Source organism: Heloderma suspectum, chromosome 2 (assembly GCF_057233095.1).
Source record: "Heloderma suspectum isolate Gila_16-S chromosome 2, 16-S_ref, whole genome shotgun sequence".
NCBI classification, from domain to species: Eukaryota; Metazoa; Chordata; class Lepidosauria; order Squamata; family Helodermatidae; genus Heloderma; species Heloderma suspectum.
In genome coordinates, this window is record NC_139459.1 from 244,714,041 (window position 1) to 245,002,398 (window position 288,358).

At 43.9% G+C, this 288,358-nt stretch overlaps 2 protein-coding genes and 1 long non-coding RNA gene across 5 annotated transcripts; 2 read left to right on the top strand and 1 right to left on the bottom strand.

Moving 5' to 3' along the window:
• The first annotated feature begins 64,309 nt into the window (after positions 1-64,309).
• On the top strand, positions 64,310-170,329 carry KCNIP1 (potassium voltage-gated channel interacting protein 1). 3 transcript variants are annotated; one of them, XM_084838654.1, is made up of 9 exons: positions 64,310-64,592; positions 65,943-66,145; positions 146,676-146,800; positions 158,297-158,366; positions 159,254-159,324; positions 160,821-160,928; positions 164,669-164,773; positions 164,979-165,041; positions 169,776-170,329. In XM_084838654.1, the coding sequence occupies exons 2-9, from the start codon at positions 66,052-66,054 to the stop codon at positions 169,821-169,823; spliced, it is 684 nt and encodes a 227-aa protein (XP_084694780.1). In that variant the 5' UTR covers positions 64,310-64,592; positions 65,943-66,051; the 3' UTR covers positions 169,824-170,329. The 3 variants fall into 3 exon arrangements, with proteins under 3 accessions (XP_084694780.1, XP_084694779.1, XP_084694778.1); XM_084838653.1 differs by lacking the exon at positions 65,943-66,145 and adding an exon at positions 127,879-127,911; XM_084838652.1 differs by lacking the exon at positions 65,943-66,145.
• Positions 148,688-190,255, bottom strand: LOC146354329 (uncharacterized). The gene is made up of 6 exons (XR_014788366.1): positions 190,145-190,255; positions 178,140-178,345; positions 177,908-178,038; positions 157,976-157,999; positions 154,108-154,215; positions 148,688-150,927 (listed from the first exon to the last, which is right to left on the bottom strand). It is a non-coding gene; the product is annotated as an uncharacterized LOC146354329 (long non-coding RNA).
• A 46,216-nt stretch (positions 190,256-236,471) lies between these two features.
• On the top strand, positions 236,472-247,240 carry IL12B (interleukin 12B). Its single transcript, XM_084829798.1, has 6 exons — positions 236,472-236,553; positions 239,203-239,493; positions 242,577-242,709; positions 244,784-244,977; positions 246,002-246,156; positions 247,058-247,240. Exons 1-6 carry the CDS (start codon positions 236,472-236,474, stop codon positions 247,238-247,240), a joined length of 1,038 nt encoding a protein of 345 aa, XP_084685924.1.
• Positions 247,241-288,358: the final 41,118 nt, after the last annotated feature.

Consider the following 288,358-nt stretch of genomic DNA (forward strand, 5'->3'; position numbering starts at 1 on the left):
TACCGCAGGGCTCAGTCCTGGGCCCAGTGCTCTTCAACATTTTTATTAATGACTTGGAGGAGGAGGTGCAGGGAATGCTGATCAAATTTGCAGATGACACAAAATTGGGAGGGATAGCTAATACTTTGGAAGACAGAAACAAAATTCAAAGTGATCTGGATAGACTGGAGCGCTGGGCAGAAAACAACAGAATGACATTTAATAGGGACAAATGCCAAGTTCTGCACCTAGGAAAAAGAAACCAAATGCACAGTTACAAGATGGGGGATACGTGGCTCAACCACACTACAAGCGAGAAGGATCTTGGAATTGTTGTCTATCACAAGCTGAATATGAGCCAACAATGTGATGTGGCTGCAAAAAAGGCAAATGCTATTTTGGGCTGCATTCATAGAAGCATTGCTTCCAAATCCCGGGAAGTACTAGTTCCCCTTTACTCAGCACTGGTTAGGCCTCATCTGGAGTACTGTGTCCAGTTCTGGGCACCACACTTTAAGAAGGATGCAGACAAACTGGAGAGGGTTCAGAGAAGGGCAACAAAGATGATCAAGGGCCTGGAAACAAAGCCCTATGAAGAGAGACTGAAAGAACTGGGCATGTTTAGCCTTGAGAAGAGAAGACTGAGGGGAGATATGATAGCACTCTTCAAGTACTTGAAAGGTTGTCACAGAGAAGAAGGCCAGGATCTCTTCTTGATCATCCCAGAGTGCAGGACACGGAATAATGGGCTCAAGTTACAGGAAGCCAGATTCCGGCTGAACATCAGGAAAAACTTCCTGAGTGTCAGAGCAATACGGCAATGGAGCCCATTACCTGGGGAGGTGGTGGGCTCTCCCACACTGGAGGCCTTCAAGACGAGGCTGGACAGCCATCTGTCAGGGATGCTCTGACTTGGATTCCTGCATTGGGCAGGGGGTTGGACTCGATGGCCTTGTAGGCCCCTTCCAACCCCACTATTCTATGATTCTATGAACACTTAGCTGTTAATAAGCAGAGATAAACAACAGAGAGAGAAAGGCATCCCCAGGTTCATGTTTTCCTGTGTGTGTGCCTAGTCTTCTCTATTTGCCTCTGAGGGATTTTCATTACCGCTCAGAGAGCCTGACTTACACATGACTATTTTTGGCATGAGGAATGTAATGCGTAGCCAGGCTCTTTGCTTCCCCACTCTGATAACATGTGTGAGTTAACTAGCATAAACTTGTCTTGCCTCCTCTGCATATCTGTTTGGTGGAGTGACACCTGAACCAAAGCTTGACCTTTTAAAGTTGAATTAATGCTAATGTAGAAGATAGCTTGATCTTTATCTCTGTCAAACTGTCTCTTTGCAGTTCCACCTGTTTTAAACCTACCGCTCATTCTGAATAAGCTAAAATTATGGTTGCATTGCTTAGCCATTAACTACAAATCTCTGTCTGGATAAGTCTGGCCTATGGAAGTTACTGAAACAGAAGCCTCAAGAAAAAATTGTCACCAAATATGGCTGTTTGCTACACATCCTCTTTTAAGGCCTGTTCTCACTGGCCTCCATGTAGTGGAATCTCAGGCTCCAACATACCTGTCTATACATAAAATGGTGAGATTGGTCTGCCACAAAAAGGGGTATATAGACTGTGTAAGTGAAGCTTACGTACGCGCGCGCGCGCATGTGTGTGTGCATAGAGTATATGTGCAGTGCAGAAGTGTATATGCCCAAGGCTCATTTCTGTGCCCATCGTGTGTGGAAACTACATACCACTGACTGTGTAAACTAGTGCCACAGAGGACCCTTTCTCCAATCTGGTGCCCTCTAGATGTTTTTGACTACAATTCCCAGTATTCCTCACCATTGGCCATGCTGCTTGGGGCTGATGGGAGTTGAACTTGAAGGGAGAGGGCCTTTTCTGTGGTGGCTCCCCATTTATGGAATAATCTCCCTGACAAGGCCCACCTGGCACCAACATTGTCATGTTTTCGGCGCCAGGTTAAAACTGCTCTCTTCTCTCAGGCATTTGGCAGCATGTAATGAGTCTCTTGATTGTCTCTGGCTGATGGTTTTAAATTGTTTCAGATATATGCTGTTGTGTATGTTATTTATGTCATTATGTGAGTGGTTTTTATATTTTATATAATGTATTTTAATGGTTTTTAATTTTTGTGAACCACCCAGAGAGCTTCAGCTATGGGGTGGTACAGCAATACAGTAAATGAAATGAAATGAAGTCCAAAACATCTGGAAGCCAATGTAAAAAAAAAAAAAACAGCTTTTGGCTGATGCATTGCAGCCAATATATCCACCTCTGATTAAATCATGTTTATCTATAAACTTCAAAACCACCATTTTGCAGGGGGGGTGTATCTTTCACCCCATGATTACTGTCTGAATGCCAAGCTGAGAGAATATTATGAAAACAAGTATGTGTGTGTGCATTCACTATATTTTTACTTTTAAAAAGAGGTAAGAAGGTCCAGCTTGAAAGTCAGGCAATTTGTAAAAGATGAGTATTTTGAAGAGAAACAAAAAGTACTCAATTCATAAGTTGCATATTTTAAAAAGAACTATACATTGTATATCAGTATACAGGCAACACAGAGAGAGCAGGCAGTAGAACTATATGCATTCCTGGATATAAATCTCCCCCTCCACCCAAATTGCTATTAGCTGCAGAGATAAAAAAAAAAAAATACAGAGGTGCTTATATTGTACCTGTATTCTTTCCCCTACATGAGTAATAGCAAATGTGGAGTGCGGGCAGGGGGAGAAGGGTGATTTGCATCAGAGAATTGGCATTAAGAGAAAGGGTTTTTAAAAACCCTCCCCTGCACCATGGCCCTGATCCAAATCCCCCCCCCCAACACACACACACACACACACACACACACACCAGGAGATCTGATTGTGGATCTCTCATGGAATGTGTAGTTTGGCCCTTATATAGATCAAAGCATTTTGCACACATTATTTTGGTTTCCTTATAAATTAGTGATGGATGAATCTGTCACTTTCAGTTTATCTTAGTTTGTCATTGTACCAATCCTAAGTTCATTCCATCCCATTTCTTTATCAGTTTGCAACTTTAAAAAGAAGTCTGCACAAAAAATTCATATGCATTGTCATGTGCATTTTTCTAATATATGTATTTTTACACATATTATTATTTGCTTAATAAACTTATTTATTACAAGCTGTTTTCCTTCATATTATGCTGTTTTGTTTTTCCCCCACCATCTTGCACATTTTTGTGCACACTTTCCCCTCGTGACTGCAGCTCAGCGCAACAGAGCACAGGCGTTGCATGCATAAGGTCCCAGGTTTGATCCGTGACTTCTCCAGGTAGGGCCAGGAAATCCTGCCTGGACAGCCGCTGCTAGTCAGTGCTGGAAATACTGGGCTAGATGGACCAACTGTCTGAATCTGCATAAGGCAGCTTCCTACGTTCTGGATGTATACATTTTTCTGTGCATTTTTTTGATCAGAGAACTGCCTCACGGCATTTTGAGAAGTGTGAATAATGGTGTTCTGATTCACATATTGATTTGGGAAGTGTACATTTGGTGAATTCTTCTGAAAATGTGAAGTGAATCACATTCCTTCCCCTCCCTATTTTCAGTAGCCTTCTACATTAGCCCAGTATTGTGATCTCCATATTGTAGACAGGGGACTGAAGCTGAGCAAATAGTGGCTAGCTGGTGGCTGTGTAGTTCATGGCTGAGTTCAGATTTGAACCAGGGATCTTCTGGTTTACAAGTACTATAACATTACAGGACTATAATGCCTGTGCTATAGCAAATCCCAGCAGGTTTTGGTGACCGACTTCCCCATTCCAGCACACACACACAGGCTAAGGAAGGAGCTGCTCTGTATGACAGAGAAGCAAGTCTGCAACAGAATATTAGCCCACTCAAAATGCCTTCCACAAGTACTTTTTTATCTGCATTGTTTTTCTAACCTTTTATTTATTGAGAACATTTGAAGGAAAAAGCTATAGCTTTCCACTGAGAAAAGAGTAATCTAGATAAAATGACGAGATAGAGGGGAGGGGCTTTAATTTGTGGGGCTTTACTTTGAAACCTGAAAAAGAGATCTTACTTTGTTCAAGGCAGACTGAAGTTATGTGCAGTTAAGGAACATCTTCAACCTGTTTTTTCAAGGCAAACCAGTGGAGGCTCGTGTCTCTGATTTTGGTGGGGCTGTGCATCCATTCCAGATTTCAGTCAGAACTGCCAGACCTCTCTAAAGCAGGTGTCCAAGATGCTGAAATTGTTTGGGGGATAGAGTTCAGCACCTTGGATACCTCCCTTAGAGTCCTGGCTGGTTCTGACTGAAACCTGGAATGGATTCACAGCCCCAGTGAAATCAGGGCCATCAGCCTCCACCGGGGCAAACCTTGGTGGGCCACTATTGAGGAAAGCCATTCATGTCACCGTTTGGACCAAAGAGCTCAGGTTTTGTGTAGGATCCAACTGTGCCCCCGCACTAGCTCTAATTATGTTCTGCTAGCATAAACCAACACTTGTGCAACAGAACCGGCACTTGTTGGAGCAACGGGGAGAAGTAGCAATTTGCAGCCGAAATTTGGTAGCAAAGTGCCACTTTTTCCCATTGATGTAGCAAGCATTCATTACACTGTGCAAGCACTGGTTTTCGCTAGTCAATGCTAGCACTGGGTTGGATACTAAATAAATACCCATCTTGGTAAACTCCTAGCAGGGAAACTGCTAGCTGTGAAAAACACCACTACACACAGTATGCAGACCATCTCACAGCTATTATGTGAGTCAGTGGAATTTTCTAGCTACACACTTAAGGAGATAGCTACTGATCCGAGTTGGCAAGAGATCAGATGTGCCATGCCTTATTACCTCATTTTCCCTGGGCCAAGTCATATAGTAGACTTTGATTCATACAATACAGTCCTTCTGTATAGTTTCCTGCTGACCCACACCTTCAGGATCAGATAGGATGGGGAGAAATTTAAACAGATGCAAGTCCTAAACGGAAATACAGGGACTTTCCAGATGGCACATTCTCTCAATAGTCACTCATTTGGCACTGAATTGTCTTTACAAGCACATGCATATTCTGCCAGTTGCCATGTATTTTCCCGCTATTAAACAGAAGTAACCAGAGAATCCTTCAGGAAAATTGACTACTTGCAAACACAGTTCAGCCACCCTTCACTGTTTTCAGAGCTATTCTTTCACCACATTCATTAGCAAAACAAAGTAAGTTCTCAGTCTTAAAGCTCAAGTAACACATTCACTTTCATCATAGCCTTATGCCATTGTCTGTCAGTAATCTGCAGTTTCAGGATTTTTTTTACATTGCTTTCGGTTAGCATTCCTTTGCACTATCTCAAGGACCTCAGAGGAAATCTGCTGACAGAAAATGAAGGCTGTATATGTCTGGGTCAATCCATAAGCTTTTATCAGCTCCTAGCTGCAGGTCCAAGAACAGTCCAGACCCAAGAAAAGATCTTTGCTCAGGAAAACTGTGAATGGGATTGGCGCTGATACAAGTCATGTTAATTTTTATACCACTAGAGTAAGAATCAGATTTCATTGTCAGTATAAATGTCCATCTATCTTAGCTGAATTAGCACTAACAGCTTAACACAATTACTCTGGATTTAACCCAGGGTAATTGAGATCAGAATTCGGTTCTATGTAGATAAGGGCTTTTAAAATCCGCTTTAGATAAAACTTTAATTTTTCAGCTGCTGTCTGGATAAGCAGCCAGTTTTACATGGTATTTAGCCCTTTCCAATGACATTTAAACACAGTTATCTAGAACAACAGTAACTTTGTCTTTTCCGGCTGACAGAAAAGGCTTCCTGTTTATAAAACTAATTATAGGGTTAGCACTCTCCTTCGGCTTTGCAAGGTGCTGTTGGAGGAGGAAGGAGACTGTGGGTACAGCTCCAGATTTTATGTACGTCCTGGAGACCATCAATGATTAGTGGATGGAGGACTCAGAAATCACACATGCTGAGACTGAAGAATCAGGTTAGAGCCATGATCATCCACTGTGTGAGACCTGGTGTTGATGGGTGCTTAGGCAGCCTGCCTGAGGATGGGTCTGCTAAAAACAATTCAGTCATTTGTGGTGCAAGATAGTCATGGGAATGCGTTCCCCTTGATGAGTGACCTTCATCATAGCCCTAGGTACTTGGTGGGAGAATGCGAGGGAGTTGGGTCTAAGGCAGGTTCTGCGTTTATTGGATGTGCCCTTGATACATCTCTCTAAGACTGCCTTAGGCCTAAGTGTCGCTACAAACAGGCCTAACATTTTAAGAGTGGGCACATTGGGTTCTTCACCAAGCATGTGAGCCCAGCGTCGCAGTTTGCATTGGAGACAGACTGACCAGCAAATGGAATGCTGGATCAGCCCTCTGAGATGCTCTGCTCCTCATGCACAAAGGTGGCTTCTTTGCTTTAAAAAGAACTAAGCGACACGTTATTAGGGATGCTGGAGAAATCCGAAACAGACTCAAATGATTCTGGATGTCTTGTAATCAGGTCCGTGAATTCTAGGGATGGACGAAAGTCCCTTACCTGGTCCCGCAGCTTGCTTCGCGGTGGGGGGGAGGCGCTCCGTTTCTCCCCGCCAAAATTCTGGCCGGGGGGGAGTGCCTCGTCTCCCCGGCCACAAATCTCGTCTCCTGCCGGGACGCAAACGGCTGACTTTGAAGAAAAAAAAAAGCGTGTACGCAAATGGCGGCGCCCTTATTTTCGCCATAGTCTACGTAAATATTTACGTAGACTACCCATGCCCAAATAAGGAATGCAAATGGCGGCGCCCATGGGTGCCGCCATTTGCGTACGCGCTTTTTTTTTCCCCCAAAGTCAGCCGTGATAGGCTACTAGGGGTGCACGAAACCCACTTACCTGGTCTCGCAGCTTTTCGCGGTGGGGGGGAGGCACTTCGCTGCTCTCCCCCCGAAGTTCAGGCCGGGGGGGAGGCCTCCCGCCTCGCCCGGCCGAAATTCAGGCCGGGGGGGGAGGCTTCCCGCCTCGCCCGGCCGAAATTCAGGCCGGAGAGGAGGCACCTCGCCTTGCCCGGCCGCGAAATTAAAAGTTAAAAAAAAAAACAACGCCCCCATGATAGGCTACATGAAGATTAATGTAGCCTATCACGGCTAGATCTGCAAAGTCAGCTGTGATAGGCTACGTAAATCGTCACGTAGACTATCACTGGTGACTTTAATAAAAAAAAAAGCGCGTAGGGATAATGGCGGCCCCCATAGGGAGCTGCCATTCCCGTTCCTTATTTGGTCGCTGTAGTCTACGTAAATCTTTACTTAGACTACTGCGAAAATAAGGGCAACGCAAATAGCGTTGCCCTTATTTTCGCCGTAGTCTACGTAATCTTTACATAGACTACAGCGACCAAATAAGGAACGGGAATGGCAGCTCCCTATGGGGGCCGCCATTATCCGTACGTGCTTTTTTTTTTTAAAAGTCACCCACGATAGGCTACGTGACAATTTACGTAGCCTATCACGGCTGACTTTGCAAAACTAGCCATGATAGGCTACGTTAATCGTCACGTAGCCTATCACGGGGGCGTGGGTTTTTTTTTAGTTTTATTGGAATGGCGGCGGCGGCAGCCGGTCGAAAGATCGGCTGCCGCCCCCGTCCCTGACGAAGACTCGACGAACCGCCGCCGGAACCCGCCACCAGGAGGGACATTCAGGAAAGGTAAGTCCCGTCCTGGGGGGGGTGCGGAGAATTTCTCCCCAAAACCTGTTCGGGGGGCCGAACACGTTGGCGCTCGGCCCCCCGAAGTTTCGGGGAGAAATTCTCCGCCAACCCTATAGGCTACGTAAACATTTACGTAGCCTATCACGGTGTTTTTTGAAAATCTAGCCATGATAGGCTACATAAATCTTTACGTAGGCTATCACGTTTGTTGTTGTTGTTGTTGTTTTACTTGGAAAGACCGGCCACCACTGCTGAACCACTGCCAAACTGCCGCCGGGAGCCGCCGCCGCGAGGGACATTCGCCAAAGGTAAGTCCCATCCCGGGGGGGGCGGGGGGCGGACCATTTCTCCACCAATTTCGGGGGGCTGAATGCGCTGGCATTCGGTCTTCCAGAGATTCATGGAGAAATTCTCTGACTGAATTCCTTGCTGGAGTGGCACCTGCACATCAGGTGGATTCCACAGACATGTGACTTTTTTCTTTAAATTTATGGAAGCAGCAACTTCCTTATAAATTTAGTGTTTGTGCTGTGGGGGAAATATTGTGCTTACCTGTAACACAGTGAGCAGTGTGGGTGGGTGTGTTTTCAGTTCACTTAAAATCCTAGTCTTCTGTTATGTCGCCTCTGTTAGTACACTTCTTGGAATTCCATAACAGGACTCCAGTTCCTTTCACGGGCATTCCTTCCAGAAAGGTTGCTTGCTGGGAGGTTGCCTGCATGAATGGAAAGCACCCATTGATAGCGCTCTTGCCTTCAATCTTATATACACTTACCTGAGAGTAACCCTCACTGAAATCAATAGGTCTTACTTTTGAGTAGACATGCACAGGCTTGAGCTGTAAATTCCACAAGGCTTCTCTGAGAGCCCACTGAAGATAGCAATGCGTACTTCTGAGTAAACACATTGGCTGTAAGCACATTGAGTAAACATATTGGCTCCCTGGGTGGATGGGGGAGCGCCGGGACCCTCATTTTTTAACCAAGCAGGAGAAAGCCCTGGAAGTTAGGATTTCACTGGGTATTTAAAGTGCCTTTTCCGTCCCTCTCCTGAATAAATTCATCATGCAGAGCTTGGCATGGTCCTCTTCAAGAGGTTTTTTTTTAAGGAGTTGCTTTAGGTAAGTCACTGCTGCTGCTTCGGTGGGTTTGGTCTCTGTCACCTACAAATCAGAAAGAAACCCTGAAGTAGGGATGTACGAAAGTGACTTCCCTGTTCGCGGATTATGTTTATGGGGGGGGGGGAGGCACTCCGTCCCTCCGCCCGGAATCCTCGAATGGCCGGCTGTGCTCCATGGCAGCTCTGCGGAGCAGCCGGCCAGGCCCAGCCAGGCCAGAGCCGTCTGCAGCCGGATTTCTGGCCGCGGAGGGCTCTGAGTAAAAAAAAAAATGCGTACGCAAATGGCGGTGGCTACGGCCGCCACCATTTGCGTTCCTTCTTTTTGGCCGTCTTAATCTACGTAAATATTTATGTAGACTATGATGGCAAAAATAAAGGGGAACGCAAATAGCGTAGCGGGCGCTATTTGCGTCCCTTTTTCATTCACTGTTTTAGCCTATGTAAATATTTACGTAGGTTAAAATGGCAAATCAAAAGGGGATGCAAATAGCGCCCGCTACGCTATTTGCATTCCCCTTTATTTTCGCCGTCATAGTCTACGTAAATATTTACGTAGATTAAGACGGTAAAAAGAAGGAACACAAATGGCGGCGGCCGTAGCCGCCACCATTTGCGTACGTGGTTTTTTTTTTTTTAAACCCACCCAACCATGATAGGCTACGTAAATCTTTACGTAGCCTATCACGTCTATTTTTTTTTTTAACATAAGCCTGGAAATGGTGGCAGCGGCGGCGGCAGCCGGTCGGAAGACCAGCCGCCGCCTCCGCCGGAGCCGGAGCCGCCGCCGCCCAGAAGATCTGCCACAGGTAAGTCTCGTCCCGGGGGGGATCCGTGGAGGGGCGGGGGGGTGGCAGGCCATTCCACCACGGAATTTGGGGGGCCGAATGCACTGGCATTCGGCTTCACCGAGATCCGTGGCGGAATTCTCTGACACCCCTACCCTGAAGGGAATTTGCTTTCAATGCAATTTCCCTCCCTCCTTGAAAAGATGCAGGCACAGGCAAACTTAGCTCCTGGGTTTGCAAACAGCAGATGCCGACCTGAAAATGCAGACCGGATTAAATACACTCCTCACATCCCTACAGATGACAGAACGAAAGATGCCTGACAAGCCACAAAACAGAGATGGAACAGACTTAACAAAATCTGTACATCCCTACACATTATACATTTATTTGAATATACATGCATTCTTTACTGTTCCAAAAATAAAATTTACAAACATTAAAGACAGTTGCAAAATTGCTCCATAGATTGGAGGCAGGAGGTTGGTATCATAGAAACTAGTCAATAGGCGCCCTCCACAGCCACCAATATTTCAACCCCACCTTTCCTGTGAAAAGTTCCACTTTTGTCCATCCCAGCCAATCCAGTCTCAAATGCACATGACTGGTTTTTCACCCCAAGAGAGAGAAAAAAAGAATGTTTACAAACAATGCCGGCACTATCAGTCTACATCTGGCATACTTAAAAAGCTACGTTTGTCTTCTTACTCAACCGTTGCCCCTATATTGTTTGTATGGTGAAACCACTTGCTAATGCACCCTGGAATGATAAAATGATTACTGTATCCTCCCTTTTAAGAACACATATGGCCTGAGAATAATTTTGCAAGGCACCTTGGCTGTAGCTGACCTACATTACACTATACATTAAGATTAAAGTTGATTTCTAAAGGATGCTTTAAATGTTGTGGAAATCAGAGAATACACACATATGCATCATACCCCTGAACTTATGAGGCCTATATTCATCCTTTAAAAAAACAAAACAAAACAAAAAAGGAATACAGTGCTTCACACTGGGATGTACAGACAGTCCAAAAAGAGATATTTATGCAGGACCTACATATGTATACCTGCCATTAGTGTAACCGCCCTAAAATCAAGCTTAAGGCACAATCCTATGCATGTTTAGACAGGAAAAAAAGTCCTACAACTCCCAGTATGGCTGGCTGAAAGTTGTAGGGCTTTTTCTGTCCAAACATACATAGGATTGCACCCTTAATCTTGCAAATCCACCATACTTTGGAAATCTCAAAGGCACATTATCCCCCCATCCCCAAATAAGTCCACTTGACATTTGCTCCATATACTTTTACTTTCAGCTCTGTGGGATTGCTAATTTTTTTTGTTTTGCTAAAGGAAGGGCTTGATATGAACTGTATTAACATCTTGATACAGTATCGTGAGGGAGTCCTGCCTATTAGCAGTCTTACACAAATTTGGAGTTGAATCTGATATCATGTTTGAAGAACAGGCTCATTAATTACAGCCTGGTAAGAGGTTAGAGATATCGTAAGCAACTTAAAATCTGCCTTGTACTTTGCATATCTCAGCGAATGGGGACAGAGGCCTCACTCTTTAGTATCTCTCCCTGGTCATAAATTGAGATATGCTTTTTAAATATTTGATTTTGCAGTCCATGGCTGTTATGGGAGACTAACTAATATTAGCTATGAAAATAGGCTATGTATTTGTGAGAAGATGTGGGAAATCCAGTGTTGCCAGCTTCCGTTCACATGACAGGAATTTCTCCTCCTCTCCTCCCCCTGCAGCCCCCTATAGCCCAACCCTCCTGAGTAGATTTTGAGGAGGGGGGGCTGCAAAGGGAAGGGAACTGATGGAAATACTTCTGGCAGTGGCAGTTCCTAATTGGATTCTACTCTTTAGACTGTTATTTACCATTTGGTAAATTGTATGACCCCTTCATGGATCACTGCCTTGTTGTGGCAAAGGGGCTTGCGTAACTCAGTGAAGCCATAAGCTATGCTGTGCAGGGCCACCCAAGCCGGACAGGTCATGGCAGAGAGTTCTGACAAAATGTGGTCCACTGGAGAAGGAAATGGCAACCCACTCCAGTATTCTTGCCAAGAAAACCCCATGGAATGTATCACAAGGCTAAAAGAGATGACGCCGGAAGATGAGCCCCTCAGGTCGGAAGGTGTCCAATACACTACTGGGAAAGAGCAGAGGGAATTTCCAAGTAGCGCCAGAAAGAGTGAAGCGGCTGGGCCAAAGCCGAAAGGACACTCAGCTGTGGATGTGTCTGGTGGTGAAAAGAAAATCCGATGCTGTGAAGAACAATATTGTTTCAGAACCTGGAATGTCAGATCAATGAATCAAGGTAAGCTGGAGGTGGTCAAACATGAGACAGCAAGATTGAACATCGACATCTTGGGAATCAGCGAACTAAAATGGACAGGCATGGGTGAATTTAATTCAGGTGACCATCATATCTACTACTGTGGGCAAGAATCCCTTAGAAGAAATGGAGTAGCACTCATAGTCAACAAAAGGGTGGGAAAAGCAGTACTGGGGTACAATCTCAAAAACGATAGAATTATCTCAGTGCGAATCCAAGGCAAACCATTCAACATCACAGTAATTCAAGTCTATGCCCCAACCACTGAGGCCAAAGAAGCTGAGGTTGATCGATTCTATGAAGACCTACAACACCTTCTAGAACTAACACCAAAAAAAGATGTCCTCTTCATCATAGGGGATTGGAATGCTAAAGTAGGAAGTCAAGAAATCACCGGGATAACAGGCAAGCATGGCCTTGGTGTACAAAATGAAGCAGGACAAAAGCTAATAGAGTTTTGTCAAGAGAACACGCTGATCATAGCGAACACTCTTTTCCAACAGCACAAGAGGAGACTCTACACATGGACATCACCAGATGGTCAATATCGAAACCAGATTGATTATGTCCTTTGCAGCCAAAGATGGAGAAGCTCTATACAGTCAGTCAAAACAAGACCTGGAGCTGACTGTGGCTCAGATCATGAGCTTCTTGTTGCAAAATTTCGGCTTAAATTGAAGAACATAGGGAAAACCACTAAACCATTCAGGTATGACCTAAATCATATCCCTTATGAATATACAGTGGAGGTAACGAATAGATTTAAGGGATTAGATCTGATAGACAGAGTGCCTGAGGAACTATGGACGGAGGTCTGTAACATTGTTCAGAAGGCAGCAACTCAATCCATCCCAAAGAAAAAGAACTGCAAGAAAGCCAAGTGGCTGTCTGATGAGGCTTTACAAGTAGCTGAGGAAAGAAGGGAAGCGAAAAGCAAGGGAGAAAGGGGAAGATATATCCAACTGAATGCAGAGTTCCAGAGAATAGCAAGGAGAGACAAGAAGGCCTTCTTAAATGAACAATGCAAAGAAATCGAGGAAAACTATAGAATGGGAAAGACTAGAGATCTCTTCAAGAAAATTGGAGATCTCAACGTTTTGTGCAAAGACGGGCATGATAAAGGACAAAGAAGGCAAGGACCTAACAGAAGCAGATGAGATTAAGAAGAGGTGGCAAGAATACACAGAAGAACTATACAGGAAAGATCTGAATGTCCCTGATAGCCATGATAGTGCGGTCACTGAACTTGAGCCGGACATCCTAGAGAGTGAAGTCAAGTGGGCCTTAGGAAGCATTACTAACAACAAAGCTAGCGGAGATGACAGTCTTCCAGCTGAGCTATTTAAAATCCTAAAAGATGATGCTGTTAAAGTGCTGCACTCAATATGCCAACAAATTTGGAACACTCAACAATGGCCGCAAGACTGGAAAAGGTCAGTTTACATTCCAATAGAAGGGTAACGCCAAAGAGTGTTCAAACTACCGCACAATTGCGCTCATTTCACATGCCAGCAAGGTGATGCTCAAAATCCTACAAGCTAGGCTTCAGCAGTATGCGAACCGAGAACTACCAGAAGTACAAGCTGGGTTTCGAAGAGGCAGAGGAACTAGAGATCAAATTGCCAACATTCGCTGGATCATGGAGAAAGCAAGAGAATTCCAGAAAAACGTCTATTTCTGCTTCACTGACTACACTAAAGCCTTTGATTGTGTGGATCACAACAAACTGTGGCAAATTCTTAAAGAGATGGGAGTACCAGACCACCTTACCTGTCTCCTGAGAAACCTGTACGAGGGTCAAGAAGCAACAGTAAGAACTGGACATGGAACAACCGATTGGTTCAAAATTGGGAAAAGAGTACGACAAGGCTGCATATTGTCACCCTGCTTATTTAACTTATATGCAGAGTACATCATGAGAAATGCCGGGTTGGATGAATCACAGGTCGGAATTAAGATTGCTGGGAGAATTATCAACAACCTCCGATATGCAGATGATACCACCCTAATGGCAGAAAGCGAAGAGGATCTAAAGAGCCTCTTGTTGAGGGTGAAAGAGCAGAGTGCAAAAGCTGGTTTGAAACTCAACATTAAAAGAACTAAGATCATGGCATCTGGCCCCATCACTTCCTGGCATATAGAAGGGGAAGAAATGGAAGCAGTGACAGATTTTACTTTCTTGGGCTCCAAGATCACCGCAGACGGTGACTGTAGCCATGAAATCAAAAGACACTTGCTCCTTGGGAGGAAAGCTATGGCAAACCTAGACAGCATAGTAAGAAGCAGAGACATCACCTTGCCGACAAAGGTCCATCTAATCAAAGCTATGGTTTTCCCAGTAGTAATGTATGACTGTGAGAGCTGGACTGTAAGGAAGGCTGAGCACCGAAGAATTGATGCTTTCGAACTGTGGTGCTGGAGAAGACTCTTACGAGTCCCCTGCACTGCAAGGAGGTCAAATCAGTCCATCCTAAAGAAAATCAACCCTGAGTGCTCATTGGAAGGACAGATACTGAAGCTGAAGCTCAAATATTTTGGCCACCTAATGCAAAGAGAAAACTCTCTGGAAAAGACCCTGATGCTGGGAAAGACTGAAGGCAAAAGGTGAAGGGGACGGCAGAGGATGAGATGGCTAGATAGCACCACCGATGCAATGAATATGAACTTGAGCACGCTCCGGGAGAGAGCGCAGGACAGGAAGGCCTGGCGTGCTATGGTCCATGGGGTCACGAAGAGTCGGACACGACTGAACGACTGAACAACAACAAAATTCTATGAAGTTCAGATGGAAGCTTTGTTCAAGAAACTTTGGCTGATGAGGGACAACCCTAGCCTAGGGATGTCCATCACAGGGAAATCCCGTTTTTTGTTTTGTTTTTGACTCGAGGGATTTTCATGGTGTGTACTATTCAATTTGCATTGGTGGTCCAAGCCACGGGCTTTTCCCTGAACTCCAGGAACATTTTTGCACATTTTTTCACAGGTTCTGCAATTTGTGCAAATCTCTGACCAATTTGCACAAATTATGGCCAAATTTGTACAAATTCAGCTGAATTTGTGCAAATTTGGCCATAATTTGTGCAAATTGCTCGGAAATTTGTGCAACTTACAGAACCTATGAAAAAATGTGCAAAATGCCCCCCAAAAATTGCAAGCTGGCCCAACTCTCTGCAGACCAAGTCAGGTGCCAAAGTGGGTACTGGAACAAAGTCCATGGGGGGCAAACCTAGGAAAACTCATCAAACCCCACCCCAGACAGATTTCCCCAACATCCCTGCCCTAGATTAGATGAACAAAAATATATTAAAAGGGCTTTTGCTAAATTTTATCTTCACAAAAGGGAAAGATCTATAAATCAAGATTTTGTCAGCTGTGCATACGATCACTTTGTTTTATTCCTTTTATTTTTGTTTGGTTTTAATTAATTGAAATTATGTAAGTGGTATACATGTTGTTCTCTGATTTCCCTGTATGCTCCTATAATGCTCCTCTTTATGTTTTCCATAGCACTGGCCTTGGTGGCTAGTCAATAAAAATAATTCATACATTCTGATACAGTTTTATCAGTTTATCTTTAACGGGACTCCAGTTTATCTTTAACTGCCACTTACATTCTTTGGGGGCAGAAACCAGCTGTGGGGATGCACAGTATACCTTTGAGACATTGTGTTCAGCAATTTCATTTTTGCATGTAATATTTTATTTATTTATTACATTTCTATACCGCCCAATAGCCAAAGCACTCTAGGCAGTTTAATATATTATACAGTTATATTTTTAATATAATATCAATTAATCTGCCATTTATTTCAAGACTTTTATTCATCTTTTTTTTACTAGTTCACTATTTGTGTATTTCCCCTTTTGATATTTTCTATCTTACTGTTTCCCCCCCCCCAAAAAAAATGCACTGTAGAAAGAAGGTGTGTGACTGATTTAACATAAGAAAAGCCAGCATTCTTTGTATTTTATTTTTCAATTCAATACAGCTGGGAGGATGAAGAGCTTTGTGTCGGCTTCAGTTCTTAAGAAATAATCTTTTGAGCTGAGAAAAATCATAATTATAGTATCTTTTTTGAATGCATCTACTGAATGTTTTCCTTGCTTAATAAACAGAGACTAATCTGGATATCACTAACATTGATTTACAAGCAGGCACACTAAAGCAAAAAACCCCAACAGCCCCGAGAGAAGAAGCTGAAGTAAAGAACTGGGGAGGGAGGAAACATACGTGCTTAAAGGCATGAGCATAAATAGGAAGTGCTGCTTACCAGATACCCCTGTAGACAGGGTGTTGCTAGGCCTGGGCACATGGGACCCTCCCCCCAAATCTATTTCCCAGTGTTCTGGACCTATTTCCTGTGTATCCATTGATGTCAAAGGAGGTTTTACTAAGCTCAATTGCCAGGAGTGTGGTGGGGGGAGGAGGGATTTTCAAGGGAGATAACAGCTGAACAAGGAAGGGTTAATCCTACCCTCCCCACATGCTGCAACAAACCCCAGAAGATCACCCCCACTCTATGTGGCAATGGAGCTTGGGAAAAGCACTTCCATTCATGCTATTGGAAGCTTTTTCCACCGAAATTTAATTTCCATGTGTGCTGGGGGTAGGGGTGTACGAAACCCCGCTTACCTGGCTCCGCCGGGTTCCGTAGGTAGGGGGAGGCGATCCGTTCCTCCCCCCCGGAACCCTGCCAGGCCGCGGAGCTGCTGGCTGGGCCAACCCACAATGGGGCCTCCAGCTGCTGCCGGGCTGGTGCGGACGCAAATGGCATCCTGTGTAGGGGATGCCATTTGCGTCCCTACGCCGGCCCGTGATAGGCTACGTAAATATTTACGTAGCCTATCATGGCTAAAGCAGGGACGCAAATGGCGTCCCCTATGCCATTTGCATTCCCGCTTTAGCCGTGATAGGCTACGTAAATATTTATGTAGCCTATCACGGCAAAAAAAAAGGGAACGCAAATGGTGGCAGCTACAATGGCCGCCATTTGCGTTCCCTTTTTTAGCTGTGTTAGGCTACGTAAATATTTATGTAGCCTATCATAGCCTCCGCAGGGACACAAATGGTGTTCCTGCTTTAGCTGTGATAGGCTACGTAAGTATTTATGTAGCCTATCATGGCCATTCGAAAGACGTGAATGGCGGCTGCAGACGCAGCCGCCATTCGAGGAGCACCGGAATGGCCGACCAAGGTAAGCTCCATTCTGGGCCCATTTTGCAGGGTGGGGGCTTCGTTCCGCCACGGATTTCGGGGGACCGAATGCGCTGGCATTCGGCCTCACCGAGATCCATGGCGGAATTTTCCGCCATGCCTAGCTGGTGGTGGGGTGGGCGTCATTGTTTGGGACAAAAGGGTTAAACTTCCCTTCCTAGTGCACTGTGACTGCCCACAGTCATTTCCCTACAACCTGGCAGTTCAACTTCGAGGGGGGGGAAAGCTTCCCTTGGTGCCAGATGAAGCTTTTATTTGGGATGATTTGGGGCAGGAAATTAATAGGCTGGCTTTGCCTTCTGGGAAATTTAAATACATCCTAGTAATTATTTCTTAATTTGCATACATGGATATAAATTAGTATATGTAAATTGTATGCACATGTGTGTCCTATGAGCCCAAAATGTTTTGAGTGCCTAGCAATGCCTCTGCCCCCAGGGCCCTCATCAAATTCCATTTGTTAATTTCAGGATACTGAACCACTGCAGCAGACATGTCTCTTTTATGGTAGCCTGGCAATCTGTGCTTTCTCAGTCCTCATGACTATATACTACCTCCACTATCAGAGGCAGTTTGCCTATGCACAGCAGTTGCTGGGGAATATGGGTGGGAGGGTGCTGTTGCACTCATGTCTCATGTCCTGCTTGTGGGTTTCCCATAGGCAGCTGGCTAGCCACTGTGAGAATAGAACACTGGACTAGATGGACCCTGGCTCTGATCCAGCAGGGCTCTTCTAAAGGCCTAATGAATGCCCTTCAATAGGGTTCAATGTCTTTTATTGACCCCTACTCCAATGCCTTATCAACATTCAGCGGAAACAAAATTCTCACCCATCCCTACATATAAATGGTGGTGTTGCAGTCCTAGCTTTCTCCACCATTTTCTGTATATTTTCAAGGTTCTCCATGATTTGTTCAAATGCAGGTCTCCTACATTTTTGTAAGCCACCTGTTTCAGGCCACAGACGTATGGCCCACCCAGAGGCTCACAAAGTGTTGCCTCGATGTCAGGCTAGTGTTGCGTTGCACCAGTTGCAGATTGATTTCCATAATTTACAGTTTCTAGAAGGGCATGTTTCTTAGCACAGAAACTGGAAAAGAGAGGTTACTGAATTAGCATATTTCACACATACTTAGCAATTTATATCAGGCAAAGGTTTAGTTTGCAAATATGCACTGGGGAAAAAAGCAGCAATGACTGCAAATGATTTATCTGCCGTTTACCATATCCTGAAGCTTAGGACCAATAATACATGGGGAATTAAATGATTATTCTTAATGCATACAGACAGCAGGCACAAAAGCGGGGCTCATCTAAATTTCAGATCAAGAACTAGACTTAAAGTGGCAAGGGCCTTCTTTCTCTCCAGCTGAAGCTTAGAAGATAGGAGGGCTGTTTGTAAGTAGTCTCTAGTCCACTCACACACAGTAACTGCTAGCAAATTATAGATTTAATTTTAGATTGTTCCAGAAGTTCTGCAGCGGGGATGCGTAGCATGTTGGATCTGGCCTGGAAGAATCAGCTTTGTGTGCAGGCAGTCCCTGGGGCCACCTCACAATGATCTCTCATCCAGGTGACTCTCCCAGAATGAGAGATCGTGCAGGCAGCCTCTCCAGAGAGTCCATTCGCCTACCCAGTCTCCTTCAGGGGACTCCCCAAGAGCAAAAGAACAGTGCCTGGTCTCTCCCCTTGTAAGAGGACTCAGAGCGAGAGATGTGGGGGAAGGTGCCCTGCTTGTCACTCTCCCACTGTGGAATTTGCCACAGCAAAAGGGTGGTGCTGGTGCAGTGGCAGCAGTGCCCACAGGGGCCACCCCCCCCCCCAATCTGCCACCTCAACAGGGGATTCACTGGCTCTGTTTTATATATTGCACGTATCCTTGTATAAATGTTTGAGACAAAAGCATTTTGTATGCAATTGGGGTCTAATATTTGTGGTTGGGTAAGTATTTAGAAAATCTGTAAATTGTTCAGTTTGTATCCACAGAAAAGACTTAGACTGATTTGTCCATTCCTAACTGTGACTAGATCACAGTGCAACACACCTGGTGAAACCTCTTTGTCCCTTCCAAACACCACTCAGTGTTGAAGTTGGTGAGTGAGAGATAGGGGTGTACGGATTCCGCACCGTCTGTTCCGGTGGGGAATCCGTGGGGGAGGCGATCTGTTCCCCCCACCTGGAATCCTCCAGAGTGGCTCCGCTCCATGAAGATTCCAGGGGCAGGGAACCAGGTTGGGGGCGCTTACCTTCCCTCCTGCCAGCCAGAGCTGTTCGCCTCCTCCCTGTCCCTGCCAATTGCCATGTCTTTTCTTAAAAAAAAAAAAGGCAATCAGCTGGATGTTCCCCTAGACTTAGACACAAATACAGTCATGAATCTTGTGTATAAATCTATGGGCACATCCTGCCAATCGCTTTTTCTTTCTTTTTTTTAAGAAAAGACATGGCAATCGGCAGGGACAGGGAGGAGGCGAACGGCTCTAGCTGTCAAGAAGGAGCTGAGTGCCATTCTGCCTCCAGTCCTCCTGGAGCAGAGGTAAGTGGTCCTGATCCACTGCGAATTCCTGATGCCAGATTCCAAAGAATCCAGCCTCGTTTGAATCCGCAGCGGATTTCTCTGACATCCCTAGTGAGAGAACAGTCTTGATATCTGTAGTGGATTTGATACTGGAAAAGCTGGTGAGGAGATTTAGTGAGCTCTCACAATTGTGTCCTGTATAGTGTGTTAAATAGAGACCTGTGTAGGCTAACATAATGAGCAGATGTTAGCTAACCAAAAGCTGGGATCCTGATGGGGCCTCTTATATAATTTTAATTGGTACCAAGCAAGTGCAGCTCCCTGTGTCAACAACTGTGCATATGCCTGGTTACTAGGGATGGCAGAGAATTCCGCCACAGATTCCAGTGAGATTCTAAAGAATCCGGCCCCCCGGAATCTGTGGTGGAACGGCCTCCTGCCCCCCCACAGAATCCCCCGAGACGGCACTTACCTGGGGCGGATGCCGCAGATTCGGCGGTGGCGGCGGCTGGTCTCCTGGCAGGCCACGGCCGGGCTGCTGCAGCTGCCATTGCCATCCTTCAAGCTGTGATAGGCTATGTAAGAATTTATGTAGCCTATCACGGCTAACCCCTAAAAAAAACAAAAACCAGCATATACAAATGGCGGCAGCTACAGCGGCCACCATTTGCGTTCTGTATTTTTCGCCGTTCTAGTCTACATAAATATTTACGTAGGCTTTTACGGTGAAAAAAAAGAAACGCAAATAGCGCCCACTATGCTATTTGCGGTTCCCTTTTTTTCGCCGTAATTGCCTACGTAAATATTTACATAAGCTAGAATGGCGAAAAATAGAGAACGTAAATGGCAGCCGCCGTAGCTGCCGCCATTTGCATACGCTGTTTTTTTTTGGGGGGGGGGTTAGCCATGATAGGCTACGTAAATTCTTATGTAGCCTATCACGGCTGTCTGGCTGGACGCAAATGGCGGCCGCTACGGCAGCCGCCATTTGCGTCCACAGCAGCCTGTCCGCGGCCGGAAATCTGGCTGCGGATGACCCTGGCTGGGTGCTCCGTGGCCTGGCCACGGAGCGGAGCTGGCCATCGAGGATCCCAGGGGGAGGACCGGATCGCCTCTCCCCCCATTGAGGATTCCGGGGGGAGGGACAGAGCGCCCCCCCACCGTGAACAGAATCCGCGAACAGGTAAGTCACTTTCGTACATCCCTACTGGTTACCTCACCCTTGAGAAATTATCTCACCCATGAGCTGAGGGAGGTTCTCTCCAGCTAAGGAGTGAGAACCTCCCAGCTCATGGGTGAGATAATGCAGTTGAGGCCTCTCTCTCTCTCTCTCTGGGATGCTTCAAGAACCTTCAAGAATATGAGAGAGGGCTATATAAGCCTGAGAACAATGCAACCAATTTGGTCTCTGTTGTATTGCAAAATCCCAAGACACCACACCAGAGACAGCTACTTAAATGCTTCTTTATTCTAGGCCTTCACTAGGCCTTTCTTAAAACTGAAACTCAAGCAAACAGTCTCACTCTCCAATCCTCCTGACTCCTCCCTTTCACTTCCTCTTCCTCCCCACTTCTTTCCATGCCTATACTACAACTCCCAACATGCCGACAATACCACATATCCCCCTTTTTTTAAAAAAAAAACCTTTTCCCCAACCAACCGATACATAAAAGACTAGCACTGCAAACAACGTAAGACCAGTTGTGCTTGAATCAACAAGCTTGTTATTTGCAGCTGATGTAAGAAAATTACAGAACATAGTCTTTAGCCCATGCAGGCTCTTGTCTGGTGAGTTGAGAATGCTGATCAGGCAAAGGTCCTGGTTGGCTATTCTGTGCAAGGGGTAATACACTGGAGTCATCAGTGCCAACTAGGTGACCAGTAGTGTCGGTAACAGGATCATACTAAGTAGGAGCCAGGTTGCTGGCATTCCATATCTGGCCATCGGACAGTTTATAGCTGTATTGTCCTACCCTGTCGAGTACCTTGAGGGGTAAAGTGAATCTCGGTTCACCTTTCCAAATGATTCCCAGTTTCTTCACCCATACAAATGAACCACATTGTATTCCTGGTTCCTTGGCTCCATAATGGTGATCTGTATACCTCTTATACTTCTGTTGTTTCTTTTGTACTGTTTACCTCACATCTGACTGTAAAGAAGTATCTGGCTTAAGCATTTGTAGTCCAGCAACACTAAGCTTTGTGTGCATCTCCTTCCCGTGTAATAATTCAGACGGTGACTTCTGTGTTGCGGCATGTCTCGTGGCTCTATAAACTTGTAAAAACTCTGTAATGAAAGGTTTCCATGCCTTGCCTTCCAAGTCAGCTGTTTGTAGACTTCCCTTCAAACTTCTATTAAAATGCTCTCTCTCTCCATTCGCCTGTGGATAATAAACTGATGAGCGTCTGTGTTTGATATTCCTTCCTGACAGGAAAGTTTCACACTCTCCCGAAGTAAATTGGGTGCCATTATCTGAGATCAATTCCTTGGGATTGCCTTCTCTACTGAAAACTGAACTTGATAACAGAAGCAGAAGTAGCATTTGGAGTAAAAGCCACTTCGGGCCATTTACTAAAATAGTCTATAAGGGTAATGGCATAATGACAATCAGCAGGGCCCCTGATCAAATGGCCCCACTGTGTCAATGGCCAGCTTCTCCCAGGCTGAATCAGGCAGTGGGACAGTCTGTAGTGGAATCACATGTGTGGTTGCTATCCTGTCATGAAGCTGGCAAGTCACACAAGATTTGATAGCAGCCTCAACTTGCATATCCATTCCAGGCCACCAGTATAAAACATGCAGTTGTTGTTTGGTTCGTACAATCCCTTGATGTGTGTCATGGGCCAATTGTATAAGTTTTGCTTGTAATTCTGGTGGAACAATGAGACGATGAGTACCCTGGATCACTAAACTATCATATAAAGACAATTCCTCATGAATCTTAAAGAAGGGCAACAGGGCCTGATTCACATTACGCACATTGTGTGGCCATCTCACCATGAGGTAGTCCCGTAGTTTGCATTGTACTGGTCAGGACAAGCAAGCAGCTTTAAACTGCTCTTTGGAAATAGCTGTCAGAGCAGATGTGATGGAAGAAATCACCTCTGTGTCCTCATCTTGTTCAGTTTCTGAGGATGGCAGGGATAAACCGTCTGCAGTATCATTCTCAGTGCCAGGTCGGTACTCCACCTTGTATGTAAAAACCAACAGTTTAGCAGACCATCTGGTAATCCTCACTCCTGCCATCCCCAGACCTTTAGTTGTAAGTAAAGTTGTCAATGGACTCTGATCAGTAAGCAATGTGAACAACGTGCAACCCCACAAGTAGGTCCGCCATTTCTCTGTAGCCCGTACACATGCCAGTGCCTTCTTTCAACTGTAGAGTAAGATCTTTCTGACCCTTGTAAAGTTCTGGATGCAAAAGCAACTGTCCTTTCACTCTTGTCTCCATGAACTTGGGTAAGTACAGCCCCAAGACCATAGTCAGAGGCATCTGTAGTCACAATGGTAGGTAGCGCTGGGTCACATAAGGACAATGCTGGGCTACGTACCATCAATGATTGCACTGTCTCAAAGCTGGTTTGTGCAGCTGATGTCCACATCCAGGGTGTAGATCCATGAAGCAGCAGACATAGGGGTTCTACAACAGATGCATAATCTGGCACAAATGTTGCAAACCAGGCCTAAGAAGAAGAGCAGTGTTTGGACATCTTTACATGGTGGAGCATCTGTAACTGCCTTGACATGGTCGGCATCAGGTTTCAATCCATTTTGTGATATAATATGCCCAAGGAAAGGTAACTCCTTCTGTCTGAACACACATTTGGAAAGGCTCAACTTTAGTCCTGCATCTGTTATGCATGGCAAGACAGTTTGCTGACGTTTGCCATGTTGTGCTGGGGTCTGACCAAATACGATAATGTCATCCAGATAGCACTAAACTCCTGGCTGATTGATAAGAATCAGAGACATCATCATGTTTTGAAAGGCACTGGGGGCTGATGCTAAACCATATGGGACACGTTTAAAACAAAACAAACCATCATGGGTGATGAATGCAGTGAGGTCTCTACTGTCCTCATGTAATAAGACTTGATGATATACACTTTGTAGGTTAAGGGTGGAAAATAATGTGACTCCCCGCAGTTCAGTAAAGATTTCTTGTGGCTCCCTCGTTGTTGTTCAGTCGTTCAGTCGTGTCCGACTCTTCGTGACCCCATGGACCATAGCACGCCAGGCCTTCCTGTCCTGCGCTCTCTCCCGGAGCGTGCTCAAGTTCATATTCATTGCATCCGTGATGCTATCTAGCCATCTCATCCTCTGCCGTCCCCTTCTCCTTTTGCCTTCAGTCTTTCCCAGCATCAGGGTCTTTTCCAGGGAGTTTTCTCTTCGCATTAGGTGTCCAAAATATTGGAGCTTCAGCTTCATTATCTGTCCTTCCAATGAGCACTCAGGGTTGATTTCCTTTAGGATGGACTGATTTGACCTCCTTGCAGTCCAGGGGACTCGTAAGAGTCTTCTCCAGCACCACAGTTCGAAAGCATCAATTCTTCAGCGCTCAGCCTTCCTTATAGTCCAGCTCTCACAGCCATACATTACTACTGGGAAAACCATAGCTTTGATTAGACGGACCTTTGTCGGCAAGGTGATGTCTCTGCTTCTTACTATGCTGTCTAGGTTGGCCATAGCTTTCCTCCCAAGGAGCAAGCGTCTTTTAATTTCATGGCTACAGTCACCGTCTGCGGTGATCTTGGAGCCCAAGAAAGTAAAATCTGTCACTGCTTCCATTTCTTCCCCTTCTATATGCCAGGAAGTGATAGGGCCAGATGACATGATCTTAGTTTTTTTAATGTTGAGTTTCAAACCAGCTTTTGCACTCTCCTCTTTCACCCTCAACAAGAGGCTCTTGAGATCCTCTTCGCTTTCTGCCATTAGGGTGGTATCGTCTGCATATCGGAGGTTGTTGATAATTCTCCCGGCAATCTTAATTCTGACCTGTGATTCATCCAACCCGGCATTTCTCATGATGTACTCTGTATATAAGTTAAATAAGCAGGGTGACAATATGCAGCCTTGTCGTACTCCTTTCCCAATTTTGAACCAATCGGTTGTTCCATGTCTGGTTCTTACTGTTGCTTCTTGACCCTCGTACAGGTTTCTCAGGAGACGGGTAAGGTGGTCTGGTATTCCCATCACTTTCAGAATTTGCCACAGTTTGTTGTGATCCACACAATCAAAGGCTTTAGCGTAGTCAATGAAGCAGAAATAGACGTTTTTCTGGAATTCTCTTGCTTTCTCCATGATGCAGCGAATGTTGGCGATTTGATCTCTAGTTCCTCTGCCTCTTCGAAACCCAGCTTGTACTTCCGGTAGTTCTCGGTTCGCATACTGCTGAAGCCTAGCTTGTAGGATTTTGAGCATCACCTTGCTGGCATGTGAAATGAGCGCAATTGTGCGGTAGTTTGAACACTCTTTGGCGTTGCCCTTCTTTGGAATTGGAATGTAAACTGACCTTTTCCAGTCTTGTGGCCACTGTTGAGTGTTCCAGATTTGTTGGCATATTGAATGCAGCACTTTAACAGCATCATCTTTTAGGATTTTAAATAGCTCAGCTGGAAGACTGTCATCTCCGCTAGCTTTGTTGTTACTAATGCTTCCTAAGGCCCACTTGACTTCACTCTCTAGGATGTCAGGCTCAAGTTCAGTGACCGCACTATCATGGCTATCAGGGACATTCAGATCTTTCCTGTATAGTTCTTCTGTGTATTCTTGCCACCTCTTCTTAATCTCATCTGCTTCTGTTAGGTCCCTGCCTTCTTTGTCCTTTATCATGCCCGTCTTTGCACAAAACGTTCCCTTGAGATCTCCAATTTTCTTGAAGAGATCTCTAGTCTTTCCCATTCTGTTGTTTTCCTCGATTTCTTTGCATTGTTCATTTAAGAAGGCCTTCTTGTCTCTCCTTGCTATTCTCTGGAACTCTGCATTCAGTTGGGTATATCTTCCCCTTTCTCCCTTGCTTTTCGCTTCCCTTCTTTTGTGAGCTACTTGTAAAGCCTCATCAGACAGCCACTTGGCTTTCTTGCATTTCTTTTTCTTTGGGACGGATTTCGTTGCTGCCTCCTGAACAATGTTACGGACCTCCGTCCATAGTTCCTCAGGCACTCTGTCTATCAGGTCTAATCCCTGAAATCTATTCCTCACCTCCACTGTATATTCAGAAGGGATATGACTGAGGTCATACCTGAACAATTTAGTGGTTTTCCCGACGTTCTTCAATTTAAGCCGAAATTTTGCAAGAAGCAGCTCATGATCTGAGCCACAGTCAGCTCCAGGTCTTGTTTTTACTGACTGTATGGAGCTTCTCCATCTTTGGCTGCAAAGGACATAATCAATCTGATTTCGATATTGACCATCTGGTGACGTCCATGTGTAGAGTCGCCTCTTGTGCTGTTGGAAAAGAGTGTTTGCTATGATCAGCATGTTCTCTTGGCAAAACTCTATTAGCTTTTGTCCTGCTTCATTTTGTACACCAAGGCCATGCCTGCCTGTTATCCCGGTGATTTCTTGACTTCCTACTTTAGCATTCCAATCCCCTATGATGAAGAGGACATCTTTTTTTGGTGTTAGTTCTAGAAGGTGTTGTAGGTCTTCATAGAACCGATCAACCTCAGCTTCTTCGGCCTCAGTGGTTGGGGCATAGACTTGAATTACTGTGATCTTGAATGGTTTGCCTTGGATTCGTACTGAGATCATTCTATCATTTTTCAGATTGTACCCCAGTACTGCTTTTTCCACCCTTTTGTTGACTATGAGTGCTACTCCATTTCTTCTAAGGGATTCTTGCCCACAATAGTAGATATGATGGTCACCTGAATTAAATTCGCCCATGCCTGTCCATTTTAGTTCACTGATTCCCAAGATGTCGATGTTCAATCTTGCCATCTCATGTTTGACCACCTCCAGCTTACCTTGATTCATTGATCTGACATTCCAGGTTCCTAAACAATATTGTTCTTTACAGCATCGGATTTTCTTTTCACCGCCAGACACATCCACAGCTGAGTGTCCTTTCGGCTTTGGCCCAGCCGCTTCACTCTTTCTGGCGCTACTTGGAAATACCCTCTGCTCTTCCCCAGTAGCATATTGGACACCTTCCGACCTGAGGGGCTCATCTTCCGGCGTCATATCTTTTAGCCTTGTGATACGTTCCATGGGGTTTTCTTGGCAAGAATACTGGAGTGGGTTGCCATTTCCTTCTCCAGTGGACCACATTTTGTCAGAACCCTCTGCCATGACCTGTCCGTCTTGGGTGGCCCTGCACGGCATAGCTTATGGCTTCACTGAGTTACGCAAGCCCCTTCGCCACAACAAGGCAGTGATCCATGAAGGGGATCATTTTTGAAATAAAAATGAAAATTGAGGGTGGCTCCCTCAAGTCCACACAAAGACGGATATTTCCTGTCTTCTTTGTAATCACAACAGTTGGGGAAACCCACTCAGAAGAATCAGTGGCCTCAATGATGTCATTCTGCACTAATTTTTTAAGTTCCTGTGATACAGCATCTCTCACAGCAAATGGTAACCGGCGTAGTTTCTGTTGTACTGGCCTCACATTGTGTCTAATTTTAACTTTGTGAACGAAGCCCTTTGCACAGCTTAATTCTCCTTCTGTGTTGTGAGCTATTATGGTTGCAAGCGAAGTATGACCTGCAGCATTGTTGTATGGTATAGACGTGATAGTCCCATTAAGTACTTGCAAGCGCAGTGCAAGTAAACGATCTCTGCCCAGGATGGGAGTTCCCTCTGGTACCACGCAGAACTCAGCTGCCACACAATTTGTCTCAAATGCTACTTTTGCTGATAGACAACCAAGAACTGAAATTGGATTCCTTGAGTAACTTATGAGATGCAATTTAGGTGCTGTAAGTGGTGAGCTACTGAAATATTGTATATAATCTGACTTGGGCAGTATGGAGACTGCAGAGACTGTATCTAACATCAGCTCAATGTCCTGGGACTTCCTCACCGTAGGCACACACACTGTAACAACGCATGTCATTCTGTCCACGGTAGTAGCTTCAGCAAGTTCTTCCAGACTTAAAACAGCAATTTCTGGCACAGCAGCTTCACGTATAGATTGCTGAGACTGGGCACTCCGGCATACCCTAGCTATGGATGTCAGAGAATTCCGCCACGGACTGAAATGGGATCGAATTCCCTTCAGTCCGTGCCACGGAATCCTCTGCGGAACGGCACCATGAGGTCCTGCAGAGCCAGCTGTCATGTGGCTTTTTTTTTTTGTCATCCGCAAAGAGTCGCGAAATTTTCATAAATAAAAATGCAAGATAGTATATTCCGATAATAAATACGTAAGTTTTTTTTTAAACATGAATTGTGCTCACCGCCTTAGTGTGGGTGTTCTTTTTCAATTGAAATCCTCGGTCTCCGTTTACTTTCAGCCAAAACACTTCCTCCTCCTCGGGGCTCCCCAAAACAACGCTGCCCTAGGTGTGCCTGAGCAATGCACTCTTTGTTTAAGCAACGCTGGTTTAAAGAAAGAAAAAACCTTTTGAAATGACCATGCCGGTCTGGAGCCCTGCATGAGTATTATTCCCCCTGCTAGGTTTTCTATTTCCACATCCAGCCTTGTTGGTGACGTTGTGAGGCTAAAATGGAGAGGAGAACCAACTCTGTGCATGTCTACTCAGAAGTAAGTCTTACTGAGTTCAATGCAACTTACTCCTACACATGTCAGCACCCCACTTGCCCCCAGCTCAGCTTTGTATTTCCACATCCAGCTCATTATCAAACCTCCTGTTAGTTATCTCAGAAGACCCTTGGGTGAATGGGGGGGGGGGGTTTCCAGGGAACAGCTGGATGGAGGGAGGTTCCCCACACACACACACACACACATAATGGAAGAATATAGTTCTTCATATTCCCTGGTATGTTTATTCCTCATTTTGTCCAGTCCCTGAGCATGTGCAGAGTGTGCTTTTTATTCAAACAAAGAGAAGGTTTCTGATCTTTCCCTTCATGCTGCATTTGTACAAGTGAAGTGTGACTGCTTCAGAAAGAACTTTCCATTATACTGTCTCTTTTTCTTCATGAGTTTCATAACAGAAGTATGATCTAGTGGTTAGAGTCCAGCCCAAAGTCACCCAGTGATATAACTAACAGGTTTGCTAATGAGCTGGATGTGGAAATACAAAGCTGAGCTGGGGGCAAGTGGGGTGCTGACATGTGTAGGAGTATGTTGCATTGAACTCTGTAAGACTTACTTCTGAGTAGACATGTACAGAGTTGGTTCTCCTCTCCACTTTAGCCTCACCATGTCACCAATAAGGCTGGATGTGGAAATAGAAAGCCTAGCAGGGGGAATAATACTCATGCAGGGCTCCAGACCGGCATGGTCATTTTAAAAGGCTTTCTTTCTTTAAACCAGCGTTGCTTTCTTTCTTTCTTTCTTTCTTTCTTTCTTTCTTTCAAACAGCGTTGCTTTAAACATAGAGTGCATCGCTCAGGCACACCTAGGGCAGCCTTGTTTTGGGGAGCCCCGAGGAGGAGGAAGTGTTTTGGCTGAAAGTAATTACTGCACGTCTCAGGGCAGGGGAAAAAATATGTAAATATCTATGAAAAATAGCTTTTCTTATGGAAGTTATGCAGAATTACGGCTGTCGGTATGGATTTATCTTCGTAATTTTCGGAGCGGAAAAAAGGAGAATTCCGGGGGCTTGCTAGGGATGGCGGAGAATTTCTCCCCAAAACTTCGGGGGGCCGAGCGCCAACGTGTTCGGCCCCCTGAACAAGTTTCGGGGAGAAATCCTCCGCCCCCCCTCCCGCCCCCCGCCCCGGGACGGGACTTACCTTCCCTGAATGTCCCTCCCGGCGGCGGGTCCGGCTGGCGGTTCGTCGGGTGTTCGAGCGGGGCGGGAGCGGCAGCCGGTCTTTCGACCGGCTGCCGCCACCGCCATTGCAATAAAAGGAAAAAAAAAAAAGTCCCCTGATAGGCTACGTGACGATTCACGTAGCCTATCATGGCTAGATTTGCAAAGTCAGCCATGATAGGCTATGTGAATCATCACGTAGCCTATCACGGGTGACTTTAAAAAAAAAAAAAAAAAAGTGTGTACGGATAATGGCGGCCCCCATAGGGAGCCGCCATTCCCGTTCCTTATTTGGTCGCTGTAGTCTACGTAAATGTTTACGTAGACTACGGCGAAAATAAGGGCAATGCTATTTGCGTTGCCCGTATTTTTGCCGTAGTCTACGTAAACTTTTATGTAGACTACAGCGACTAAATAAGGAACGCGAATGGCGGCTCCCTATGGGGGCCGCCATTCGCGTACGCGCTTTTTTTTTTTAAGTCACCCGTGATAGGCTACGTGATGATTCACGTAGCCTATCATGGCTGACTTTGCAGATCTAGCCGTGATAGGCTACGTGAATCGTCACGTAGCCTATCAGGGGGCGTTTTTTTTTTTGTTTTTTACTTTCGCGTTCGCGGCCGGGCGAGGCGAGGTGCCTCCTCCCCGGCCTGAATTTCGGCCGGGCGAGGCGGGAAGCCTCCCCCCCCCGGCCTGAACTTCGCGGGGAGAGCAGCGAAGCGCTCCCCCCCACCGCGAACAAGCTGCGAGAAAAGGTAAGTGACTTTCGTCCACCCCTAGGGCTTGCGAATGGAGCACTGGCCGCAAACTGCGGAAGTCAAGCGGCACAGAAGGTACACAATTCGTACATCCCTAACCCTAGCAAAATGTCCTTTCCTTTGGCACTGTCTGCACTGAGACTCCCTTGCAGTTGCAGGGCAGTTAGCATAATGTGCTGTATGTTGTGTTGATCCACAATGATAGCATACTCTCTGTGCACATTTTGAGGGCTCTGGGCACTTATTTGTACCATCTTTAAACTTGTCCATAGACCTCAGGATTTTTCTGAAAGGCTCCACAACCTGTACTGGTTCTATCTTGCCTTGGCTTTGCCTCTGCCAGTGCAGTTTCTATCTGGCTGGCAATTGTCATGGCTTTCTGCAAGGTAAGATTCTAGCAAGAGGTGTTCCCTGATGTGGGGCATCACTGTTTTCTCTACCAACTGATCCCAAATCATTTCCTCTGCCATATCTCCAAAATTACAAGTAACAACCATTTCCCTCAAAGCAGCAATATACTGATCTGTAGTTTCTCCTTGTTTCTGTCCCCGCTGGCGAAATTTATAGCGTTCCGCCACAACGTTAACTTTAGGCGCAAAAAAGTTTCTTAAAGCAGCCAAACTGTCTGATATTTATCATCTACAACAGGTAAATTATAGAAGATCCTCTGAGCTTCTGCTCCCAGGCAATGGACGAGTAATGCACGCTTCCTTGCACTGGAAGTGCCTTATCCTGAATCGCCAGCATGTAGGTCTCAGACATTCTAGTCCAAGAAGTAAGTGGAATCACTGGTCACCGGGCTTTGGAGGAAAGGTGGTGGTGGAGTCAAAGGTCGAAGAGCCTTCCCGCCTTCTTTGCCAAGTTGTTGCATTGCAAGAATCCCAGGATACCAGGGACAGCTACTTAAATGCTTCTTTATTCTAGGCCTTCACTAGGCCTTCCTTAAAACTGAAACTCAAGCAAACAGTCTCACTCTCCAATCCAATCCTCCTGACTCCTCCCTTCCACTTCCTCTTCCTCCCCACTTCTTTCCATGCCTGTACTACAACTCCCAGCATGCAGTTCACTTACCACAGTCTCGCTCCAAGGGGAAACAGCGGTGCCAGCCTGGAGAACTTCTGTTAGTCTTGGAGAGAGTCTCGTATATTTTGGGGACCAAAATAGTAGGGATGGTGGAGAATTCCACCACAGACTCCAATGTGGAGTCTTTAGAATCCGGCCCCCCAGAGTCCGTGGTGGAATGGACCACTCCAGTCCGCCACTCCGCAAAATTCTCCCCGGATGGACCCTACCTGCCACCAGCCGGTCCAGTCTGGTCCATCTGCTGCCATCTGCTGCCCCGGTCTGTGGCCGCAAATGGTGTCTGGCGTAGCGGACGCCATTTGCGTCCCTGCTTTAGCCGTGATAGGCTACGTAAATATTTACGTAGCCTATCACAGCAAAGAGAAGGGACGCAAATGGCATCCGCTACGCCATTTGCGTCACTATTTGTTCATGATAGGCTACGTAAATATTTAAGTAGCCTATCACAGCTAAAGCAGGGATGCAAATGGCGTCCGCTACGCTGGATGCCATTCGCGGCCGCAGGCCAGCAGCAGACGGAGGTCCGGCTGTGGATGGGCCTGGCCGGTGGCTCTGCAGACTCGCCACGGAGCAGAGCTGGCCAGGGAGGATTCCGGGGAGAGGGATGGATCGCCACCTCCCCACCGCAGATGCCCCGAACCGGAACGGTGAGTGGAGTTCATACACCCCTATGAAATAGACAACCAGCTTGTGATAAAGGTGCCAGCTTTGTCAGCTGGAGGACCGTGATCGTTCTTTGTAGCTTCTTTCTGCCTCTATATATTGTCTTTGTGTACTTAATAAACTGTTAAACTGATCCATTTGTGATTTGTCTCACTTCAGCACCCATGAATCTAGTTTGATTGGGACCCACGTTAATCAGGTTCCCATAAATCAAGCCAATATCCTCTTCAGTACTTAGCCCAGATAGGAGTATTGCTGCTAGCCCAACTTCACCCCAAACAGAGTGTGACTCCTCAGGTGGCAGTGGTGGATCCAGTAACAGACTGCCTGAAGGGATGGGAGGAAAGGAGAAGGATATCTTCCCATTTCTCCAGCCCTGAGCTCTTCAAGCACAGAACAGTAGCAGGGAGAGGTAAGCTGAGATGATTAGCTTTTAGCACACCACTGCAATTGTTGCCCATTTAGTTAGTAGCAGTTGCTGCTGCATGCTAAAAACCAACCCACACTGAGTTCAGCTGTGCACACCAGCCACATTTTTACAACTGCCTCAAAGTGTGCTGACTTTAGTGCCCTGCCAGATTGGAACTCAGTGTGGGCTGAGAATTTTTAGCAGCATCTTGAAATGCAGAGACCAAAGTGGACCCAAAAAAGTTGGGTCTTTTAAATTGGAAAATTACAGTTCGAGTTTCACTGTAGAATTAGTTTTGAACCAATCAACAGAGAAACAATAATGGCTGCCTCACTGGTTTTGAGCCTGATTTCATATAGTTTTAAAGAAGGAAAATCTCTGTTAAACACAACAGTTGATAACAGCTGACCGTGTGTGTGTTTGTGTGTGTGTGTGTGTGTGTGTGTGTGTTTTAAAAGCTATATGTATTCTAGTGCTAATATTTTCAGTCCTACTGGTAGAATCTGTGAGTATATGATTTACAAGTGATTATTACTTATTAGTTGTTTAGCTAGTTATCTGCAGTTATATAGTACCTTTCTAGCAGTATAATCAAAGCAGTTTACCATCATAAAATATTGGCATATAATTGAATAGACATAAAACAAAAGAAAAAAAAGATGGAGAGGGAATAGGAAAATAAGCAAATTCAGGCACCTATTATTATTATTATTATTATTATTATTATTATTAAATAGTTATAATGACTGAATGGAATGGCCACTGAAGGAGAGAATTTTGGGAGGGAAGAGCCACATGGCAGTCAGCCTCAGCAGAGCCAATGGAGGATGCCTTATCTCATCTCTTCCTCAGATGAAGCCTGATGGATGGCTGCTAAAAGAGACAGTTCTAGGAGGGTGGGGAAACCAAATGGCTGTTGGTTCCAGCCAAGCTGCTGGAGCAGGCATCTGTCCCTGGGATGTATCAAGGTGGAGGCTTTTCTCAAGGGGGTTTGCTCGGGCCATCTGCAAGAATGGTCCCTGTTTTTGTAGACTTGAGAAAAGCTAGGTCTTGTCTGTGATTTCATAACATTGAAAAACATTCTACTGTGGGGAAACACCTTCATGGCTTTGCAGATGTGCCTGCTGAGGCTAAATACAGCGTACCCTCTCCTGATGGCAGTGATCAACTGGGAGCCGCTACATTCCTGTTATCTTCTGGGTATATCTCAAAAGGCTTACTTTACCTATAAATCTCTGAAGCCAGGTGCTTCATACCCAACATACCCAAGAAACTGGCCCCTTCCGTCCATCTGTTGCATTAGCTCAACCAAGAGCCTGCTCTAGCCAGGGCCAGCAATGAATCAGGTTTGGACAGCAAGGACACGTAGCAAGGTAGCCTGTGTTATTCCCACAGAGCCATGGGACTTCCTCCCCTGAGAGATTCCAAACCCAAGCCTGGAAGCTTTTGGAAACGTCTCAGTTTTTGCATTGGGTTTTAGTGGACTGTGGTGAGCGGGGCCATAAGTCAGTGGAAGAACACATGCTTTCCAAACTGTAAGCCCCAAGTTTAGTTTCTAGCATCTCCAGTTAAATGATGTTGGAGAGTTCATTTGATTCAGAGTAGACAGTCTTGGGCTAGATGGAGTAGCAGAAGAAGGTAACTTGTGGCCCTCCAGATATTTTGGCCTACAACTCACATTAGCCCTGGCCAGCACAGGCAATTGTGAGGGATGATAGGAGTTCTAGGCCAAAATATATGCATGGCCACAAGTTGCCCACACCTGGACTAGCGTTGTTGACTCAGTATAAGGCAGCCTCATATTCGTGTATTTTTAGATATGGGTTTTCGTCTGTACTCTTATACACATGAACCTGGGAAAAGTGAAGTCCCATTGAACTTCATGGGGCTTATTTCCCAGTGTGTTGCCAGTTGTATTGCCAAGAGGCAACAGTTCTTTTTAGGATTCAGAAACAGACAGTGAACAGTGAACACACTAATGGGTGAAGGCTAAGATTTTATTAAGCAGGAACAAACCAACACAACAACAAAGCAAGATACCACAAGGTAATAATTGCAGCAAGAAACTACAAAGCAAGATTATAAGGCTTACATCCCAACAGTCACTGGGAACCCCCTTAGAATCAGTGATGAACGAACTCTAATAATGGCTTGGTACCATTATTACCTTCCGCCTGCATCAAGGTTCTAAATTGGAAGTGTCCCAGAGTCTCATACATACTATTATGGTCATATTAATCCCACCTATGTTCTGGCCATTGCAGGTGAAAGGGCGGTGGGGATAAAGAGAGAAGACACAAGTAGTTTGGATAAAATATGGCCACATTTATTAAAATTGATCAGATCTGAGAAGGGAAACCTAAGCGGGCAACTTCTCAAAGCCAGTGACTACCTGACATTATACTGGGTGAGACATTCAATGCCTGTAGTGTGGCGTCCTTGATCTCCACCCTACAGGCCTGCCCAATTCTTGGGATGGGAGGTCTTCCCCTGTCACCACCCCTCAAGCTGCAAAACTCCAAGTGGGTGAGGAGAGTTGGCCTCAAAGTAATCCTTATCTTCCAACAGCGGTGGCAAAACCCTGAGCTGGAAGCCTCAGGTATCCCCAGTCACCAGAAACAGTGCCTTCGAATGCCCACCAACCCCATTTCCCACCCAAGGTGCCCGGACAAACTTGACTATTTAGAAAATGTGACCAAATCACCTAAGCATTTAAATTAGATTAAAAACAACCTGAAGTCAATGCCTAACCCTACTTACAGTGTGAAGTAGGCAAAAAGACCTATAGCCAAGTCCAATCTGACTGAGCCAAAAATTCCTAGTTGGCCCCCAAAACGATGACCAGCATAGACCACACTGCATACAGGGTGGGAGGGGAGGAGCTGTGTTTCGAAGAGGGTGAGAAGGAGGGGCCACACAGCCTAAGTCAACTGGTAAGCCTCTCCCTCCCTGGTGGTGCCACCTTCAAATGCCAATGGTGATTGCCCATCTCCGCCCTCTCCTCCCACACCCACAAAAGCCTCCCTGCAGCCAAACAAGCTGGACGCAGGGGAAGAGACTGCTCCAATCACCTTGAGAATGTTGACACACTCTTGCTAGAGCTAATCCTTTCACTCCACAAGTGTCAGGCAGCCAGCATAGATAGCAGTATGACCATCCCAGACACTCCTATCTGTACTAACTGGTAGACCCTGAAGTCTAGCCAACAACTATCTAAAGGTAAATAATAGCCTTCGAGAAATGAGAAGAAAGCAAGAAGCAGAGCTGGCTACTTACTTAAAGCAACAGGCTGAACCAGAAGTCTAGGCACAGAAAGGCAACTGTTGTATACCACTAAACTCCTCAATATAACAATTGTCTTCCGCATTTCCGCTACGCTGACTAGACTGAGGATAAGATTGCACTGAGAATCATAGAATAGTAGTCATAGAATAGTAGGGTTGGAAGGGGCCTACAAGGCCATCGAGAGTCGATTGTATATGGGTTGTCTTTTTTCAAAACAAAATGGATTGTCTTTTAAACTTTACCAGCTGAAATTTTAATATGCCAAACTCTTACCTTCTTAGAAAATAAGACATACTAACACATTTACAAGAGTACAAACATACCCATCCATTTCACAGTCCTGTAAGCAAATACGAACTGAAACACACAAATTGTAATGCATTTTAAAGTGTCTGATACTGTACTTGTAAGAGACACAAACTTTATCAAACGTGCAAAATCAGACTATATCCTGTGTACAGACAGACCCTTCAAATTTCTATCTGAGTTTCTGAAATCACTTGATGCATATTTCCAGGATGGTAGACTGAATCAATTCTATTTCACTCATAAATAACACTCCAGTTGGTATTATATTTTACAATAGGTTTTATGTATAGTTCTTTGACGTAGTTTATACCCAGGTCTGAAACCCCTTAAATATTAATGGTGTTTGCCTGGGCTTGGATATGTGTCTGATCATATCATCTCTCCTGAAATATCACCCAATTTTTATTCATGGGGAAGTATTGAAAGAGGAACCATTTTTCTGTGTATTACTGCAAATGTCCGTTCTCCTTTGGCAAGTGAGCTAAAGTAGCTTCAGATATGTACTTAACACGCTGGAGCCACTGTGTTTATAATTATATATGTGTGTGGTGATGCACCTTTGTGGCATATCAGTGGTGCATCAAGTGTCATATTTGTAGGGATGGGTAAGAATACTAGTTCCGTTTTGATGATGACTACCAGAATTTGCAAAAGCCTCCATATCTGGGACAAAAAGAACTTGAGATTTTAAAAATCGAATGTGGGAGAAGCCAAAACTGACAGATTTGTCCATCCAGGCCCAAGACATTGAGTGCTTTGATCTTTAAAGTCTGGGTTTGAATCCCTGTGTAGTCAACCATGTTAGTGCTGAATTAGGGTTGCCTCCTCTTTTTAATGACAGGTCCCTCATCTAGCTATATGAGAGGCAGGTGCATCGTGCATGAAGGTCCTCTCCATGCTGGGAATAGCTGTACCTATTGAATTTGGCTGGTGCAGATGGATGAGAATTTCATTTTTGATGAGAATTTACTACAGTTCATATTCAGGAGACAAAGACCTTGAGATTTTAAAAATCCAAATGTGGGAGAAAGCAGAACTGCTAGATTTCCCCATCCCTACATGTTAGCAGAAGCATTCCTTTTGAACATGAGTTTTTATGAGTGGTGCAAACCATCATGCACACAGCAATATGCCACATCAAATCTGAGGCACGTACATCCAAGAGGCACACCTACATACTAGAACACATTAAGAACATAATAGATAGCTGCTGGGTTATACCAAGGGTCCACTTGTCCTCAGGGAAGTTGGCATAAAGTGCATACGGACAACAGCTTTCTTATATTCCTTGTTCACAACATCTGCTGTTCTGTGATAAATTGCCATTTAGCATGGCGGTCCCACTTAAGTTAGCAATCATGGTTAACCGCTTTCGGTAGGCCAGCCTTCCATGAATGTTGATCTTTTTAAAAAAAAGCTGCCTAAACTAGTGATCATCACCACATCTCGTGGTAGTGAATTTCATAATTATGAATTGTTTGAAGACACGTTTGATAATAATTCCCTGCCCCTTTAGATTAGTTACTTGGTGGAATCTGGGCCAGTTTCCCCACTGTTCCTTGTCATCTGAAATAGGTATTGGCAGCTGCGTGGGGCTGTAACCCACACTTCATAGCGTCTCTTCCCCCCCTGCCCCGCAACTATTTTCAATTTAAAGGGTTGGTTAAGATTCATAGCTGGTTTTGTACAGTGATTGAAAGCTGGATTTTTCCTCTAGAGTGACTCAGTGAATATAAAATGCTTCTCTGAAGATGATTCTTGCGACTAGGACAAATATTCAGTAAGATATTGTTGAACCCTCAGGAACCTTACTGAGACATACTGATTCCTTGATACACAATTCGAGAAATTTCTTCCCATTACTATGCTGTTGATCTTTCTAGTTTCAGAGTATGAAGCCTAAGTTAGAAACATGGTTTTGCCAGTACTGTTAAAGAGTAAAACAAGTGTCAGGGTGGACACTGAGCCCATAGAATCCCAGAGTAGTTCTGATTCGGAGGAAGAGCAGTCGCTCCTGGGAGAGGAGCGCGCCCCTTTTCCCCAGGGCCTGCAGCTGACAGAGATTCCTCCCACCCACATTCCTAGATTAGAAAGCAGTCCAGGGAGTGACCCAGCACCGATAGCAGACTGGTTGGATGCACGGCGCAGACGCAGAGAGCGGCGCCAAATGGAGAGCGCGGAAAGGAGGCGTAGCGCCCGGTTGGCGTTCAAAGAACGGTTGCGCCCAGAGGATCCAAGGGAAAAGGGGAGGGATTCTCCCTAGTCCTTATATTCAGGGGTCTGCCAGTAACTGCTTTTCAAACAGGGACCAACTGTTCCAACTTAGGGCATAGGGATGCTGCTGCTCAGATCTAGTTGCTACCTGTAGATTTGTAAGTTGTAAAAGAAGAATAAAGCTTTGAAAAGAATCCCTTTGTCTGCGTCTGGACTTGGCTACTGGATTAGACTGAGAGAGCCCTCCAAGGAGCCCTTGACAACAAGTCCCAGTTCTACAGCAGAAAGTCTACAGTCATGAAAGGAGGTGGGTTGCTTTTTTCCCTTTTTTTTTGCACAATATTTTTTATTCCAATAAAGCTACAGTCCTAAGCACGTTTATTTGTAAATCCCATTAAGCTCAATGTGACATGCTTCTGATTAAACTTACATAGGATCAGGCTTTATCTAGTTAACAGAAGGTGGAGTTAGGGACAAAGGTGGGCAGGCCGACATGATCACTTTCTGGCCTCAAGGAAGAGGGTAAGAGGGAGTCAGTTAAGGTGGACTGAGAAGGCACTGGCAGAACTTTAAAAATGCACACACCAAGAATACAATTAGTTGGCAGCCTGCTTTGCCTTAGGCTTTATTTTTGCGGGTGGGGGGGGGTCTTTTCAGGAGCATGTGGGCAGGGAACTAAGAAGACACATAAGAAGAGGCAGTGCACGCATCTGTCCTTATGTGGTTCTTGCCATCTGCAGTTTTTCTAAGCGTGTGTGTGTGTGCGTGCTGCCTGATCAATCAAGGAACCTTTTTAACCAATCAAAAGCTTTCAATTCTTAATTTCTCATTAATAAATTAAATGTCACAGCCTGAACAATGGGCAGTATCCAACAGGGCCATTCTGCCTCCACTGGTTCTGTTGTGCAAGCAGGGGTACTACTCAATAATTGTGATACTATACAATAATTACTTTCTGTATTATAATCTATTACTTAGGATGGAATGCTATACCCACTTACCCGGGAGTAATTCCAACTGAACATATTGGAGTTACTTCTGAGTAGACATGTGTAGGAGTGCATTCGTAGGCTGCAGTTCTATACCCACTTACCTGGGATAAAGCCCAATTGAACTCAAAAGGACTTTAGACATGTATAGGATTTTCTGATTTTTAAAGTTTTAACACGTGTCTGTGTGTTTATTGATGTGTCTGCTATTCAATTGTATATGGTAATCATATGTTTATTGTTTGCTTATTTGTTTTACTCTAGTTTTATAATTTTTATTAATGCTTTATTTCATTTCATTTATTATATTTCTATACCACCCCATAGCCAAAGCTCTCTGGGCAGTTCACAAAAATTAAAAACCATTAAACTACATTATATGAAGTATAAAAACCATTCACGTAAGGACATAAAACCGATAGCATACAGAACAACATGTATCTAAAACAATGTAAAACAATCAGCCAGAGACAATCCAGGACCTGATCAAAAAGACTCATTACATACTGCCAATTACCTGAGAGAAGAGGGCAATTCTAACTTGGTACCAAAAAGTTGATAATGTTGGTGCCAGGCGGGCCTTGTCAGGGAGATCATTCCATAAATGGGGGGCCACCACTGAGAAGGCCCTCTTCCTTGTTGTCACCCTCTGAGCCTCCCTTGGAGAAGGCAGCCGGAGGAGGACCTTGGATACAAAGCATAGTGTAAGGGTCAGTTCATGCCAGGAGAGGCGTTCCATCAGGTACTTTGGTCCTGAGCTACATAAGGCTTTATAGGTCAAAACCAGCACCCTGAGTTGGGCTTGGAAACACACAGGCAGCCCGTGCAAGCAAACCAGAATCAGTGTTATATGGTTAGACTGTCTTGTCCCTGTTATCAGTCTGGTCACCACATTTTGCAGAAGCTGCAGCTTCTGAACCATCTTCAAAGGCAGCACCACGTAGAGCACATTGCAGTAATCTAACTTGGCGGTTACCAGAGCATAGGCAACTGAAGCCAGGCAATCCCAGACAGGGGTGTAGCTGACAAGCAAGGCAGCTGACAAGCAACAGGTTGTAACAGGACAAGACAAACAAACTGTACACTCCCGCACTGGTGCTCAAATTTAAATCACTGGAAATGAGCAGTCTGCAAACAAATAAATATTGGCAGTAAGCATCAGATATAGGGGTGGAGAACTGTTTTTGTTTTGAGTTCCTGTGCTTACAAAGAGAATAAGCATGGGAAATTCTCTTTAGCATTAATAACTAAGAGTTGTGAAGACCTCTGCAGTTTTTGCTGGAACAGACTAACAAAGCTACCCCTCTGGAAATTTTAGCATTAATATGAACTCAGTTTTGTAGATCTGACTGCTGGGTAAAGCTTTATCAACTGTAGCAAGTAGTCTATCAGTGACTAAGAAAAGCATAATTAGTTCTTATATGAGATACTTAAAGGATAAAGGAAACCCTCCAGAATTTTAAGTAGGTCTATGGAGTATTTTATACTGGATAAATTAATATTTCCAATAACTCTCGATATAATTTGACAGAGACATCACTTAGATTCTTTTATTTTCTTCTTTGTCTTTGCCTTGTAAAGCTCGAAATTACACAAACATCAACTTTCTTATCTTTTCATTGGTCAAAACCCCCTACTCCCTCAGGCCAGATCTGTGATGTTTTTACAGCAGCAAAATTTTGTGTGAGTTCTCTAAACTGACAAGAATATTATGAAGGAAATTAATTGCCATCCTCTCCAGAAAGAATGTGCTATTTCAATTACTGGCTGCTATTTTGTCCGATGGGAGAAAAGCAAAACATTTCTTTATGTGGCTGTTTCTTTTAATAGATCACATTCTCCCACACCTCCTGGCAATTTTAAATATAGTTTTAATCATTGCTTGAATCACCTGATATTAGAAGAGATCTACTGAGTCATTTACAACAGAGAGAAAATAGACATTGTTGCACGTTAACCAGTGTTTGACTTAAATATGTCAAATGCTGAATTGCCAAAACGTGCATGACTTTTTATGCAAGCTGAGAAGTACACATGCTTTGATTTTTACACTCTAATAGTAAGCATATTACATAAAATATAATTCCCATAAATTTAAAGATGGATCACTCCATAATGTGTTTAACATGATTAGGATGCCTTTGTCTAAAGTAGTTCTCCGGCATTATTTTACCCTACTCGTGTCTGAAAGACGTAAGAGAAGGGGAAGAATTCCAAATCAACCTGTCTTTGGCTGCAATCCAAAATGCTCAGGCTCCTGAGTAAACGTGTAGGATTACACTCTTTGTAAAGTCTGGCCCAGTGGAGTTGTGACACACAGGACTTCAAGAGGAGAATAAGAAGAATTAACATCCAAAGTGGCCCATAGATATGCCTCATTGTGCTCTTTTGTTTTGTGACCTTCTAGGGCACAAGATGACAAGGAGATGTTGGTGTTATCGGAGATCTAGAAGCAAAACAACCCAAGTAGAATTGAAAAAGAATTGTCACTTTTGGAGGTGGATTTAATCTTTGGAATGTGAGTGCATGTATCAGGGCTTTTGCAAAATGACCCCCCCCCCCATTTTGCTACCTTATTAATGGCTTGCGAAAATGGGAACCATTTTAGAAATGGGGGACTTTTAAAAAGTGTTTTGAAGTGTGTATCTGTCTGAGCACATACGCTTGGTGGAGCAGCAACATTGGTGGCTTCATTTTCCTCTCTCTCTACACCACCCCCACCCCTGACCAGTTTTAGTGGGGGGGTTTTCTCTTCGCATGTGGGTTTTTCTTTCTTTTTATAGAGTAAAGATAGGTTAACGACTTTGAATACTGGAGTACTAGAGAAATCATATTCAAACTAGTGATGCCACCAAATTTTGTATTTAGTCAGTTCATTGGTCGAAACACATGTGTTTGTAATGCTCACCTTTCTAGCGAGCTTGGATCACTGTCTTATGAATTTGTTATTAATTCTGCAGTTGCTTTGGAGCATGCACAATCTGCATCTAACCTACAGCATTTCTGTGCATGCACTGAGCTGATGGGCTGAAACCCTTTCTTTCAGGAGGAAATGTGATGTTACTTTAACCCTTTAGGGAAAGGTTGACAGTTGAACTCTTTCCACAAACCAATAATGTTAGAAGAAACAGCTACATAGGCTATATACACCTCCATATACCAATCCATATATCTCTCCTCCATATACCAGTTGGTGACAGTGAGTAAAAATTACACAGAATGGCCATCTGGAAACAACCAATCAGGAATGTGTACATAATGTGGTGCTGCATGACATCATGACGTTTTATGCAATTCCAAACGACAGCTCCCAAGATGATGTCCAATATTGCATATGGACAAAAACTCATTTACACAGAATGAGATCTCCAATTAAAGGAGAATTCTCATTTAATATTACACAGATGAATTTGTTACTTTCCAAGGGAATTATGAACTCATTTGGGTAAGTTTGCACATCACTCATTCAAACTTATAATTGCAATGATCATAGAATATTGAAGAAATGTATTGTGTGCATGTCTGTGTGAGTGAGTGTGAGAGAGAGAGAGAGAGAGAGAATAGGGAATCTGAGGAGTAACTGATGGCACTGAAATCAGTATATTATTCAAATGCTTAATGCTTTCATTTTATTGCTACATCACAATGCTGTTTCTACACCAACATATTCCGCACGCTGTTTTATCTTTTTCCATTTTCTTTACCAACTGTTTTTGCTAAATATAGTCTTCAGGGTTATTATCAAATTCTACATAAAATGGAGGTTGTGACATAATCTCCTGCAATCCAATCCAACTGGCCAAATCCATTGTTTATTCCCTAAACAGTGTAGTTCTCATGCTCCCTTATTTCATTTGAACATGAATGAAATTCATTCACATTACATCATAAGTGTTATGTTAAGGTAGCATGCACATGCCAGTTTAGTAACACTACAAATTTAATGATACAGTGCAACTGTGAACAAAGTGAACATGTACAAAAACATCTAAGACCTTAGCATAGTAAATGTAGGAAGTAAATTACCTCAAGTTAGAATACCTAAAATCCAATGAGCAGATGAATGGTTTATAATTGTATTTTAATGTTGAACTGAAGCTACTTTCAGAGGGTATTTATTAATCTTTAAGTTGGTTTATAAATATGGTATTATTTAGCCCTGAGATAAAAGATTTCAAGCAGGAATTGCTCCAGGGGATTTCACACATCCCTATTCTGTCATTGTTTTTGCAATTTGTAATGTTGTTGGTGCTGTCTTTGCATACTGAGTTATGTAGGACATTCTGATCAAGGCTGAGAAATGAACGCTACTTCAAATTATTACTTTTTAACTGCACATAATGTGCTATCTTTTAATGACCGATGGGAAGATGTGCCCACTGAAATATTTACCACCCCAGTTAATGGAATTATGTAAACCAATTAGTTTTACCCTTTTCATCATATAGAATGACTTACTTCTATCAGCAAATTCAGCCAGCCACCTTTATAGTTTATTGTATTCCCTACTTTCTAGCTGCATAATGGCTCAAAAATATCACACTGCAGCATTCTCATTTGAGATTTACACTTCTGAAATATGCTTGTGTGTATATTTTCTCCTGGAATAAAAAGTATGTGTATTATTATGTAAATACCACATGGTGTAGTATGATACTGTTAATATGCATGTGAGAGATGTGGAATTACAGCTTCTTCAGTTATTATTAGGTCTCTTGTAAAGATTCTCTTCATCTTATATTTTGTTCCATTTGTCCCATCTCCCACAGCACTCTAACAAAAGGTAGGGGACATAATAGAGGTGTATACAATTATTATGCATGGTGTGGAAGAAGTGGATAGAGAGATGTTTTCTTCCTTGCTCATACTACTAGAATCTGTGAACATCCACTGTTCGCAACATCCAGTGAAGCTGAACGTTGCGAGATTCAGAACAGAAAGTAAGGAATTTGTAATCACAAGATGAGGTGGTGGCTACCAATTTGGATGGCTTTAAAAGGAAATTAGAAAGAGTCATGGATAAGACTATAAAGATGGCTATATACTACCTTCGGGATCAGAAGCACCATGCCTCTGACTACCTGTCATAGTAGGACAGTGCTATTGCCTTCATATAGGGATGGGTGAGAATTTTGTTTCAGTTCATTTTGATAACAATTTACCAAAATTTACAAGTTGATTAACTGCATAAGACAACATGCAGCATTCTTCAAGCAGATGCCTATAGAGCAGATGTTGCCAGATGATTTAAGCTATAAGCTTTGGGGAACACTAGGCAATTTGCCACTGAATCAAGCAAACTTTATCCACTAAATTTCCAATGGTGATTTATTAGTATTCATTCATCCAAATTCTGGTCTCTCATTGCACTATCACTGATGCCCCATAGACAATAGATGATCCAACATCTTTCTCATTTGCAAGAATTTATATGTCCGGGGGCAGAGAGATATGCATACGTGTGTGCGCACGCACACACACAATTGATTTTTGTGGTCATGTGGCATATCTAACTTTTGTTATGTGGGGCCCACAAGGTCTTCCTCAATTCAACCCATGCCTTGTGTTGAAAATAATTATAATATGTGCATATTTATTTTTATTTATTATATTTCTATCTCATCCAATAGCTGAATATATCTAACAAGTTCACAAAATAAAACTTAAAACCATACACTATAGAAACATAAGACTGTAAAAACCTAAAAGTTTAAAACAGAATAAAACCAAAGTAAAAACCAGCAGCAGTGCAAGATTTAAAAAAACGGAGTGACTGAAAAGCCTAAAAGACTGAACAGAATGCATAGTGAACTTTGGAATAATTATAGCATAAAAGAGTTTTCAATTTGACCAGAGCCCTAGTCTGTAGACTTCATAGCACACAAGGAAGCCATAGTTCAGTGGTAGAGAACATGCTTCACATGTTGAAGGTCCCAGGCTCAATCCCCAGCATCTCCAGATAAAGCTGGAAATCTCGTGGCTAAAACCCTGCAGAGCCACTTGCCAGTCAGTGTCAACAATACTGGGCTAGATGGACCGACGGTCTGACTCAGTACAAGGTAGTTCCTATGTTGACACAAATTTATTTGTGATATTCAAGGCTATATAGAATGGAGAAGCTCCAAAGGGAACTAACAGCATTTGAGAAATTGGCAGTGTGACAGCTAATGAAATTAACCTGCTGACACATATAAGATGAAGTACTTTGGAGTTTGGATGGAATGATTGAAATGATTCCTCTATGCTGATGTGTTGCAGATAAGCTCAAAGCTCTTGGTGTTGTCATAGAAAACTCAGTGAAAACCTGCACCGATTGCACATCCCAAATCTACAAGTATTAGGAAACAATAATATAAGAGGGAAATATAATTGTACAGAAATGATATTAGATAGTGTTAAATAATGAAGCAGCTAAAAAACTCAGTGGTGGACTGTAGGTGAACAAACTGAAGCTTAACCCAGACAAGACAGAAATCGGGACTTTCGTTAGGCATACAACATGGTTTGGGTGGGGATTGCATTCCCCCTTAAGAATCAGGATCACATGGTGGTGCTCCTGGATTTGGCACTCTTCCTGGGTACCCAGATGGTGTAAATAGCCAGGAGCAGTTTTCAACAGTTTCAGCCAGTGTGCCAGCTGACTCCTTTCCTGGAGAAAGCAAACCAGGCTACAGTCATTCATGTCTTAGTAACATCCTGATTGGGTTATTGCAATACACCCTGCAAGGGGCTGCTTTTGAAAAGGGTCCAGAAGCTACTTTGGGTTAAAAAAAAACAGTAACCCAATTGTTAACTCTTCACAAGGCACATAAAGTTCTAATATTGTTCCATTTCCATTGCTTGCTTATTTGTTTCTGGGCACAATTTAAAGTGCTCATGCAGACTTTTTAAAGCCTCAACACCCTGAGGTGGGATACCTCCTCAGGTTTCTTCCATATGAAACTGCCTGGGAAAGTGCTGGAAGATTACATGAGCTCCTTTACACAGCAGCCTTCTGTTCAAAGTCCAGATCAAATAACTTTGGTAGCATTCCGGAGTAGTTAGGCTACAACATGGGGAGAGAAAACCCTCTCCCTGGGGTTTTGGTCACAACCCTTACACGCTTCCCAACCAAATTAGAAGAAAAGCAAATATTTATTAATCAAAGAGTTTGTACAAAAACAGAAGGGAAACAGAGGACACATCAGTAAGAAAACAAATATAAGTTTTTACACTATATATCCTGCCTGAACGCCACACTTACCCCCTCACACCAGTCTCCAGGAATACCTTTCAGTTCTCCACCTCTGTAATCAGGAGAGGCTCCAGAATATCAGTCAATATCATATTATTTATTTATTTATTTATTGCATTTATATCCCACCTTTTTTCCTCTTGCAAGGAACCCAAGGCAGCTTACATTATCCTCCTCCTCTCCATTTTATCCTCACAACAACAACCCTGTGAGGTAAGTTGGGCTGAGAGTGTGTGACTGGCCCAAAGTCACCCAGTGAGCTTCCATGGCTGAGTGGGGACTAGAACCCAGATCTCCCAATCCAACACTCTTGCCACTACACCACACTGGCTACCAGCTACCAACAGACCCTCTAAGAGCAAAACCTCTACAGCCTTTTATCAGCCTAGCCCAAGGAGCAAGGCAAAACAGTGGCATGCCTGATCCTAATTAGGATGGACAAATAAAGGGGCCAGCTGTTAATTAAGAGGAGAAATACCAGGCCCTGTTCCAGCAAGCTGATGATCTTTAAAGGAGGCTTGTCAAAAGAAATCATGTGTAGGGAGATAGTCCTACACCACACTGCCCATGCACTCTGGTCAACATCAAAGGCCCTATTCTGTGTGTGTGTGTCCCCTGCCCCACCTTATGAGGTGTGGTAAGTTGGCACAAGACAGAGCCTTCTCAGTTGTAGCACCTACATTTTGCAATACGCTCCCAAGAGAGACTTTACATATATACTTTTACATCTGCTGTGTGGGTTTTGTTTTGTTTCTGTTTCTGTTGTATGGACATTTTTTCATACTATAGTTAGCTGCAGAGAGGGTAGGGATGGTGAAATCTTTCAAGTTCCATCTCATTCAAGTTCTCATTTTTCCACTGCTAGACTCATTCCATCCTGATTCTACATCAGTTTTTTCCCCACGCAGAAATTTGTAGGTATTTTTGTTCCTGTTTTTCAAAATGTGTGTATTTTCCTTATGCATTTTTCAAAAATACACATTTTTGTACACATGTATCTATTTTTGGAATGTTTGCATTTTTCCAAGTACATTTATCTTTTTTTTTCAAACACTTTTTTCAAACACTCTTTGCGAAACTCATTGCAAACTCTGAAATGTATGGATTCCCAGCCACAAATTGCATTTGGGTCCGTGTTTGGTTCCAGGAGGTGTGAATTTGGTTAACACATGACCAAATTAAATCACATCACTCACATTAAGATACGTACCAAACAGATTTCTTACCCATCCCTAACTGAGGGTCATTGGTTCAAAAGGTATGATAGAAGTGCTTCGTATGCAAAAGTTCCCAGATTCAACCCCTGGAATCTCCAGGTAGGGTGGGAAAAACTCATCTCTGAAACCCTGGAGAGCTTCAGCTAGTCCGTATAAATAATACTGTACTAGATGGACCAATGGTTTGACTTAGTATAAAGCAGATTCCTGTGTTTCTAGATATTTTAATTTTTAAAAAATAGCTCTAATACAGGAACATCAGCTGGTCATCCCATTTCCAAAAACAGCGCTACCACACAAAGTAGCTTTGATGATGCTTGATGGAGGGCATGCAAATCTGATGGGAATTGGGGTGATATTGGGAGTGCTACAAGGGTTAAATTTAGTTTGTTTGGCACTGTAGCAGCTAAGGAGTGACAAAGGGGTCACACGTTGAGCTTGGAAGCAAGCTAAATTTGACCCTTGTGGTGCCCCATAGGTGATATTTTTTGTTGTTAAAAATGGGGGGTCTCAGTTCAGAGCAGCAGAGCAGTGTGTGTGTGGAGGCAGGGTGAGGACCACATGCCACCTAAGTGCTGTGTGTTTCACATCCCTGTGCCAGGTGCATGACTCTGTCACCCCCAAGGCAGGCAGGTACCAGTTCAGTGGTGAGCCCTGCCAGGTTGCTGGAGTTCTGTCAGCTGCCCAGGGATGTCTTGTGCTGGGCCTGGACCTGATTTTCCGTTCTTCATTCTTCAGGAATAACTGTAGAACAATTCCAATGAAGATTTAATAACAGGGCATCAGTGGGATTTGGTGCTATACAACCCTATGCATATTAACTAAGATGTAAGTCCCCTTCAGTTCTGTGGGACTGTTTCTCAAGTATGCATAGTATTGTAACTTTAGTCGAACTTTCAATGGAATTTAAGAATTAATGTCTCTAGATTGGGGCCAAGATTCAAAATGTTCCATCCGAAAAAGCTTCACCCGTATATATATATATATATATATATATATATATATAGCGATTTTGTTGAATTTTTATATTACCCACAAAATGATGAAAGAGAAAAAGAAAATTAAGACTGCAGTCTTCTGCACGTTAGGTAGCAATCCAGTTAGAAAGAATGCTCGCTATTAGTATCTATCCAGTCCGCATAGTACTGATGGCATATCAAGGAAATCTTACTCTTATGCATTATACTTGTCCCGTTTTACATCTATGTGAGTGTATAGAAAAGTTACAAAGAAAAATAACACCTTCAGTGGCATTTGGGCTGCATTAAAAACTGGCTGTTTGCTGATGACAATGCAAATAGCAGTAGGTAAGCTCTTAAATTATTTCTGGAAAACCCAGGCACAGTTTACTGTTGGGTCCCCTTGGGATACTTGATAGAAACAGTATGGCTGGCTCTGGAGTAAATCATAACTACTCCTAAGGCAGACCAAGGTGGGAACAGTGCCCTTTTCAAAGATAGCATCTTCCATATCTAATTCAAGGGACCATGGGACAGGCAAAGAAGCTGTTACCGAGTTAACCCACTGTGGTAATATAAGCCACTGTTGTTGAAAAAAGTAGTTCTACTGTGCATATTAGGGTCTCTCACATAAAAGCCACCAATGAAGCGAGTAGTTGTGTTACAGTGGATGTCCACAATTTGGCAAATCTCAACATTTACGTGGGGGGCAGGGGACCATAGCGCAGTGGTAGAGAGCATTATTTGCATGCGGAAGATTCCGCATCTTTAACTGGCATCTCCAGTGAAGGACTGGGTTAGTTGCAAGTAATGTGAAAGACCCCTGTCTGAAACTTTGGAGAACTGCTGCTACTTACAGTGAATAATACTGGGCTAGAAGGACAAATAGGACAAACTTAAAAAAAAAAAAAAAAGCACATACGGATAATGGCGGCCGCCATAGGGAGCCGCCATTCCCGTTCCTTATTTGGTCGCTGTAGTCTACGTAAAGATTACGTAGACTACGGCGAAAATAAGGGCAACGCTATTTGCGTTGCCCTTATTTTCGCCGTAGTCTACGTAAAGATTTACGTAGACTACAGCGACCAAATAAGGAACGTGAATGGCGGCTCCCTATGGGGGCCGCCATTCGCGTACGCACTTTTTTTTTTTAAGTCACCCGTGATAGGCTACGTGACGATTTACGTAGCCTATCATGGCTGACTTTGCAGATCTAGCCGTGATAGGCTACGTTAATCGTCACGTAGCCTATCACGGGGGCGTTTTTGTTTTGTTTTTTACTTTTAATTTCGCGGCCGGGCGAGGCGAGGCGCCTCCTGCCCGGCCTGAATTTCGGCTGGGCGAGGCGGGAAGCCTCCCCCCCGGCCTGAATTTCAGCAGGGCAAGGCGGGAAGCCTCCCCCCCGGCCTGAACTTCGTGGGGGGAGCAGTGAAGCGCCTCCCCCCCACCGCGAAAAGCTGTGAGACCAGGTAAGTGACTTTCGTGCACCCCTAAATGAAGGGCAGCTGCAGTGAAGGCTACCTCACCACAAAGGGAGTGGGCCACATTCGCAGAATTTGTCTGGGATTACTAACATTAGGAACCTGGGAACCCGCCTCATACCGGCTCAGACTATGTTTACATCTGGACCAGTATTGTCTATAATATGATCTTTTCATTGGTATACATGCTGGACTAAATTATTACTGCCTCGGCCTCCTAAGAGTTATTGCACACTATGTGCTTGCTACCATCAAAAAAAATGAAGAGCTGGTATTTTAAACTTGTATTGTTTCTTCCCGCTGCTGCCGAAGTACATCAGCTCTATCGATTCATCTGGGAGCGTAAAACTTTTGTATATAATTGAAAATATCTGCATTGTAGCACCGCTCAGGAGATTTTTCTTTTCGGGGTGTTCAAGCCAATTTAAGAGAAGTTATTCATTTATTAGTCTGTTCATATAAATGGGAAACATTCCAAGAAAAGGTTGAACAGACGTCTTTGCTTGCACTTGAGTGTTCTTCAGGAGGCAGGGTTCAGCCATTAAGGCGCAGTGCTAGTAGATGCCATAATACACTTTGGAATTTTGTGTAATTGCAATTTAGTTCAGCAGGCAGAAGCAGGGGAGAGAAGACGAGATATCAATACAAACCTCAAAGCCATTGTGAGAATAATGTCTCTCTCACCTGAAGATGATCCATCTAGCCATTTCTGTTGAAAATGGTTCTTAAGTGTAATGCCCATCATTAAGACAGAGATACAGAATGTGTGAATGGAGGGGCTGTATTCTCCAAAGATCCCTCTGCATGTTTTGCACGGAGACACACATTGCAGCCACCCATTGCTGAGGACTGGGGCTCCCAGAGCCTGTGGCTGAGGGCAGGTTTTTCTCTTACCTCATCTCAACAGGGTAGCACTTACGTTTCCACAGGAAAGAAACGATTACGTAACCCTTCACTTACATGGAAGACGGTAAGGAGGTGCACTTCAGGATACTATGGGGCTCTTTGCCCTGTGACCCCATTGTTTGCCTCAAATGATGGGGTGGCAAGTGTACATCTCTGAGGCAGAAAAGGGTTTAATTTTCACACACTGAGGCTAATACTTTGCTGAGGTGGGAAAGCTGAACCAGCAGGAAAGGATATAAAAACGAAAGACCAAAAGTGCGATCCTATGTTTAGAGGGGAATGCTGAGTGTTGTAGGACTTTTTACCCCTCTAAACATGCATAGGATTGTGCGCCCTGCAGGAAGGGAAATGCAACAAGGGAAGGGAGGTGGCTTTTATTATTAGACCAACATCTACTGGTGATGCCTGTGAAGTTAAGAAGAACGCTTCCTCTGACAGTGGTGGCAGTAGTTATATAGTCTGCACAGCTGATTTTTAAAAATCAGACCCCACACCACCCTGACCCTCTCCCATGCCATGATCCTGATCTGACTATCCCCCACCCCACACTCATGTGTGGCTATTTATTTCATTACAACTCTAAGCCAAGGGCAGACTAAGTGACAAAAGCCACATCCAGTTTGGCCCTCATTTGCTGGAGCTTAAAGCAAAATTTGCAAGCGAAGTAGTAAAACATAACACTTTATATCATGATTTTATTGTGGCTCTGCCAGGCAAAGGGTTTTAGTTTTAGTTTTATATTAAACATCTTGGCGTTTATGTTCTCTCTCGTATTCCAGAAATTGGTAGCATTTTCTCTTCTCCAGAGAAAACTGTTGTAGGATTCCCCCAGATTCCCCACCACCACCACCCTTATCCCTCAGTTCCCTGAATCCATAAATATTGTGATTTCAAAGGTTGAGGAGAACAAAGAAGAAAGTTAACAAATACTGGTTCAAAGATCAGGAAGCTGAATAAAAACAATGTTATTCACAATGAATAATTTATAGAATGAATCTCAGCTTCTCCCTAAGAAGAGGCTGCCTGCTATTCAAAAATGTTCAAGAGACTGTATTTGTGAATAACTCTTGGTTGGTAGTCAGTGGGTTGTCTTTTCATTCTGAAAGGGTTGCTCGTTTTGAATAATTCATAGTGGAATGGAACTTCTGCTGCATTCTGTTGGTTTGGATCCAGAATCATCCTTCCACCAGTGGAAGGATACCACTGGCAGAATGGAACTTCTACATTCTCTCCTCTCTGCTGCAGCCTTCCAGGCGTGTGCCCTCCAAATCTGCTCTGATGGGTTGGGCAACCATCTGGAGGAGATCTGGAGGGCATACTGGGCGTGTGGTGGGGCTACGGGGGGAAAAGAGTCTGATTCTGTCAGTGGTATCCTTTTGAGGGCAGAATGATGATTCCTTAATCATTGTTAAATGTTATGTCTGAATGTATTATTATTATTATTATTATTATTATTATTATTATTATCTTTTCTATAGTGCCCCACAGTATCAAGCTCTCAGGACAGTTTACAATGGTTAAGACATTAAAAATACAATATGCAAAATTTAAATATATATATATATATATATATATATATACACACACACACACACACACACACACACACAAACAGACAGTATCCACAAAGACAACATATATCTAAAAAGTAAAAACCACTTTGAGCAATCAGCCAGACCATAAAACAAATCCAGGATAAATTAAAATTCATCACATTCTGCCAAATGCCTGGGAAAAGAGAAAAGTCTTGACCTGGCACCAAAAAGATAACAATGCTGGTGCCAGGCAGGCCTCATTGGGAAGAGCATTCCATAACTGGAGGGCCACCACCGAGAAGGCCATCTCCCTTGTTGCTGAAAAGGCCCTCTCCCTTGTTGTTGTGGCATGTATAATGATGAAGTAAACCAAACTGTGAAACAATGGCTCATAGAGATTTTGGAAGACATGGTTTGTGTTATTCATGGGAAGTCTCCTTGCCTCTACAGTCTCTTGACTTGCAAGGTGGCAAGCAAGTCTCACTGGTACTTCCCTATGATGTCAGAGTTCACCATGGTAAACTAAACCATAGCTTGACTGTACATTTGAGAGTTTAAGCGTGATATCTGCACTGGGCCATGGTCCTTTCAGGTCCCTGGGGGGGGACACCAGAGATCATGTCATTTATAGAGAAGAGCCCAAATAGGAGTATTTTCACTGAAAGCATTAGCCCCAGAAATAGGATGTCTGAACCTGGGATTATAGTTAAATGCACTCAAAAATGCCAGGATTCATAAATGAACCACAAACCCTGGCTTAGTTAATTTGGCATATGACTGGCTTGTTTGGGCACGCTCAACTATAACACAGGTTTAAACATCCTGCAAAACTATCATTTCTGGTTTGCTTGCTGTCATGAAGGGTGAAGTGAGGTTGAGGCGAATGTACTATATTCACCAGCATGCTGCTCATTTACATCATGGTTTCTTAAACGAGGATTACTGGATTAAAGAGAAATGCACTCATGGCTATTGACTGATGACAGGAAGCATTCCCCTGACATTTTATGGTATGGTTGGTTTATGATATCATTACATAGCTAAATATGATTGGCTACCTATTATCATCATGAATCTCAGGATACTTCCAAACCTTAGAACAAAATAAGACACCTGCACAAATATATGGGTTCCAGTGCAAAAACAATACAAAATCATAGAATCTAAAAAGACATAAAGGTACACACTCTAAAAATGCAACACCCAGTGTAATGAAATATTATTACTTTTTATTTAAAATGATTATTTATTTTTTATATTTAAAATAATTGTTTAATTTAAATCTATTTTAGGCCACCCTTAGGAGTGGGTCTGGGATCCTTATCACTACAGTATCTAACCATAATATACACAGTGCACATAGGTTAGGACGCAATCCTGTGTTGATAGTCAGCAGTCTCCAAAGTCGGAGGCTGCTGAGTATCCGAGTGTAGGGCGGATACTCTGTGCTCCAGCCACCCTGCATTTTTGCTAGATGGGCGATTTTGCCCACCTAGCCGCAGCACTTTGGAGCAAGAGGGAAGGATGCTGAGGCGAGCATAGGAAACTGCATAACGCAGCTTCACTTGTCTCCTCCTCTCCCCACCACCAGGAGCGCCCCCTTTTCCCCATTTCTGCACTCAGGTTTCCAAGTGCAGAGATGTAGCTGGCATGGTTCTCTCTAGGGCTGTGCATGGACCTCCCGATCTGACTTGGAAGCTGCTTTGGGGCTTCAGAGGCAGGCCCAATTCAGCTCAGGTTGATTCAGGGGGGCTCTGACCTGCCTCGGCCTATGAAGTCAAAGCGGTATTCGGGCATTCAAATCCAAATGGGGGGGCCCCAACACACCACCCAGCCACCAGCTCCTTACCTGGGTCTGTATTCTGGGGGTGGGGCAGGTGCTGCTGGCAGGGGAGTTACAGCTGCCACTGCTGATGGTGCCGCTGGGGAAGCCATTGCTGGCGCTGCCGGGGAAGGTGCTGCTGGGGATAATGCTGCCTGTCACAGCCCACCAACCACCGACAAGCACAAGGGCAGGAGTCACCCTCCAACTGCGCTCTCTCCCTTCCTTGGAAGGAGGGGAGGGCGCCCGGTTGGAGGCTGACTGCTGCTGATGAGGGCAGGCTGCAGCTGCTGCCGCCACCAACTCCTAGGCCCTCTGGACTCATGCCAGCAGCCGTCATATTCTCCCCGTCATGCGGGGAGCCATTTCCCCCTATTTTTGCACCATGGCTGTGCCTGTGAGTGGCAGATCCATGATTTTTCTGGTTCAGTCTGTGGAGAAGATGTGCTCTGTGATATATTGGTGGTTTGGAGGATTTTCTCTGCAAAAATAATATGAAATCAAGAGGATCCCTGCCAAGGATCCATGGTTTTGTGCCGTGGCTGCACCCACGAGTGGCAGATCCATGATTTTTCTGGTTCAGTCCATAGAGGCAGATGTGCTCTGTGATTGGATGGTGGTTTTGTAGGTCTCTCCTTTAAAAATCATATGAAATCATGAGGATCCCTCTTTGATTTTATGGATCCCCATTTTATCCGGTCCCCATAACATGTACTTTTTTCTTGGCTTCGTTCTGCCAGAGGAGAGTGGGAAAGGTTAAGGCTTCTTCTGCCATGCCTTTCAGAGCCTAGGAGAGTTGCTCCCAGTGGCTAGGACTGGAGCCAAGAGAGAAATGCCATGGAGCTTCCCTCTCAGCTCCCATCCCATCCTCTTCCTGCTGCTGTTGCTGCCACCATCATTGCACAGAGTGGCAGCTCATCAGGGCAGCAGGAGGCTGCTCAATTATCAGGTGTCTCATGCACCCCAGTGGATTGTCTTGCCCCCCCCCCCGGGTGCATGCACCCCACTTTGGAGACCACTGCTCTAGCGAAATAATGTTCAGACGGTCCTCTCCTCTCCAACACCACCTCTCTCACAATGAGCAAATGGAGGCCGACTCACAGCAGAGGTCCCTCCCTCCTCTTCCCCCTCCTCCCTCTCCTCTCACCTTCCCCCCTCCCTCCTCCTCCTCCTGCCCCGCCATGTGATCTTTCTGAAGTTGATGCATTTTGAAGACAGCCTGTCTAGGCTGCTCAGAAGGCATAAGAAGACCTCCGAATGAGGTGGACGAGGCGCTTTGTGCAGGGTTGCCTCAGTGCTGGTCTGATCTGGTTCAATGAGGCACCTCTGAATCAGCCCACTTTGCCTCATTATTTGGGCTTCATACTAAGGCGGTGCACAGCCCTAGTTCTCTCTGCACCGGCTATTGAGGGGGAGGGGGCAGGGAGCATGGTTTACTGGCTCCAAGGTCAGAACCCTGTCTCCGACCTCAGAGCCAGTAAACCAAACAATCGTATTCCCCTCCCCCCACCCCTTGACACTGTCTAGGTACCATAGGTTTGCTCTTTTCAGCACTCAATATTTGACTCAGCCTGTCCCAACCAGGTGCCCTCAAAATATATTGGACTAAAACTTCCATCAGCCCTAGCCAGTATGGCCAATACTCAGGGATAATGTATGGTATGGTCCAGATCATGTAGAGTACATGTAATGTATGGTCCAAAACATACATGTAAAACATACATGTATGATACAAAACATACATGTATGGTCCAAAACATACATCTAGAGTACATGTAATGTATGGTCCAAAACACCTAGAGGAGGGTACCATATTCGGGAAGGTTGATTTAAACAATATTTAACACCCATTACAGTGAATTGCATGCTAAAATATAAATAATAAAACCTGTAGCACTCAAATTATCACAATCAAATGAACAGTATTATTTATTTTAAAAATTACATATAAAAACACAGAGCCCTTTTTATGGCTTTTTAAATGTATATGTTTGTATCTATTTCAAATAAATAAACAGATGGCTGGATACAGGCTAGTTTACCCACAAAGGGTCTTACAAACCTGTCACAGTATGCTACTGAGATTTCTGTTACATCCATCTGGGCCAGATTTCAAAAGACCATACAGAAAAGCTCTGCTAGATGACACTGAGAGGATGCAATCATGGTGGAGGAGAACTGTTTCTGTGGTTCCATCACACAGTAGCCTAGATAATGAACTCTCACTCTTGTTAGGAGAACTCATCACGTATTTTTCTTCACCTGTGTTCTAGCCATCCTCCCACTTACTTCATTGCCCTTAGCTCAGGTGTGCCCAAAGTCGCCCACTGGACTCTCCTCAGTAGAAGAGGGTGCTTGGGAGCGATTATGCAGCGCCTGAGTTATCTCTTCTATCCATAGGGCAACTAGGGCTTTGTCAGGAGTGCCAATCATGCAAGCCAGTAAATCCCCCAGAGTCATCAGGAATCCATCAGTATCCATTAGCCTGTGGGGGCAGACCATTTCAATGGTTCCCTTACCCTTGCAGAGCAGTAAAGTCACTGGGAGCTTAAACCTCAACCAGAAGCAACTATGACAAGGGAATAGTTGTTAAATCTCCCATATTCAGATCACCGTTCTCCTGTCTGGCTGAGAAAGCCACATTTAGAGTGTGTCATTATTCATGCATTGGACTGAAGATATGTTGGCTGTCATAACGGCCATGAATTCCCAAGCCACTCCGGACAAGGCAGGCCTGGCATGGATGAAGTCTCTCAGGATAATGACCTTAGGAGTCCCCAGCAAGTCTGAGATCTCCTCCATCAGCTCAGGCAGGGAGACTGCTGGGAAGTGAAGTGGGTGATACACCAGCAGAATCCCCAGTCCATGCAAGTGCCCAGCACAAGGTACAAACAGTCCAAATTGGTACTCATCCAGATCAGAGGCCTAGGGATGGAGATGGAATTCCTAGAGATGATAGTGACTCACCCATCCTGTCTATGCGGATAGTGCACTCTCCCAGCTCACCCACCCAGGTTTCAGTGATAATTCATTCACAGATAAGCCATTGCTCTCCCCCACCTCAAAAATCCAAACAATAATACTTTGTGCGTGAATTTTAAGTGGAAAGTCCTGCAAGTATTTGCTTCCGCTGCTTCTTCAAACAAATGTGAACAACGCACACTAGGATCTGCGCTACCCTGCAAACCTGCAAACTACTACAATATGTTTGATGGTACTTAAAAATATCTAACCTGCAAACTGTCACAATATCTTTGATGGTAGTTGAAATCAGAAATATGAACCACTGCAGGAATTCCACAGCCACACACATTGATTGCTCCTACCAAGAGCAATCAAATCAGAGCACCGTGTAACTAGAGTGGGGCTCAGAAATACAAACTAACGCTCCTGGAGGGAACTGTGCCAGCAACCAAGAAAACCTGATTACTAAAGGTGGATTATCAAAGACATTATTAACTTTTGTAACTTCACAGTAGTTACTTCTGCTGGAGGAAGCCTAAATAATCATATTTTTAAAAATCAGCAGGGTTATTGTTCCTTTTTCAAAAAGAGTGTTTGGCCCCTCACAGAAAACATAAATAAACTGGAGACAGTTTATCTTGCAAGAAATGTCAAGATGTTCTGACAGAGCTATTGCTGCCTATAATGACCATGCTCATTTCTGTTATCCCATGATACTTTCTGGTGAATTTTTGAAAACCTTACAAAAAACATTTTGACCAGAGAGTATAGTGGGACAGAAAAAAAAAAGAAAAAAAAAAAAGGCTGGACACACTATAGTGATGGCTCTATCATATCACTTTAGAGTTTCTATGTTGGTCTCCACAGTCTGTCTTTACAACTGCACATAAGTGAATAAGTGGGAGTACTAACAGTAGAAAACAGAATGTAAAATTCTGTCACACAGCTGACTAATCTGATTCATTTCTTACTCCCTTCCTCTGTCTGGAAGGAACCAAGCTTTTAAAAAATCTGTATGCCACAGAGTGCCAGATACATTATTATGCCAATGCACTGAAAATGACTTTGCCCATTTATTTCTTCTATGAAGCATCTCATAGGGATGTACGAAAGTCACTTACCTTATGACGAAATTGATTCGCGGTGGGGGGGAGGCACTCCGTCCCTCCCCCCGAAATTCTGGCCGGGGGGGAGGCACTCCATCCCTCCCCCCCGAAATTCTGGCTGGGGGGGAGGCGCTCCATCCGTCCCCCCCGAAATTCTGGCCAGGGGGGGAGGCGCTCCGTCCCTCCCGCCCCGAATCCTGGCCGGCCGGGTGCGCAAATGGCGGTGGCCATAGCCGCCGCCATTTGCATCCCTGCAGTCAGCCGTGATAGGCTACATAAATGTTTACGTAGCCTATCACAGCTGATTTAAAGGGGGAAAAAAACACGCACGTATGCAAATGGCGGCGCCCATGGGTGCTGCCATTTGCGTTCCTTATTTTGACACATCTTAGTCTACGTAAACATTTACGTAGACTACGGCGAAAATAAGGGGAACACAAATAGCGTAGCGTCGACACTATTTGAGTTCCCCTTATTTTCGCTGTCTTAGTCTACGTAAATGTTTACGTAGACTAAGATGTGTCAAAATAAGGAACGCAAATGGCGGCTCCCATGGGCGCCGCCATTTGCGTATGCACAGTTTTTTTCCCTTTAAATCAGCCGTGATAGGCTACGTAAACATTTACGTAGCCTATCACAGTATTTTTTAAAAATCTAGCTGTGATAGGCTACATAAATCTTTACGTAGCCTATCACCTTTTTTGTTTTTTGGGGTTTTTTTACTGGAAATGGCGGCGGTGGCAGCCAGTCGGAAGACCGGCCACTGCCGCCGAACCGCCGCTGAACCACCCCCGGAGCCGCCGCCACCAGGAGGATTTGCCCAAGGTAAGTCCCGTTCCGGGGGGGGGCGGGGGGCAGACCGTTTCGCCACCAATTTCGGGGGGCCGAATGCGCTGGCATTCGGCCTCCCTGAGATTCGTGGTGAAATTCTCTGACATCCCTACATCTGAGTGACTAAGAACATAAGAAGAGCCACACTGGATCAGACCAAGAATTTATCTAGTTCAGCATTCTGTTCACACAGTGGCCAACTAGCTGTCGACTGGGAACCCATAAGCAGGACACAAGTGCAACAGCACCCTCCGCCCATGTTCCTCAGCAACTTGTGTTGTGTGTACATACTGCCTCTGATACTGGAGGTAGCACATAGCCATCAGTACTAGTAGCCCTTGATAGCCTTCTCCTCCAGGAATTTGTCTAATCCCCTTTTGAAGCCATCCAAATTGGTGGCCATCGCTACGTCTTGTGGTAGCGAATTCCATAGTTTGACTATGCGCTGTGTGAAGAAGTACGTCCATTTATCTGTTCTGAATGTAACACCAACCAGCTTCAGGGGATGACCCAGGGTTCTAGTATTATCAGAGAGGGAGAAAAATGTCTCCGTATCCACATTCTCCACACCACACATAATTTTGTACACCTCTGTCATGTCTCCCCTAACTCTCCTTTTTCCCAAACTGAACAATCCCAGCTGTTGTAACCTTCCCTCATAGTGGAGGTGCTGCAGCCCCTTGATCATTTTAGTTGCTCTTTTCTGCACTGAAGTTGCAATTCACAAGCAACATACTCAAGAATCTTACTGAAATCAATGGAAGTGCTTCAGGACTTCTCTTGAATGCACAGTTTGGTTTGAACCTTGCGACTTGAGGATGTTAATACATCAGATAGTACTTCTGTATATAATAGCAATCATGCCTTGTCCTTCAGATATAAATGTTTTGCAAATATTTATCTTCTCCTTTGGATGGATGTTTGAGTGCTGCCATTTGGCAACAAACCAAAAATGTTCTTCCAGACTGGAACGACTCCCCAGTCCTGCTACACAATATGAATTTTGTCACACAACTATCTTCTCCCATATTTGTATTCATTCTGTGACTACAATTCTCTCTTATGTGAAATTTGGGAATTCAGAAAAGGACAAAATGTTCTGAGATGCAGGAGGGGGGCACTCAGAATAAAAATCCCCATTACTACCTGTATATGAGCTACAGATGTGCCAAGTTTCATCATGCAATAGTAAGAAGCTGTTGTACATATTCTGTAAAGGTTAGACTGTCCAGTCAAAGAACTCTTACCTACCCATGTCATTTCACATGGATTCAGCTGGCCATCTCTTCCATGTGGAAAAGACATATATCACATGATGGTTTCATTATGTGAAATAGGTTTTCTGTATCAGCCTTCTTAGAAATGATCTTTTCTCTACATAAACACCGTATGCTTTAGAATCACTTTTCAGTATGCAAGATCATTTGCAATTCATTCCTCATTTACCGCTGCAGTAACACTGCAAGAAAGTCACTTCTTAAATCCAGTCACATGAGTTTGTTTCACAGGTTGTGACCAATGTAATTTGATTAACAGGAGAGCGGACATGCACCAGAGGCAGGGCTGGGGTGGTGGTGGGTGTCATCACAGCCAGTCATGGCTCTCTGGTGTATGTCCCCATGTGTCTTCAGAAATGATGACTACACTCTTTTCCATGCATCATTCAGGGGACATCATGTTTTTTTCTTTAAAAAATAGCAGTGTGCCAGGTAAAGTGTGAAGTGGACCTTTAGACCAAAGTAGAAATGACACACACTGGCATGCATTTCTTTAAAAAAAAACAACAAAGTGGCCTCAAGAGGCTGAATGTTTAAGCAGAGTAGTCCTGGGGAGGAAAGGCTGCTTAACCCATTCCCTTTCCAGACATTTCCCTACTCAGGGCATCTCTACACCAGCCTAAAATCCTGCATTTAAAATGCGGCTTTCTGCTTCCGTTTTAAATGCAGGATCACAACGACTCCTTTTTCACGTGCTTTCTTTTCCCCCTCCCCCTTCCCCCTCCTTCTCCCCATATCCGAGACTTCCATTATCTTTCACTGATCTCGCTCCTCCTCTTGCCACTTTTCTTCTTTTCATGGAGGGACCCGGAACTTAAGAGGAACACAATGGGGTAATTTCACATCTCATTATCTGTGATCTATTTAAAAATGGAACATGTAGTGCAGGAGATGCCCTGGAGGTTCATGGCATCATGTAAAGAGCCCGCAAACTTCTGTGAAGGAGCAATCTCAATCGCAGGATAAAAGCTCCATGTGAAGAAAGCCTCAAAATTGCACCCCTAGCTGCTTTTCCACCAGTGAGAGTACAGGAACAGGTACCCAGATTTTTCTCTTATAGAGAGAAAAGGGCAATTTTGAGCAGAAAAACAGGTGGAGGGGAAATGGTTAAGCAGCCTCTGCCCCAAAACAATCCTCCACTCAAACTCTCAGCCTCCTAAAGCTGCTTTAAAAAAAAAAAATTGGGAGAAAGATCAACACAAGTGTGTGTCACAGCATTGAGTTGAAGCCTGAATTTGTTTGTATGTTTGATGATATTTATGAATTGCTTATAGTAAAGACATTTCTAGCCCATGGAGAAAGGACAAGATTACCTCCCTAGGAATGCTTGTTGGAAAAATGATGTTTTTAGTAGGCAAAAGCCAGATGGACTGGCGCTGGCCTAATTTGTAGTGGTAGGGAATTCCAGAGAGTGGGCGCCATGACACTAAAGGCCCTAATCCAAGCCATGAATTTCATGATTAAACATTTGAACCTGGATCTCATGCATTTTAAATACACTATGCTATCTGTGATGGCTGAGTGGGACAGTGGCTCCCTCTGTCCTTGAAATTTCATAGATACCTGGTGCACAGACTTACCAAGAGAATTCACCTCTGGATTTTGCCCATTGCTATGTGGAATTAAGTTCCATTTAGATCAGTCTTTTATTGTAGGGATGCTGGCACATTTTGCCTATCTCAAGTGGGTCATGCAGACAATAATGGTCAACTGCTAAGAGTAAATGGGAAGAGAACACATGTCTAGGTCCACTCACGACCAGTGTCAGTTTTTAGTGGTCCCTTGACATGGTTCTGCCAGTGAGCTACTTGCTGATGCAAACCCAGGGCCTGCCAACTGCTCCTGCCACCTCCGCATCCATTCGGGCCCCTGCCAGTCATTCACCTCATCCCAGACATGTTTAGATGATTGGTGGTGGCGGCAGCACCATGGAAGGGATGGGAGTTGATTTGCCACTCGCCTCCAAGTTGTGGTGGACAGCTGCCATTTTAGACATCCCACCCACAAATGTAATGCACAAGATATCAAGCATGGCATTTTGGAGGGATCTAAGGTGGTGGCATGTGCTAGGGATGTATGAAATTGGCCTTACCTGGCTCCTCCGGGTTCTGCTGGGGGGGGGAGGCGCTCCGTCCCTCCCCCCGGAATTCTGGCCAGCTGGCTCTGCTCCGTGGGGATTCCGTGGAGCCGCCGGCCGGCTCCGCCAGCAGCCGGACATCTGGCCGCTGGCTAGCAGGGACGCAAATGGCGGCGGCCATAGCCACCATCATTTGCGTCCCTGTAGTCAGCCATGATAGGCTACGTGAATCTTTACGTAGCCTATCACGTCTGACTTTAAAAAAAAACAAAAACGCGCGTACACAAATGGCAGCGGCTACGGCCGCCGCCATTTGCGTTCCTTATTTTGGCCCATCTTAATCTACGTAAATATTTATGTAGACTAAGATGGCGAAAATAAGGGGACCGCAAATAGCGTAGCGGACACTATTTGCGTTCCCCCTTATTTTCGCCGTCTTGTCTACATAAATATTTATGTAGACTAAGACGGGCCAAAATAAGGGATGCAAATGGCGGCGGCCGTAGCCACCGCCATTTGCTTATGTGCATTGTTGGTTTTTTTTAAAGTCAGATGTGATTGGCTACGTAAAGATTTACGTAGCTTATCACGTCGTCATTTTTTTAAAAAAAAACAAAACCTAGCCATGATAGGCTACGTAAATCTTTACGTAGCCTATCGTGTCTTTTTTTTTTTTTTCCCCAAGACTGGAAATGGCGGCGGCAGCCAGTCGGAAGACCAGCCGCTGCAGCCGCCGCCACCCCCACCAGAGCCACTGCCGCCCGGAGGATCCGCTCCAGGTAAGTCTCGTCCTGGGGGGGATCTGTGGGGGGACGGGGAGGTGGCAGGCCATTCCGCCACGGAGTTCGGGGGGCCGAATGCACTGGCATTCGGCCTCACCGAGATCCGTGGAGGAATTCTCTACCATCCCTACATGTGCCATGGCTCAGAGCCAAGCAGAGGCTTGATTCACAACCCTTCTGATGAGCAGCTGTCCACCAATTAAACATGTCCAGAAAGGGGGAGGTGAGTGGCTGGCTGGTTGGTGGCAGCAGCAGCACAGAGCAGGATCTTTGGTAGTGGTGGGTGCGGAAGGCTTAGTGGTAAACCCTTCTGAGGTGTGGGGTCATTGGCAGGTACCAAACCATGTTGACTTCTGACACTGGTCCTAAGCCCATAGTGTGGGTATATTTGAAACCATCTTTTGAAAATCTGAACAATTCTTGGAGGAAGTCTCGAAGATTAAAAAGCAAGCATCATAATGAGGAGGGGGGGGAGGTCAGAGAAGGGGATGGAGAGAGAATTTCAAAATTCCCACCAGGATCTCTCCCCCATCTTCACCCCCCATCATACAAAGGAATGAAAGCAATAGGAAAAAGTATCATTGGGTCAGAGCTGAACAAATAATCCCAAGTGCAAGAGAACTGTTGGATCCACAGATGTTGCTGCTGAGGTTAGTGTTAAGTTGTAAATGAGAGGCATAAACTGTTGAGACTTGCCCTGGAGAGAGAGAGAGAGAGAGAGAGAGAGAGAGAGAGAATAAATCATAGGTTAAAGTGTAGAAGAGATAAAGGCTGTGAGAGTGTGCAGTGCAGGGGGTGGGGAAGGTGGAGGGAAAGGAAAAACAGGAAAAGGAAAAGGGTGAGAATCACACTCACGCATAAAGAGAGGCAGAGGGACGAAAGAGAGAAAATGAGCCATGCACTTATCGAGCAGCAGGAAGAAAAGCTTCAAACAGCTGATTTTTCCATTGCTTTCAATTCCTGTCTGTCGTTTTGCTAGCACACCAGAGGCTACTGTCTGTGTGCTATCTTAACAAAGATGTGGAGCAAAGGAGAGTCTGAAGGGCTCCAGACTTTAGGAATTGTGGTGGTGATTTGTTCCTCTCTGAAACTTTTGCACTACCTTGGATTAATTGACTTGTCAGATGGTAAGAGAACCTCAAGTTTACCAACTCCTGTGTTTTTATGTAGGTAATAATAATAATAATAGCAGCAGCAGTCTGAGGTTGCAATCCTACATCCACTTACCTGGAAGCAAGCCTCATAGAAATCAATGGGACTTACTTTTGAGTAAACGTTTATAGGATTGTGTTGCGAGACACTTGAAAAAAAATCCTCATCTTTCTCTTAAGACTGTTTCTCTTTCACATTTCTTCCCTGTTTAATTCTGCAGTGCTGAATTTTGCTTTGTGCTCTTGCAAGCTTCCAGAATTCTAGTTTAGGTGTGTTTTTACATTTTATTTTTTAATTATGAAGCTGTCATGTTTCTTCCTGTAAATAGTGCTTTACCACAACTCGGTTCCTGTTTGGTGGAATATGCCTCTCTTGGGATAACCATAAATTGGCTAATTCTTAGGACAGTGGAGTTTATACAATGCTTGGCAAAAAGAGTACTAGTTACTGCTTAACCACCTAATCCTAAACATGTTTATTCACATCACAATGTCCCAGTTGTGCTTACTGGGATGTGATTTCCAGTAAGTGTATGAGAGAAATCTTTAAAAGTGCATTTGATGAAAATGAAACTTTAGAAGCTTTAAAAAGCAAATAACAGAAATATGATAGAAATGTCACTCTGTACAATAAGGATCTCCCCCCACCCCAATCTGCACTTTTGTTGGAAAGGTTAGAGGTTAGTTTGTTATTCGCTAGCAATAGGAAAAGAATTCTGTTCTACATATTTCTACTACTTCTGAGTATAGGATTGTGCTGCAAATGAAGTTAAGCAGCCAAGATTTTTTTCTTTCAGGACATTCCCATGAAATTCATAAAAACAGGTATCTGTTGACAAAAGTGAGTGCTTAAAATTAAAATTAAGGTAGGCAATGAAGTAAGCTTTCACTTCCTGAATTTACAAAGAACTTTTTGGCATAGACTAATAAATGTAGTGAGTTGACCTTACTGAGAGCCTTTTGAATTATGAAGTTAGCACAAAGACATCGCCTTCTTCAGGTTACCTTAGAACGTATCAAGCAACAGCCAAATATTAAATGAATGATAGAGATAGATAGACAAACACTGTCTGAGGCTGCAATCTTATTCACACTTACTTGGGAGTAAGCCCCACTGAACTCAGTGGGACTCACTTCTGAGTAAACATGCATAGGACTGTTAAAGTTTCATTCCTTTATCATGTAGAGGAACCCTGACTTTAAGCCCTATATTTAAACCAATTATTTGCTATAAGGCTCCTTCTGGGTTAAAAGTTGCCTTGGATGACAAGTGATAAAAATGTCATCCAATGGTCTATAGATTGTTATTTATGGTTATTTACCTAGGTGTATGTTGATCACAAATCATTTGAGTCTTCAATAGATTTGCCCTGAGAGGAAATGAAATCCAATGAGAAGTCTGAAAAAAAATGCCATTAATAAACCATCAAGGTAGATGGTATTGAGAAAGGGACTCACCTCAGTGCACTACGAAGGAAAGAAAAGCAATATGAAATTCTGCAGCAGCTTGCATTTGCAGTGCCGTCCATGTGAGTGCAAGATTTCTTTTCTGTTCTTTGCTGTAATTCCAACTGTGAAATTCTGTTGTTTTCTAGAAGATAAATCACTGGTTTTGTTTCGACAACATGCTCCTAGAAAAATCAGGTTGCTGTAATCAGTTTGTTTGCAGAAGAAGCTCTAGCATAGTGCAATACCAGATCTTTATGAAGTGTACTCAGAGTATAATTGTGTTTTTAAACCATTTACTGGGTTGCTGCCGTGGTAAAATCCCAGATGAGATGAAAATTTGGAACAAGTTTTTTGTTTTGTTTTAGTTAACCTCTCGTGCAACAGCACCTTTCAACTTCGTTCAAACACTGCAACGTTCTGTGTATTAAATCTTTGCGGTAAGCAGTATATGCTAATCCAACAAGATCTCTCTGTGCTAATGGACTGCATCTCTTCTGCAGCTTTGGTTGTTAATTGCTGCTGCCTTGTAGGCTGTAAAACCATTCTCCTAGGACTTGGCAGCAGACTGTGTAACATGCTGTTAAACCGCGTAGAAGTTCTGAGTTTATTTTCTCTCAGGCTTCCTAAAACTTCCAACTGGAGTTCAGCACCATGCCAGATAGCACCTACACGAATAGAATCATAAACAAAACACATGTGTACGTGTGGTGGTGTCCCATGACTAAGGGCTTTTGGAAGGTTAGGTATAACCATCAATTCTTTTTTTGAGCTCTTGGGTGTCAACGGTGACGTGATGGGGCAGAGTGAACAAATACAAAGAAAAGGTAGGCTCTGTTTAACTAGTGGATTTAGCATCAAGAGGAAAGCCACTCTGTTTTCCTTGTGAATGTGGGCGATATTGTAAGGGCCACAGTAAGCATGCCCATTCACACCATTAGGAATTGCATCAATAGTTTTTTAAAGTGTAACTGTAAATAGCAGCCACGGAGCCCGCAAGCTGGATCAGGCCTGCAGCAGGGGTGAACAATCAGAGCCCCCCTTCCTTTCCCACTGGGTTCCAATTCAGATCGGGGGGGGGGGCACACCTCCTGTTTACAGTTTTAAAAAGCATTCAAAGTTAGGCCCTACAAAATCCAACTCATCCAATAATCATGCTTTGTGTTCTTTGGGATGTCAGGATGAGTTGGAATTTCCACTCAGATCTCTGCTTCCTGAAAAGAATAAAATGCAACAAGTAAACTGATAAAATGTTAGAACGCAGCAAGAGCCATGCTGGATCAAGGACTAAGGATCCATCTAGTCCAGCATTCTGTTCCCACAGGGGGTTCATCTGAGAGTTCATAAGCAATTTCATTCAACCATGTGAAAAGTGATATTTTAACTGAATATGTAACACTAAAATCAGCCTCCTTATTGGGGCATTGATAGTAACCAGTGTAAAGCAGTTTTAAAGTAGTGTCGCGGGGAGGGGAGGATCCAAGATACTACAAACCCATCAGCCTAACCTTTGTCCCAGGCAAATTGGTGGAAAACATTATTAAGACTAGACTGGCTAGATATATAAAGAAACAAACCTGAGGAGGAAAAAGCATGGCTACAGCACAGGAAATGCATTGTCTTACCAACATTTTAGAATTCCTTGAGAGTATTGGCTGACTTTGAAAAAGGATTAGACACAGTTATGGAGGAGATAGATAGATAGATAGATAGATATAAATAAAATGGAGGATAGGTCTATCTCATAAGCTATTTGTCAGGACCTGCAACAAACTGTTATAGTGTGTCCCCACCAATTAAGAGAAATGCTCCTGTTCGGGGCTCTGCCTCTGACAGCCTGGAACAGGATCCTTGTAGTGCTATTCAGGCCTTTCTGAGGATAGGTTTCAGCAGTGGGCTGGGTTTCCACCCCTCCCCAGACTTCCCTTGCTGTGTGATACAGTGCTAGAGGGCTGCCAGCCCCAAATCTGAGTGTTCTATAGGTATACTTAGGGAGGTGCGAGCTCACCCCCATCTGGGTTCTCTGGGCTTCCACCCAGCCCCTGCCCCCGCTCACTGGTCCCCGGACCATGCTCTGTGAGCAGCCCGCACTCACCCCAGCGGCGGTGGCGAGCTCTGCAGTCGCCATTTTTTAAAAAAAATAAAATGAGAATCACAAAAATGTGCATGACTTTGTACATATGTGCGAAAATGCGCATTTCTGCAAGTGTGCATATTCTCATGTGCAAAATGCACATTTGTGCAAAGGCTCACGTGTGTGTGTGCAAAATGTGCATTTTTAAAAAATTTGCATTTTGCGCATATGCAAATATACACATTTGCAAAAATGCACATTTTTGCGTGTGTGCAAATATGTGCATTTTTGCAATTGCCATTTTATTTCTCCAAAAATGGCAACCACAAAGTGAGTCCAGGGCATTTGCCGAGTGCAGGCAGGGGGTAAACAGGAGCAGGGGCTCGACAAGCAAGGCTCGGGGGGCGTGGGCTGGGGCAGTTCTGACAGATTCCCGGACCGAATCAGGTGCCCTCACCATCCCTAGGTATACTAGCAAATGGACATGGTTCCACATGGGTTGGAAAAGTCCTTATTTTGATACATTGAAGCCTTCAAGCAAACAAACTGTCAGAGTTGGATGCATTGTGTCCACCCCATCTGAGTGAAGCCATGTCTGCTGGCACCCCTAGGCATGGTCCCTGCCATGATACACCCATATAGCCCTGAGGGGGGGTCTGCCCCACAGCAGGGAGAGGGGTGGGTATATAACTCTTACTCTCAGTCTCCTAATCTCCCAAAGCTTCAAACAATATGAACTGGTTAGGGAAGTTTCACCTAGTGGCTGAAGATGTTACTGCAGTCTTCAATGACATGGACACAATTAATTAATGCATTTTAAAAAAAAAAGATACACACCTCCAGGGTGTCCTTAGTATGCATGCCAAGTTTCAGGTGTCTAGGTTTCATAGGCCTTGGTCATATGGTGCCAGACAGACAGACAGACAGACACACACTGTCTTCTATTATTATAGATAGCGGTGTGTGTGTGGTGGGGGGAGTTCTGGGAAAGGCATTCCCCTCAAACTTAATTCTCACCTTATTTCCCACCCTTTTAGAGACTTACTATAAGCTGTCACCACCTTGATCAGGTCAATTTTCTTCCTCTTCCTCCTCCTCCTCCTCCTCCTTCTGGTTTTCTCTTCTGGTTTTCTTTTCAGCTTGCAGATGAACTTTCCAAACAATCAGTGTCTCAAATTGCTCTCAGCCATAGCCTTGATTGATATGACAGAGGTCACACAGTCTGTCTGACCTCTAGTTTCTTTAGACGATGAACTATCATCAACATTCTGTTAAGTTCACAGGTTTCTGTCAGGTAGTTTTGGGGTTTTTAAAAAATGTAATTTTCTTTTAATTCACCAACTTATGTACTTTATTTCACAAATGTATATACTAGGGTATCCCCTGAGTATGTGGAACCCACTACCTTATTTTGGGGTGGGCTCATTTCACTTCTGCGTTGATAGGCACTCAACCACCTGAGTTTAGTATTTGGGGGAATGACAGTATGTAGATTTTTCAAATGCAGAATATATATTAGTGTAAGATGCTAAGGATAAACAAGGAATGGCTATCACCATTATGGTCTACTTATTAGGGAAGGTTGAATCAGTCTTTTTCTGGTGTATGCCACGTTTGCATGTATTTTTATTTTTTATGCCATTCCAATTCCATATTATTCTGTGAATTTTAAAAAATTACTATCAAAATACGTATTTAAATAATACATTTTAAATGTGTATTTTCTCTGAAACTATGTATTGAATAATATTTTGTTATTCTTAAACTGCCAAGAATTGCATTAAACATTAGAAGGGTGAAATCCAGTGGTTAGCTAAGTTCCAATCCATATATTTGTTTAAGGGCCAAGCAGATGTTATGTAAGTTCATAGCATGCAGCTACGCATCCAGTTTTGTCTTACTCCATTACAGGAAAAGTGGGGTAGAATCCTGATTAAAAATGCTGTTTTCAGGGGATATCTATCTTTAGTACCCAATGCAATCAGAGTCTTAATCACAACACCAACATCCACCATGGCTAGAATATAAAGAGAAAAAAATCTCACCGGAACAAATGGATTTTTTTCCTCTAAGTTCTAGCCACACTGGGTGGCAGGGGGCAAGTAAGTCTCTGACTGCACTGGGGAATAAAGACAGAAGCATCCCTTCACTTCCTGTAGCATTTATAATAAGGAACGCAACTCCCTTCCCCCCTGTGCAGCTGTAATTAAGTCAAGCAAAACCAAATACGTAGCTGCCTCCTACATATGTACAACATGTCTGCTTTGGCCCTGAGTCATGTGAATCAGGTCATTTCATAGAGGAATTTGCAAAGCTTGAGTTCCTCAAGTATCCTTATTCCTTAGGAGTAGGGATGGGAGGATCAGTGGGATTTGAGCATGTTGAGGTTCTCCGACTGTGTTCCACCTTGTTCCATCTCATTCCCATTCTCAAATGTGAGCTTTTTGTTGTTGTTCGAATGGGGAAGGTACCCATTTAAGTGTGCATTTTTTAAAAAGCGTGCAACCAAATTGGTACTTTTCCCACATTGATTAAAGTGTGAAAATGTGCCTGCCCCAAATGCACATTTTTAAAGTGTGCATTTTTCTAAAAGACGTATTTTGAGAATGCGACCGAAAGCTCAGGAATATGTGAGCTTTGCCTGCAAAATGCACTAGTATTCACATTCAGGGGTAAAAAGGGGGCAAGTTCTTCTCTTAAACAAATGCAAACAAAATTCTCAAACATCCCTATTTAGGAGCTTCTCAGAGACATCTAGAAATCTACTGTTCTCCCTTCAGCAAAATACTGCACTTTGATGAGAAAATGAAAGATCTCTAAAATCACAAATTCTAGCTTAAGTTGAAGAATGATGTGGATGAACTGCTCAGAGAAATGACGAATCTGTAATATATTGAAGAGTTAAAAACTAGATAAATTGGCATCCCAAACTAGGTAATTGCAAACTTTAGCAACATCCCTCGCTTTAATTTCATTTGCAATTTTCAAAAACTTAGTAGAAGAGAAGTTACAAATCCTAAAAAAAAACACTATATCATGAAGAGTGAAAAGGAGAGAAAAGTAAACAAAAAAAATAGGGTATTAGGAGTAGGGGTGTACAAAACCCCACTTACTTTGCTCCTCTGGGGTCCGCAGGGGGGGGGGAGGCGATCCGAAGCTTCAGGGGGGAGGCGATCCATTCCTCCCCCCAGAATCCTCCCCGGCCGGCTCGGCTCCGCAGCATGTCCACAGAGCCGCCGGCCAGGCTGATCCACAGCCAGGCTGCTGCGGACACAAATGGTGTCCTGAGTAGTGGACGCCATTTGCGTCGCTGCTGTAGCCGTGATAGGCTACGTAAATATTTACGTAGCCTACCGTGGCTAAACATCGCAGCTGTGATGTCAGGATGCCATTCGCCGCCGCACACTGGAGCAGCGGCGAGCAGCAGCCAGATCCGCACCTCCGGAGGCAGGTAGGATTCGGTTCGCAGGGTGGCAGGGGGGATTGCTCCGTTCCACCATGGACTCTGAGGGGCTGGATTCTAAAGAATCCAGCCTCACTGGAGTCTGTGGCAGAATTCTCCGCCATCCCTAATTAGGAGGTTTTGTGTGACTTTTTTTTTAGTAATTTCCAGTTAAATCGACAGGGGTGCCGATCTACATTGCGCCCGCCACCACAATGAATTCGGTGTCCCGTCGGGTTAAACGCTCTCGCATTAAAACATGATTATTCACACTCACCCATTTTCTCCGTTGCAGTGCTTCATCGAATGCGTGAGCTCGGTTCACACTCAAGCGCTGTGCTGTTTTCCTGCGCGTGGTTGTCTGATCTCATCTCCGATGCTAAGCGGGGTCGGTCCTGGTCAGTAGTTGGATGGGCGACCGCCTGGGAATCAGGCTTCCTGCATTGAGCAGGGGGTTGTTGTATCCCTTCAAATGAGACTAAGTTTTACCCCCTCCTATCCCCCGCTCAGGATGTTTTTTTAAAAAATTCAGGCGTTATCCTCGCAGAATCAGGGCTTCTCCGTGATGTTTTTTTTTTCTAATTCAGGCATGATCTTTGAAGCTTCGAAGTTGTGAAGATCATGCCTGAATTAGAAAAAAAAAAATCGCAGAGAAGCCCCGATTCTGCGAGGATAATGCCTGAATTTTTTTTAAAAAACATCCAGAGCGGGGGATAGGAGGAGGTAAAACTTAATCTCATTTGAAGGGATACAACAACCCCCTGCTCAGTGCAGGAAGCCTGATTCCCAGGCAGTCTCCCATCCAAGCACTGACCGGGACCAACCCCGAGATCAGACAAGTGCACGCACATCCAGCCCTTTGCTTGTTGCTTAGGAAATGGGCTGCTGAGGAAGCTATGTGATCGGTAGCCAGAAGAAGACATGGGGCCGTCGAGAGCTGTGATTTGTCAGGAGGGAAATACAAACACTGCTGCATATGGACAGCTGGGGGAGGGGACTAACTTCGATAGCGAAGGCGGAAAATCTGAATCAGAGCACATTAAGGGGAAATACCGGGATATTAGGGTATTGAAAGTGGGAGCACGGAAGTGGGAAATTCCGGTTCCAATTCGAGGCCGGTACTGCATAGTATGAAAGGCGGGCGGTGAAACCTCATTGGAAGCGAAAAAAGGCAGTAAGTGTAGATCCAGCCTGGGTGGCCCAGTGTTTTGAGAATTCTGATGTTATAATATAATCCTATACATCAGGTGTGGAGAACCTGTGGTCCTCCAGATGCAGTTGGACTCCAACTCCCATTAGCCCCAGCCAAATTGACCAGTGATCAGGGATGATGGGAGTTGTAGTTCAACAACATCTGGAGGGCCACACATTCCCCACCCCAGCTATACAACCTTTCTGGGAGTCACTCCTATTAAACTTAATAAGTAGGGATGGCGGAGAATTCCACCACAGATTTCAGCGAGGCCGAATGCACTGGCATTTGGCCCCCTGAAATCCGTGGCAGAACGGCCTGCCCCCCCCCCCAGATTCCCCCCAGGACAAGGCTTACCTGGGGCGGATGTTCCGGGCGGCGGCGGCTCAGTCAGCGGGTCCGTCAGCGGCTGGTCTTTCGACCGGCTGCCGCAGCCGCCATTTCCATCCTGGTCTTTGCCGTGATAGGCTACATAAGTATTTATATAGCCTATCACGGCAAGCCAAGCAAAAAACAAAACAAAACACGGCGTACACAAATGGCGGCGGCTACAGCGGCCACCATTTCCATTCCCTATTTTTCGCTGTTTTAGTCTACGTAAATATTTACGTAGGCTATTACGGCGAAAAAAAGGAGAACACAAATAGCGTAGTGGGTGCTATTTGCGTTCCTTTTTTTTCACTGTAATAGCTTATGTAAATATTTACGTAGGGACCAAACGGCGGAAAAAAAGGAACGCAAATAGCGCCCACTACACTATTTGCGTTCTCCTTTTTTTTGCCGTAATAGCCTACGTAAATATTTACATAGGCTAAATCGACGAAAAATAGGGAATGCAAATGGCAGCCGCCATAGCCGCCGCCATTTGCATATGCCGTTTTTTTTGGTGTGTTTTTTGCCCAGTCGTGATAGGCTACGTAAAGACTTACGTAGCCTATCACAGCTGCCTGGCTGGATGCAAATGGCAGCCTCTACGGCGGCTGCCATTTGCATCCGCACCAGCCAGTCCACGGCCGGAACTCCAGCTGCGGACAGCCCTGGCCAGCTGCTCCGTGGAGCCGCCACAGAGCAGAGCTGGCCGGGCAGGATTCCGGGAGAGAGGACCGGATCGCCTCCCCACCCGGCAAGGATTCCGGGGGGAGGGACGGAGCACCTCCCCCCCCCACCGTGAACACAATCCGCGAAAAGGTAAGTGACTTTCGTACATCCCTATTAATAAGACACATTTCCAACATGATATACATAGTAGGATTATTCTTTTTAAAAAGTATATCTTTTTGGTTCATAGCATGAGGTTTATAGGAAGCAATGTAGCTGAGGAAAGAAACTGCAAAAAAAAACCCACTCTAAGTAAGCAATACTTTACCTAGTTACATGTCTAGTATAAGTATCCTTAATAAAATATGTACCCTCCTGAAATTAATCAAAATCTGTTTTCTATTAAACCACCTCTTCAGAGAGGGATTTGCCAGACCTAAAATATCTGTATCCCATAATTTTAAGAAAGTAAAGAAGTTCTCAATTATGAGAATGTGCAACAGTGTTTTAACATTATTTAATCAATGTTGACAGCTATCCAAATATTTAAATCCCTGTTCTTACATTCATTTTTGATATAAGAAAGTCACCACAGGGTGACTGTTCTTGGTAGGGATGTACGAAAGTCACTTACCTGGTCCCGCAGCTTGCTTCGCGGTTGGGGGGAGGCGCTTCGGTTCTCCTCCCGAAGTTCAGGCGGGGGGGAGACATACGTGTGTGTGTGTGTGTTTTACATTTACTTGGAAATGGCGGCGGCGGCCGGTCATCTGACCGGCCGCCGCCCCCACTGAAACGCCGCCGGGACCCGCCGCCGAGAGGGACATTCGAGGGAGGTAAGTCCCATCCCGGGGGGGGGCGGAGAATTTCACCGCCGATTTCGGGGGGCCGAATGCGTTGGCATTCGGCCTCCCCGAGATTCGTGGAGAAATTCTCCGCCATCCCTAGTTCTTGGTCATTTGTTATCTAGCGAACTTTTTTTCTGAATGTACCGCCTTGTGGTGTGTGATATCTATCATTTGCACAGTATTTTCAGGGGCCTAAAGGGGCTGCCATAAAGAAGAGGGGATGGGGGCATCCACTTCCACCAGACCAGTCGCACACACCTATATCTGGATTCAACCCAATCAATTTCACTTTAATTTTGCTCTGAACAGCTTTGCCTAATGAAGATCCCCCCCCCATTGTGATTAGGAATCCTGCAGATTTAAACAACTGCAAAAATAACAACTAGGATTACATTCCAAAATCGGTCTCTGCCAGGCTATTGTTTTGTCCTCCTGCTGATGTTTTTGCAGTCCTCTGGCCTGAAGGTCCTTTGGCCTGAAGTCCTCAGGTTCTTAGATTTTTGAGAATGAAATTTTTAACCATAACATCCACAATGAGGGAGGCTAATAGCCCTCTTGGTGAGAGTGGGGGTGCTCCTATTGGGCCCTCTCATTTAACTGGCATTTACAAAAACACTGAGTGAATGTTCTGGTGCTCTGTAGCTGAGGAAAGAGCAAGAGCCCCTTTCATTCCTTGAGGACAAGTCCTACCTCTGCCTGATCTGCTTCATGAGCTTGGCTTGTATTCTCCTTCCTTTACCAGGGCCTCCATCAATCACTGTGATAGCCTTGCAGTGATGACACACTTTATTTCTCCTAAATATAGTGCGATCTGGCTCAGATATGATGTATGCTCTTGGATAGTTTTCAACATTGATCAGATAATACCATAATGACAAAAAGGGCCTCGCATTCTCATAACTGAGAATTGCTTTACTTTTTGAAAAGTATATGGGACCTTTAATTTTCGTGGTGGCAAATTCTCCTCTCAGCTATCAGTGCATTGCTTCTGTGAAAGGTCTGTCATTCGGATGAAGAGATTATAATGTACAGGTCCCTGGAGATTTTTCAGGTGGTGTGGATGATGCATGCATGTATGTATGTGTTCACATGAGTTGGAAAAAGCTGGATGGTTGCAGAATACACAGGCTGGATTTATAGAAATTCAACCTCACTTGAATCCATTGCATATTTCTGACATTTCTATTAAAAAGTATACAGATTGGGCAGATGCTACAATTGTTACTCAGTGGATGTACTCATGAAACCAAAAACAAACCCAACCCTCACATTGGCTTGGATCCGAAGATCTGTGCATTTACCGGAACTTTTCTAGGCCCAATTCCTGCTGCAACCCCTTGAGCCCTCGCCCCGCCCCAAGCTGTTTCTGAGGGTTGGAGGAAGCCTCTAGAGAAACATGTGATAGTGTGGGAGATGGAGAAGTGCTTTAAGCTTGTGCACAGGGATCTTTGTATCCAAGCAACTATGTTAAACTTGTTGTATATTTGAAAAGAGCAGCAACACACCTAGGAATGACAGAGGAATCTTTCTGGGATAACAGAAGAATCTTCCCCCATGAACCGGCCTGACTCAGACTGCATTGAGATGGGCCAGTTTGCAGATTTTCTGGGGGGGGTTGTTTGTTTTTTAAATGCATAAATAGAAATGTATGCAAATTGTGGCTGCAATTTTTATAACTTATGCAAATTTTGGCTGTGATTTGCAGCCACAGTTTGCGTAAATTATGCAAACTGCACCTGCAATTTGTGCACATTTCTGTTTACACAAATTTTTTTAAATGGAAAAAGTATCCAGATTTCAGGAAAACCCCTGTGGCTCGGCCCAGAAATGTGAGCTGAGTCAGGTGCTCAGTGGGAGTCCGTCAAACCCCCAAAGTCCAGAATATACAATGACGGAAATCCCTGCACACAACAGCCATCTTCCAAAACCTCAACTATTTATTATTACAACTCAATGGGAAAGCTCAGAGCAGAAAGACTTAGACAGGGGAAAGGAAGCAAGTGCAACTTAACTGAGAATTTTCCCTGGTTATTGATCCATCTAGGCCCAGGATTGTTCTGCCCACTGAGGAAGTTAAGCAGGCCCAAATATTCCTTCAGGCTTCTGCTGCAAAAGTGACATTGTCTCTTCCCATTCACATGGCCTGCCCCTGTTGGACCTTCTGGTTTGCCTACTAAAGAGACAGAACACAACACAACTAACCTTTTCCTATACAGGATTGTGTCTCAAAAATTGCAATACATGAAATGGTCCCAAATCACCATAACCAACCCAAACACATCTGGAATTATGAAAAGGGGTGTCCAGGTGTGATGTCAGGGTCACTCTGCAGGTCAGCACATCTAATTTAGATATTAGTTATATGGGGTGGGGTGATGACATAATTTCATTGTGTTTATATAAAGAATTAATGCCATACATTTACAAGCTATTTATAACACATTTATAAATGTCACTTTCAGAATCATTTCTTGTTGTTGGAAATTTCACTTTCATGAGAATCTTTGGTTACCAGATATCACATTTTAAGGTTTGATGTGGCCAGCACCATGGGAAGTAGGAGAAAAATACTAAGCGCAACTCTTGCTTTTGATTACTTTAGGGTATAATCCTATGCACGTTTAGACAGAAAAAAAAACCCCTACAACTCCCAGCATTCCCCAGCCAGCAAATTATTACAACTTAATTAAAGCAGATATTTCTCCAATATTAATGAAAATGCAGACCAAATCTAAGCAGCAGCTATCATGGAACACAAGAAAATTGTAACTTAATTTAAACTTTGGGCTTTTGAACACCATTGAATTTCTAAGAAAACTGAAGTGTGCAGATTTGTTCACGGAAGTGGTATTGATCAACACTCAAAACACCCTGCCTTATTTCTTTGCCAAGTTACTTCTTTTTCCAGAGATGTTCATTTTCAATAATCCTCTCTTTCTAATTGAGCCAGAGGTTTTTGTTACTGGAATTGCTAGCATCTTCTTACTACACTCAACATATGCTATTTTGCATGACCAAAGAAGCCACCAAGGCTTAAATAAGCCATGGCGGCTTGTTTTAATCGGGGCTTTGTGCCAGCCACCATTTCCCTAATTACCCACCTGGGCACGGTTTGTCATGTTGTCCGAACCCAGGCGGCAAGGCTTGCTTGAGAGGGAAACAACCCTCAAATAATCCTACAACAGGCCATTACCGGGCGGGTAATTAGGGAAATGGATCCTGCCTGGCATGCCGCTGCGGCATGTGACAGAGATTAAAACAAGCCCCTGTGGCTTATTTAAACCATAGTGGCTTCATTGGTTATGTGAAGCAGGTCTCTGCCTCAGATTAACAGATTAAAAATTCACAATGCAATTCTGTTGCTGAAACTAAGCAGGTTTGGCCCTATAATCTATAGGCAGTTGCCTGAGGAACTGCGTACCAGCTGGTCTGAGTTCCTTGAAGGAAGGTAGGGTATAAGCATGCACTCCTATGCATGCTGAGACAGAAAAAAGTCCTGCAGCTCCCAGCGTTCCCCAGCCATCATGTCTAAACATGCATAGGATTGTGACCTAAGGGTACTAAATAAATCTGACTAGTCAGTGTTCAGTAAGCACCTATGAAAAATTGGTAGGTTTGTGCCCGCACTCGGGCATTCACTGTTTGTCAGTCAGAGGAGTTTTACGTGTTGTGAGGACTTCTTGATTTTCTCAGTTTACTCAGTTTCCCTGGTGCTCAAGCCATCCATTCAGATTAGCTGCTGACAGTTCCTAATGGTGTATACAGGCTTTCCTTTTTGATTTAGCTGTAATAAGGTGATATAGAGGATGATGTTAACTGCAGAATCCAAAGGTATCCTCACATGTGATCCAATTATTCTTAATATTAATTTCTCAGCTAATTTAAAATCACTCCTTTTTTCACTCATTGGATAAGGTATTTAAAATTCTTGGTATGCAACACAAGGGGTTTGCTTGTGTCCACTTCTGAAATATAATCCTCCAGTGTTCAGTTTATTGAAAATCTCACTGCTGGCTTTGGAACCATGAGCATTTGCTCATAAAAATGATGCATAGAACATGGTAGCTTTGTGTTATGCTTTCATAACCCCCTTTTCTTCTGCCTACATGGCACTGCAAAAACAGAGGTGAGGGGGCTCAAGCGCCAGACAGCTATTCAGCTTGGTGAAGAACAAGGCCACAGGGCTTTGGGGAAATCAGCCCTCAACGCTGGTAAAATGTCATCTACCGATGCTAGTGTCTTTAGTAAAAGATACTTCCTTTCTCTTCCCCGCCCTGCCCTGCAGCTTTTGGGATGACTGACTGACACAGTATTTCATTAGGACTTCTTTAATCCAGTATCTGCAGGTCCATTAGCTGAAGGAATCTAACTGGTTCCTCATTAAATAAAAAAGAGCTGCTTCTGCTGATCGTGCATTCTGACTTGTAGATCCAAAGCTGTTTTTACGCTCCCTCCAGTCCTCCAACAGTATCATGGCCCCATCTCTCCAACACCTGTCATAGGCTGCTTCTCTCTATCCAGAGCTCTTATTGGTTTGCTTGGGCCTCTTGCAATGGGATCTGAGTCCTTACAGATCTCTTCCCTCTCCTCTGGCTCCTTGCCTTTTTCTTCCCTCTGCCAAGACAATGTCAGTCAGCACTCCTACCAGGGGGAACTCCACCGGCTGTAAGAAGAGGGACGTTACTCAGCCATCCCTCGTCCCCCACCCCTTGCCTCAGGTGGACCTTGGTGGGAGCTGCCAGCAAGGAAAGATGGCTTCCATCTATAAGCGGAGTGAGATCCAGCTGCTCTCCATTGCCTCAGAGCTCCTTTCCCCAACCCGGTGCCCTCCAGATGTTTTGGACTTCAACTCCCATCAACCCCTTCCAATGTTAAGGAACACTGGGAGCCATAGTCCAAAATATCTGGAGGTTGGGGAAGGCTGCCTCAGAAGCTCTTGATGGAAGCTGCCAGCAAGAGAGGACTGCTTCCATCACAGGCCAAGCGAGACGCACTCTGTTGCCTCAGAGGAAACAATGGGAAAGAACAAAAACAAGGGCAGAAAATGCTTCCTGAAAAATCCTCGTTCCATATGGGCACTATGTCCTTTCTGTTCCTATACTAGATTTGCATGACTTGGTGTTGATAATCTTTTCTAACCTGCCTTGAGAGCCTCTTGGGCCTACAGCACGCGTAGGCGACTTGTGGCCCTACTAATAGTTTGGCCTACAACTCCCATCAGCCCTAGCCAGCATAGCCAGTGGTGAGGGATGATGGAAGTTGTAGGCCAAAACATCTGGAGGGCCACATGTTGCCCACCCTGGCCTATAAAGTAGGATATAAGCAAATAAGGAAGCAAACAAACACTTTTCCTCTTTTTTATGACATCCTCCACTTTAGTTCTGACTTTCTTATTACATCCTCCACTGTAGTTCTGAGTCATTTGCTTCCCATTCAGGTCAGCAAGGGGCTACTTTGGAATATATGGTTGGAGGATTGTGACTCCCCACTATACCAGATTCCTCTCCTCGGAACTGTGCAAACTAAAGATACTGAGGTGGTAAGCTGATATCTCATGCTGTTTTAACTCCTTTGGCTTACTTTATTTCACATATCAATAGCCACAGGCTTACAGAGTCTATTGATCTCCTCTGCTCATATCTGAAGGCCACATGCTTGATCTCTTAATCTCTGAGGGATTCACACATTCTTATTATTACACTCAAGGCATTAATAGTTTAACTTGCTTACTTCATTGCTACATGGTGTAACAATCATCCCTTCGTGCCCACGTTACACTTCAAAATTATGCATTCACTGTGCAGGCCATGAGGCCCTGCATGGCTGGATGGTATCGTGTCATTTTATAATCTGTCTGTGCATATAGTCTCCCACCAAGCCTTTTTTTTGCGGGGGGGGGGGCAGATACAGCTGTAGTGCTTGATAACAGGCAACATGGGAAACCCACTTTGATCTGATGTATGCATATGAGGGACAACCCACAGGAGCAGAGCTTACCACCCTGGCACTCCTAGCTCTGCCACTGGGACAGCCACTGCCCTTCATGATAATCTCAGGCTCTATGAATTCATTTCCCATATCATAGGAACTTAGGAAGCTGCCTTCTGATGAGTCAGACCACCTAGCTCAGCAGATGCCCAGGTTTGCAAACAGAAGTCTCATCCAGCTACCTGGGAATGCCAGGGATTGAGCCTAGGACTTCCTGCATGCAATGCCTGCATTCTACCACTAAGCTACAGCCCTTTCCCCCAGCAGTGCTTTGCCAGGCACCAGACTTGAACCTTAGGAGCCCTCGCAAGGGACATGGGAAAGGTGAGTTTGCTCAAGTGTCATCAAGTAAAGGTCTTTTCATTTAGGATTAGGAAGCAGCTCCCCAACTGCTACTATTTTCATGACACTTATGTTTTAAGCAATGGTTTTATTACCTTTTATTTTATTTTTAATTTTTAAATGTGACTGCTGGTTTAATTGTTGCTTTATCTGATGATGATGGTGATGACAATGATGATGACAGTGGTGATGATCCATGCTTTTAGGTTTGATGTGTATGTCATTCTGGTGTTTTGAAAGTAGAAAATACAAGCTGGCTGGGGAATGCTGGGAGTTGCAGGATTTTTTCTTCTCTAAACATGCATAGGATTGTGTCCTTACTCAGTTTTATACATAATAAGTCATTTAAAGAAATCTTCATATGATACGTTCTATCAGACAAACTATTTGTTTGATATGATAGCATGTATTTAAAGTGTTTAGCTCTGCGGGGTGGGGAAAGACAATCTAGATATTCCTGGAATCAAGATAAAATCTACTCTTGCAAACTTTCTTCAGTTAACTGAATGCTGGGTTAGCCATGAATCTGATCCCTTCCCCATCCTTAGGGTAGGCTTTAAAAAAAAAAAAAAAAAACTTTAAGTACCACATGAACATTCAAGCGTTTATCCATTCATTTGTTGTCTTATTGGGTTTAAAAAGTGGGGGGGAAGGAACGAAGCAGCTTTTTCATAATGTAAAACTGCTCCAGGGATTGGGAAAGATTAGGTTAGCCAATTATCTCCATGCACAGCAGTGTCTGCTTGAAACTTGCAACTGTTTTTCAGATTTATTCCTGGAGAGGAATTACGTATTTAGCTATGTGAGTGATTTCCTGTGGGATAGAGATATTAAGGCAGACTTCTCCAGCCTGAAGCCCTCCAGATGTTGTTGGACTTCATCTCCATTAGCTTCTGCCAGTATGTCAATGGTCAGGTTGATGGGAGTTGTAGACCAAAGCATCTGGAGGGCACCAGGTTGGAGAAGGCTGTGTTAAGGGCTTCCCAAGAGTTTCAAATAAATGCACCTCATATTCTTCAGCTAAGAGGAAAGTGTAGTTTGCATTCCCTAAAAGCTGGCCCTGTTGCTTACACATTTTTGGAACAATTAGCATTACCTCCCACAGGCAAAGAAATTGTGCAAATCCATGGCCACAGCGTGCCAATTAGTGCTCCCTGTGGGTCACTGTATTCAGGACCTCTTGAACAGTGGGAAATGAGTCCCAAGCCCTCTATCAGGACTGCATTGGTATTTTCTAAATGCTGCAGCCCTGTTAGCACCAAGTGCAAGATCGTATTAGCTGAACAGAGTGTGCTGTGTCATGAGCCTGGAAGAGATGGCTCGGCTTCCCTGCCTTTGTCTCTTCATTCTTATAAACCTTAAAGCTGCCACGGGCTCATCAGTATGAACGTGACAGGTAGTGGAATGAAAGCCTCATATTCCAGACAAGCCATTCCTAGTACCAAAGCTAAATCCTATTGAGCTTGATGGCCTTTCCCATATATGGGTGGGATCAATTTATTTCATTTCATTCATTTCATGTTGCTTATTTCATTTCTCAGCAGCTTCTTTCTGCCTGCTGGTATTTCCCAGAGTCGGGGGGGGGGGGGACATTTTTATCCATGTAAACACCAGCGCAGGGCAAACGAAAGTTGCCCACCCAGCTCCGCCAGAGGGGAAAGTTGCCCTAAGGCAACTGATTACGGTTCATTCTTGATGGGAAGAGTGCAGTGTTTCAATGTGCATATTCCACTTTTCCCCAGCATGGAGTAGCTCTGAATCAATAGTCTGGAAATGTCAAGTCCTGATGTTGCAGGCATATGTCTGGAATATGTTCTGTCAAAAACAGAACATTTTAAAGCACTGGTTCAAGCACTTGTTTTAAGTGCTGTAAAAAAATGTTCTGACCTTAGAGAGCTAGACTGTCGCTTTGTGGTTGTGACTAAACCAAGCTGTGATTTAGGATAGCTCAGCAGTAACTATATTTACATTTAAAGGTCTAGGTGGAACCAACTGAAATTCTACAATAGATTCATAAAATCTGTTCATCTCTATCGATTAACCATGTCATGTAACCCATGAAACTGTTGAGTGTCCAACATGGTGCCCATGGGGACCAATGTGCCCACAGCCACCTCCCTCGGAACCTGCCTGGCTCCCTGCCCCTCCTGATTTTTATTGTATTTCTTAAAATTTTGAAATGCATTTTTAAAAAACTGGGAGTTTGGCATGTTGCACTGCTGCAAAGGGCTTCCCTCCAGCACCATCTTTATTTGGGTTCAAAAGAGTGGTTTTGTGTTTTGGATCTCAGACCCAACCTCTGCCTTGTAATTAGGTTTTGAGGGGAGTTACTTCTCATTTAGTCTCACTAGTCTGCCTTCTGGGAAATGAGTATTCTGTGAGTGGCCATGCTCACTATGGAAACCATTTCATGAATAAGTATGCCCCCGTTGCAGCCATTTTGTGAGAGTACGCACAACACTCTCTCAAAATTCCAAATGTGCCCAGTGACCAAGAAAGGTTGGGAACCCCTGAATTACACCATCAGAGGCAGACAGGCAGTAATATTCGTATTACTGTAGTAAAAATTGTACATGCATGCAAATTCAGGGCTGATTTACACATCTGTGTTCCTCACGTGGATTGCAGCATGAAATGGTGACTTGTGTGTGTGAATGAGCCATTACATACCAAAAACACAGACAGAACTTTCATTTCCCCTCACATCACTCCAAACACAATGAGTTCGCTCATTCAGCCACAAGGCATCAAGTGTTTCCTTATTATAACTTTTAAAACAAATAAAAATAGAACATGCAGAAGGAAAAGTATATCAGGTGATGACAAGTCAAGTGGTATGTATTGTGAATCAGCCCAGAGTTCTGTATTTGCTTTAGTGCGTAACAGTGTGAGGGCAATGTAGTGTTGAGTTTGTTCAGGAACAAATGGCTGCAAGTTCCAGATCTTAAAAGGACCTTCTGTATCTTTCATCACTATTTGTGTGGGAGAAATAGAATGGGTGCAGTTTTCTCTGTCAATCTCTTACTGTGGTACACTGTGACATGGGAGAAGCTGAAACTCCTTCATGTACATATTCATTCCTTCCAGAAATTTTTATACTGCTTTTCATTTAAAAATAAATAAATCCCAAAGCGGTTCACAAAATAAAATTATGATAAAATACAATAAGATCAATCACACATTAAAACGGTAATAAAACACTAGCGTATTTCTTCAAAGGAAGTTGGCAATGTTAGCAATCAGAAAAACACCCAGGCAACTAGATGTGGTTCAAGCTGTTGATGGAAACACCCCACAGTAGGAGTCTACTAGGATTTCAGTGGGGAGATCCTTCCACACAGTGGGTGCCACAGTGGAGAAGGCCCACAGCATCTTACAATAGATAGGTACAGGGGCCCTTCTTAGGCCATGAGCAGTAGGCGTCGTGAACTCTGAGACTGCATGATTTGCACAGAATTACTCTTGTTCCTAAGTTGGTACCTTAGCACCAGAATGAGAGCCTGCGGAGCTGTGGAAAAAATACACATAGCACAGCATGCAAGAACCCTTAACTGACTTTGTACCTGGTGGAGGTCAAAGCTCTGCTAATCCTTCTAAGGTACTCCTCTGCCATTCTGAGGGGCAGGAGACAAGCGCCTAAAGAGACAGAAAGCTGAGCGATTCCAGTTATATGGAATTCCTGAGGACTAAGCAAGCCCATCAATTCATCCTTTATTTGGGATTATGAAACAGTTCCCCAACTGCTAACATTTCCATGGCACATCAAGCCAGGGATGTACACGAATTTAGTTTCCTTTTGTTAAGTGTCAGAACTTGCACCATTCGCAATCACAAACCAGAGTCCGGCGCACATTTTCCAGCCAATGCTCACATATTCCCAAGCGTGTGATAGCATTCAAACAATGCATTTGCTCGAAAAGTGTGCTCTTTAAAAGTGCTTTCGTCTATGGGGGGAAAGTATACATTTGGGTGCGCACTTTAAAAAATGCACACCCAAATGCACACTTTCCCTGCTCAAAAAAGAAAGGAAAGGAAAAACGAAACAAAGAAAGAAAGAAGCCCACATTCAGGAATGAATGAGGCAAACTGAGCTTCAAGGTAGAAATGGGAAAACCTTGACAAGCTCGGGCCTCGCGAATTCTCCCATCTGTGCTTAATGCTTTCTGCATCTGTGCTTTGAGCTCATCTTGGACATTTTACTGAATGACTGTGAGGACACTGCCGTATAAGAAGTCCAACAGTTTAGCACCAGTGTCTCTCTCCGAGGATGTTTATTGGGCTGAAACCTTGAAGCCTCTCACCACTCTTGTCCAATAAATCCTTTGAGGGAAGAAAGCCTAGCAATCATTTTTGCAGCAGAAGGATTTTCCTTCCAAATTCAGGGTCATGAACAATATTTCTGCATTTCCTCAAGCCCTCTCTCCCACCACCGCCAGTAGAAACAGCATTGGGAAATCAAACTCTGCAAACTCTCTTACGGTGTTATTTCTTGAACTGAAACCCAAGCTGGTCTTCAGTGTTTGTACTTTGCACAGATCCTGAGTACGTGTCAAGGAAAGAAGCATCATCCATTCAAAGGCTTTTAGAAACAGCAGTATCACAAGACCCGTGTTATAAACTAGTTGATGTTTGCATATTGGTTCATATGACACAAAGGTGGTTAATAAGCCACAGTGGCTTGTTAACCAGTCCTGCACGTGCCAGTCATGTGCCAGCTGATTCTCCTAGTTACCCTCACTGGGCACAGCTTGTTGTCATGTGTGAACTTGGTGAAGGTAGGTGGCTGCGGTGGTTAACAAACCACCCATCAGCCCTACAACAGAGCATGCATTCTGGGTGCATAACCATGGCTTATTAACCACCCGCATGTTGTGGGAACCTGGTCAAAGAATTGAGAGGTGCTTACTGAGGTGATGAAACCATCAACCACTTTTTGAATGCTTTGACAAGCTAGTGCCAAAGAGTGAGACTGCAGTTTGCAGCTCACTGCTTCCTGGGGCATTCCTTTGGAATGTACAGTTGAGCCAGGAGGTGGTAGGCTGTGATCTCATCGTTTGGTTGCAGCATGTCAGCACAGTCATACTTGGCAGCATCACCACTTCAGCTATCACCTGAATCTGCATCCTTTGCATGTTGAACAAGGGACAAACTCCATTCTTCCCCTGCACTGCAGGACTTGGCAGTGCTCCATTTGCCCTTTCTGTATTCATTGCTTCAGCACATAGGCAAACCATAAGTAAGATGGTTTGGTTCCCCCTTTGGTGTTTAAAATGCTACAGACCTCCCTGGAGGACTGAAGTATCATGAGCAAGGAATTAGAAAGAAAAGTACTTCTGATTATTTCAGGAAGAGAAGTACTTCTGATTATATTCTGCTTCATAGAAATCTCCTGTATATAGTCTCCATTGCTGAGTGTTTTTTCTAACTGTGCCCTGTCTCATTGATTTTGGAAGACAACCACAAGGTTGAAATTATCTTAGAAGTAACCAATTAAGAAATCTACCATTCTTATTAGCTCATTCCATTTGATTAACTATAGTATTTTTCTAAGCCTTTAAGCCTAAACCTATATGTAGAATGGCTTAGAAAAGTGCTGCAGTGATTCTAAATCATATTATTCCAGTGAAATTAGAGACAGACACACACACACACACACACACACATTTCAGGAGAAAAGTACAAAATGGTATAATTAACAATCCAATTGGCAGCAGCTCCTTGCTTTTTTAATGAACAGTCATTTAGAGTACCCACTCTGGGCATTGTCCGGCTTCACTAACTAATCTAATGGCTATCCAAGGCTCCATTGTTTTCAGTCTCTGTCATTAGAAGGAACAGCAGATTTTTAAGTTATGGTTTGTAAACAGAACAAGGGGATGCATTTGGAACTTCATAAAGTGGGATGAGAAGTACCCAAAAGCACAGCTGTTTTGGGATCAAATTCTTAACTACAAGCCATTGATCAAGTGATAATACTAGCAGAGACATTAGAGCGCACTTGATTGTGCTGTGCAGGTTTTGCCAAAAAACATAGTCATAGCCTACCGTGTTACAAATCGAAGAATGCAGTAGCTGGGAACCAGTTGGGTCTTCGGAGTTGCATACTCCATCCTCATGACTGTGGCACACAGTACAACTGCAATGAACAACTTGAGCGCTGCAAGCAGGACCTTGGGGAGAATCAGAAGTTGTGTTAGTGAGCTTTTTCCAGGCATATTGGCAGCAGTGCTGAAGAACATTTGTCCTTGTATACAATATACTGCTAAAAAGTTGTTGGTGCTGACTTCCTGTGATAGAGCATATTGCAAGAGTAAGATATTATCTCCTTTCAGCTGTTACTGGAAACATTTGTTTGTTTGTTTGTTTGTTTCTGCTGTCAGGCCCCCCACCCCCAATCCCCCAAACTGATCTCAGAGACTGAGCTGAAAATCAGGAAGCCCCAGTTGGTATCTTGCCTCTGCCATGAACTCACTAGATGGCCATAGGCAAGCCACTCACACTCAGCCTCAATCCCACCCACTCCCTTTGCAATATGGGAAATCGCTATACTGACTTACCTTACAGGGTTGTTGTAATGATTACAACTAAGAAATGCATGTTAAGTACTCTGAACACTTTGAACAGCTATATGATGATGATGATGATGATGCAGAGTTATAAGATGGAGGGAACAATCCTGTGCTAGACAGCCATAGGAGCAGCCTCCTCCCTCACTCAGCCCTCCCATGGCTAGACAGCCACAATCAGCTGTCTAGCCGAAAATGCAGGGAAGGAGAAGCGCAGAGGGAACAATCCCCTCCATACTTCTCCTGGCCTGCTTTGGATAGGCAGTCCCTTCTAAGTTCAGAGGCAACTTAGACAATCTGGATAGGATTGTGCCCTTAGGCATTATAGCCATTAGGAGACTTCTTGGCAGCCTGCATCCATGACCACAAAGTTAGTTTTGGTTTGTGAACCCTGAATGATCCCAAACTAAATTGAAGCTTCTTGTTTCATGAGTGGTTTTCAGAAAGGTTGAGGAATGCATGTCAACTATTGCATTCTTCCATGAGTGCCCATTTACAGCCTGGCAAAATCTGCCTATACTGTGCTAAAGGAAAAAGTTGGGTATGGGAGGGTTCAAGGAGGAATCATAAAAGTAAAACAGTGTGTAGGGGAAAACACTTTCAGTCCCCAAATAGTAACATAAAGAATTAGATACAATTATTGCTTAAACTTTCTCACCATGCCTGCTTTACAATCAGATTGCTATTTCAATCATATTGGAGCAAGTGTACTATGGCTCTGTAAGTAAACCATGCTGTTTGATTTATTGATTTCATGTATTTTAACCTACGTTTGTATACGAAGAAGTCTATAAAAAAATAAATACCCTGAAATAAATCAAGACATTCTTCAAATAGTTTTGTAACTTGTGCTTTAATACTAGGCAAACCTCTGCATTTTCCCCTCTGGCTTTTACCTATTCATTCCCTTGGGATATTAATATTCTGTGCGGCTCTACGTGCCTGATACATTTAATCAAAATTTATACAGATGAAAAATGAGAAGCATGAACAAAATCAATTCTAAATGCAAAGCAAAACTAACTGGCTCTTCCCAGATACAGTGGAAGGCCTGGTTACATGCTGCCTGCAATCTGTCAGATATTTGAGACAAAACAGCTTAAATTTTGGTCTAATGAATTTTTTCCTAAATGGAAATTTCAAAATGCTAAACCAAGCATTTTTCTTATTCTTGGATTTCAGTGGAATGAACATTTTTGCTAAGACTAAGTTAAATGACACACAGAGATGGTACGCTATGGGGTCTATGGAAACTCTAGATTTACTCCCATGATGCAACAAATGGTAGTGTTGATACTAATAACTAGGGATGTGTGGAAAATACCCCTTCATTTCTCTGGACCATTCTGTTTTTCTATCACATGGTCTTGGATATCTATATCTACTGGGAGGGGCTGTGGCTCAGTAGTACAACCCATGCCTGGCATGCAGAAGGTCCCAGGTTCAATCCCTGGCATCTCCAGGTGGAACTGGAAAAATTCCTGCCTGAAACCCTGGAGAGCCGCTGCCAGTCAGTGTCAACAATACTGGGCTAGATAGGCCCATGGTCTGATTTGGTGTAAGGCGACTTCCTGTGTTCCTCTGTACAGAAACTCCATGGAATATCTCGCTTTTAGAAACTGTGCCCATAAATTGGCTAAGCATCCGAATTAGACATCCTTTGAACATAAGAAAATAAGAGGAGCCATGCTGGACCAGAACAAAGACCTACTAGCCCAGTGGCCAACCATATGTCAGTGGAAAGCCCACACGCAGGACATGAGCCCAATCATAGCAGCCTCTTGTATGTGTTCCCCAGCAACTGGTACTCGGAGGCATACTGCCTCTGATACAGGAGGTAATATATAGCCATCTTGACTAGTAGCCATTGATAGCCTTAACCTTTGTTTTCAATAGATAGTCGTCCAGATGTGCATCTCCATTCTTAACCTCTGAGATAGCTTGCACATCTAGCCTCCCATTTCTAAATTGGGATCGTGGTTCACTTCAGTGGAGCGATAATATCTGCGCAGGGAGCCAAACCTGCTATATGTATTTATGTAAGGGTTACCATGGCATCCTTGCCAACAACTCACACTGCCTCTATTCACACTGCCTCTATACACGCTTCGTGAGGATACCTTTCAGTTTCCATGGAGAACCATTGGGGCCAATAGTCTACCCATGCAAACATAAGGGGGTAGTACGTCAGAGAAAAGCACCTGAAAGGTTGTGTTTCCTAGAACATGGGAATTGCCGAGCTTTTCATGTGTTGGGTGTTGTGCTTGACTGAATTCCATATGATCAAATGATGTCATGTGACGAGGACGCTCTGAGGGCTTTGCCATTTCAAAAAGGAATATGGTGGAAATAGACTTCTGTGTCTCTGCTTCCCTGCTGTTCCTCCTTCTCATACACACCCTACCATTTAGCTTGAAATCAAACTCTTCGTTTTCTTTACAAATTCACATGTTCTTCCTCTGTAGGTCATTTCCAAGCAAACCTTCCATGTGCTAAGACTATTGTATTCTTAGTTGTCATTCTCTCCGCTCCCCATGGCATTAGTTCATGATTTCTTTCACTGGATAGGTGGAACATATATTTGGGCTAATGCAGGGATGGGTTCTTTTGCCATCCATCATACCAGACTTCTCTCGATTCCCCTCCCTAGTCTGATGTTTACAATGATAGTGTCAATCATTTAAATAATATTTTTTTTCCTAAGATGTTTCTAGCATTATTCAGCACTTGTTTTAATGCAGCCTTCTCCAACTGGGCACCCTCTAGATGTGTTGGACTACAATTCCCATAATCTCCAGCCACCACAGATGGATGGGGATTATGGGAGTCCAACACATCTTGAGGGCATCCAGTTGGCTAAGGTTGCTTTAATGAGTAAGTTTGTATTTGCATCCCCAGTGCTGGCAAAGGTGCAATTTGAGAGTGGGTGGGAGGAAAGAGGTGTATCCAATCTGCCCAGTCCCCAAACAGGTGCACAGCACTGTCACCGACTACATGACAAGAAGGGATTTTCCAGTCCCAGAACCATCTACATGATGCCTTTTCCTGCAGGGGTTATTAATAGGGTGGCCATATGTCCTCTTTTACAGAGGACAGTCCTCTGTTTGAAGGGCTGCCAACAGACCATCCTCTATGTGAAGGGCTGTCCAGGTCAATTCCAGTTTAAAGATAAAGAACCATCAGAACGCTGGCCCATCAAACCTTAGCCCCTGGACAGCAGGCTGAACAGGCAGGCACGCAGCTCACCTGGTCACAGTCATCCACACAAGGTGAGATGTACCGTATTCCTATTTAAATGATGTCTGAAGGTGCATCTACAGTCATGTGAAAAAGAAAGTTCACCCTCTTTGAGTTCTATGGTTTTACGTATCAGGACATAATAAAAATCATCTGGTCCTTAGCAGGTCTTAAAATTAGGTAAATACAACCTCAGATGAACAACAACGCATGACATATTACACTGTGTCATTATTTATTTTACAGAAATAAAGCCAAAATGGAGAAGCCATGTGTGAAAATCTAAGTACACCTTATGATTCAATAGCTTGTAGAACCACCTTTATCAGCAATAACTTAAAGTAATCATTTTCTGTATGACTTTATCAGTCTCTCACATCATTGTGGAGGAATTTTGGCCAACTCTTCTTTACAACATTGCTTCAGTTCATTGAAGTTTGCGTGCATTTGTTTATGCACAGCTCTCTTAAGGTCCTGCCGCAGCATTTCAGTCGGGTTGAGGTCTGGACTTTGACTGGGCCATTGCAACACCTTGATTCTTTTCTTTTTCAGCCATTCTGTTGTAGATTTGCTGGTGTGCTTGGGATCATTGTCCTGTCGCATGACCCAGTTTCGGCCAAGCTTTAGCTGACGGACAAATGGCCTCACATTTGACTCTAGAATACTTTGGTATACAGAGGAGGTCATGGTCGACTCAATGACTGCAAGGTGCTCAGGTCCTGTGGCTGCAAAACAAGCCCAAATCATCACCCCTCCACCACCGTGCTTGACAGTTGTATGAGATGTTTGTGCTGATATGCTGTGTTTGGTTTTCACCAAATGTGGTGCTGTGCATTATGGCCAAACATCTCCACTTCGGTCTCGTCTGTCCAAAGGACATTGTTCCAGAAGTCTTGTGATTTGTTCAGATGCAACTTTGCAAACCTAAGCCGTGCTGCCATGTTCTTTTTAGAGAGAAGAGGCTTTCTCCTGGCAACCTTTCCAAACAAACCATACTTGTTCAGTCTTTTTCTAATTGTACTGTCATGAACTTTAACATTTAACATGCCAACTGAGGCCTGTAGAGTCTGAGATGTAACTCTTGGATGTTTCGCAATTTCTCTGAGCATTGCACAGTCTGCCCTTGGGGTGAATTTCCTGGGACATCCACTCCTGGGAAGATTGGCAACTGTCTTGAACGTTTTCCACTTGTGAATAATCTTCCTCACTGCAGAATGATGGACTTAAAATTGTTTGGAAATGGCCTTATAACCCTTCCCAGATTGATGGGCAGCAGCAATTGCTTCTCTAAGATCATTGCTGATGTTTTTACTCTTTGGCATTGTGTTAACACACACCTGAATGCTCAAGACCAGCAAACTCCTGAGACTTCAGCTTTTATACAGGTGGTCGCACTTGCTGATGATCAATTAATCAAGGGCATTTGATTAGCAGCACCTGGCTGCTACTTAGCCTCTTCATACCTATGGAAGCAGAAAGGATGTACTTAGTTTTTCACACATGGCTTCTCCATTTTGGCTTTATTTCTGTAAAATAAATAATGAGACGGTGTAATATGTCATGTGTTGTTGTTCATCTGAGGTTGTATTTACCTAATTTTAAGACCTGCTAAGGACCAGATGATTTTTATTATGTCCTGATATGTAAAACCATAGAACTCAAAGAGGGTGTACTTTCTTTTTCACATGACTTGTTGTTGTTGTTCAGTCGTTCAGTCGTGTCTGACTCTTCGTGACCCCATGGACCATAGCACGCCAGGCCTTCCTGTCTTGCACTCTCTCCCGGAGTGTGCTCAAGTTCATATTCATTGCGTTTGTAATGCTATCTAGCCATCTCATCCTCTGCCGTCCCCTTCTCCTTTTGCCTTCAGTCTTTCTTTCCCACCATCACGGTCTTTTCCAGAGAGTTTTCTCTTCGCATTAGGTGGCACTGGCCAAAATATTTGAGCTTCAGCTTCAGTATCTGTCCTTCCAACGAGCAGTCAGGGTTGATTTCCTTTAGGATTGACTGATTGGACCTCCTTGCAGTCCAGGGGACTCGTAAGAGTCTTCTCCAGCACCACAGTTCGAAAGCATCAATTCTTCGGCGCTCAGCCTTCCTTATAGTCCAGCTCTCACAGCCATACATTACTAGTGGGAAAACCATAGCTTTGATTAGACGGACCTTTGTCGGAAAGGTGATGTCTCTGCTTCTTACTATGCTGTCTAGGTTTGCCATAGCTTTCCTCCCATGAAGCAAGCATCTTTTAATTTCATGGCTACAGTCACCGTCTGCGGTGATCTTGGAGCCCAAGAAAGTAAAATCTGTCACTGCTTCCATTTCTTCCCCTTCTATATGCCAGGAAGTGATGGGGCCAGATGCCATGATCTTAGTTTTTTTAACGTTGAGTTTCAAACCAGCTTTTGCACTCTCCTCTTTCACCCTCAACAAGAGGCTCTTTAGATCCTCTTCGCTTTCTGCCGTTAGGGTGGTATCGTTTTCACATGACTGTATATGTATAAATTAGTATATGCAAATGTTATGCAAATTGCTGTGATCTCCTTTTGGTGATACATGTCCTCTTTTTGGGTGATTCATAAGTGGACACCTATACATGGGTGGAAGCCTGCTCCCATCTATGCACTACGCTCTTTAGGTTTGGGCAATTACATACAAAATCAATGGCCAGGATCCAAAGGGCTACCTGAGCACTGGGGGGGGTAGGCTCTTTGTGTACCCAGAAAAGCCACTTTTGAAGACTAGTTGACCCTCCAAAGAGGCATTTAATGTAGTATAGTAACATACAGTGGGAAAAGAAAATTGGCACCACACACAGAGAAGAGAGGCCCAAATGGTCCTTTGGATTCCAGCCATGGTATTTAGGTTCAATACAATGATTTAATTATACACCACAGTAGAAGCAATTTTACTATTAGAACAGATGTCCTGCTAAGTAGCAAGTGAGTTCACTCAAGTATCCCCAACCCGATCTAAATAAATTCAGTTGTGTTCAGCTGCTTCAGCAACACTCAGAAGAGCTGCAGTGAGCCACCTCAGCACTTTACAGGATCAGTCCTTGCTATACAGGTTTGTCTATGAATGATAGGAGAGTTATGAAGCATGGTAGCTCTCTGTGGTCTACAGCAGGGGGATTTCTCTCCTGTCATATGTGATGCTTACTCTAATGTGACAGCTATAAAGCCTGTTTCACTTAGTGCAGTCAACCAAGGTGGGGGAGTGGGGGGCAGGGAGAGGAGGAGAGAGAGTGTGTTTGCTCCTGTAAAATATCAGTGCACCGAAAAGCTTGTGTTGATCCTCCAGGAGGAGCAAAATGCTGTGACTAAGACCAGCATACCCTTTTGAATGAGGACAAGAGCAGAGGAGGATAAATACTGCAGGCTTAATTTGAATGGAAGTAATGTATAGGCGGCCTGTCAGAAGTGCTTGTAAACAGTACATGTTTACATGCTGATTTTATTTTTCCTGATTAATGAATAATCAGCTCAATCTGTGGATACTTTTGCTTGCATGAACACACACACGCACACACAGGCCCAATTATACAGGCACGCAATAGCCAGAGATGCATACGTATTACCCCACCACCACCATTAGATAGTCTGCAGCAGCACTGCCAATCAGCAGTTGGTGGGGAGGAGGGAGCAAAGGGAGCTAAATTAGTTTCTCCAGCCCAAATATAGCTGATGAACTGGGAATACACGCGCACAGCTTCAGGAGAGGCACAGCACCTATTTGTGCATGCAGTTCCTCATCTACCTAGGGATATATGCACTCAAATGCCCCCAGATGGATTAGACTGACACTGTTGTGCCACAGCAACCATGGGATGTCCTGATCTGCAAAGGTGTCAGACCACTGTCCCCATTTCCTGGGGCTGGCTGCATCTGCATGACTTTGTGCTGTTCTAGGATTTATGATGGCATCTTCTTTGCTCATGACATCAAAATTTCAAAACAACAACAACCCAACCTTTGGTCAAGCTCACGGTTTAAGAAGCCAAAGTTGAATTCTGACAGTCTGCCAAATTTTAAATTAGAGAAACATTTCAGGGCAGTTCCAACTATCAACACAGCTAGGCGTATTGACCCCAGGCTGAAAACTTGTATGTGGATTTTCCCTGGCTGTTTTAATTCTGGAAAGATGAAACTGGGGGAAGAGAAAGTTCAGGAATGCATTGCTTCATTGGTTTAGAGATGTTAGATAACCTTGGATCTGATGGAGATCACTTAAACCACTGATAGAAAGGGTAGGTGGTTGTGAAGAGCTGCTGGGTCACTTAACTTTTGGATGACTTTTCTTCCTCCCTCCCTTACCCAGTGAGTCATTTTCTCGACTTCCACTGCTGTTTGTGAGCCACTTGTGCACCCTCATGGTTGCACCTTGTATACGGCCATTATAGAAGCTCAGGCTAAGGTATTTGGGTTCTAGGTACTGCAGATATAGTGTGGGGAGAAGTTCTATTTTTCACTCTGCCCTATTTCTGTGCAGTTTAGTACCAAAATACATATATCCATTAATTGCTTTAATTCCAACAACTAAAGGAGGCATATGAGAAACTGAGATAAATCCAGCTTTATTGAGGATGTTTTGTTTTGTTAGGGATGCTCAGAACTTATAAATTGTCAATTTAAATCAAATGGGATTTTTGATTTAAATGTCATTAAATCAAACGTCGTTACCTTTCAAGAGCTTTAAAACTGAACATTTAATTCTGAACTGACAGCAAGGGTTCATGTTGGTTTAACATCTTGTCTCATTTGGCTACTACGCTTTCTTTCTTTGCATGTTGAGACCAATGTAGTGGAAACAAAGTGACCCACTGCAGGTCAGCCAACGTTCAGCACTTTTGTTTCACTGAGATGGGAAGATTTAAGCACAGGTTTAACTCTCCCATTGAAATCAGTTGGACTTAAAAGTGCTTAACTTTACCTGAATCATGCCCCAAATACTATCATTTGGGTTTGCATGCTCATCTTTTCGGCTGGGGCAGGGGAGGGGGCAGGATCCCAGATCACTTGTTTTCAGATGAATATATTATCATGTGACTCAATAAGCAGAAGTGGGTTTGTGTGGGGAGAAAGCAGATTGCTTGGGATTTTGTCAAAATATGCCATTTTAGTTTGGAATGATCAGCACTTAGGGAAAATGCATGTTGATAATGTTGTCCAACAACATAGCCATTTACTACGGTTGATCCACCTAAGAGTCACCACAGACCAACCCAAATGTCTGCAGCCTTTTCAAAATATGCTTTTCCCCTTCCTTGGAATGCACAGTAGATTTAGGATGCCATTCTATGCACACTTACCTGGGAGGCAGCCCTATTGAACACAGCGGTATGTTCTTCTAAGTAAACCTACATAGAATTTTGCTGTTAAGGATATCCCTGCTGAGTTCTGCTTTTTATCAACTCAAGTAATGACTGGCCCAAAAGCTGTTGATCATTCACTTATAAATAATTGGATAAGCGACCTGTCCTGGGTGTGGTTGCACTCCCCCTGAAGGAGCAGGTGTGTAGCTTGGGAGTACTCCTAGATCCATCCCCGGCACTGGAGCCCTAGGTAGACTCCGTGACCCGGAGTACTTGGGGCCAGCTTTGGCTGATCTGCCACTGACCTACGGCCTTCCCTGGACAGGAATAACCTAGCCACAGTAGTGCATGTGTTGGTAACTTCCCGATTAGACTATTGCAATGCACTTTACATGGGGCTGCCCCTGAAGGCAACTCAGAAGTTGCAGCTGGTGCAAAATGCAGTAGCTAGACTGTTGACTGGAACATCACGTAAAGATCACATAACACTAGTCTTAAAGGAATTGCACTGGCTGCTAATACATTTCCAATCAGAATTCAAGGTGCTAGTGATTACATTTAAAGCCCTAAGCGGCTTGGGAATTCAATATTTGAGGGAGTGCTTCCCCCTATATATGCCTGTCCGAGGGTTGAGATCTGTTGGGGGGGCCCTCCTCCGCATCCCACTGGTGCGAGTCATACACTACAGTAGGACATGGGAGAGGGCTTTTTCTTCTGTGGCACCCCGGCTGTGGAATGCCCTTCCCTTGGAGGCCCGATTGGCACAGACACTGGTTTCATTTCAGCACCAAGTTAAAACATGGCTTTTTACCAAAGCCTTTGAGGGCTGATTGGATTCCCTGAGTTTGTACACTGTTTTACCTCTTTATTGTTTTAGATTTTAAATTGGTACTAGCTAGCTTAATGATTTAATATGTTTTTAGCTATTTAAATTATTTATTGTTTTACACTGTTTATATTTATTTTATCTGTACCCTGCCCTGAGATCCTAATGGTATAGGGCAGGATACAAATGTTTTAAATTAATTAATTAATATACCTCACCTAGGAATAGTATGTTTCTGGAGCCACTGGGCTCCTCTCTCTCTTTCTGCTGCTGAGATCCCTTTTCTCTTGTTTGGAGTTTCTTTGCTCCCTTCTAGTGTTATGTACATCATCCATTCTCTGCCTGAGCAGTAGAAGCATGACAAAGGCTGGAATCCAGATTTTTTCAGCTGGATCAGCTGCACTAGGGGAAGTGGACTTCCCCTTCCCCTCATTCCCACAGCAGCCCCTCCAGCCCCCTAAAAATGCTACACAGAGGGCTGTTCCACATGACTAAATAACCCACCATGACTTATCTAAACTGTGGTGGGCTGCAACACAGGTGGGTGCAAGCAGGCAGCCATTTTGAATATTCAAGCTGCAGCCACGGCTTGTTGCGTCATCCAAACCTGGGTGGCAGGAGTTGTGCGAAGGTTAAACAACCTTTGCATAACCCATGGCCTGTTTGGGGGTTATGTGAGGATTGTTTAATCCTTGCACAACCGCCACCACCCAGGTTCAGATGACATGACAGGCTTGAATATACATAAACTGCCCAGCACATGCAGTTAAACAAACCACGGTGGGCTGCAGTGATCCTGTGAACTGGGTCAGAGATGTGGGATGGGGGAGAGTATTGGGTGGAGGCTCCTCACATGAGCAGAGACTTTTCTCTCATGGAAGGCAGGTCATGGATCCAACCCCTAGTATGTATATCCTAGGATTGTCATTATCTCTATGCATCCCTAGAAGACCACCTCAGGTCATGTATAGCTAATGTCGTCGGTGATATCTGAAAAAAGATCACATTCTTTCTGAGGAGACCATTTCTGATGACTGCCAATTTTCCTGTTCTTGATGCAAATGTTGGGTCCCCTCCCATCTGCCCTTCAGGCTAGAGATACATCCTTTTGTCATCCAGTCTCTCTCCCACATACTTTAGTTCCTGACTCCTTCTGTTAATATTTCCTGTATTTTATTGGAATGAATGCATTTCCTTTCCTTCCATGCAGCTCTGGCTTCTTTTTTTCATCCCCTCAGTGCTGCTAACCTGCTCTTCAAACTTACTGGTTTTTCACCAGCACGGCCTGTGTTTTCCTTATTATGAAATTATTCCAAGGATGTTGGTAGAGGTGGTGGTGATTATGATACTTAGCATTTGCTCAACATTTTACAAGTACTTCAGACACATAATCTTGGTTATCCTTACAACAGAGCTGAATGATAGGGCAGTGTTATTACCTCTGTATGGGAGGTGGGGGCTGAGGATGAAAGAACAGTGGCCTAAGGCCACCTAGTGAATTTGTGACTGAGATGAGCCTTGAAGCAGAGATGTCCAAGTTTGCAGGTCACACTTTAAGCAACTAGGCTACATCTCTCAGAAACAAGAGAGGCTCATACTGGCATCTCTGGCATCAAGCTCACTAGCCTTCTGTATTCACCTCCATTGTTTTACTAGGGATGTAAGAACTCACCCTAGCTTGGTTTCTCCGGGTGTTCACTGAAGTGGCGCCCCTGCTTGCAACCCCCCGGACCCACGCTTGGGCCACCCACAAGCTCAGCAAGTTCCCCGGGCTCACCGCGATCCCGTTCGGTGAGCGCCCGCCATTTTCTCCCACTAAGACCCTGTCCTTGTTCATCCCCTGCTCGTGCCCGCTCGCACTCTCCAGGACTCACCACGATCCCATTCGGTGAGCGCCTGCCATTTTCGCGCCTTTGTTTGCTACGTAAAACAAGAAGTAAAAAAAAAAAGTGCATATTTAAATATGCACAGTTTGGAGCTGGGAAAGCTAAATAAGTGCAATATTATAGGTATAATATTTAAATATGTGCATTTTTTTTACTTCCTGTTTTACGTAGCAATCAAAGGTGCGAAAATGGCAGGCGCTCACCGAATGGGATCATGGTGAGTCCTGGAGAGCGTGAGCAGGGTGCGAGCAAGGACAGGGTCTTGGTGGGCGTAGTCCAAGGGTCACGGGCAGGGGGAGCCCGACGAATTCCCAGACCCAGTCGGGTGCCCTCAACATCCCTAAGTTTTACATTGCTCACAAATGGCCCACCATTTCTCAAATGCAGTGCGAAGGCAAAGCACAGGCCCTAAATCTGGTTAGCTGACATTTTGCATAGACATATACAACTATTATTCATATACAGATTTACAAGGGGCATATAGGACCAATCTCTGTGTTGTGCCATCTTTTTTGGTGTGTGCTGTTCTTCCAAAGAAGAATTCTTTGATGCTATTCTTTTCATTGTTCACCAATCCGGAATCTGTCTAGATGTGGAGCAGTATATAAATGTTGTAAATAAATAAACAAAAATAAAAATAACGTACAAGTATGCTTTCAAAGATGACTTAAAATTATGCCTTATTCTAATTAAGTTATTTTAGTGTAGCAGCTATTTCAATTTGTTTGGTTAGGAATTACTTAATGATAATGAGACATCCATTGCCGCCAATCAGGTGGGAAGTTGCAATAGTAGCAGACACTCCCCAAGTTGACACTAAAGGACAGCAGCTCCTATGCTACAGTGTGTCTGAGTGTGTACCCAGAGGTCCACTTTAGACTGTTCTTTGCTTTTATCGTTGCTGCTTCATCTTTACATCACTGCAAAGAAAATGCAGAATGGTTGCCAGATAACAAAATAAATATCCTCAGTTGGCAGAGTTAATCTTTAATCCACACCGTCCACACATGCTGAACTAAAGTGCACCATTGCCCTAACATGCCCTTCAGCCCTAACAGGCAAGTTGTCATTCCATCCATCTCGGTTCTGTCTGTCGCACAGTGAGATAAAATACAAATGCCTGATCCTGACTGCAAAATTGACCTCCTCTTCAAAACACATGGGGAAAAGTTCTTATCATATATACTTATTCACACATACACATATATATAAATATGCTTCATTCCCAAGGGCTCTGATATCACAGAGCTCACCTGCCCTTCAGTTGGGTAATCATTTCTGATACCTTGGTTTCATATAATCCATGTTATATTTACGATTTACCATCAACCGGATGCTTCATTCATTTCTCTGCCCAAATGCTTAAAACATGCTGACACATAGAAAACTGAGGCATTAATAAATCAAGAAACTCTACATGTCCAAGAGTTGCTTTTCAATGAGGTCAAACCCTTCTTAACTGCAAGAGTTCTGCAGGGAATAAGGAGTTCATTTGCAATGCATTATCTGGGCTCATCACAGGTAGTTCACCATAACCTTTCTAGGAAAGAAAGAAAGAAAGAAAGAAAGAAAGAAAGAAAGAAAACAAAGCTGAATTACTTCATTTATAATTCAGAGTGCTTTGGTGAGGGCTTCATTTATTAAGGACATTGTGAAGATCTACTTATGAAAAGCAATCACAGTTTGATAGCTCGACCAGTCCTTATTTGGGTGTTCTTTTGGGGCAAGATCTTCACTACCACTGCAGCTCTGGTATAGCCGGAAGTGATAGGAGAGCCCCCAAGGTATCTCACAAAAGAGAAACTGTGTAGCACCCGATGACCAGTTCCCAACTCCATGCACACAAGAATGCAAGACTGTGGTCTGGAATCTGGATCCCCCCACATTATTGTATTATCCTTTCCTGGAGGAGCCTGAACCTACCCCTAGAATTAAACTTAACAAACATAGATGTTGGGCATACCCTTTTCATTGTACAGATACCACGTCGGTAAGTTACCCGGGAAGAAAGTGGACATTGTCATGGCCAATGTCACAGATGCCTTTAAGAAAGGTGATTAGATAAATTCTATCAATAGCTATTAACCATAAAAGCTAAGAATGAAACCTCTTTGTTCAGGGACAGTATTCAACTAGACCAGGGGTCGGCAACCTGGCACCCCCCAGATGTTTGGGACTAAAACTCTCATAATCCCTTGGCTGGACTGATAGGAGTTATATTCCAAAACAAGCGCAGGACACTTGGTTGCCTACCCCAGATCCAGTGGAGGGTGGTGGCTCCAATGTCAGTGGGGTGGTGAACCTGCTCCAGGTTTCATCAGAACCAGTCAGAACTCTAAAGGAGCTATCCAACATGCAGAAGCACCTTGGATAGCTCCTTTGGAGTTCTGACTGGTTCTGATCAAACCCGATTCAATGGCCCAATGACATCGGAGCCACCAGCCTCCATTGCCCTGGTCTAGACGCAAACAAAAGGGGCGGCTATCAGCATTACAACCTGGCTGTGAGCTTCCAACGAATATCTGTTTGGCCATAACTGATCAGTTGTGTTCTTCACTGCAAGGCCCACAGGCCACTGGTGACTCCTGGCCACCTCCCCCCCAAGTGCAGTTCACTTGTCAGTGAACAGCAGCAAACAGCTGATAGGGATCACCACTGCAAGCCCTGCTCCCCCTTTCCCTTTCCCCCAACCTCCCTCTGCCTTTCTCTATTCTGCTGTGAGAGCTTTCCACATAACCCCCCTCCAAAGGAAAGAAGGAGGAAATGAGCAAATAAGGGAAGGAAGCAGAGAGAGAGAGAGAGAGAGAGAGGAAAGAGAAGAGGAAAGGAGGAAACAAGAGGGGTAGGAGAGGAAAGATAGAGTGGCAGACAAATCATCTAAAAGAGGTGAGGTGAGCCATGATGATCTTAACAATTCCAAGATTCTGGGCATGGGGCACTGCGCAGCTATGCTGTGTTTCTTGTTGCATTTTTTGCTCTGTTTTGCTCAAACTGCAAGGGAGCCACAGCAGGGTGGCTGCCTGGCTTTCTTATTGGTGGCAGCAGCAGCCTGTAAGCACACCATTAGGCTGGGCAGGGAGGAGGACTGAAAGGGTGTACATCTCTCTCACTCATGCAACAAAGACAGGAGCATTGGCATGTTACTGAACCAGTGACCAGTCTGGGTGTTAAGTTTAACTCTAAGGGTAGGTCCAGGCTCCTCCAGGAATGGATGATACAATAATGTGGGGGGATCCAGACCACCATCTTGCATTCTTGTGTGCATGGAGTTGGGAGCTGGTCATCAGGTGCTACACAGTTTCTCTTTTGTGAGATACCTTGGAGGCTCTCCTATCACTTCCGGCTGTCCCAGAGCTGCAGGGGTAGGAGGTGAAGATCTTGCCCCCCAAAACACCCAAATAAGGACTGACCTATCAAATTGTGATTGGAGGACATGTAAATTTACAGTGTGATCCTATGCATCTCTACTCAAATGTAAGCCCCATAGAGTCCAATGGGGCTTACTCCAAAGTAAGTGGGTATAGAGGACTGCAGCCCTAGTTATTTGCTATTCTTTAAACCAGCCCATTAGTATAGTTCAACTGATTCCAACCTGACTTCATTACCATTAATTGTTAGTCTGATTGCCACAACGTTTGATTACTAATGGAAAGCTAAGCTGTGTGGAACGCAGCATGCAAGAACTAATCATGAGGAAGTTTTCAGGTCTGTAGCATCGAAGGTAGACAATTAATACTTGTAAAACTGACAAATCTGAGTGTTTGGTTCTTTGATAAACATACTCCAATCATCCTGTAGGCCTGTGTTTTCACCGCACTGTGAATTTGGATGGCTAGAAATTTCAGAAAATGAACAGAGAACTTGCACCACATCCCGTGTGTTGCATATATGATTTTCTGCAGTTTGATTTCAGGGGTAGGAGGAATAATGTGCTCTTGTAGGAGGGGGTATCCCTTGCAACTATCAAGTGCAAAGACAGTAGTCTGGCAGCACAGAGGGATAACCTGGTGGCCTCACTCCATGGCAGATTGCCCAGACAAGTGCAGCAGACCTGAGGCTTTATATCAGATAGTGACAAGGGTGTCACCTGATTGCCTGAACCCAGTGATGGCTGGTGGCTCCAGTGTCAGTGGGGCAGTGAATCCACTATGGGTTTCAGTCACAAGCAGTCAGAACTCTAAAGGAGCTATCCAAGGTCCTATCCACAACATTCTTTAGAGTTCTGACTGGTTGTGACTGAAACTGGGAGCAGATTCACAGCCCCATTGACACTGGAGCCACCAGACTCCACTCCCTGAGCCGTGAAGATTGTGGGCCCAGCTTGAACTTTATCCAGCTCTCACCTCCAGTCAGCCAGCCCCATTGGCACAGGGAGCAGGAAGCCATTTGTGATCTGCAGGGACCATAGATGGTACAAGCCCTATGTGGTTCCTGACAGCGATAGCTCTTGGGATTTCTTAATGGATTGCAGTCATTTGTATCCCACCTTTCTGCAGAAACTATTCAACACAGCTCACAATTTTAAAAAATACAAATAAAACCAATAGTAAAGCAAAGCATTATCAAAGAGGTTGCATTTTGTGAAAAGCATGCGGGAATATAACATGAAAGGAAAGCAGCGATGGAATCAGGCGTTCCTCCCTGAGGAGGCTGTTCACAATCTGAGTGCTGCCCTCTCTCACTTGCCCAGTCGTTGCACCTTAGACAAGGGAGGGATGAATCCGTTAGGGCTCAATCCTATGCCTGTTTAGACAGAAAAAAAGTCCTACAACTCAAGTATTCCCCAGCTGGCCATGCTGGCTGAGGAATGCTGGGAGTTGTAGGATTTTTTTCTGCCTAAACATGCATAGGAGCGTGGCCTTAATTTTTGTTTCCTTCAGTTTCTCATTTTTCCAATCTTAACTTCGATTTAACTTTGAGAATTTCTTTGAGAATTTCTCCAGTCTTTAGTTTTGTTTGTCCCAAAATTAATGTTTGCATGAACATTCATAAGCATCTTCGTGCACATTTCTCCTAATACATGCATATTTGTATGAATTTTTTGCCTAATACACTTTTTGTTGTTGTTGCAAGCATACTGCCTAGCCAACTGCATTTTTTGAATGTTTTCCCCCCTTATACATACATTTTTGTACATCTTGTTTGAGTGGAGAATTTCACTGCAAAATTTGGAGAAGTACAAATTTCGAAGGCTGAGTTTCAGTTTGCGTAGTGGTTCAGAAGTGTAAGATTAGGTACGTGTGCATTAAAATGAGAATTGAATTAATGTTTCCCCCATCCCTCCCTTAGACAGCAAGGGGATATGTGCGGCGGGGGATCAAAAGTGTCATGGAGTTCTCAAGTAGGTTTGTACAAAGGAGGCAGTTCCAGAGAGATGCCCTGGATACCCTTATAACACGGAATTAAGATTAAAATAACATTCATATCGGAGTAGTTGCGGAAAGGGTTTGGGCTGATAAAATACATATGGATGTTGAAGGAGGTCTGACTTATTAATCTTAGTTTTACAAAGCTTTTAGTTGCTTAGCTGAGTCATGAATGGTTGGGGTATGCGCTTCAGCATCAGGTACTCCCACAGCAGAGAACTGGAGCTCAGCCACTTCCAAATATCTCAAAAAGAGCTCTGTGTAGACCTTGTGTGCCCCTGTCATGTTACTGGAGATAATGCTGCTGTGGTAGATGAAGCTAATGTTATCAGCCGCTTGTGAGGTATTTGGCAGCTATTCAAAAGCCAAGCCTGCTTATGAATTCTGAAATCAGTCTCTCTTAAGGCGCAATCCTAAGCATGTTTAGACAGAAGAAAAAAAAACCCTAAAACTCCCAGCATGCCCCAGCTACCCATGCTGGAGTTCTAGGCCTTTTTTCTGTGTAAACATACATAGGACTGTGCCCTTAGAGTAGATTCAGAAGATGGACATCGCACGTTGCCAGGCCTGATTTCCATAAGCAGCACAATGTTCCTGAGAGTAGGGATGGATGAGCCCATCTCCATCCAGGGTGGGGGGAGCTCGTCAAGCTGCCCCCTGCAGCTCGCACAGCCCGGGCCTGCTTGGCGAGCTTCCTTGCTCGCCCTGCCTGCCTGTGAGCTGAGCAAGCTGCCGCTCTTCCATGCGCTGGCTGTCAAGGGCTAGCAAGGGGAAAAGGGCCTGGGCAGCCAGCCCCCAGCCTCTCACTCTGGCCTCCAGCAGGGGAGGGGGGAGAGAAGAGTATAGGTGCTTCCTTCTTCCCTCTATCCCCACCTGCTACGGCAGCGGGGGCAAGGGGCAAGCTGGTCATTTTCTGTAAGGCCAGGAAAACTTATGGAAAATGACCAGCTTCTCCCACACCACTGCCGCTGTAGCAAGGATGGGGGAAGGAGGAGATACACTGCCTTCTTCCGCTCTCCTTGCTGAGGGAGTGGGTGGGTGCCCAAGCTCTTGCCCGACTCAGCACACTGCAAGTCGGGCAAGAGCTCAGGTCCACAAGCTGGTGTCCTGGGAGCCGAACCGGCAACTTCTTGCTGGGCTTTGAGCCCCAACCAGACGCTTGCACCATCCCTACCTGAGAGATTCCACATCAACAGCAGTGCTCTGCTGTTTAATGAACAATACCTCCCTGCTTTGATTTCACTCTGGACTTTGGATAAATCATAAATGCTGCTATTTAGGCAGTTAAAGTATTTTCGGGATGTTCTCTACACGGTGTTATTACTGCTGTAGTATTAGTTACTAAAAGCCATGACCATTATTCAGAATTATCTCAAACAATGCTAATGGGCAGATATAAAAAATTAATAAGCCTGAAATGTAATCAGCAAAAGTATAAGGTGCTGTACTTTAGCAAGAACAATTAACAGCACAATTACCACCTAAGGACTGCCTGGCTGCCAAGCAGCAGTGCACCTTCTCCTGGAGTGTGTTGAGCATCCTTGCAGGGTGCTTAGAAGGGTCTCTGTCTGACATTGTGCTTGTGAAGTGCTTTGAGGCATCCTATGAATGTTAGGTATTGTGCAGAGGGTATTTGGGACAATGGGACTCAAGGTCTCCTGTCATTTAGAGGAATGTCTTGGCTTGAGGAGCAATAGATCATTGTCCAGCAAAGTATGAATAAATCCCCATGACGTTCCATCATATATTTTATGTAGGGATGTACGAAAGTCACTTACCTTTTCAAAGGGTGACATTCGCGGTGGGGGGGAGGCGCTCCGTCCCTCCCCCCGAAATTCCAGCTGGCTGGCTCCGCTCCGCAGACATTCTGTGGAGCCGCCGGCCAGAGCCGCCCGCAGCCAGACATCTGGCCGCTGGGCAGCCAGCAGGGACGCAAATGGCGGCTGCAGTAGCGGCCGCCATTTGCATCCCTGTATTTTGCCGTGATAGGCTACGTACATATTTACATAGCCTATGACAGCAAGCAAAAAAACAACAACAGCGGACGCAAATGGCGGCGGCTACAGTGGACGCCATTTGTGTTCCCTTTTTTTTCGCCATTTTAGCCTACGTAAATATTTACGTAAGCTATTACGGCAGGGGAAAAAAAGGGGAACGCAAATGGTGTAGTGGGCGCCATTTGCGTTCCTTTTTTTTCCTCGCTGTTTTAGCCTACGTAAATATTTATGTAGGCTATTACGGCAAAAAAAAGAGGAACGCAAATAGCACCCACTACACCATTTGTGTTCCCCTTTTTTTTGCCATAATAGCTTACGTAAATATTTACATAGGCTAAAACGGCAAAAAAAAGGGAACACAAATGGCGGCCACTGCCATTTGCGTCCGCTATTTTTTTTTTTGCTTGCCGTGATAGGCTACGTAAATACTTACGTAGCCTAACACGGTCTGTGCAGGGACACAAATGGCGTCCCTGCGTTAGCCATGATAGGCCACGTAATTATTTACGTAGCCTATCACAGCTATGATGAGGAAGCGAATGCCGCCCGGCCGCAGACGCGGCCGCCATTCGCAAGTCAGCTCGGATGGCAGCAGGTAAGTGCTCCGTTTCGCGTGCCTTTCATGGGGGGGGTGGGGGCTTCGTTCCGCCACAGATTTGGGGGGGCCAAATGCACTGGCATTCGGCCTCACCGAGATCTGTGGCGGAATTCTCTGACATTCCTAATTTTATGATGAAAATAATACCAACCTTCCCTAGCCTGCTGAGGCTGCTGCTAAACATGAAGCTGTCAAATTTGAATGCATGCTTTATTTATTTGCTTGTCCTTTTGTGATGACATTTCTAAAAAATTGAGTGACCAAATATACTTTATTCTTTCCTAATGAACTGCAGAGATCAATGTGTCCTGCTGGGTAAAGATGAGCAACCAGAGCAGGTCCACCCACTATCTTCTTCTTTTAGTGATAATTTATTATTTACCTATGGCGCAATCCTATGGCTGCTAGACAGCAGCTAGATGGCCATAGGATTGTTCAGTTTCTGGGAATCGACCTTGGAGCCCGCCCTCTGAGGTCGGTTCCCAGAAAACCACTTCCCCTCTGTCTCCCCTGCTGCTTCATCCCTGAGCTCTGCGCTACGAAGAGCAGCATAGAGTGGGGCAAAAGGGCGGTGTTCCTGGGGGCGGGGAGGGGCAGGGGGGCGGAAGTGCCATTACAACACTTCTTATGCATCTTCCAGCCTCCCTCCCCCCCGCTCCAACATCCCACAGCTAGACAGCCAAAATCGGCCATCTAGCCACGAATTCAGGATGGCTGGAGCATGGAGGAGAAGATCCCCTCCGCGCTCTGCCCACCCTGCATTGGATAGGCGATCCCCTCCAAGTTCGGAGGTGGCCATCTATCCTGATAGGATTGCTCCCCTAATTAGTTTAATTGTTTTCTGGATTACTGAGGAGTCCCTTTATTGAACACAAAATATATTATTGGTTGCAAAATATATTTGGCAGGACCAAAACGTATCTGTAAAGGGAAGAGTTGATACTGATTTACCTATTTAACATGTTTATTATATCCCACGTTTCTTCTGTCATGAAACTCAAGGCAGCACATATGGGGTTCCCCAGATGGCCTCCCATCCAGGCACTGACCAGACCAAGACCTGCTTAGCTTCAACATAGTTGCTGTGCCATTTGCCTAGTAGTTTACGTATTAGATGTAGTATACCTTGGGCCAGGGGTAGAATAAGGAGGTAATTTAACATTGAAATGAGGGCAAGAGTTGGGTGAGCCCTGCCAAAAGCAGCCTGCCCTCAAGCTTCTGGTCTATTACTCCAATGTTTTACTTCCTGGCGGCTAAGAAACCGGCAAAATCCCTGACACTTGTGGTGAAGCTGTGAGACTTGGCTGCCCAAGATGGTTTTTAAGCTCTACTGGCTGAACATTCTGTAGAATTCTTTATCTGACTTCAGTTGACTCTTTCAAAAAAAAAAAAAAAAAAACAGTACACCACCTAAAACTTATCTCCAGCTTTGCTAATATGAAAACTGTCATATTTCTCTTTATTTCTGCTCCCTGCCTACTCAAGAACCTGTGTGTTTCACTGAAGGTTCAGACAGGTCTGGGTAACAGCTCATCCTCATGTTTTCAAAAGTGTGTGTGTAGGGATGGATGGACGGATGACCCCCCACTTTGGGTCCTCCATGTGCCTTCCGAGCCACTGCCCTTGCTTGTGCACCCCCAGACTCGCTCGCATGCTCCCCCCATGCTGGCTGAGCCACCTGCACCTACCCTGAGCCATCCATGAGGGCCCGTCATTCCTGCAGTCGCCATTTTGAGAAAAACATGGCGACTCGGGACCTTTTGTAAAATTAATATTGTGTCCATGTCGGCCACAAACGCCCCATATACACAACATTACAGGTGTAGTAATGTAATGGGGGCAGCAGCTCAGTGAGCGTGGCCCAAGGCATGAGCGGGGGGGCCTCCGTCCCTATGTGTGTGCGGGGGTCAGCCATTGCTTTTTCTCCCAGAGTCCTAGGCCTTCCTACAGCACCTAGGAGAGACTAATTCATTCAGTCCCCATCTTGAGACTCATTCTAAATGAAAAACATATTGGTCTAGCCTACTTTTTGTTCTCTTATTTTTCCTTTTTCTCCCCATCCCAGCTTATTGTACCATCCAGAGTGCCCAAAGTGTATATTTTGTAGTTTTGATTTTCTTATTGACAAACACAACTACCTTAGCTTTTTATTATTAGTGGTATTTTTGAAGGATGAGAATATTTTCATTATGTTGTGCAGCACTGGGAGTAATTGCACGCTAATCATTTTATATTCTTGGTCGTACCCATGGGATGTGAGGTAAGTTGGGCAAACACACAATTCTGCATTCCCAAACTAGTCAAGGGGAAATGAGGATCATCTGCAGGCAGCAAAATGCAAGGGACATTGTATTAAGTGAAAGAGGCAGGCATTGGCTATAATCATCCCCTGCTTTGATTGATTCATACTGATATTTCTCAGACTTCTGAGGCTAAGTAGGAGAAGCTTTTTCAATAAATCAGAAAAGCCCTCATGCACAATTTACACCTGCTTGTGTGTATCATTGTGTGCCACATTGCAATGCTGTCCTTTGAAATGGATCTTATCATGCAACCTTATGTATTAGCTTGCATGGCCACTGAATTACTGGATGTTTACAGACTCTTTGTGTGGCTGGCACAGTAATAAGAGTCAATAAAACAGCTTTATTAACCTTTGAGACAGTTGTCTGTTGTCTGTTGTTTCCAAAGCCAATGGCCTTGAGCATTCTGTATTGAACATCTGATTCTGATCACAATCTCTGAGCCATAGACAGAGTATACACCTGTCATAACAGAAAACTTAATATAAAAGATACAACTTCAGAAAATTGAGAAGGGAGTTTCTCTTAGATTCAGAGCTGTGATACTGATACTGGGAACCTGTATATTGTCAATCGTGTGTGGGAAATCAGCTGGCAGGGAGGGATGATGGAGTGTAAAAATTGCAGGAAGGGAAAGGATTAAGCAGCCTCCCCCTCTACTGCTTGTCCACTTGAAATGCCACCTTTCAGTTAACAACAACAAAAATCAGACCCTGTTCATGGGTCTCCCACATGTTGGGTTGGACCCAGAATCATCCCTGCACCTGAGGAAGGATACTGCTGATGGAACAAAACTTCTGCATCCTCTCCTTCCCCCATCCCAGCAGCCCCCCTGCATGTGCCCTCCAAATATGATCTGGAGGGTTGGGGGACCCTCCAGACACAATTGAGGGTTGCCCAGGGGGCTGGAGGGAGAGCAAAGATGATGCAGAAGTTCCATTCCACCAGGGGTTGCCTTCTGAACAATTCAGGCTCCAACCCATTGTCTATTTGGGCTCTGTTGTAAGTGTATGTGTGTGGGTGGGGGGAAGATAGGATTGGGGGGTGTGGTGAAAAAACATTTTTCTGTGGTGGCACCCACTCTCTGGAATACTCTCCATCCAGAAATAAAACATGTGCCAACCGTAATGCAGTTTGAGGACTTCTTGAATTTGCCTTGGTGTTTGATGATTTGTGACACCTATTGTGTTGATTTTTAGTTGATGGCCATTGGCTTGTTTTAGTAGGTATTAGTGTCCAAGCCTATCTGCGTGCCAGTGGGACCCACCGCTAGTGCAGTGGGGAGCTAGCAGTTCTAAAAGCAACCCAAAATTAGCCGAAACACTCATTTCTGGAAGAGGGCAGGTCAGCAGAGCTTGGAGAAGGAAGCTCCATTGACCTGTCCCAATCTGGAAACAAGCATTTCTGCTTGTTTCCGGGGTTACATTTGAACTGATAGCTTTCTCTCTGGAACAGTAGAGCTAGCAAGAGGACAGCAGCAGTACTGGATATTTCCCATTGTATTTATTTTATGGTTTTATTCTTCTACAGTGCCGGAATATGCTGTGCATGATAGGTAGTATATAAATATTTTTAAATATGCAAACCAACAAATATAGAACTCTGCTAAATATTTACTCTGGGATACCTGTATGTTTTCCATCACGGGTGGGAAATCAGTCAGTAGAATGATTCTGAGTGTAAAAAACAGCAGCAAGAGAAGCCATCAAACAACTCCTCTCCCTGCTGCTCTCCCATTCCTGATGCAATGTGTCAGTAAACAAGAGCAACAAAACAAAAACAAAATCAGGACCATATTCATGTGCCTTCCACATATTGTATAGTTTGGCCCTGTTCTAAAAAAAGAAAAACTTTTATCTCTGCTGCCACTAAGTATTGCTTGGGATTAGCTGAGATTCCTCTGAGCCACTGATCTAAAAAGAAATGTTTAGAGTTATTTGAGGGATGTTGTCAACCGCCTTAAACCATCAGGCACAGGAAGGACTAAAAAATCAGACAGATGAATGGATGGACAGATGACCAAGAACACAGTAGAGTTCTAATGCTACATGAATGCTACATATCTTTGGCTCTTCTGAGCCAAGATGACCCTCAAATGTTGGTGAACAGCATGATGCTGCTTTATGTTTTAATATGCACTGTCACTTTTAAATGTTTGCTTGGGATTCCAATACAGCCACAGTGCTGCACATGATATGATATTGTATGAAGATAAAATTGTACAAACATTGCATTAATACTCTAAGACCTCAAGAGTATTAATGAGTATGAGTCAGTAGGTTAAACAACTAAAATTGTATTACTTAGTAGAGTTCAATTTTAATTGGTGAGGCTGAGAGTTGTGGCTTTTATCTTCTTATCTTTTGAGGCTATTTTAATTTTTTATCACTATGGTATTAGTGTTAAAGGGAATGAACAGGACAAAAACAAAAGATGTTGTCTTCTTGTAACAGCAAATTACTAAAGAGCATTTAGGCTGCAATCCTAAACAGACTTACCAGTAGGGATGTCAGAAAATCCATAATGGATTGTAATGAGGTTGGATTTCTATGACTCCAACCTCAAGATTCTGCAGCGGACCTGCTTTTTCCAAGTCATGTGGATTCCAGACTTGCAGACTGGTTTTTCATTTGCGGTGAGGGCAGGGGGGAATTTGCGCTAATGTGCATTAACATAAATAGAACAAAATTCTGGTTAAAGAAATCTGATTCTGTCAATGAGCAGACAACAGAATGAAAGATGTCTGACAATCTGGGAAACACAGATAGAACGGATTTAACAAAATCCATACATCCCTAGTTACAAGCTCCATTGAACACAGAGAGACTTAGTTCAAAGTAAACATGCTTGCACTGCTTAGTATAGAATAGTAGCTTTTTATTTCTTAATTGTAAATTATCTTACATTTCCAGTGCAATCCTATACATATTGACTCAGACGTAAGCCCCACTTGAATTCAATGGGGCTCACCACCAGGTAAGTGTGTATAGGATTGCAACCTTCCTTCGCTACCCCAGAAAAGGCATCTATATTGGGCTATATGCACATTTATTTAAATTTAATTACTGAATTAATTATCAGTTGAAAGTTAAGAGATTAATCAACTCAAAATGATTTAAATCAATTGAGAGTTGTTATTAGTGTTACTATTTAACATTCTGAACTATCAGTCAGACAGAGCAATATACCAAATAGAATGAAAAAAAGAGAAATGGAACATATTTTGCTGTGCCCTTTAACAAAAGGCAATCTGTACTTCCACAGACTGTGAAATATCTGATGCTTTTGCAATAATACATGCAGAAACAGTATTCAGTGGCACATACATTTTCTACCTAGATTACTTTAAAAAAAATTATTTTAGCTATTGGTGACTGATGCATCACCAACTTGCTACTTTGTCATCTTCTTTCTGTATGTAAAATATACAGAGCTACTAGTTTAGATGCAGCGGCATAGTCAGATAACACATTGTTCATATTATCCCTAGCAGAGAAAAAAGAAAAGAGAATTTATTGGTGCCTCAAATTATACTGTTGTGACTCCACTAGGAGACCTCAACAATATATAAATGAGAAACACAGAGGAATAGGGGCATTTTCATTCATCCAAAAGTAATTAGAACTGAAAGGTATCAAATGACTCTTTTGTGGACAGTCGCCTTCCTTGTGCAAGAGAACAGAGATACTGTTTTTCATGATACAGCATTGGATGATAGAAGCTCTTATATATGCTATATGACTAAGGGAGCATTCCTATGGCCACTAGACAGCAGCTAGATGGCCATAGGATATGTTGTTTTCCTGGAATTGACCTCCCCGTGCTCCAAGGTCGGTTCCCAGAGAACCGACGTCCCCCCACTTCCGCACTGTCTCGGAGGCAGCACGGAACAGCCCCGTCCTCCACGCTCGCCTGAAAAGGGGCGTTCCGGGGGGTGTTCCAGGGGAGGGAGGGCGGAAATGTCGGCACAATACATCCAATGTGTCGTACAGCAGCCTCCTCCCCTGCTCTGTCCTCCTGCGGCTAGACAGCCGCAGTCGGCTGTCTAACTGAACATGCAGGGCAGGAGAAGCACGGAGGGAACGATCCTCTCCATGCTTCTCCTGCTCTGCTTTGGATAGGCAGTCTCCTCTGAGTTCAGAGGCGGCTGCCTATCTGAATAGGATTGTGCCCTTATATACTCAATCTTTCACTAGAGTGTGAGTCTTTCCTTAGGCTGCTTTACTCTAGTTATCCCACAAGGATATCCATGATATACTATGGCTGATCTGTGAGTTTCTTTATTTCTTTAGTGATCTTGTTGTAATTTTTATGTGTCTCCTTTTTTCTTTCCTGTATTTTTTAACTTTATTTAAAAATAAAATAAAATTCCATAGAAAAATAAACTTTTAGGAGATCTAAACATGTACATTCTAAATGTGTAGATACCATGTAGAATGAAAATGTGCATCTTAGAAAAAGTGGACAAGAAAGGCTGTTTTATCAAATACAAGTGAATGCACTGACCTTTTAAACTACCAGTTACCCAATGACTCTATTTTCATAGAGGAAGTTCCACATAACAGAAACTGTGCTGTAAAGAGCAAGTGGATAAAAAAAAATAGGTTGCAGGTGGGCAGTTCCAGATAAGACTAGGCCAAGCCTCATGCTTTCAGTCTGCCACACAATGGAAGGGTCAATTTAGGGCTATGCACAAAAATGCCCCCTCCAACTTCACCTTTTTTCTTCTGAAAAGGCTGGGATGGAGTTTGGAGGACTAGGAGGGGTGAAAGACTTTCCAGTGGGTCTTTACTTATAATCAACAAAGTGAATGAGGGTTGGTAGCCTTTAAAAAGTATTTTTCTTATTCTTTTAACCTTTAAAAAAGTGAAGCCACTGCTCCAAGTGGAAGGCTTGGCAGAGTTCAGCAGCTCTGCTTTGAAAATCTGCTCAGAAGGCTTCTGGGGAAAGTTCTGCATCTGCTTGGAGTGGTGGGTTGGCTTTTTTAAAAAAGCTTTAAAAAAGAAGGAAAAAAAACTTGTTTAAAAGAGGACCAACTCCTATATACTTTGTTATTTCATTTGTAAACAACCCCTCTACAAATGTCTGCTCCCCCATCTCAATATTCCTGCTGCCCCCAATTGGGGGGGTCACCTCCCCCAGAAGCTCCCCCTGCAAATGTGCCAAAATTGCAGAACTTCAGCATGGCCCTAGGTGAACATAAGAACATGAGAAGAGCCATGCCAGGTCAGACCAGGGGTCCATCTAGTCCAGCATTCTGTTCACACAGTGGCCAACCAGCTGTCGACCAGAAACCCACAAGCAGGACATGAGTGCAACAGCACCGCCCTGCCCATGTTCCTCAGCAAGTCATGTACATAGACATACCGCCTCTGGTACTGGAGGTAGCACATAGCCTTCTCCTCCAGGAATTTGTCTAACCCCTTTTAAAGCCATCCAAGTTGGTGGCCATCACTATACCTTGTGGTATCAAATTCCATAGTTTAACTATGCGCTGTGTGAAGAAGTTCTTCTTTCCCAGCTGAAGTGCCAGCTGGGAAGCCAGCAAGTTCAGTATCTGAAAAAGATACCCATGAGGCTAAAGTTAGAAGATCAGTCTCTCTGAACAAATTTTAATGCCATGATTAATGGGAGTTAATCCAGTCCACAGCATAGACAAGTCCCTGTAGCAGGGTAGGCCCTGGAAAGAATTTCTCTCATTGCCCTGTTTGAACCCTGTGACTGCAGTATGGCTTCCAAACTGTATGTCCCTCACTAGATCATGTTTTTCTATTTAATTATACACATCCTTTTACACTAAATATTTAAATAAATAAATAAATAAATAAATATTACCAAACCACAGATGCCTATCAATAAAATGCAGTCAGATGAATGAGTTCCCACAGGGTGCAATTGCCTCGCCCTACCAAAACATGACAGAGTCCCTCACATTCCCTCTTTGCCCTGGCAGCTGCCGAGAACCTGTCAGTTCTTAACAGCATCAGCAGGTTACTAAACTACTTCAGTTGATTCTGGGGAATTAGCATGGTGTGATTATTGCATTTGCATTATCAGAGTTATTTCACAATTTGCGAGCAGTGAGGCTAGTACTATTGGTTAGGGAGATGTTATGGTTGTGGGTGCTGTAGGAATTGTCTCATTGTGAATTCTGATACGAACTGATCTGATTTACACTACCCAGGCTAATAGGTGCATCAGAACTATCCACCGCTTTCACACGTCTTAGCAGGGATGTCTGAGAAATTCATTCCATTTGCATTTTAGTATGAACTTACCGAATTCACACTTCATAACTCTAACCGTGAACCAGAATACAGCTTGCCATCAAAATTTCTGTAGTTCATATTAAAAAAAAAAAGTGAAGAAATAGAAACTCTCCATAGAGGGCTAGGTGGAAGCTGATACTATTCTGAGGGATTGCTCAGAGGACTAAGTTTAAGACAAAGCAGCAACACTGGGTACAGTAAAGCTCTGGTGAGCAGCTACCATGATAAAAAAAAACACAGGAGAGTTCAAGCCTAATGAATAGATGGGGGGGGGGGAATTCTAATTCCATTACTTCAATCTGAATCTCCCTTTCAAATTTCTTTGCTAGAAAATAGCGACTTTCAGGTCATCAGTACAATGGGAGATTGAGAAGTTCTGCCACTGGTTTCTAAGCACTGCCATTTGTGTCCATGCATTTATCCTTCCTCATACATAGGGACTGACAGCAGAGGGGCATTGCTGGCAGGTGATCCCATGTCTGGATGAGCAGATATGTGATCACCTGCCAGCAATGCTCATCTGGATGAGCAGATGGATTAGCTTGGATTGTTATCCTTAGAGCCTTCCCTCATTTCCTTTACCCATTCCTCTTAGATCAGCAACATACTGAATGAATGTTTAGGCACTTGGGATGGTTTAGGGTATGTGAATGAATGATGCACTTGTACAGCAGCATCCGTTTCAATGGGGCAGGCACAGCAGAACGTCCCAGTAGATTGCACCCACCTTCATCGTTCCTTCAGCTTCATCTATTGTAAATCCACTTTCTTTGTCTTTGGTGTTTACTAACCAGGATTTACTTGGCTGGGTTATCCAAATATTGCATTAAATGTGTTGCAGGAATCAAACTGAGAGCCTTCCAATGGTATCAGGGAGCTTTCTTGTGGGACACACAAGTTCAGTGCATGTTTGCTGAATTTCAACAATTGTACCTACATTGCAAGCCATTGGGCCTGGTTATACGATCACCGCAGCCCACCATGGCTTACTTAAGCCATGATGGGTTGTGGTGCATGCTGGCTGCCATTTTATTTTATTTCTTTTATTTATTTACAACATTTATATACTGCTCCCCATCCAAACAGACTCCAGAGTGGTAAACACAAGAAGTACAATAGTAAAAAAGATAAAAGATTAAAACACCATATTACAATTATTAAAAGCAAAAAAATGCCAATAAAAACCATGGCTGATTTTTGCATTTTGAGTATGCAAGCCACAGTGGGTGCATGCCATAGCTTGTTGTGCCATGCGAACCTGGGTGGTGTAGATTATGTGAGGGTTAAACAACCCTCAGATAACTCCACAAAAACCCATGGGTTATGCAAGAGTTGTTTAACCCCACACCACCCAGGTTTGCACAACATGACAAGCCATGGCACGTTCCCACTACAGCTTGCATATTCAAAATGGTGGCCAGCACATGCCACAACCCACTGTGGCTTAAATAAGCCATGGTGGGCTGTGGTGATAATGCCAACCCAGTCATTATCTAATAACTGGACCAGCCATACTCACTAATTTTAAATAAATGCACTAGAATTAATTTCACTCATGAAAAGATCTATGCTGCAAGAGCCATGCCAGTTAGTGCATAGGGAACATTGTGTGTTAGTAATACATAACACTGCTAAGCTGTGGCGATATGTGTGGGAGTTAATTCTTCTGTTGATTCCTCCAAGTGCCCTTCAGTGGTGTGCTTTTTAGAAGGGATAACAAGCATAGTCCAGATCCTTTCATTTCATACTGTCTTTCCCATGTAACTCAATTCAGCTCAACTCAGCTCAGCTCACAATGCCATCTTATATGTGTCTACTTAGAAGTAATTGCCATTGAGTTCAATGGGGCCTACTCCCAGTTAAGTGTATATAGGATTTGAACCTAAATTGACTACATATTTCTCTATACACTAGTGCTTTCAGTGCTTTAGTTTCTGTCATCATAAACACTTCACCATTTTTATTCATGTTCTGTTTCACCACAGGTTGTTTTGTATACTTCAGCTATGAGTGAAGTGGCACACCATACATTTTCCCCCATTTGCTTTTGCTGTCAGGTATAAAATACTGCCAGACCCTGCTTTAGACATATCAGTCAAAAAGAAGAGAGTCCGCCTTACAATACAAAATAGACCATTCACACACACACACACACACACACACACAGTATACAATATTGTTGCCAGTTTTTTTAAAAGCCCAAGACATTCAAAAATATGTGGTACTCCGCCATAACCTATGAATCTTTATAATACTCCTATATCAAATGAATGGGACATCAGAACTGCATTCTATATTCTGTATGTTTTGCAAATCATATAAAGCTGTGAATGGGCTGGATTCTGAATCCACCTCCATTCTATACTTTTTCACTTCCAATGGGACACCAGTCTATAACTCAGTTCTGCATACTTTTTAATCACAAAGTTCAAAAGGAGATTATTGGAGGCCCTAAACAACAATCTGTGGAACAAACATAAATCCTGGCAAACCAATAACTGTTACATTATCTGCATTACTTAGCATTTACTGAAATATATTTTCCAGTGGGACCTGCAACAAAACACAGCTGTGTGGAGTCTCCTGTTCAGGATGCCAGCCAGCCAGCCATGCCCCTTTCCAAGAGTCTCCATTCCATCCCCCTTCCCCCTTCCCATTTTCTGTTTCCCTCTCCACAAACATAAGTTAGCATTCCATGGAAACATAGCATAGTCAGTCCACTGGGGTTTTGTTTGCTTGTTTCTAAAGACTGTGTGTCTGTGTTTCGCACTTCCGCAGACCTTGATGTTTTCCTGAGCCGGCTGATACCTCCTCCTTGTATATGGATGGTGCAATTGCGGGTGGACAGGGGGGAGAAATAATGAGATGACACAAATAGATTTGGGATAAAATAGCGCCACATTTATTGATAGATTACAATCTGCAAAGGAAGCACCGGCGGGCATGCAGCAAACAAAACTAGCATGACAGGTGTTGAGTGAGGCATTTGTCGTCTGGGGCGAGGTGTCCACCATCACCCCCCCCCCCAATCAGACATACCCAATTTTGGGCTGGGAGACCTTCCCCTGTCACCCCCCCCCCCCAGGCCACAGAACCTGAGTGGGTGAGGAGGGTTGGCCTCAGAGGTAAGCCATATCTCCCGACTGGGGCCATAAAACCCAGAGCCGGAAGCCTCAGGCCTTACCAGTCACCTGAAACAGTGCCTATGAATGCCCACCTGTCCTCTCCCCCAGCAGAGTGCCTGCCCAGAGCCGCCACAGGAGGGTGACAAGCCTCTGCTTACTTGCCCTCCCCCCACCTGAGCCATAAACACTCCCAAATGCCCCTTTGCAGATCGGCCAAAAAGACATCATTGCCTAGTTCGGTGAGATTAACACCGTCCGCTCTGTAGAGCATCCCGCAGGCAGGAGAAATGTCGGGGTGGGTGATGGTCCGGTCGCCCTGTTTGATTAGAAAGTTCCCGATTTCCCTGTTGACCTTCTTACAGGCCCTATCCATGGCACGAGGATCCAAGCCATCCTTCCAAGCCACTCTGGGTAGCAGGTTGAACCAGATAATGGTGATTGCCGGCCAGCGACGCCGAATCAGTCGCAAATCCTCCCAGGCTTGAAGAATGAGGGCCTTGCCCTTCAGCAGGCCTAGATCATTCCCCCCTAAGTGCAGCACCAGAATCTGTGGGGGAGCCTTCACCAGCCCTTGCTGGAATAACGTGGGCAGGAGGCGCTCCCAACGCATCCCAGGTCTGCCCAACCACTGAACGGAGGCATAGCGGCTGAGATCCGCAACTGGAGGAGGCCCTCCAACGGGCCCAAAACACCATACTGTGCCCACAGATGAGCACCTTCACTGGTTCATTCACACTCCAGCCATCTAGAAGAACAAGCAACAAGGAATGAACAGAACTGACCTCACAGCCTTAAAGGCCCGGCAGTGGCCTCACTTAGGCCTGATATGCCTTGAAGTGCCACCTGCCAACGGAGCTAGGGATGTACGAAAGTCACTTACCTTTTACGAAATTTGATTTGCGGTGGGGGGGAGGCGCTCCGTCCCTCCCTCCGAAATTCTGGCCGGGGGGGCGCCCCATCCCTCCCGCCATGAATCCTGGCTGGCTGGGTCTGCAAATGGGGGCGGCCATAGCCACCGCCGTTTGCGTCCCTGCAGTCAGCCGTGATAGGCTACGTAAATGTTTACGTAGCCTATCATGGCTGAGTAAAAAAAAACAAAAAACCCCGTGTGTACGCAAATGGCGGCGCCCATGGGCTCCACCATTTGCGTTCCTTATTTTGGCATGTCTAGTCTACGTAAACATTTACGTAGACTATGGCGAAAATAAGGGGAACGCAAATAGCGTAGATGCTATGCTATTTGCGTTCCCCTTATTTTCGCCGTAGTCTTCGTAAATGTTTACGTAGACTAGACGTGCCAAAATAAGGAACGCAAATGGCGGCGCCCATGGGCGCCGCCATTTGCATACGTGCAGTTGTTTGCTTGTTTTTTTACTCGGCCATGATAGGCTACGTAAACATTTACGGAGCCTATCACGGTATTTTTTAAAAATCTAGCCATGATAGGCTACATAAATCTTTACATAGCCTATCACGTTTTTGTTTTTAAACTTGGAAATGGCGGCGGCGGCAGCCGGTCAGAAGACCGGCCGCCGCAGCCACCGCCACCGAACCGCCGCCGGAGCCGCCGCCGCCAGGGAGATTCGCCCAAGGTAAGTCCCATCCTGGGGGGGGGGGCGGGGGGGCAGACCGTTTCGCCACCGATTTTGGGGGGCCGAATGTGCTGGCATTTGGCCTCCCCGAGATTAGTGGCGAAATTCTCTGACATCCCTACAATGGGCTGCACTTTGTCTGCAGTGAACCCTAAAGATGCGGTGGTGGAGGTGGCCCCAATCTGAAAGGAATGTGTGCCAAAACGAAGTGCACCCAGACCCAATGCCTTTAAAGCTTGCTGCCTGATTACCCAAAATTGATATTTGGTTAAGGGAGAGGAGTCGCTATGGCAAAAAAGGGGCCAGGCAGATTACCCCGAACTTTGAGAAAATCCCCTAAGGTGGTGACCGGGCAGAGGTCCGGCACTGGGGCTGGAAACAGTGACACACTGACACCCCTCCCCGCCTGGTTGGTCTTAGATATCCTAACCCGAACAAGGGCCACCCACTGAGAAAACTGTAAGTCGCTGAACTGCAAGTCTCATCCCAACAGGTCACCCTTAGCAGACATGACCAACTCGGAAATCCTGAATGCTCCGAAGAATGCAGTGAGTGCTGCGGCACGAAACAAAGTGGCCTCGTGTGTTGAATTGCACAAAGAAGGCCACAGGCCCCGTAAACCCAGCAATATATCTGGTGACAGAGGGCGTCTGGGGTCGGGTGGTGCCGGGGACCCTTTGGACCAACCCTGAAGCACCCGCCGGACCCAGAAGTCTGCAGTGTTGTCTGCCACACTCTTCATTTTGGACCAGAAGGCAAGTGCAGCAAGCCTTCCGCTGATGGTCCGGGCCGCTAGACCCCGCCTGTGAGCAACAACACAAAACTGAAGCAAGTGATCAACCAGAATTGGCCAACACTGTGGAAGATGTGCCGCCATCCGGAAGTAAAAGAACTCCCTACCTGATCTGGCATAAGCAGCTCTTGTGCTAGGGGCTAACGACTGCAGGATAGCCTGTTCTGTCTCTTCCAGCCAACCTTCCAAAGGGCAGCTGGCATGGCGTCCGGTATGGCACGCGCCCAGGGGGCCAGTTCTCGGAAACGCTGCACCTGGTTACATGACAATGCATCAGCTAAGGCATTGTCCATGCCGGGAATGTGCCGTGCGCTGAATAAAATATTGCACTGAAGGCACTGCAACATGAAAGCCCGGACCAAAGCCATGACCCTACCGTTGCAAGATGACAAGGAATTAATGACCTGGATGGTGGCTTGATTGTCACACCAGAAGTGCACAACGGAATTAGAAAGCTGGGCCGCCCACAAATGCACAGCAACATATATTAGGAAGAGTTCTAAGAAGGTAAGGTCCTTTCCCACACCCAGATCTAGCCACTCCACTGGCCACCATGTGTGACACCATCTGTCCCGAAACACAACCCCAAAGCCCCGTGCCCCAGATGCATCGGAGTGTATCTGCAGTTCTGCTTCTAATAATAATTTATTATTAGAAGCAAGCAATAGCAAGGACATCTATAAGCAAGGAGAAAGAACAAGCCCTAAACTCACAATACTTTTCAGCTGTACTGAACATTCACTCATTTTGTTTCTTAGGGTGAAAGCAGTGCTTCTGAGGGACCCAAAATATTTCCCACCAAAATCTCCTACCTCTGAGAATGTGAGGCTCTTTTCACATGGGATCACTGCTATTGTTTCCCTATTCTTTTGCTGCTTTGGCACAATTTTTTCTTCAGTGGGGGTTCTTTCCCCTTCATAGAGTGAACCCAGCCCATGAGAGATAGGGATGTCCAGATTTTGTGAAATCCATGTGTGTTTCATGGATTGTGCAATGTCATTCATTCTGGTGTCCATTCACAGATGGATTTGGTCTTTTTCACTATGCAGAAAAATACACAAAAAATTCTGTAAGAGGTTTCTCAACAGTTTACATAATTTACATCATTAGTACATAACATTTAGTGTATTGTCCCCCATTCCATTCAACTTTTCCCCGTGTATATTTACCAGTCTCAGCAGAAACTTGCATATTTTCCTATGAAAAAAATTGCATGAATTTCGGGAAAGTTTTTTAAAGATCCAAAATTCCATGTACTCCACGCAGTCTGTGGGGGCCCAGTCAGATCTGACCACAGGTCAGATTCTTAGAAATCTGAGCTCATTTTAGTCCGTCTCAAATTTCTCCAGCATCCCTATTGAGGGATCACGTATCTGCTGGTTCATTTTTTATTTGTGGTTTTATGTATTTGAGACTTTGTCATTTTTAACCTTGTAAACCAATGTTGATGAAGAGCAGTATAAAGATATTTCAAATAAATCAATACATCACATAGCCAGCCTTGCTTCCAAATATATTGGGGCTTGGAGCAGATCTTAACCTTTGGGGAAGTTCATATGCATGGAGTCCTTCTCCGAGACAATCGTCCTGAATCTGTTTGGGCTTTCTTTGTCAAAGCCCCCACTGAATAAGCCCAGCCCTGAAAAACAACTGGCAAGTGGGCTCTGCTGACTCACACTTGTCACTAATTGAGCAGGGGTGTTCTGCACCACTTTAAGTTTCTGAACTATCTTTGTGGACAGCCTCACATAGCACACATTACAATAGTCTGACCCAGAAGTCACTAAGACCATGTTCAAGTTTCCATCTTCCAGCAGGAACTCCTCTATCTTCTGGCAGGGATTCCTGAGCAGATTTCAATTCTGCCATTGTGACACCTGCTTTCCTGAACTCAAGCAAGCAGCTCCAAATCAAATTAACCTCTGAACATTGGCCCTCACTGTTCAACTTACAGAGGGGGCAAGGGCAGTCAATTGAGTCCCTATGGCCAGTGCATTTTCTCATGAATGACCTGAAACTAGAGCTGTGCCCAGATGACCACTCAAAATTCTTCAGCCTATTTGCGGGCAGAGAAATTGGGGGGACAATTTCATCAAATTTCTCCTGGGTTGAGGAGAAGTTCTCCAACAGTTTCTCACAGATAGGACTCACTACTGGCAGGGGTTATAACACAGCTTCTTTCTTTTTCCTGGGGTTTTTTGGTTTATTGCACTGCTTCTGTAGGTGGCAGCAGCATCAACTGTATTGAAACTTCCACTTTTTTTGAGACAGAATTTTGAATTTCTATTGGTGGTATTTTTGAGCTTACCTAACCACTGTGAGGTAGCTGAGGGTGCTGTGTGTGTTTTCCCACTCTGTTACACATCTTTCCATTGCTGTACAGCCTCCCAGGCCACCTGCACTTCCTGAACTGAAAAAGCCCCATGGGAGGAATTGCCTCATGGTGTCTTCCTCTTGAAAGCTTTCACTGAAGTGCAGGAAGCTGAGGAGGCTACAGAGATTACTGTACAATGACTAGGGTTGGCGGAGAATTTCTCCCCGAAACATCGGGGGGCCGAGCGCCAACGTGTTCGGCCCCCCGAACAAGTTTCGGGGAGAAATCCTCCGAACTCCCCCCACACCCCGCACCCCCCCCCCCGGGATGGGACTTACCTTCACCAAATGTCCCTCCCGGTGGCTGGTCCGGCCGGCGGTTTGGCGGGTGTTTGAGTGAGGCGGGAGCAGCAGCCGGTCTTTCGACCGGCTGCCGCCACCGCCATTGCAATGAAAGAAAAAAAAAAACGCCCCCTGATAGGCTACGTGACGATTCACGTAGCCTATCACGGCTAGATTTTCAAAGTCAGCCATGATAGGCTACGTGAATCATCACGTAGCCTATCACGGGTGACTTTAAAAAAAAAAAGTGTGTACTGATAATGGTGGCCCCCATAGGGAGCCGCCATTCCCATTCCTTATTTGGTCGCTGTAGTCTACGTAAAGATTTACGTAGACTACGGTGAAAATAAGGGCAACGCTATTTGCGTTGCCCTTATTTTCGCCGTAGTCTACGTAAACATTTACGTAGACTACAGCGACCAAATAAGGAACACGAATGGCGGCTCCCTATGGGGGCCGCCATTAGCGTACGCGCTTTTTTTTTTTTTTAAGTCACCCGTGATAGGCTACGTGACGATTGACGTAGCCTATCACGGCTGACTTTGCAGATCTAGCCGTGATAGGCTACGTGAATCGTCACGTAGCCTATCAGGGGGCATTTTTTCTTTTTTTTTTAACTTTCGCGTTCGCGGCCGGGCAAGGCGGGAAGCCTCCTCCCCGGCCTGAATTTCGGCCGGGGCGAGGCGGGAAGCCTCCCCCCCGGCCTGAATTTCAGCCGGGGCGAGGCGGGAAGCCTCCCCCCCCGGCCTGAACTTCACGGGGGGACCAGCAAAGCGCCTCCCCCCCACCGCGAACGTCCTTCGAGGACAGGTAAGTGACTTTCGTCCACCCCTAACAATGACAGACAGGACACTCATGCACACTCCTCAGCCACCTCATAAGTAAAGTAAGGACAAGAACCCCAAACGGAACCCATGAGAATTTCTCTGAAATGTCTCCTCCTTTGACTTTCTTTTTGAAAACAATTTCTTTTCTATCGAATTGAATGAGAATTGTCGAAAAAAATGTGGGATAAATTTTTAGCACAGCACTACCTGAAAACAAAGAGGGAAAAAAAATAAAGCAAGTGCATCCCCAAACATTTCCAATCTATTCCAACTGTCATTGTGATTTGTTTTTCAAAATATTTCCTGAATGTTTCTGGCCTACAGGGAGCTAGAAAGAAATCCCCACTTGATATTGGTACAGAAATGAGATGAGGGAGGCAGAGATCTGTTAAGAAGTTTATAATAGTCTCAAACCTATTTCAGTAAAAACAAAAAAAACACTAATATAATTTCTGCATTTTCCCCTTGGAACCTTCATTTGCTGCATTTTTTATTCATGCTTCCTAGACAGTTTTTCCTTTTAAAGGCAAAGCAACTTCACTGACAGCCTCAGAATTATTTGTATCTATTATATTCTGTATTCCAAACCTTCAAATGCCATGTGTGTATTGTATCTTAAAGTTACTGTAGGAGTATCTTATACTTGGAGTTGTCCTTATAATGTAGCAGTTGCAAAACACAACAGCAATACAATAACCTAAGAAATCTAAGGTTAACCATAGTGTGCAATATCCACAGGGGCTCAGAAAGTAATCTGTTTTATACATAGAACGCAATAGTATTATTTATCCATTTGTCAAACAGTATAAGAAATGAGCTGCAGTGTGAATGTGGTTGTAACTCAGCTAAATTACAACAGTCTTAGTGTGTGTGTGTGTATGAATCTGTGTGAGTCTGTGTGTGTGTATGTGTGCCTGTATTGCATGAATAATAGACCTTTTATCTTCCGCACACACTACTTGGGTTACTGGCTAGTAGTGCTTACTCGAATGTATATGGAGGACAATGTACTATCAGCAAAAGATGCTTCTCACAAGTTAATACTATAGAAATGAATGTTCATTTCTTAGGCAAGGATCTATGTTCATTTCTTAGGCACAATGTGGAATGTCTTGATTGCTCAGATCACTTCTTCTTCCTGAGTTAACCATAACATAAATCATTAGTACTTCAATGTGAATTAAAACTGGATCAAGCTCAGATACTAGCATCACCAAACAATTGTAGTGACAGATCTCAGTAGAAAACCCGCAGAAACTGTGAGTTATAATCCAGCTCTTAACGCTCGTATGTTTAGACACACCTCTAGAGATATTTCACTTAGAACTGTAATCTGCTAAACAAAGCTTATTACACAAAACATGTTGGACTTCAATTAATCCAATCTTCCTCAACCTGGTGCCCTCCAGATGTTTTAGACCACAGCTTCCAAGGCTCCTGACAATTGGCTATGCTGGCTGGGGCTGATGGGAGTTGAAGTCCAAAACATATGGTGGGAGCCAGGTTGAGGAAGGCTGAATTAATCAATGTTTGCACCTTCTCTGATGGAATGGCCATCAAGATCAATTCAAGTGCAGTCTTAAACATGTTTACTCAGAAGTAGGAGTAAGCTCAGTGACACTTCCTCCTCCCAGTTAAGTGCGCATAGGACTGTGGCCTTAGTTAAATAACTGGCATGAAAATAGAATCAACTATATTGAGATATCCTTAATATATCACCTGATGTAATGGAAGAAATATAATAAAGATTCTACTATGCCATTTACATCATGCTAGGATTATCTACAATATGGAAATTTCTTTAGAATGGCAATCTCAAGCACTCAAGAAAGCAAGCCAGGTAACATGGTACAGACCAAAAGAAGCAATGCTCAGGGTAACAAGCAAATCTGACCCAAAAGAAAACTGTTTCCTGGCCTCTAGATCTAAGCAAGTCTCAGCAATCATTGTAGAGCTTGTGTACACTTTGGATTTTAGCTCTACGTTGTTGTTTTAAGAGGTAACAGTTGCTGGATCGACTTCAAGCCTATTTTCAAGCAGTTGCTAGAGGTAATTCACAGGAGGCAAGCGTGACTCCATCAGGAGATAACTGCACTCTACTTCTAGTGGGAAGTGGAGATGGATGTAACAAATGGTGAGTCAATTATTTAATTAATTAGCTAGTTTTCTGAACACAGATAACAGTTTTCAGAATCTCTGACAAGAGCATTCTGGGGACTTCGTGGAATTCACACTAAGAATATGTGCACATTTTTGCAAGCTGTAGTTAGGAGCACAAAGCAAAGTGACCAATTAAAGCTCTTGATGATAGCACAAAAGGTAGGCACAAGATAAGCAGTTAGTAATACAAGCTTTCTTCACACCTTTAACTACACCTGTAGTTTCTTCTTCCTTAGGTACAGCATAATTTTTCTTTGAAGTTGATTAAATTGCATATGCCCCTACTGAGAGTGTTAATAGAATTTTTGCCCAATTCCAAGTGGGCTGAAAATTGCAACACATTCATGCGACACTACAGGTTGCACTTGGACAAATGATGTATAATAAGCGAGCCGCGGGAAACCTGTTTAGTGGTTTTCAGAGAACTGGGGGGGGAAATGAGTTGTTATGGTCTGGAGAATGTGATGAGTTTAAGAAGGAACTTCATAAATTAAGGGTCTCACATGGTCCAACACAAAAGGCAGCAAAGTAACAGAGATGAAGCTGGATTTTCACAAAAGTTGGCCTCTGTATCATGAATACAAGGCTGGGAAAGGTTTGGCTATTCGTATGTTGAGAGATGCTAACTAGTTCCATTTTCCCTTTTGGAGTTGGCCACAATCTAATTTACAGGATTTTGAACTGAGACGTGGATGTGAATTAACTGCAATGAAAACACATGCCTATCCCCCCACACCCACCCCGCTTCATTGCTAATCGTTCTCTTTCTTCCTAGGACCGTGTGAATTGCATTCAGTTATTTCTATAGAATGTAATTATTCTATTGAATTTGGTTAGAAAATCCAAAATCTACCCGAGGTTGCTTCCTTTGCAGAAATCATTTTTTCCTTCCTATAGCTTCTCACATCTGCTGACTAGGAAACAGAAGACAAGATCTTCCCTCTTTGGGAAAAGGTTCCTTTCCAGGTTCCTTAAAAAACACGTTCAACTGCATGAAGTGTTATCCTGTGTCTCTGAATGATCCTTATGACCAGAGTTTCTGGGATCACTGCTCCTCACAACTGTCATGATCTGTCCTCCCTTGTGAACTTCTTCTGCCAACTGCATGGTTGCATGACTGGTGGCGTGTTGCCTTCCTGTTGTGTCATGTCATTCATTGTCATATTGTTTCATGCAAGGGATTGGGAGGCCTTACATTTGATATCACCATCCGGGGAAGACAGCAGGGCCATGCAAATGAGAAATGTCACATCCGATGAGAAACAAACAAACATATCATCTAGAAAATAGGGCCCCCTTCCCATCCAGTTTCACATTGAAAGAAAGAAAAATTTAAGTGTCTGCAGTCTTTTTTTTGTTAAATTGTTTTCTTACTTTTTCCTAGAATTCGCCCGGTGGTATTACCTGTCTCAGAGAGGTAAAATTTAAATCAATTTGACTAACTTTCAAAAGAAGTTTTCCCCCTTATTATTCTAACGATGATATAAATGGTTATTACAACTTTCCTATCTCCAAGGTTTAGTTTAAACCTGGAAAAGTAGGCTGGGACTTTGAGGTTGCAATTACTGACCTCTGGCACTGTGCCATGATGCCCGTGATCTAATACCGAGTGAACTTTTTGATGTGTTAGCTGCCACAGAATAGTTTGGGTGATTCAACCTATGAAGAACCATTTCAAAATCTGGAACAAAGAAAATCAACTAAAGATATTAGAGTAAATCCATTTAGATCTCCCACCATCTTCCTCAACTCCACTATTAAAGCTTATTCAGGAATTTGTGGGATTTCTTAGCATCTCTGTAGGGAGCACAGCCTAAAAGAACATTTGTATAACACCCCATATAAAGCAAGCTGTACACTTACTTTTCCGAGATGCAACCTTATTTCTCAAACCTACCAATTGTGGCTGTATATGACAATCCAAAGATGTTTTTGTGGTAAGATAAGTGTTCGTCTGTTCCCAAACTTTAAATGTTACAATCCAAGTCAAACAGATCCAGTTGAGGTTCAGCTTGGGGTTGGTTCAGCTGAATTTATCCACGCTGTCTTGAATGCTGGTACATGACAGTATAGAGGAAGGTTAATGTGAATCAGCCTATGTATGCAGTAAGCCAGGAGCCATTTCTCTGATCACAGTTGATTAAAAAAAAAAAACAGCAACAGAATGTGGAAACATTACCTTGGAAGAACTTAGATGTGATCTATGATTCACAAGTCAAGAGGCTTTGGGATGCCACAAAGAGCAAAGCTATATTATGCTATAAAGAAACACACATATACCTAGATGTTTCTTGGAATTTTCTACTGTAATGTAGCCACTCGGCTGAAGAGGCAAGCTGTATTTTAAAATGGAAAACAGCTTGTCTTTCAGCAGCATTAGTGGCTGCAATTAAAACTTTATGCTGCTGGTTGCTTATATACTGTAGTTATGTTGGACCAAGGTCTCTATTGCTTTAAAAACCTTTTAATTTAAATCTCAGATGAATGGGAAGTAAGTCTTCCTAAAGCTTCTTTTTAACTTGTAGCTAATAAAAGTGAGACACTTCCTAATGAATTTCACCTATCATATAAAAACCTTTTCCTAAAGTGATAAATCTGCCCCATCCATACAGTTCATGGCAGTTTTACAACTAATGGTGGACATTTCAAGTACATTTTTACATAATTACTTTTATATGAGGAGAAGAAATTTATCATACAGGCAATGTAAAATTCATTTATCTAGTCCCATAATCAGTAAGCATCACATATTCCTGTAAAATCTGGGAATTTGATCCGAAAAGCTTATAAATAGTACAGTTGAGCAGGAAATATAAATGTTGTTCCCTCCATAAAATAATATTTGTCTATCAGATCAGGGTTCTTCCTAACTGGTATGAAGGAAATTGCTTTTAATGAGTCTGATGAACTCAGTAGGTTGGATCCAGACTTAGAATAGACTCACTGCCATTGATTTCAGTGAATCTATTCAAAGTATGACTAAGTCTGGATCCAACCCATTGAGTTCATCTTTGAGTTTGAAGGACACATAACTAGAGGTAAATGAAGTTCGCAATACAGTGTGTAAGTGGTACTCACAGGGAAGGAACAACTGGCAAGAGCCATCATAATCTGAAACGGTGTTGTATAATCACACTGAATTATTAGTGACTCAGTCACACAGCTTCCTAAGGGTGCTTCCAGTTGAGGCCTTTATTGTGCAGTTATCCTGCCTGATTCATGGAACTGTACGTGTGGGGGGTTCTAGATGACAGTGTCCTCCATTTGTAACCCTCCTGTGTTTTCCCAGCACTTCTTCCATCTTTTTTCTTGCCACAAAAAAACCCATTAAGGGGGGAAAGACAGAATAGCTGCATTATGTCTTTTGATTGGTAGCTCTAGGAGCCATCCACCTGGAAGCACCCTAAATGCATTTTGGCCATTGTGGAGCTATAGACCTTGGCACACGCTTGTATGTAGAATAACTTACTAATAGCGCTCAGAGACAGCACAGCAGGACTTGCTTGCTGCACATGCTGCATATGCTGCACTTGCCTCTGTCACTTGTCACCATCACATCCTTAGGCCTCAGTTAACTGACACACCGACTGTCCTGTCTATATTGGGTTGATCTCATTTTGAGATGGCTGGTATGAGCATTCACCAATCACCATTACCTTCTGTGACAGAGTATAAGCAGCTTCTGTTCGACATAAACCTCTGTCTCCTTTAAGCATGATTGTTGTAAAAACAATGAACTGTAGTTCAGTCTATGGCTGATGACTGTAAGCTATATTATGTATGCAAAGATGCTATCAATGTGAATATTGCCAAGTAAAATATTGCCAACCATCAGGGTACATACAGGTGGTGTACCAGTAGAGTGTGACAGCTCTTTACCCCTCCATCGACAGGTCAAATGCATCCTGACAGCACTGGGGGAACAATAATGAAACATTTGTGGCAGTCTTCCACAACTCAATGCTCCAGGCAGTCCTCAACCATGATGAGGTGTGAATTGCCCTATGGTATTTCAGGAGCCCACTCCTTAATTGAGTGAAAAATTAATGTTTTAATTCTTATGGCATTTGGGGTCAATTCACAGAAAGATTTGTTACTGAGGCTTTCCCACAGGACTTTTTGTAACCAGCCACCCTAGCACTTTAAAACCTATGCCAGACAGTGGCTGAGAAACTAAGAACACATGCACAGGGTTCAGAATGAAATATAACAAGTAATAACTTTTTCACTGGTGTGCCACCAGGCAGGGGATTAGCTAAGAAAAGCCTGAGTCTAGCTGGTCTGAAAAAACAAACAAAACAGACATTTCCCCCAGAGTTCCTTGAACACATCTAGAAGTGTCAATAGCAGCTTTATTTGGTTTTCAAAAAGATTTGGCACTTGTAAGTTACATGTCAAAGAACGGAAGGACAGTGATTTTCCCCTCGTCTTCAATTCACATTGATGCAGCAATCTCAGGTCTCAGACCTGAGATCTTTCTTTATTACAATAAGACTAAAGGTAGTGTGGACACCTGTGACCACATAGTTTCCACATACACTTCCAAATGCATGATCAAATGGAAACCAATTGTGGTTTGTTTGTCTTTTTCCTCATTACCTGCTTAAATATGTAGATTGTTTGGAAGCTGGTCCACCCAAGATGGTGTGAATATCCCAAAAGATGTATCTTCCTAGTAGATCTAGAGTTGATCAACCCTGGACTGAGTCTAGGGACATAATCAACTTGTCTGGAATGTCAATACAGGCAGGCCCAGAACTGGTGGGGCTTGCCAGTGCTGACACTAAAAAAAAAAGTGCCATCTCTGTGGCCAGAGATGACAGAACATTGCAGCATCCATGTACGTCATGTAGTTGTTTTGGCTGTCCTACTCATGCAGTTGTGAAATGTGGTGATTGTGCATAGGCTGCTCGAGTATATGGTAGCTATGGTTGCAAGGTCTGTGAGATTTGGTCTTGTTCTTAGAGGTAATTCACAACCCATAATTATTGCAGTGTTTTATCTAAGCAACTGTTATAATTATGTTATATGTATGTTAATGGCACAATATTTTGTGGCTTTAATTAGACCTTACATTCAGTTCATGTAGGTTCATGTACTTTACATTGTGGAATATTGTTTAACCAAATAACTCATATGTAACTATATTGTTTTACTGGGAAATGGAAAGTCTCAATAAAGGCATGATTTAAAAAAACACAAAACTTGCAAATGGTGTCATGCTTAATACCTTCCCCCAGGTATTTAATTTGTATGGCTTTCTTGGGATACATTGTACCCCAAAATTGGCTTTCTTGGGATACACCCCAAAACTGGATTGATATATTCACATTTTTTTGTCAACGGAGAGTGAGTCATAGCTATCATACGATTACTTGCATTTAGCCAAGATTCACTTTCCAAAGAGATTTATCCTTATAGCTGGCATGCTGTTTCTGCGGTTTACATTATATATCTAGTTTACTCAGCTGTTACAATCTATTATCTCTGTTGGCAAAACAAGGCAGAAATATTTCATAATTGCTGTAAAGTTGAGGAGCAGCCATTAAGAATTCTGGCCTACAGGACATAATTATTGTTCCGTGACCGACACAGGTTGCTATAGAGAAGTCTTCCCTAATCTGATGCCCTCCAGGTGTTTTGGACTACAACTTCCAGGATTGCTGACCATTGGCCATGCTGGCTGGGGCTGATGAGAGTTGACATCCAAAACATCTGGAGGACATGAAGTTGCCTCCATGAAGTTAAAACAATTAGGTAGGCTGGGCCCATCAAAGCCTGCCCTGAATTTCACTCCTGCTGGACCCAGAAACACCCTAATCTAATGAATGAATGAATTAACGAAACAATTTCCTGCCTTTTCACCAAAAATGGTGCTCAAGGCAGCTAACAATAATAAAATACAGATTTAAAACAAAAGCTTAATTAAAACATACTGTAAAAACAGATCCACACAATTCAAGCTATAAATCTGGTTATTCAGGGGAAACAGGTCCTCATCCAGAACAGATCTGTCACCAGCTCCTAGTTAAACTGACATGAGCATCAGTTTTACATAGATAGAGCTTCTTTTTATTAGCCCTTATCTGGTTCATTACTGACTCAGAGAATCCATTGAGTCACTGGGCTTCCAGTAAACAGAGCAAGATAGTTAGATGTTATCAGCATATTGATAACACTGAACTCCAAATCCTCATACAACTTCTCCCAGTTGCTTCATGTAGATGTTAAACAGCATGAGAAACAGGATGGAACCTTGAAACACACCAGAGATTAATTCCCACAGGGTTTAGCAGCATTCCCCAGAACTGCCTTCTGGAACTTTCCAATCAGGTAGGAGTGGAACCATTATAAAAGATAGGATTGCCTCTAATTATCTAAGGCAGTCCAGAAGGATATGGCTGAGAAGTCTAGGAGAAGCACTTTCCCAGTCTATCTTCCAGTAGTGGTTATCAACCAACACAGCCAAGGAAATTTCCTTCCCAAAACCAGTTTCAAAGCCTGATTGAAGTGAGTCTACATAACCAACTTCATTGAAGAGGACCTGCAAGTGAACCCCCTAATTCACTCTATTACCTTGTCCATGAATGGAACATGTCCCATTCAGACCTAGTCTATAATCCCAGGTCATGGAGCTAAGGAAGATTTCTTTCAAAATAGGTCTTAACGTGTCCTCCTTTAAGAGGGAAGCTTTATCGAGTCAGCCACACTCAACTGACATGCTAAAATCAGCCAGTCTCACCTGGCATGCTAAAATTAGCCAGTTTGGACAAGAATCCGATACATATATCACAGTACAGACAGTTACATGAATCCTACTCATATCATCAAGCTACAACAAGTGAAACTTATCCAAGTAACTACCATACCATGAGGCCATTGCCATCTCATTGGGCACACTTGCACATAATCTGGAATCTATGTCAAAGACAATGTGAGCAATTTGATACACAAAAAATCTTGCAAACATGTCACGGTGAGTCATCATCAGCTGTGATTACCATAAGGCCTTTGAACTCTCAGAGAATTCAGATGCATGGACACAGTGGTGACAGAAAAGTAAGGAAGACTGCCTCACCACCATGCAGCCATCATGTAGCAGTTTCTAATATAATCTGTAGACCGTACTCTATTGGATTTGTCCTACGTTTTCTACCACTACGTTTTCTACAAGCTATGCTATAATCATTATCCTTCCTTGCTACTTCATTGCCTGGAGCTTCCCTATTATACTCAGAGCAGTGCTGTCTCTTGTCAGTAGGAGATATCAGTGCTATCACATCAACCACCAAGATCATCAGCTTTCTCTAGAGATCAGCCTAAACTTCATCAGGACAGCCAGTGGCAGCAACTGTAAAAGCTCAACAGCAGTCTGAAAACCAGTTGTATCCATCAGCTACCGGAAACAGACCAAGTCAATGGTTTTCCACCTTTATGTGGGCTGGAAGCTGCTGAAACATCACCAAGTAATGGTCTGCCCATGATGAAAAAGGACTTGTATTAATCTCCTCTACTCCTCAATTCTATCGTAATCCAAATAAATACCAAGTCAAAAGCTTGAAAGTATGATAGGCAGCCTGCAGGGGCTCAGCAATGACCTAGGAGCTGGGACAGAACTTTACTAGCGGCAAGCATGACCTCAGTATGGATTTTGAGACCCTCTCAAGACCAATAGCTTGGAGAACCTCCATACTAGATCAGAGACCACCTTCAGTAGCTCATTGAGGAATCTGCTAGAAAGCAAGGAGGGCAGTATACAAGCTAACTTTCCAACCCTAGAGTCCAACATCAGGCACATATGTATTGATTTGATGGTTGGAGAACCTAGTGAGAAACAGAGAATCCCTATATAGCCATGTGACTGTACCTACGCTACTGCCCATCAGTTCTCCATTATAGCTGTGCCAGAGAGAGAGAGAGAGAGGCCTGGATGCCCACAGAAGATAAGATATTGCAAATTAGAAAAGTTGGAAGAAACCAGATAAAATTATGTGTAGTCAATTAATACTTGATTTGGGAGGGGAAGGATTAAAGAAAAGAAATGCACACTAAGCTAATATGAATTAAACCCACTAAAGGGAACAAGAAAGGCTTTAACAAGTGTCTCAGGAGATAAGACAAGCCACATTAAATGAAACACACTTGAGTTTGTGAAATATCGGAACTTGTTGTTGTTCAGTCATCCAGTCATGTCCGACTCTTCGTGACCCCATGGACCATAGCACGCCAGGCCTTCCTGTCCTGCGCTTTCTCCTGGAGCATGCTCAAGTCCATATTCATTGCACCAGTGATGCTATCTAGCCATCTCATCCTCTGCCGTCCCCTTCTCCTTTTGCCTTCAGTCTTTCCCAGCATCAGGGTCTTTTCCAGAGAGTTTTCTCTTCGCGTTAGGTGGCCAAAATATTTCAGCTTCAGCTTCAGTATCTGTCCTTCCAATGAGCACTCAGGGTTGATTTCCTTTAGGATTGACTGATTTGACCTCCTTGCAGTCCAGGGGACTCATAAGAGTCTTCTCCAGCACCACAGTTCGAAAGCATCGATTCTTCGGCGCTCAGCCTTCCTTATAGTCCAGATCTCACAGCCATACGTTACTACTGGGAAAACCATAGCTTTGATTAGATGGACCTTTGTCAGCAAGGTGATGTCTCTGCTTCTTACTATGCTGTCTAGGTTTGCCATAGCTTTCCTCCCAAGGAGCAAGTGTCTTTTAATTTCATTGCTACAGTCACCGTCTGCGGTGACCTTGGAGCCCAAGAAAATAAAATCTGTCACTGCTTGCATTTCTTCCCCTTCCATATGCCAGGAAGTGATGGGGCCAGATGCCATAATCTTCATCTTTTTAATGTTGAGTTTCAAACCAGCTTTTGCACTCTCCTCTTTCACCCTCAGCAATTGGCTCTTTAGATCCTCTTCGCTTTCTGCCATTAGGGTGGTATCATCTGCGTATCTGAGGTTGCTGATAATTCTCCCGGCAATCTTAATTCCGACCTGTGATTCATCCAACCCGGCATTTCTCATGATGTACTCTGCATATAAGTTATAAGCAGGGCGACAATATGCGGCCTTGTCGTACTCCTTCCCAATTTTGAACCAATCGGTTGTTCCATGTCTGGTTCTTACTGTTGCTTCTTGACCCTCGTACAGGTTTCTCAGGAGACAGGTAAGGTGGTCTGGTACCCCCATCTCTTTCAGAATTTACCACAGTTTGTTGTGATCCACACAATCAAAGGCTTTAGCGAATTCCGTTTTTCTGGAATTCTCTTGCTTTCTCCATGATCCAGCGAATGTTGGCGATTTGATCTCTAGTTCCTCTGCCTCTTCGAAACCCAGCTTGTACTTCCGGTAACTCTCAGTTCACATACTGCTGAAGCCTAGCATGTAGGATTTTGAGCATCACCTTGCTGGCATGTGAAATGAGCGCAACTGTACGGTAGTTTGAACACTCTTTGGCATTGCTCTTCTTTGGAATTGGAATGTAAACTGACCTGTTCCAGTCTTGTGGCCACTGTTGAGTGTTCCAAATTTGCTGGCATATTGAGTGCAGCACTTTAACAGCATCATCTTTTAGGATTTTAAATAGCTCAGCTGGAATACTGTCATCTCCGCTAGCTTTGTTGTTAGTAATGCTTCCTAAGGCCCACTTGACTTCACTCTCTAGGATGTCTGGCTCAAGTTCAGTGACCACACTATCATGGCTATCAGGGACATTCAGATCTTTCCTGTGTAGTTCTTCTGTGTATTCTTTCCACCTCTTCTCATTTGCTTCTGTTAGGTCCCTGCCTTCTTTGTCCTTTATCATGCCCGTCTTTGCACAAAACATTCCCTTGATATGTCCAATTTTCTTGAAAAGATCTCTAGTCTTCCCCATTCTATTGTTTTTCTTGATTTCTTTGCATTGTTCATTTAAGAAGGCCTTCTTGTCTCTCCTTGCTATTCTCTGGAACTCTGCATTCAGTTGGATATATCTTCCCCTTTCTCCCTTGCTTTTCTCTTCCCTTCTTTCCTCAGCTACTTGTAAAGCCTCCTCAGACAGCCACTTGGCTTTCTTGCATTTCTTTTTCTTTGGGATGGATTTCGTTGCTGCCTCCTGAACAATGTTACGGACCTCCGTCCATAGTTCCTCAGGCACTCTATCAGGTCTAATCCCTGAAATCTATTCCTCACCTCCACTGTATATTCATAAGGGATATGATTTAGGTCATACCTGAATGGTTTAGTGGTTTTCCCTACATTCTTCAATTTAAGCCGAAATTTTGCAAGAAGCAGCTCATGATCTGAGCCACAGTCAGCTCCAGGTCCTGTTTTTACTGACTGTATAGAGCTTCTCCATCTTTGGCTGCAAAGGACATAATCAATCTGATTTCGATATTGACCATCTGGTGATGTCCATGTGTAGAGTCACCTCTTGTGCTCTTGGAAAAGAGTGTTTGCTATGATCAGCGTGTTCTCTTGGCAAAACTCGATTAGCCTTTGTCCTGCTTCATTTTGTACACCAAGGCCATGCTTGCCTGTTATCCCGGTGATTTCTTGACTTCCTACTTTAGCATTCCAATCCCCTTTGATGAAGAGGACATCTTTTTTTGGTGTTAGTTCTAGAAGGTGTTGTAGGTCTTCATAGAACCGATCAACCTCAGCTTCTTCGGCCTCAGTGGTTGGGGCATAGACTTGAATTACTGTGATGTTGAATGGTTTGCCTTGGATTCGTACTGAGATCATTCTATCGTTTTTAAGATTGTACCCCAGTACTGCTTTTTCCCACCCTTTTGTTGACTATGAATGCTATTCCATTTCTTCTAAGGGATTCTTGCCCATAGTAGTAGATATGATGGTCACCTGAATTAAATTCATCCATGCTTGTCCATTTTAGTTCGCTGATTCCCAAGATGTTGATGTTCAATCTTGCCATCTCATGTTTGACCACCTCCAGCTTACCTTGATTCATTGATCTTACATTCCAGGTTCCGAAACAATATTGTTCTTTACAGCATCGGATTTTCTTTTCACCACCAGACACATCCACAGCTGAGTGTCCTTTCGGCTTTGGCCCAGCCGCTTCACTCTTTCTGGCACTACTTGGAAATACCCTCTGCTCTTCCCCAGTAGTATATTGGACACCGGCCGACCTGAGGGGCTCATCTTCTGGCGTCATCTCTTTTAGCCTTGTGATACGTTCCATGGGGTTTTCTTGGCAAGAATACTGGAGTGTGTTGCCATTTCCTTCTCCAGTGGACCACATTTTGTCAGAACTCTCTGCCATGACCTGTCCGTCTTGGGTGGCCCTGCACAGCATAGCTTATGGCTTCACTGAGTTACACAAGCCCCTTCGCCACAACAAGGCAGTGATCCATGAAGGGGAATATCGGAACTACATGCTTATAAAAGATGTAAGTGCAATTAGGAAGAGACAAAGGCTTTGATGATTTACCAAATCTATCTCTCTCTCTCTCTCTCTCTCTCTCTCTCAAACACACACACACACACACACACACACACATATATATATATATGGACATGCTATAAAAATGAATAAATGAACAGATACAACTGATATTCCAGGGTGCAAAGATAATTAGCTAATGCATTTTCTGAATTTGTAATAGTCATTAAGGACCACTGTCATGGCTGCAGCTTGTGATTATACAGATAAAATATTCTCAGACTGGACACAGAAATAAGGTAGGATAAGGCACTATCATCATGAAAATAATCTACTCTTATAATGTCCCTATGTCCATATGCAAGCAAACAACCAACTAACCACATGTTTCTGTCTTCCTTCTAATCGTCATTGCCAGCTTGGGGCAGGAAAGGCACTGTTTAAAAACTCAGATGTTTTTAAACAGTGAAAGTGATAGGCTGGATTTGGAAAGTGATCAGGAAAGTGATAGGCTGGATTTGGTTGTTCTGTGACCTGTGAACTATTACCTCAGGAAAATCCCCCCCCCCCATGCATGTGCTTGCCAGGAACTACAAAGGACATACCACAGGGAACTTATGTGGCTATTCCAATCTCAGTGCCCTTCTGACACCACCATCCAATACACCAACTCTGTTCAGCTCCCAGTCCTGACAGGTTAGCATCAACCTAATGGCAAGAGGGTCATGAACAGGAGGAGCTGGGGACCTACGACAGGAGGACTGGAGAAAGCAGGGGCCAAAAGAAAGAACAGTGGAGCAGTGCCACCTGGGAACAGGCAAGAACAGCTAATGCTGGTGTACTCACCTCCCCATTTAGCTACCACCCATTTGTGTGGCCACATTTCAGCCTCTGCAAAGGAACCCCTTCCCTTTCAACAACTGGGAAAGGGGGTGAACAAGGGTAAGCCCTTGTACTGAATTGGCTTTCTTACATGGTCACAGCTAAATCCGAATGACTGTCATGGTAATCACACATTCAGAATACAATCAAATCTGATAGGTTACATGGCTTTGTGATGTCTGCAACCTGGCTAGACAATCCCTGATTGCCTGGGGTCATGTAGCCCACAAGATGAAGATGGTATTTTCACAAAATGATGCTAAAGCAGCTTCTGAATAGGGCAGTGACCACCTACAAACAGATACCAACAAGGTAGGCACTTGGGGAAGCGGGCTCAGGAAACATTTTGCAAAAGGCCCCCTTTTGCCCCAATAAGGTTAAATTGTGAACATTTAGGATACCCCTAATTTCAAAACTTGTGGACATTTTCCTGGATCTGTACAATGTCAGCAGGAATTGTGTGTAACCATGAGACTGTCTCCCATTAATGTCTCCCATCCAGCCCATTGGTGATTTAGGGTGGAATCCTATGCCTCTTTAGACAGGAAAAAAAGCCCTACAGTGGCTGGCATACTAGGAGTTGTGGAATTTTTTTTCCTGTGTAAACATGCATGGGATTGCACCCATAAAATACTAAAGTTTACCTCTGAAATTTAAATCAAATATTGTTTTGTCAGATCCCTAAGTGCGTAAAACACTTGCTTCCAGTCTTCCTGCTAATTAAAGATCAACCACTTCTGTCCCACTGAGTCTGATCCACATCAAAATAGTCCATTAAATGTTGTGACTAGGGGCCAATCTAGACTTACAGTTTTTTATGCTTCCAATGAGGTTTCATCCCCTGTCTTTCACATTATGCCATCCCCGGCCGCTTCATATTGGAACTGCAATTTTCTGCTTCCTTGCTACCGCTTTCAATACCCTGATATTCCAGTATTTCCCATTCATGTGCTCTGCTCTTCCGTGTTCGTCACCATATAAGGTCGTAGTCCTCTCCCATGCCTGCCCATATACGGCAGTGTTTGTATTTCCCTCCTGTCCAATGAGAGCTCTCAATGCCCCCATGTGGTCTTCTGGCTACTGATTGCATAGCTTCCTCAGCACTCAAAGTTTCATCACCAACAAGCAAAGAGCTGGATGTGCACGCACTTGTCTGATCTCAGAAGCTCAGCCCTGGACAGTAATTGGATGGGAGACCGCCTTGGAATCAGGCTTCCTGCACTGAACAGGAGGTTGTTCTATCTCTTCAAATGACACTAAGTTTTACTTCCTTCTATCCCCTGCTTTGGCTTTTTATTTTTTTTAATTAAGGCATTATGTTCAAATCTTCAAATCTTTGAAGAATCGTAGCTTCTCCAGCCCAATTTATCTGCATGCTTGCCTGGGCAAGTGTAAATTTTTTCACAATCCCCTCCATGCTTGCAGCACAGAAAGAAACACACACACATATCCAGGCAGACAGTCATCACTATTCACGGACTAACATCAATAAAAATGTCCGTGGACAATTTTAACGTCATCTCATGAGCGGTGGACAAAAACAAGGCAGTCTTTGAAGCTTCTTCAAAGCGAAAGATGCTAGCAGCCCCCCAAAAAAACCCAAGCGCTGGGTGCCGCCACTGCCCCTCTTCCTCGCATTGGCTGTCAAGGGCTGGCACAGGGAAAAGGTAGGGATGGCAGAGAATTCCGCCACGGATCTCGGTGAGGCCGAATGCCAGTGCATTCGGCCCCCCGAACTCTGTGGCGGAATGGCCTGCCACTCCCCCGCCCCCCCCCCCCCGCAGATCCCCCCGGGATGAGAGTTACCTGCGGCGGATCTTCCGGGCAGTGGCAGCTCTGCCGCCACCATTTCCAGTGTTAAAAAAAAAAAAGACATGATAGGCTACGTAAAGATTTATGTAGCCTATCATGGCTAGGTTAAAAAAAAAAACAACGACGTGATAGGCTATGTAAATCTTTATGTAGCCTATCACGTCCGACTTAAAAAACAAAATAAAAACGCGCATACGCAAATGGCGGCTACAGGCGCCGCCATTTGCATTCCTTATTTTGGCCCGTCTTAGTCTACGTAAATATTTACGTAGACTAAAATGGCAAAAATAAGGGGGAACGCAAATAGCGTCCGCTACGCTATTTGCGTTCCCCTTATTTTCGCTGTCTTAGTCTACGTAAATATTTACGTAGACTAAGATGGGCCAAAATAAGGAATGCAAATGGCGGCAGCCGTAGCCACCGCCATTTGCGTACGCGCGTTGTTGTTATTTTTTTAATCAGCCGTGATAGGCTATGTAAACATTTATGTAGCCTATCGTGGCTGACTGCAGGGACGCAAACAGCAGCGGCTACGGCCGCCGCCATTTGCATCCCTGCTAGCCAGCAGCTGGATGTCCGGCTGCTGGTGGAGCCGGCCGGCGGCTCTGAGGTATCCCCGCGGAGCGGAGCTGGCCGGCCAGGATCCCGGGGGGAGGGACAGAGTGCCTCCCCCCCCAGCAGAACCCGGCAGAGCCAGGTAAGGCCAATTTCGTACATCCCTAGGAAAAGGGCCTCAGCAGCCACCCCCCAGCCTCTCACTCTGGCCTACTCTAGAAGAAGCCAGGGAGAGAGCGCTGGGGTGCCACTGCCACCCCTCTTCCTCACACCGGCTGTCAAGGGCTGGCGTGGGGAAAAGGGCCTTGGCACGGCAGCTACCACCCAGCCTCTCGCCCTGGCCTCCAGCAGGTGTGGGGGGGAGGAGGATAGGTGCCTCCTTCTTCCCTCTACCCCCACCTGCTACAGCGGTGGTGGCAAGGGACAAGGTGGTCATTTTCCGTAAGGCCAGGGGAACTTACAGAAAATGACCAGCCTCTCCTGCGCTAGTGCCACTGTAGCAATGGTGGGGGGAGGACGAGTGGCACTTCCTCCTTCCCCTCTTCTTGCTGAGGGAACTGGTGTCCAAGGGGGACAGGCAGACTGGCAACTTTTTGCCAGGCTTTGAGTCCCAACAGGATGCTCACACCATCCCTACATGCACACACAGGGAGAGAGGAAGAGAGGGATGGTGGGCAGGGAATCAGCAGAAACAGGAAGAGTTTCTGCTCCTCCAATGAGAGCCGACTTCTTTCAGAGGAGGAAAACAGCACAGCACTCGAGTGTGAACCGTGCTTGAGCATTTGATGAAGTACTGGAACAGGGAAACAGGGTGAGTGTGAATAATCACGTTTTAATGCAATGGCATTTAACTCGACAGTCTATCGAATTCAATGCGCTAGCAGACGCAATGTAGATCCTCCCTAGTTTGGAGTTAGATCACCTACTGGGGACTCAAGCTCTTTGTGACAAATCACAAACTTTATTTTTTTTCTCATTTCCAGGATAGTACCATTAATTCAGTGATACAGTACACAACATCCTATCATACTTCCACATCTGATGAAGCCAACTTTGGGTATTGATCTGGGTTGATTTCTTCTTGGTATGTGAAATCAATTAACATAATGGTGATCATTGTTTTTTAAAGAAAAAATAGAACTGTCAACTTACATGATGTTCAGTAACTATACACATCATGACATTAGATTTGAGTCAACCTATATAGAGAAGGCAGCACTGACTCTGCAGGTAAAACATAGATAATGTAGTCCAGGATGAGTGGCAATCATCCAGTGTTTGCTGCCGTTCACCAAATCCTGGAGTGTCCCATCAATATTTCATATTTCTCCCGGGAAGTTACAATTGACCTATGCACAGTTTCCTGCTGCACAATTGCAATCAAAATCTAATTCTAAAGAAATCAAAAAGGAGAAGAAAGCCATCAAATCTTTTGTTTACTTGCTTGTTTGTTTGCTTGCATGCTTGGTTTTGCTTCTCACTCTACTGGAAAAAGTAAGATGTTTATATTTGGTACCTGGCAAACAGCACAGTAGCTTGCTAAAAGATAAGTTCTTCTTTAAAAGAACAATCTTTCTGCACAGCAAAGCCTTTTAATGGGAAAACATCAATTTACTGACCCTTGAATGTTCTCAAGAATTTGTCCACAAAAGGTAAAGATAACGATGATAAAAATATACTCTGGAATTTAAGGGGTCAATCCTTAACAAAAGAAGATCTGTAGGCTAAGGGACTATAGGATTCACCAGAAGCTCAGCTATGATGGCAGAATGCCGAATACACCACCGCCCTGACAGATACGCGGAGAGAACACCCCAGATGTGTGGTGGAATGGCTAAAACGGGGTGGAGTTTGAGGTAGAATGTAGGCAGCATAAGGGAGGAGCACACACGCACCATATCCTATAACCTCTCAATCCATGGCCACACCCACAATGACAGTGCAACTTTACACCAGCTCCAGACTTGCAAAATATTCCCTCCTGTTGACTTCAGTTGATGGCTGCACCATCTCCATCAGCGCAACAGCATAGAATATTATGTAATTCAGTATCCAGTCACTCAACATATACCACCACCAGTATATAAACTTCCCCACAATGGCCCCAACTGAGCATGAGTCTCTGTCTCTCTGGTCTCATGTCATGCACACTTAGAGGAACTTTGGTGATAGGAAAAATATGGAAAGAGAGGACCTTGCACAAAAAAGGAGCGCTTACGGAAAACATCACACATGGGAACTTTGAGTACATTCATAACACTTCTCCGCCTAAGACTAACAGGGACTTCACCTTGGAATTCCATATGCAAACAGACGCCAACAGCAAACTCCATTCCACTCTGGCAACTGGGGTGCCAGGACAGAGCGCTCCACACAGATAAGCAAGGGGGAACACTTCCTACGAAGTATAACTGCTGGGACTGACTCCCATGTCACCTGACCTTCATCTCCTTTGCCCTATGTGAATACTGTCTTGTCTGACCTGTATTGCTGTAACACTCTACCCTGCCACCAGTGGGGAGCAGTGTGTCCCCCAAACATGCATTCTACTCCAAACATTGCCACTGCTGACCAAACATTCGTGGGCATCTTTGCCTTGCAGGAGCACACCCCAAATAACCTCTGCTCACACAGGGTTTCATTACAATCCCCAAGAGGGAACAGATATGTAGACTCACAGTCACAGCCACGGTAGTCTGCCTTTCCCCTAATTTGGAGTGGGGGAAGGCTGAGGCCTAAGCACTGGCTCAGTGGCACCGTTCACTCTTTCTTCACACTCAAGTCCATCCCTACCATTAGGCAGAGTGAGGCAACCACCTCTGATGGCAGGTGCTGGGGGAGGGGGCAACAGGAACAGCCCCCCAGCTGTTCTTCCTGAGCCCCCCAGCCATGTCACTCTGGTGGAAGACTGTGGGGAGGGGCATCTTGTCCTTTGCCTTAGGCAGCAAAATGTCTTGTGCCGGGCCTGCTGTCACTCCCTCATGAACACCTACTTTGCATCCAGGTTTAGTGACTATGTGCTCCAGCCAGCTGCTAATTATTGCTTGCTACCCGCTCTCTTTGTCTCCCTTTGCTCTTCACAGGCCACTGCCCTGAGGAAAAGGAAGTATCCCACACAATCTATCTTGCAGACCTGGAGGGAAACCCGCCTCATGACCAGCAGCAGTGATGAGGATGCTCCTGGCTGTTCCTCTCTGGAGTTGTTAACCTCCTTGCTCCATGGAGGGTCCTGCACCTTTGCAACCTCTGCACCTGCTACTTTATCCATTTCTCTTTTTGCTCGATGGAGTTCTGCAGCATGCCTGACTCGGTTTGCCTTTGCGGGCTGAGCCATGGCTTTTTCCTAAACTCTAGGAACTTTTTGCGGTGAGCCATAATTTCTGCAAATAGAGATTTGCACAAATTGCAGCCACAATTTACATAGCTTGAGCAAATTGCTGCCAAAATGTGCGCAAATTACACAAATTTGTGCAAAATTCAGCCACAATTTCCACATCTTAATGATATGGAAAATCTGTAAACTGGCCTGACTCAATGCAGATTGAGCTCCATAGCAGAAAGTGGACTGACCTCCAGGGGGCTGAACTAAGGAAAGCTGGTTGAGCTTTACACCTCAGAAGGATTCCTCTGACATCCCTACCATTTACCAACATTTCCAGTGGAATGCTGTTAAAGAAGAAAATGATGAGAGAGCAGTGCATAAGGGGAGGTTAAAAATAACTTTTCCTCTCCTAAGACAGCCTGCACGCCCATTTGCCCTGGCACTACGAACAATTGCCATGATAGGTGGTAAGACCAGGCAGATAATAGTAGTAGTTCAATGTATACATGTGCATACTGAGGGGAATGGAAAGGGGAAGAGAGAGAGAGAGAGAGAAAGAAAGAAAGGGTTTCATGTTTATAGTTATTCCTAGATTGTGAATAATACTGCTTGGAGAAGGTTTGAATGGTTCATATAAGACAGTGGTTTGCAACTTGTTATCCTCCAGATGTTTTGGCCTATAACTTTCATCGTTCCCTAATCAGCATAGCCAATGCTAAGGGAAGATTGGAGTTAAAGGCCAAAACATGTGGAGGGCTACAAGTTGCCCACCCTGACCTAAAGGTATAGACACACAAAGAGGCAGAAAGACCTTGAGCAGTCTTTATCCTCAAAGATTGATTCTCAAAAGATGGATTATCCATGTCCACAAAATGAAGAGCTTTACTACAGATCACTGAGCCAACAAAGAGTGCAAGGTATAAGTCAATCTAGACAAAGGTTTAGGAAGGCCACGAAATTCCTGAGGCACCTACCTGAGGGAGTGTGTTCTCCCTTATCAGCCTGTCCATTCATGGAGATCTATAGATAAGGGCATCATGGTTGTCCTGTTGCCTGCACAGGTACATCTGATGACAACTAGGAGGAAAGTCTCTTCTGTTGTGGCACCTTTGGAATTTTCTCTCCACTGCAGTGCAATAGGCAACATCCTTGATGGTTTATCAGCAACTGCTAAAAATGTGTCTGTTTACCCAGGCATTTGCTGTTTTTAATACCTAGCTTAGTAGATTTTTTGTTTGTTTTTGTCTTTGTATTATATTGTAATTGTTGTTTTAATAAGTTTTGTACACTGCCCTGTGATCTGATAATGAAGGATGGTATATCGTTTTTTAAATAAATAATAAATACAGTGAAACTTCTCCCTAGTCATCATTGTCATAAGAAGCTGGCGTTCTGTCCATGGATAAAAATGATAATATCACTGAAGAATATCGGAAATGGCAAGCCTTTGGGTATTCTCCTTATTTTCACATGCCTTTCACTTCAATGAAAATATGTTGCACACTTTCTCACTCCTTTATTTCCTTGCTGTTTCCTCACTTATGTGAAATACATGTATGTACTACTTTAGACTGTAGCTCAGGTGAATCTCTACTGGTCTTCTGATCACATCATTTCGGCTATTAATGTCTTCAACCCTTCAAACTCTTTTGTTGCACAACAAAAGAAAAAAAAGTAATTTCCATTCCTGTTCAGTGTAGACATTGTTCCCCCTGATCCTAAACATATTACTTGGAAGTAAGTTCCATCAATTTCAGTGGTACATACTGCCATGTAGGTGTGTGCTTGGGATCACAGCTTTTGTCTACTATGTTTAAGCATGTCTAGTCCATGTTATATAGCTACTCTCTGTGAAATTAGTATTGCTCTAAAATATTACTGCATGTTGGGGAATATTTGCCAGTCAGTGTATATCAATTTAGGCAAACTTATTTTATGGTTGAAGCATCTTAAGGTCTTTAGACATGTCTTCAGTTTGTTGGATGGTAACACCTTAAGGGCTTTAACCTTTTGAATGCAGTAATAAGTTGTGAACCTTAAAGATAAATGTGAAGTATACTTCCATATACTTGGTTTTAATTTTATTTGTAATGGAACTTGGTTGATATGCAGTTATGTTTTATTATTTGGATTTAAGATTATTTCCAAGATTAATCAGTATTATATTTAACTCCTTCCATCACTTTCATAAACAAAGAATGGTGCCTCAAATAAAGTTTTGTCTTTGTTTTAGATAAAATTGAAGATGAATTGGAAATGACCACAGTATGTTATCGGCCTGAAGGACTGGAACAACTTGAGGCACAAACCAATTTCACAAAGAAGGAACTCCAAGTGCTTTACAGAGGATTCAAAAATGTAAGAATATGACATCATTGAGGATTATACTGAAGTGACTAGCACTTGAAGGGGATTTTTTTGTAACATAGATAATGAATAGGGATGTCAGAGAAATCCACAGTGGAATCAAATTAGTTTGTGTTTCTATGATCTGACCCACAGATTCTGCCATGGACCAGCTTTTCCCAAGTTGCGTGGATTCCATGGACTTGCAGAGCATTTTTGTGTTTTTTTACTTTCCAGAATATATGCAGATTTAGGTGTAAAAGATATGTAAAATAAAAAACACTGGCTGAAAATGCATTTCCCCCCCCCCCCAAGCTAAAATATAAAAATGCTCATTTTAGGAGGATTTGTGCATTGGGAGGGGCGGTGCATTTTTGCACCTGCAAATTTGTGCAAATGGGAATTTCCGCAAATTTTGGAAATTGGAAAAAATCCAATTCCATCAAGGAGCTGTTGACATTAGAAAAGGCACCTGACAATCTGGGAAACTCAGACAGAACAGATTTCACAAAATCTATATATCCCTAATAATGAATATGCATTAATGCAGCCTTCCCCAACCTAGTGCCCTCCAAATGTGTTGGACTGTAATTCTCAGCATCCCCAGCCAGCATGGCTGGCTGGGAGTCCTGAGAATTATAGTCCAACACAACTGGCGGGCACCAGGTTGGGGAGAGCTGCATTAATGTGTTTTAGAACAAGAGAGGTATTTTTTCTAATCCTCATTCCAGCACCAAAGAAATATAAGGCTTGTCTTCAAAGCACCATCATCATGTGTTCAAAAGTACAGCTGGAGGAGAAATATGCAGCTCACAAATTACTCAGCAAATGTAATTAGAAATGGATGGCTCAGAACCACTTGTGGTTTGAAATTGCCAGACAGTCATTTTATCATCTCTTCATTTCATCATATTTATTTGTGAATTATCAGAAGCTCCGTTTGAATATTTTGGAGTTGAAATCTTGGTAACGTTTTCTATTTCCTGACTGTGGAGTAGAAAATGAACATTATATCCATATTTGTTTAGGTCTGTGCACACGTTTTACAATTAATTACTGAGGATTTAGGCCTTTTCTAAACAGATTGTAGGATCACAGTGGGCGGAAAGGAGGAGTTTAGCCCTTTCCCACCACTCTCCCAATGAAAATTGCCCCACTGAAGCTATTTGCATTGGTTTCAGTTTCAGGATGGGGTTGAATTTCATTGAGACATCAGGGGTAAAGGGTTATACTTATATCTCCTTCCCTGAATGCTGTGGTCCCAATTCTGCTCTCCTGAACTGACTATTTGCATCCATAAGTGCACATTAACTGCTTTAACACAGTTAACATCATTAATAGTTTGGCACTAAAACAAATGGTTTTAAATCTATGCAGAATGACCAATTGTATTCTTTTGACATTGTGTACAATTCAAATGGCAGTTTATTCACAAAATGCAAAGGGGGATTTGGAAAGACTGAAAAGTTGGTTTTTGGAAGCCATTTATGCTTATAAAGGACTACAAATTAAATTCATTTACAACTCAAAATGCTGATCTCATTTCTAAATAGATATGCTGCATTTGTCATAAGATATCTTGGAATCAATATATAAAGCACAGTTTGTGGAGTTAAAAGATTATCAGGCTTGCAAATTGTTAAACAAACACCTGGCTATCTAATCACATTTCTGCCTCAGCACAGAAATCCTAAGAATTTTTAAAGTGTTGAAATGTTGATATTATATTGGCTAAAAACAAAAGGTAAGCTGTTTCGTATTTCCAGTTTTCACTGATGAGATGCTTTTTTTTTAACATGGAAATTAATTTTATTTTATTTCTTAATTACTGTATTGGTCATGAATCTGAGAGAGGATGATCACCAAAAAATAAATTCTAGAGGCAAAACGAATTTAAATCAAATAATAGCATTATTATTATTTTTATTATTTTATACTGCTATCAGTGTGCACAGCAAAGCAACCTGAACAAGTAAAGATAAGAAGCTAACAATCTTAGTTTCCACAGTAGAGGGAGACAATAAAAGGTAAAACAAAGCAACTGTAATGAGACCTGAGATGACAGGTGACTGCAGGTGTGCTCCCAGCCTAACATCTTATTGTGTGGCAGAAATCTATTTTTTAAAAATGTGCATTCAAATGAAAAGCTGCAAACTGGTCAAGAATGCAGTACATGGAACCTATCAGTGTAACTCTTTCTCCCACCGTCCCTCCAAAATTCATGTTCTGTGCGGGAGGCCCAAGGGCCATATAACTAGAAATTTAAGGAAAGTACTGATTGCTGAGACCAGAGACAAGGCACTGCTCCAAAAACATAAAAAAAAATTGGGTGGTGGGATAAGTATATCAGGAGGAAGGTAGTGCTCAACTCATTAGAGAGGGGGTGCAAGGCTTTCATCTTTAGTGCTCTCTAGTTTCAAAAGGCTCGCCAGATGTCAGGATTGGACCTAAACACTTCAAATTTTTGAGGTTATTTCCCCTCTCTAAGCACAAGTGTATTGCTGACTGTTAGGTTTAATACCACCAAGTAAGGCTGACTTTATGTGAAGCTTTTATTTGAGGTAAAGATATTTTTCTGTGGTTGGTCACCCTTCAAGCCCTTGCTGGCAATTTTATCATCTCCTCCTGACAGAGAGTTACACAGAGTTATCATCTGGCTGGTTTTTAAAACGGCCTGACTCCATGTGGGGTTTTTTATTTGGTTTGAGGGGGAGGGGCAGACTGTTGCTGTTCAGGGGCTGGCAAGAGTAAACTACACAAGTGAGAGGGCTGTGCACAATCAATGGCACACATAAAGACATTGGCCTCTTTTTTTCTTTTCTTTTAACATTTTATTTAATCTATGGGCCAAAGCAGACATTACCTTACATTCGTATCTAGCAGCTACTACTTTTTTATTTTATTTTTCCTCTAGCGTAGGCCCAGGCGGCCCAATCCAGAGCGCAGGACAGGAAGGCCTGGCGTGCTATGGCCCATGGGGTCACGAAGAGTCGGACAGGACTGAACGTCTGAACAACAACAACAACAAATTACCATGCTAGGGTCCCAATTCAGATTGCTCCATGTGATTACTCTAAAGTAAAAATGAGAAAAGATACAAATGTAACAAATAATGTCTGTTTTGGCCCTCAATCCTGCTTTTTGGCCTAATTATATCAAGCCCCCAAGGGGGCATAATAGTCCCTATCGCATTAGTTCTGACAGTATTTCTGGGAGATGGGATATTGTTTGCCCATTCATCTGGAGTAAGGCTGAAATGCCAGTCTCAACTACAGCTCAGCCTCAGTTCATTTTCAAGCAATTCAAATATGAATGTAAAAAGTATGTAGTACAGTAGTGCTGGGACTACAGCACTTCATGGTGCTGAAGTGGTGGTTTTAATTTCATATCTTTGCACTCCTTTACTTTAAGAACTCCAGGCACACACAGCTAGGATGTCAGGGACAATCTAGGTTATAGCCTTTCTCCCTAAGATGCTGTTTTTCTACGTGCAAGGAGGGATCTTTCCCACCCATAGAGGAACACTGAAGAATGCACTTCCCATGCCCTGGCTGAAGTGGTCCATTCCTGAGAGGACTATACCTATTACTTTTTAAAACGCTTGTCTGAATTTGGCTTAGACTAGTAATGCTGTTTATAAGCCACCAAACTGCTAGAAGCCTGTATTCAGACACCCACTGAAGTCATTATGAATCACACCAATGGAGCTGAAATAGATTACCCTCAAATCAGGAGGAAGTGTGCTGGTTACTTTGTGGTGAGCTTTGGTGTAATACTAGTGAAAGAATCAGGCAGTTAGTCACACATGAAAACCTGTTCTTTGGTTTGCCTCTTTCCTTTTGCTGTCAACACTTGCTCACTATTCTCACAGGCTACTACTTGGGTCTGCTGCAAAAGAATTACAAGCTTTTGCTAAAGCTGTGAGTACTGCAGGAACATTCCTGTGTCATCCTGTTCACTTCCTACACTCTCCTTCGTTTCAAAGGCTTTACGGTGTGATGATCGTGTCTTTTAGCATTTTCAGAAGTCAGGTCTGGCCACCGTCCCACACTTGAGTTGGTTGTTGTCCATGTTCTTCACTTAATGGATTTCAAGAAAGTGAGAATGTGGGTAGAATCTTGTAGTCATTCACCACATGGCTTTACTCATTGTGAAAGGAGAGAATATGGAAGAAAAATAAACACTTTTAATTATCCAGCCCAGTCAGCAGTCACTGAAAATGGTCCCCTTGCATGGGAATTTAATGACAGTTTTCGGAAGCAATCCTATGGCTGCTAGACAGCAGCTAGATGGCCGTAGGATATGCTGTTTTCCAGGAACCGACCTTGTAGCCTGCGCTCCGAGGTCAGTTCCTGGAAAACTGACCTCCCCCCACTTCCACGCTGCCTCTGAGGCAGCGCGGAACAGCCCCATCCTCCATGCTCACAAGAGGAGTGCTGGAAAAGGGCGTGGCTGGGGGCGTTCCAGGGCAGGGAGAGCATAGCTGCCTGTACAACACATCCAATGTGTCGTACAGCAGACTGTCTCCCCGCTCAGCCCTCCCGCAGCTAGACAGCCACAATTGGCTGTCTAACAGAAAAAGCAGGGCAGGAAGAAGGTGAAGGAAACAATCCTCTCCGTGCTCCTCCTGCCCTGCTTTGGATTGGCAGTCACCTCCAAGTTCAGAGGCGGCCGCCTATCTTGATAGGATTGCACCCTAGTCACTCTATGGTCTTTTCTACATGAGGCATTTATTGTGTGCTCCTCATTCCCTATTCACAGTTCTTTACAGGTTCTTTAGATGAAGATGATGTCATAACCTTCTAGCTTTATTTCTGTATCTGAAGACCACTTTCAGCAAGTGTTTTTAGAGCTGCGAAAATGTGATATTATTTGTGATAGAAAAAGAAAACACTTTTTTCACTTTTGTATTTGTGGTATTCCTCTATACCACAGTGCCACCTAGAGGTTATGTAGTAGAAAAGGAGGAAACAAATTGGACAAATTCATGGAGAATAAGGCTATCAATAGCTACTAGTCCTGAATGCCTATATGCTACCTCCAGTATCAGAGGCAGTATACCTATGGACACCAGTTGCTGGGGAACATATGGGGGAGGGTGCTATTGCACTCATGCCCTGCTTGTGGGTTTCCCATAGGGATGTCAGAGAATTCCTCCACGGACCCCAATGAGGCCGGATTCCAAGAATCCGGCCCCATTGGGGTCCATGGCATAATGGAGCACTCACCTCTGTGCCCCTCTGGAATTCGTCCAGGCTGGCTCCTCCAAGTGGTGATGCTGTGGAGCCAGCCGCCAGTTCCGCAGCACTGGCAATACAGCCGGCCGCCATTGCCATGCCGTATGGCTGTGCTAAGTCTAGGGATGTACAAAAGGCACTTACCTGGTCCCGCAGCTTGCTTCGCGGTGGGGGGGAGGCGCTTCAGTTCTCCCCCCGAAGTTCAGGCCGGGGGGCTCGCCTGGCCAAAATTCAGGCTGGGGGGGGAGGCGCCCCACCTCGCCCGGCCGAAATTCAGGCCAGGGAGAAGCGCCCCGTCTCCCCAGCCGCGAAATAAAAAAGTGGGGAAAAAAACAACACCCGTGATAGGCTACGTAACGATTTACGTAGCCTATCACGGCTAGATTCCCAAAGTCAGCCGTGGTAAGCTACGTAAATTGTTACGTAGCCTATCACGGGTGACTTTGAAAAAAAAAAAGCACGTACGCAAATGGCGGCGCCCATTGGCGCCGCCATTTGCGTTCCTTCTTTGGTCCCGGTAGTCTATGTGAAGATTGACGTAGACTACGGCGAAAATAAGGGCAACGCTATTTACGTTGCCCTTATTTTCGCCGTAGTCTACGTCAATCTTTACGTAAACTACCGGGACCAAATAAGGAACGCAAATGGCGGCGCCCATGGGCGCCGCCATTTGCGTACGCGCTTTTTATTTTTTTTCCAAAGTCACCCGTGATAGGCTACGTAACGATTTACGTAGCCTATCATGGCTGACTTTGGGAATCTAGCCGTGATAGGCTACGTAAATCGTTACGCAGCCTATCATGGGTGTTTTTTGTTTTTTTTACTTTGTTTTGTAATGGCGGCAGCCGGTCGCAAGACCGGCCGCCGCCCCCGCCCCCGACGAAACGCCCCTGAACTCCCGCCGGGACCCGCCGCCGAGAGGGACATTCGAGGGAGGTAAGTCCCATCCCGGGGGGGGCGGAGAATTTCACCAACAATTTTGGGTGGCCGAATGTGTTGGCATTCAGCCTCCCCGAGATTCGTGGAGAAATTCTCCGCCATCCCTCGCTAAGTCCAGACATAAATGGCATCCACTACGCCATTTGCATCCCTGTTTTCATGTGATAGACTATGCAAATTATATTTACGTAGGGGTGTATGAAACCCCGCTTACCTGGATCTGCTGGGGTCCGCAGGTGGGAGGAGGCAATTCCGTTCCTCCCCCCCAGAATCCTGCCTTGCCAGCTCCGCTCCGCAGCCAGTCTGCGGAGCCGCTGGCCAGGCCAACCCGCAGCGGGGCCTCCAGCCATTGCCAGGCTGCTGCAGATGCAAATGGCATCCTGCGTAGGGGACGCCATTTGCGTCCCTACTCTAGCCCGTGATAGGCTATGTAAATATTTACGTAGCTTATTATGGCTAAAGCAGGGACACAAATGACGTCCCCTATGCCATTTGTGTCCCTGCTTTAGCCATGATAGGCTACATAAATATTTATGTAGCCTATCACGGCTAAAGCGGGAAAGCAAATGGCGTGGGGGACGCCATTTGTGCCCCTGCTTTAGCCATGATAGGCTACGTAAATATATACGTAGCCTATCACGGGCCAGCATAGGGACGCAAATGGCGGCTGCTACAATGGCCGCCATTTGCGGCCGCAGCAGCCCAGCAGCGGCTGGAGCCGCCGCTTCATCTGCCGCTGCCGCCGCTGCATCCGCCACCAGGTAAGTCCGTCCTGGGGCGATTCTGCAGGGGGGGGAGGCCGTTCTGCCATTGACTCCGGGGGGCCAGATTCTAAAGAATCCCTATATTTATGTAGATGTTTGTGTAGCTTATTGCCTGAAAAAACAGGGATGCAAATGGTGTGGTTGATGCCATTTGCATCCAGACTTAGCATAGCGATATGGCACGGCAATGGCAGGCGGCCGTATCGCCAGCACTGCGAAGCCAGCAGCCAGCTCTGCAGCATCACCACGGAGCAGAGCTGGCCTGGATGGATTCCAGGGGGAGGGAGGGATCTTCTCCCCCCCTCCACGGACCCCCCACCCGGAACAGGGTAAGTGATCCGCCCATCCCTAGTTTCCCATGGGCTGGTTGGCCACTTACCCACTTAAACAGAATGCTGGATTACATGGACCTTTGGTCTGATCCAGCATGGCTCTTCTTATGGTGTTATGAAAGCAAACACTCTTTGTGAGTGCTTGGATCTCAATTCTGTGACAAAACCACAAGTAGATACAGCGCATTAACAGCCTCGTGTAGCAAAGCCCTATATGATATCACTATCCTTGCTAATAATGCTGTTGTTCTTAAAAAAAAAGAAAAGGGAAAAAACCAGAATAAGCATATTTTATGTCAAAGAGGAAAGAAATAAGTCCCTTCAAATATTGTTACTGGCTGTTGACTTAGAAAAACTTGTTATTTTCATATACATTATATAGCATATACAACACAATGAATTGATAAATGTTTAGTAGCTACAGCTGCTTATACATTATGCATTGATTTATTTGTGATTTCTTTTTACCAGCGTCATTGCACTGGGTAAAGCTGAAACTGTGGAAATCTTGTCTTTGGGGGATGGAAGTCAGGAATGCAACCTCCTGGGAAAAGAAAATGGAAGGGCTGTAGCACATGCTTGCAAGTTAAAGGTCCCAGGTTCAATCCCCAGCATCTCTAGGTAGGGCAGGAAAAATTCCTGAAACCCTGGAGTGCTGCTGCCAATCATTTGGCCCCATCTACATGAGCCATTTGCCCTGGTGCCGCTTCGAAGGCACATCGTGGTTTTCATGGAGAAATCCGGGTTTTTCTATGAGTACTTGTGCCGCAGTTGTTCCACTTGCTGCAGGTTCGCTGCAGGGGTTGAGCTGTCTGCCCCTTCCTCAGATTGACATCGCAGCTTTGTTAGTGATGTGTCACTATGTGACACCTTTTCGCCCCTCCCCGTTTCTCCTCCTTTGCAGCTCCGCAGTTACAGAGGCATAAAGGAGAGGGCTGGCGGAAGCCGCACTGATTGGTGGAAGGGAAAGTAGGCTGGGGCAGAGGCGGGGGAGAGCAGAGGGGCAGACGTGTCTACTGGGAAGTAACTCATTGCCTCCAGTTCCATGTCGCTGCCCCTCACACTTTAAGTATTGAGCTTGAGAGTGGAGACGTTCAGCTACAAAGGAACACAGTGGAGAAACGCTGCATGCCTGTGGATTCGCAGCTGCGCAGTTGAGAAAGGGTGGGTGCTGGGGCTGGTGATTGTCATAAAGATGTACTCAGAAGCACTTCATCGAGCCTGTGTTTGGGAGTGAGGGGTGGGAGAGAGAGCCTGTTGATCGGGCAGTTAATAGACTACGTGCTACTCGCTCTCTCCTCCTCCCCAGGTCCGTGCTGTCTGCTCTCAGCGCCAGCTCATTCTCCAGAGGCAGCAGCTGCCTGCTTGCCTGCCTGCCTCAGAAATGTGTATGCGAGGTCTACTTGTAAGCAAGTCCTACATGCTAGTCGCTCACCCTCCCATGTTCCCAAGGACAGCCAAGCAACAGCAATGTGTCATCATACATCAGAGTTTCTAGCTTGTGAAGTCTGCATTAACCCTCCCGTCTAGTGCCCCAGTTATTAATTCACAGCACTAATACTGTGCAGCTCCTATGGAGTGAACAATGAAACTGGTGCCATGTAGATATTAGGGATGGCAGAGAATTCCACCACAGATTCCAGCGAGGCCGGATTCTTTAGATTCTTTCTTTAGAATCCAAAGATTCTTTCTTTAGAATCCGACCCCCTGGAATCTGTGGCAAAACGGCCTTCTGCCCCCCCGCGGAATCCCCCCGGGACGGCACTTACCTGGGGCGGATGTGGTGGCGGTTCTGGCGGCGGCGGCTCCAGCAGCTGGTCTCCTGGCCGGCCACGGCCAGGCTGCTGCCACTGCCATTGCTGTCCTTGCAGACGTGATAGGCTACTTAAGAATTTACGTAGCCTATCATGGCTAACACCCCCCCAAAAAAAACCCAGCATACGCAAATGGCGGCGGCTACAGCGGCCGCCATTTGCGTTCCCTGTTTTTCGCCGATTTATCTTACATAAATATTACGTAAGATAAAATGGCGAAAAAAAGGGGAATGCAAATAGCATAGTGGGTGCTATTTGCGTTCCATTTTTTTTTTGCCGTTCTAGCCTACATAAATATTACTACACTGTCCCTGCTCTCCCTTCTTAGGGCCAAAGCAGATATTAACTTTAACATCATAGCTAGCAGCTATACCTTTTTTCATTTTTATTCTAGGGTAAAGGTAAGGGAGCAATCCAGGTTGAGACCCTAGCATGGAGAGGTAGGGGAGTTTGAACCCTCCACCTCTCTATGGGCTCAATTCTTATCAGGTCCCTCACACCTGCAATATAAATGTATCTGGATCAGGTCCATAACTGGGGGGAAGTGTTAAACCCTCCCCTACCTCCACACTCGGGTCATGATCAAGATCACTGAATGCACATTTTCCTGGTTTGCATGACACACAGCCAGGCCACTGTGGCTTAATTTACCCACAGGGGCTGTTGTGTCATGGGCTGTTGTGCCTCTGGGCACCCGGCTTGCCTTGTCATGTGGACCAAAGAAACAGGGTTGTTTGAGGATTTGACAACCACCAAATATCCTTAAAACAAAGCATGGGGTTTTTGAGGGTTTTCTAGCCCTCAAACAACCCCTGCCTTGGGTTTGCACAATATGATAAGCCATGGCAAGCAAGGTGCCCATGGGCACCACGCAAAAATGGCACCCACAGGCACCTAGCATGATCTGACATCCCTCGCAGGTAAATTAAGTGACAGTGGGCTGTTGTTTCATGTGAACAAGGTCACTGTCTGCTTTGGCCCTCGGGGTTCTATATCCTTAAACTGGACTTGGACCAGACAGTCCTTCAAATAGAGTGCACCTTCATCTAACACCTTGAAGGCTTGAAATAGAGGACTGTAAAATAGGGCGCATGGCCACCCTAGGTGGGAAAGGCACCTATAAAGTCTGCTTAGCTAGCAAGGAGATTTGGGAGGAACCACATTTACTAATAAATCATAGAAAGTGAGAGTATTACTGAGAACTTGATAAAGCAATTTCAAACTATAAACTGTAGCCTGATAATAGTATTTCTTTGTTCCATAATTGTTTAACTGTATTTTTAAAAATTTATTTCACCTTATTTGAATATATGTACTTCATGTAGTGTTTCTGTTCTACTGAGTGTTCTACGAAGGAAAAGATGTATGAGTCTCTTAATACCATATGCTCTTTCTCCTGTAGCCAAGTTCCAAATGGCTAAAGGAGCAATCTGATGCATGTTTAGACAGAGAAAAGTATGGCTGGCTGGGGAATGCTGGGAGTTGTAGAACTTTTTTCTGTCTAAATATGCACACAATTGTGGCCTTACTTCCTTTCTTTTTACATGTTGGTTTGATTTCTCTTTTGATATGGGGAAATTGGTCAATGGCACTGGGAAAACTTTTTCAGCCGATAAAATATCATTGCATAATAACGATTTTGACTACCATAGTCTTTGACTACTGTGTGTGTGTGTGTGTGTGTGTGTTCTCTTTCTCTTCCTGTCTTCTTTCTGAAGAACATCTGTTGATTTATTCTGGTTAAGTATATCCTTATGTTCCAATCAATAGGACTTAATAGTGCTTAACTTCGGTGGGATTGGACTCATTGTCTGCTTGTTCAAAAGCGCTCTCTCTCTCTTGCGTGCGCGCTCTCTCTGCCTAGCACTTCAATTTTTACCATTGTTATTTGTCAGCAGGTGGTGTCTGCAAGCGAGGGATTACTTAATTCTTATTCATTCATGTCATGCCCTTCTGTCTGACCATCTTCCGCCTTTACAATATTTAAATACATGAAAGATAAAATGCTGCTCTTGAACCTGTTCTGTAGATATTTGCACTTCCAAATCTACTGTTAACTGCAGTTGGAAAATGTCTTGGGCTTGCATTAGAGCTCACCTACCTGGATGTACTGACGCTGGGATAGCTAAAAAAAAGAACAAAGAGAAATTATCATTAAAAGTACCCAGATGTAATGGTTAATTCTGGCACATCTCCTTTTGGAACTCGATAGTGTACTGTAACCAGAACAGGGTGATCAAAACCACCAAAAGAGATTTCCTTGGGTTCTAACATACAACCTGTATTATAGAGTGCACTCATGCAACAGAATTATCACAATATTTTAGTATTTGGGAACAGATAGCATTCCCTTTGGCCGTACTTGGGAACAGGTAGTATTGCGAATGAACTCTTAACTGTTTTTACTCCTTGTACTCAAAAGGAATGTCCTAGTGGAGCTGTTAATGAAGAGACATTCAAACAGATCTACGCACAGTTTTTCCCACATGGGGGTGAGTGAAGATCATTTTATCTATGAGGCAGAGCTCAAATTTCAGAAGTCATGAGTCAGACAGAACTGTAGGTAATTTTTTTTTTTGCAATATATATTTACTGAAAAAGAAGGTAGCTTAATGTACTGTAAGCAGTCACTGTTCTGTAGGGGCCTCTTGCGGCCTTCCACTGTGAAATGATGCATGATTGCTTAAGGACACTGATCTCCCTATAGAGTGGTTGGAATGCAAGGCTGACAGGCACCTCCAGTATGATTAGTTTAACCTAAATTGACTCTACAGGCTTCTAGTTCTCATGATGTAAAAATTTGTCATGATATTGTTGCTGTATCTTTTCAATATCCATTTGGCAATATCAGAACAATTGCAAGCACTGGAGGTGTGACTCCTATGTACATTTGCTTAGAGCTGAGCCAAAGGCACAGGGTGGTAGCTGTTTCACACACAAAAATTAATCAAAAGTCTCTCTCAGTCATTTCTGGAGATCCTTGTTTTGTGGTCCTTGATTGGCTATGGTCAGCTATATGACCTGTATGGGAAGCATTGCCCTCTCTCTAAATAAGATTCACATGCCCTTAGTGACTGTGATTTTAGCAAATAGACTTGCTACATACGTAGTTGCGCATTGGCTGGGACTGCTGGTGAAGGAATGAAACAAAGAGAAAAAGTTGACCACTGAATCAGCAGCAAGAAGGGAGGTGGCTGTGAACAGTATCAAGCAACCATGAAAAATGGGAGGAATGTGGAGCGGGGCAAGGGGTGTACCCCCATTGAAATCATCACTTTTGAGCCAAACAGTGAAACGAGAGAACATTCAGTTCAGCCATACACATGCTTATTTACATTATTTTAACATTACACCCTCTTGCTGTGTTTGTGTTTTTCAGATGCTAGTATGTATGCCCATTATCTCTTTAATGCATTTGATACAGCACAGAATGGATCTGTGAAGTTTGAGGTAAAGCATAGGTGGTTCTGATCATTCCTGCATCATCTTACTGAGTATCATATTTTCTCATTTTGAACCCTTAGCTTTTTATTTCTCTGTGTAGAAAAATGCTGTCGATCTGGCAGTTTGCACTTAATATAATCAACAGAAATTGATACAGTCTATATAGGGTATCACCTTTCCCATTCTTTCTGTACCCCCTTGAACTTACTTCCCACACAAGTCCCATTGAAATGAATAACATTTGAAGTGCTTAATAGAGTCTGAGCCATTTGTGTCTCTAACCTTTTGCATCCATGTTCAGTACTCCAAGTTAAGATAGGTATATTTTCTGGGATAGTTGCTAATTTTAGCAAAGCCCAATGAGGTGTGAATGCTGTTTTACTACTAAAATGGACAAATTTTAAATGTGCTACTGACAACTGATCCCGTGTCCATCCCTAGCTCCTTGACAAAATGTACAAAATGAGTTGAAGCAAAATGCAATAAACCTGCAGCCACCTTATGTAAAGCCAAGTGAGACTCAAATAGGGATGTTAGAGAATTCCGCCACGGATTCCAGGGAGGCTGAATTCCAGTGAATTCGGCCCCCCAGAATCCGTGGCGGAACGGAGCAACCTGCCCCACCACCCCACAAAAGCCCCGCGAAACGGAGCCTACCTGGAGGCGGCGGTGACGGCGGCAGTGGTGGCGGTGGCTCTGGAGGCTCCAGCTGCTGCCGGGCTGCAGCCACAAATGGCGGCCGCTATGCCGGCTGCCATTTGCATCCCTGGCAAACCGTGATAGGCTACTTAAGTATCTACGTAGCCTATCACGGCACAGGGCAGGGACACAAATGGCATAGCCGCCACCATTTGCATTCCTTCCTATTCCGGGATAGGCTATGTATATATTTACGTAGCCTATCACGGCAAGAGGAAGAAACGCAAATGGCAGCAGCTGTAGCTGCGGCCATTTGCATCCGCGTCCTTAGCCGTGATAGGCTATGTATATATTTATGTAGCCTATTACGGCTAAAGACACAGACGCAAATGGCGGCGGCTACAGCGGCCGCCATTTGCGTGTCCGGCTGCGGGCAGCCCCGGCTAGCAGCTCCACGGAGTCGCCATGGAGCGGAGCTGGCTGGGAAGGATTCTGGGGGGAGGGATGGAGTGCCTCCCCACCACAGCGGATTGCCTGGCGCAGAGCCAGGTATGAGTTTTGTACATCCCTAGACTCAAATCCACAATTTTTGGGAATTTATGTCAGTGGCCTAACTACTTGGCTTCCACACCTCTTAGGTAGACAGCAACTTTTAAAAGGTTGCCTGGTAGGCGCAATCCTCAGTTCACACTGCAGTCTCCTTAGAATTAATGAAGCCATTGCCAATTATATGAGCTTTATTATATGAGGGAAAGTAAGGCATCTTACATACAGTCTTCTAGAGAAAGGCTCAGACAAAGCTTTCTTTCTCAATTAAAATATACGTGTATTCTTTCCCACTCCCACCCCTGCCCCTGCAACAGGATTTTGTGACAGCACTATCCATTCTGTTGAGAGGAACAGTTCATGAAAAGCTACGATGGACATTCAATCTGTATGACATAAACAAAGATGGCTACATAAACAAGGAGGTGAGGTTGCCTACAGCATTGACATCTAATCCAGCTTTGGAAAGGGAAGGGAAGGGAAGGGAAGGGAAGGGAAGGGAAGGGAAGGGGGGGAGGGGGAGGCTGGTGGCTGGTGGCTGGCAGCTGGTACACTTTGCAAAATGCAATTCATGCCTAGCACAGCTGGCAGAAAACATGTCCAACCAGATCGCTATGTGGTGCCTATTAAACTATTGCTGGCCCTGAGCCACAGCTGCTTGAAGGCAAGATTAATGATGAGTTTGCTTTTGATAGTTAATACAAATTATTGTATTTATTTATTTATTAAATTTATTAATAATAAATTTATTTATTTATACACTCTGGGCGATGTACAGAATATATAATAAAACAGTTTAAAACAATAAAATTCCATAGTAAAAACATATTTTTTCTAAAAATACCCTAACCCTAAATGCCTGCCTGAACAACCACGTTTTTAATGCACAGTGGAAGCTCATTAAAGAGGGGGCATGGCAAAGTCCCTAGGGAGGGAGTTCCATAGAGTGGGAGCCACCACAGAGAAGGCCCTCTCCCTCGTCCCCACCAGTCTAGCCATCCGAGGCTGATCTTGTTAAGCGGCCTGTCTGGTGTTGCTGGAGGCGCTCCTTAAGACAGGCTGGGCTGGAACCATATAGGGTTTTAAAGGTCAAAACCAACACCTTGAATTTGGCCCGGAAAACAACTGGTAACCAGTTCAACTCCTTCAGCACTGGAGTGATGTAGGCATAGTGCAGTTTGCTCTGTCCCCTCTCCTGGATGGGACTTCAAGTAGTTTTGCTGCATGGAAGGAACAGAGATTGCCAGTCCCTAGTTTTTCCTTTTCTAAGAGGGACATAAATGTGATTTTGATGCAACACTAGATAAGAAAACCATAAAACTGAGAAAAGGAAACCATAAAACTGAGAAAAGGAAACCATAAAACTGATAAAAGGAAACAAATGGTAGGATAATACTACAAAGGATCAGGTAGCCTTCCTGGCATTCCTCAATTATGTATTTATATACTAAATAAAGTCCTGGCATGGGTTCAAATAGTGATTAGCTTGATACAGTGAAGCATTCAAGCAACATTACCCACCTGTCAGAGTTGGACATATTGCTCCTGCCCCATCTGAGTGAAGCCATGAGTGCTCGCACCTTGAGGCATGGCCCCTGCCCTCCCTATAGCCCCCCAAGGGAGAAGTCTGCCCCACAGCAAGGAGGGAAGGGGCAGCTGTATAACTGTCCCTTGGACTCCTTCCCTCCCACCCCCACCCCCACCCCCGGTGTGAAACCATCTCAACTGCAAAGCCATGGGCTGGTTAGGGCTGCCTCTACCTAGTGACTGAAGATGGTACTGCAGGCTTCAAACACACTGACACATTTACATTAATTACAGTTATTTAGGGTGCAATCCTATCCATGTTTAGGCAGAAAAAAGTCCTACAAATCCCAGCATTCCCCAGTTTCTGTCTAAACATGCATAGGATTGCACCCTTAGGGGACAATCCTATGGCTGCTAATCAGCGGCTAGACGGCCTTAGGATATGTGGTTTTCCGGGAACTGACCTCAGAGACCACATTCTGAGGTTGGCTCCTGGAGAACCAACCTCCCCCCCCGCTTTCTGCAGCGCAGAACAGCCCCGTACTCCGCACTCAGAAGAGGAGTGCGTAGCGGCCAAAATGGGGCGTTCTGAGGGATGTTCCGGGGCAGGGAAGGCGGAAATGCTGGTATGGCACATCCTATGTGTCATCTGGCAGCCTCCTTCCCCACTCTGCCTTCCCGCACCTAGCCAAAATCAGCTGTCTAGCCGTGAATGCAGGACAGGAGAAGCGCAGAGAGAACAATCCTCTCCGTGCTTCTCCTGCCCTGCATTGGATAGGTGGTCACCCCCGAGTTCGGAGGCAGCTGCCTATCCCCATAGGGTTGCACCCTTAATGTAGTAAAAACCAAATACCCCCTGAGATGCACAGCCCTAGGATCCCCTTAGTTAAGTTTCAGGCATCTAGATTTCATGTTCTTGGAGCTGTGGAGGTGACAGACACACACACACACACACACAGCCTCTTTTATTATTATCGATTTGAAAAGGCAAGAAGAATGCTTTCATTGGAAAGTTACAGCAAGGAACTGCAAATTCTGAAGGAAACCTTGTAGAATCATATAAGTCTTATATGATCTCTTCTCGATCATCCCAGAATGCAGGACATGGAATAATGAGCTCAATCTGGGAAGCCAGATTCCGGCTGAACATCAGGAAAAACGTCCTGACTGTTAGAGCAATACAACAGTGGAACCAATTACCTGGGGAGGTGGTGGGCTCTCCCACGCTGGAGGCATTCAAGACAAGGCTGGACAGCCATCTGTCAGGGATGCTCTGACTTGGATTCCTGCATTGAGCAAGGGGTTGGACTCAATGGCCTTGTAGGCCCCTTCCAACCCTACTATTCTATGATTCTATGATTCTATAAGTAAAAACAAATTAGAAAAATTAAAAAAAGACTTCAAAGTGCCACAGGCATGGGTGAGAGAAAGAGAAGTGTGCCACTGCTTACCACTGACGTCACAGACACTATAATCAAGCAATACGTGCTTGTGACACTCATGCGTAACTCTTTCCAACAGAAATCAATAGGAATGAAGCATGTCAACTTTGGCTGGATCATATCCTATATAGAAAATGTATCTATGTAGAACTAAGAAAGAGGAACAGCAGACAAATATGTGGAATTTATCTTGCAAAAAAAAAGGAAAGCAATGTGATTGTTGGATAGATCTTGCCTGAGACAAGGCTTCGAAAGAACAAAATGTCTGACTTGGATCTCGCCAACCAGTTTCCTTGGAAGAAGAGAAATACAGGGAATAAGTTCACAACACATTAATGGCCACAGTAATAATGAGTCTTACAGATAAATTCACAACTCATGGAACACCATATGCCAACTTGGCCATTTAGTCCTTAACGACTTTGCCGATTTTCATGGCAACAACCTCCTTCAATATGTTCAATAAATTACATGAACTAATTATCTCTTTTGAACCACAAGCTGTGCCAGGAAATGTTTGCAAAGAATGTGTGCTTTTCTCTGAAATTGAGCAGGCTAAGGTTCATAAGGCCTGCTATTACATCAAAGAAATCAGATAACTGCGTTGTATTTGATCATTGTGACACAATCCTATACATGTCTCCTTAGAAGTAAATCCCACTGAGTTCAATGGGACTTACTCCCATGTAAGTGGGTATAGAATTGCAGCCTGAAACCCAAAGCACACTTTATTGTAAAGACACATCTAGCAGGTATGTCTCCCCCCACCCACCGATTACAAAAAATTATTCTAGTGTAAGAGCAGGAGTCCCAGTCACTATTTGGCAACTGAACACTATTTGGCAATATTTATTTTTTTATTATTTAAAATATTTCTAGAGAATATATATTGCAGGCACAGGGGCCTGATCCAGACCAGGATCCCTGCACTTACTCTAGACTAAAAAGGGGGAAAAAGATGTAGCTGGTAGGTTTAAAGTAACGTGTGCTTTGGTCCTGAAACATCAGCAGTGCTTTGGCCCTGAGACATTTGCAGTGCTTTGGCCCTGAGACATCAGTAGGGATGCTGCCACACCAAGTAGTTGCACTGTCTTTCCTGAATATTAATACTAGAAAGAATGATCAAACTCTTGTGTGTCATCATTGCCACAGCCCTATTTGAATCCTCCCTTGTATTTTGATTGCCACAATTCCAGGAAATGATGGATATAGTAAAAGCAATTTACGACATGATGGGCAAATACACCTACCCAGTTCTGAAAGAAGATGCACCAAGGCAGCACGTAGAAGTCTTTTTCCAGGTAATTTTCTGTTTGTTAGTGTCCTTTTATCCCTGCTGTTTTAAGCTCACAGCTACTACATTTTTGTCACTTTATATTGGGCAGTAGAATCTGTATACATCTGCTAAACTGTATAGTTTTATTTGGATGCTCTCAGTTTAATACTATGCTGCATTTTACAAATGCATTAGGCTTGTGAGCTCAAAAGTGTTTTTCTGTTTTACAGAAAATGGATAAAAATAAAGATGGTGTCGTAACTTTGGACGAGTTTATTGAGTCATGTCAGGAGGTAAGAACAGATTTCCTTCCACAGTACAGCCAGTCAAGAGCTTGTTTCATGCCAGAAAGCTTGGATTTCACTTCATCCAAATGCTGAGAGTTCTGGGACATCAAGTTTCAGTTTGGGTCATTTTGGCTCACCTTCCTCATAACGTTCAAGACTAGTTGCTGCATTTCACTACTGATAGTAAAGAATAGGGAAGACAAGATGCAGAAGTAGCATACAGCATTTAATGGTGCTGCACATAAGGCTGAAGTCTGCAGAGATGGGGGTTGGCCATATATGTACATAGAGAAAAGCATAATGCATGAGGAATGTGTGAAATAAATGAGGGTGAAGGCAGTGTATCCATGGGAGAGAGCTTTGCTACCTGAAAGCTGCTATCACACGCACGCTTACTTGGGAGTAAACTGCATTGAACTCAGTGGGGCTTACTCCTGAATAAACGTGCATCAGATTGTGCTGTTAACCTGCAATTATAAAGGCACTTACCAGGGAGCGAGCCCCATTAAACGCAGTGGGACTTACTTCTATGTAAACATGCATGGAACTGTGCACTTAGTCAAACACCTGGAGCAGAACATGACTTGAAGGTCCAGAGTTTTTTGGTTTGTTGAGCCACTCCTGCTTGCAGCAGGAACAATCAGGCAGTGTGCCCCCAGCTCGCTGCCCATAAATGGTAAACCAACATTCCTGCGGAACCCTGGCTTACCATGATGTCTGAACCAGCCCATTGTGACCATACCATTGTGACCATACTAAAGCTGGTGGAGGTCCTAATGCAATAACAATGCAAGATATTGACCTCCTTCTTTTAATAAAGATACAAAAAATAGAATATGCATTAACAATTCCTCCTGAGTACTACAGTGCTAAGTGTAAAGTGATTTAAGAGCCACTTGTATTTCCCGCCCTCCAGCTCTAGAAACCTATTGGGGAAAACGCAGGAAAACAGAACCCCAGCGTGTGACCCCAAAATATCTAAGAAATTAGTATAAGATGGAAGTAGTGGGCAAATGCGTAGATATTTTCTATAAGGAGACCTGACTAGTATTGTGTAAACTTGTGTAACCTAGTATAAAGAAGCTTCTGTGGTCCTTATGGCTGAAAACATTTAAAGGATAAGTGACTTTGTAACTTCAAGATAAAAGTGAAACAGCAGATCAACATGAAACCTTAAGAAAGAGAAGATAGAAACTCAGCATCCAGAATATTATTCAGTGGAATACTGATTGCTCCCCTTTTCTTTATGGATCTAATTAAACACTTTTGTTGTTCAGTCGTTCAGTCATGACCGACTCTTCGTGACCCCATGGACCACAGCACGCCAGGTCTTCCTGTCCTGCGCTCTCTCCTGGAGTGTGCTCAAGTCCATATTCATTGCATCGGTGATGCTATCTAGCCATCTCATCCTCTGCCGTCCCCTTCTCCTTTTGCCTTCAATCTTTCCCAGCATCAGGGTCTTTTCCACTGACTTTTCTCTTCGCATTATGTGGCCAAAATATTTGAGCTTCAGCTTCAGTATCTGTCCCTCCAATGAGCACTCAGGGTTGATTTCCTTTAGGATTGAAATTAAACACTACACAACAATATTTTATGTATTAAGGGAGCAATCCTATGGCCACTAGACAGTGGCTAGATGGCCACAGGATATGCTGTTTTCTGGGAACCGACCTCAGAGCCTGCGCTCCGAGGTTGGTTCCTGGAAAACCAACCTCCCCCCACATCCGCAGTGCCTTAGAGGAAGTGCAGAGTAGCCCCGTCCTCTGCACTCGGAAAAGGAGTGCGGAGCGGCTGAAAAGGGGCGGGGCTGGGGGCGTTCTGGGGCGGGGAGAGCGGCGCTGCCTGTACAACAGCAGCCTGCTCCCCCACTCCCCCCGCCCCATGGCTAGACAGCTGAAAACAGCTGTCTAGCAGAAAAAGCAGGGCAGGAAAGACACGGAGGGAATGATCCCCCCCCCATGCTTCTCCTGCCTTGCTTTGGATAGGCGGTCGCCAAGTTAGGAGGCGGCCGCCTATTCAGATAGGATTGCACCCTAATTAATTGAAAGTATTTTTAAATGGCTATTCATCCTCACAGATACCAGGGTGGTACACAAAAGGCATGCAAAACAAAACATGCCACAAATAAAATACAATAAAATTGGTATCTGTGTAAGAAAAGCCCAAAGGATCACTTTTTTGGTGCAAAGCAACATTGGGGAAGGTAGCGATAAGCATAGAGATGTCAAAGGATGATTAACTCCATGTCTGCTTCTGGGCTCCTAATCACCCCCCCCCCCCACAGCTTTCCAGTGAAGAGAAAAATCAGGCTTTTATTACAAGCATTTGCTTGTACCTTTCAGCTAGATTCTCAGTGGATGATTTAATCTGAGACTAGCTCTGTTTTCTCCACTTCTTGTGAAATACAATGTCCTTTATTATATTTACTGAATATGAATACTTGGATCACCAGATTCAAAATTACGGTGGCAAGGAATTAATATCATTTTAGATTCCCTTCCCATTTGGAATAATCTGACAGAAGATACATGGATGTGCTTATTAATAGGGAAGTCTTCAGCGGAGGAAGAGGTACTTCATATTAGGAAGGAAATAAGAGCGCCGATTCCTAACCGACTCCTTGTGTACTACTGAAGTCTCATAGCCATAGGTCAAAACTAACTTCATTTGCTGGCATTTGTGTTAACCCTGCAACCCAAGTTGTTTATAGTGCATCGCAGCCTAGAAGCAGGGTCTCAGATCAAAAAGACAGATGGCTTGAACTATACATCACTCAGCATTTTATCCAGTGTTGAGTAGAAGCATATACAAAATTGAAAAAAAATGCAACTACATTCAGAGCCACTTCATATGCTAATTGGTTCTGGCCATATAAATTGGTGTACCTGTGCTCATCTAAACAGGTGTTCATTTTATCAGATACTCATCCATACATTGACACACCATAAGGACATCCTCATGTTTACTACCTCTTGCCCCTGTCTCTCAAACCCAACCATGTGTTGATTCCTTGGGGGACACTCCTGTCCTGAACCACCATTTGATATTCTATAGTCCCACCAAGTGGAATTTTAATATATTATGTATAGGCAGAAAAAGACAACCATATTCTCCCACTCTGAATAGGCTTTTTTTTTTTCCATGTGGCTCATGGCTTGTCTTTCTCCATTGTGCATATATCTGGAATGACCAAACATACAAATCATGGCAGAAACATAACAAACAGAATAACAAAAGTCAAATAACATGAGCAAAGATGTGTACCCACATCAGAATTAAACCACACATAAGGAAACACATGTAAGCAAAGAAGGTGAACACACAGGTGTTACATTTTAAATATAGTTCAAGAATGCAAGATGAAAGACAGGAATACACAGATTTTCAGCATAACATACAAAGCAGCTTTCAGTATCCCTTTTACCTACCACCCTATCTGAGCAGATCCAAAGGAAAAGTGTAGGATTGTGGAGAAATGAATGATGGAAATTTCTTTGAAATATTTTGCTGAAGTGGCTACACTGCAGAATTCAATAACCAGTGGGGCCTGTTTGCTTTTCACTAATTGCCTTTGACTTATCGTTGAACGTGTCTTTAAGGAAAGCTACTTGAAGTCAATGAGTCAATGGAACAGTCAGCTCCATACATAGGTGCTCAGTTCAAACTGGAACTCCTAATGGCTTCTTATGTTTCTGATACATTGATTAATATATTAGCATGTACATATATAAGGAAATTACCTTATGTTTTGATGATAGGACAGGACCTCGGTCTATTGCAGGCTCTCTGTGCCATGCGACTAGGCAGAGGAGTTGGCATTCAGATAAGACCTCTTTGATTCAAAACTTTAGGAGCTCAGGTATTTGGATGGAATAAAGCAGTATTTCCCCTGGCCCCAAGACTCTCTGAGTTGTCTGCTGGCCACTCCTTGGTAATCCCAAGTTTTTGCCATGCTACTGTTGCTATCACAGTAATTGACACCACCATTTTAGACGTTTTGTACAGGTATATAGATTGGAAGGTTACCAAGGCATGCAACATGGAGGCAAGGTCTCTATCCCAAGGAAATGGAAGATATGTTCTAATGCAGCATTCCCCACCCTGGTGTCCTTCAGACGTTTTGGCTCCCAACTCCCATCTGCCCCAGCCAGCATAGCCAATGGCCAGGAATGCTTCAAGTTGTATCCCAAATGTCTGGAGGGTACCAGGTCAGAGAAGGCTGTCCTGGGATCTTAAACTGCACACATGATGAGGCCAATATCACTAGGTCCAACTCATGTGATCTATTAGCCTGAAGGGGGACTGGCAGATTGTATGAGTGGAGCCTTTGTGTAGAGGCATTTGCAAGAATAGGACCCAGTTGACTCTTGAGGTTCTATGCAAATTTAGGAAGGTTGTACAAGTCTGAGGCTCACTCCCATGCTCCACTGCACAAACCAGACTTTGCTAATCTGTTGTCCTCCAGGTGTTAAGGACTTCAGCTCCCATTAGCCCCTGGCTAGCACGGCCAACAGTCAAGAATGCTTGGAGTTGAAGCCCAAAACATCTGAAGGGTATCAGGCTGGGGAAGGCTGTAATATATAATCCCCATGCAGGGCACAATGTGAACCAGGCCATAGTTACCTCCAGCTATATTTATGGACCTTGTTAAAAAAAATCCATTTCCGGTACTCCAGCTTTGGCAGAAGTATTTGTGTATGCAACATAAATATGTGTGGTATATTTTCTTGTTGCTTGCAGGATGACAATATCATGAGATCCCTACAGCTTTTTGAAAATGTCATGTAACAGCATCTGAAGAGCAACGTAGGAATGTGAGACTTTATATGTAGTGAGATCCTGAAGAAAATGAGTCAAGATTTTTCTCCCCACCACCTTTTTGGATGAAAGCTTTTTACTACTTGGACATACTCAGCGTGCAAGGATTTTGTATGCCATCGCAAACTGAGCTGTGTCTCTGGATGCAACAAACTCAATCTCGCCTCCCTCAAGAGACACTGACTAGAATTTATTTCATTTGGAATCATGCTAATAAAACCTGACCAGAGAGACCTGCTGCTTAAAGTTTAATGAATTATTGAAGTTTAAATGATTAAAACAATATTCAACATTCTGTTTGCTAATTACAAAACTTCTGCTGCTTTTGCTCTAGCAAGCTGGATTGCATATGGTAGCACAGCATCAGTAGCTTGCTTAACCATCTATTGTGAGCAGAAACTCTTTTTGTATCATCACAGGACAAAATGTTGTGCTAATATTTTGCTTTGACAGCAAGAAATATGCTAGAAAAGGTTATGCTGGGTTTGCAAACTGACATAACTTTAATATGGTAAATGGAGGAAGGGATTAATTTATGACCTGATCAGCATATTGTGCAACAAATGCAGAACCGTAGCTCATTTGTTGCAAAAAAAAATTCAGACATTTTCCTTCTAGGAAGTGCTTCCTGTTCAGTGATATTGCATTTTCCCAGCACGTCAGCTGGAATAGATTGCCGCTGGAAGAATAAATTTATTTCCCCCACTAGCAAAGCTATTGCAATCTGGAGGACTTTTGGAGTTCAGTTGTATGCCATGACAGTTGACTAGCATCCCTGACATCAGTAATGATGAGTGATGCAACTCCATCCCCGCCATATACCCATGCCATTTGTGACTGCCTGCACAGAGGGAACTTCCATGGAAGCCAAAAGGCAAAGCATAGGGAGGCCTCTAGTCAGTTTCACCACCATCAACCCCACAGCAGTTCTCCACACCCTTTGCCTTGAGCCTTAGATCAGAGATGTGGAATGCATAGACATCAAGATATTGTTGGACTACAGCTCCCGCCATCCCTCACCATTGCCTACGCTGGCTAGGGCTGATGGGACTTGTCAACATCTGGAGGGCCACACATTCTCCACTCCTGCTTTCGATGGACTTGCTGCTGTGAGGAGAGGAGAGACAGAGGGTGAAACTGACCAGAGTGGGTGTGCTTGGACACATTTCGCTTTGAGACTACTAAGAACCAGCTGCTGTTTGACTCCCCCTTGAAAGCTGAGTGCTCTCCTTCCTCTGCTAATGAACATCATCCAGCTTAAAAAAATAAATAAATAAGGGCATGGGAATAGAAACAGGCATTTCATTCCTAAAACTATCCAACCTATATGGATCAGCTGTTGTTCTACTGCCTTTGAATGGGAATTTGAAGGACTAGCCTGCAAAGCCAAAAATGCAGTAGGGACATGGGACAATTGGAACCAATTGTCTGGACAAGCCTGACACATTACTTATAGAATCACAGGGTTGGAAGGGGCCTACAAGACCATCGAGTCCAACCCTCTGCTCAGTGCAGGAAGCCTGATCCCCAGGCACTCTCCCATCCAAGTACTAGCCAGGGCTGACCCTGCTTAGCTTCCAAGATCAGACGAGATCGGGCTTACTCTCCTTTTGCTTTCAAGAATTCATAGTGAGGTTTTTCTCTGACACATAAGTCCAATAAAAAGCAGACTCTGCTTTTGCAGGCAAAATCTGCAACATATTCTCCTGAACAGCAGTTACAGCACTACGGTTTGAAGGTTTGCCCCATTGCTTTCATTGGCCTGAAAGGTGCACAGTCAAGGTCTGGGTTTCTGTGGTGTTTTAAAGGGCTGGAATATTAAAAGGCATACACTTTTCTAATTCAGTACCCCCAGGGCACACAGCAGTGAAGTGTGGGGTCAACAGACAGTAGTAGTACTGGATATTATTTTGTAGTAGAACTGTTCAACATGGACTTCCAGGCAGCCCACCAAGTGTGGCTTTCAGGCAAAGGCCACACTGAGATGAATGAAGGTCATGCCTAAACAATTCCTTCTGTATTGTGCCTAGAGTTTTCAAGCACAAAAGCAAGAAAGGTATACCCTTTAGGCTTTTAAAGGGGTTTAAAAATAAGAGGTTGTATACAATGTTAGCCCTACTTAGACTCACCCCATTGAAAAGAAAGGGGACTTAACTAGCCACGATGAACTAAAGTCCCATTCATTTCGACAGGTCTACTCTAAGTAGGATTAACACTTCATACAACTGAAGGCCTTTTCCAGGGAAATTCAAAGCCACAAGGCTGGAGCCCTGACTCAATATTAAACACACATTGGTTTTCCTGCAGTTGAGAGCTCCAGTTTGTAATACACTGAGAGTTATTTAGGAGTCAGGATAAGAAACATCTGTAATCTCCAGAGCAGGGCTGGTCTGAAGTATTTGAACAAAACATTTTAATTGGTTGTAAAATATCTTTTACATTTGGGGAGGTGGGAGGTTTTGCTGACATATTTGCCCTTTCCAGGAACAAAATTTTCACAATCAAAAGTAGTTTTCAGCTATTAGTTGTACCAGTCATGGCCCATTCTGCTGAAAGGAAACACCTGATGTGCTTCAATTGCTGAATATTTCAAAGCAAGACCCTGTATTTTTGACACTGCATTTCCAATTGTACATGATACATACCATCCATGCTATATGGCCCCAATCCAGCTAAAGTTAGCTGTGAAGTGCAGCACAATCTTATGCATATGTTCTCAAAAGTAAGCCCCACTGAATTCAAATGGAGCTTATCCCAAGTAACTGTATTTTTAGGATCAAAGCCTAAGGCTATAATCCTAAACAATGTGTTTAGAAATAAACTCTACTGAAACCACTGGGGCTTACTTCCAAGTAAATCTGGTTAAGGTTGAGCTGACTTAAGTCCCATTGCTTTCAGTAGCCATCATGACTAATCTCAGCTGGATTGGGGCCACCTACAGCCATAATTTACTTACAGAGACATTACAGCTACTGCCTGTGCATTTTATAGACCTAATGGGTATATGCCATCCCCAAACTGGTGCCCTCCAGATGTGCTGGACTACAGCTCCCATCATTTCCAGCCCACAGTATCATGGGCCATGTGGTCTGGGGATGATAGGAGTTGTGGTCCAACACATTTGGAGTGTGCCAGGCTGGGGAAGGCTGAACAAGTATAAGAGGAATGAACTCTAGAACATGGAGATTTTTAGCTGGGGCTAGGAACCAATTATTTGCTATCATGTGCAACCCTAGCTGGGTTGTCAGTACTGGAATAAATAATATAACATGTCTTTAAAGTTATACAAGAATTGATTCTTAATTTGAGTTCCCATTTTGCAAAGGAGAAGAAAGTGGGGGAAGATATGTGTTTTGAAAGAAATAAAAATGAAGTTGTTTTAAGGGTTACTGCCAACTGCCAAGACCTTGATTGCCTACCTAAAAGTGCCACATGTCCTGGTTTGCAGAAAAGCCTAGGAAAGCTCATTGCCTAGACAGGTGACTAACTATGGACAGAAGAAATAAGGAAGGGCAGCAACATATGGCTTAGCTTACATTGCACCCCCTGGAAGCATCAGATTTCCAGGAAGGGTGGTCTACATATATTTTTTACAAACAGATTACATGTTATGGCAATGAAGATATATTTTAAATATGACATTCATAGTTCTATATTTTATAAAGCACATTAATTGTAAAGCCTAAACATATATGGAAATCTGTATAACTGGATTTGTGATGTGACGGGTTTGTTCTCATAGGATACTGCCTTTAGCTCCTCTTGGAACACTGGTCTCAAAACTCTCTCCACTGACTCTCCACCAGTGATTGCCCCGCTTCTTTCCTGGCTTCATCCTGCTTTGCTTATCAGCCTCCAAGTCCCCAAGACTTGTATTGTAAACCCTGGCAGCCTGATCCCCATAAGTGCACTGTGGGCACAGAGGCTTGCCACATCCCTAGCTGGAGGAGGAGGTATGCGTGCCACTAGCCGCTACACGTGTGGTTCCTCTCGCCAACCCAACAAGGTCAAATCCTTGCAATTGGTGCTTCACTCCCCTATCCGCACCCCTTTCTCTTCCTCGCCAAACAGCTCACTGGCAGGAGTTTTTTTGGGGGGAGGGGGGCGTTAAAGCATCTGTGCATGGCGCCCTGGCTGCTTTGCACACTCTCCATTGGATGGGAGTGACTCACAGTGTGTTTTGCTATGGTGTGGAAGAGACTGTCTGTGGCACTGGAATATTGTGGGGAGGAGGCATACAAATTACAGATTCGGAATCCTTACATTTCTACTGCATTTTTGCAAATAGTTGCAGAATGCAGATGTAGCAGCAAGCTCCACTGGTAAATTAAGAGTGTTACCCGCCCGCCACAGAAACCATTGCTTGACAGATTGCTGAGGAGTTTTTAATATTAAAATTACCAATGACAGCCATGATCATTTTGATTCAGGGTGAGAAAGTCAATTTTTCCATTGAAAGTGATGGGGCTGAAAACATGTCTAACTTGGAATCATGCCCTACAGTCTTCATTTGAATTAGAACCATGCCTCATTTTTTATTGTTTATTTTTAGCTGCTTTACTGCAGAGTCCAGTTCAACATGTATCTGGTGGAATAACAAACAGCCACTTATTCAGAAGTAAATCCATGGATTCTCTAGTCCAGTCCCCTGTTCTATAATGAGGGTAGTAGGGGGAGAACCCAAACACCATGCAACACGTTACGATAACTACGGTTTCTCAAATGAAAGAAGGATTTCCTCCCAATGTAAATACCTGCTTCAAAGGAGGGATTTCCTTCAGGACCACAGCAGAAGAGTTAAATCTCCCCCTTCCTGCCTGCTGAAATCCTGTTATTTGTCAGTGTCCCCCTCCCTTCACCATGGACACTCTTTGCGTTTAAGTAAACCCACACACACTTCACATTAAGTTCGGCCCTGAGGCCTACTTCTAATCTGCCTGCAGAGTACCCCAGCCCACCAGCAACCATTTCGCCAGCAGGTGAATGCACAGCATCGATACACACAGCTGCATCTATGCTGCCCACCGCTGTGTCTGTAAGATTCTGTGGACTGAAGCACTAAACCAACAGTAGCATTAAGAGATGACCAGAACAAGGCATTTCAGGTTCCATCCGAAAATCTGAAAAGTCAGGGAGGGAGGCAAGAAGCAGGATTCTGGAGAGGATGGTACTGCAGTGGCCAGAACATCCCCTATCTTCCTTTCCTCTCCGCAGTGTCCATTATTAACACAACACTTGTTCTGGGAGGAAAGTGTCTTTGACTCTCGCTACTTCAGGATTCTCTCCCTCCCCAGAAATTCACCCCCACCCAAATTAGGTGTCCTGCACTCCCCGATGGGGCACGCCACACATTTAGAGAACTACTGCCCTGTGGATGAAGCTGGGATACCTTGGAGGCTACACCAAGTAAAGGCTAAAGTCCCTCCAACGTAGTTCAGCCCTTTGTTATTTGTAACTACAACTTTCTCAGTCTGCTTTATGCATCTGGTTAAGTAGGCTAGGGCTTGTAGAAGGTCATGGTATACCACACGCCATAGTATCTATTGTATATGTTTTTCCTGCTGCCAGATTTACCCAGACAAATAAAGGATATTCTTTTGGAATCTGCCTTCATGGCAAGAAACCTCCTGTGTATCAATTTCCAGAACTGCACATACGACGTGAATGTCAACTTTTCATGCATCACAGCTGATGCTATAACTGCGAGGTAATGTGGTCTGAGCCAGTGGGTTGTATCCCGCAAAAAATGGGAACAATGACCAGTCTTCCTGTTAGTATCCTGTCGTGTGCCAGAACATATCCTCTGCTCTAGTGTTTACTCTGGCAGCACCACCATGTGAAAAACTAAAATCCCCCCCTCCGCTGTTTTGCCAGTGAAATTGTTCATTTTCATTTACTTGTTCAGCATGATCTACCACAGAGGAATCCAAATTCTGCCAATCAAAAGGGCCTGACAGGGGTTTACTTATGGCATGGCCACCAAATAGCACAATGGTTCTACTCCTGTTCCTATTGACATCAGTGATAAAAACTCTGTTACTCCAGCAAGCCCCCTTGTGGGGACAAGGCTGATGATGCAAATGGAGTAAATGTCTCCCATCTGCAATGGGAGGCCATGGTAGCAGGATCTTTCATATCAAATGATAAATTGTCTTTTCTATTTGTTCAGTGTATACTGTTAAAAGAGACTGAAGCCAATGCCCCCTGTTTACTATCTCCAATTATAAACTCTAACTGTGACAATGCCAAGGTCCTTAATAATCCAGGTTTGTTTGTTTATTAATCTAAACTCGTTTATTGTTAAGGGGGATCTCACCCATGGACTGAATCTATGAATACAGCATGCAGCCTGATTAACGTAAAGACAGAGAAATGTATCATTCATAGCAGTGTCATTTAGTACTGGGAAATTAGCTCACTTGTGACAATCAGCATGACCATGACCCAGCCAAAGTTATGCACTACTTCAAAGTTGATTGATATAACTAGGAGAGTGCTAAACATAGGTTTAAATCTGCCACTGAATTCCGTGTTCAATGTGATTAAAAAGTGGTTAATTTTGTATGAACGTGGCTATTAGTTCTTTATGAACATTCTGGAGCTCAGAAACCTGATCATTGTTCATAGTTGCAATATTCATGGCAAAGCCTTGATGATGATAATAAGAGATATACTGTGATCAACTGGTTTTGCATCCTGTTGAAACTTTACAGCCATTATGTAGAAGGTAGTTCTTGGCCTGGGGTTCTAAGTTTAAAATGTCAGTGTTCTCGGGTGTACAAATCTGCTCATAACTGTACTTGTTTCATCAGTGTCCAAAATATTTGTCAACCATTTGTTATGAGTTATTACAATTGTGTCAGAAGTACAATTTTTCAAAATGTTGTTTATATGCATTTAAGGCATCAAGTTGTTAAAAATAGAAATGACAATAATGATGATGCAAATAAATAAATGTGTCTGCTACTGTTGATGTTAGTTTTCCTGTTACTCACTGCAATCCCATGAGTAACCATGAATAATGACAACTGTAATGGTTTCATAGGAGATATACTGCAATGCTTGGTTGGAATGACAGATTAATGGTATCCCTGAAATTTTGTCATGCTAGAAAAAAACATCCCCAATGTGTTAACATAAGAACTGTGATTCATAAGAGTGCAGTGGTGTTACAGCTTTTTCCTTCTTCATGCAACAACCACCGTAGACTTTTAAGGCCATCAGAAAATTAACAAAAGTTCATGATAAGTAAAGCCATTCTGCTGGAGCAGCAATACATAGCTTCACTTCCACAAATATTATGATCAAACAGCAATTTGTATAATATTTTGTTGAACATTTTAAAAGATTTTGGTTTTAATAATAAAAATATAATATGTGCATAAAGTGATGTGCATCTCTGTTTTTATGGGTTTTCAGGCCCAACTTTGCTTGAAAAATCCCCATGGGGGCAGAGGGTCAAGACCACACAGAAAGTTCTTGTTGGGAATGGTGAGCGGGGGTCTGCTCCATTACTCACTGAGTAGGGTTGGACTGCAGACACACAAAGGCCAACAAAGAATGGACCACAGATAAACTGCAGTGGAAAGCTTGCAAGGCCAAGTACAATAGCATCTGAACACATGGTTCTTTAAGAGAGCTCCTTGCCTCGCCAGCTCCTTGCCTCGCCAGCTGGCTAACCACTGCCTGCCACCAAAGCATGTAAGTGAGAAGGACTGTAGCCAGCTTTACCTATGAGAACTTGCTTTTTATGACCAAGGGATTTTGATGCACCCTAGAGCAGCCTTCTCTAACCTAGCACCCTCCAGATGTGTTGGAGTGCAACTTCCATCATGCTGATTTGGAATGATGGGAGTTGTAGTCCAACACATCTGGCGGGCACCAGGTTGGGAAGGGCTGCCCTAGAGCCCCTTTCCCTACTCCTTTTCCTAACACATCCCAGGGAAGTAGCTATGAGTTGAAACGATCTGAGGAACAGATTTATTGAGCCACCACAACCATCTGGTATTGTAGGCCAATATAAGCTACTCATGAATAGTGATAGGAAAACTTACCACAAATGAGTACATTCTTTCCTTGGAAAATGATGGATTCATTTGCATAATCTTGGGCCAAAGTTCTCCTTTAATTCGAGATCTCATGCTGTGTATATCAGTTGTCGCAGTATCAAACTTCATCTTGGGAGCTGTAATTTGGAATCGGGTAATGATGTCATGTGTCACCACGTTATGTACCCCTTTCTGACTGGTTGTTTTCATATGGCCTTTCCATATAATGTTTTCTCACCATCGCCAATCACTTCAGTATGGAGGAGAGGGGGAGGCGTCTCCAAGTTCTTCTTGCAGGGCATGGTGGCAAAGACAGAAGATTCAAGGCAGATGCCTCATTGGAGGACCCAGGCTGGTATTAAGGGTGTTAATCCAACAAATTCAGCACAGGCGCGGTAATGCCATAATTCAGATGCAGACTTTGCATGCTCTGAAGCTCTCAATCTGTTCCAAAATTAATAAAGAATTCTTAAACCAGCAATCCTAGCTTGCTACAAATGAACTAGATTCAGCCAACAAGCTGACCAATTACAAAACTCCATGGCATCGCTACTCATGAACCACGTACTGTTAATTTTTTTTAGAGAGCAATCCTATGGCCACTAGACACTGTCTAGAGGGCCATAGGATTTTTCGGTCCGGGGTTCTGAGCTTGGTTCCCAGAAACCGCACTCCCCGCCCGCTCGTAGCAGGCACGGTTCTCTACACGCCAGCTGCTTCTCCGTGCTTGCAAATGGAGCATGGACAGGGTGAAAAGAGGGTGGTCCCGGGGCAGGGAGGGAACCATGGAAGTCTCTTTACGAGGCTTCCTATGTGCCATGCAGCTTCCCCCATCCCACTCCGATGTCCCCAGCTTGACACACGAAATCGCTATCTAGCCAAAAATGTAAGGCAGCCGCAGCATGGAGGGGAGGGTCCCCTCCGTGCTCCAGCCACCCTGCACAAGATAGTCGCCAGCCTCCAAGTTTGGAGGCTGGCGACTATCTTCATAGGAGTGTGCCCTCATTTATGTATTTATTGGCAAGATTTTTTTTTTTACCCTGGTTTTCTTTATAGAAATGCTAAGTTCATTACAGTAAAATAGTAAAATACAGGTAATAATAAACAATAGCTTTAAAAAGCAGTGGGGGAGTAAAGATCCCAAACCAAAACCGTCATCCAACCGAGTATAATAGTAGCGATAATAAACATTCACCAGCATAGAAAGAGGAGTGAAGTAAAGTTTGAAAAGGCATGAAAGAAGCCCAGCGGCCATCAGCCTGCCCCCAGAGCCTCCATAAGAGACATTTTAATAAGGGGGCAAACCCAACATAAAAAGATGGGGCAAGGTGAGCCTTTCTTGGGAAGTTGTTGCACGACATTGGCACCACAACTGAGAAGGACCTGTCCCTTCTACTCACCCATCTATGGAGAAATCTGGAGCAGGACCTCTGATGTTGATCAGAGTATATGGGAGGGAACATACAGGAGAAGGCGGGCCTTAAGCTTGCAAACTGCTAAGGGCTTTAGAGGCAGGAACTTACAGTGAGCTAATGAAGATCGTACAGGATCAGGCACCAGCCAGCAAGCAGGCCCAGATAAAAGTCCAGTAATGGTATTTTGGACCAACTCAAATTTCCACATTCATTTCAAGATCTGTGTATGTTTTGATACACTGTCTAGTAGTTTAGTAACCACTTGACAGTAATGCAGTCTAGTGGCTACTAAAGCATGAATGACCATGGCCAGGTCAGTGGTCTACCAGCCAAAGCACATTTAGCCATAGCCTGGGCATCTAAAAATAACAATAGATGAAGGAGCATGCCCAAATAGTGAACTTTCATCCAAAACAGGACCACAACCCCATTCAATGTAGGCTATATGCCTAACCCAGAGCCTCCCCTAGATTCTCCTGCAAAAGGAAGGAGAACAAAGCTGAGAGACCAAAGGCAAGCAAGCAGGCAAATGTGGGAGCTCAAAAAGCAAATCAGGGAGCATGGCATCTACAGACGCTCTAGCTACCATGCTCTGTGGTTGTGCCTGTGCCTGCCTGCCTGCCCGCCTGTCAGCATCGGTCTCTCTTGGGAGAACAAGAGAGAAAGAAATGCTGGTTAGGTGGCAGGCTGACGCTCACAGAGCTTACCTGCCTCCCAGTCAGTGTCTCCGTCTCTCTCAGGGGAATGAAAGAGAAAAATGTTGACCAGGAGGCAGAGAGGCATATGTGGTGGCTAGAGGAAAAGAGAGATGGAGAGAGAGAGGGAAATCGGACGCTGGCTGGAAGGCTTGCAAGTATGAGTGTGTGAGAGACTGGGCCAGTTCAGCCCAGTGGCTTGTTAACCACCCTTGCACATGCCAGTCACGTGTCACCCAATTTACCTAATTACCCTCGCCGGCACAGCTGCTTGTTGTGACATGTGAACCTGGCAAGGGTTTGTGGCTTGGGTGGATAACAAACCACCCAGCAACCCTAGAACAGATCATGACTGATAAGGGTAAATCAGGCAGCATGGGTGGGGTGGTTAACAAGCCAACGTGGCTTATTAACTACCCTTGTGCCATGTGAACCCGGTCACTGTGTATTAATGGATGTGTGAATGTGTGTGTGGATGTCCCACTCTTGCTGCTTGCTCTGGCACCGCCCACTGTTGGACTGCAGACCCTAACAAGTTCTGGCCAAGATAATGTGTACCTTGACAGAAAAAGGTTCCCTGTCCCTGTGTTACAGTGACTGAAGCCGTTTCTGTCTCAAATCCAGGGCATCTGCCCTCTCCCAATACGTATATGCACAAAAAACAATCTCCATATGCACCAAAATGAGAATCGCTCCCAATCCTCTTGCCCACATAGGTTCACTACTAGACCGGAAAGGACGGGGGAAGGAGGAAGGCCAGATGCACACATGTACATTTAACATGGCCCACTGCACAGCATTAGAATTATCATCTAACAAAGAACCCAGCTGGCTGAGGAAAATAGGCAATAGGACTTAAACCTGATGCGACTGCAGCCCTATTCTGTATCCAGGCCTTATGGACTTTCATGCTTTTGGATTAAGGGTTATGAAAGAATCTAGGATTGTATTGGCTTTGGCGCCACAGTGTGGCTGCTTACTGCTTTTCTGCTCAAATAACATTTTGTTCTTGCAGAAGAAAGCCCAGTCTCCTAATGACAATATTCCTCCTGGAAGCTCGGCCTCCTTGCTCCAATCATGACACCATGCATTAGATGTCACCCCAAGGCCCAAGTATCGCTTCTACGAGACTTCCATCCATTTCAGCACGGCTTGGCATCGTGAATTGTGTCAGAGACTTAGGACATGCTAGCCTAATGGTATTTTACAACTGAATGTCCCAAAATGAGTTTATTAAAACCAAGATGCCTAGAAATAGGAAGATTAATCTAGCTCAGATGACTCAGAACATTAAACTACTTTTGAGTATACAGAAATCATTCCTGAAACCTATCAGCAAACAGAACATATTAGTTTTCTCATATTTCCCCTGTTGGTATCCTCGTGGCTTTCCTTTTGCTTTGAACAAAAGACTCAGGCTTCATAATATTGTCATGGGACTTGCCAGTGATTCCCTTGTTAAAGGAGGTACACAGTGCAGCATGACATCTTTCTGTTCCTCTAGATCACAGGCCACTGTGTCAGATGTGGGGAGGAGGTCATTCTATTTCCATTAGGAGCCTGTGGATCTGGCAATGCCTCTAGAATGAGGGCCTAATACCCATATGCCTTCACTTAGCCTCAGTTAAAGGTTGGTCAAGCATTCTGGGGGTAGTGATATGTTTTAAAATACCAGAAGCTACTTGACAGCTATTTCTAAGATATGGCCTTCTGACATGTTTTTGACTAGAGAGCTGTGAATTCATTGTAGCTTCTTCCTTAGCCAAAGGAGACTTAGCTTCACCAATGACTAGTTGGGCACAGATTGTTCTTTGGTCAATATATTTTGCAGCCTCACATAGATACAGATCACCAGGCAAAATAGGAGAGGGGGCATTTGCATATTGCCAAAAAAAGAAGATTTGCAGCAGCTGCACCCCAAAAAGGACACAAATTTGCAACCAGTTTTTCCATATGCTAATTTATATGTACAAATTTAGAATAATTAGTAGAATTTAATTTCACAAGCCACCCAATTAATTTCCCATTCAAATCACTCCATATAAATTCTTCAGTTAATTTGCAGTCCACATCCAGATGACTTAGCTGAGTTCCTCTTCAATTAATTTGTCCCCAATCAATTCACCACCCAGATGGATCCAGTTCAAAATCAATTTCCCTTCAATTAATAATTATCCCCATTCAGCAATCATCATTATCTATTGCCTCCCTAAATTAAATTCAAAACAAATAGTGTGTGCACTATTTCATTAGGGTGTGAGGGAAGTTCTTACTATGAGATACAATGGTGGCCAAGCCAGTGAGTAATGGAGCTTTTTTCATGTTTTTAACAGAACTGAATATAAATAAGCAATGTTCAGTATATTACATACATGTCTATTGGAGGCAAAATAGCTATTTCTTTTGCTAACCGCTGAAAAGGGAATTTTGTGAAAAATATGCCAGCATATGTAGGTGACCATGCAGATGTGCATCAGGGCATGTAAAATCAAATATTACATATACGTCCACTGGTGTATGTTTTTGTCATGAACCGCTGGCCAATGTAAATATGCAGTACACACACACACACACACACACACACAGCACCTGCATAGAGTCTTAGTCGAATATTTATTCAAATTATGTGTATTGTGGAGAGGAATGTGCATGGTTCCTGTGGTTTGTTGGGAGTGGTAGTGGTACTGTAAGGTATCTTTGGGGTAGGAAGGGTATACAATGTTTTCTCAGAAAGAGCAATGATGAAATTGTACTGCATATAACGCTGTGGATGGCCTCTTGTAAAGTGTCAGCAGCCACTTTAAAGAAATGAATTTTTTTTGCCCTTGTTCATGTGACACACACACACACACACACACACACCCGAGAGATCGATGGGGCTTTTCACAGGGATCAAAATATTTCATATAATGGGGGCCTCAGAAATAGTGTAAGGTGAGCCAAGAGGTCCCTAGTTCAAATCTCACCCCAGCCATGAACTCACTACGGGATGGTTGTCCTTTCCAGGTTTCTGGACCTGCTTGTCAAGTTTCTAATTGGTATAGGACTGATCAGCAGATTCTTTCCTAGGTTGCCAGCTATGAACAGGCCCAATCCCTTTCTCACAATGTTCCTTTACATCAGTACATGAGTCACCACCTGTAGCAACAAAGTGAAAAAGTCTGTGCATGTATGGGGGGGGGGATTGTTCAGTGGCTCTGAACGTTTTATATTTTCCACCAGTTCTGGTAATTTCTCCTCCTCCTTCTCCACTGATGTCTATGGAATCATTACACCCTCGGGCATGTGTTTTTTGTGATATGGTTCTGTGCAACTGAAAGTTGGAGGAGTCAAGGGAGAGCTTTTATTCGGGAGTATCTGTGGCTACATCAATTACTTGAATGGCAGCACCTGAATTGTAAGTTGTGATGATTCCTCTATTACAAGTGGTTTTTAAAGCATGTGCATGGTGTGTCTACACAACAGAAGGGGTGGTGCCGATTTTATGGTTCTTGTTTGGGTTCTTTCCAAAGTTGCTGACGTTTTCCTGGGACAGATATTTCCAGAGGAGTAGCCACAATAGTCTATGCTGCTGCGAAAACAACAAATGAACCTGCTGGCACCTTAAAGACTAACACATTTATTACAGTGTAAGCGTTAATAAATGTGGGAGGGATAGAGGCTTGATGGATTTTAATCATTCAATTGTTTCTCAAGGGTCATTTTCTGTGCTGGATGCTTTTTGATGTAATGTTATTTTCCCACTGGCAGGTGTTACAATACTATTAGCAGAAGGTACAAAGTGCATAGAAAGATGGATATGGATGAAATTAGGAATGTGGATGTACTTTAATTGTAGGTGGAGGCATTTATAAATCAAAGTTTTGGAGAGTTGTGGCTTTACAAAGTTATTAAGGCCAGGAGTAACTGTTTGGGTTGGCATGTTCCCTTTACTGGTACTGATTAGATTATACTTTAATTTTTATGTTGACTTTCCATAAAGGAAATTTTGTTCAAGGCAATACACAATATAAAAAGTAAATAAACAACGCCAAGAGCAATATGTGAAAAATTAAAAAGCAACGACATTAGATTTCAGTGAGAAAAGCCAGCAGTAGACAAATATGTGCCAGGAGCTAACTATAACTCATTTGCTATACTATTTAGCTCAGATCCAGAGTTCCCATGTGCAGACTTCCACTCATGATGTAAGTAACAATATGAAAAACCTGATGGATTTGACATGGATGGGGTGTGCTTCCTGGGAGAAGCAAGGAAGTAGCTGAGGGCAACATCCACTACTTCTGGCCTGAGGAGAGAAAGGCCACAGCCTGCGAGTGCTCTGTAGGGGGGCCTTTGTTTAAATAAAACTTGGAGGTTTGTTTATAAAGCAGAGCCTGTTTTATTCTGTGGTGCAGTCCACCAACTTTTAAACACATGGGATGCCAGCAGGAGTGCAGGAAGGGCAAACCCAGTATCCTTCGGTTTCCTGCTGCTGCACACATGTGCATCAGTGCAAAATTGAAGTGTTTTTTTCCCCTTTTTTTCTTTTTAAGGGGGAACATTTGATCACATTCCTGGGGCATGGGGAAGTGTGAGAAAAATGTGCAAAAATGGGCCTGGGAAAAAAATTACAGGCCTCCAACCACAATCAATATCGCGATCAGATCCAGGAAGGGGGATTTGGTGGCAGACAAGATGGGTCTGCTGCCAAGGCCCCTGGGATGCTGGGTGGAGGACTGGGAGGGAGGGAGGACAAGGGGGTTGTTTGCCCTATCTGATTGCTTGGCAGATGTGATAACTATGCACAGGGGGTTGTTCGCAAAACAACCCACAGCATGTGGCTAGTCACCCATCATGGGCTAGTGTGTCATGTGAACGCAGCCAATGACCCAGTTTGCATTAAAACAGCCCATGGGTTGTGGGTGGTTTGTTAACCACGCCAACAATGCACCTTCGCCAGGTTCAGATGACACAATCAGCCATGGTGACTGCCCACCACAGCTTGAACATTCAAATAAGCCATGGGTGGCTGTGGCTATTGTGCCCCAATGTTTGCCCCAACGTTTGCTGATTGCTTCTTCCCTTAGCAGCCCCCTATGTCACCTGAAAAGTTACCCTGGAGGCTCGGGCGACTCTCCTGAACAGTGTGGGAGGTGGCATGGGGGTTGCACGGAGAAGGGAGAAACAGGGAACATGCCCTCCCACTCCCCCACTTCCTCCAGCAGGAGCCTTGCTGGAAGTCAATCCCTTCCAAGGAACTCCTCCATTTGATGAAGTGACACTCTGGATCCAACCCTTAGTTTTCTGCATCTTTGCATTATTTGTACCTCCTATTGTAGCCAGGAGAGGCAGGTGGCTCCAGTTTTGGAGGGGCAGTGATTCCATTCTGGGTTTTAGTTAGGACAGGCCAGAACACTAAAGCTGCTATCCAAGGTCCTGAACCCATTTTGGGGATAGGGAGCAGCACCTTGAATAGAGTTCTGGATGGTTCTAACTAAAACCCAGAATGGAATTACCACCCCTCCAAAACTGGAGCCACCAGCCTCCACTGGTTATAGTTGTTTAACATGCCTCTTCATGCTGGTATCAAAATGCCAATGGAATGTCAATACTGTGATGTGTTCTCAACCCTGGCAGCAATTAAACCAGATCTAAACTGGATATGCTTCAATCCAAGTATTCTGACTCATTCTTGTCATCTTGAACTGCACTCCACTTTCAGATCAATCCTCCTAATGTCTGCACAAGAGAAGTTAGAGGAAATAGGTATAGGGTGGCACAATCATTTGCATGTTTACCCAGACATCCCACTGTGTTCAATGGGGTTTACTTAAAAGTAAGTGTGCATAGGCTTGCAGCCTTAGTGCCATTTCTGGATTTATTTAATCGATGCTAAAATACAGTAGTAAAGGGGACAAAAGAATGACAGGGGTAACTTTCATTTGACAAACTTCCATCCAAGGGTAAGCAAATCTTGGGAGTTTTCTAGCAATCAGTTGTGCGTGCGCACTCTCTCTCTCATTCTCTCGCTCTCTCTCTTGTTTATATCTTCCTCTAGTGGATGGTTTAGCTTATTACATTTTAGTTATTACAAGTACAATTCTATGCATGTTTAGACAGAAAAGTCCTACAACTCCCAGCATCCCTCCAGCCAGCCATGATGGCTGGAGAATGCTAGGAACTGTAGGACTTTTTTTCTGTCTGAACATGGATAGGCTTACATCCAAAATAATTTAAGTGGCCCTTAGGTTACAATAAACATTTAATTACCCCCTGCCCGCAAGCACAAGAAGTAAGAATGGGATTCCTTTGGACCACTTCCTACAATATGCATACTTTTTGTTGAAAGTTTCATAAGCTTCCAAGTTCCAAAGGCCCAACCCACTTCCGTTAGTGCTGAGCCAAAACCAGCGCCATTGGCCTCCTTTTGTGAATACGCGTGCTTCCTGTGAAAAGCAATGAAGGCACAAAAAGGTCCATGCATTCAGCACCAGGGCAATGTGACACAGGAAACATTGCCCTCACTCTGAAATGGTGTCATTTGCCTTCCGTAGCATCATTGTGTAATGTAAAGTACATCTGTTCCAAGGAGGGGGGGGGGCAAGTTAAGAAAAAGAACCAGCGCCAAAGCAGCAGCGGATTGGGAATAAACAAGGAGGGGGGAACAAGGTAAGAGATTTTGGGGTATCCTGATTCTTGCCAAAATAGGGAAGAATTAATCATGTTCACCTGTTATCTAGATTTCTTTGACACCTGGCCTGCCTTCAAGAGTACAACACTACAGAGCAATGAACAATATTGTTTTACAAAAATGTAACTATGTTGATCTTATTTAACAACTGTTAATTCATTAGACCTGAAGACCAACCTAGATGTGATGCTAGAGATCCTTGGTTGCAATCTCCGGTCCTTGTTGCTGTACTAATGAAAAGCCCAACCAGGCTGGTTTAAAAAATCAGGAAAGTGTAGCCATATTCCAGTTCCACAAATGTGGGTAGCCTAATTTGCATGTGGGGAGAGTTAAGCTCCCCACCTTAAGTTCCCATTCCAAATGATACCTGTCTAAGTTGCGTTTCCTTAGATGAGTTTCCTTAGATACTTTTTCCTTAGATACATTTGTGCCCTCAAAGGCTAACTTTTTTTGTTTTGTTTTATATAAACCAAAATTAAGACAACTATGAGAGCAATCCTCTGTCCCCTAGACAGCATCTGGGAGAGATAGGATTTTTTGGTTTCCCAGCTCCAAGCTCCTAGACACCGCAAGGGCTCGTAGACGGGAAACGGTGCTCCCCCCTCCCCTTGCCCTCGTAGCCGGGCAGAGAGAACCGCGGCGGCTGCCCCTCTTGCCTGTCCGTGCTCGTAACATGGAGCGCAGACAGGATGAACAGGGGGCGTTCCACGGGGCAGGGAGGGGAGGAGACTGCAGGAGCTGTTCTAGACAGCTTCCTATGTGGTCTCCAGCCCCATTCTCACCCCCTCCCGAAATTGGGCATCTGATCTGAGGCAAACTGCACGGCAGCCAGAGCACAGGAGGATTCCTCTCCTCCATGCTTCAGTTGCCCTGCATTGGATAGGTGGCTGCCTCCAACTTCAGGGGAAGATGGAGGCAACTATCTTATCTCAATAGGATTGCGCCCTATATGTAATTAGAAGTCTACAGCTGCAATCCAATGTACACTTTCCTAAAAGTAAGCCCCACTGAACACACAGGGCCCTTCCTTCTTCCTTTTATTATATATTTCATTCTTCCTTTTATTATTGCACTGCAAATCTAATAAAGTAACCTTCGACTCACTTGCAAAGGCTGCAGTGTCCCTTATAATCTGCCTTTCTTTTTTCTTAAGCAGGGAAATCCCTTACTATATTTGTCTCTGTATGTGGTTTGGTGCTTTCTTTTTTTTGTCAACGCTTTTAGGTGGCATTTTTATTTCTGATTCCAATACTGATACCACTGTAAAAAAGAAAAAAGAAAAGTGAGTAACCTTTATGCAACCTCTCCTCTAGCCGTTTTTGAACCTAAACTATTATTATAGTTTAGATTCTCTCTTGTATTTGAGGGTTGGGAGTTAGGAGCAGCGCGGAAGGCCTGAGATCTGGGATCAGGAGGGAGGGGGAAAGTGTAGGGCTGGGAATTAGGTTCATCGGGATCTGAGGTTGGGAGGAGGGAGGGAGGAGTGTGAGGCTGGCAACTACTGGCTTACCTCAGGCACTGGAAGTGATGGATTCACCTGGAGCCTCACAAGAGGGGCCTTTTCCTACCCTTCCATGCAAAGCATGCAGCTAGGACTCCAAAGAAGAAGAGAAGTTGTGGCAGTGCAGCATTTAAAAGCACTGCTTAACCATCCTCATGCTCAAACTACACATGGTTGTTTCAGGGTGGTTTTGTGGGTGTGTTTTGTTTTTAGGAGAAATGCAGGTGGGGGGCTGCAAAGTTGATTGCAGAAACAGCACCAGGCATGGGGTTATTAACACTTTCCATGCAGGCAGCTTTTGTGATTACATTCCGCCTACCCGCAAGAGCACCCAATTGCCCCCACCTTCAGTGGGAATAAAGAAACTAATCACCCTTCCCCACGCTCCAGGGCTGCTGCCACAAATCAATTGCATTTCCCTAAAATGCACCCGAAGGCTAGTTAACAACACTAGATTACACTGCAGGGTTGCCGTACCCGACTCGCGTACACATGCCCTCTTCCAACAATATAGGTAGCACTGGTTTAGTTTGTGGCTGATGAAACCCACTTTGGCCTGGTTCACCCAGAATTTTTTTTAAAATCTGGGTTATTGTGAAGGCACAGCATGATGGTGGACACTGCCTGATTGTGGCTAAACAATCCAGGAACAATCAGTCCCTGTTTATTTGCTGTGATGTGTGAACCAGGAACTCTGGACTGTCTCTCTCCAAACAAGCCCAAGTCAGAACCCAGGGTTAAACTTCTGGGTTATTGCGATGTGCGAACTGGGCCACTCTCTGCATTGACAGGTTTGTAGCGTTGAGGTGGTGGTGGGCTTTGTTATGTTTGTTTGTTTGCATTGGCAGGGTAATATTTAAATCTTTACAAACTCAAGGGGAAAATACTTTTTTTTTTTTTTTTTACTCTCAAGCTCTTTCCATCCCATTTATGAAGAAATTAGCAAATGTTGGTAAATTGTGAACCACCCAAAGGTCTTCGGCTATTCAGCAGTATAGAAATGTAATAAATAAATAATAATTTGTTATCAATTTCCCACCTATCCCTGGTTGTGCTTGCTTCAACACACATTGTATTGTGCAAGGGGAGGCAGAGGTGAGGACAGGTCTCCTCATCTATAGTAGATGCTCTGGTTTTCTGTATGTATTCGAGTCTCACCTTGGGCTGCACATGCAGACGATGGATTTTTTAAATAGGATCTGTCCTTTAAAAATGCACAGTATGTGTTTCCATGTGCACTCCACTTTGTGCAGCACACAATTGCTTGATTGGAGTTCATAAGTACAGTAGATCTTAGTTATTTTACACTCTACTGACAAATGCCGGGGGGGGGGGGGCATTTCTGCCTTCTAAACCAGGGGTGCACAACCTTTTCAGCCTTGAGGTCTGCATCCAATGTCTGCTGGGGGGGAGGGGCTGAAGGCTGCACATGTGTGCATGCACAAACACACCACCACTAGCAGGGTGTGTAGTTTCCCCACTGCCACTGGCAGGTTGGGGAACCTTTTTCTATGTACCTTTTTCTATAAACAGGACTGAAGCACTCAGCAACACTTTCAAAAAGCATCGCAAATACCAAGCTTCTGTATATCTACACAGAAGCAAGCATGAGCAGCATGTCTACTCACAAGTAAGCAGGGCAAGCCTCTGCAGGACTACTCAGAAGTAAGCAGGACTGAATCACTCGGCAGCTTCCTCCCCTGGCTGTACCCTTTCTCCCCAGCAGGAAACAGCTCTTATCTCCAATCAGCAGGCAGATCAGCTGGGCTGCAGGGGGGGGGGAGTGGGGGGTGCCGCTGGCTTTGCAGGCCGCACTGGGAGCCGGCGAGGGTCTACACCAACTGTTAGGACTTACACACACACCCTCCCAATTAAGTTTGCCAAGCTGCAAACTGGAGACTCTGCCAGTCACTTTAATGATGTGGAAGCCATGAAAGAGGATGCAGCATTAATACTTACCTCCCCACTGCTCCAGTGGCCTCCTTCCCCACACACTTGCCAGATGTGGGGCACAACTGGAGTCCAGCTGCTTGAAGCAGCCAAGCAATACTTTGTCACTGTCGCTGGGCTATTAAGACAAGAGAAGGAAATACTCTCTAGGGTGGGACCTGGCACCCAGCCTCCTAATTTCCATACTTAAGTATTATTGCCTTACTTCAGTTTCGCAAGTCATTTCCTTTCACTTCTAGGAGAAGTGGTGTCATTAGTTCCATGTGAGTCAATTATGGTGACTGTTGAAACTGTTCGCTGTTACTATTTAATTATACATCACCCAGTATGATAACAGAAATTGCATAACTTAACCTTCATGAAGCCAAACTTAACCTTTTGTCAGGACCACGGCAGGGATAGAAAGGGTCAAATTCCCCCTCTATGCCTGCTGTGATCACAACGGTTATTATACACACACACGCACAAAGGATGTTATTTGCATGTTATTTGCAAAGATGCATTTAACATCATGTCTTATCAATCAATACTTAATATTTAAGTCCCGAAGAGCCAAGAGAGACACAATTCACCCTACCTGTTGCCCAGCATAAGTAACAGCCTGATTATGATGGCTGCACTCCTGCTCACAGTGTAATGGAGTCTGCTTAAATCTCATTGAAGTCAATGGAATCCAAGCAGTGATAGGCCACTCCTTATTACAGGCAGCATCTCACTAATGTGCATTTACTAGGCCGTAATAGTTTTACAGGTACTTCTGTTGTAACACCTCTCAGTCACTAATGTTTCCTGTGGCACTCTATAATCCAGTTGGAGAAGGACTTATGTGAAGTCTTCTGACTTTCAAAATATGTGGGCAAAAATCCCCAGTCACAAACTATATTAGGCTGTACAATGGAAAGAATAAAAAAAGCAAGACTTGTAGAACTTGAGTTTTACAACTCGAAAAACATTGTGAAAATCACATATAATGTGAATGGGGAAACGCGAGGTTTACCTCTATCTATACAACTTGCAGATTCTAAATGCAGTAAAATTTGAGAATATATGTCTCATACATGTTTCAGTCTATTTTTTTAAAAAGAAATTGGACATGTATTTACAAATTTAAGAAATGGCTAGCTGGAGCAGATGAGAAGTCCATTTATATTTGCAATTCACATATACATTTGTTGCATCACAAAAATTCTACATGTCAGAATTTTTTTGTAAATAATAAAAAAAAAGAAGTCTCGTGCCAAAGCAGTCATCATTCCTTGCTCATGGTTGTTTACAGGTCCTTTAGATGACATTGTGACCCTCTAATTTTGCTTCTGTTTTGTAAGAGCACTTTCGCGGTATATATGTGAGGGCGTAAAATGGGGCAAATTGAGTATTATTTGTGAAAGAGAAAGAAAATGTATTTTCCTACATGTGTAATTGCATTATTCTGCTATAGCACAGTGCCACCTAGAGGTTATGAAGTAGAGAAGCGGGAAAGGAAAAGCTCTTTGTGTAGAGCTCAGATCTGAATTCTGCAATGATACCAAAAGCAGATACAGCAGATCAACGACCTGACGTAGAAAAGTGCATTGTTGTTGCTGCTGGTGTTTGTTATGATGGTGCTCCCAGAAGCTGTCTAGTAATAAAAGAAACTGATCAGTGCACAGATTGCTTTATAGTTATTTCCCAATATTAAGATGCTGAGTGAGGGGTTATCCGAAGAATCCGCTCAAAGCTTGCTCCGATTATATTTCAGCCACTGCAGTACTACTGTGCAAATTCCAATTCATCAGGCCACACATCATGGATAGGGTGATGGGGAAGACTTCTGCCTAGCGGAATAGCCTTGCTGTACAAGGGGAGAGATGCGTGTGATGGTTGCTTCCCCATTTTTAGAAAGATCAGCTCATGTGTGCTCCGGTGTGTTAGAGATACTCAGCCTGTAAAGGAGAACTAGCACTAGACCTGAAAAGAAGTCTAGTGTCAAAGCAAATTGTGGCGAAGCCCGTGATCAGTTACACACCCAAGCCAGTCATCTTAAAGTCTCAAGGCACAGCAAGAAACCTTGCTGCCATTGCATGGATCTGACCATTGGCTTCTTCACACTTTGCCTTGACATGAGCCATTTCCAGCTCCCATGCAATTCCTCACTTTCATTGGAACAGTGTTTGAGATTGGAGAATTGCATTGCTTCTAATCAGTGATGCCACCGATGATACAGTCCAGGAGGTGTCTGTGATAGCGATGCAAACATATTCCAGGCAGAACATCTTATTTCAAAGACAGAAGTCACAAGTGCTGTCTTCTTCAGATCAGAATGTCCCTTTAACAGCAGCCAGAACTACTCAATCCTTGGGGAAGAAGGAAAACTGAACATAATATTATAAGGCTGAGTCAAAAGTCAGCAGGTACATTTTTTTCAGCTCAGAAGCAGGGCTTGGATTGTTGGTTTCATTATCCCCACTCCCAAGTGGCTCACTTTTTTCAGTTCCACTGCCTGTTCATTGTTGCCCTCCCAACTGCTTCTGGGCACCATTTTTGCCTTTACCCACAAGATGCCAAAGTGAGCTCAGGAAGCATTGTCCTCACTCTGATTGACCTTCATGACAACACGATGGAGCCAGTGAGATTTAATGACATTATATCATCTGAAGCCAAATCAGAGTGAGGGCAATTCTTTCCTCCCTCCTTTACTTCTTTGAGTAAAGGAAAATGATGGGGGGAAATGACACCTGTAATAATGCCGCCACTTGGATGAAAACTTTGCCTTTGTTCACAGCCCCCTCAATCGCTGACACACACACACACACACACCGGTAGCTTCACACCCTTTAAACAGGGTGGTGCAGTTGGGGTGGACTTCAACTCAGTTATAATGTATTGCAAATTTGCAATGAATATAATATCTCTGTAACAAAACTGCTTCCTTGAGGGAAGGTATGTGGCTTTCATGCAAAAAAATTAGTTACTACTGCAATGGATAAATGTGTCTTAAACCCTCTTCTCTCTTTAGTCCCATGACATAAAAGATTTGTATGGATTTTGTGATCTCACCAGTTGCATTATACAGGATCTTGTAATCATCAAACAGGACTTTCTTGTCTAGCCCCAAAATAAGTCAACAGTATTTCTAGATGTTTCCACAGGAAATAAAAATCATTGTGTCCCCTGCAGGAGCACCTTTACACAATAAGAAATGTATGCAGTCTCACAGGATGTTATTTAGTTACATTGTCCTTCAGGGAACTTCCCTCAATGGCACTTCCTTTGGCATACATGTGTCAACAAGAATGCCCAGGCCAAGCTGAGCACAGCTTACACAATAGCTAAGTTGTTCCCAGTCATGAAGACTGAGGAAAGAAGAACCTCCAGCTTCCCAGTAAGAGTGCTAGCAATATTAGCTAAGGTGCAAGGTAGAGCTGGAATAAAAATATGAACCTAAAGGCAACAGCTTTGAGACTTAATTGGTGGAGACCAAGATGAAAATCTTCACTAAACATCTGCATTACCAGTGTCTGCTCCCTGCCTGAACTTTCAACAAAGAGCTTTATTCTCAGAGAAATATAAGATCTGTCTTTTTGGGACAGACCAAAGTCCATCTAGTCCAGCACTCTGTTCCTCAGCAGGGGCCAGCCACATACCATGTCTCAGGACACAAAGGTAATGGATTTCATGTTGTTTGTCCCTAGCATCTGGGAAAAGAAACTAAGAGCGCAATCCTATGCATGTTTAGATAGAAAAAAAGTCCTACAACTCCCATCATTCCCCACCCAGCATGTAGGAGTTGTAGGACTTTTTTTGGTCTAAACATAAATAAAATTGTGCTCTAAACCTACTTAAGCCATCTAGATCCCATAGCTCATTCAAAAGCACAACTGAAATAAGTTACACTAAGAAAGATTAAATATTTGTATACTTCCCTTGCCCCACTACCCCTTTTTACCTGAAAAGCCCTCAAGGCAACTTACAAGCAGGCTAATCAAAAACATCAATTAAATAATAAAACAGACAGCAGCAGACAAAAACAGCACAATCAAAGCAATAAAACTGTAACAATTTTTAGAAATATTAGAATCTATAAAATTTATGGATACAGTACTGGTGGTCACTTGTTTTGTTTGGAGCACTGAATTACGCACATCACACCACCTGCATATTGATAGCTTAGAAACAGAGCTGCATGTCATCAGTATACTGATGACAATGCACTCCAAAACTCCAGATGACCACACTCAACCGTTTCATGTAGATGTTAAATAGCATGGGGGACAAAACTGACCCCTGTGGAACCCCATACTGGAGAATCCAGGGGCCAAGCAATATTCCCCAAGCACCACCTTTTGGAGCCAACCATCCAAGCAGGCATGAAACCACGCTCCCAGCTCAGACAGTCATCCCAGAAGGATACCATGGTATTGAAAGCCACTGAGAGATCAAGAAGAATCAACAAGGTCACCCTCCCCCTGTCTTTCTCCTGACATAGGTCATCATACAGGGCGACCAAGGCTGTTTGCGTGCCAAAACCGGGCCTGAACCCCAACTGAAATGGATCCAGATAATTGGTGACATCCAAGAGTGTCTGGAGCTAGCTCACAACCACCCGCTTAAGAACCTTGCCCAGGAAAGGAACATTTGCTGCTGGCCTAAAATAATTAAGATTTTCCAGGTCCAGGGAGAGTTTCTTTAGAAGTGGACTTACCACCATCTCTCTGAGGCGGCCCAGAACCAGTCCCTCTCACAAGGTGGCATTTATCACATCCCTGGCCCAGGCAGCTGTTCCTTCCCTGCCAGTTTTTTTAAGTCAAGAGGGGCAAGAATCCAATATGGAAATGATTGTATGAACCAGTCCAAGCACCATGTCAACATCCTCGAGTAGTATCAACTGAAACTCATCCAAGAAAACCAAAGCAGGCTGTGCTCTGGACACCTCACCAGATTCACCTGCTGTAACACTGTGGTGTCTAAGTCCTGGTGGATGCAAAAGTTTTTATCCTGGAATTGCCTAGCAAATTTATTTATTTATTTATTTATTAAATTTATTAATTGCTCATCTGGCAGCAGGCCTACAGCACCCCATTAGGGCCAGCCATGGATAACCCTGAAAAGCTCCACTGGGCAGCATATGGAAGATTGAATGGAGGCAGTGAAATGCTATTTCTTTCCCACCCTCACTGCCCTTGAGTATATCTTAATATAGACACACACCAGGGTTTGATTGCACCCACTAGGAGTTCTTCTCCATCTGTATTCAAGCATTCTCCTATTTTGTTTTATTGCTTTCAGCTCTGGAGTATACCATGGAGCAGTACAAGCTCTACTCAGGACAGAGAGGGCACTTAGGAGCAATTGTGTCAACTACCTGGGTCATTTCTGCATTCCACAGATCAACTAGTATTTCTACATGAGAGCCTGCCATATCAGCCAGAAACCTCCCCAGAACCCTCTGGAAACCATCTAGATTCATTAGCCTCCAGGAGAGGACCATCTTAATAGGTCCCCCACCCTTGCAGAGGGGAAAAGCTGCCCTAAGCCTAAACCTCAGCAGGCAATGAACTGACCATGTCAAAGGAACTGATGCAAAGTCCCACACCTTCAGATCCCCATCCCCATATCCAGTTGAGAAAATCAAATTTAGAATATGCCCCGCTACATGCGTTGGGCCAATGACGTGTCGGAACAGTCCCATGGTTGTCATGGTGTTGCACAAATTATGCTTAAGTTCGTTCCCTCTAGGAGCGGTATGCCAATATCCCCTTAGAGACAAACAGAACTCTGAGATTCAGTCCAATGCAGTTTTATTTGGCAGGAAACAAACAGCGCTGTTCGGGTGGATTCTCGCGGCTAACGCCACAAAGGAGAACCACACCCTAGATGTTTTTGGTACAGCTTATATGCATTCAGTATGATGTCCTCATTAGCTATGTGGGCTGGGCCACATAATATTCATGAACTTCATTAAGCATGCGTAGTTGACATGTCTCTACGGCTGACCTGTCCTTGCAAGCTGGGCAGGAAGCGATCTAGCTGGAACTGGTTCTAACCAGCTGCAGGAGTGGCGGCTACTCGGGGGCCAGAACATGGCACAGTCATTAACTGTCTGGGCTGTGTTCCCCTAAGCTGGCTAGCCTTCCTCCCACACGGCTACAAGATTATCAGTTCCACACATCTACAAGATTATGAGCAGTTACATCTAGTTTCTGCTCTATATCTTCCAGAACTTTCCAGGATTCAATTAATTCCATATGTTGCCTGGGGTGAACCATCTCAGTAGGCCTCCTACCCTTGTGGATGTTACGTCTCTTCCATAACAAAAGGTCCAATCTCAGTATCTCCTACCTACCATCAGAACCCTGCCTAGTAAAAGCAGTATATCTAGTGTGTGACTCTTCACAGGTAAAGGACCCATAATACCAGGAGCAGTCCCAAGGTTATGCATCGTGTAAAGATGCAATTTTTTTTTACCTATTCTGAACCTCCTGAAAGGTCAACTTCTTTGGGTGATCTCTCACATTCTTGTGTTATGACAACTAATAAACTTTTCTCCCTATCTACTTTCTCTACATCATTCATAACTTTATAAACTTCTAATCATGTCCCCCCTTAGCTACCTTTTTCTCTCAGCTAAAAAGCATCAAATGCTTTAAACTTTCCTTATAGCAAGGATGAAGAATCTGTGGTCCTCCAAATGTTCTGGGACTCCAGATCCCATCAGCCCCACCCAATATGGCCAGTAGACTGGTATGATGGGAGTTGTAGTTAAAGAACACAGGGAGGGCCACAGATTCCCCATTCCTGCCTTATAAGGAAGGTGTTGCTGCCTTTGATCACTTTTGTTGGGTTTTTTTCCTGATCCTGGCCTACTTCTGTGACAGCCTACTTGAGAGCCTGCTGGAGAGGCAGTGACCAGAGCTGTGCATAGCACTGTTCAAAATCTGGCTGCACCACAGGTTTATGTGCAGAACATAAAGACTTATGTTTTGATATTCATTGTTTTATTTTTAGTCACTTTCATAATGATTTCAAACATAGAATTTGCCTTTTTCACTGCTACAAAACACTGAGGATCAAACTCGTTAAATTCTTTTTTTTAATACTTTTTATTCTATTTTTTATCTTTATAAATGAAATAAACAGTACCAACAACCTAGTCATTATCTACAGTTTCCAACAATACAGTATTCTTAGGAGGACACAGAAATTAACAAAAAAAAGAAAAGAAAACAGAAGAAGGAAAAGGAAGAAGAAGAAGAAAGCAAGAAAGAAAAAGAAAAAGAAAAAATATAAAGTTACTTAAAAGGATTAAAATTAAACTCCATTACACACAAACTTCAAATATCATTCTATTTCTACTTAAAAGTTATACCTATAACATTGCCAATATTACAATTCAGTACAGCATAGATAATCAACCTTACATTTCAATATCATATCATCAGTCTTATAGCAAGGGATCAAGCCTACAATTCATTTTCAATAACCATATATTGCCCTTCAGTTAACATATAATAGTAAAGCTTAACAATTTAACCAGACAAAAATATTACTAATCAAATTCTCATAATAATGATAGTAATAATAATTTAAAAAGGAAGGAAATTAAAAAGGATAAAGGATAAATAATAATAATTAAAAAATCACTCATAAATTTTATGCTATCTATATTTTAGATAGTGTCATTTCTAAATCTATATATGAATGTATGCATATCTATACACACACAAACAGGAATTTTATTATACAGTATATCATGTCTAATGTAAAAAAAGAGGAAGTAAGAAAAAGAGAGAGAAAAAAGGGGGAATATATGTAAACAGTCCTCTGGACTGGCATAGTGCCCGGACCTTATAACCCAAACAAATCCAAAGTACAATAATAATTGAAAAGTTCCCAGTTCATGAGGTTGGGGAAGATGTCTCCAATGCCTTACTTTGAACGCCAGGTAGCCAAGCCTCCGCCATTTCATGATTTAAAAACCTTTTCATCTGGCCTTCAAAAAGAATGCAAAATATAGCAGGATATTTGATATGATATTGCAGATTCATTTGTCTTGCCTGATTTCTCGCCTTGGTAAATTGCCTTCTTTTGTCAGTGATTTCTTTAGTGTAATCTGGAAATAACATAACTTTGTCTCGTGTTGGCCCCCAAAAAAGTTCTCCCACTTCTCTTGCCAAGCGCAAAATATGATTTTTTGTAGAAACTCTTGCAAATTGAACTATAACAGTATAGGCAGTCCCTTTGATGCCACGAACTGGACCTGGAACACGGTATGCATGCTCAATATCAAGTAAATAATCAGATGGCAGAGTGAGTAGCTCATGCAAAAATTTGTCCAAGAATTTAGACAGACTTATATCAGCAGGCAGATCTTTGATACCAAGGATACGCAGATTCGTTCTACGAGTATATGCCTCCAGTTGGGAAATTCTCGCAGACAGGATATTATGGGAGGCATGCATAGCCGTCTCTTGCGCAGACACCTGGTCTTGGAGAGCATTAACCTTCAATTCCATCTTTTGCAAAGAGCTATTAATTAAATCCACAGCCCCTTGAAGGTTAGTAATAGAATCTTGGATTGTATCCAGCCTCTTAGCCTGTTTTTAGCCTCTGTTGTGATCAGAGTCAGCAACTCCTCTACATCTCCAGCATATCTAGCAACCTTTGCCAAGGGAGGGGTTGGGGGAGTTGGCAGTGGTCCTGTGGCTTTTTTCCTTCCCCTTGATGCTGCCATCCTCCTCTTCCGTAAAGAAAGCAAGTAAGTATAATTACAAACAAACAGTCACTTCAACAGATTTTGCAGGCCCTCAGATATTGTTGGTATTTTTAATTCATAAATACTTTTGGAGCTCATCAGCCCTGAAGTCTCCTAATTGCATAGGAGTTTCAAAACAGCTGAGTAGATGATGCTCCGGAAAACTGACCTTAGAGTCCAGCTCTTCTTGTTGTTCAGTCGTTAAGTCATGTCCGACTCTTCGTGACCCCATGGACCATAGCACGCCAGGCCTTCCTGTCCTCCGCTCTCTCCCGGAGTATGCGCTGCAAAAGGAGTTGTTCTTCCAAGACCTTATCCAGATGGTACTCTAGCTTCCCCTTTTAATTCCAGGGGAAGATGAGGAGGTTTTTCAACCTTTTAAAAGCTGTTTGAAGAGGCGACCTACGGAGCCTCCACAGGATGCTTGCCAGGGTGACATGGCTCCTACCAGAAGTCACACTCATTAAATTCTGACAGTCACTTCATTTATGAAAAAGTAGCCGGGGGCAGGAGAAATTTCCTCTCAATTGTATAAAACACAGCCAATGTTTCTGGACATAGCCCATACACTCCACCTGTTCCCATTCACTGGGGGCATTCCCTTGCCTTTGGGGGAGATGTTGGGGACATTTAAAAAAAATGTAAGCGTGCACATGCATACACTAAGAATTCTTTGGGATTCAATCCCTCAACCTGCATTTCTAGCTATTCATTACCAGAGACAGGATGCATCTTTAGTGCATAGGTATGTAAATCATATGAAATCATATCTATGTAAATTTCCTTTAAATAACTTTTATTTAAAGGAAACCATAATGCTCAGTTGACTAATACACCCCATTTCAGAAACGAATGGCAGGACAGGAGATTGTAGAGTAACTGAATGAAATGAATTATGTTGCAACAGTCAAAAAATAAGTGCATGTGCCAGAATAGGTCAACATGTCTTTGCTTTTCCTGTTGCTATACAAAATCCTAATTTCTGACCAAAACTGCAGGAACACCAAGAAGCAGAGGGAAGTGGGGGAAGACACTCTGTGCCTCCTGTTAGACCACATATCTACATCTTGGGAGCACCTATAGCTCTAGTTAATATGAGGTATAAAAAGTAACCCCCACAACAGATGTTCTTAAAATATTCTGGAGAAAATATTCCATTTTGCTATTTCATCTTGAATAGATCCAAGGCCAGGAACCATGCTGTGAATCTTGCCTGTTCCCCCATGCATGGTGAAATCTCTTTGCATCCTCTACTGAAGCAAATAAAAAAATGTACATCTACAAACCTCTGGTGGTAAAAAATAAAATATATTCTACCTGCAGTAATGCTGTCACCCTAGTTTGATTTTTTTAAACTTCCTCTGAAATAGGAAGTCTCGCCTCTCTAACCATTGTGATTTATCTACACGTTTAGGGTATTTTTGTAGGCAGGACACATTTGCATTTTCTCTGTGGTCTCATGAAAGAAACTAGCAGGATGTAGGAAGCACTGCTATGCAAGAGGGGCCTCGTGGCTACCAGCAGCATGTGGTTGGTTCGGCTCACTGCCGTCCTCGCACGCACGTAGGGAAGTGCTGTGATTTGAAACATCAGACTGGCTGAAGCAGGGCTTTTCTTTACTGCCCGTCAAGGCTTGCCATTATTGCTGCCTCTCTGTGAGGTTGTTTGCTCCCCATCACCACCACCACCACAGCCACCAGGTCCTCTTTCTGCTGCTGCTAAGGAGGCAGAAGACAAGAGACAGGGACAGAGGGATGGAGAAGACTGGGGAGGAAGGTAAAAAATGGCTCCCTTTTCCTGTCTCCTCCACCACCACCTCCAAACTTTGTACAGACAGAGGTTCTTGAGTGTACGAAACTTTGCTCCGACAACCTCTGTAAAATGTTTTGGGGCTTTTTAAGGAAGGGAAAGGGATCTGTTTGTTCCTTTCCTGCTGCTGCCTGATTAAAGTGGGGTGGGGGGAGCAAGCAAGTGACTGACCAGGAAGAGGCAAGAGAGAAATAGCAGGGCAGTGGAGACCCCCACAGAAAGCATCTTGCCCAGGGCTCCCCAAACCTGCCAGTGCCAGTGACTACATACAAACTAGGAGAGCAGCAACATGTCATGAACCTCTGTTTGCTTGTGTACTAAGAGAGACTGGGTTCAAGCCACATAGGATGCAGTTGGGTCAGGTTGCCATGTCAGGCGGTGGCCTGAGTCACTGGACCCAGGGACCGACAGAGGGTGAGCAAGAATGGCACCGACCCTGCTCGGTTATTTTGCCTCCTGAGTCGCTAGCATCCACCTCAGGGCCTCACTTGAACCAGCCAAGATGTCTAGGCCCATCAGGAACAAAAAGGTGACAGACTACTCACAGTTTCAGGAATCTGATGATGCAGATGAAGAAAATGGCAGAGATTCAGCTCCTCCAGCCAAAACAATCCATTAATCACCAAAGGAAACAAAAAATAAGAGGCGGTTTGGAAAGCATTCTCAGGAGGACAGTGAGGACTCAGAAAAGGACCTGAAGACAAAGATAAACGATTCATACTCAGCAGATGAAGATTTTGGCAGTGAAGATGATTTAGGAGCCAATGATGGGAAAGCTGATAGTGACTATAAGTTCTCAAAAGAACAAAAAAGGCAAACAGGCCTGAGGCAAGCCCAACCACATAGTTTTCTTGCAATGATAGTTGCACATTCCTTTGAGAAGCTTTGCCCTGAAATATGTATGCCTCTCCTTTCCACAAGTCTTAACACCACTTTACAGGGCACTACATGTAGATGAACTCTTGCAGGGTGATCTTAACTCCTGTTGATTTCAAGATGATTCAGCATAAATAGAGCTATATTTGAGTAAATATGGTTAGAGTATATAATGAATTCAGTATTGTTTTAAAACAGTCTTCCTATTTAACTACTAAGTCCCTTATATATTCCCTTGATGCATGTTTTAAAATGTATTTATTAATAATACCTAGTTACAAGAAGGGAGAAATCTTGATACAAACCAATTCCAAGATAAGTACATTGCATAATCTGTTTTTTAATCATACTTCCTCAGTTCAATATCTCCCTTAATTATTTTCTTTCTGTCATAGATTAGATAGATAGATAGATAATCAATCCTTCTTCCACTTTTAAACAACTTCTAATACTTCTTTCCCTATATTCCAATAACTATTCTTTTATCTCCAGTACTGAATAAATTTGTCTCATGGATCTTAAGAATCCTTTTCTTGTAACCTTTCCTCCCAATTTTGTTAATAATATGAGATCTTATGCATTAATGCTATGTGCCAAATGTGATTTTCCCCTTCTCTTAGAGAAGGCATTTCTTGTTTGGCTACTTACAGCGGACTGCAGTGGGTATTGACCTGATAAGAGCAGAACGGAGTTTCTATTTTTCATAGTTTCCTTTACATTAGAAAACTGAGATCTTTACATCAATAGCTACAGCACAAGATACTTCCCCTACTGGTCTAGCTAATGAGAGCCTCTCTATATAAAAATACACCACATCAAATGCATGCATGTTTTTCCCCCTCTGGCCTAGAAAGGAAGTTGCTCATCTGACCCAAATGTATCCTTCTATGCAAATTTTTCCAGTGCAATGAGGAAAGGAGGGCAACTTCCCAAATTATATGGATTTCTAAAGTAAGGAAGATAACACAGAACAAAGTTCCAAAACTGCAGAATCTCTTGCATAAGAAAGTTATCTGAGAAGTTACAAATGAATATAGGGTATGATTCAGCCAAAGCTCAGTACTTTGAAATTCCAATGATCTCCATAGCAGAAATGAAGCCACAGTATATGTGCTGAATTACCCCACTGAAATCAACTGACCATCAAAGTGTGTAACTTTGGACCACACACATAATCTTTATCAATAGCTGCTATAATGTCATTTTGCTATGAAGTATGACAAAAAGAAGAGAATGGGAGCAGTTACATAGGAAGCTTCTTTTTTAAAAAAAATACAACCCCAAAGAAGAGAACTGTCAGGATTCCCTTAGCCTCCATTTTACTTCAACGCCCAAACATACACAGAACAAGAGGCTTCAGTCTATAGCTTTTAATCCATTACTTATAGGGTCATACAGATGCAAATTCTCAGAGACTTTCCATCTACAAAGGAATGCCTTTGTAGGGATGTAGGGATTTGCAGGGGATTCAAATGGAATTTATGAGAGTTGCCCACCATTTGAAGAGGGAGGTGGTCTGGCTAGCCTAAATTAAGGGGGAGAGGTCCCTCTCTTTTCATGAGGCCTCTAAGTGCAGCTTTGCACGCAAGGCCAATCGGGTAGACTAAGTTCTGCCCCTGCCTTCTCTCTCTTTGCTCTACGCCTGTGTCTGGCATCTATTAGGTCATCCTCCCAAACCGCACCTCCTCCTGTTCGCTGCCTCTCACGGAGTGAGGCGGGTGAGGAGGGACCCTCATGCTCAGCCATCTGGATGTTTGTAACCTGAGAAGCAGGCCTACTCATATCTGGACTAGCCTGGGAAAACACCTCTCCCATGTCTGACGGTTCTTCTTCAGAATCTGAACTGCTATCCTACTCCCTGAGCTCAGAAACACCCCTGACAGTGTTGCACAAATTATGCTTAAGTTCGTTCCCTCTAGGAGGGGTATGCCGATATCCCCTTAGAGACACACAGAACTAGGGATGGCGGAGAATTTCTCCCCGAAACTTCGGGGGGCCGAGCGCCAACGTGTTCGGCCCCCCAAACAAGTTTCGGGGAGAAATCCTCCGAACCCCCCCCCGCCCCCCACCCACCCCCCGGGACGGGACTTACCTTCACCGAATGTCCCTCCCGGTGGCTGGTCTGGCCGGCGGTTTGGCGGGTGTTCGAGCGGGGCGGGAGCGGCAGCCGGTCTTTCGACCGGCTGCCGCCACCGCCATTGCAATCAAAGAAAAAAAAAAAACGCCCCCTGAAAGGCTACGTGACGATTCACGTAGCCTATCACGGCTAGATTTGCAAAGTCAGCCGTGATAGGCTACGTCAATCGTCACGTAGCCTATCACGGGTGACTTAAAAAAAAAAAAAAGCGCGTACGGATAATGGCGGCCCCCATAGGGAGCCGCCATTCCCGTTCCTTATTTGGTCGCTGTAGTCTACGTAAATGTTTACGTAGACTACGGCGAAAATAAGGGCAACGCTATGGGCTGTTCTTGGGTTCTGGGGTTGCTTGCTTGGCATGGTAACAAGCCACTCTGCCCAGGTTCACACAGTACAATAAGCCGCTGTGACTGCCCGCTGTGGCTTGAATCTTCACAGTGGTGGTTGGCACACACCAAAAGGCACCATGGCTTATTTAAGCCATGCTGCTGGCCACTGATGGTGCGAACCAGCCCAGAGTCTGTCATATGGCTGGTCCACATGTGCAGATGGCAGGAGCCGCTTACACATGTTCAAACTGGGTATAACGAACACATGGTAGGGTGGAAAGGATGACATCACAGTGGGATGCTAGACTCCCAACCTGCATCATCTCTATAACAGCTGTGCATATTGAAGTTCTTTGATAGATGTTAGAATTAATGCACAATGTTAGAATTAATGGTTCAGCCTGCTATTGCAGTGCTGTTCTCCCTCACACTCATACATGTTCATTATTCCCAATTGAAAACATCTAAGAGGGTCAGCTGCTGTTGTTTAAATATGAATAGGTATGTGAATCAAAAACTGCTTAGAGAAACATTCGTATGAACTGGGGTGATGAGTATTTGCATGGCTTAAAGGCAGTGGTGCAGTGGTGGGGGGTTTCACAGGGACAAAAACCCGGGACTTTTTTTGGAGCCAGGTCTCAGCCAGGTCCCTCCCACTCCCAGCCTACCACTGTGGGGCAGGCGGCTGGAAGAGCCTGTGATGCTGTTGTGAGCGGGCGCTGCTGTTGCTGCTGGCGACAGCAGCTGGAGCAGCTCCCTGCAGCCATGGATGCCAGGTTAGCAGAAGGCTACAAGGCGAGGGAGCTGTAGTTGCTGTGGGAAGGAGAAAGGGAGTTGGGGGCTTGTGTGGTATGTTTCCCTCCTTCATCTTGGCTGTCTGCATGGAGAGCGCGCCCGACTTTGTACACTCCCCTTCCTTCCCCTCCTCTTGATCCTGCCTTTCTCTCCCCCTCTCCAACATGGAAATAGAGAGCTGAGAAGAAAAACAAAAGCTCCAGCCAGGAGATGGAAGAAAGGGAGGGGGGAGAGAGAGAAGAGGAGGAGGCGGCTGAGTCTAAAAAAGCTCCTGCAGCCTTTCTGGGTTTTTCCTTCTGCTTTTCCCTGTGCGCTTAGTGGGAGGGAAACTGGGGAAGGTACCACTGCACAGTACATGGTCTTGAGGAGGTTACATTAAAAAAAAAAAAAAAGGCAGGTGCAGGCCCCTAGAAGTTAATGGGGTATAAACAGTCATGGATTCCTGACAGGCCTCTTTGATTTCTTTATAATAACAAAACAGCCTGTTTGGCATTGCATCTGAAAGAGGCAGTGAGTCAGTTTATGTCTCTTTCTTGAGCGTGTGTGTGTGTGTGTATGTGTGTGTATGAGAGAGTGCATCAATGTGTGTTTATGTTTTCTGTGTCTGCGCACTGTATTTTATAGAAGGAGAAGCTTGTGTTTGTATTTGAGTTTTCTACCATGGAAGAGATATAAGTCTGTTGTTTCCAGGAAAGCATGAAAGACGATTTCCACTAAAGTATGTAGTGAAAAATGTTTTTGCATTATTATTGAACATTGTTGACTCTCTCTCTCTCTCTCTCTCTCTCTCTGTATGTGTGTATGTTGTATGTGAGTTCAATACTGGGGGCAGAGTAGGAGGCTCACTAGGGACAGCTACTCTGGGGCCCAACATGACCTTGAGCTTGCCCTTGCTGTGTGGCTTTGAGGATATCATCATTAGCAGTGGCAGTAGCCGTTGTTTCTCGAACAAGAGAATGTGGGTCTAGAGGAGTGCTTTTGTGTACTGTGATTTCCCCAAGGTTGAGACATTGCTCAGAAGGCCACATAAAGGGTTGGATCTAGACTTAGTCTTGCTTAAAGCAGACTCACTGAAATCAATGGGAAAAGTTAGTCATGACTTATGACTATCTTAAGGTCCTCTGATTTCAGTGAGTCTACTCTAATCATGACTAAGTCTGGATCCAACTAAAACACCATAAGAGATGACTGAACTGTAGATTCTGGACTCATGAAAAAAAAAAAACCCTATGAAGTCAGTGGTTGCAGAGGCCACAAAATGGCACTGTGGGTGATCAATTGGAACTTCTGGGAGCTATTATTGCCTCCTTCTTGCTGAATCTCAAAAAGACATGCCCTCAGCCTGCATTCATCACTCAACAGAACTCCAAAATGACTGAAAGCTCATTTTTATTGTATAATCTTACAAAGTTGTATAATCTTAGAAGGGGGCGTGGCTGTGACTATCATGAAGGGACACTGCACTTCTGAATTTGCCACTACACTACTGCTTAAAGGATATTTGGGGCATGAAATTCTTGGAAGGCAACATTAGTAACATCTAAATTAGTAACATCTAATTCCTTTCTATTTGTATTGATCCTTCATCTGAACCGCTCAAAGTGGCACACGACACATGGGGTTTTTATTGTTGTATTTTCACAACAAACCTATGAGCTTGGTTAGGCAAAGAGAGCAGAGATTTGAGCCTGAGTTTCACACACTTCAATCCCACATGCTCTAGCCACTGTGTCTTATTGGCTGTCTGCTGCTACACGCTCTGAAAAGTAATTGTTTTTCAGGCAAGCCGGGTAAGGGCAAATAATTATAACATGATGACAACCTCATAACTCTTCATAACTCCTTCCATGAGTAAAGGTGGAAGCAAATTCACAAAAGGGAATAAACATAATGCCTACATAAATTATCAACAGTTCTTTATTGAATATGAATTTGCTGACTTATTTAATTGAACCTTGCTGTGTAAATAATATAATGGTTCGCACTCTGTAGAAGAATGCATGCTTTGGGCTGTTACCTTAGGATTTAACTACCATGACATAGATAAACTAATCTGGGGCAATATTGTTAACACCTGATGACAAACAATTAGTGTCACCTATGAAAGGGAAGTCCTTATTGAGCTTGCTGCTTCCGTCCCTCCTTAGTGGCATCAAAATGAACTTAGAAGAGTTAATGTAGAAATTCCAGACCATCTCAATGGCATTTCCAGGGCCATCCCAGGACATTTTGCTACCTGAGGCAAAGGAAAATATACCCCATCCCTTCCATGAACAGAAGCTGACCAAACTAGCAGCTGAATCTTGCTTCAACACTGGCAATAGGACAACTTTCTCCACCACACCTAAGGGGCGGGGGACAGGACATGATGCATGGCACACACAAACTTCTGTCCTCCAAAATCTCACCACCGCTCCCCCCACTGCCCCGACGCTGCCACCACCACCATGTCCAGAATTCGCTGCCTGAGGCTGCTGCCTCACACTGCCTAATGGTAGTATCAACTGTGGCCATTTCCAAACGCCAGTTCCTAGTTTCTGTGCCTGAGACAGAACAGCTGTTTATCTTGATGAATTCCTAGTAATTAATTTCGGTCCAAACATCACTGTTGTTGAATTTACATAACTAGAGGGGGAAATATAAGCAGCAAAGAAGGAAGCACTCCTCATCAGAGAACAGAACAGGAACATTATAGAACCAGCCACAAGGGCCCATACACTTCCTCTGGAGGCATTTGTAAGTTTCCATCCTCTGACCACAGAATCGGGAAGCATGACCCTGGCTGCTAAAAGTCATAAAATACTAAGTCCTAACAGGTATATGGCTATCACCTATAGCAATGAGTTTAACTGTATAAATGTAAAGTTATGGATGCTGTGCATTTTCTTTCTTTGTTTTAAAATTTCAGCCAACTATCTGGATTATGTTTAACTGAAGAATGTTTCAAGGAGTCCTTCAGATTATAACACATTAAACTATTCGTTGCTCTTATTTCTTGCCAGGACTAATTAAAAAGTATATGTTGACTAGTCGTTTCTGGGAGGAAAGTGACCTTTGTGTGTGTGTACCCTGTTGGTTCCCCAGCCTGTCACTCAAGCCACTACCAACTTCTGCTATTTCCTCTCAGGTGTTTAGGGTGTGGCAGCCAGAGGCAGCAGCCTGGGAAGAGGGGGAAGTGTGCATGCGTGAGCATACCCTGTTGGTTCCCCAGCTCGCCATTTAAGCTTACATCACTTTTTGCTGTTTCTTCTGGGCACACCTCACTGTCATGCAAAGAGCTGCACCACTATGTACACCCTTAGTGTTGCACTTGGAGACACATGAAAGAATGCCCAAGCTCATTGGCTTCCCTGCCTCTTAGCAATGTTTGTGGGTACCTTGGAGAAGATCTGGATAGAATCATAGAATTAAATTGACTGAGGCAGTGGGGAGGTTTTTAAAACTTGTATCCTAGAATATTGCTGGGTAGAAGTCCAAATGAAGGAACCAAAAATTTCTAGATTACCTACATGGGCTTGGTATAATCTTACTCCAAGAGGCATGGTACTGTGATGGTATATATGTGAATGGCTTTGTGATTTATTGTCTACCTTCACTTCCTCGTAGGGGAAAGAGTAGGGCCACTTTAGGACTGAGCTTTCTAAACTCCTCCTCGTTGGATGTCACAATAACAGAATTACCCAACTGTGATTCATTTATGTCAGCATTGACCCTGGAAAAAAGGCCCCTCCAGCTGACTTTACTGCTGTTCAATATCTGTTTAGCCCCTGTGACCTGTAAAGAGGGTGATCTTGCTATGACAAACTGGCTTAAAGCTGAATACTATTATATGGAACAGCTTACTAAATTTCCTTGTGCTCTTCCAATCCTTGCAGGAGATTTCAATACAAGGATGGGGACTTATCTGCAGGACCCTGCTACTATAAGTCCATCTGCTGCTATTAAGGAGCAACATACGAGTGGCTCACGGTACTCTAAACATAAATATGTCAATTCTTCGGGTATCGGTCTCCTTCAATTTGTCTCAAATTATCTGTGTATTCTCAATGACTTAAGTCCCAATGATGAGTCGGATGAATTTACATTTGCTTCCTCGGGAATACAGCATAGTTGATTACTTTCTTATCCTTAAGGAATTGAAAAATCTGGGTTGCTATCAAGTTGCTGAGCATACTGATAGTGACCATCTTCCATTAGAGTTATCCCTTCTATTATCAGGGACTTGAAAGCTAAAATTGCAATAGCTTCCACCTTCAAATTTAATTGTTTCTGGAAACTCTGGAAATCAAATGGTCTAACAGGGGATGTGGTTTATGGGTTTGTTGAGTCACCTTATGTAATAGATACTCTCAGAACAATTACTGTTTATACTCCCCTGCGGAGGGTGTTTCTAATTTTGAGATGGTAGTCCAAGATCTACACACTCATCTTCAAACTATTTGCCTCTTGAAAGAACCATCCATAACTGCAAACAACTGGTTTGATGGGGAGTATGCAAGGCTCAGGAAGAGAATTAATTCTGTATATAGTGTCTATCATGCAAACAATGAATGTCAGTTACCTCACTTTTAAATCATAAAAAGAGAAGAAATCAGGGAATCATAGCAAATGCTGCTTGTGGCTTCTCTCACTCAAAATTCTAAACCCTTGGAGCAAATTGGATTTAAGTCTGGCTAGTCTACCCTAGATCATTGCTTGGTTTTTGCTCACTTAGCAGACAAATACCCTAAATCTAAAGGAGGTAAATTTATGGATGGATGGACTTACTCATGTCCGTGATCATCAGACTCTCACTGCCACCTGCCTCTAATCTTACGTAAAAGGCGGCTTTACGACCACCATTTCCGTAAAAGGCCTTTTACACAAAATAACAAGCCACCATTTTCGAGCAAAATGGTGGCTTGCTAAGGGACCAGGCAGCTGCGTGGCAGTTGCCAAGTGCTTGTCAGGCTGCGTAGTGGCTTGTGTGGTATGGCTGGCAGGGTCCATGGACTCTACCCCCATATCAGACACCCACAACATCCCTAGGTAAATCATTTACGGCCTTTATTGATTTAAAATCCGCTTTTGACTCCACATTTCATGACTGTCTTTGGAATAAACTAGAGCTGTATTCCCTTGATAAGAGGTTACTGTTTCTGATCTGTGCACTATACCATAATAAATATACTCAGGTACATTGTAGCAATTATGGCCACTTTTCTGAGGAAATTTTCTCCTCCTGAGGAGTTAGGCAAGGATGCATTCTCAACCCCACTTTGCTTAATTTGGCTGGTTTCCCCTCCTTCAATATTATCTCATCTTCCTAAGATCAGGTCTATTCTTCTTTATGCAGTTGATGAAGTTCTAATTTTGCAACCATGAATAGGTCTCAAGCAATTATTGACTGGGTTTGCTGATTATTGTAAAAAAAAAAAATCTTCTAACCATTAATTATTCAAAATCTAAAGTTGTGGTATTCTCTAAGAAGAAGGTCAGATATTCCTGGGTGCTGCATAATCATAGAATCATAGAATAGTGGGGTTGGAAGGGGCCTACAAGGCCATCGAGTCCAACCCCCTGCTCACTGCAGGAATCCAAGTCAGAGCATCCCTGACAGATGGCTGTCCAGCCTTGTCTTGAATGCCTCCAGTGTGGGAGAGCCCACCACCTCCCTAGGTAATTGGTTCCATTGTCGTATTGCTCTAACAGTCAGGAAGTTTTTCCTGATGTTCAGCCGGAATCTGGCTTCCTGTAACTTGAGCCCATTATTCCGTGTCCTGCACTCTGGGATGATCAAGAAGAGATCCTGGCCTTCCTCTCTGTGACAACCTTTCAAAACTTCAAGTACTTGAAGAGCGCTATCATATCTCCCCTCAGTCTTCTCTTCTCAAGGCTAAACATGCCCAGTTCTTTCAGTCTCTCTTCATAGGGCTTTGTTTCCAGTCCCCTGATCATCTTTGTTGCCCGCGTCTGAACCCTCTCCAGTTTGTCTGCATCCTTCTTAAAGTGTGGTGGCCAGAACTGGACACAGTACTCCAGATGAGGCCTAACCAGTGCTGAGTAGAGGGGAATTAGTACTTCCTGGGATTTGGAAGCTATGCTTCTATTAATGCAGCCCAAAATAGCATTTGTCCTTTTTGCATCCACGTCACATTGATGGCTCATATTCAGCTTGTGATCTACAACAATTCCAAGATCCTTCTCACTTGTAGTGTTGTTGAGCTACATATCCCCCATCTTGTAACTGTGCATTTGGTTTCTTTTTCCTAGGTGCAGAACTTGGCATTTATCCCTATTAAATGTCATTCTGTTGTTTTCTGCCCAGCGCTCCAGTCTATCAAGATCACTTTGAATTTTGTTTCTGTCTTCCAAAGTATTAGCTATCCTGCCCAATTTTGTGTCATCTGCCAATTTGATCAGCACCTCCTCCTAGATTCCCTTGATCATAGATTTGATCGAGTTGATTCGTATAAATATTTGGGTATTTGGCTCCATGAAGCTGCTAACTGGATAGCCCAGGGGAGATTTGCAAAGACCGAGGCTGAACAAAATATGGAGGCTAGTATGTGCCTTTTTTCCCCTCAAACAGTGGCCACTTGGTTCCTATGGCCATCCGTATCTTTAATTCCAAAATTTATCCTAGATCCCTTTTGAAACATCTATCTGTTTTCCATGCTCAAAAGATTCAATTCCACTTTCTCAGATCAATATTTGGTGTGCCAGGTGTGCTACTGTTATCTGGAAGCCAGCCTTAACTCCTTAAGGGCGCAATCCTATTGGGATAGGCGGCTGCCTCTGAACTCAGAGGCAACCACCTATCCAATGCAGGACAGGAGCAGTGCAGAAGGGATCATCCCCTCTGCATTTCAGCCACCCTGCATTCGTGGCTAGACAGCCAATTTCAACTGTCTAGGTGTGAGAAGGTGGAGCGGCGGGGGCAGATGCCAGACGATGCATAGGAAGTGTCAGAATGGCACTTCCACCCTCCCTGCCCCAGCCCGCCCCCAGGAACACCCCATTTTCACTGCTCTGCACTCCTCTTATGAGTGCGGAGCACAGGCCGATCCATGCTGCCTACCAGGCAGCGTGGGAGAGGGTGGAGGTCGGTTCTCAGGGAACTGACCTCAGGGAATGAGCTCCAAGGTCGGTTCCTGGGAACCGACCTATCCTATGGCCATCTAGCCACTGACTAGCAGCCATAGGATTCTGCCCGAAATTGTTTGGCTTGGATATATTCCATCCATTTTTGGCTTTGATGCTGTCTCTTGCTTACCCTCAATTTCTTTGTATTCCAAGTGATGACAGATTCTTACAAGCCTGCCTGGAAGAAGGAAGTGGTGCAGAAAGTTGTTTCAGTGGGGCTGTCTCCTTAGTATTTGCTACCTATGAATTGGGAGAGACCCAATTTATTGTTAAACAGAGGTTAATGGATAATTGATTTTCAAGACCACTAGGGAGCAGAACAGGGTCCATGCTCTCCTTGATTGTTAAGTTTGCCTGGCCCAAACTTTAAAAATGGGATGTCCTATTTAAACTGGTTATCTATCCCTAAATATAGGAGAGCATTTTTTTCTGGATTGGTGCAATATTCTACCCTCTAAGCTTCTAGAAGGTAGATATAATAAAATTTAAGTCAATAAGAAATATTGCCCTTGCAACAATGGACAAGTGGAGTCTGTTCTGCATATCTTCTTCAATTGGAGTTTGTATCAAAGGGCTAGAGAAACTTTGATTGATTCTATTATGCAGTCCCTTCCCAGACGATCTTTAGAATTTTTGTTCATTATTTTACTTAAGAGTTCTAACATCTCAAGTAAAGAACAAGTTGCTTTTTTTATTGTAGCTACCCAGAACAGACCCTCTATTATTCTTTCATGATTCTGCTCTTGAATTTCTATGCACTTCATTTTTCAATATGTATTTTATATTATTTTATTCTGTATGTCTGTGGGCGATAGACTGTAAATATTAAAGTAGTAGTAGTAATAGTTGCTATTTTTAGTTACATATAATGGAGTGGAGCATAACTAAAATAATATCAGCAAGGTGAATATTAAAAACTCATATGAAAATATGACTCTAACATTTATTGACCAGTGGGCAAAATAAATGCTCTACTACAAAGACCCTCCCCAAAAGTTATAAAGGTACTCAGTCTGGGTCCCCCTTGGCATTTTGAAACCTGTGACCCAGTGGGTGCTCTCTAGACTAAAGTATCACAATGAACACTTATCCCCTCCAAGTGGTAAACCTTAGAGGAATACTAAATCCATTAAAAAAACTTACAGCACATCCTTCACCTACAGTTCTGTAAACATGGACAGAACAGAATGAGAAAACCATAATCAAATGGAGACTTCTAAACTTAGTGGCCAATGGAAAATAAGACAATGGTTGCAAGAAGCTAAATCTTACTCCTGGGTAGTCTCATTGTACGTCAAGACCCCAAAGGGCAATGAGACTAAATGTCTCTGTCACCCACTCATGATTCAGCCTGCCTTAAAGTCAAGAGTACACAAGACTAGAAAGGGGAACCTGCTATCATCACTGCCTGCCTATGCCGTACGAAGTATGCAAATAAACACAGTGGCGTTCCTAAACAGCAATTATTTGTCAAATGAAAGCAAAAGTTCACTTCCAAGGGAAGTTTGAAATCACAGGGAGAAGTTAATTGCAGCACAAACATAGACTAAAGATGAAACAACAGCTACACGCGCACCACCACCACCAACTGCCAATGAAGAAACCAGGATCTTAAAGCTGATCTTGAAGATAACATAGGCCTAGTCTAAGCATGCCATAGAACGAAGTGATAGAATCTTGAGGTGGCAGATTGGACTGTACCATTTCCAACTACAAGTGGAGATCACATTTTTGAAAGCTTCCCCTACATAAAAACAGAAACACTTCTCCACAAGAACTACCATTCAGGGAGCAGGCTGGATTAGAACCTTTTTTTCCCTGATGTGTTTTGTTTTTACTTTAAAAAATCATTATGCAGGAGCATACAGCCCCACATCAAACAAACACACACCTTCTTTGCATCACATTTGTTTCCCCTGCTTTCTGCTGTGCTAATTTCTATTTGTAGGATAGTGGCACCATCCACTCTCAGGACATTACCCTTATTCCTTCCTTATTCTGACCTGGTCTACATATGCAGCAGAATGAGATGGTAGAATCCTGAGGTGGTAGAGTGGACTGCACCATTTCAGGGAGCAGAGGTCATGAAGAGTAGTCCCCCATGAGGAAAAAAGATCATGGCCAGCTCCTAGCTCCTTTGGAGTTCTAAGGGTTGCTTCTCACTTTCCAGAACAGATTTGGGAGCCAAGCTTTCCCATGTGCCTTTTGGGAGAGAAACATGCATGAAACCATTCCAACATGGCGTTTTATATTTTATCAATATCCATGTTGGGCATATTTCCATAAGAAGCCTCTAGGAGGCTTCAAAACAAAGCAAACAGGCAAGCAAGCAACATGTCTGCCTAACAGGGCTGGCCCTCCCATGAAGTAGGGTGAGGGCCCCACCTCAGGCGGCGGACTGTGAGGAGTGGCAAATTGTGCGCTCCCAACACCTGCCAGGAGGACCTGCCACTGCTGTGCTTCTTCCCTTTGCTACTGCCACCACCGCTACCACGTGTCCCAAAACAGAAGAGAAAATATTCTCCGGTGCCTGAAAAAAATGTTTATTATGTTTCAGAAAGGACTTTCCTTCCTTGGGGGCTGTAATAGAAATATCCTTGCAAAACATTAACAGTTTAAAACACTCCTAAAATCTGTAAATATGTCTATAAATTTACAACAATGGTGGGTGGCAGCACCGTGTCTGCTTTCCCACCTCAGGCAGTGGGAGTGTTGTACTGGCACCGCTGCCTAATAAAGTTGTTGCTACAGTGCTGTGTCCAGGAGTGATCAATGGGACACACATGAGAATAAGATTGTACTACTGGGACTGCGTTAAGAGACTGGGTAGTTGGATTGTGATAGGCCTAGAAGCCTTGCTATAAGACTGGTCCTAAGTTCTAACCTCAAGTAAGAGAGTTGTGGAGGTGTCTGAGGTGGCCTCATGAAAATTACATTTTTAAAATAGGATCCCACAAAGAGTATATGATGATATGTAGCTTTTTGACCTAATCCAATGGCTCAGGTAGGCAGGTTCTTTTTCAGAGAAAACCGTGATCCAGTTGAGGAACTCAACAGATGCTTTATTTGTGCTTCTTCTGGTATACAAAACTAGGCCTCTCCTCTTGAAACTAAACCCTACGCACACACGTGCATGCACAGGCCTTCTTACTTCCAGATCGCGCTCTCTCTCTCTGTCTGGTCTAGGGGTTGCCCTTAAATACAATACTGTAGAAGACTGGTCGAATGGTCAATATGTTGAGTGCCTTGAGCAATATTTCGCCCTCCATACCACCTCAGAGGTGGAAAAGAAAGTGCCTGCGTTGCTGCCATATTCGGGGTGGGGGGGCAGACACTCCACTTTCTTTGTAGCTTGACAGTAAGGCTGTGCAGGGACCCCCTGATCTGCCTCAGAGGCCGCTTCAGGGTTTCCATGGTGAGCCCGCTTTGCTTTGGTTTGCTTTGGGAAGGCCCCGACCCACCCCACCATGCGAGCCCCCAGCTCCTTACCTGGCCCCTCAGGATGTGTGCCAGCAGCCATCTTCCTGCTCCAAGTAATCATCACTGCCACCACTGCCTCTACCAGCTCCTGGGCCCTTGGGATGCATGCCAACAGCCATTTTCCTGTTCCAGGGAGTCACCATTGTTGAAATGGTAACTCCCTGTTTTTTCAAATGCAATTGGCGCAGGATCTATTTCCGGAAATAGAGGGAGTTGCCATTTTGACAATGGCGACTCCCTAGAATAGGAAGAGGGCTGCTGGTGCACATCCCGAGGCCCCAGGTAAGGAGCTGGGGGCTGGGCGGTGGCATGGCTGGACTTTCAGATCACTCCAAAGCCCCGCTGAAGCACTTTGGAGCAACCTGACATGCCCCCTCCACTTCGGAGCAAGCCATTTCATGCCCCCCCCCCGCCTCACCTCGGAAGCAGCACAAAGTGGCCCGAAACACCCTGCTTCATCTCGGAACTCAGGCTTTGGGCCAAAGCAGTGCACAGCCTTACTTGATGTATACAGAGAAGCCATGCTACAAATCCTTTTCTGACATTATGGCTCTGTTACCAGAACATTTTGCATCAAAAGCCCTGGAGATTCCACAGAGATTTAGATTTCACAAACATTATTTTAAAAAAATATTATTGTGAAATTTCAGCAAAACAAAAAACAGGAAAAGAAAATGTTTTGTGGTAGATATAGATGGATAAGTTGATTTTTGCCTTGGATCAACAGTTTTGTCATTCTCGGCTTTGTGTGCCAAATATGATTTGCTGGCTGTGGCTGAACGGCAATACTGGCAATTGCAACATTTGTTAGAATCTAGGCTTGGCCCTGCTGCTTTTACAGTTTCAGAATCTCCTTCACTATTGGAAGCACTTACTGAGGTCAATCAGTTATATCTGCTATGATCCATGTTTATAAATACTTACATTTGGTGAACAAATATGATACACAGGGTCTTAAGCAAAAATAAATAGGAAGTGGATTGTCCCATTTTGTCTATGGATCAATGGATCATCGCTTTAGCATCTGTATCTGAAGTGTCTATGGGTGTCAGGTTACACCTTATCCAGCAAAAGCTCTTTTTCCATTGGATGCTGCAGCATCTCTTTAATAAGGGTTTGTCTAAGTCAACTAATTGCTGGAGGTGTAACACAGCTAATGCTTCTTTTAACTGTATATTTTGGCAGTGCCCAATAGTTGCCTTTTAGGGGCAGGCGGTTATTATATGGATAAACCTTGTGTTGGAATATCTACTGATGTACATGTCTTCTTAAATTATCTACCTGCTTCCTGGAAGTTAATGAAAGGTCAGCCCAAGTGGATTCTCCACATCCTTTTGACAGCTGAAAGACTGATATTACAACATTGGAAGGATACATGCTCCCCTCCTATTGTTGTTGTTGTTCAGTCATTAAGTCGTGTCCGACTCTTCGTGACCCCATGGACCATAGCACGCCAGGCCTTCCTGTCCTCCGCTCTTTCCTGGAGTGTGCTCTTCATATTCATTGCATCGGTGATGCTATCTAGCCATCTCATCCTCTGCCATCCCCTTCTCCTTTTCCCTTCAATCTTTCCCAGCATCAGGGTCTTTTCCAGGGAGTTTTCTCTTCGCATTAGGTGGCCAAAATATTTGAGCTTCAGCTTCAGTATCTGTCCTTCCAAGGTGCACTCAGGGTTGATTTCCTTTAGGATTGACTGATTTGACCTCCTTGCAGTCCAGGGGACTCATAAGAGTCTTCTCCAGCACCACAGTTTGAAGGCATCAATTCCTTGGTGCTCAGCCTTCCTTACAGTCCAGCTCTCACATCCATACGTTGCTACTGGGAAAACCATAGCTTTGATTATACGAATCTTTGTCGGCAAGGTGATGTCTCTGCTTCTTACTATGCTGTCTAGGTTTGCCATAGCTTTCCTGCCAAGGAGCAAGTGTCTTTTAATCTCATGGCTACAGTCACCATCTGCGATGATCTTGGAGCCCAAGAAAATAAAATCTGTCACTGCTTCCATTTCTTCCCCTTCCATATGCCAGGAAGTGATGGGGCCAGATGCCATGATCTTAGTTTTTTTAATGTTGAGTTTCAAACCAGCTTTTGCACTCTCCACTTTCACCCTCAACAAGAGGCTCTTTAGATCGTCTTCGCTTTCTGCCATTAAGGTGGTATCGTCTGCATATCTGAGGTTGTTGATAATTCTCCCGGCAATCTTAATTCTGACCTGTGATTCATCCAAACCGGCGTTTCTCATGATGTACTCTGCATATAAATTAAATAAGCAGGGCGACAATATACAGCCTTGTCGTACTCCTTTCCCAATCGGTTGTTCCATGTCCGGTTCTTACTGTAGCTTCTTGTCCCTCGTACAGGTTTCTCAGGAGACAGGTTAGGTGGTCTGGTACTCCCATCTCTTTAAGAATTTGCCACAGTTTGTTGTGATCCACACAATCAAAGGCTTTAGCGTAGTCAATGAAGCAGAAATAGGCGTTTTTCTGGAATTCTCTTGCTTTCTCCATGATCCAGCGAATGTTGGCAATTTGTTATCTAGTTCCTCTGCCTCTTCGAAACCCCGCTTGTACTTCCGGTAGTTCTCAGTTCACATGCTGCTGAAGCCTAGCTTGTAGGATTTTGAGCATCACCTTGCTGGCATGTGAAATGAGCGCAATTGTACAGTAGTCTGAACACTCTTTGGCATTGCCCTTCTTTGGAATTGGAATGTAAACTGACCTTTTCCAGTTTTGAGGCCACTGTTGAGTGTTCCAAATTTGTTGGCATATTGAGTGCAGCACTTTAACAGCATCATCTTTTAGGATCTTAAATAGCTCAGCTGGAATACTGTCATCTCTCCTAGCTTTGTTTTTAGTAATGCTTCCTAAGGCCCACTTGACTTCACTCTCTAGGATGTCCGGCTCAAGTTCAGTGACCACACTATCATGGCTATCAGGGACATTCAGATCTTTCCTGTATAGTTCTTCTGTGTATTCTTGCCACCTCTTCTTAATCTCATCTGCTTCTGTTAGGTCCCTGCCTTCTTTGTCCGTTATCATGCCCGTCTTTGCACAAAATGTTCCCTTGAGATCTCAGATTTTCTTGAAGAGATCTCTAGTCTTTCCCATTCTATTGTTTTCCTCGATTTCTTTGCATTGTTCATTTAAGAAGGCCTTCTTGTCTCTCCTTGCTATTCTCTGGAACTCTGCATTCAGTTGGATATATCTTCCCCTTTGTCCCTTGCTTTTCGCTTCTCTTCTTTCCTCAGCTACTTGTAAAGCCTCATCAGACGTCCATAGTTCCTCAGGCGCTCTGTCTATCAGGTCTAATCCCTTAAATCTATTCCTCACCTCCACTGTATATTCATAAGGGATATGATTTAGGTCATACCTGAATGGTCTAGTGGTTTTCCCTACATTCTTCAATTTAAGCCGAAATTTTGCAAGAAGCAGCTCATGATCTGAGCCACAGTCAGCTCCAGGTCTTGTTTTTACTGACTGTATGGAGCTTCTCCATCTTTGGCTGCAAAGTACATAATCAATCTGATTTCGATATTGCATTGCCCATCTGGTGATGTCCGTGTGTAGAGTCGCCTCTTGTGCTGTTGGAAAAGACTGTTTGCTATGATCAGCGTGTTCTCTTGGCAAAAGTCTATTAGCCTTTGTCCTGCTTCATTTTGTACCCCAAGGCCATGCTTGCCTGTTATCCCGGTGATTTCTTGACTTCCTACTTTAGCATTCCAATCCCCTATGATGAAGAGGACATCTTTTTTTGGTGTTAGTTCTAGAAGGTGTTGTAGGTCTTCATAGAACCGATCAACCTCAGCTTCTTCGGCCTCAGTGGTTGGGGCATAGACTTGAATTACTGTGATGTTGAATGGTTTGCCTTGGATTCGTACTGAGATCATTCTGTCATTTTTGAAATTGTACCCCAGTACTGCTTTTCCCACCCTTTTATTGACTATGAGTGCTACTCCATTTCGTCTAAGGGATTCTTGCCCACAGTAGTAGATATGATGGTCACCTGAATTAAATTTGCCCATGCTTGTCCATTTTAGTTCACTGATTCCCAAGATGTCGATGTTCAGTCTTGCCATCTCATGTTTGACCACCTCCAGCTTACCTTGATTCATTGATCTTACATTCCAGGTTCCTAAACAATATTGTTCTTTACAGCATCGGATTTTCTTTTCACCACCAGACACATCCACAGCTGAGTGTCCTTTCGGCTTTGGCCCAGCCACTTCATTCTTTCTGGCGCTACTTGGAAATTCCCTCTGCTCTTCCCCAGTAGTATATTGGACACCTTCCGACCTGAGGGGCTCATCTTCCGGCGTCATCTCTTTTAGCCTTGTGATATGTTCCATGGGGTTTTCTTGGCAAGAATACTGGAGTGGGTTGCCATTTCCTTCTCCAGTGGTCCACAGTTTGTCAGAACTCTCCACCATGACCTGTCCGTCTTGGGTGGCCCTGCACGGCATAGCTTATGGCTTCACTGAGTTACACAAGCCCCTTCGCCACAACAAGGCAGTGATCCATGAAGGGGACCCCTCCTATAATGCAGTGGATTGAGGACCTTACAACACTTTCAATATTTGAACAGGTGGTATATAGATGCTATTTCGGAATGGATATTTATATGGATATATGGTCTGCTTTTGTTGAAGTTTACATATAATTCTTAGAAAGCCGTATTTTCTCATATACACACACACACTTCATATCCATGCATTGAAATTGATATTTAAATTTATGTAGCTATATTTCACAAGTATAACCAAAAGGAAGGAAAAACAGTTAAGACTTATGGTGGGGCTGCTCTCCAAAGGCTGACAGAAGACTGCCATTTTGGGAACGCCCTACCAATGGCTCTAAGGAGCCAACTGATCTGTGGTGTAAGAGATTAAACTATTCAGAAATTCCTGCAGTCCTTAAGAAGGCAATGGAAATAGCTAATTTCATAGAAGCTGCCACCTGTGAGTCACAGGAATTTCAAGGTATGGGCAGAAGTGAAAACCCCATCCAAAAATGAGGTTCAAAAAATCACTTGCATCTCTTAGGTAGGTTTCTATCTGCAGAACAAAGGGTTTTAGGAAAGTGTCAATATATTAAGGCTAAACCGAAAGTTTTCTTTACACGCTAATCCTAGATACGTCTACTTAGAAGAAATTCCCACTGAGTTTAATGGCACTTGCATCCAGTTAAGTATGTATAGGATTGCAGCCTTAGAAAACTTCATATTCAAAATGTGGCATTATCAGGGGTTGAAAGTTTCCTAACGGTACTGCTACCACCTGTTTCATGGTCCTGATGGCAGTGCCCCATGCTGACCTGGGGGTAGATGTTGAATTCCTTCCACCAGTAGGCAAAGACTGCTTTATTCAAGAATGCCTTTGGCCTTTAAGTGGGTCTGTTGGGTTGTGTGGATGCTGTTTTTATTTTTATTTTTTTCTGTTATTGTTATGTTTGTATTGTATTTAAATATATTCTTTTAATCAGTTTTAATTCTGCCTGTAAGCTGCCTTGAGTTCCATTCTTTGGGGAAAAGGCAGGGTACAAATAAAAGCAATCAATAAATAACCTGATACTTTAGGGATAAAAAATTATTCCATTTATGTAGGTCTGGATCTTGGCACCAATCCTCTTTAAACAAAGCCCACATCCAGAAACACAACTGTGGAAGAACTACAGATGTTGACATTGTTAGTTCTGGCCTGGTGAACATTTCTGGAGAAATGGAAGCCCAGAATCTAGAGAGAAATTAGGCAGAGCATGATTTCATAAGCATTCCTAATTCTATCATAGTTTGAAAAGAATCATTACCTGGGGTTGTCATAGATGACAAATTCTTCTGGAGAACCTTAATTTCACCATCAATAAAAGTATATTTGGATTCACTGATTGGTTCGTTTGACATGATGACATGATACCAGGCTTCCTGTCTTAGGAAACACTAGCTGGAAATAGCTTATACGTGACTCTGTGCAATTAAACCCATAGTTATTCACAGTTCAGAGACTTCAATAAACAGAAAATGATTAGTTTTCCTAAAATTTTGTTTATTTGGGGAAGGGGGAGTTTTCAGTTTCATTTCCTAGGAAAATTTGTGTGACAGGGTGGAAACTAATAACATTTTTTCCCCTGGAACAATAAGAAACTCAGGGTAACTTTAGTAATATTATGAAGACACAGAAACTAAGGTGGTATTTGCTTATCCAAGTATACCAAAATACTATCAGGCTGTCAAGCTAGATGCTAATAAAGAGGAACCTTTCTAATATATCTGATCCCTTGTATCATTTAAAACAAAATATAAGATACCACTTTCTAACTAACTTTAGGCTTATCAGGGGAAACGTGGAGGATAAAAAAAAAATAAGGAGAGGAGATTAAATAATCTATTAATTTAGAAACATAGGAAGCTGCCTGCTACCAAGTTAGACCATTGCCACATCAAGTTCGGTATTGTCTACTATGGATGCTGAAGAAATCCTCAATAGATTTTAATGAAGTTGGTTTCCTAAGAGTCCGACCTCCAAAATCCACAGCAGACTGGCTTTCCCTGGTGTTGGCACCAGCAGGCAGAACAGAAGGGGAGTGCACTGCTCGTGGATTTTGTCTTAATTTTTCCTTTAAAAATGGCAAGATGCATAAATTGCAGAAGCAATTTGGATATCTTGGGCAAATTATGGCCGTAATTAGCATATTTTACACAAGTTGCTGTTGTAAGGTGCTTAGTCATGTATAAATTGCAGCCGCAGTGTACATATAACTAAGCACTTTATGACTGCACTTTATGTAAAATACACTAAATATGCATTTGCCCAGGATATGCAAATTGCTTACGCAATTTATGTATCTTGCCATTTTTAAAGAGAAAGGTTTAGATGAAATCCACAAGCTGGGCCAGGGGCTCCGGGGAAATCCATCGAGCCCCAAGAGGGCTGAATTTCCCTGCAATGGACATCCCCCGGACTGGACCGAGGCAGTTTTACACATCCCTATTGTCTACACTGACTGGCACAGTCAGACTACTCTGTGTCTGTGGGGTTTAAGATGGGGGTCTTCACCTCCCCTACCTCAAGATGCTGGGGACTGAACTTCAAACACAAAGCATGTGCTCTGCCATTGAGCTAGCTACTGTCCTCCCTCTTATGCTTCAGCAACAATGCAAGTTTAGGATACCTTTAGGAAATATTTAAATTGCTCTGCATCTCCTCACCCCCATTGCAATTTATAATGCAACTGCCGACAAAGACTCCTTTGGGGTGAAGAATGGAACAGTAAGACTTTGGAACATCTTGAAAAGACTACAGTGTAACCGCTGGGATGATTAAAAGTTTTGAAACTGAGCAACCACAATAGTTTCAGTTTTTACCATTAGGAAACTATATTAGTAATGAGATTAGAAAAAAAAAATCCCTTTGAACCCAACTCTTGGAGTTTGAAAGGGAAAAAAATTACTACTACTACGACTACTACTACAAATTCCAGAGGATTGTTTTCAAATAATGATCAACAATTCATAACTGCAGCTGAGAAAATTCGAGCAAGTATTTTGAAGGAAGTGTCAGTGGACTGTCAAAGTGATTCTCTAATATCTGAGCAAGTTAAGTAAATACTGAAAGCTGTATGAAGGATATTTTGTTTGTTTGTTTATTACATTTATTTCCCACCTGTCTCCGTCTTGCAAGGTCTTACACAGTCCTCCTCCTCTCCATTTCACCAGCACAAGGTTTTGTTGTGCAAGCTGTGTCCCCTCCCCATATGGAGCAGGAACAGAATAAATCATGTGAAACAGTAGAACACTATGATTTTTTACATGTGAATTAAGATAGCACAAGTGAGAACTGCAACAAAATGTTGCAACATGGAGTACTTCTGCTCCCTGTTTCAGACAGTCAGCCATGCCCTCTTCCAGGATACTCCACTGCATTCTCTCTCCCCACCCCATTTTCTGTTCTCTTCTCCCCCCTCCCCCCAACATCAGCCAGCATTCTGTGGCCACTGAGAATTTCAGTCCAGATTGGGTTGTGGGGTTTGTGTATGTGTTGGGGGGGGGGGATTGACTAAAGATCCTAGATTCTGTGTCTAACAGCAACAGTGGAGAGGGCTTTCTCATGGTGCCCCCCCAATTATGGAATGATCTCCCCAATGAGGCCAGCCTGGCACCAACATTGTTACCTTTTCAGTGCCAGGTCAAGACTTTTCCCTTTTTCCAGGCATTTGGCAGCATGTGATGAATTGTAATTGATCCAGGATTTGTTTTTATGGTTTGGCTGATTGCTCAAAGGTGCTTTAGATATATGTTGTCTCTGTGTATACTGTTTTTTATGTTTTTAAATTTTGCCTATTGTATTTTTAATGTTTTTAACCCTTGTAAACTGCCCAGAGAGCTTCAGCTATGGGGCAGTATAGAAATGTAACTAACAACAACAAAAACAACTAAACATTTGCAGAAACGAGTTTGCTTTAGAGAACTTTGGGAAAGACTGATATACACAATCAGTGAAAATAGGGATGGGGGAGAAATTTGTTTGATCTGCAATTTAATGCAAACGTACCTAATTCACACTTCCCAAAAATAACACTTAAACCAAAACACAGGTATATTTTGATACTTGTACTTTTCTTACTTTTGCAATGCAGTTTTCCTGTTAAAAATGTCAAGAAAAATGCATATATATTTGGGAAAGTGCACACAAAAATGCATATATTGATGAAAATTAAGTATAAAATGCAAGAGGAGGCATTCCTTGCAAAAACAAAAATGTATATTAGGAAAAGTTTGTACAAAAGTGCACAAATTAGGAGGAACATGCCCAAAAATGTGTGCAAATTTTCATGCAGTTTTTAAAAATGCAAATTGATATAAAAATGAAATGAAACAAACAAAAAAACTGAAAAATGAGAAACGAAGCAAAAACAAACATAACAAAATTGTCCATTCCTAAGTGAAAGTGAATGGAAACTGACTTCCTCGGGAGAAGCAATAAACTCCATATGTGTCCATTTCAAATAGAATTAACATTAAACGATATATTATTGGAATAGTCATTCATTCAGTTTATGGCTCACCCTATAGTTGAAGGTCTCAGGGGAACATACTTGACACCCACAAAATGAAAAAGATCTTTAAAAATAATATGCACGTTAGATAAGTGACTTAATAGCAGCAGATTATTGTCACATAGGGTGGTTGTGTTGAAGTGTTATTTGTGGACTTGCATTTAGAAAGATATTCAAAGAACGAATACCATTAGAAATCAAATCAATGTTGCTAAGCTGTATCCCCAACAGATTCTAATCTATTAGAAGCTGCAAAACTGGCTATGGCTAAGAATTAGAGAAACCAAAAAACACTTACATGTAAAGGATGGATAAATAACATATGGTTGACAAAGGTTGACAAAATGGAAGGCTAAGAAATGGAAAGCAACACAATTTGTATAGAAGAATGGCATCCCTGTATAGACTTTTGGAGAATTAAATATGATATTAATCTTCGTACCTTGAAGATTAGTTATACTTTCCTTCCTTCTTAGGTGTTCCAGCATGCCAAACCTTCTTTCAAGAGAGAGAGAGAGAGGGAGAGAGAGAGAGAGAGATGCCTGCACTCACTCACGTCTCCCTGGAATCAGAGACTCTGCTGTGAAAGCCAGTTCTCTCTTTCCTGATATGTCTGAACATTAATTACATATACATGGAGGATAAGGCTATCAATGGCTGCTAGTTATGAGGCAATATATTACTTCAAGCATGAACTAGCAGGAACACAAACACTTGGGATTTTCCCAGGTTAATGACAGTCCTGGGATTAACAGCAGACATTTGTGACTTTCCGGACTAATTTAGGACAGTTGAAGAGTAGTCTGTAATTTTCAATGAGATCACTACACATTACATAGAGAAATGGGAAAATGATGGACTGGATATCTGAAGATCAGCCATATAATTGAGTTTCAGGAAAGAACTGAACCAGGTGTCAAATTACCTTTCATGAAGCCCCCCTTCACTACTGTTTTTATAAGGCTACAGCGGAGCTAACACTGGGGAGAATCAGGGGGCAAAGCTTGTAGATTTCATGAAGAGCCCCCTTCCTTTCTCCCCCATAATTTGAACACTGAACTGAACAAAACCAGAATGTATGGGTGTTTTCCATCACTTTAAAATGCTTATAATTTTAGACATTTGAGAGGCACTGAGTACCAGGAAGGGTCAGGTGGTCCCACCCTCTGGCCAGACTGAAGCAAGGGAGACTAATTCTTATTTTTACCGCATTTTATTTCCTACACTTCCTGGACAGACCTTAGGGTTGTGTGTAAGGTTCTTATCCTCACAACAACCCTGTGAGGTAGGTTAGGCTGCAAACTAGTGACTGACCCAAGGTCACCCAGTGAGTTTCATGGTTCAATGGGGATCTGAACTCAGAACAAACAGCAAACAGTAAAAGCCATCTAATTTTAAAAAGTGAGAAAACGGTACGGCTTTTATCTGGCACCTAAAAGTTTTTAAAAGTTGGATCAGCAGTCCAGTATCCCTGAGGAGGATGTACACAACCAGGATGTCACAGCCAAGAAGGTCCTACCACCTCAGAGGGTGGGAGGAGGGACACACAGAGCAAGGCCTCCAACAACAACTTCAAAGATCAAACAGGTTCTTTAAGGGACAGTGGTACATAACTGGCTTTCCAGAATCTTCTCAGTCTTGGGATCAGGAAGATTCTGGGCTGTGATATCTGTATTTCTGATCAAAATGCCCAGGTTCCCTGCTCTAATCCATGACCCTGGCAATGCAGGATTGACATCCCACCCCACCCCAGAACTTGACAATATCACTGACTTAAATGCTTTCCATTTTGACACAACACACAATTGCCCAGTGAAACATAATTCTCAGGGTCATTGTAAACATAAAACTGCAGACAGGCTGCAGACCATAGGATTCTGGCCCCCACCCCCGGTATTAATAGAACAGGTAATAATGGCTCTGTCATTCGGGGGGGGGGGGCATTGATCTCTCATCAAAAGTGGAGCTAGTGGGAGAAAAGAATGTGCTCTGTCATTATAGTGGCCCTTTATGCATTGTCAAGAGGAGGAAATGCATCACCCCCAAAGAGGAGCCAGATGTGCATATGCTAATGTACATGTATAAATTCAAATTCAGAAATAATTATTATAAATTCAATAGTAATACATCTTCATAGTGGGGAAGACCGTGAGCAGATGACCTGTGTGCCTGCTCAGCCTTTTGTCCAGGTGCTCACTCCCGATGGGCAGTTCCGAGGCCCCTGTTGCTCTCCCTTCTTAGCATTCTTTCTCTTTAAACTGGACTTGGACAGTGCAGCCCTTCAAACAGAGGGCACCTACTCTGGCAGCCCTTCGAATAGAGGGCTGTCCTGTGTGAAAGAGGACACATGGCCACCCAAAAACTTTCTTTAGAAGTATTGACCAGAGTTGGTGGTCTCTGATGTCCGAGTGTCCTGTCTTTCATCACACCGTCTCTTCTCCTATGGTGTGCGGTCCCCCACCTGCTCCTTTCTGTGCTTCAATTAAAGCCCAGAGGAAGAGGTCCTGAGGTAATTTTTCCTACAGGGCTTTTTCAGGTCTGCAAATAGCTGGGGAGGCTGCAGAGTGATGAAGAGATGTGTAATAGAAAGGAGGGGGAAACAACACAGCACCCTTGGCCTCCCTGCTATAACAAGGGAAGCTAAAACAAGGCCACCAAGAGAAATCCTAAAGCAACCTGAGAATGAGGCACAAAGGCAGAAGCCTCTTTTGCCTGGGATGAAATTGGGGGCGGGGGGAATTGGAGGACAGATTTCAGTCCAAGGCTATCCCATAGTGTTTCCTTTGCCTAGCTTTCCCCTCCTTTGTCCATCAGTGCAACTATCTTTACCTCTGCAAGTTCCTATTCAAAACATGCTTCTTCACCAAACCTTGCCACAACAGGTGTACACTTCCATTTCCAACTGCTACCAGATAGCCACTCCCTACCCCCATGTAACACTGTTTCTTAATCAAACCTGCATCTTTAGTTTTGTCTCATCTGTTACTTTAGGAGTGGGCATCAACACAACATTCCACTGGAGCTTACGTTTGTAAGATTTGTGCCTTCCTATTGCTCTGAGAAGTATCTGAGTCATCCAAAAAAGCCACTTTCTATCTACTGCTATGTTTTTAGATCATGATCCATGTTGTGAGGATTCTTTCAGCAGATATGTAACAGCATCCATGTAAGACCATCAGACAGAGAGCGTGTCATCCTTGTGCCTTGTACAGTACTAGTTATATCTGTTGACATGCAGTGAATGTTGATAAAAAATGAGGTATTTGCTTTTTTGCTTACCCTTTCCTTCTTAGCCAGAAATTTCACTTATATGTCTTTGTAAAACATTATTAACACACTTCATAACTCCAAGAGAGCTAAGATCATTTTTCTGACTGGGCATTTATTTATTTTTTTAGTTGAAAGGTATACAGCTGAGAAACATTCCTGATTGCAGGAGGCTGATGTAACAAAGTTTACACATTTTGCAAAACAATTCTTAATACTATTGAAGGTCAGTGGTGCTTTGACTCAATTTACTAGTGTCATAGGGAAGCAGAATAAAATTGAAGCTTCAACTGCGGTACTCCAAATTTCCCCATAAACAAATTATGACATCACAATGGAAAACCAACCTGTCACATGGAGATTTTAATAAGAACTATGCTTTCATATATAAGAAAACTCCTGAATATGGATCGCAACAAACTTTCTAAGAATCTAGGAAGTTCCACCTCATTTCATTCCATTTTGTTTCATTCTCCCCAACAATCCCTTTTAGTGACAAGGGCAGGGAGAACGGCAGGCTAGTGGGAAACAAGTACCTAAGGGCCAGGTGACTATGTGTGTCCATGTATTCCTTCATATAGAATGGACCATGTCACTGTTGCTGATAAGGGCATGGAAGAAGGATTAGATTATGGGCCAGGGTAATGATACAGAATGGGAAAGGAGTACGACAAGGCTGCATATTGTCGCCCTGCTTATTTAACTTATATGCATGAGAAACGCCAGGTTGGATGAATCACAGGTCGGAATTAAGATTGCCGGGAGAATTATCAACAACCTCAGATACGCAGATGATACCACCCTAATGGCAGAAAGCGAAGAGGATCTAAAGAGCCTCTTGTTGAGGGTGAAAGTGGAGAGTGCAAAAGCTGGTTTGAAATTCAACATTAAAAAAACTAAGATCATGGCATCTGGCCCCATCACTTCCTGGCATATAGAAGGGGAAGAAATGGAAGCAGTGACAGATTTTACTTTCTTGGGCTCCAAGATCACCGCAGATGGTGACTGTAGACGGTGACATGAAATTAAAAGACGCTTGCTCCTTGGGAGGAAAGCTATGGCAAACCTAGACAGCGTAGTAAGAAGCAGAGACATCACCTTGCCAACAAAGGTCCGTCTAATCAAAGCTATGGTTTCCCCAGTAGTAACGTATGGCTGTGAGAGCTGGACTATAAGGAAGGCTGAGTGCCGAAGAATTGATGCTTTCGAACTGTGGTGCTCGAGAAGACTCTTACGAGTCCCCTGGACTGCAAGGAGGTCAAATCAGTCAATCCTAAAGGAAATCAACCCTGAGTGCTCCTTGGAAGGACAGATACTGAAACCGAAGCTCAAATATTTTGGCCACCTAATGCGAAGAGAAAACTCCCTGGAAGAGACCCTGATGCTGGGAAAGATTGAAGGCAAAAGAAGAAGGGGACGGCGGAGGATGAGATGGCTAGATAGCATCACCGATGCAATGAATATGAACTTGAGCACACTCCGGGACAGAGTGGAGGACAGGAAGGCCTGGTGTGCTATGGTCCATGGGGTCACGAAGAGTCGGACATGACTTAACAACTGAACAACAAAAACAATCCAGAAAATAAAACCTGCCCTTGTCTAAATCCTATTGAATTTGGCTAGTGCAGATGGATGAGAATTTTGTTTCAGTTCAGTTTTGATAAGAATTTACCAAAATTCACAAATTGCTTCATATTCAGGATGGAAAGAACTTGCATTTTTTTAAAAACGTAGTCCGAATGCAGGAGAAAGAAGAACTGACAGATTCATCCATCCCTAGTAAAAAGTGACTGATAACAACATGACAAATAATGTCAGTAGCCCAGTCTCCTGTAGAGCACCAGGTCCACGCATTTCTCCTTCTCCTGTCAAGAACACTTCCCACAGACTCCATTGCTATTCTCCACAGAGTATTCAGCAATATTTCCAAGAAGGAAATCCTTCTAGAATATGGAGACCCCTTTCCAGGCAAGACATATGAAGTTGTCAATATAATAAGAGTGATGTGATACCAGAAAATATCCAACATGTTATGCTTAACACAGACCGTTTTAGAGCACAGTTTCATAAAACGCTTGTGTCTGAAACAATTTCAAGAGGGCTATGCTATGTCTGTTGAAGTAGAAACAACAAAGAATCTTGCAACACCTTAAAGACAAACAAACGTATTCTGGCATAAGCTTTTGTAGACACTGAAGCGGACAGTATCCATGACAGCTTATGTCAAAATAAATTTGTTTGTCTTTAAAGTGCCACAAGACACTTTATTATTTTTGCATCTGAAAGTATAAAAACAGCACAGCAGCAAGCTGGCACACAATGAAAAAAAGCCTCCTCGCAGCTATTTAAAGATTCTGCCAAATACAACAAGACAACACTCAGGGTCAAAGTAACTGTGCTTTGAGGGGAGAGAAATCTCTTCTCAAGAGTTAGCATTGTAGTGACACATCAGCCATATATTGATCTTAAAGAAGCACTAGGGAAGTATGCAGAAAGCATGTGTGCACAGGGAAATGCACACAAGCAGTGCACTGTGCACACAAATTGCAATATCATACCAGTGTGCAGTTCCAACTTTTCCTTTAAAAACGTCCTACTACAGAATTAATAGTAGTAATTACTATTAATAATACAGCAGTTATTGTAAGGATCAATGAAATCATTTATATGAAATGCTGCAGCTGACTAGGAAAAGTGCTATATAAACATAAAGTATCATTGATTCCAACCCAGGACAGTTTGCCCATTCCTACTCTAACCTAGTGAGGTGATTTAATAAATGATATAGTTTCAATTACATTGTGCCTGGAGGGGTGGAAGATCTTTGCACTTATAATTTGGTTGCACTCGGTTTTATGACTAGATTTCTGTTGTTGTTTTTCCTGCCTACATGAAAGGCCTGCCTATCCATCAATGACATAAAGATAATCACCTCACAAAGGCAAGGCCATATATAGATGGTGTACAGTGCTTCCTGTGTCACATTGCTCGAAACTCTAAATGGGCAGATACTTTTGCCTCCTGTCACCGTTACATTTAAGAACTTGCCAAAAGGAAAGGGAGGTTTTGGACACTATCAAAAGTGATTGAGAAAAGCACCTCCGTTTCATCTGAGGCCTAATATACACTGATGTAGCCTTTAAAAAGGTGAGGAAGAGGAAGGGGAAAGAAAGAATCATAGAACCATAGAATAGTAGGGTTGGAAGGGGCCTATAAGACCATTGGAGAAGAAGGGGTGTAAGGCTTTGTCCTCTGACATTCAAGAACATTTTCTTTCTCTGTTTTTCCTTCCCTTAGGAGTAAAATTGACTAGACCAGGAGCCTCCACCAACTCATTCAAGTCCATTTCATCCCCCCATTCATTGATGCTACTAGGAGAAACAGTTGCCATCAGGGATTCGCAGTTCATTACCCCTTTATGTTTATACAGATGATCATCAAGCAAGCTACTAACGCTGTATCAGGGCAGTTGTGGTACAGCAGCAATAAGAAGGAAGTCATTCCTACTGAAATTAACATCTGCATACACAATCTGCTTCCATACTGGCCTAAATACTATACAACTTATGTGATGGCAAACCCTACTTGCAGATTACACCATGTTCTCTATATTTGAGTTTTATTTCCTCTTGCTTTAATTCTGAACCAGAAAATTCCATTTTATGCATAGAAAGAGATTCAGTGTTTTCATTGCTTTTATTCATCATATATTCTGGATTCCCAGTGAGGTCACTAGTATTTCTTTGTGGTGCGTGTGTCTGTATCCAGCAAGAGAATGAAGAAGGAAAGGAAATTCCGATTGCATAGTATAATGTTTATCAAATAATCCAATTTCCTCTTCAAGGATTCCTTGGGACTCCCAAACTTTTACCCATTGGTTTCTTCTTCATTTAAATTGCATTGCTTGTAAAACAGGAACTTACTCCATGTGTCATAATTTTGTGGCCCTGTGGTTACGCCAAGTATCTCTTTGGTTTCTGTATTTAAACATATATATAAGGCAAGCAATGCTTAGCAGCATTTATAGATCGCGGTTCAGAGGCCATACTATCATTAGAGACAGCTGGCCAGTGTTGAAAAGGTAAGAATGCCTTTTGCTTTCCTTCCATTCGTCATTGGCAATATGCAGTACGGCAATACTGCAACATTAATAAGACAAACCTAAGGTGATGAGGGTGATTGGTCAAGCAGGGATCCAAAATGTTTTAAAAAGTTAATACATTTTTCTCTGTGTCTAATAAAATGGTCACTGATGTTCTCAGAACTGTTGAGATTTAAACACATCAAAGAAGTTTAGAGGTGTTGCACAATTGCTGAGGATCGGTTGCGTTGTTAACACAGAAGAGCTGCATCAAAAGCAGTTTTTATTTGTGGGCTAGAACTAAGTTGATCAACAAGTTCATAGGGAAAAATAGTGCTTTTTTTGTTATTCTGGTGGAAAGAGGAACATGATCAAAAGTTTGGGTCATTTTGCTCTAGCTGCCAAATCGATGGTAATGTGTGATTCTTTTAATTCTATGATGTATTATGTTATTTTATTCTCAGATTACAGAGCAGATCTTTATCACCACAATTTCTGTTTCGTATCATTTAGATATATTTTCTTCCAAAATGGGTAACGAACACAAAATAACCAATTCAAATAGATAATACAGATACATAAACAATATTTCCTTTACCACAGACCCAGTACTCCCCATTTCCGCAGTAATGAGCACTCTGGGCTTGCAGCATCTCAGAGCTATTGTGACCGCTGCTCTGACCAGTTCAAGGGCCAGCCTCAGTGGGAGGGAGGGAGGGAGGGAGGGAGGGATGGAGCTGCTTCAGCACTATGATGCCTCAGGTAGCGTTACAACTGGGGCAATTTGTCATGGTTACCTCATCAGTGCTATAGGAGAGAAGGAGGGAACATCAGAGCAGTCATTTATGGATTGTGTTCCTAACTCGATAAACATTTGGCAATTTTAAGAGGGCACTCTCAAGTGATCTGAGAGACTATAAATGTAAATAAGTGGCTGACAAAACTGAGATAAGCCAGACATTATTTTGTTAAGCATCTTGGCTTCTGCCTATGTAATATATAAAAAAGGTAAAGGTAAAGGTGTCCCCAACCAGTCGTGTCCGACTCTAGGGTGTGGTGCTCATCTCCATTTCTAAGCTGAAGAGCCAGCGCTGTCTGAAGACACTTCCATGGTCATGTGGCTGGCATGACTGAACACCAAGGTGCACAGAACGCTGTTACCTTTCCCGCCGAAGTGGTACCTATTTATCTACTTGCAATTTCTTGCTTTCGAACTGCTAGGTTGGCAGGAGCTGGGACTGAAGACGGGAGCTCACTCCGTCACACAGCACTCGGGTCTCGAACTGCTGTCCTGCCAACCTTCCGGTCTGCAGTTCAGCGTCTTAACCACTAAGCCACCGTGGCCCCATATAATATATACATAAAGATAATTAAACGTGTGTTAAATCTGCTAGGGTTGTATGCAGGATCTGCCTTCCACAAGAGGAAGGGATCCATTCACAAAAGGTCCTTCTGCCTGATTTGCGGAGATCCCCCTCCCTCCCACACCACAGCTCACCCCATTCAGCAGGGTCTCCAGACCCTCTGTGTAGCATTTCTGGAGCTGGAGGGGCTGTCCTGGGAAGGAGAGGACAGGGAAACACACTTCTGCCAGCACAGCTGATCCAGCTTAAATCTGGAACCAACCCCTAATGTGTAATCATCATCATAATGATCATCATGCAATATATATAATTTATTGGTGTCTTCATGTATTTATAACTGAAGTAGTTTGTATGCTCTGTAGCAACACCCGCCACCCTCCCAAGCTAGATAGTTTACAAACTACTCCATTATAAATACATGAAGACACCAATAAATTTGAGGGTGGCGGGGGTGTTGCTGTTGTTTAGCAGAATATACACAGGTTTAATGATCATTTTAGTTATTTTTAAACATCCAAGCTCTTGAGAGGAAATGCGCTTTTAAGAATGATGTTTCGAGTGTGTTCTTATTGAACTGTATATGCAAAGCTGTACAGGCATAAAACATTCCTAGCCATATCCTTAGCAGGGATAACAATACATCTTAACTGAACTAAGGGGGGAAACTAAGGTTTCTGCAGGGGTCTGTACCAACCACCACATTACCCAACAGACTCTGGCCAAGCTCATGGACATGGTCTAGGTCCATCTTGCCTGGCTTCCATGGGAACCATAGCTTTTCCCAGATTGTGAGCTACTTTACACATTCTCTAGGATAATGTTTGACTAGATGTTCTGCACTGGCCATGATAATGGTGGTCTGGTTTTAGCCTACACTTGTATCTTGCCATTGTCATGGACAGCTCATCACCTGATCAAAGCATATATCTTGGGATGTACCTGACAAAAGAGAGCTTAGAGAATCCATATGAAGAATTATGCTGTGTTGGTGATGGCAAGGAAGAAATATTCACTGCCACCATTGTATCTGTGACCTGCCATCCAATATTGTCATTTCTGGTTGAGAAAAAATTATTACATTCATCCGCCCCTCCCACTCTGATTAGTCGGGGCCCTCACAGGCCCACTGTGACAATTTTGCTAAGGAGAAGTTTGCTGAAAAATTGTTCACATCCAGTTAGACTTGTATGCTGCTTTTAGAACAAAACTGGTAGGGGGTGAATGATAGGTTAGCTTGTCAAAGGTTGTAGGATCAGCTTCAATTATTGTTACCTAAAGATATAGACAGGATTCCTGGAGACCTGCATCCACCCATCACTTGACCTATGCTTATCCTGGCCTCTAAAAGCTAGTCAAGAGATACTAAAGCCATTGCTGTTTGTCATTGTCAATAAGGCCTTGGAACAGCAAGAAATCATTACATCAGTAAAGGAGGCTATCACCTGTTCTGTGTTTTAAAAAGCTTCCTCGATGTGGGAAATAAATTATAGGCCTATATCACATTTTTAGCCAAGGCGATTTGTGGGTAGGTGATGGTGTTGCAGCTCCAGGAGCTTCTGAAAGAAATCAATTTCCTGGCCCCATATCAATGGAAGTTCAGGCTTTAGAATGGAAACCCACATGGATGGCCCTGACAATTTGTGGCTGAACCTTAATAGAGAGTCATCCTTCTGGTACTCAGGGATTATTGATATGATTGATAGATACATCATCAAACCCTTCTGGGACAGTTCTCCTTCTTCCTGACATCACTGATTTTGCTCCGTTTCTGTGAATGAACTCTTCTGCGTTTGTGTGATGATGATTTTAAACTTTTTTTTCACTGTAATGTTATTTCCCCTGCCTTTTATTTGCATCTCCTTGAGCACTTTCAGTTGGAAATGCAACTCAAAATTTGTATAACGAACGAATATGAAACCACATACATTCATAGTCTGTGAGGGTTTGAGTTATATTTTGTGTTGTTCAGGTTGACATAAGTGCTGGGCATAACCTTCAAAAGCAAAGGTGGTCTGGCTACAAACCAATTAGACCACAACAAGTGTTCCTGAAAGGGCTTAAGTAAACATATTACCTCCAATACTGGAGGCAGTATGCCTCTGTACATAGTTGCTGGGGAACAAGAGCAGGAAAGTGCTGTTGTGCTCATGTCCCACTTGTAGGCTTCCCAAAAGCATCTAGTTGGCCACTGTGTGAGCAGACTGGTGGACTAGATGGACCTTGGGCTGATCCAGCAAGGCTCTTCTTATATTAAACACATGAGAAGGGAGTGGGTCATAGAGCACCTATACGCATAGAGCATTATGTGTGAAGGTCTCCAAGCAAGCCAGAACCCCACTAGTGTAGGGTTCTGGGTTATGTGGAGGCCCTACGCTTGTACAGCTCTACATGCATAGGCCCCTCACTCCAGACATTTGTGCTGTAGGCTCAAACACTGGGAGGGGGACAGTGTTAGGTGCATGATGCTGGGGGTGGGTTACGCAGCACAGCCTCCTCCCCTCTTCCATGTGTACTTAAGACCTTCCAGGAATGAAAGGACTTATGGATGAGTCCTGACTAGGACTTAGAGATGTAGCCAATACAGGAATCTATATGCACAGTTTATCAACAGTTTCATGTGAACTGATGGGCACCTACACCCTAATCCTACATGTTCAACTAAGGCTGTAATACTATACAATCTTGCCTGGGAGGAAGCCTCATTGAACTCAGGAAGCTTCCTTCAGAGAAGACATGCAAAAGGTGCACCATAACGGAGCATACTAAGCTTCACAATTGGGGTTCCTACAGAGCCTTTTGAAACACATCTTCACTAATCATTTAACGATTACATTTCAATTTTCATCTGTTGCATACTTATGCAGTGCAACTTTTTTTTAATTTTCAGCATACCCAAAGTACTGTTTAAAGAACAAAAAGTGTTTGCCTTTATGATAAATATGTTATTATTAAAAAGGAGTACTAAAAATATGGATTAGCAGTTCAACATATTTTAGGCGAATCATCTGGGCATCCCATTTTAAATGTATTTTTTTACTGATCAATACGTCTAGTGTATATTTCTAGGTAAATCCATTGGCATTTCTGATTAAAGACAAGTAGGCACTTTAGTCCCGGAGTATTGCATTAAAAACAGTATTCTGATCATTGGATGCTAACGGAGTCTGTTGAAGCCGTGGACATTCATCAGCTGAGTAAAGCAATGAATTTCCAGGAGCCTGTACAGGGGCAATCAGATCACCAGTCACTCTTTTATCCTGCCTTTGGAAAACCTTCCATGTTTGTTCCTTTGCAGATGGCATGCCTATTGCTCATCCTAATGTCTTTGCTGGCCTTGGGTATTCATTCAGAAGCAATACAGGAAGTAAGGACAAATGGTGAGTCCTCTATTTTTGACAACACTGCTGTGTAGCATATTTAAAATGCAGGGTGAGGATCCAAGGCACTGTGCATGGTGTTCTGCACATGCACAGAGGCTCTTTAAGCAGCCCCCCACAGCCTCCCAAAGCTTGGTGCATGAGCAGAAGCAATTTGCGCATGGGCCTTTCCAGATTGACGGCATGGCCTATATTCACACAGTATTTTTTTAAAAGAAAATGGTGGCAAGGCAGGCTTATCTCTGATTAAAGGGATCACATGAAGCTGCCTCAGGGTGCAGTCCTATGCCCTTTGAAGGAGCACTCCAAATGCAGAAGCATTCCAAATATCCTATGCTCTGCAGGCAGATGCCTCCTCCTTGTTGTTGTTTTCTGTAGACAGGCTTCTTGAGCTCGTGTAGAGAGGTTGTGCTGCCAGGGGCAGAACCAGGATAGGAGGGGCCACAGGATACTGCATATCCTGGCCTCTCCACCCCCCTCCACACCCACCGGAATGCCTCCTTTTTCCTCTTCCTGAAATCACATTTGTAGTCTCAGGAAGCAGCTGCTGCAGTTCTTTCCATGGCAGCTGCATGGAGACAGGGAAGGGGGAGGGGGAAGGATCGGGACACAGAATACCCTTCCTGAGGTCATAGTAGCGTCTATGGCCAAAGAAGGGGGACTCTGAAAAGCCTGTGGTCCCTGGGACGCTCTCCCAGGACAATAGGATTGTGCCATTGTATGGAGTGCATAGTATACCATGTACTTAGTATTGATCTTGTACCAATCAATGTGAAATGGTCCTGAAAGTTAAAGAGCGGGTAAGAGCTGACCCCAGAAGATATACTATTTAGAGTGCATTGTTGTAGCAGAACTGATCAGTCAGTTTCAATCAGAAAACAAAAACACTATTATGACAGATTCTGAGCAAGCAACAATGATCAAGACTCAGAGTAATCATCTCACACACAAAATTAAAGGAAAATACAAACAAGATATCAAGATATCAGAAAGAAATTGCCATTTCTTTGCTCACTATGTATTTGATAGTGCTGACCTTAACGTACAATAGACAAGTGGTACCTAATAATGCAATGAAAGGCCAGTTCTGAAGAACAGCTGCTAGTGCAAATTAATCTACACTGCAGATTAATTTGTAAGCATTTAATTTTTTAAAAAAAGTCTAGCGTGTTGCAATGCAGCATGCTTGGATTACACATCCATATTATTTTGAAAAGAGAAGAAATGAAAGCTAAAATGCCATTCACTACAATGCTCATGTCCCCACACGGTCCTCTTCTAAGGTAATATGAATAATTATGATGGGCTTATTTTTTTTTCATTTTTTCACCCCTTTACACTGAACCCATAGATGGAGACAATCAGACTACTCCATGGTGAACTCTGTCATCTGGGGGCAGAACTGCATATTACATCAGTAAAAACAAGTTCCCAGTCTCTTGTTACTGAAGAACATGAGGTGGGGTGGGGGTCAAGCTTTTTCGTGGAGAAAGGGGTAGGTAGAAAGGGGTGTTTAGTCCTTCCCTCAGTCACTGCTTCAATAAGCACAGCCTGGGGGAGGGAGAATGGCTTGAGGTAAAGGGATGTGAGGGGGAAATGAGGCAAGGGAAGGTTTAGGCATCACTCTCCCAACCACTGCATCGCTCTTGAAAATGCCTTCTGGCCATTCATTCCCATACTTCAGCAAGCACAAGGTTGGGAACCTGAGTTGATTGGTGTAATGTGTAGTTCTGCTCTGTGTCACGCAACCAAATGGGTTACTGTTAAGTGTCTGTGAAAGTAACTTATTGCTGAATCACAAGGGGATGTGAAAGCATTGGGTTCAATCCAGCTTCCACATTGCTCACATAGGGTGGAGACTGCTGGTGGAATAGGACTTCTGTTCTGTGTCCTCTCCCCCCACCCCCCATACAGCCCACCATGCACCCTCCAGATCTCCTCTGGAGGGTCCTCCAAGGAGAAGGAGATGATGCGAGGAGGAGGAGAGGACGTGGAAGTCCTGTTCCACCAGCAGTATCCATTCCATAGGCACAATGAGGAAACCGGATCCAACCTATAGAATAGGATATTATGTCACAAAAGAGAGGATACAGATGAATGTATACCAAGTGGTAACTTAACACATTTTGCATGTGAACACTTAGTAAATTAGTTGCCTGTAACACCCTGCCAAATGTTAAGAAGAATTTGATGACAAAGCAGGCAGAAACGTATAGTCAATGTGGGCTAAAATGGTGACCTGTAAGTATCAGGCCAAGTCTTCTTACTGGTCAGAATGTTTGCCCAACTTCACGCCCACCAAATGCTCTCATGAGATTCCTCTGAAGCAGCTGCTTCCCACCCACTGGTTTAGCATGACAGCTGTTTAAAGGGAAACCACCCGTTAGTACGCATGTGCTGTTTCGTCTAGGTTTCACTTTACAGCTTTCACTCATTATTTCAAGTTAAAAATAGACTTAAGGTGCAATCCTATACATGTTTAGACAGAAAAAAGTCATACAACTCCCAAGATTCCCAAGCCAGCATTTAGTAGTATTTTCAGGTAGCGTGTTCCTGAGCTGTACATCAACCTTTTATCTGGCCAGAGCTTACTATTAATTTTGTTTCTTCTTATTATTCTTTATTTGTTTTACTTTTTTCGATGTTCAGCCCACATTGTAGAATCTAAGTGGACTTCAGATCCTACGGTGCCATCTACAGAATTAGTGCTCATCTGCAACACCTCTGAGGAGCAGAACACATCAGTTTATTGGACCAAAGACCAGCAGTGGAAAGGAAACGAGATGCGTTTGGAAATAACAGTCAAGGAACCCCTAGATGCTGGCAGTTATAACTGTTGGAGTAACACCACACATAACCTTTTAAGTTCCACTACCATCTATATTATGAAGAAAGATACTAATGGGGAAATAGCTGAACCAATTCTCAGCCGTTTAACAGGTAAGCCTGTGAGCAATATAGTTCCACTATACACCGAATGCCTATCAGTACTGCAATATCAGAAACATGCTCTGAAAGGAATAAGAAAAATGATTATGCTTGGGATGACTGCAGCATGATACATGGCCATCACTCCAGTGCAATCCTTTACATATCTACTCAGATGTAGGCCACACTGAGTTCAATGGAACTTTCTCCTAGGTAAGTGTGTATAGCAGCCTTCCTCAGCCTGGAGACCTCTAGATGCTTTGGACTACAACTCACAGCATTCCTGACCATTGTTCATGTTGGTGGGGCTGATGGGAGCTGGTCCAAAATCTTGGACTTCACCAGGTTAGAGAAGACTGGTATATAGTATTGCAACCTAAATGTGGCAGATGCTAATAGGTTGGTTAAAATAAAAAGAGAGAATGAGAGAGAGAGAGAGCTCTAGTCCTCCATGCTGTCATACACTGTGTATTGGAAAGACATTGAATTAAAGCAAATTACATCTTAATCCATCAAATCTAGAGCAGTGACAGGGTGACAGTCAGATCAGAGATAGCTGGTTTTGCTATAAAAATGGTATCAATATTTATTTATTTTTAAAATGGATGCCCCACCCTTCAGCAGTACTACCCTCCAAGGCAGCTAACAAATCATGTAAAACAGATGAAGACAATAAAATAGCACATTAAGAATAAACACAACAGAACAGTAACAAGCAGATAAGTGACAGCAGCAGAATAAAACCAATAGAACCAGAGTTTTAAAAGGCCTGGGAAAAATACAAGGTTTCTCACCAGACATCAAAAATACCTGAGAGTAGGTGCCAGGTAAATCTCCCTGGGGTGAAAGGCATTCCCCTAACCTTAGGGGGTGTGAACACCCAGAGTAGAGCCTCTGAGCCTGAGGCTGCCCTTATTGTAAATGATTTGAGGGGAAAGACTAAATACTTAGGTCCCAAATCTTGTAGGGCTTTGAAGGGCTTTAGCAGAGCTCAAGACATGCAAAACAGAAACTCCCTCTCCCAGAAAGTCCACCACCCCTACAGAGGAAAATGGCTGCTGCTGGCCCATACCTCAGCAGGAAGTGATCTGACCAGGGAGTTAGAGAAATCACCTTCACCCAGATCACCATCTTCTTGCTCGGTTGAGTACACCAAGTCAAGAGTGCATTGGGCTGATGACACATTGGGACAGCCCCATGGTTCTCATAGCAGCCATGAATCCCTGGGTCACTCAGGAGGCAAGGTAGCCTTGGCATTGCTGTTGAGGTCCCCCAGAACCACACCAAATCCAAGATCATCAGCTCAGGTAGGGAGACTGCTTGGCAGCATGTTGGTTGGTACACTAGCAGAATCCCCAGTCTGTCTCAGGGGCCAGACATGAGGTATAAACACTCAGAACTGAGATTCAGCTGAAGAGGAGCCCTAGAGAGGGAGGTGAGGTTCCTAGAGATATATGGTGGTGAAAAAGCCCTTGGTAAGATTGCTGATGCTGACAAGTCTGCTAATAGTATCGCCAGAGTAGATAAACCATTGAAGCTGGCACCAGTCAGGGGAAGGGGGAACAGTTCAGTCTTCCTATGCCATTTTATCTCTGATTTCATGATTGCCGTTAGAGGAAGGTTCAAGGGAGAGGATGCAAAAACGCACTCAAAAGACAGTTGGAAGGAGAGGTTTCAGAATTAGAATTCAGTAGTAGATCTGACAGCATTTCTCTAGATCTGAATATGGATTGTGGGTGGTTTTATTATTATAAGAAGGAATTCACCACCATTTCATGGTACAAAGCTTGCTTAGTACTCTTGCTTTGAAGCCTCAGCAAACATTTAGTTTATACAATGTATTCATGGCCAGCATGATAGCTATCTGTATCTGGGACAAAATCAGGTCACAGTGTTGTCCCATTAAATTAAAATGCACAGGAAATGTATAATTTATCATAACTAACAAATATTCACAAAGAAATTTGCAAGCTTCGGAGTTATACAGAACTCTTCATCAGACTAGAGCTGGACCCATATAGTTTGAGTATAGAGACAGACATTAAAGACAGCTCCTTTGTTGTTCTCCCAGCATGCCAATGCACAATTTCATTTCATTTCATTTGAGAGCCTAACACATCAGTCTTAGGCAACATGGCCAATCGTGAAGGATGATGGGAGTTGCATTCCAACAACATCTGGAAGGCCACAACTTGCCCACACTTACTCTTACACAAGACAAAATTCTAACCCAAGAAAGGCTGCAATCCTATACACACTTACCTGGGAGTAAATCCCATTGAACTCAGTGGAGTTTAATTCTGAGTAGACATGTATAGGATTGCACTCAGGGTCTTCAGGCACTTCTTCCATTGTCCTCTTAAAATAATCTGCTGACAAAATTCCATACGTCATTTACGCAGAAACACCTCCCCCGCCCCTAAAAAGGTCTTCTTAAACATCTCTGACAGTTCTTTGTTACTTCAAAGCTCACATACTGCACTGTGAACATTGGTCTAACAAATATCTGTCAGTTTGGCAACCATGTAATAGATATCAGGATGTGCAGGTTTTTGGATTCCAAGTGTTGATTCTCACCTCAGTTAATTTAATTTAATTTAATTTAATTGCACTCAGGGTCTTCAGGCACTTCTTCCATTGTCCTCTTAAAATAATCTGCTGACAAAATTCCATACGTCGTTTACGCAGAAACACCTCCCCCGCCCCTAAAAAGGTCTTCTTAAACATCTCTGACAGTTCTTTGTTACTTCAAAGCTCACATACTGCACTGTGAACATTGGTCTAACAAATATCTGCCAGTTTGGCAACCATGTAATAGATATCAGGATGTGCAGGTTTTTGGATTCCAAGTGTTGATTCTCACCTCAGTTAATTTAGTTCACATTGTGTTATATACCTCAGTCCACCTGAACATAGTCACATGACACCTTTTAAGTCCATTTTATGGATCTTTATGCTTTCGTTGTCTACAAAAGCTTGTGAAACCTTATATCAGATTTAGCCTCTGGCATGTTCTAAAACTTGCAATCTTTTTTTCCTGCTACAATCTAACAAGGCTACTTTTTAAAAAGTGTACGTTCTTCGTTTTGTTCCAGAAGCAAATGACAGGACCTACTTCAAATGTACAGCGAACAATTACTCTGGGAACTTCAAGTGCTTTTGGAAACCAGTTAGCCAGAATTCAGATCTGAAGTTTAAGATTGGAGCTGGAACTGAAAGTCAAACTAAGTGAGATTCTTTTTCTTTTTCTACCTCATTTCAAGGGACATTTGTAGAGGCGAGGGCCAAGTCAGCCCCTTGTGTCAGTGTATAAGGAAAGTTGGATACACAGAACCATCCATAGACAGCAGAGCTCCTACGACAAGGCCCTTAATGGGCTGCCTTATTGCTACAAGTAGAAAATGCGCGAGAATCACTATTGCATTTTTTAAAAATCCAACACTATGGAAGGTTGGGGTGGAACTATGGCAGCAGAGAGTGGTACGCTGTATAATAGTAACTACATATGATGGACAGAGAAGGAAGGCAGGCACGAAGGCATCCACTGCACATATCTATAGGGTAGAGAAAATACCCGTGTTAAAACTGGTTGTCTCGCTACGCTTCTATCTATTGTGATCTGGTTTTACAATAACTTGTGTGTGGTGTGAAGGGGGCAGGGAGAAACTGTGCTTCCGTTTCATTTCACAGGGTTCTGTTTTCCCTCCAAATCTAGACTTTCCCATGACAATCTGGTAAATGTTTATATTAACTGCATTAGAGGAAATGCTGAAAAGACATAATTTGCTTAGAGGAGGAGAAGCTAAAATTATCTATTTATTTATGTATTTGTTTATTTATCTAATAAGTGCCTATACTGCTTACCATCAAGCCCCGCGCAAGCTCCTCTGCCACCTGAAGCAGAACTTGCACCGCCACTGCACACACTTCTTCCCCGCTCCTGGTCCCACCACCATGCATCCCTCCTTCCTTCCTGCTGCCGCACACATACATACTCCTTACTTCTGCTGCCTCGCCAGGGCTCTCATGCGATCTTGGCAGGATCTCACGAGACCCGGACAAATATCTCACAAGACATAGTTGAGATCTCACAAGAACTTGTGGCACATGGTTGCGATCTCACGAGATCCCACAGGATGCAACCGCAAATCTGGCAAGATCTCAAAATAAGCTCCTAGGAATATAAGAGCCCTGCAGGATCAGACCAAAGGCCTAACTAGTCCAGTATTCTGTTCCCACTGTGGCCAACCAGATGTTCCTAGGAAGCCCACATGCAGGACATGATGCATGCATAATATTCTTGATTTAAATTATGAGCATTTTCAGCAGCAAGGGAGCATCCCTTAAAATACTGAGAGTAAGGAAAATTTACATTGCAAGCCAAATATGTTCAGCTTCATCACTCTTTTGTTGTTGTTCCTGAATAGTGTTGATGCCCACAGAGCGTCCTAGGACACCATAATGTCCCCTCACTAGATTTTGACTGTTGCCATCTCTGATGTCAGATAGCTATCCATTTATTATTTTGTGTAGAGAGTGACCTGTAGAAGACGTTGTTGGCAGATATCACCCATTCGTGAGAGGATGGGCAGGTAAATGAGCCAATGATGGCATGGCTGATGTTGTTAGTCCTGTAATAGTATTGCTTGAGAAGGTATGAGGGCAGAGTTGGCATCTAGAATCATTGGAGGGTTAATCCGGGGCAGCTGATAACGCACTCATTATTATCATCACCAACAACAACAGCCACACAACATTTATATACTGCCTCATCTGCTAAAAAGTCAGCAAAGCAATGTACAACAGTTTAAAACAATAAAACTTCAACATAATAAATATCTTAAAACTACACATTTTGAAAGGCTACATTGAGAAGATGCAGCTTTACACCCTTTCGAATGGCCAAGAGAGTGGCAGCCAATCATAGTTCTTGAGGGAGCACATTCCATAGTTTGGGGGCAATACAGGAGAAAGCCCTTCCCTATGTGCCCGACAAATGGGCCTTTGCGGGTAATGGTGCCCTCAAAAGGCCCTCTCCCACAGGACTGAATCCAAATGATGAAACAGGCTCCATGAAAGTTGATGGCATAATAAATCTGCTAATCTTTAAGGTGCCACCAGACTTCTTGTTGTTTTTAATGCAATAATATATAGCCACCTCTCCGGAAAGTGTTTTCTGAATGCCTGGGTTTAATCATTTCATGTGTTCTTTCTGAGAAGTTTAGAAAACAGAATTAGAAAGGATCGTTTTTTTAATTTTGGAGGAAAACCCTATTCAGTTCCATCTCGGTTTTGAATTCAGGTCCACAGAGAACACTTCAGGAAATATAATTTGTGAGGAGCCTGTGAAGAACTCAGCAACATACTCGGTTTCCTGCAGAAAAGAGAATCGCTGCCTATTGACTGAGGAGTACCAACCCACTGAGATGGTCCTAGAAGTTTTCCATGGAGTTGTATATGAAAAGCACACTGACAACTTCTTCATCAAAGACATTGGTGAGTCATGGTCTTTCTCAATTTTGCAGGCCTGGGGAAAGGGAAAGAAATGAAGTCCTTGTTTCTTCCTTTATCCACAGTATCTGGTATTGGCACTAGAGGGCAGCATAGGTTCATCCATTCTTGAGCTACACAGTACACACACTTCTTCCTGAAAAAGACATTTCTCACATCCCAAATCAAAGGTTCAGAAAAATAAGAAGATTGGTGTTTTGAAATCAGCATATTCCACTGGAACAGGAATAAACAATCTGCTTACCAAATTGGTGATATGTAATGCAGGGGTGGGCAGCATGTGGCCCATGAGCTGCATGCACCCCCCGCTTTTCTGTAGCCCCACCACCACCACTCCACTGCTGCCCCCACTTCCTGAGACAAAAAAGGGGGCCATTTTTTGTTCTCCCAGAAACCTTCCAGGAACACGATTTTGCTTTAAAGCAAGACACACGCTCCCTGCGTGCCTCGTTTTAAAGAAAAATAATGGGTTTTTGTTGCTTCTGCCATGTTGCTTGTAGCAGGGATGGGTGAGGCCCCCTGTGAGTTCCAGGGGTATAGCCCCAAGACCCCAAAAGTTGCCTCCCACTGATGTCAGGAGTTTCTAGCAACCTTATTTGAGGAATCATTTCTATATCTGGAACAATATAGAATTATATCCCACCAGGGGTATTATTCACATAATTTACTCCATAGATTAGTTTACTCCTTATAACACTTTTTGCCACATTTTGCTCATACAGTTATAGTGGTTAAAGGGTATTCAAATGCACAGCACTTTTAAGTCACCTGGAATAGACTCGTATCTATAATACTGATAATTCAGAGGCCCCACTGGAGAAAAAAAAACACTTCTATTAGACCTTCCCACATTCTATGACAGGGTAGCAAATAGACACACTTGCATCTCAATTTTGGACCCTCAGAGTTCTTTAAAATAATAAATGTTAATCGTATTGATGAAGGTGCAAGGCAGTCAGTTCGATATGCATATGATTAAAAGTTGTGCCGATTTCATTTCTTCTTACAGTAAAGCCTGATATTTCTAAGTGCCAGATTGACAACAACGGTCATTTGACATTGATACACCCCCAAACCTGGAACACTCCAGTTTCTTATTATGGGCTGACATACCAGATCAAAGTGGACAGACGCAGGAACACACGAAGGGAACCAGCTGTCCAGGTACTTTGACGAATGACACTTTCTGTCATGGGGAGGCACACCGGAGAAGCTATAAATGGAGGAGCTATAAGAATGAGGATAGGGGATGGACAAGGAGATATTTTTGCTCTTTACAGGACATACCTTTATTCTTGCTGGACTAGGCAAAGGTCCATCTAGCTCAGCATTTTGTTTCCCTCCCAAATTGGAGATCTAGATGCCTTGGGGTGCTCACGAATGAGGGATGTTGAAGGCAGCCGTCCTTTCTCGTTTGTCCCCAGTGTTGTACTCAGAGGGACATTGTGTCAGAATATAGAGCACGTGGTGATATCAGCCTGTGACTACTGCAGCCCCTCTCACTGCCTGATAATGACCCCATGAACTCTGACCGGAGTCCCAAGCAGTTTCAGGGCTTGGCATGAGAGCTGCTGAAAGCAAAAAGGCAAGCAAAAATAGCATGTATGCACCAGGAAGCAGCTTTCCCTTGAGTAGCCTTCATGCCAAATGCCCACTTGATTTTTAAATTGGGGGGTTGTAGGGGAAACTGCTTCGAGGGGATTTCATGAGAGCTCAAGTAAATGGGTGGGCGCCTGTGTGCTTCGGGATCACCATTTTCAGTTTGACTAGGATCGTGGAGCCATTGAAGTACTAAGGTGCAACCCCCAGTGCTGTGTGTGTTGCTGTAGCTCTGGTTAAACTGCAGTAACTTTCCATAAAATAATTGAAAACAACCCCCTGAGCCAAATTAAATCTAGCCCGTTTCAGACAACATAGCCGAGCATACTAAACACGTGGCAAGCAGGATCATAGCGCCAGGCCCCATCGCCGACTCTTCACATTCAGTAAACTGCCCTAAGCTTGCCCACTTGATCGAGGACCCTTTCTAGTTCGCTCCTAAAGCTGGCTGTGCTTTTATTCTCAGATTGAGGTTGATCCTGCTATATTCCCTCAAAATGGAAACACTCTAAGGTGCTCTTATCCACGGTGCGGCTCTAGGCAGCACTTGTGCTCTATTCGATCCAGGGACCGCTATAACAGACGTTCTGCTTGGAGCGACTGGTCTGCGCCTTGCAGGTATGATTCCATGCACTCTCGATTTCAGTGACTGAGGCATTTTGGTGGTTGGAAGGATGTATTCTTGGGTAGTCGGGGGTGCTCTGTCTGCAGCTAATTCGCATTAGTAGTAATATCTGAAATTATTTGAGGCAGGGAGGAACTCTCCCAGGTACAAGAGTTTATTCCAGCTAAATCTTGTAAATCTTGACCAGTATTCCCCAACCAGCTGCCCTCCAGATGTGTTGGACAACAGCTCTCATCCTTCCCGGCCGCATTGGGGAAGTTGCAGCAGGGGAAAGGCAGCCCTGGCCAAGGCTGTGGCTTGAGCGCTCCTCCAGCCACTGCCTCGATTGGGGCGACTTTGCTGAGTGTGAGTTTTGCTCAGCTGGGAAAAGACTACGCTCAGTGAAGCCAGTCCCTGGCGGAAACACTGGCTGGAGCTCCAGCTGGCGCTTTGGCCAAGGATTGTCATATCAGGGCTGTGGCCATGCCCTCTGACATCATCCAGCCCCCCAAAGTGTTCACCACCCATGATCTATGCAGATGTGACTTTGAACTACAGGTAACACTGACGAGGGAAGAGGGGGTGGCATTTCATGCCAGGAACAGGATAGGTGGGAACATGCAAGCCTTCTGACCACTCCCAGTTTCTCCACCATGGTTCAAGCTGCACTGCTATATCCACTTACTTGGGAATAAGCCCCATTGAACTCATTTGGACTTACTTCTGAATAGACATCTATAGGATTGTAGTATAAGAGATTCACAGCACTGTAATTTAACTTATTCCAAATTCTGGACTTGATATTTTAACTGCTGTTTTCCATTATTGCTGCTTCATGTACTTTTGCACTATATGTTATATATATTGTTTGGTTGTTTTATTGTTGTACATTGCCTGGAGTTCTTTTTTGAAATAGGCAGGATCATATATGTTTTCTAAATAAAATAAGACAGGAAAAGAAATAAATTTACATTCTTACAAGGCTGTAGGTCTTCCCACTACTACCTCCATGCAAGATGATTAGAATAAAAAGTAGGGGAAAGTAAGGAGTTGTTCAAAGAAATAATATGAGTAGTGGAGATTCATCATTTTACATTCCCCTCACCCATGTTTCATTTTACTTTTCAGCATTGAATCTCATGTGAATGACAAACCACACAATGAGGACAGAATAAAAATAGAGCCATGCATGCATCTGAAGAACTGAAACTGAAAACCTCCTGTGTATGTGTGTTTGAGGGATTATTATTTATAATAATTGTTATTTATAATTTATAATTTATATTTGAGTACAAATAGCTTTTAAAATTGAATGGTGCCTCTAGAATTCCTATTGCTCTCAAGAAGGGCTAGCATCCTTTGGGCTGAAACACATTCCTCCTATATCCTCCATCATTGCTAAAGGCAGCAGATCATGATGGATGCAAATGGGTGACCATTTCTCATCTACAGAAATAGTGAGAGCATGTTCCAAATGCGAAATCAATAGTACTTTTGCAAGAAAATGTGTTAAGAATTCTTGCATTCAATTACTCTGTACCAACTGTTTTGATGTAAAAGTATTGACAGGAAACAATAATGAGCTGCTAAAGGAATGATAAGCTAATTTTATGAAGAGATAACTATATTATTATTATTAATATTAATATTATTTTATTATAGCAGGGTAGCAAAAGATTAGAAAGGAATGCAAAACAACAACAACAACAACCAAACAATAGCTGAAATCCTACACAGCCCTGGTGTGGATAGGGGAGAAAGCACCCAGGCGACCAGAAGTGCTGAAAGTTTTTATGAGACCAGTTCATCTATTTGAATTGGCAAACTAGTTTTTCCATTTAGAATTGCTGCTTTCCTGTTCAACTGAGAGTTCAGTTTCAGTAATAACTTTCAGTATCTCTCTGACTATGAATGTGCTTCTTCTCCACCTGTGTTACCACTGTGTAGGACTGCATCTTCAGATATAGATCTGATATCTGTCTATCAATCTATCATCACAATGTGTGATCAGATCAGTGTTTTCATCACGAAACAAGTGTATTGCATTGCCAAACGTTGTCAGCTGCTAGCAGGCTTTATTTATTTGATTAGACTGAATGTTATATTATTGTGGATGATATTGCCCATGATTGCTAAATAAGCCTCCATGTTCAGGGGCAGTATACTACTAAGTACCAGATACTGGAGTCCAGCGGGGGGCGGGGGACCAGTGGCGGGGGGGAGGCTTTTATCACTGTGAACTTCTTCTGAGTTTCTAGAGGCATCAGAGCTATCAAGCCCCACCTGCACTATGACTGCAGGAGACTCATTGGCCTCTGCTGCTGGCCAAAGAAACAAGGGCCATTGGGTAGTTGCATCATCTTCATCCAAAGCAAGAACACCAGCAAGGGAAAATCAGCCTGTCCACAGCAGGATGCAAGACTTGTAGCATTTCCCCCTATTTTATGGCATTGTCAAACTGATTTCCACTCCTCCACCTTTCTCCTCTATTCCCCTGCAGAATTTGCCTTGTGCCAATATTCTAGTCTTTGCATATACAAATGAACGTGGGCAGGGGATCACAGAACTGGTACACCCACATGTGTGTAGGCTCCCCATGAGCAATCTGTACCTTGCAAAAACAGAGGGCAAGAGGCCATGATTCTCCCGATCTTTCCCCAACCAACACCATATGGCTTGTGTGTATGGTGTTTCAAAGTGTAAGCCAAAAGGCAGAGAGTATGTGTTAATTTCATTTATTCACAGTGCAAAAATTAGAAAGGTGTTCTGGAAGAAATAATATTTTTGAGCAAGATGTAAGACAATGGACCCTCATCTACTGCATCCTGCAAGGCAGTCCTTCCATTCTTATTTATTTGCATTTTTATTCATATGGATATAAGATCTGAATAATGAATTTTCTAACAATATCTTCAGGATAATATTTTTCCATGCGCATATTTGCAGGCATGAATTCTGTAACTATGCCTTTCTACCTAGCATTTATGTATGCTTTTTGAACTTTTAAAGAATATGTTTATATTTTCTTAAGATTGAAATTAAAAGGGCACTGATTATAAATTATTGGTCCCATGTCCTGTTCCTTGTAAAGGCATATCCATGTCCAGTATCCCAGTCAGAGATGAAATGAATACATTTCTAGTAGGGTGCACCACCAGCATTCCCTCTGATTCAGAGGCTCCACACTGCCCTCACCATCCTGGAAGTGGCAGTTCCAAGAGGCTCTGTGAGCGCCTTGCTTTTCCCAATGGCTTCCTCTGGAGTTGCTGCTTCCAGGCACCACACACACCTTCAAGGGGCAGTTCCTGAAAGAGTAACTTCCTCTTCACTGCTGCACACCAAGGGCAATGAGGAAGTTGCTCTTGCTGTGTGAGAATGGGGTATATGGAACAGGATGCATACATGAGTAATGTGTGTGTGTGTGAATAGTGGAGTGTCTGGGATAGGGATGCCCGTTGCTGGGAAATGCAGTTCTTTTTTAGCTCTATGGAGTTCTGCGGCATGTATGAGTCACTCTGAGTCTGCGAGATGAGCTGCAGGCTGTTCTCCAAACTCTGGAACTTTTCTGCGCATTTTTGAGAGGTTCTGCAGTTTGTGCAAATTTGGGCCCTTGCGCAAATTTGTCTCCTTCCCAGCCTGTAGCTTCACCCAAATGGAATTTGGCCCTCAGGCTGAAAGAGATTCAACAGCCCTGGGTAGATCAAAGTTGAATATTTGTGCCCACCCTTTTCTTTCCTGAACATGAAAAGCATACAGAGTTGGTTAAATCCAACATCATGCAAGTGGACTTCCAATTCTACAACAGGACTTCCCCTTGCTCTTTTCTCCCTGCAGCCCTTGTGCATCCCAAAAATCTGCCCTGGAGGTCAGATCTGTTTGCGGGGATGGGGGCACAGGATGGAAGGGAAATCCATTTGGCAAGCAGTTTTTGTTTTGCTTGTAGACGGCCAATGTTGGATACAGCCCAATGTGCTTTTACATACCTCGACTGAACGCTGTAGTACAATATCAGTATGCAATGACTCCCCTAGTGGTGCATTGCAGTAACATCATGTATGCCCTGTCTCCATTCATATTGCACTGAAGCCATTCCAGTTGTGTATGGCTTAAAAACACCCTTAAATTCATACTGGAAGTGGGCTGCATGTCAGTTACGCTAAGGTGGCATCTGAAACAAAAAATGGAAAGCAATGGATGGGTTGACTTCAGTTTATTGAACAAGCAGGTTAGGGCATTGCAGGGTTTTCAGTATCCAACATGCAAGACCAAGTGGGATTAGTCAACACAACCAGAAATAAAGTTTTCAGTCAGGGGGTTTTCTGGTCAACGCATGGCCCAGGGTGTTTGTAACCAACTTTCCCACAGGACGCTCTAGAAAAGAAATCAGCAGAAAGACAGAGAGCTAAACAGAAAAGTCCTCAATTTTCATGGTATAGCCTGCCCCGTTCAGGAGGGTCCCCTGACTCTCAGAAGAAGTTTTCAGGGAGAACTATGGAATTGCGGAGTCACCTTGGACAAACTCCCTTCCACTGATGCAATGTATGATGCAACCCTCTGTGCTGAATTGCTACTCTTGAGTATTTTACTCATTTTTGTAAGATAATGACTACCATGAAAAAGACTAGATCCATATGACTAATATGTGGGTTAGTCATTATGCACACCTGCAGGCACACAGATACTGAATTACCAGGAATGTAATGTGCTCTTCTTCTTCATCAACATCCCATTCCATAACATCTCCAAAAAGAGTGACATAAAACTAGCTATGGCATAAATATTTGTCATTTCTGTATGCAGTATCATATGTACTGCAAGCACTAGGTGCAACCAGCAGTCCCAGAGATAATCATCAATTATTTTATTATCAGGTGTTTTTTTTAAGATAAAAGCTCCACCTGCATCTGTGAAGTGAGAATTTCAGTAACTTTTTATATTGGGTTGGATCCTCTGGAGTAGGTTTGGTGAATGCTGCAGGGAAGAGAGAGGTATTCTTCCACTGAGAATGAAGATGCTAAATCCAAACCATTGTGTTTTAACAGTCTCTATATGAAGTGTCATCTTTTTTCCCATTCTGAATTATACTGAAGACTTGAAAGCACTGTCTACATTTCAGAAATATTTCTGTAAAATGTGCAATATTTTAAATATGACAATTTCATTTTGATGAGTAAAATCAACTTTGTAACTTTCCCCTCCTTTTAAGAGAATAATGAATTGAACCCTCAACTAGCCTGTCAACCACCCATCTGTGGCATTGTAGCATCAGTCCAAAGCTTGTTGTAGATGGTTATTACACAAGAAGCCAAAATGCCTGAGGCTATATAAACAATCAGGTGCTGACTTTCAAAGCCAGGGTGTGGAATCAGTAAAGATAACAATTCCTAGAAGATTAATGCATGGTCTCACCTCATAGCTTTGCCAAGAAAACAGATATTCTTATATGTTATGCCATCTGAACCACAAACAAGTGACTCATTTGGCGGGCACAAAAAAGTATCTTCACTTGGATTTTTGACACAGACCTTCTGTAATTTAAACAAGAGAACATTACTCATATCTAGCATCACATGACTGACTCTAATGCCTCTGTGAATTATACTTGTGTCACTTTCACCTTTCTGCTCTAATCATGCTTCTCTCAAGTAGTTGAGGCCATTTTACCACATTTATTTAGTTAGTGAGTTGTTTAGTTACAATAACATCTGTAGGCTACTTCTTGACCCAAGAGTCTCCAAAGTAACTTACAAAGAAAAACAAATTAAAATCCAAACGTTCACATTTACTTCTGAGTCATTACAAGATGTTTGAATAAATAAAGCAATCAAATAAAATACAACTACACCATCAATGTCTTGGGAGGATCAGTGCGACGGGGTACAATACCTGGAACATGGCAGGCCAACCAAAAGGGAAGCAAGCAATGCAGGCTGGAGGGCCTGTGGGCCAGACTATGACATGAAAGGTGAGTATACACAACCTCATCGTGCATCTATTCAACCCATGAACATGTTGCAGGGTCACACTAAATAGCCCCACCACCCCCATTGCAGCCCTCACTGGAAACACCTCCCTCAGGCCATGCAGTCAGCCATAGTGAGAATGGGCCTACATGCACACCGATGTAGGTGGGTAGAATTCCTCCATGAGAGGTGAGATCCTGGACCAATTAGGATGCCCCTTTGTGTGGAGGAGCTCTACACGCACTGCACCTTGCAGTGCAGAGCCCGCATTGAACAAGGAGTTGGACTAGAGTAACTTTGAGGTCCCTTCCTGATATGATCCATATGATTCTATATGCCTGTATGTGTGTGGAGCCCCAGGGCTCCAATGTGTAGGTGGAGGGGGGACATGGTTCTCACAGCCATCACTGTTGGGGGGGCAGAGATACATAGCATTGCTTTGCAGTCTCCTCACACATTCTTTCAAGGTGTGAAGTGTTTTGAATGAACCTCACTAGAGTTGGGACGGAACTCCTGCCTCCCTCCACAATGCTGCCCTGGTTCTTACTCCCTGACTCCAGGTCTCTTGCCGCCTAAGGCCGCCTAAGGCAAGAGAAAAGACATGCTGCCACAACCCCTCCCATCACGTGCCCCCTTACCTTTACCTTTGCTGCTGTGTCGGCTCTATGGAGAGCTGCGTGGCTGGATGAAGTGGCCTCAGGGCTCTCATGAGATCTCACAAGATCTTGTGGGAGTTTGCGCAGGTCTCGTGAGACCTGGAAGAGCTCTAGCGAGAGCTCTGCACACACCCAATTCTTCCAGCCGTGTGCGACAAGGGAAGGAGAGGGCAGGCAGCTGCTCTAGAGAGCCCACCATCTGCTTTCTCACTGTGGTAAATCCCATGGTGGGAGAGCGGCTGGTGGAGCTCTTCAGAGCACTGTGGGGGGAGGAGCTATAAGAGGAGTGCCCCATAAGACCATTAAGTCCATGGCCTAAAATTACTCATCTGCCCGACTGCATAAGATAAGGAAATCTTAGCTTCAAATTCCCACTCAGCTGTGAAACACCAGGTCTGAGGGGGCCTTGGGCAAGGGACCCTCTGGACCCCCCTAGTGCTGCCCTGGTGGGTCCTTGGCAAACTTATTAAGGGGTGTGGCACAGTGGGCAGCATTGCCGTGGCGGGCTACAGCAGAGATGGGTGATGGTAGGCAGCCCGGGGCTAAAATGAGAAGTCTTAATTTCTAAATTTCCATCTTATTTTCCCCAGAACGCCTCTGGGCCCTATATCAGGGTCATTCATTCTAGGGAAATTAACCGCTGCTGCAGTTGCCTCACCCAGCAGTTCTCTTCAGAGCATTGGGCCGTAAAACAATGAATGTTGCAAAAAATAAAAATAAAAGGAGGCTGGCATCAGTAGCGGTGGGCCCTCCAAGGCCTGGGGCAAATCACTCTCGCTTAGCCTAACTTACTTCACAGAGTTGTTGTGGGGATATAATGGCACTTGGGGCTCCGTGGAGGAAAAGCATAATAGAAAATGTAACAAATACATTAAAATATTGGCTTCACATAGAATGAATATGCTTTAGAAATAAGCCCTCAGATGGTGATAGCTGGTATTTACCACATCAGGAAAAAAGCAAGCAAGTGAACTAAAAGATGGTCTGGTGTCATAATTACCAGCTGTTACCACATGGGGGGGTGCTTCCACAAGAAATATACACCATGTATGTTTAAGGGCACAATCCTATGCATGCTTAGACAGAGAAAAGGCGTACAACTCCCAGCATGCCCCAGCCAGCAATGCTGGCTGGGGCATGCTGGGAGTTGTACGCCTTTTCTCTGTCTAAACATGCATAGGATTGCGCACTAAACTAATGAACTACCAAACCAGATGTCTGAAATGCAGAAGTATTTTGGTTTGTGATTTTCTTTTTCATTAAAAATGTGAATTATATGCAAACACTGGGTTGGATCCATATTAAAATCAGTGGGGCTTAGACAAGAAATTACAGTCTTACATTTTCAGAACAGTTTTAATGCTGCAACCCTAAATACACTTAAAAGGAAATAAATTCCATTGAACTCAATGGGATTTGTTTCTGGGTAACCATACTTCGGATTGCGCTGAGTCAACCTGGAAGTTAAAGATGTAATAAAATGATGGTGATTCAGAAAAGTTTGGCACAGGTGTGAAGAGATTAGGCAGTTTGCTCCTGTCCTAACTAAATGTGATTTAAACAGTTTCACTTCAAATATGACAAAGAATAAGTTGTACTCACATTTTTACCTTGAGAAGTGGCACCTATAATTAAAAAAAATATAACCCCAAATGAGTTAAAGAAAGAGAGAAATTACCTAACCCCCAGACCCACCCACCTCCCTTCGAGAAACTAGACTTCTGGGATCAGGACCCAAATCTGTATTTTTCTCATGTGACATTTTGGCAATTCCCCATTTTTAAAAATCAGTAGTAAAATTGTAAGCTCTAATATTTCTCAATGCAAGGAAGATAGGGACAGTATGACAAGGCTCTTAAGCCATGCAAGCTGGCGAGAGGTCTTATCTGTAAACAGGGGACCTGTGCAATACATCTTATCTGGAATCCTTGTTCAGACCACAGAGTAAAAAATGCAGAGCTCATACAGAGAATCTGCAGTGGATGTTTGGAGAAAGATCCCGATCTTAATCACCTCCAAATCATCCTGGCACAATCTGAAGTGCCCTGAGAGTTCATCTACACGTTACACAGAATGAGGTGCTGAGGGCAAAGTTACATATGACTTTAGTCATGTAGCTCCGCCCTTGAGTGTAGGGCATGCTGCTGCTGTTGTTGTTTTGGACAAATAGCCAGTATGGGAGGCCCAATCTGAATCAGATCCCCAAGATTGCTGGGCTGGGGGGGCGGGTTTTAATCCTTTCTCTTCCACTGCATGCCTGTGACAGATCCAGACCCCCCCACCCTCCTCACGCCTGCAAATTGTGTTGCAAAAAGAGAAGCCATTAAAATGAACGAGTGAAATCTGAAAAAGTGAAAGAAATCTGAACTGTGCCACCACAGACTACAGGGGTATGTAGGGCCATATTTTTGAATGCTCCTCTAAGTAAACCCTCCTGCATGTCGTATCAAAGAGAGAGATTTAGTGTAGCCCTTCCACAGATGTGCCACATTAGTACAGGGGTTTTGGTTTGTTTTTATATGGGGAGGCATTCAAAAATATGCCCCCTACCTCCAGTCTGAAGTGTTACAGTCCAGAACTCTACTACCAAAATTCTGAGTAAAGTGCAGATTGGCTCTACTGAACTTACTTCTGGATAAATATGTTTAGGACTGTTAAGCACATAACTCTGACCTTCAGTGCCATTGGTTTCAATGAATGGGAGCAAACTCAACTGTCTCTGAGTTACACTCCCGAGAGCCACTGCTTCTCATTTCATATCATATCAGCAATTGCACCAGAAATGGCAAAATCATGAGAAGAATGCTGTGCACATAATAATGATAATTCACTAGCCAGTGTTAATCACATCAGTGCAAATTGCAAGCAAATAATCAAAAGTATCTCCAAATAAATATGCAACCTAGTTGTACACTGCCAATCATAACATACATTTGATATATTGTGGTTTTAAGATTTCATATTTTATATTGCTTTATGCTGCACCTTGTTGTTTTAATCTTTGTGAATCGGCCACAGAACTTCAGCTATTGGGTGGTATAGAAATTAAATAAATAAATAAATAAATAAATAAATATTAGTGTTCTAACAGTGTACAAACATATTTGTGTTCTCCTTGGTGCTTCTGTGAAAGTGTGCTTGGTCAAAGTAAAACACTAGCAGATTTACCTCAGCTCCTTTCTATAGAACAGAACAGTTGCTAGCCACAGCATTCACATTTTACTCTCACTTCCTTCAGGTGTTCATATGGATACAAATATACACACGCCACTTACTAACCCCATCCCTGACCTCCACACAGTCAAACGTATTATTTGCACAGAGCCTGCACACATTGACCCAAATGGGTGTAGATTTCTTTCTCCACAATCTGAGAATCTTCTGTTTTCCAGGGTAGCTGAACATGCATGCAGGAGCCTACATATGTTTGGGTATACACTGCAGGCAAATGGTACTCTTGAATATATGGAGCTAAGGACCTTGATCAGCTCCCTCTATGCCCAAAATGAACACCTGAACAGGGATGCTGACAACAAGCAGTAAGGAGGGAAAGTAATCATCATACAATCCTCAGCAGGAGGGCAGAGGTACATTGTAATCTCTCTCCCCCATACACACACACTTCATATTATGCAGATAAGTAGTAGAAAGGAATAATGAAGAGCCACCCTTGAAAGAGATACATGCTGGTAAGTTGTGATTTTGAGAGGTAGTATAGCAGCATAGTGGCTAAGCCTGTGAGCCCTGAAGTCCCCGATTCAAATTTGCAACCCAGCCATTAGTCAGCCTGTTCTCTCAGGCTCCATCCCTGGGCATTCACGGTGAAATACACACAGCCTTACATATTTAGTCAGAGACAAAGAAAGCATCCCATAATACAACAGGCCCTCATGGGGAAAGTGCATTTCTCCTCCTTGAGGTCCCAGTTAAGCAATTCCTGCAAAACACTGGGTCCCCGGGATACACACCTGAGAAGTAGCACATGGTCAGTGCAAGAAGCACTAAGATACCTGCAGTTTTCATGGTCTTCTAGATTCTCTGGTTAGTGTGTTTCTCTTAACAAATCACACACACTGGTTAACTGGTGTGTGTGTGTGTGTGTGTGTGTGTGTATGTGTGTATATACATATATACACACACACAAGAATGGGTGTTCATGTCTTCTATATTTATACAGACAAGAGGCCCCCAAATACCAAAATGGCATCTCATATTGAGAAATCTTCTTGACAGATTGGTGGGTTCGGGGCAAAACAAGAACTTTCTCTAAGAGCAGACCCCCTTGTGCTCAAGAATGTTTCTGTAAAAGCAGGTTAAACATGAATGTCATCATTCTTGGTCTTTGCACTGTAGATGTGATTTACAAGACTTCAGTGAATGGGTTTGACAAGCGATCATTGTTTTATATCCAAGCTCAATATTTTTATGGTAACATAATATGGGATTTTGCATATGAGGAAAAAGGTCACCCCCGGCATGAAGTATGCCTCCTTTTCATGGCCAGAAAACCCTGATTAATATTAACAGAGAGGCACTGTCAAAATAGCCGGTGGGCAAACTTTGTGGGCCATAGCAGCAAAAAAAGATGTGGCTGGCTAGGAGGAACCAGAAACTAGTGACTGACACAGTCCTCTTTCCCCTGTACTTAAGGAATGAGGCCACTATAGGTTTCTGCTTGTTTGTTATTGTTTATTGAAAGGTTTTAGGGGACTTTTTTAAACAATAAAGGAAACTCCCCTCCCTCCTTCCCAATTATACAGTTGATAGCACAAGATATATAACAATAAGCCCCCATTTCCAGGCAATTCCCCCCACTTCCCTTCAGGTCTTTTGTTTGACAGCATTCTCTGTTTGAAGGAACAGCCAGTCCAAGTCCAATTGAAAGCTAAAGAACCCTAAGAAAGGAGAGCAACAGGGGCCTTGAAGCTGCCCATCAACAGTTAGCACCTGGACAGTACACTAAACAGGGACACGGGTTACCTGGTGGTCAGTGTTTCCCATGATGGTGAAAGTGATATTTCTATTTAAATCATAGTCATCATTTCCAATTTGCATCTGTGCATATACATCAGCAATTTTTATGCAAAACTCCCCCCCCCTTTTTGGTGATGCATAAGTGGTCACCCTAATTTGAATAATAGAGAGTTAGATGATGATGATGGTGATGATAGATAGATAGATAGATAGATAGATAGATAGATAGATAGATAGATAGATGCAGAATAAAAAGGATGAAAGGAAAGGAAAGATTCCTCCTGTGCAAGCACCGAGTCATTGCTGACCCCTAGAGGGACGCCGCTTTCGCTGGCGTTTTCATGGCAGACTGTAGTGGGGTGGTTTGCCATTGCCTTCCCCAGTCGTGACCACCTTCCCCCAGCAAGCTGAGTACTCATTTTACCGACCTCAGAAGGATGGAGGGCTGAGCCAACCTGAGCCGGCTACCTGAAAACCAGCTTCCGCTGGGATCGAACTCAGGTCATGGAGAGAGTTTCGGTTGCAATACTGCCGCCTACCACTCTGCGCCACCTAAACCAATTGGTCACCGTCAGCAATTTTTTCAGAACCAATCTATAGTCTAAGAAAAATGGGTGCCTGTGCACTGGAGATAGTAGAGTGAAAGAAAAAGCATGTGACTAGATACTTTCTGTGCCTCAGATTTCTATATCAATGTATGATCAATAGCTGAAGCATGGTACGTGCTCACCATTTCTCACAGTATCCAGTAGATGGAACTGTGTTCTGACTTTATGTGTGCATTTGTTTGGTCCACCAAGCTCAATTAATTGTTTTGCGTAAACCTTGGAAAACAGTGGTTTAAAAAATGATGTACGGCAAAGAGCTGCAGGAACTGAAATGATGTACGTGGTCTGGGTTCCTTAGGTTTAGATCCTATGCTGAATAAGCGGTCGTGGTCCATTGAACAATCTCTGAGAGAAACAGCACAGGAATTGACTTGGAGGAAAGGTAACTACCACATGTTATCAAGGAACTGCTAAAGGGGCTAATACATCCTACAGAAACATAGGTACATGCGACTAGACTCATAAAGCAAATTTACTGAGGACATAAACAGCATTTAGACCACATTGATATGCACATCTACCTAGGAGTAAGCCCCACTGAACTCAGCGGGACTTGCTTCTGTATAGACATGTACAGGATTGCAATGTTAACCAATCATATCGGAAAGAACGTTTAGGATGTTACAGAACTCAGTTGCACAATGCAGGCATTTGGCCTGCTGATGTAAGAGGTGAAAGTCAGAAGGGGACATCGATGTGTGCATGCAAACTGCCTCGCCCGACCATCCCCTCCCTTCCACCCTAAGGTTCATTCTCAATAAGCTGCTGATATATGGCATGAACAGTTTTATTTAAATCCATAGCCCAGCCCACCTCCATTCTCCTGGTACTATGGCCGATATTGACAGGAATAGATAAGACATTTGCCAGATGATCATCTATCCCGGACTTGTTTTTCTTTTAGAAATAGCAACTGCTGGGGCCAGGGGGATCTGGATTGGGACTGAGGCATACAGGGAAGGCGCATTCCCTCCATGCTCTCTCTCTCTCTCTCGCTCTCTCTCTCTCTCTCTCTCTCTCTCACACACACACACACACACTCACTCACACACCACCCCAAATCTGCTATTTTTCCCCAAAGGTGCCATTTGCTGCACTTTGGGGGGTAAACGGATGTTTCAGGAGCCAATCTTCAGGGAGAAACAGTGCATGAAGGAAGAGTCAACACCCCTCCACATGCACCACAGTCCCAATCTGAATCTCCACTCCCCCACCCACCCTCCACTCCTGTCTCTAAAAGAAAAACAAGCCTGCAATAGACGATCTCATATGACAAACGTATATCATCTCATCCTGGATATAGTTTGCACACATGGCAGGAATATGCACATCCTTCAGCAGAGAACTCAAAGCCATTTGGCATTTTGTGTATTCTGATTCTTTTTTTCTCCCAAAATGGAAACATTAATTTTCTGTGCAGTTGTGACTTGAACAGTAACATGCGGGCTATCCAGTGGAACCATTACATTTTTGAACATGAATGAGCAGATTCCAATCCAGACCTTATAATTGAGGGGAAATATTTGAAAAGGTGAAAACAGTATCTGACAAAAAAATGCATACAAAAGTGTACATATTTGGGAAAAGCAGACATAAAAAGTGTATCTTAAGGAAAGATGCACACAAATGTGTATATTACTGAAAATAATGTTAAAATCCATTATACTGGGAAAAACGCTTGCAAAAATGTGTATATATTAGGTGAAATTGCATACAAAAATGCATATGGATTTTCATGTAAATCTTTTTTTTAAAAAAATTCTCAAAGTTCAGGACAAACTGAACTTAAGATTGGAAAAATGAGACAGTGAGAGAAACCAGAACTGGCCAGTTTGTCCATTCCTACCTCCACCATCATCACTGCCACCACCACAGCCAGAGGAACTTGACTTATGAGAGAAAGAAGTAGCCTTCAAGGAAAGAGCAGCAGGACATGAGTGATAATATAAACGGCATGACCCAGGTGTCAGAACAAAAACAGAACATTTGTAGGAATAGAAGAGGTCTTGGAAAACAGAATGGCCATTCAAAAGAGCACAGGAGAAGAAGGATGCTGAATAAGGAACTGAAGTTAGACTTGGACAGCGTAAGAGGTGGTCCTGGGTTTAGAGAGTATTGCCAGAAAGATGACAGAAAATGAAGAGGCCGGGCCTGCTCCAGGTTGTTGAGGGCCGTTGGGCAAGACACCCTCAGTGGACCCCTCCCTCAGTGAGTCCACCTCTTCACTGCCATTGTCACCAGCTGCTATTCCTCCTCCTCCTCCTCCTCCTCCTCCTCTCTCTCTCTCCCTCTCTCCCTCTCTCTCTCTCTCTCTCTCTCTCTCTCCCTCTCTCTCTCTATCTCAATCTCTCTCTCTCTCATCATCACTATCACTTGCTTGCTTGACAGGCAGGCACTGAACAACTAGGTGGTGGCATCTGCTGCTCCTCCTTCTCACCACCACCATTGTCTGGTCAGCTGAACGAGCAGGTTGCAATGATGAAGAGGAGGAGCAACTCCAGGTGGCTTTTATCAGTGGGCCCCCACTGGAGTGTTGGCCTTCAGCAGGTGCCCAACCATGCCTACCATTGACACTAGCCCTGTGAAGAGGGCAGATATAACCAAGCAAGATACAAGATTCCTGCTAAGAAGACAGAAATGTAGAAAAAGAATTAGAAATGAAGGGAGTAAGGGATTAGGCCTCCCCTCAGGTTTCCCTGAAGGATATTGTTGTGAGCTTCTGGGAAGACCTGTGAATGGACACAGACACCCACAGGGGCAAATATATGCTCTGATTTTGATAGGACCCTCTTCACACCAAGGATGGCAGGCTATCCCTGATGAGGACACTTGCAACCAGGGGTGGGGGGTGGGGACCAGCAGATACTCTGGGAATACAAATGGACAGAAGGAACCATATGTGAATCAGCTAAACATACTAGCTCCACCTCACAGTTCCAGACTATTTATATTGCATGTGGTGGCACCTTCTTTCCCTTTTAGGAACAAGAATGGAACACAGACTGGTCAGACACAGAACACATGACAAGTGAAATATAGGTCACTGCGGACTTGTATTTGAACAAGCAATGAATGGGCAAAATTTGATTAAATATCCCTAACTAACTAACTAACTAACTAACTCTTTGTTTATATTGAAGGGTTTCATAGCACTTGTTTGAAGGAAATAAAAATCCATTCTTGAGTGTAATCTCTCTAACAAAACCACATTGTTGCCTGTTGCAGAGACTGAAAAGTATTTAAAAGAAGAAAGCCATTACATCTGGATAGGGGTGAATGCTCCTTCCTTGTTCTCCTCGACCTCTCAGCGGCTTTCGATACCGTTGACCACGGTATCCTCCTGGACCGCCTGGAGGGGTTGGGCACTGGGGACACCGTATTGCGGTGGTTCCGGTCATTCCTCTCCGGCAGGTACCAGATGGTAGCACTGGGAGAGGAGGTTTCGGACCTGTGGCCACTTACTTGTGGGGTGCCACAGGGTTCCATCCTCTCCCCGATGCTATTTAACATCTATGTGAAGCCGCTGGGGGCTATCATCAGGAGGTTTGGGGTGCAGTGTCATCAATATGCAGATGACACGCAGCTCTACCTCTCGTTTAAATCTTCACCAAGGTTGGCCGTAGAATCCCTGTCCAAATGTCTGGACACGGTGAGTGGCTGGATGGGGAGGAATAGGCTAAAGCTGAACCCTGACAAGACCGAGGTACTTTTGGTGGGAGACAAGAGGAGGCTGGGGGATGTTGACTTGGTGTTGAATGGGGTACGGCTACCCTTGAAAGACCAGGTCTGCAGCCTGGGGGTCATTTTGGACTCCCAGCTGTCCATGGAGGCTCAGGTGTCAGCTGTGAGCCGGACAGCGCTGTATCAACTCCATCTGATACGGCGGCTGCACCCCTTCCTTCCCGACCATCTGCTCCCATCGGTAGTACATGCCCTGGTCTCCTCTCGTTTACACTACTGTAATGCACTCTATGTGGGGTTACCCTTGAAGACAGTTCGGAAACTGCAGCTGGTACAGAACGCGGCGGCTCGCCTGATTAAAGGCAGCCGCCGGCGAGATCACATCACTCCAGTGCTGAAGGAGTTGCACTGGTTATTAGTTGTTTTCCGGGCCAAATTCAAGGTGTTGGTTTTGACCTTTAAAACCCTATATGGTTCCGGCCCAGCCTATCTTAAGGAGCACCTCCAGCAGCACCAGACAGGCCGCTTAACAAGATCAGCCTCGGATGGCCTTCTCTCTGTCCCATCAGCCAGGACAGCTAGACTGGTGGGGACGAGGGAAAGGGCCTTTTCTGTGGTGGCCCCCACTCTGTGGAACTCCCTCCCTAGGGAACTCCGTCATGCCCCCTCTTTAATGAGCTTCCATCATGCATTAAAAACGTTGTTGTTCAGGCAGGCATTTGGGGTGGGTTAGGGTATTTTAGAAAATGTTTTTATTGTAGAATTTTATTGTTTTAAACTGTTTTTATTGTATGTTGTACATCGCCCAGAGTGGCTGGGTGACCAGCCAGATGGGCGATTAATAAATTTAATAATAAAATAAATAAATAAAATCTAACTTCAATATACCACATGGCAGCCTTCCCCAACATGGTGCTTTCAAGATGTTTTGCACTACAACTCCCAGCATTCCTGAACATTGGCCATGCTGGCTGGGGCTGATGGGAGTTGAGGTCAAAAACATCTGGAGAGTGTGAGGTTGAAGAAGGCTGCTATATGGGAGCCAAAATTGAGAGTACCATATAGCAGGGATGGGGAACATGTGGCCCTCCAGATGTTGTTGGACTACAACTCCCATCATCCTGCACCACTAGCTATGATAGCTAAGGCTGAATGGAGTTGCAGTTCAACAACATCTGGAAGGCCACATGTTCCCCATCCCTGCCATACAGAAAAACCAGGGGGAGAGGAACACCCTGAAAACCTCTAAAAGTACATTTTTCATCACGCATGCAGAGGGTTAATATACTCTGTATGCAATATTGGTACCATCCTATCAGCATTAGCCAGCAGGGCTCGAGCAAAGAATTCCTCAGAGACACACTGGTTATTGCTCCATAACCCTATAAAGATACAAACCTGACTATGGATGTACACTGAAAACAATGTTGAAGAAACTGGATGATCGAGTTTGTAGAGCAATGAGCAACAGGAAAGAGCAGGAGGGAGTTATGAACTGTAATTGGCGGGCGGGGGGTCAGCTATCCAGTATGAGCAAGTTTTGAAAATGTGACCAGAATTCTGTCACCTGCTCTAATCATCTACCATCGTTCAAGTCCCTGATATGATTTCTGGGCATAACCAAGATTCTTCTCTGGGCTCTAGTCCCAGATATTTGGTATATTTTTATGCTACTTCAATCCTGCACCTCCTGCATTTCCAAAGGGCCTGATGCATAACAGACTCTTTTCCCTGAAAAGTGCCAGGGACATTGTAATAGTAATATACAGTAATGGCATAATAATTTGTGGAGGAGATAGGTGCCATAGACTGTGGAAAGGATATGCTCGATTTTGCACATTTGAAATTCAGCTCAGCCTTCGTGATGAAGAGTTAGAGCTAATTATGAAGAAAGACATTAGTCCTTTTCGGAAGTTAGGGCGCCCTGTGCTTATTGAGTGCATGAGCAGGGGGCGGGATTGCACCTGCTAGCCCCATCCTTAACTTCATGCAGCCCATAAACCTAGTGGCCCAGGCGCATGAACCATCAGAGATGGGGCTAACCAGGTGAGCCTTACTCCCCACTCAAGTGTTCAATCCATGCATATATGCCCTAATTTTTGTATAGGACTAATGCCAGCAATATGTAGATAAGAGACGGTCAATTCTGTACTTTCAGCCAGGGGCTACTTTATTCAACAGACAAAAGTGTCAGAGTCCAGAAGTATATTTATCACACAGACTGGCTCCCCCATGGCTAACCAGGGGTCATAATAAAGCTGCTGCCAACTAGAGGTAAGGACTTCACAATATTAGATACAAATGTTGCAGTATCTGTATTCTCTAAGAGCCAACCCTTATGCAGTCAAAATGACATCATCCACACACAAGATAGAGCGTCAGTAGCTTGGGGGAACTACAAAAACGTTTCTTTTTTAACTTGGGAGGCAACCCCCAACCAAAAATGGAGGGGGGATAAACATGTGTACAATTGCATGAAAGAAAAGAGAAGGGAAGAACCATGGAGGGGCCATGCACATAGCCCAGTGAAGCCATTAACAGACTCAGCTGAAACCACTCCTTACCTGGCTGGCCAGCCCCAGCTCCATCAGTCCGGATATTTCCTCACATTTCTCTTGGCATGGAGGAATGTTCCTTGCTGGCACCAAGTGCCTGCCTAAGCTGGGCGCAAGGTCTGAAGATTTCCTTGTGCTCCTTCTGGCTCGGAGAAGCACAGGAAACTGTTCCTTGCTGCTGCTTAGCCTAGGCAAGGCTTGCAGGGCAAAGAGATAAGCTTTCTGACATTCTGCGTGGAGAAGGCCTCTTCTCTGTGTGGAGCAGGGTTGCGTACAGATGTTCTTCAGTTTGCATTTTAATGTGAGCTGACCTGATTTTGCACTTTTGAACCACTGCAGACTGAAACACAGTCGCCCTTCGAAATTCACAGTTCTCCAAATTTTGCAATGGAGTTTCCCAGTCCAAAAATGCATACCAAAAGGCATATATTAGGGAAAACAATATTCAAAAATGCATTATACTAGGGAAACTGCTGGCAAAAAAATGTGTATACTAGGTCAAAATCCAAGTATTAAGAGAAATATGCACAACCATGCTTATGAAGGTTCATGCAAACTTTAAAAAAATTCTTAGCATTCAGGATGATCTGAAGACAGGGGGCATTCTCAAAGTTCGAAACAAACTGGACTTAAGACTGGAAGGATGAGAAATGGAGAGAAACTGAAATTTACAGATTCATCTCTCCCTAGTGCAAAGCAGTGTCCATTCCTGGTCAGTTCTCCTTGCTCTGGGCAGCCTCCTCACAGGTAGGGATGTCGGAGAATTTCTCCATGAATCTCTGGGAGGCCGAATGCCAACGCATTTGGCCCCCCGAAATTGGTGGAGAAACAGTCCCCCCCCCCCCAGGATGGGACTTACCTTGGTCAAATGTCCCTGGCGGCGGCGGCTCCCGGTGGTGGTGCAGCGGTGGTGCAGCGGCGATGGCGGCCGGTCTTCTGACCAGCTGCCACCACCGCCATTTCCAAGTATAAAGAAACAACAACAACAACAAACGTGATAGGCTATGTAAAGATTTACGTAGCCTATCACGGCTGGATTTTCAAAAAACACCATGATAGGCTACGTAAATGTTTACGTAGCCTATCACGGCTGACTTTTTTTGGGGGGGAAGTGCATACGCAAATGGCGGCGCCCATGGGCACTGCCATTTGCATTCCTTATTTGGGCACGTGTAGTCTACGTAGACATTTACATAGACTACGGCGAAAATAAGGGCAACACTATTTGCGTGCTTTTTTTCTTTCCCCAAAGTCAGCCATGATAGGCTACGTAACATTTACGTAGCCTATCACGGCTGACTGCAGGGACGCAAACAGCGGCGGCTACAGCTGCCACCATTTGCAACTCGGCAGGAGAAGAGGATTCGCAGCCGGAGGGACGGGGCGCCTCCTCCCCGCCCAGAATTTTGGGGGGAGGAACGGAGCGCCTCCCCCCCACCGCGAAGCAAGCTGCGGGACCAGGTAAGGGACTTTTGTCCATCCTTAAGGATAAGGAGGAGCTTTGAAGGTGTGGATCAGGCCAGCTGTTGGCAATATGACAAAGTGCATCTGTGCAGCACCTCCAATCTGTGTGCACCAACGTTATGAGCCAGGAGAATAAATATTGAGCTGATTCCAAATCAAGCCAAAGGGAGTTTATCCACTGCTAGTTATGTACTCAAAATAGTCCATATGAAATGTACATTTACATGTTACATCCAAAATCCAGGTGTAACCTTATAGCACAGAATACTTCTATTTCTCACAACTTGGCTTTTCTTTTCCTTATGAGTGAAATTGTGGACATGTTTTTTTTAAACCATACCTTGATTAAAATGTGGAAGGGTCACAGAAAATTTCCAGGGGGTGCAGGATCCAGCCTGAAGGCCAGCAGTTGGTCTTTGCAGATCTAGATATCAGTGGTTCAATTATTTCACCTTCTCTGTGTCAACACAATACAAATGAGAACATTACATGAATGGACAGCACCACAACATTGTCAATCCCTCTTATATAGAAGGAACGGCATCTGATTCTTCCTCTGTATTTCTGTGGACCTGGTTGAAAAAGAGACATTCATGATGTTCTGGTACCAGTCCTAGTAAGCCATTTCCGGTTAGGGATGTTGGAGAATTCTGCCACGGACTCCAGTGAGGCCGGATTCTTTAGAATCCGGCCCCCTGGAGTCCGTGGCAGAATGGGGCAATCCCCCTGCCACCCCACGGAATCCCCCCAGGACAGAGCCTACATGGCGGTGGCGGCAGCTCCAGCAGTGGCGGCTCCGGCAGCAGCGGTGGCTCCGGGTCATCTTCCTGTTCCTGCTGGGCTGTGGCTGCAAATGGCGGCCACTACGCCAGCAGCCATTTGCATCCCTGCCAAGCCATGATAGGCTACGTAACTATCTATGTAGCCTATCACGGCAAAAGGCAGGGATGCAAATGGCAGCCGCTACGCCATTTGTGTCCCTGCCTTTTGCCATGATAGGCTACTTGGATACTTACATAGCCTTAGGGATGTTGGAGAAATCCACCACGGACTCCAATGAGGCCAGATTCTTTGGACTCTGGCCCCCCGGAGTCCGTAGCAGAACGGCCTCCCCACCCCCACCCCGAAATCCCCCACCCTGGGACAGACCTACCCGGTGGCGGATGCAGCGGTGGCGGCGGATGCAGCAGCGAATGCGGTGGTGGCAGCGGCGACGGAAGCTTGTCTTCCAGCCACTGCTGGGCTGTTGTGGCCACAAATGGCGGCCGTCGTAGCGGCCACCATTTGTGTGCCTGCATTAGGCCATGATAGACTACATAAATACTTACGTAACCTATCACGGCTTGGCAGGGACGCAAATGGCAGCAGGCGTAGCGGTCGCCATTTGCGGCCGCAGCAGCCCAGCAGCAGACGGAACTCTGGCTGCAGCCGGCCCCAGCCAGCAGCTCCATGGAGTTGCCATGGAGCGGAGCCGGCCAGGGAGGATTCCTATTTCATGGAGCGCCTCCCCCCCCAGTGGAAGCCCCACAACGGAACAAGGTAAGGGATTTGTACATCCCTATGTAGCCTATCATGACTTGGCAGGGATGCAAATGGCGTAGCAGCCGCCATTTGCATCCCTGCGGAGGCTGTGATAGGCTACGTATATATTTACAGCCTATCACAGCAAAAGGCAGGAATGCAAATGGCAGCCGCTATGCCATTTGCGCCCCTGCCTTTTGCCATGATAGGCTATGTAAATATATACATAGCCTATCATGGCCTCCGCAGGGACGCAAATGGCATCTGCTACAGCGGCCGCCATTTGCAGCCGGCACAGCCCAGCAGCGGACAGAATTCCAGCTGCGGGCAGCCCCAGCTGGCGGCTCCACAGAGTCGCCATGGAGCGGAGCCGGCCAGGCCGGATGCTCATCAGTGGAGCAAGGTAAGGGATTCGTACATCCTAGGGATGGCGGAGAATTTCTCCCCGAAACTTCAGGGGGCCGAGCGCCAACGTGTTCGGCCCCCCGAACAAGTTTCGGGGAGAAATCCTCCGAACCCCCCCCGCACCCCGCACCCCCCCCAGGACGGGACTTACCTTCACCGAATGTCCCTCCCGGTGGCGGGTCCGGCCGGCAGTTTGGCGGGTGTTCGAGCGGGGCGGGAGCGGCAGCCGGTCTTTCGACCAGCTGCCACCGCCGCCATTGCAATCAAAGAAGAAAAAAAAACGCCCCCTGATAGGCTACGTGACGATTCACGTAGCCTATCACGGCTAGATTTGCAAAGTCAGCCATGATAGGCTACGTCAATAGTCACGTAGCCTATCACGGGTGACTTTAAAAAAAAAAATAAATAAAAGCCCGTACAGATAATGGCGGCCCCCATAGGGAGCCGCCATTCCCGTTCCTTATTTGGTCGCTGTAGTCTACGTAAATGTTTACGTAGACTACGGCGAAAATAAGGGCAACGCTATTTGCCCCCACCGCGAACGTCCCCCCACCGCGAACCTCCTTCGACGACAGGTAAGGGACTTTCGTCCACCCCTAGTACATCCCTATTTCTGGTTTATACTGTCAGTGATAAATGGGAAAGTGGTTTCAAAATGCTGAGAATGTGACCGTTGTATTATTATGTGCATTGCAGCCATGGTGCTGCTCACTGCAAACACAGCTTGGGAGAAGATGAGGCCCATTCTAATTCAGCATTGCTGTACATAAACACTAGCATTACCCTAAATGCTCCCTCCTCTGGCATTTCCCTGCCACAGCTTCTCACAGAAGAACATCAATCACTTTGCCTAGGCAGCTGGAAGGAAGGAAGTAGGAAAGGCAATATAGCCCAAGGTGGGTTAAAGAAACCACAATTTGATTAAATGGGGCTTGCAAACACATAGGCTAAGATCTAAAGATAAGTGGAAGGGATATACGTAGTTAATGTAAGGAAAGTTTCCCATCTTGTCCTCCTCCTTGCAGCTGTCTGCACAGACACATACCCCAAAAGCCTCTCCAGAGGGTGAACAATATGGGATGGGGTCCGTGGGGCTTCTGGGGAAGGGGGGAATTGCCTAAGATTGGGCAGAGGAGAGACATGGGGCAGAGACACTGGGCAGAGGAGAGACATGCATGTGGCATAGGCAGCTGCAGTGGGGAGGAGGGGATGCTGAACCTTCCTTCTAGGAACTTCCTTCCATGCACTTCTATTAGGATCCAAGCCAAAGTGGGCAATAAATGCAGTTTGATCAAAGTGGACCCCCAAATCACATCTAGTTGCCCCTGCTTGCTGAACAGCACAGGAAATCAATGGCTTAAAACTGAGACCAGACTTGAACTTCATGTCTTGGATTCCTTTCTCAAGAGAGAGGGGTCATGATAATTTGACAAACTCAGTCCCATGAATTAAATGTTAAACTACCTGTCTGGTTTAGGCACTTAAACAAGGCTTGAAGTATGTATTGTCATGCTAAATTTGTAATTTGTAATATTGTTGTGTTTTATTGTTTTATAATGTGTTGCAAATGGCTTTGGGATTTTGTGAATGGGAAGCATTATAAAAGTATTTTAAATAAATAAAATAAATACATAAAAATAAATCCTTGTGACCACTAATCCAGGCAGCCTTTTGAGAAAGGACAATGCGTTTCCCCATTCTCCCCCATTTTTTCATCAGGTTTGATCTAGCCTGCACTCCATTCATTCTGAATTCTATTTTAACTAGGAGAATTTCTAAAATTAATCCAAGAATTCAAGCACACTTCACTTCCTTCAGTTCAGTTTCTTCAGTACACTTTCAGCTCCTTTCCATCCCTATATTCCTAATGTGCATCTGTGCATTGGTAATACACTGCACAAAAAGCACCTTGTCTCTTGAACACATACGATTACCCCAAGGTTGTTGTTTTTTCCCCAGTGTTTTATCAATATCCAAGCATGGACTGGTAATGCACAAAATGTAGAAATTAAAACTGGAACAATGGAAAATTCCTAATGTATCCATTCCACTTCAGAAAGAAAGACCAGGAAATTCAGAACACCACCATCTGGGGATAAGTTCAGATGAGAATTTCAGAAGCATCCCTACTTTTTTACCATTTGACTCCATCCGGAAAATAGACCTGCTGGCCCTAATTGTGTATTCCAATTAATCAGTCTGTATTTGTTCCAAATGGTATTGTTCTAGCTTCCTTTAATGTTTCACTACACCCAAACATCTCCCTAAGCAATGCTCGGAAAAGCAGCACCTTCCCCCTAACTTAAGCTCCATTGTATATGGTAAGAATGGAGAGGCAAAAGGCTGTGACAGAGAAAAGGTGAGAAAGTACAGAATACCAATCATTGGCAATTGGATATGGGAGCAAGGGAGAATCCTACACACTCCCACACTGATGTGGCAGTTGATGGACACTGGTACATAGTTTGAAACAGGGGGAGCCTTCCCCAATGTGAGGCATAGAGGTAGAGATGCTGGAGAAAACTTGGGTCAGCACAAGAATCCCACCTTTACAGGGCTCCCATTGGATGCTGAGAGACAAGTATCAACGCAGACCAATCAAGGAGGCAGTGCAGGAAAACTTACAGGAAAAAAACGTAGACTCCCCATTGCAGTGGCTTTCTTCCTGGCCCATTTAAAGGAATTTAAACAAATAGTTCCCAGTCAGCAAACTGTTGTCATTGGCTTGTGCTTTTCTGTGTTGTGGAGAAAGGCTTGCTTTCAACAGTAAACATCCTAAGGCTAAAATCTCCTTATTTCACAAAGAAACATAATTAAGCTTGCTGAATTAAAGTAGTCATCCAGTATATTGGATTTTAAAGTTCCAGCCACAATTTTCATATGGTAGCAGTGTGAAAAAATGCAAATGTACTGGAAGATATACATTGGATATTGCAGTGATGTAGTGCCAAAGAATAAAATGCAAATAGTGCCTAGCTTGATTACAGCAGCAAGAATAAAGTTGTCTCTAACTGGAAAAGAACACATGGACCATTAATACATTATTAGCTGAACAGAACTTGAGTTTGTTGTATATGGTAAAATTAAAAGTTCAATTCTATGCATGTTTAGACAGAAAAAGTCCTACAACTCCCAGCATTCCCCAGCTAGCATGGCTGGCTGGGGCATGCTGGGAGTTGTACCACTTTTTTCTGCCTAAATATGCATAGGATTGTGCCTTTAGCATGTCTCCAAGAAGGCTGAGAAAGGATAAGGTATTTTGTGTTAAATTGGAATTAATTTGTTACTTTTGGAATGCAACTGATATTGCAATGGTCAAAGTGAAAATTATGTTGAATTTTCAAAATAAACAAGAGCCGTTCTCTACTCACGCAGTTTTGACCAGCACCAAATCCTGACTTTTACATAAATAATTCTGGCAACAGATCAGGCGTCCCCTTCAAACAACTCAGTTTTTTTCCCCTGGCCAGTTAGTAACTGTATTTGTAATGCTCCCTTCAGTATTTATAGTGAAGTGCAATGTAGCATTCCATGTAGTGCAATGTAGCCTTCCAGTAGTTGAATGAGCAAGTCCTTTTTGCCTACTTTGGTACCATGATTTAGTATTTCACACTAGATGATATCAGATGTCAATACATGACACAGCCCAGTCCCAAAGTCCTTTGACATTCTGCCTCTGATTTTCAGATCCTTTGACCCCAATATGGAGGCAAGAACTCATAGCATCCTGCGTTGGACCGCTCCTTATTGGATGGAGCAGGTTTAGGAAGATGGTGGTCCTGAAGAATTTTTTTGTAACTCAGAGATCAGAGCTGTCTGAGATGCATGGATGGTAGGGACAAGCTTTGAATCCCAGCTGAAGAAAGCCTGTAATTTTGGCTGTAAGAAAGGAGAGGAAGGGACCTTGCAGGGCCCTAGAAATTTGGGCTGAATAAATTAGAAGGGTCTGTTCAACCCAGGAGTTCTAGTATTCTAGGTGGAGAATTTTATGTCATCATGCCTAAATCTGGACCTAAACTCAGATTTGGGGCTACTTTATCCTCTTCTGCTGTTGTCAGGAGCAAGTCCAATAAAATCCATGGAATGTTACCAATCAGAAACTCATGGTGACAACTACATTTTCCTTCTGTTGGATGGATCCAAAGAACAGTCAGCAGAAGGAAAATAGCCACTAGCTCTGTTCTGCAACCTCATTTGCGCAAGAGCTAGTGAAAGTGTTTACAGAGTACTATAACAGATATTGCAGTTCCTGTGTCTACTCAAAAACGTTTGCCATCTCTTGTGCAAGCAGGAGGACGTGTTTAAGTTAGCTATACAATTTGCATAAAATTCGCATGTTTTAATTTATGTGTATAGATGAAAGTTTAGACATTATTGCTATAGTCTAAATAGAAATACATGTCACCATGACCAGGTGACCTGTGTGCCTGCTCAGGGTGCTTGCCAAGGTGCTATCTGTAGATTGGTGAATTCAAGGCCCCTTATGGTTCTTTATCTTTGAACTGGACTTGGACTGGACAGACCTTCAAATAGAGGACACCTTCAAATAGAGGATTGTGCTCTGGCAGCCGTTCAAATAGAGGACTGTCTTCTGTAAAGTAGGACACATGGCAACCTGATGTCCTGAACCTGTAATAGTTCTGAAGAAGAGGGAATTTCAGCAAATGTAGTTTCTCATTCAAACTACACCTGCTGAAATCTCTTCTTCTACATGACCATTAAAGGTGTGGGGGTCTTGTCCCCTTTTGTATCTGGCCACCCTATAATTGTAGACCAAAGGTAAATGTGTAAGAAGAACAGGAGGAACAAAACACACTGACCAGGTTCAAATGTAACAACAAGCCACTGTGGGCTGATTTACCCACAAGGCTTGTCATTGCAGCCTTGCAGCCTGCCATTTAAAAAATCCAGGCCACAGCAGGGACATGCCATGGCTTGTCGCTACATGCAGACTGAGCCTGGGTGGGTTGTAGGGGTGATTAACAAACCACACAGAACCCATGGCTATTTTAGGGTTGTATTTTAGTACTTGTTCAGCCCACAGTGGCTTGTTGCATTAACCACCCCAACAACCCACCCTGGTGAGGTTCACACGTAATGGCAAGAGGTGATGCAGACCCACCCACCAAGGCTTGCATTTAAAAAAGCACATAACAACAATCCCCGTGAGGAAATTAACCCACGGTGGCTTGTTGTTCCATGCAAACCAGCTCATTTACAACAAGCAGGCCTACTTCTCTCTACTAGGGATGTTTCGGAAGTCTGGGAAAGGGTGGAGTGTGGTGGACATCCTCCTGCTTGGCCCCCTGGGTGCCAGTCTGTGGATCCCCGTACTTGCCTGACTCAACGTGTGCCAAGTCAGGCAAGCTCAGGGATCCCCACTTACCCATGAGCTGCCATTTTGCAGAAAACCGTGGGTAAGCTTTTTACATAAATGGTTATTTCACGCAAAATGGCAGCTATAAATAGCACTATTTACAAAAAATGGTCTAATTAGACCATTTACGCCTGCCATTTTGCATAAATGGTTCTATTTACAACTGCCATTTTGTGCAAAATGGCCATTTATGAAAAGAAAAGCACACCTGCAGTTTTCTGCAAAATGGTAGCTCATGGGTAAGCAGGATTCCATGTGCTGCTCACCAGGCACCTGCAGACTGCCCAGTAACTCACAGCATGTGCCAAGCAAGGTCAGGCTTAGGTGGCCAACAGGGGTCCAGTGAGCAGTGTGTAAGGCAACAATGGGTGAATGCTGTCATCCCTACTCTACTACCTGCTCATTTCTCCAGGGCAAACAAGAAATTGTCCCTTAGTTCAGCAACACAGAGCTATTTCATACATCAAGCTTAATTTTTCAAATATTTACTTCTTCAGCTGAAATCAAAAGGACTTAAAAGAACTTATATTTGGCTGTATTATGTCCAATAACATCATGAGCAGTGAGCAGGGGGAAGGAGAACAGGGGGAAAGGGGGGGTAGAAGCAATAGGCAAAAGTGCATGCATGGGGGAAATGGGGTGGGAAACAAGCCTCACTCATTGGTCTCCCCACTGTTGTTGTTGTTTTACCTCACCCACCCCATACCCCACTTGCAAATAACTCCATTCCCCCCCAGGCAGCTGTGATAGTTGGAACAGAGTGCTTACTTCAGGTTCATGATGTAGTGGCAATGTGCTATTTCGATGTTGTGCTTTTACACAGTATCGACTTAAGAGGATTTTTTTTAAGGTAGAGACTGCCAAGCAGCACACCTATATTTGGGGTGGGGAATGGCCGCCAGAGGTTAGTAGTAGGCAAAGCAAAGTAAATACCATGAGGTAGGTCCTGAATGGCCAGCTGAAAAGTTACAGAAACATCGGGGAAACACAGGAAGGGGAAATATTGGGGGAACACCCCTTGACCAGGGTCAGTGAGGTCATGGCCAGGTGAAAGACACACCCCTGGACAGGGCTATCATGCCAAAGGAAATGCGGATGGTTGGTACACACTGCAACAGAAGCGCAGACAAGCCGAATTAAGGAAAAGAATAAGACTAAAAGTAGTCTCAGATAAAACGTTTTTCCCACAAAAATCTCCTAGATGGCTGCGGGATGGCCATAATGCCATGTGTCCCAAACAACTTCCAAATGCAGCAAACCCACAGCAAAAGCCCCATGCGGATAACCTCCAGGAGCCCAGTTTGCAAATGAAATAAATACCTTCCACGTTTTTAGTGGATTTAGCTACATTTGTAGAAAGAATGATTGTCCATGTTAGGTAGGAGATTCCCTACAATCTCCTATAAGTGATTTGGAGCAGAACAGCAAGAAAGAGAACTCTTCCAAATTAGGTACTACAGGGTTGCTATAGAATTTTGCAGGGTCTCAGCTTAGATGTAAGGAGACCTGTGGGGTCTCATACTCAGGACACATTCTCACAAACTTCCCAAGTATTTTGGGAATACTTCCCAAGTATTTTGTGAAAGTCACAAAATTTCAAGAGAAAAAAGACCATCCAGTTGCAAGTGTGATTGACATGAAAAGGATTTTTTTTGTTGTTTTAAGGCCAAAGGTTAACCTTTCAGTTCTCCCTGGGAGGTTCTTCCCCTTCCCCATTCTCAGTATGTGACATGAGTGACCTTTAGAGATGATAACCTTATCATGACAAGGGATGTGCCAAGAAGAATGGATATAAGCCAGGACTATGTGAAGTGAGAAGGGTCCACACTCTGAGCTTATACCAGTTGAAGGTTATCTCTCCACCATGAAGACAATGCACATCTTCACACTTCTCAGCTTTCTGGCACTTTTCTGTTGCTTCTCAGGTGAGTAGCCTTTGCTTATAGAGTGATGGTTGCACCACCTTCCAAGCTGTTTCTATTATAAATGAGATCAGGACCATGGATACCATTAGATAAATTCCTGCTGTGTGGCAGTGCAGCTTGGGCTGGACCTTGAGGCCAGAGTCCCTGGTCCCACAGCCCATGGGCCCCCCAAATAACCACCCAGGTGAAGAGGGCATCAGGGTAGCAGAAGCAGGCTCCATTTTATTCCTATGCTATGATTTAAGTGAGCTTAAAATGCAAGTCTTCACATGCTCAGAGTGTTATTATTTCTTTAAATCAGGGTTGGTAAACATTCTAACATGTCAAAGAAGTTGTAAAGCATGGAATGGCAGTGGGGAAGTAGGGAAGAGAAATGTTAGTGAATACTTCACAACTGAAATAAGACAGTACCATCTTAAGGGAGCTCCCATAAGACCACTGAGTCCAGAGTTTAAAATTACCTAGTCGCATCACTGTGTGCAGCTCTATTCAAAGACCTAAGATAGGAGATGCTAAAGATTTTTAGAACTTGTCGCACGCACATCCTGTGTGTGGCTGGTCCTGGAGAGGAGTGGGGCTTTCACAGCCACAAATGAGAGATGTGCAAAGCCCTCCTGTTACTGTGAATGGTTGGGTGCATTGTAATGTTCCTGGCACTGTCCCACAGAAATAGCCAAACTACATGTTACCCTAATCTCATAGCATGTAGCAGAAGGTTAGCTTTTTACACCACCACACATGCCAGTGCAAGCATGTGTGCTCCAATTTGGATCAGGCCCACAGCACACCATGAAGGGAGGATTAAACCTCCCCCTTCCATGCACACACACACACACACACACCATTTGTTTCCTGAAATTCCCCCATCCCCATGGGAGGTAAAAGAAGAAAAAGAAAAAAAAACTTGGTGTCAGAAAAAAGGCTTTCTTCTTTTGTTAGCATTTTGGGAAGCAAACAGGGGAAAAAGTTTAATTTTTCCCTCCTGGTACATGGTGGCCCCAATCCAAATTGGGGCTGTGTGTGCTTACACCTGTGTAAAGAAAACGCTAACTATCAACTGCATGCTATGCCACTAGCGTAATATGTAGTTTGGTTCTAAGGCTTTTTTCTTGGGAAAAGTGGGGAGAGCTGGCAGGGAGGGCAGAGGAGAGAGGAAGGTGGGATGTGAGCCCCATTTTGAGTCAAGCCCAGATCAGTGAGAGCTAGGCCCAAGTTAAATGGGGCCAGCCTATTCAAGAAGAGTGAATTTACATGTTGGGCTCCCCACCCCTTTTGAATGCTCACTCCATCCCCACTTTAGACTTGCTGAACTACTTTCATAGTTCTTTCAATACCAGCCCTAATTGCCATACAGAAGGAGCTGTCAACATTCTGGATGATGGAGTGAAAAACGTTATGCTATGGTATGAATCAGAAATTCATACAATTCCTGGAGAATTTATACTATAGTCCCTGGGGAGGGACTATAGTTCAGTGGTAGCCCACAGGTTTTCAGTGCAGAAGATTCCAGGTTCAAATCCTGGCATCTCCAGTTAAAAAAGAAATCAGGTAGCTGCTGAGAGGGAAATGGGACCCTGGAGATCTTCTTTCAGTCTGAGTAGGCAATTCTGGGCAAAATGGGCCTTCTACCAGTATGACCTGGTATAAGGCAGCTTCCTTTGTTCCTAAATCCCTTGAAATCTTTGGCATATTAAAACATTTAGTTTCTGAGCATAGACCTAGCTTACATCTCTGTACTACCTGAAAAAAAAAAGTAGTAGTAGTAGTACTAGAAGTAGTAATGGCCCCAAGATCCTCCTAAGTTACATTTTGATTGGTTAAGTTAAGAAATGTTTTACAATATTTTGAAATACTGAAAGCAGGTCATAGGAAACAATCCAATATATGAACATTGGGGTATAAACTCCATACATATCCTATGTACTGCATAAAATGTACCTTTGATGTTATGACTTTGTTTTCTTCAGATAATGCCTATAACTCCATTTTCGTTCTAGGTGTTACCAGTCATGGGGGACATGAGGTCAGTACCAGCCATTGTTTATTAAGATTCGCATTTGCCCAAACCTCAGTTAGGAAGCCTTTCAAGACTGTTGACTCAATCTAGTGAGGCGCTTCCATCTGCAGGTCCTTGGCTAGATGAGGAACTGTTTGCAAACACAGATCTCTAGGGAAGGAGTAGAAATTCAGTTAGTTTGCATTGTAATGCAAACTGACCTGATTTGCACTTCCCAAACTAATACATGAAGCAGAACACAACAGCCTTTTGGTTTTTACACTTCCCAAATTTTGTGATGGAGTTATCTGAGGGACTCTTTTACAAAGTGAGATTTTACTTTGCCATTCCAGTGGTGAAGCTAGGGATGTACAAATTTCATTAAATCTGTTGTCTGTATTTCGCAGATTGTCAGGTGTCTTTTGTTCCATCATCTGCTCATGATGGTACTGGATTTCCCCCCAGAATGTCATTCTACTTGTACTAATGTGCATTACTATAAGTGTGCATTAGCACTAGCTGAAGACATTGTTATTTCGAGAGGTCTTCATTGAGTGACCAGCCACGGTTTATTACATTCAGAATTTGATTCTTTTAAAAGGTTTTAATTGTTTTAACATGGTATTTTATTCTTTTATCTCTGCTGTTCACTGCTCTGAAATCTTTTGATGTGGAGTGGTGTATAAATATTGTAAATAAATAAATAAGTGTAAATAAATCCCCCTCAAAGTGAAAAATCAGTCCACAAGACCAAGGAATTCCCATGATTTGGAAAAAGGGTTCTTGATCTGGATTAGGACCTTAGCATGGGGAGTAGGGGCACATCTAAGATCTGGATTGGGGACCCCGCACCGAGAGTAAAAATGAAATAAAGACATAGCTGCTAGCCACACATTTAAAGTAATGTCTGTTTTGGCTCTGAGAAGAGTGCTTGTAGAAAGAGCACTTTACCAATGCAGGCAGTATCTGGCAAGAGAACAAGGAAGATTCTTTCAGTATCTCAGCTAGCCATTGAGTTAGCTCTGTATGTGCTGGAGAGTGCTGTGGTTGCTAGTAGATTAATTAATGTGGCCAGACTGGCCTTTGTAAATGGACAAGGAAACCTATGTTCTCAGGGGAGAGTGGTTGGGATTTGGGGAATAACTAGTCATAGAATGAAGTGGTAGAGGGTAGGGATGGCGGAGAATTCCGCCACAGATTTCAGTGAGGCCGAATGCTCTGGCATTCAGCCCCCCGAAATCCGTGGCGGAACAACCTGCCGCCCCCTGCCACCCCCCCCCCGGGATGAGGCTTACCGGGGGCGGATGTTCCGGATAGGGATGTCAGAGAATTTCGCCACGAATCTCAGGGAGGCCGAATGCCAGCGCATTCGGCGCCCCGAAATTGGTGGTGAAACGGTCTGCCGCCCCCCGCCCCCCCCAGGGCAGGACTTACCTTGGGCGAATCCTCCTGGCGGTGGCGGCTCTGGCGGCGGTGCGGCGGCGGTGCAGCGGCAGTGGGGCGGCGGCGGCTGCGGCGGCCGGTCTTCCGACTGGCTGCGCTGCCGCCATTTCCAGTAAAAAAAAAACGTGATAGGCTACGTAAAGATTTACGTAGCCTATCACGGCTAGATTTTTAAAAAGTACCGTGATAGGCTATGTAAATGTTTACGTAGCCTATCACGGGTGAGTAAAAAAAAAAACCCGCGCTTACACAAATGACGGCACCCATGGGCACCGCCATTTGCGTTCCTTATTTTGGCACATCTAGTCTACGTAAACATTTACGTAGACTACGGAAAAAATAAGGGGAATGCAAATAGCGTAGCGTCTACGCTATTTGCGTTCCCCTTATTTTCGCAGTAGTCTACGTAAATGTTTATGTAGACTAGACATGCCAAAATAAGGAACGCAAATGGCGGCGCCCATGGGCGCTGCCATTTGCATATGCGCGGTTTTTTGTTGTTTTTTACTCAGCCGTGATAGGCTATGTAAACATTTACATAGCCTATCACGGCTGACTGCAGGGACGCAAACGGTGGTGGCTACGGCCGCCGCCATTTGCGGCCCGGCTGGCCAGGATTGGGGGGTGGAGGGATGGAGCGCCTCCCCCCCGGCCCGAATTTTGGGGGGGAAGGATGGAGCGCCTCCCCCCCGGGCAGAATTTCGTGGGAGGGACGGAGCGCCTCCCCCCCACCGCGAATCAAATTTCGTTCAAGGTAAGTGACTTTCTTACATCCCTAGTTCCGGACGGCGGCAGCTTGGCGGCGGGTCCAGCGGCAGGTCCGGTGGCGGCGGCGGTGGATGGTCTTTAGACCGGCTGCTGTGGCCGCCATTTCCATCCTGGTCTTAGCCATGATAGGCTACGTAAGTCTTTATGTAGCCTATCACGGCAAGCCATACAAAAAAAAAAGGCGTATGCAAATGGCGGCAGCTACGGCGGCCGCCATTTGCGTTCCTTATTTTTCGCCATTTTAGTCTACTTAAATATTTACGTAGACTATTACAGTGAAAAAAGGGGAACGGAAATAGCATAGTGGGCGCTATTTGCGTTCCTTTTTTATTCACCGTTTTAGCCTACGTAAATATTTGCGTACACCGTTTTTTGTGTGTTTTTTTGCCCAGCCATGATAGGCTATGTAAAGATTTATGTAGCCTATCATGGCTGCCTGGCTGGACACAAATGGTGGCCAGTATGGCGGCTGCCATTTGCATCCGCACCAGCCAGTCCGCAGCCGGAAATCCAGCTGCGGATGGCCCTGGCCGGCTGCTCCGCGGATCCGCAGCGGAGCAGAGCTGGCCGTTGAGGATTCCTGGGGGAGGGATGGAGCGCCTCCCCCCCCATGAACACAATCCGCAAAAAAGTAAGTGACTTGCGTACATCTCTAGTAGAGGGTGATGTCAGTCTCCATTTTTGAAGTGGAAAATGGGAAAGATAATGAATTCCTTATGAACAGAAGGGTCTCCAGCAAGCCAGCCAATGCAAGATGGCAACTGGTTAGCTATGTAAATCTCTAAATTTTGCCATTTGGGGCAGTTCTCAGACACCTATCCACGCTTCCTAGGTATTGCAGCCGGATTTCTGGCCACAGACAGCTCTGGGTAAAAAAAAAAAAAACACGTACGCAAATGGCGTAATAGTGGGCACTATTTGCGTTCCCCTTTCTTTTCTTCATCTTACTCTACGGAAATATTGACGTAGACTAAGATGAAGAAAAATAAGGAATGCAAATGGTGGCGGCCATAGCCGCCGCCATTTGCGTACGTGTTTTGTTTTTTGTTTTTTTACCCAGACGTGATAGGCTATGTAAGTCTTTATGTAGCCTATCATGTCTGTGGGGAGGAAAAAAACACAGACTGCAAATGGTGGCGGCGGCAGCCAGTTGGAAGACCAGCCGCCGCTGCCGCCACCGCCAAATCCGCCGCTGGAGCCGCCACCACCCGGAACATCCGCCCCAGATAAGTCTCATCCCGGGGGGGATCTGCGGGGGGCAGGGGGGTGGCAGGCCATTCCACGATGGATTTCGGGGGGCCGAATGCACTGGCATTCGGCCTCACCGAGATCCATCGCAGAATTCTCTGACATCCCTAGGGTGGGGTGGATTTTTGCAGAGTTGTGTGTTCCAATTTAATCTGGTTTAAAAGTCCTCTAAACAGGTCACAGCTTGTAGGGTCAGAGCAGGTCAAGCATAGATGTCAATTGTTTCAGAATGGGTGAGATATGACCCAGTTTACTTTTCATTCCAAAAGTAGTACTAATGGGGTTCATTTAATTACTCCATAGCCATCGCTCCTTTAGAGGTGGGGGAGCAAACATTTTCTGGTGGTGGCAAAGTTCCTCTTGATGGCTGTCTCCTGCCATTTTCCAAGAATGCCTCGGATATTCTGAGGGATTATGGGGTACAATGGGACCTTTACTTTAAGCTATGGTGGGGTCACAGAGATAAGGGAATGAGGATCAAGGAGATAGAGTCTCAGCTGTCCCATCTCATAAGATTTGCAGCACAATCTCTGCTTCTGTATGCAATCAGTACAACATTCAGGAAAGAAACTTTCCTTAGGGCGCAATCCTATTCAGATAGGTGGCCGTCTCCGAACTTGTTCCCCCCGCGCTTCTCCTGCCCTGCATTTTCAGCTAGACAGCTGATTGAGCCTGTCTAGCTGCGGGAGGACGGAGCGGGGGAGGAGGCTGCTGAATGACACTTTGGATGTGTTGTACAGGCATTTCTTCCCTCCCTGACCCAGAACACCCCCCAGAACACCCCTTTTCGACTGCTCCGCACTCCTCTTGTGAGCATGGAGCTGTTCTGTGCTGCCTCCAAGGTAGCGTGGAAGTGGGGGGAGGTTGGTTCTCTGGGAACCAACCTCGAAGCATGGGCTCTGAGGTCGGTTCCCAGAAAACCAGATAGCCTATGGCCGTCTAGCCGCTGTCTAGTGGCCATAGGATTGCTCCCTCCATCTGCTATTTCTCAGGGACCATTATTATGGGTTTCATTTAATATCCAGAATTCCTGCAGCTTATACATAGCATAACAGCATTATGTTCCACTAATGAATAAATATTTTATGAAATATTCTATACTTCGTTTCACAGGATGAGTGCAGTAACTTTCCAGAGCCACAAAAAGGCCAGGTGGTTGCATGCACACTCGAGTTATTCCCTATCTGTGGCAGTGATGGTGTGACATACCCAAACAAATGTGCTTTTTGTGCTGCCAAAAGGTGAGTACAACACCTACAGTTCCCTGTCTAACACAAGGAAGGTTTGGGGGACTATTTTACCAGTCAGAAATTGGACATGTATTAAATGAAGATTTTAGCTAGAGAAGTAAGCAAAAGTTAACAATTAAGTCATTGGTAAATCTGAGAATGATACAGTGAAACATACTAACTCTACTACATACTCTACATAAAGTGATATAAAATTGTCATGTGGTTTTTTTTTCAGGCTAAGTGGGAACAATATCACAATAAAGAACTATGGTGAATGTCAGCAAAAGGTAAATCCATGGGTTATGTAACTTCCTATTGTGCACACAGCTTCTTTTACCAAAGTCCTCATGTACAAGGCTAAATAAGTACAGGAAGACCCCATGGCAATACAGCTTCGTTTGGAAGGAAAGCCAATATCATACTCTGGAGAGATTGCACTGATGTGCTTGGGTTTGCAAGGGTGGCCATGGAGAGTAAAACTTTGTCATACTGGGAAGACTGGCTTATTTATTGTGTTTTATTTCTTGGTCACCCCATAATCTAGGTTCTGTGTTTGATTCCTAGTGCCTTTTGTGAAGAGCAGAGTTAGGACACCTAGAACTCGAACAGAGCTTACATCTGAGGAGACATAATTTCTAGAAATACACTGTGAATATTCCTCAAGGCATTTAAAGAGAACTGTTGACACTAGAAATAAGGAAGTGCAATGTGACTTCTACATACTTCCTCCTTTAAGAAAAGAGATGTCATATCGTCTCTTGCAATTCATCTTTGAAGCTTTATACACTAATGTTAACCGTCAATGGTGCTAGTCAAACTCATTTACATAAAGAGTTATTATTATTGCAAAAGGTGATTGCCCCGTTAATATTGTGCCAATGATTTCCTTAGCCAGATATCTGCCATCACTTCCCAGAACCAGTGAAGGGAAAACCACCTGCATGCACCAAGGAAAGGAAGCCTATCTGTGGTACCAATGGAGTGACTTATCCAAACAAATGTCTGTTCTGTGCAGCTAGGAGGTCAGTGACTTTCCAGACTTTTTGATCAAACAGATACTGAAATAGCAGATCCTCCAATGTGGGGGTGATTCCTAGATGTGATGCCTTAGGCACATTCCATGCATGAACATTAAAAGGGTTTTCTTCTGGGCAAGGATTAATAAGCATTATTTGATTTTATCTGATTTTAGGAAAAGTGGAGGCACTATTGACATACAGCATAAAGGAGAATGTGAGGAAAAGGTAAAGTCTGGTTATAAAGAATATTAGTTGTTGGGTATTGTAGAGGCCTTTAAGGAGAAGAAGTAGCCATTGGGGTGATAGTTCCCCAAAGGACCATGCCCCCTGACCTCACCCCCTTTTCCCCAAACACCGATCATTGGGTAGTTTCCCAGCTTTGGTGCACTTACCCTCCATTCTAAAGTGGCAAATGCGGTTCAGTGTAAGCAAATGTAAAGTGATGCACATTGGAGCAAAAAATCCCAACGTCAAGTATAGCCTGATGGGATCTGAGCTAGCGGTGACCGACCAGGAAAGAGATCTTGGGGTTGTGGTGGACAGCTCACTGAAGATGTCAAGCGAGTGTGGCTGCTATGAAAATGGCAAATGCCATGTTAGGCATAATTAGAAAAGGAATTGAGAATAAAACTGCCAAGATCATGCTGCCCTTATACAAATTTGTGGTGTGGCCACACTTGGAATACTAGGTACTGTTCTGGTCACCACACCTAACAAAGGATATTGTAGAGCTGGAAAAAGTGCAGAGGGCAACGAAAATGACCAAGGGGTTGGAGCATCTCCCCTATGAAAGAAGGTTTCAACAGCTGAGATTGTTTAGCTTGGAAAAAAGGAGGGTAAGGGGAAACATGATAGAGGTGTACAAAATTATGCATGGTGTGGAGAATGTGGATAGGGAGACATTTTTCTCCCTCTCTCAAAATACTAGAACCTGGGTCATCCCATGAAGCTGATTGGTGGGAGATTCTGGACAGATAAAAGGAAGTTCTTCTTCACACAGCGCATAGTTAAACTATGGAATTTGCCACCTCAGGACATAGTGATGGCCACCAATTTGGATGGCTTTAAAAAGGGGTTAGATAAATTCCTGGAGGAGGAGGCTAGCAGTGGCTACTAGTCCTGATGGCTATATGCTATCTCCACTAATCAGAGACACTATGCCTATGTACACCAGCTGCTGGGAAACCTGGGTGAGAAGGTGGTGTTACACTTGTGTCCTGCTTGTGGGTTCCCAGTCAACAGCTGGTTGGCCACTGTGTGAACAGAAAGCTGGACTAGATGGACCCTGGGTCTGACCCAGCAGGGCTCTTCTTATGTTCTTAAAAGCTGAAGTGCCTCTCCCAAGGCTTAGACACTGGCAGTAAAAGCTTTAAGCTAAAATATGCCACAATGTTTTGGATTTTTGGCTCCATCCCTTTTGGCCCTGCCCCCTTTGCCTTTGGCCCCACCCATCATTGGAATGTGCCCCCCGAGAGCTTCTCTGAAATGGAATCCAGCCCTCCCCACCCTTGCCTGATAGGATGAGACTATCAGCAGTTCCATAGTGCAACTGGTCAGGATGGGCAAGCCTAACCTTATGGAGTGGATCCATACAAGCAGTGTACAGAGAGACAGTCCAGAGCAAGATCTCCACAGGCCAGAATCAGAGCCAAAATATCTGGATACAGGATACAGGCAAGCAGAAGACCAGATAAACAAGTAAACTCTAGTGATGGAAGAATTCCCCCTTCTTCAGTTTGGAACTGGGCACAACAAACTGAGAAGCCCCCCAAACTAAATAAATAAATAACTTGAAGGTGACATGACATGAATTCAGAGCATTAACCACTTTGGCAAACTGTATTTTTAAAGGCAGGGTATCAATGATTAAAAAATAATGTTTTAAAAATTGCGAGTTGCTGAGGTTCATATTCCAAACCAGGAAATTTCAAACTCCAGCAACATCACTGGTAAAATGACAGGCTGAAATGAAGTGTTATGCATCAGAAAAAGGAGATGGGCAAAGCCAAAGCTAGCTGCTGCTGCCATGGAAAAGTCTTAAGCCTGATCTGGTGGTGTTCATAGTGTTACAGACCAGGAAGAATGAATGGCTTGTCTTAAGCAGCTACACTGTGCGGAACGCCAGAGAATGCTTTTTTTATGCACCTTAATCTATAAGTGGTATGGCTTGGCCACCCGAGATGCCAGCATGCAGACCAGAAGGACCAATAGTTCAGACTGAGCTGTCTTGACATGGAAGCCATTTTTTTTAATTTAAATACCAAAACATGCCAAGCTTTATTGTCCAGTCATGCAAAAGTGGGCTATTTGTTAGAACCGACCATCAAACAATTATTTGTGCAAAGGAAGCAATTCTCTCATTCGTAAATATGCTGCCACTTTCTTATTTGTCTTACAAATGCAGAAAAGGGATTAAAACATGCTGCTCATCCTTCTTCGATGGTTGTTATCTTCAATTTAATTTAATTTTGTGTCATTAACAAATTCATGGAACTCACTGGCATATGTTTGAATTTCATGTGACGAAGCTGCATGCTTGTCCAAATAATCCATGTAATCATTGAAAGAATTAAACACAATACGTATTCCTCTTTCAATTGTTTAGCCTTTCAGCTTTGAACACTCTAATTATGATTGCAGGATGAATGCAGCACACTGCCCAAACCCATACTAGGCTGCACAAAGGAACTCGATCCAGTCTGTGGCACCAACTGTGTGACGTACGACAATAAATGCCTTCTCTGTTTCGCAAGGCAGTAAGTAAACTATTCATAAGATTTGTTGACAGTAAGATCAGCTGGAATAATGTCTGTGTAAATCTGCACTTAAAAGGTATTGTCAGGCAAGCTGGATCAAAATATGTATACCTGGATTCCAGAGAGGCCCCACACAAAGTAATTTGTCAAATGCAGGGCTGAGGCCAGTTTTTCTATCCAGCAGCAGCAGCACACATCTAATGGGGTGCTGCTGTGGAGGGCCTCCAAACCACAGGGCATCAATGGGGAGCACAGGGGATGTCCACCAGAAGGGGGCACTGAAAAGACGCTGTGCATGCTCATAATTCTGCATGTGCTTGGGCTGGGATCCAATCTCTGCACATCATCTCATGCTTCCATTTTCCTTAGTTGATAGTCTGATAGTATGTTCTGCTGTACAAGGACAACAGAGGGTAGCACTGTGCAGACAATTCCCAGCTGTTATTGCCAGGGAGTCGCCTCTTATGTCTCTCCCAGCAGTGGAAACTGGTCACTCCCACATGCCAAGACGGTAGCAGTCATCAAAGCATGCACCATGCAAAGAGCTTTTCATTAGGTGGGTGTGGAGAAGGGGTCACATCCATTCCCTAGAACCACATCAGCCCAGCATCAGCACATGACGATCCTGCAATATGCTTTAGCAAATGGTCTTGCAAAAGTCAGAAAGATGGTTGTCCCATTGCTCTCACACAGGATGCTACTGATATGAATGGGAAAATCACGATGCACCTAAGACATCTACATTTTTAACAGAATTGGATGTAATTCGCAGGGATGCTAGCCCATATTGAAGATAAATAAGTCCTGAGAGTGTTGTGCTAGCCACCTTTTAAAGTTAGAGCATTTTTAAAAGTTTCTGCTGCCTTGCCACATAGTGATTTTTAGATAAGTGTTGCATGAAACTTGCAGGGGATGCAGAGGTGGTAAGATCTCTGCAAAGGTTAATGTGGATATGTGCAGAGGTTCGGGGTTATATCCAGTATCCATCAAAAACAGACTGAGATTCCCTATAATAATTGTATTATTGATGCCCAACTGGTATAAAGTCAGAGAGTATGCAGAACTGACCCTAAGAAAGAGGAAGGCAAGACACAACAACTTCTCTGCAAAAATCTTCTCTTCTTTCATTTGTTAAAATGGGACAGACAGACACGTTGCTCTCTCAAACTGGGTCAAAATATGTTTACCTGGATTCCAGACAGGCCTATTCATGTGCACTAAACAGCTCTGCAAATGCAGGGATGTTCCCTGATTTTCCTTACAGCATAGCCCCTTCCTTCACAGGAGATACTGTGTGTGTGTGTCGGGGGGGTAACTTAGAGGGGCATTGGACGGCACAGGAAGTCACTTCAGGCCTTTTAAGCCACAACACGCTCCAAAACAGTTAATGATAAGAAGTCAGAAGATTTCTGTCTATATTATGATGTTGTAAAATGTGTTAAACTATAGGTCATCACAATTTTGCATCCTTTTCCTCTTTCAAGGGAGACAGGGGAGGACATTCACATAAAGCATAAAGGCAAATGCAAGGAAAAGGTATCTGTCAGTATTTCATTCTGCATTTTATGTCAC

Coding starts and splice junctions, on each gene's coding strand:
- IL12B (XM_084829798.1), top strand. CDS start 236,472: ATGGCATGCCTATTGCTCATCCTAATGTCTTTGCTGGCCTTGGGTATT. Junction 236,554..239,202: donor ACAGGAAGTAAGGACAAATG/GTGAGTCCTCTA, acceptor TTCGATGTTCAG/CCCACATTGTAGAATCTAAG. Junction 239,494..242,576: donor AATTCTCAGCCGTTTAACAG/GTAAGCCTGTGA, acceptor GTTTTGTTCCAG/AAGCAAATGACAGGACCTAC.
- KCNIP1 (XM_084838653.1), top strand. CDS start 64,484: ATGTGGAGCAAAGGAGAGTCTGAAGGGCTCCAGACTTTAGGAATTGTG. Junction 158,367..159,253: donor ACAGTTTTTCCCACATGGGG/GTGAGTGAAGAT, acceptor TGTGTTTTTCAG/ATGCTAGTATGTATGCCCAT. Junction 164,774..164,978: donor ACGTAGAAGTCTTTTTCCAG/GTAATTTTCTGT, acceptor TCTGTTTTACAG/AAAATGGATAAAAATAAAGA.